Source organism: Cataglyphis hispanica, chromosome 3 (assembly GCF_021464435.1).
Source record: "Cataglyphis hispanica isolate Lineage 1 chromosome 3, ULB_Chis1_1.0, whole genome shotgun sequence".
Lineage (NCBI taxonomy): Eukaryota > Metazoa > Arthropoda > Insecta > Hymenoptera > Formicidae > Cataglyphis > Cataglyphis hispanica.
Window position 1 is genome coordinate 10,274,670 of NC_065956.1, and position 288,358 is coordinate 10,563,027.

General features: G+C 35.8%; 20 protein-coding genes and 2 long non-coding RNA genes across 49 annotated transcripts; 9 read left to right on the forward strand and 13 right to left on the reverse strand.

Annotated features, from left to right (window-relative positions):
* Positions 1 to 18,783: 18,783 nt before the first annotated feature.
* Positions 18,784 to 115,848, reverse strand: LOC126859243 (T-box transcription factor TBX20-like). Of its 4 annotated transcripts, none has more exons than XM_050610323.1 (8): positions 115,679 to 115,848; positions 114,739 to 114,994; positions 63,268 to 63,763; positions 44,558 to 44,813; positions 40,129 to 40,402; positions 36,974 to 37,138; positions 21,750 to 21,826; positions 18,784 to 21,316 (listed from the first exon to the last, which is right to left on the reverse strand). In XM_050610323.1, exons 2-8 carry the CDS (start codon positions 114,757 to 114,759, stop codon positions 20,719 to 20,721), a joined length of 1,887 nt encoding a protein of 628 aa, XP_050466280.1. In that variant the 5' UTR covers positions 114,760 to 114,994; positions 115,679 to 115,848; the 3' UTR covers positions 18,784 to 20,718. The 4 variants fall into 4 exon arrangements, with proteins under 4 accessions (XP_050466280.1, XP_050466281.1, XP_050466279.1 ...); XM_050610324.1 differs by having other exon boundaries at positions 18,784 to 21,304; positions 114,739 to 115,056; XM_050610322.1 differs by having other exon boundaries at positions 114,739 to 115,056.
* Positions 115,849 to 116,703: 855 nt separating this feature from the next.
* On the reverse strand, positions 116,704 to 119,817 carry LOC126859301 (cdc42 homolog). The gene is made up of 5 exons (XM_050610434.1): positions 119,554 to 119,817; positions 118,892 to 119,089; positions 118,700 to 118,809; positions 118,420 to 118,617; positions 116,704 to 118,196 (listed from the first exon to the last, which is right to left on the reverse strand). The coding sequence occupies exons 2-5, from the start codon at positions 119,067 to 119,069 to the stop codon at positions 118,107 to 118,109; spliced, it is 576 nt and encodes a 191-aa protein (XP_050466391.1). The 5' UTR covers positions 119,070 to 119,089; positions 119,554 to 119,817; the 3' UTR covers positions 116,704 to 118,106.
* Positions 119,818 to 120,105: 288 nt separating this feature from the next.
* On the reverse strand, positions 120,106 to 122,242 carry LOC126859284 (protein crossbronx homolog). Of its 2 annotated transcripts, none has more exons than XM_050610406.1 (8): positions 122,167 to 122,242; positions 122,058 to 122,082; positions 121,728 to 121,909; positions 121,571 to 121,635; positions 121,076 to 121,176; positions 120,810 to 120,997; positions 120,530 to 120,698; positions 120,106 to 120,445 (listed from the first exon to the last, which is right to left on the reverse strand). In XM_050610406.1, the coding sequence occupies exons 2-8, from the start codon at positions 122,070 to 122,072 to the stop codon at positions 120,362 to 120,364; spliced, it is 804 nt and encodes a 267-aa protein (XP_050466363.1). In that variant the 5' UTR covers positions 122,073 to 122,082; positions 122,167 to 122,242; the 3' UTR covers positions 120,106 to 120,361. The 2 variants fall into 2 exon arrangements, with proteins under 2 accessions (XP_050466363.1, XP_050466364.1); XM_050610407.1 differs by having other exon boundaries at positions 122,163 to 122,232.
* A 242-nt stretch (positions 122,243 to 122,484) lies between these two features.
* On the forward strand, positions 122,485 to 124,171 carry LOC126859304 (uncharacterized). The gene is made up of 3 exons (XM_050610439.1): positions 122,485 to 122,820; positions 122,977 to 123,290; positions 123,529 to 124,171. Exons 2-3 carry the CDS (start codon positions 123,055 to 123,057, stop codon positions 123,779 to 123,781), a joined length of 489 nt encoding a protein of 162 aa, XP_050466396.1. The 5' UTR covers positions 122,485 to 122,820; positions 122,977 to 123,054; the 3' UTR covers positions 123,782 to 124,171.
* Positions 124,172 to 124,221: 50 nt separating this feature from the next.
* LOC126859309 (uncharacterized) lies at positions 124,222 to 125,607 on the forward strand. Its single transcript, XM_050610446.1, has 4 exons — positions 124,222 to 124,433; positions 124,504 to 124,600; positions 124,683 to 124,767; positions 125,065 to 125,607. Exons 1-4 carry the CDS (start codon positions 124,232 to 124,234, stop codon positions 125,074 to 125,076), a joined length of 396 nt encoding a protein of 131 aa, XP_050466403.1. The 5' UTR covers positions 124,222 to 124,231; the 3' UTR covers positions 125,077 to 125,607.
* A 187-nt stretch (positions 125,608 to 125,794) lies between these two features.
* On the forward strand, positions 125,795 to 131,699 carry LOC126859270 (zinc finger protein 846-like). 6 transcript variants are annotated; one of them, XM_050610386.1, is made up of 5 exons: positions 125,795 to 125,857; positions 129,389 to 129,535; positions 129,616 to 129,753; positions 129,830 to 131,001; positions 131,551 to 131,699. In XM_050610386.1, the coding sequence occupies exons 2-4, from the start codon at positions 129,410 to 129,412 to the stop codon at positions 130,571 to 130,573; spliced, it is 1,008 nt and encodes a 335-aa protein (XP_050466343.1). In that variant the 5' UTR covers positions 125,795 to 125,857; positions 129,389 to 129,409; the 3' UTR covers positions 130,574 to 131,001; positions 131,551 to 131,699. The 6 variants fall into 6 exon arrangements, with proteins under 6 accessions (XP_050466343.1, XP_050466339.1, XP_050466341.1 ...); XM_050610382.1 differs by lacking the exon at positions 125,795 to 125,857 and adding an exon at positions 125,864 to 126,309; XM_050610384.1 differs by lacking the exon at positions 125,795 to 125,857 and adding an exon at positions 126,320 to 126,632.
* On the reverse strand, positions 126,689 to 128,860 carry LOC126859248 (piggyBac transposable element-derived protein 4-like). Of its 2 annotated transcripts, none has more exons than XM_050610333.1 (2): positions 126,893 to 128,860; positions 126,689 to 126,822 (listed from the first exon to the last, which is right to left on the reverse strand). In XM_050610333.1, exon 1 carries the CDS (start codon positions 128,603 to 128,605, stop codon positions 126,911 to 126,913), a length of 1,695 nt encoding a protein of 564 aa, XP_050466290.1. In that variant the 5' UTR covers positions 128,606 to 128,860; the 3' UTR covers positions 126,689 to 126,822; positions 126,893 to 126,910. The 2 variants fall into 2 exon arrangements, with proteins under 2 accessions (XP_050466290.1, XP_050466289.1); XM_050610332.1 differs by having other exon boundaries at positions 126,689 to 126,824; positions 126,911 to 128,857.
* On the reverse strand, positions 131,318 to 136,701 carry LOC126859244 (protein scabrous-like). The gene is made up of 3 exons (XM_050610326.1): positions 135,533 to 136,701; positions 134,538 to 134,877; positions 131,318 to 132,875 (listed from the first exon to the last, which is right to left on the reverse strand). The coding sequence occupies exons 1-3, from the start codon at positions 135,757 to 135,759 to the stop codon at positions 131,556 to 131,558; spliced, it is 1,887 nt and encodes a 628-aa protein (XP_050466283.1). The 5' UTR covers positions 135,760 to 136,701; the 3' UTR covers positions 131,318 to 131,555.
* LOC126859324 (uncharacterized) lies at positions 131,784 to 134,708 on the forward strand. 2 transcript variants are annotated; one of them, XR_007688792.1, is made up of 4 exons: positions 131,784 to 131,931; positions 132,010 to 132,164; positions 133,116 to 133,253; positions 133,685 to 134,253. It is a non-coding gene; the product is annotated as an uncharacterized LOC126859324 (long non-coding RNA). The 2 variants fall into 2 exon arrangements; XR_007688793.1 differs by lacking the exons at positions 131,784 to 131,931; positions 132,010 to 132,164 and adding an exon at positions 134,560 to 134,708 and having other exon boundaries at positions 132,873 to 133,253; positions 133,685 to 134,071.
* Positions 136,702 to 136,805: 104 nt separating the features above from the next.
* Positions 136,806 to 147,882, reverse strand: LOC126859225 (inositol polyphosphate-4-phosphatase type I A). 6 transcript variants are annotated; one of them, XM_050610275.1, is made up of 19 exons: positions 147,441 to 147,882; positions 147,313 to 147,374; positions 146,733 to 146,858; positions 145,543 to 145,635; positions 143,890 to 144,045; positions 143,530 to 143,730; positions 142,934 to 143,088; positions 142,684 to 142,856; positions 142,336 to 142,483; positions 142,103 to 142,218; positions 141,936 to 142,022; positions 141,701 to 141,861; positions 141,343 to 141,526; positions 140,158 to 141,239; positions 139,767 to 140,071; positions 139,465 to 139,682; positions 139,049 to 139,368; positions 138,643 to 138,910; positions 136,806 to 138,288 (listed from the first exon to the last, which is right to left on the reverse strand). In XM_050610275.1, the coding sequence occupies exons 3-19, from the start codon at positions 146,848 to 146,850 to the stop codon at positions 138,156 to 138,158; spliced, it is 3,918 nt and encodes a 1,305-aa protein (XP_050466232.1). In that variant the 5' UTR covers positions 146,851 to 146,858; positions 147,313 to 147,374; positions 147,441 to 147,882; the 3' UTR covers positions 136,806 to 138,155. The 6 variants fall into 6 exon arrangements, with proteins under 6 accessions (XP_050466232.1, XP_050466230.1, XP_050466234.1 ...); XM_050610273.1 differs by having other exon boundaries at positions 146,733 to 146,913; XM_050610276.1 differs by having other exon boundaries at positions 136,807 to 138,288; positions 139,767 to 140,032; positions 146,733 to 146,913.
* A 145-nt stretch (positions 147,883 to 148,027) lies between these two features.
* Positions 148,028 to 149,667, forward strand: LOC126859266 (39S ribosomal protein L38, mitochondrial). Its single transcript, XM_050610373.1, has 2 exons — positions 148,028 to 149,398; positions 149,484 to 149,667. The coding sequence occupies exon 1, from the start codon at positions 148,170 to 148,172 to the stop codon at positions 149,382 to 149,384; it is 1,215 nt and encodes a 404-aa protein (XP_050466330.1). The 5' UTR covers positions 148,028 to 148,169; the 3' UTR covers positions 149,385 to 149,398; positions 149,484 to 149,667.
* LOC126859249 (uncharacterized) lies at positions 149,418 to 152,785 on the reverse strand. Of its 2 annotated transcripts, XM_050610334.1 has the most exons (10): positions 152,560 to 152,785; positions 151,945 to 152,144; positions 151,728 to 151,832; positions 151,384 to 151,548; positions 151,069 to 151,317; positions 150,646 to 150,782; positions 150,412 to 150,558; positions 149,960 to 150,249; positions 149,669 to 149,836; positions 149,418 to 149,572 (listed from the first exon to the last, which is right to left on the reverse strand). In XM_050610334.1, the coding sequence occupies exons 1-10, from the start codon at positions 152,651 to 152,653 to the stop codon at positions 149,469 to 149,471; spliced, it is 1,659 nt and encodes a 552-aa protein (XP_050466291.1). In that variant the 5' UTR covers positions 152,654 to 152,785; the 3' UTR covers positions 149,418 to 149,468. The 2 variants fall into 2 exon arrangements, with proteins under 2 accessions (XP_050466291.1, XP_050466292.1); XM_050610335.1 differs by lacking the exon at positions 150,412 to 150,558.
* Positions 152,786 to 152,970: 185 nt separating this feature from the next.
* On the reverse strand, positions 152,971 to 157,708 carry LOC126859258 (locomotion-related protein Hikaru genki). Of its 2 annotated transcripts, none has more exons than XM_050610347.1 (10): positions 157,160 to 157,708; positions 156,535 to 156,617; positions 155,960 to 156,122; positions 155,341 to 155,514; positions 154,989 to 155,123; positions 154,711 to 154,854; positions 154,426 to 154,638; positions 153,885 to 154,094; positions 153,548 to 153,636; positions 152,971 to 153,441 (listed from the first exon to the last, which is right to left on the reverse strand). In XM_050610347.1, exons 1-10 carry the CDS (start codon positions 157,254 to 157,256, stop codon positions 153,325 to 153,327), a joined length of 1,425 nt encoding a protein of 474 aa, XP_050466304.1. In that variant the 5' UTR covers positions 157,257 to 157,708; the 3' UTR covers positions 152,971 to 153,324. The 2 variants fall into 2 exon arrangements, with proteins under 2 accessions (XP_050466304.1, XP_050466303.1); XM_050610346.1 differs by having other exon boundaries at positions 156,535 to 156,623.
* An 865-nt stretch (positions 157,709 to 158,573) lies between these two features.
* On the forward strand, positions 158,574 to 160,752 carry LOC126859322 (uncharacterized). Of its 2 annotated transcripts, XM_050610459.1 has the most exons (3): positions 158,574 to 158,666; positions 159,216 to 159,607; positions 160,496 to 160,752. In XM_050610459.1, exons 1-3 carry the CDS (start codon positions 158,574 to 158,576, stop codon positions 160,719 to 160,721), a joined length of 711 nt encoding a protein of 236 aa, XP_050466416.1. In that variant the 3' UTR covers positions 160,722 to 160,752. The 2 variants fall into 2 exon arrangements, 1 of the variants encoding a protein (XP_050466416.1); XR_007688790.1 differs by lacking the exons at positions 158,574 to 158,666; positions 159,216 to 159,607 and adding an exon at positions 159,802 to 160,162 and having other exon boundaries at positions 160,496 to 160,644.
* A 1,208-nt stretch (positions 160,753 to 161,960) lies between these two features.
* On the reverse strand, positions 161,961 to 164,721 carry LOC126859297 (ras-related protein Rab-8A). The gene is made up of 4 exons (XM_050610430.1): positions 164,091 to 164,721; positions 163,732 to 163,792; positions 163,269 to 163,614; positions 161,961 to 162,253 (listed from the first exon to the last, which is right to left on the reverse strand). Exons 1-4 carry the CDS (start codon positions 164,212 to 164,214, stop codon positions 162,155 to 162,157), a joined length of 630 nt encoding a protein of 209 aa, XP_050466387.1. The 5' UTR covers positions 164,215 to 164,721; the 3' UTR covers positions 161,961 to 162,154.
* A 909-nt stretch (positions 164,722 to 165,630) lies between these two features.
* LOC126859233 (uncharacterized) lies at positions 165,631 to 169,567 on the reverse strand. 2 transcript variants are annotated; one of them, XM_050610295.1, is made up of 5 exons: positions 169,337 to 169,567; positions 167,016 to 169,052; positions 166,833 to 166,949; positions 166,570 to 166,726; positions 165,631 to 166,317 (listed from the first exon to the last, which is right to left on the reverse strand). In XM_050610295.1, exons 1-5 carry the CDS (start codon positions 169,365 to 169,367, stop codon positions 166,221 to 166,223), a joined length of 2,439 nt encoding a protein of 812 aa, XP_050466252.1. In that variant the 5' UTR covers positions 169,368 to 169,567; the 3' UTR covers positions 165,631 to 166,220. The 2 variants fall into 2 exon arrangements, with proteins under 2 accessions (XP_050466252.1, XP_050466251.1); XM_050610294.1 differs by having other exon boundaries at positions 167,016 to 169,058.
* A 1,106-nt stretch (positions 169,568 to 170,673) lies between these two features.
* LOC126859238 (dnaJ homolog subfamily C member 10-like) lies at positions 170,674 to 175,697 on the forward strand. The gene is made up of 12 exons (XM_050610304.1): positions 170,674 to 170,850; positions 171,073 to 171,226; positions 171,307 to 171,520; positions 171,686 to 171,897; positions 172,059 to 172,283; positions 172,389 to 172,601; positions 172,700 to 172,820; positions 172,901 to 173,119; positions 173,186 to 173,461; positions 173,525 to 173,801; positions 173,947 to 174,142; positions 174,237 to 175,697. Coding segments are annotated over exons 1-12 (2,331 nt in total). The 5' UTR covers positions 170,674 to 170,848; the 3' UTR covers positions 174,459 to 175,697.
* Positions 175,698 to 176,744: 1,047 nt separating this feature from the next.
* LOC126859251 (EH domain-containing protein 3) lies at positions 176,745 to 180,632 on the reverse strand. Of its 2 annotated transcripts, none has more exons than XM_050610337.1 (7): positions 180,081 to 180,632; positions 179,040 to 179,534; positions 178,617 to 178,930; positions 178,436 to 178,544; positions 178,012 to 178,330; positions 177,618 to 177,788; positions 176,745 to 177,511 (listed from the first exon to the last, which is right to left on the reverse strand). In XM_050610337.1, the coding sequence occupies exons 2-7, from the start codon at positions 179,523 to 179,525 to the stop codon at positions 177,306 to 177,308; spliced, it is 1,605 nt and encodes a 534-aa protein (XP_050466294.1). In that variant the 5' UTR covers positions 179,526 to 179,534; positions 180,081 to 180,632; the 3' UTR covers positions 176,745 to 177,305. The 2 variants fall into 2 exon arrangements, with proteins under 2 accessions (XP_050466294.1, XP_050466295.1); XM_050610338.1 differs by having other exon boundaries at positions 179,943 to 180,090.
* LOC126859323 (uncharacterized) lies at positions 180,239 to 186,287 on the forward strand. The gene is made up of 3 exons (XR_007688791.1): positions 180,239 to 180,357; positions 183,828 to 183,917; positions 186,140 to 186,287. It is a non-coding gene; the product is annotated as an uncharacterized LOC126859323 (long non-coding RNA).
* LOC126859268 (lysosomal acid phosphatase-like) lies at positions 183,924 to 188,621 on the reverse strand. Of its 5 annotated transcripts, none has more exons than XM_050610379.1 (7): positions 188,044 to 188,621; positions 187,041 to 187,237; positions 186,569 to 186,664; positions 186,131 to 186,370; positions 185,515 to 185,821; positions 185,161 to 185,375; positions 183,924 to 184,524 (listed from the first exon to the last, which is right to left on the reverse strand). In XM_050610379.1, the coding sequence occupies exons 2-7, from the start codon at positions 187,203 to 187,205 to the stop codon at positions 184,381 to 184,383; spliced, it is 1,167 nt and encodes a 388-aa protein (XP_050466336.1). In that variant the 5' UTR covers positions 187,206 to 187,237; positions 188,044 to 188,621; the 3' UTR covers positions 183,924 to 184,380. The 5 variants fall into 5 exon arrangements, with proteins under 5 accessions (XP_050466336.1, XP_050466337.1, XP_050466333.1 ...); XM_050610380.1 differs by having other exon boundaries at positions 187,041 to 187,246; XM_050610376.1 differs by having other exon boundaries at positions 187,041 to 187,246; positions 188,030 to 188,621.
* Positions 188,622 to 189,059: 438 nt separating this feature from the next.
* LOC126859316 (diuretic hormone class 2) lies at positions 189,060 to 222,681 on the reverse strand. Of its 2 annotated transcripts, none has more exons than XM_050610454.1 (4): positions 222,653 to 222,681; positions 193,318 to 193,409; positions 192,395 to 192,499; positions 189,060 to 192,023 (listed from the first exon to the last, which is right to left on the reverse strand). In XM_050610454.1, the coding sequence occupies exons 2-4, from the start codon at positions 193,407 to 193,409 to the stop codon at positions 191,891 to 191,893; spliced, it is 330 nt and encodes a 109-aa protein (XP_050466411.1). In that variant the 5' UTR covers positions 222,653 to 222,681; the 3' UTR covers positions 189,060 to 191,890. The 2 variants fall into 2 exon arrangements, with proteins under 2 accessions (XP_050466411.1, XP_050466410.1); XM_050610453.1 differs by lacking the exon at positions 222,653 to 222,681 and adding an exon at positions 208,366 to 208,491.
* A 19,723-nt stretch (positions 222,682 to 242,404) lies between these two features.
* LOC126859254 (uncharacterized) lies at positions 242,405 to 266,944 on the forward strand. 2 transcript variants are annotated; one of them, XR_007688779.1, is made up of 3 exons: positions 242,405 to 243,252; positions 257,488 to 258,966; positions 266,845 to 266,944. XR_007688779.1 is itself a non-coding variant. In XM_050610340.1 (2 exons), exons 1-2 carry the CDS (start codon positions 243,145 to 243,147, stop codon positions 258,904 to 258,906), a joined length of 1,527 nt encoding a protein of 508 aa, XP_050466297.1. In that variant the 5' UTR covers positions 242,405 to 243,144; the 3' UTR covers positions 258,907 to 260,002. The 2 variants fall into 2 exon arrangements, 1 of the variants encoding a protein (XP_050466297.1); XM_050610340.1 differs by lacking the exon at positions 266,845 to 266,944 and having other exon boundaries at positions 257,488 to 260,002.
* The last annotated feature ends 21,414 nt before the right edge of the window (positions 266,945 to 288,358 follow it).

Here is a 288,358-nt window from a genome sequence, read left to right on the forward strand (position 1 = left end):
CGCGGCACGTGGCGAGGAACGTGGCGTTGGCGTTAGATGGTTCGACCTTTTCTTCCGAAAATGCCGAAATGATTCCCCGTAGAGGAAAAAACGAACCTGCGTGAGCCACGCGACAGCACATTCGCAACGCCGATAGGAAGCTACTAGTTCTGCTGGTGGTCCTGCCGTCTGTTCCGCTCGTCCTGGGTGGTCACTGGGTGGTTGATTAGCGGATCTTGTGTATACAAATGTTCGAGTATATCGATTATATAATGATCATATCGTCACTCCGATTATACAACTTAACATTTATGATAAATGGTTGATGTTTATGAAGGCAGAAAAGCTCGAATCTTTTTCAAGAGAGAAACATTTGCATCTCTCATAACTTATTTCAATTTAATTATTGAAAACTTTTTCTGGAGAAAAATATATCTAATTTTGAAAGAGAGTACGATTACTTATACATAAATTACCTCTCTTTCTCTTTCTTACTCTTTTAAGACATATTATGTGTAATTTTTATTAAAATTATTATTTTTTTATAATAATAAAAATCTTATAAAAATATAATCAAGTTTATTTTTTCATTCCGATAGAAACGTATCGTGCAAGACAGATCGACAGAGCATTTTCGATTATTCCCAGTACTTCATATTAAATATCAATGTATTAAGATTTTGCACGATAACTCGTCGCTCTGGAAATAACGGCGGCGACGTGGCCCCGTTTTCTCGATTAAAAGGAAAAGCTAACAACAAGAAGGGGATCGCAAATTATCTTTCGGACCACGTCGTTTTATCATCGCGGGGCGCCTTCCCGAGCACCTTTCAAAGGTCGCAGGTCAAAAGTTTCGGGGTCACGTACTTCTCCCCCGCAAACGCGAAGAGCGTACGTGACGTAGATAGCTTTCTTCCATTGGCGCTCTCTATACGGCCATCTATGTCGCGATCAGATAGCGAAATCCGCAATTATTTCATAAGGGATCCCTCCGCTCATCCCCTTCCATCTCTTTATCCCACCGGAGAGCGATCTCTCTCTCTCTCTCTCTCTCTCTCTCTCTCTCTCTCTTTTTCTTGTCGGAGCCGCTTCCTTTCTTCGCGAGTAATGATGGCGAACCCTGTAATTCGCGCGGCTTTTAGATTGCCCGCGGCCGCCGCCGCCCGTCGCTTCTACAGTGGACCGCTTAGGCAGGTGCCGTGATTCGATCACTCTCGGCGTTATTTTTTTTCTCGAGTGCATCCCACGGTGACGCGTTTGGATCCGAAGAATGTATACAAGATGTCGTAAAAGTAGTGCGCTTTTTCTCTGACGAATTCTTTGAATACAAGTACTTTGAATCGAGTTGAAGTCTTTCCGGCATGGAAACTTTCCCCTTCATGCTTCTTCTTTTTAACTCGATCGTTTTTTTTCAATATCTTAATAATTAGATTCAGATTAAAATAGCTTTATTTAATATTAAGCAAAAAGATTTTTTTTAATTGCTCTATTTATTTAAAAATGTTTCAATTTTTCGTCCTGAAAAAAATTAAGCAATAATTATAAAACATTCTAGCATTTTGATTCCTAATCTCTGTTTCATTATTAAATTTGGAGGAGAAAGTACGTCTTCTAGGGAACACTTTGTATAAAATAATGAGCATTAATCAAATCGCCGCGGGGACGCGCGATTGATGTGACACGACTGTTGCTTAAATTGCACCAGAGAAATCCGGCTTCGACGAGTAGATATATCTTCAACGATGCTTAATATCAGCTTAATGTCGTCATAATGACTGAAGATAAGATCGCACATTTTTTATTCACTTATAATTCTCGATCATGTTTGAAATCAATTTTATAATTGCTACCTCACAACCAGCTTCCTGCTACTCTGAAAATATAATAGAGATATGATTTTTCTGAGATTTCTTTCGTTTAACTTTGGTAGAAATCTTCTGTCAGAAATATATTTTCATATATTAATTTAATAGGATAACTCATTTATCAAAATAAAATTTAGTATTAACGTATGAAATTAATCTGTCCTAAACGACACTAGAATTTAATTTATCATTTAGTCAAATTATGAAGCTGAGAAAATCTCAGACATACACACGTGGTGAATAAAAGTTGATATGATTCGCGCAATAAGGAGCAAATTTAAAAGACATTGTTATCGTGTTGCTTGAAAGATACGTCACGATTCAGCGAAATTATACGATCGGATTCTATTCTCGCGCATGTGGCCGACTAAAAAGAAAATTTAAAGAAAAGCGCTATCATCGTCACACAAAGCGGAGAATTTAATTCGGATATTTATGATGCGATCCAAGAAATCGGTGAGATCATGAAAGCTCATTGTCGGATTAAGAAGTCGACCGAGTTGACTGCGTGAGCAGGTGCAATCTGCCTGTCTCGTCTGTCTGCCCGGCGTCGCACAAATTCTGCCATTACAGTGGATGTGCCTCCTGGTCTTAACGAGCCCAATTATACTTCGCTTAGGGTGATCCGCAGAGTCGATGATCGCGACGAGGACGAAGTACGAATTAGGGTTTCTCGAGAGTCAGTCGAAAGTTCAAATCGCTCTCATCTGCTTTCTCTCTCTCTCTCTCTCTCTTTTTGACACGGAGGAAACGCCCGGCCTGATCGTTGTCGTTAACATGTTGTTGTAGTCGGGACGCAATTTAACGATCATTTTCACGTTCGCAATTTCATGCACCTTTCCGTCCCCCTAATGTCTTCATAACGCACGGTCCGCGTGAAATCCATCAACGTCGCTCCTACGTTTTATAACGTGACGGTCGCGTGCGCTGCCCGCGAGCGAATTGTGTTCGCCGACCTGATGTGCCATAGTTTTTAAACGAGCCGCAAAGAGAGTCACCTGGGTGAACGCGACGAGCTTTCAGGACGTCTCGCGACGTTGAGTCCACGTTGAATGAAGTCGAGTTTGCGAGGCGATTTTGTCACGCTTTCATGGCTCAATTACGACGCTTGCAAAAAACGCGCTTTGATCTCGAATCTCCGTGATTGGCTCGTACAATTATTCAGATAGAATCTACGGCGGTGTCGGTGGTGGTTTATAAACGGCAAATACGCGAATTCCTATCATAGCGTGTGATGAACGTATTATGTATCTCGAAACAATGATTGATCCCGTTACGGAAATACAATTGACATTTACGATCGTATCTTCTGAACGCGCTCATCATGTAACTCAATTTCGATTTAGTTGATCGGGAAGTAAAATCAATTTTCTATTATCTGATTTCGTATTTTATTTAAAAAAGCTCGCGCATCTTTAATAGATTTTTTTTTTAATTTTGCCAAAATCTAATTATACTAAATTATAAAAATCATGCAATGCATAGAAATGCATAATAATAATTATCCCGATATAATAATAAATAATAATTAAATATTTTCTATGGTCATTAATTAAATAAAAATGGTTATATAATAGAAAATTTAAAACTTGCATTTCTTATAAAAATGTTTCAACGTTAAAAGATTTAAACGCGTTGCAAGATAAAGCGTAGAAGTTAATACTCATACTAAAAATCTCTACTCGAAATAATTATCCTCGGGACACTAATTTCAGTGGGATCTCAGGACTCGAGCATCTTTGCCCTCTGACCTCGAGATTCCGGAGATGTTCTTGTTACTCTAACTTCGTCGCTCTCGGATACATTGATTCCTCGGTTCTGTTGTGGGCGGGTCCGTGTGATGTCGAGAGATCAGTTCGGATCTGCTCTCCTCTTCTTTGTCGATCTTGTCTTCGAGTTCATCGGAGCTCGGCTCGCGTGCAATGGCAGACTCGCCGTTACCATTATCCATAATTATCATCCCGTCTCTTTTTCGCTTTTATCGAGAGACTCGACATTGTAGCTCGATCGCATAGATGTAATTTTGAGCGATAAAAATAATTTAAAATCAACTGAGACGGAAATCTCCGCTCATTCCGAGAAACTATCATTCCTCAATATGCAAAATCACAAGTTAACTCCACGATTCTTAAATTGTTTTTCCATCTCAATTTCGCCACATTTACAAGATTTGCACTTCTGATAGCAGGCATATAACGTCACATCGTTCAACAACAATATTTTTAAATTACATTTATTTACAAATTAATTTAAGTTATCGGTTAATAAAGTGACAAAAGAATCAAGAGTGTTCTTACGTTGATTATCGCTGCTGGACTTGATCGCATTTTTCGACAACAATTAACATTTTTGAGAGCCGCTAACGATTGCAGTCTCAAGATTGTAAATTCGCACTGTTCCTATACCAATAACTCGGATTATTTAAGGCGACGATCGTCTCCGAATCCGCGTACAGATTCCTCGAGATCGTTATCCGCGGGAGAGAAGGGGAGGGGAAGAGAGGGACGAGTGATAAAGGACACGCGAACGCGATTTCATTAGTCAACGCGCGCGAGGGTCGAATCTTTACGATGATACAAACCGGTACGAACCGTTCGGATTCCGAACACTTGTAGATCGGCCTGGGATAGTGTCAGGTCGGACGATAACCCGACTAATTATCGAGACGTCGTGGTAATCGCCCGATACCGTGTCGAGATGGACGCGCGCTGGAATTTCGGTGGAGATACTTTTACACGAAGGCGCACAATTTATTAGCCGCGAGAATGCTACCTGCCCTCTCCCTCCGCCCTTCTCTTTCCTCTTTTCCATTTACCGGACCTCTTCTCTATCGCCTCTTTCCGAGAGAGAAAGAGAGAGATTAACTACGGACCTCTCGGAACGTGTTTGTAAATCTTTCCGCGATAGGGATCGATGGCACCGATCTAAGCACATTTGGCCCTTTAAAATTTCCTTCGACGCCGGCGCCTCTCACTTCCTTTTTTCTCCTTTCCATTTCCAATCCTGAAATGTTCGATTAGATTAGAAACATGTTTTTTTTTTTTTTTTTTAAATAATTTGCGATATATTATTGCATATTTCAAGCTTGTCTAATCTTTCACTTTTAATATTTTCTAAACAATAGACTTTTGCTCGATATTGCAAGATGATTGAAATTGAAAATTTTTTTCCAAAGAAGCTGCAGAAAATAGAAATTATAGATTAAATATATAATTTATAATTTTCTTGACATATTACTTTTTTTATTTTACTTTTTGAAAGGAAAACGTGCGCGTTTCGTCGAGTGGGCTGTCCGATTTCCCGAATCGGGAGACTACCGGAAGTCGAGGAAACAGCTGACATGGTCTGGACGTATCTACCAATTCCCTTAAGCACCGAAACGGCTAACTGAGACGTTCGAATCTTCCGAGTTTTATCGCGACAGGATCTACAGTCAAGTTTTGACCGGTTGCCATTTAATTTCCTTAGGCGAGCGAAGACGAGCCATTCGCATCTGGATGCCCGATACATACATTTTGCGAATCGATTCAACATTTACTGATTGAAGATTTGTAGACGCTTGTCGGCATTTCCCTTGTAATTGCGCATATCTGTTATTTCGATATTTTATACAGGCTATTTCGAAGCTATCGTCTCTCATTTTATCTGCCCATTTTATTGGCAATCCCTGAAGCAAGTTTATTATAATTATACGCACTTTGCTTGTGTATTTCTTTCACAATTATCTTAGAACTTCAAAAAAAAGATTATTAACTCTATAAATATCTAAAATGGTATCGCTCTCGCTCTCTATCCAATAACGAATTCAAATCTCATGTTTAACGAGGAAAGAAACCAAATAAGAGAAGAAACAAAACTATCCTACCACTAAACCGGACCATAAGTAAACGTAGTCGTTTAAATTGATCGCGAGAGTTAGTTTATCATACATATACCGGGTGAACTGTATCGAAGAGAAGAGTCCAGTATCGACGCCCGTGTCGGTACAAAGTCATGGGCCGCGAATGGACATCGATGGGGGGGCAAGGTTCGCCGAAGGGAGGATGAGGGCGCGGGATGAGGCAGAGAGGGAGAGAACGAGCGGGCGGATGTGTCTGAGGTAATTGAGGCTAGGGGTCATCCGGGTCGCAAGAGTCACGAGTCACGAGCGAGCGGCCGCGAACAATGCCGAGCGGTCCTTCTTGTTCGTCTTCTTCCACCTCCTCTTCCTCTCCCGCTCTCACTCCATCTCTTTCCTCTCTCTCTCTCTCTCTCTCTCTCTCTCTCTCCTTTCTGTACCTTCTTCCCTTTTCTCTATATCCCCAAGGGCTCCTCTTCTCTCCTCGTTCTCCTCGTTCGCCTCTGCATTCCGATACCGCCAAGCCAATCGCTATCGGCATTGCTTCGCGTCGCCTCTGTACTTATTAGATTTGATCCGAGCTGCAGATTAACATTGAAACAAACGTTATTTATGACGCGCGGTATCATTGCGAAACGGGCCCCGGTATGATGACCCACGATATTCCACGCCGACATCGTGCCGCTCGCATCGAGGCTCCGCCGGCTTCGCGCTTTCTCCTCGCGAGTGGGAGCAGGGAGCGGCAAGGAATGAGAAACCTCGAAGAGGATCGGAAGATGAGGAAACGCCGGTCCTCCGCGGAAGATATCGGGAGCAAGCGAGAGGAACTTCGAGTGAACTCCGGTGCATCTGGTATCTCTAACGTGTGAATCGTATCGAAAAAAACTGCTGCAAAATAAAAAAAGAGTCTAAAATCAATTGTGGAGAACGCCTGTAATTCTTATTATCTTTTTTGTAACTTCTGACTTACAAATTGCTCGATTTTCAAACGAGACAATGACGCGATGCAGGGATTGGAACATTTACGAGATAATTCGTGAAAAAGAAAAAAAAAAACGCTCGCTGAAGATGACAACGAGATTCGTGATGGGAGCAAGGAACAAATGAAATCTCCCACGCTACGAAGGTTCGAGTAATCGAAGACAAATTAGCGTTGCGTGATGCGCGTTGATTCTCTTCGATAGCGGAACAACGCTTACGTATACACGTATTCGATCGACGATACACAGCCACAGGATACCTGTCCGTGAATGCATGTTCGCGGACTCGAGAACGTATTCTCAGGACACGATGTGCTCGAGAGCATGCTAGTTTTTAATTCAAGTAAGCTTTAACATAATTTATTTATTTTTAGAAGCTCTAATTATATACAAAAATATTTAAATATCACAATAACTGATAAAAAATCCTTAATGAAATTTCTCTGGAAGACTGGATCTTAAATTGTCACAGTCGAAAAAAAAAAAAACAACTTATTGTGAGATATCGTGTATGTTAAATATTTGCGTTAATGATTTTATTAATTTTTTTTGTCGAATGATTTTTTCGCCTCCTAATATTTCTGAAAATAGTATCACACGTCTTGTTAATATCAAATGTTTTCAAAGGTTAATATTAAATGTTTTATTAAAAGTACAAATATTGATATTTTATTAAATTACTGAAAATCATTCCTAAAAAAGGATGGACGCAAAATTATAATTGATACACCTCGAAAATGACTAAATATATTTGTATTTAAGCACGTTTCGATTGAATGATATTAGCAACCCTGGTTCTGTGGAATCACACTTGCACGCTTCCTTTTTTTTGCGTTCTCGCACACCTGTTCGATAGATAATTTCTCCTCCGGTGATCCCAGCTTGTCACTTCGCAGGCAATGCGTTTAACAGAAGCGTATTTGTGTCGTCGAGAGACAGCTGACAAAGCCAGTTGGCATAACGCTTTGATGAAGGTAGTCAACTTTCGTACAGAAAAGATCCTAACTTAAGCACGTTGCATATTTATTTCTATTCGTTATTATATATTTACGTAATTTTATATGCATTATTTCAGTGCTGAAATAGTGAGAATTAAAGATTAAATGAATGTCGTATATATGCAGATAATGATTTTGAAAAATTTCTTTCTAGTATTTGGTGCATTTTTCTAAAATATCGAAATTTTTCAGTTTTGAAGAGTTGAAAACTTTGAGCGTGAAAAATTTGCGAGATGAAAGAAGTGTAATTGCAATGCGAGGCAACGATCGATATGGTGAAACATGGGCGGGTGTAGGTGGCGGTTAAACAATTCCGAGCAAACGGACGCGTTTGGCGGAAGGAAGTATAGCGTCCCTCCGAGTTAATTACTAGCAGCGTGCCGGCGTGAACTCGAACCACTCTCGAGGGCGTCTTGCGTCTTTACCTGTAATTTACGTGCCGGGCTTTAGATATCCGCCGTTGTTGTTGTTACATCGTGCATTTCACTTCAGGTGCAACGCTTAATTAAACTCCGCGTGTAGCTGCTGAGACACCGAGGATGTGCTGGTCGCGCCGCCTGAAAATCAGCCGGCCGGATAACAGGATTTCGCATCGCGTGTGTATCGCCCGCGACAAACAATCAACTGGAGCATCCACGCTCCAGTTGTTAAGAATTAAGGCGGTTTCTTTATAAGTATTTTTAAGCACGACAGATGCAAGTCATTCAACTTTGCGAAAGAATTGAACGTATACGAGAATATTTTAAATATGAAAAGATTTTTTCACACGAATTTTCACCTAAAAAGCTAAAGATACGATGATAAAATAATGTAAATTAAATCTCTTAATAATTTATCAAATTTAAACAGCTACTTGACGTTAAAAGTTAATACAAATATAAATTTCAAGTCTTCGAGAAAGTTAAAATTTTAAAAGTGTACAGATCTTCATCTTGAAATATATGAGATCTCTCCCATAATACATTTCAATTTTAATAATCACAAAATTGTGAACATAATATTATTTTTTAAGTTAAAAATTATTTTGACCATCTTTTTGGAAATTATATATACGCAATATTCCTTTCTACGTAACAATCGGTGCGGTTGATCGTTTTCATCCAATGGGCTGAATTCGCAGGAGAGAGTTTCGCGCGAAAGTGATTCCAGGCGATTTCGCGAGCCGATCGTGGCGGATCGCACGAATTATCGGGTTCCTGTTAGTTGCGTGTCGAGTGTTGCGCGCCTTGGCCGAACAGCTCTTCTCCTCACGACAGGACAATTGCCGCGTTTCCTGATATAGTTTGCGCCCTTCCAAGTGTAACGGACGGAAAGTCCGCCGCGCGGTCGGACATCGCTCTTCCGCGAAGAGTGTCTGCGTTGCAAGATTTTCTCTTGCGATCCTTGTGCAATCCCGATAATTTCGCAGTTCCATAATTCGCCTAATCGAGATATCGACGTTGCTATACTATTACAAGAATAAAGAAACCGTTTGTCTTGGAACGTAAGGATCAATTTAGCAAAAGAACACACGAAATATTTACTTTGTTAACATAATTAAAATTTTGTTTTATTCAAGGAATTTTAATTTAAATTTGTTTAAGCTCGAGAGAATATAAATATTAATAATTAACACAAAAATTAATAATTAATATACATATCAATATTAATAGTTAAAATGACGAAAATTTCAAGCTATATACAAATACTCAAATCTGCATCTAAATACGTTATTGTGTAACCAAATGTATGTACTACATAAGATAGAGAGACGGTGAATAAAAAAGTAAATAAGCATGAGAGATGACAAAAATTGGAGAGCGGCATATAGGCGCGCAGGGCGAGACGTGAAAAATGAGCGGATGCTTTAAATATATGCTTCCCCAAATACACGCGGTGGCCGCAGTAATACGAAGGATATCATGGGGAAATAACATCTCGATACATTGCAGGGAATAACTAGAACCTAATCCACGAATCCCCTTTATTTCTATTCTACGCTCCCCTCGACGATATGTGACAGCTTATTCTCTAAAAGGCGCCCCGGCAATCTCTAATAAGATCATTACGCTTCACAAATATAATCGAACAGTTACGGTTTATCTCATCCCTCTCGCGTTATTCTTTCAAATCAATCTGCATATGGGAATGACTTTACGTGAATGTTTTTCACGAATATAAATCCGCTTGTTTCGCATTCGATTGAATCAAACTCAGAAACTATATTCTCTCTCTCTCTCTCTCTCTCTCTCTGCAATTACAGAAATTAAAATGTAAATTATTCACAAATTTGTGCATTAATAAGTGTATTAATAAATGTAAATTAATAATAATTAAATAATAAAAAATATAAGGAGAGGAAGAGATAAATTAAGATATATATTTACTCGTATAAACATTATATATATATATAACCACATTAAACTTACAAAAAAATTAGAATTAATAATGTTCAATCAAACGCGCTAAAATTTATTGAAACACAACTCTTGTTTCACTAAATTATTTCTTTTTGCATTTTTTTTTTTTTTTTTTAGTCTGACATACGATAACCAGAAATGCAGACAGAATCATCTGTGTGTGACTTCGGATTCGCATCGACGATTGCGGTTGCGATTCTTTTACTTGCGAGGGGAGCCTGCGCGTTCAGGCCAATCATCGTTGCTCGAAGGAGCGTGAAGTAGGAGGAGCTGAAGGACATCCCCGTTAGCCTGTGTGTCCTGACGTGGCGTGCGCGGTGCAAATTGGCAGCTTCCTTCCTGCCGACGCTTGATTCGCCACCATCGAAATCGCTCGAGCGTCCAAGAGATCGAAATCGCGAGCTATTACCTCGCGATCACGGATCTCCTCGGCTCCGATTTACGGGGCGAATCAAGCTCACGCGATTCATGCCGCTCGGGAATCTCTCGACTGCAGCCTATTGCATTGTTAAACAACGAACACGGTATTTCAAATAGCAATCTCGCAATCTCCATGGATTGCTTGTGTAAATAAATTGGCGAAGATCCTTGGAGATTGTCGATTGTCGTGCAATATATGAACAATCGCTTTGGCGAATTCTTCGAGATCCTTGATCCAATCTGTCGCGTAGAAATTGATGGATAATGATAAAAGCCGATGGGGCAAACAAATTATTTTAGCGAATAATATTGGAGCGTCAGAAATGAAGGATGTAATCGAATATATATACATAAATAAAGCATCGTGTTTTTCTACGGAATAAATAAAGTATCGTGTTGCCTGCGTAATGTAGGGGCGATGTAGATTTAACATCTCGCTCATAACTTTGTGTTACATGACTTTCCAATCTCGCGACATTCCATTTGTTATATTTTTAATATAATGAAAAATATACCCAAGTTTCGTGGCATAAAAATTAACGTGGGAGAAAAAAACATGCAAACTATAAAATATATATAGTCGAATATAAATACAAATGGTTATTTTCTTTAGAAAAGATAAAGGCTACCGTTACATTCATAAATTACACATCGATCCATCGTAGAGATGAGAGTGAACACGCTTCACTCATCTTCGGACTCATCTCGAAGGAAACCGAGAGCAACGAGAGCAATTCGACGAGTGTCGCCCGCTTCATGTAGCTGAGGCACAATGGGATCAATATCCCGCTGGGGAATAAACCCCAGCATCTGTGGACCACCTGCAGTCGAGCGTGTTAGCCATAGTTCGTCACGGGTTTGCCGTGCATTTTCCACGGTGTCAACCGACCGCGTTAGGTGATTCCAAATATTTGGACAAGATGTCGGCGAGCTCCATTGTCGATCGATTCAGGGAATTTTTTTCGTCTAATCCGTCTGTTCTCGACGCTTAGCGATCGATAATCCTTGACTTCGCGACTTTGTAATCCCATAAGTCGTTAGATCCTCAAATTTTTCAATATTTTCGACAACTCTCTCTCCAATCTCTCTAATCCGTCAAATAAATATGGAAAAACATGAAGATTACGACTAAAGTTAATATTTTTTTTAATTTCTTTCATATTTTCCTATATATTTCGATGAATATCTTATTGTCCGTTTGCCGTATCACGATCATTGTGCCAATAAGTAAAGGTTGATTAATTTTGACAGGCGAATTTAACTCGAGCGCGATCGTCCATGATGGACGAGATATTATTTCCAAAAATCAAGAGGAATCCCTGAGCTCGATCGATCATGAGGCCGACCGGTGACAGACTCGAACACAGGATTACGCGGCGAGTCAAGGGCCACAAGAACTTCGTTTATTCTTTGTCGTTGCTTTCCTTCCCGTCGTCTCGTAATCTTTCTGAAAAGGACGAAGAGAACGTCACATCGCTTGAATCACAATCCGGGAATCTGTCGCAGGACTCGAAATATTTTCACATCCACGCCAACCTATTGTCAATCCGGGGATTATCTTGAAGAGCGTGACGTGGCATCTTCGATTTCGCACTATAAAAGACTTATTTTTAGACTTTTTTTTGTACTTTCTTTATAAACAATGTAATATTTTATAAAATTTTGTGAATCAGCATCGTATACATAAACTAAAATTCTATAAAATTCATGATTGTAATTTCTAAAATAAGAAATTTTGATAGCGCTTCTCGAAGTTGCTCTTATTAATTCAAACTGTCTAGACAATTTTATTTTATTTTTCGTCACTGAAAAAATTAAAATTTTTTTAAATATGACAAAACAAATCGTGTACAGAAGTGTACAGTGTTTACAGAAATGTGTGAGGCCACTTGGGTGGTTGCATTGGAACGTACAACGATAGACTCTATCGTTATAACTAACTTCCTTTTCAAGTCAAGAGTATGATCGATCGATACGATATTCGGATTACGTTCTATTCAAAAGAATGATCATGAGATACTCTCAGCAGGTAGCGAGCCCGCAGGACACGAATCGAATAGTTGAAACGTAGATTTAACGAGGATATACCAGTTTGCGTTTTCCGCGCCGTAAGTCGCCGCGGCTAAAAGCGATCCGTTTAATCGCAAGCGGTCGGAATTTATTATTTATCCGCAGATCCGTTGTTTCCCTTAATTTATCGTTCGTTCCGCTTATCGACGTTTACGACCCTAATGGCGCTCGCTGTCTAAAGCAAAATCCGCCGTCAGGGCTGTTTGAATTTTTCAAGAGACCGCGTGTGTGAGAGAGAGAGAGAGAGAGAGAGACTCGAAGCGTCGAATCCGTCGCGGATTTCCGAGCGCTTATTTAGTCTCCACCGCCGTCACAAACTTTCCGCGTGTCAAACAGATGTAAATCATTCACCAAGCCGACCGAATTTTAACGACTGCGCCGTTTGTGCCGTTAAATAGCACACTGAAGAAAAAAAAACGTTACGTATACTTTTAGATCGTAGAATGAACCATACAGAATTTTCTTCTGGCAAAAAATGTACAGAAAGACATACATTTTTCACGCAAATTCAAAGTCTTAGAGACGATTTCTTTTTTATATAAAAAGAATTAAAATTATTGAATATATATTATCAAATACTTTCTAAACTTATTAGAACGCTGTTTTTAACATATACAATACTCTACTGCTCCATTTCTACATCTTAATAAATTTAAAAATTATATAAGATTAAATAAAGAAAAGAATAAAATCATAGAATATACTACTTTAAAATAATATTTTAAAAATATACTATTTTAATATAATATTTTAAAAAGTTCCATTACATCCATTTCTTCGAAAAATGCAATATATCAAGAAGAGCAAGGAGAATTGTTTCCGCCGATTTTTACTCAAGAGCGAAACGAACAAGTTGCTTCCTCAAAGAAAAAAAAAAGCGACCGGCGGATATTCGCGATATCCGGGATATTCGGGATATCAGAACCCAATTCCGATACCCGATTAAATGTCGATTATGGTCGATTTTTCTTTCAGTTGTAAATCGAGATTAGCGGTGACGCGCGGTAGGTCGTGCACGCGAGCGCGCGCGCTCCAGAACGAGCGAATGAATGAATAGTAGTGCCTCTATCCGGCCGAGATGGAAAAAAAGAGGGAGTCAGCTCGGGTTTCACCCTTCGAGGACCTCTCTCTTTCTCTCTCTCGTTGTCTTTCTTTCTCCCTCCTTTACCCCTCACCTCTCGATAGTCTCTCGAACTCGGTGCACCCAGACTACCCGGTTCTCGCTTCTTAACTTACCTAGCTCGGATGTCGCCTAAGCCCGATCTAACGAGGACCAGATTCTCAATCGGCGAAGCGGACATTATTAAAAAGGGCCGATCGCGCGAATCATCGTTTTTCGGAGCGAAAGTCTTAATTAATGAACTCTTTCGTCGCGAAATTTGCCGATACGTATCTCGACTTTCGACGTTTTTAAAATGTAATTCGGTGTCACAAGTAGTTTAAGTTTTAAATTAGCCGGATATTTGCACGATCTGCGGATTTTTTAATGTCATTTAAAATGATTAACGCGCGCGTGGATACTACTTTATAAAATAATATAAAAAAGTAATAAAACATCAAAATTAGAATTAATTGCGGTAATATTGTGATGTACCAATTATAACATGACGTCACCTATCGCTTTAACATTATTTATTATAACATTATTTGTGTTTAAGTTATTATTATTATAATTGTGTGTAAAAAAGATACGCAAAATTTAGAATCGTCCTACATATTCGTAACGTATCGTCCATTAATTTAAATTAATCGATTATGAAGTAATAAACTCTCACACACATATTTTTGCATGAATGGCACTTTAGTGATAATGTTATCATGCTCATTGTATCCTCACTAACGCTAAAGTCGTAGATTAAAACCACCGTTACTTTTAACTCCATTTATTCTATACAAGATGCGTTTATTCAACACGCGTGATTGCATATAATTTTTTGCGAGAATACCGCGCGACATTTGCGAGATATTCCTCTGGTCAGCGATAACCGTCTTGCGACTTGTCAAATTTGAGGCGGGGGGAGGGGAGGAGGGGGAGGGAGAAGGGCTCGCCGTAGAGCCTCCCGGCGCGTAGCGAGTCGGCGAATTAATTCGATCAATTAATACGTGCTTAAGGGAACGCGCAAATGCGGGGCGCGACACACGTTGGTTAATAACCGGCCGATCGGGTGCCATCTCGCCTGCCATCCCCTCTCCCCCCTCCCCCCTCCTCGCTCCGCGCGCGCACGCGAAACGGCGCCCTCGGCTCGTGCCCTGCGGTTCTCACCTACGCGATTGCGGGGGTGAATGGCGACTGTGCACATATACACATACCCATACACATACGCACGCACACACACACACACACACACACACACACACACACACACACACACACACACACACACACGCACACGCACACGTGTACATGTACGACAGTGGGTGCTGTCGGGACCAAATCGATACTGGTGGCATCGCCGGACCGCCATTTTATTTCACAGCGATTGCTGTTTTCTATACCCTCTCCCCGCCCGCATACCCCGCGGCGTGCATTGTCGCGTTATTCTTTCGGGAAAAATACTTATTTATGCGTCTTTTATTTTGTTTTTTAACCATACTTTCTAAAAGATAGAATTTAGTTATGTGTGTTTTTTTTCTCTCAATCGCACTTTCTAAAAGAAAGTTTTTCTACGCTTTTCTATTTTTCGCTTTCTATTTTTTTCAGTGTCTGAAAATTTTGAATTCTAAAAGTAAACAAATTTTGACAAAAACAAAACGTAATATCGAAAAAACAGAGAGAGAATAATTTTATATTAGTTTTACGCACACATAGAGTGTATTATATAATTAATAGGTAAAGCAATAATAAACTCATTGATAAATATAAAGTTGATTTTTCTTTAACTCTCGTTACAGAGATACTTAGAACAATAATTAAATTAATTAAATTAATTAAAATATTAAATAATGATTAATAATAATAATTAATTATCAAAGTATCCCCTGTAAATAAACATAATTAAATATACCTATTAGTCAGTTTAATAATGTAAGTTTGAGAGGATCGAAGAAAATAACAAGCTTTGATAAGACTAGGATATCGATAGCCAAAAGAAAATTGATGCCTTGCATTTGAGACACCGATGTAATCATACGGATGATTGGGATTCGATCGAAATCTGATAATCAGGTTGTTGATACCTGTAACAACCAACATAATTAATCCACTCCTAGGTGCTAGCAACCCCCTTCTCTCCGCCCCTTTCCCCTTATTCTTCTCGCATCACTCTCTTTTTCTCTCTTTTTCCGGCTCGTTAATTCTCGGTGAGACATTACCGGAGAGATTAGGCAAAACGACTATTTATTCCTTTTCTCTTTTTCTACTTCCTTTCTCCTTTTCTTCGCCATACCTTTTTGTATCCCTTTCGCTCTCAAACGCGGAATAAAGTGGCCGTGCATCAGCCAGGAAGTGGGCGTTTCACCATGGTGCAGCTTCCAGAAGGTACGGATGGTAAGGGGAAAGGAGAATGGGGGACAGAGGGGGAAAAAAGAGCACGACGAAACGACTCGATCGTCGCTGTTTTTCGTTCTGGACCCTCGACATTGCTTTCCTTCGTTCGCCAACTGGCTCTTTCTTTCTCTGCATTTCTTCGTTTAGGTCTGCCTTTTCTTACTCTCTCGTCCGTCTATTCGTTGTTTCTCCGATCTCACCTTCTTGGGGGTAATTAACAATTTAACAGACACGCTGAATGAGCGGTGCCGTGAGTCGGTTAAGCAAGTTGTTATTAAGGCTGACGCAGTATCCCTTGAAGAAAGAGGGCGTAAGGAGACAAAGACAGAGAAGAAGAGAGGAAAAGAGAAACGAACAGAGTCGATATAGAAAAGCAGGATAAAGAGAGAGAGAGAGAGAGAGAGAGAGAGAGAGAGAGAGAGGAAAAACAAGAATATTTTACAAATCATCCTCGAGGGAAATATTATTTACAAGGAATTAGATTGTAAAGCACAAATTAACATAATAAGGCATGAAGAGTAAGATGATACCTTGATCGAGGTATCAAGGAACTGCAGCAAATACAAAAAAATAGAAAATAAAAACAAGATTACACGTTGTAACTAAAGGGACGTGTTACTTTAATAAATACAGTACGATATACAATTTTGTAACACATGAGTTATGTGAATAAAGTAAAAAATAAAGTATTTTCAAAGAATTAAACTTTTTTAAACAGTCTATGAAAATATCTGTTATATCGGAGCATGTACGTCAAAGAAAAATCAACGTACTTACAAAATAAATAAATTGAGCTTCATCATCTTATCAGTGATTAGATTAACGGACAAAGAGATTGAGAAAGGCACTAACCGTCGTCTGAGGAAAAAAGAATTGCCGACAGAAGGATGCGAACAACATCGGCGCCAAGGGTACGGTTTAGGACGAACGAAGCCGCGCGGCGACGAGCAAAGCCGTTAATGTTTTGTGTATTTAAATAAAGAGCGGCGGTGCAGCGCGCGCGCACATTCGCACGCAAAAGCGAATGGGCTCGGCCCACTGGCTAATGGGTTTATAATGCCTTCATTCCGCATTAAAACGCCACCGCTCTCCGATGCCTCTCGCGACGGCAGTTTCTCGCAGTGTGTCCTGCGGGACCGGCCAGGCCTGATGAAACTGTCCGCCTCCTGTCCAGGATATCGCGCCGTTCTCTCGCACGGAATTACAGTTCTTCAGGAAACGCGTTAAAGAAACGAAGTCTGTCTGAATTTTCCACGATTTAAAGTCGCGAGAATGAATTTCTGAGAGAAATATAAAAAAAAAATATGCAAAGTGATTGAAATCCCGTATAACACATGTTTTAAGTAATTAAAAAACATAATGATTCAAAAGTTAATAAAATGTATGTCTTATTAAGTATTTAAAAATATGACATATCAAACAACACGAGATTCTTAACAACGGAGAGAGAAAATCTTGTGAAGGATATCTGATAATGAGAGATTGAGACGTTTTTTTGAAAATTATACTCTCAATCGCAAAGTTATTTGCAGGTAATGCAGGTAATTTCATTTTAATGAGCGGAGAAAACTTATGCACCGTCAATCTCCCGAAGATGCGATCGCAATCGCGCGCTTTACGATGCGAGAGGCTATAATCAAAATGAATGTTAATCAAAACAACATTTTCAATGTTGCCATTGCGCCGCTTTTTCTCCTTTTCCCTCTCATTTTGCTAATATCGGATTTATTCATAGCGAACGCGATGCGTGATTTATGGCCAAAGAATGATCGGCAACCGATTACACGTCTATTCATTCTAGTGCCCGTCTCATACGAATGGCCATAACGATAGAAATGCATTTATTCTGTCTTGTATTTACGACACAATCATTGCTTGACAAATTAATAAAGCGAATATTTCAATAAATTTCATGCAATGGAAGTTTAGTAAATGAATTTCTTTAATTGACACGCTGTAATAAAGTTTGCGATGTTTATGAACTTTTAAAAGAGCAAATGCAATAAATGAAACGTCAACCAAGTAATATCGTGATTGTTATATTAAAACCATTGAGCTTTTTAAAAATTGTTTAGAAAAGCTGCTTGACATAAAAATTTATATTTTATAATAAATTTAAACATTTAATATTTCGTTCTTTTTTCTCTTTTTCTCACACATGCATTCTTATGGACATGTATATGTGTGTGATTTTGTAACACGATAAATATAACAGAACGTGTGCTAATAAAAATGTCCATGGCCGGAAACGAGGAGCGTTTGCGAGAGCGCGATCTCGTGACGCGTCGGCGGTCAAGCCTGTCTCGCTTTCCCAGCATAGACGGTGACTCCTTCATCCCCTAATCGCACGGTCGGCTTGAGGATCGCGTGATGATGCCTTTAAACGGGGCATCCTGGGTAGCTGGTTAACCGTACAGAACCAACAACATTTGCCTAAGCGTGTACACGCCAGGCACTCGGGCAGAATCTCTGCGTTATAAAGATTCCTTACCTCGGAAATACAGATTGACCCACGCCAGCAAGGTATGAGAAAGTAGATGCTGAAGCGATCTGTTCGAAGAATATATTCCTGTTATTTGATAATCAATTATATGGTAATATATAGATTTTTGCGTGGACTATTGTTAAGAATGCATTTATATAATTTCGGATTTTGTCAAGATTTGCATAAAACTCTCAAAGTCATCTAATCATCTTAAATAAAATAAGTGAATAACGAGAAATAAACGCACGATAGCCAGAGGAAATATTCGGAACGGTACGCTCGGTACAAGAGTTTATTAGGGTTTATTTACAAGGGAGCAGCTTGCACAGCAATGGGTGTATGCGTTCTTCACAACACAAGCATTAACAATATAACGCTCTACACTAACTAACTAATCGCCGCGGCGATAATAACCCTTTAAGGTGCTCGCGGAGAAGGCGCGAAGTGTCGGATGCTCGAGTTCTTGAAAACTCCGATTTCACCTTGAAATCGCAGATTATTCACTCTTCCGTTCACTTCGCGCTTCTTCGCGCCGAAATACGGAATCGAAACATAAATAACGATAACAATAGGTTCGTGATACGAAATATACAGCTTATGTTACAAGAGATAGAGGCGTAGTTATACCTTACGTCGCAAGTATACATATATGTATACCTATATACAGTAGACTTTAATCGCCGTACAACTTAGTTACCCTTAAAGATTGTATATACGTGTATCATGTACGGAAATTATGCCGTCTTGACAACCAAGATGGTTACATATTTACAATATTCGCGTATTCTTCATTCGCGTGCAGCATTTCGCTAAATGCCGCCGTTCGCACAATTTCGAAAGAACGCACGATGTTATTTGCGTATAAAAAAATACAAAACTAAAAAGAAACGATTTTGGAAAATATATATGTATATCAAACATGTTTGTATAACAAAAATTATTCTAAAAATATCTATGAAAATATCTACGTCGAATTATATAATTGAATATCTCCTTTCATGGTTTGCTTTTTCCTTTAAGAATTGCCATAAGAATCGATGTGAAAAATGTAGAATAAGAATTGAACTTAAATGTACAATACGGTATCTTTCGGCGCGTCCTCTGCAAGTGCAACAGATTTTTTGTAATGATATCGTTTCCTTTTGAAAGTGTATCCATAGGTGTATCTTGATTACCAGGATCGCGGCGACCCTATCGCTTCCTATCGCTGATCGAGGCAAGGATATACACAGGTCGGGGCCCCTCTCGGTCCCAAGCTCCGATCGAAAGACAACGGAATCGTCGAGTCACGTGAGACGACTCGAGTCCTCCGCGCTTGCCACTATGCTCACCAAAGGTCGAGAGTTCAGAACCGAGAGAGGCGGTGGTGTATTCAGACTCTCGGAGAGCGTGAGCTTTATGTTTCTTTTCCCGCGTTTCTTTCGCGGCGCGGCAGAAAGACGGAGAGCAATTCAACTGCGCGGTCGAGAACAATTTCTGACACCACAATCATCGTCGCTATTCACGCCGCGGGTTCCGCGAGTATCGTCAATACTACGGCTACGAGATATCCTTCCGACGCTGTGCGCGATGCGTGACACGCGCGACGAAAATCGATTTCCCTTGCGCAAATATTTTATAACAATTTATCTCCCTTTGCATGTACAATATCAAAATTTTTTCAATACAACTATTATGTATTCATCTCTAGCGGAATGGAGACCGGCTCCTTAAAAAAATTATAAAGATAAGAAAGAGTATAATAATTAATAAATTATTAATATTAATTTGATATTAAGTATTGCACTTTTACATTCTTCTGAAAAAGAATGCTGTAACTAATTTTATAGAATTGAACATACTTATATTTTAGAAATCTAAAAACAAAGAAAAGGAAAGAAATAATTTCGGTTGAACATGTGACACGATGGAAATCGATTCTCACCGCGCGTAAAGTTTCTCCGTGAGAGAAGAATATTGCAAAGCGATACGAATCAATCACGCTTCAGTCTCAATCGAGAAGAGCTCACTTTCATCGTGAGAAGGAATTGCACGTTTCTCCATAAAAAAAAAAAAAAAAAATTCATTCAATTTATCGAAACCCTTCATATTCGAAAATTCGGTTTCTTTCATCGCGGAGCCTTAGTAAAAAGTCTCAAACCTTTTTCCATTAAATCACGTTACCAGTACTTGTCTAAGGTTACGAGAAAGCCGGCGACTACGAGGGCGACAGGTCCTGAGCCTCCCTGCTGAGACTATCCGTGGGCGACGGGGTGGCCCTTCTGGACGGCGACGGCGACGGCACGGCCGGCGTCGAGGACTTGGGGGCGATCGTATGATAGGGTGAGAATCGATGATGAGCCAAGGCGAGCGGCGACGGATAGAGGGGCCGTGGAGCCGCGGGACACGTGGGATTCTGCTGGGAGCTGGTGGCGGCTAACTGCTGCTGATGGTGCGCCGCTGCGAACAGAGTCGGACCAATTGACGAGGCCCACCACAGATGACCGAGCTGCTGCTGTTGTTGTTGCTGTTGATGCTGCTGTTGTTGTTGCTGCTGTTGATGGCTGGTACCAGCCGTCGGTGCGCCAGGATAGACCAAAGCCGGACTCACCAACTGAGCGTAGGGACTGACGGCCACGGCCGCCGCCGCCCTTAACAACATCTGGGAACGCGCAGCCCATAATGCCTTCTCCTCCAGACTAAGGTTGCTCACTGCGCCCGCCTGGAGCTGCTCCATTTCGAAAGGCAACCGATGCGGAAACCTCAACGACTGTTGCTCCGCTAACATGGATTCCATCGTCTCCCTAAAAGGGAAACTGCTCCATTATGTATTCCGTTTTCTAGCCATAATTCTTCGAGAAATTCATGTTCAATCTTTATGCCCATCTTTACGACATTACATTGATAAACGGTTTGTTTCACGCTTTCATTTTTAATTTTTCTCCTTTGTCGACATAGGCTTTTGTGCAGCTTTCTAAAATTAATGATCTTTCTTTAAAGCGGTAGCCGCTTAAACTTTGACAGGCCGACAAATACAAACACAATTTTAACTTTATATTTAAAGTATAATACTTTAAAATAAAAAAAAAAAAAAATAAAAAAGATATATGAATCTAATTTCTAGAACAAAATCTGTTATAAAATGATGTTAGATCGATATTAATTTTGTATACGCAAAATTTTAAATATAACATAATTACAGAGTTAGTTATTAAACATAAGTCAATAAACGTAAGTCAAGCAACTCACCTCTCAAAGTCAGTAAGACGAGAAGAATCTCGAAAGCCCTTGGCGAACGGATTACTATCGATCTTGAGCTTCGTGATCTGTAACAGGCGGAGAAGAGACGGTCGGTTAGTAACGTGGCGAACGGCAGATCAGCAATCGAAGATCCGGTCGCCCTCGAATTCGCATTAAACATCGGGACGATCTCTCGCACATTAACCGATCTTATTACCCGGCGCTCAGCTTCGCTCGGGCAAAATTACGTCACCGTACGGTCAACGGCGCGTGGCGGAAAACGGCCGGCTGTTTCGAAACGGTTCGTTCCATCGATCGGGAGTCAACGGCTCGTAAAATTAGAAGAAGGCGGCAAAACGATGTACCTACCATCGCAACCGAGGAAAAGAGAGGTGGGGAATCGGGAGGATTGGAGAGAAGAGATAGAGGGTACGCGTCGCTGATGCACGGGATGAATCCTCAATTGTTACGAGAACGAATCGGGGAACCCAAATTTTTGTGAAAAATAATAGTTGAGGGTCGAGACATGGTGGTTGATTCACCGAACTGAATCAGATATTACTTTGAATCGGAATGAGATACAAACATCGTACGACAGTTAATCCTTCGATAAAGTGTCTCTATTGCAACGATTTTCAATTTATCGGCGATCAAAAGAGCCGACTGTATTATATTTAGTAAAGTAATATAAGAAAAATTATGATACGCGATTGATCCGATAAAATTACAGATATGTAACTACATTAAAAATACATTTAAATAAGACTGGGCAAGAAAAATGTTCCTCTAAATCTTATACGCAGCAAAATATTAAAAACAAAGCTATAACACACTCTCCTGTAATGGTTTTGCAGCTATAATTGCTTTCATTGTCGCGTTCTTGATGTAGCGGTTTCTTTTACAAGTTTATTCAAAAAATACGTGATAATTTTCTTTCTTTCTACAGTCCTCCCTATCTTTTCATATAACAGTGCCACTGGAACATCCTTTACCATGTTACTAGATCCTCTCGCTGCGAGGGTAAAGAGTGCTTTGTTCACGCTCGCTACTCGAAAAGTCGACTAGCACGGTGGTCAATGGCAGGAAATTCGAAAAAGTTTGTCTATGTGTGTTGGGCTACATATCGTCACGTTTGTAGTAGGCCCTTAAGTGGTCGGACTGTTTTCCTTTCTCGTTCCGCTCTCGTCTGCGCCAACCCCACGGAAATCTACCCTAAGTCGGCTCTACGCCCTAAGTTGGATGTTCGCGTTACCTACGAGGCCCACCCACGATGCCGACGGATGCACAGGTGGCCTCGTTTTCTCGGCGTTAAAACCGGCAATGCCCTTCGCCTCGCGTACCCTCCTCCTCCATCTTTCGCAAAATCGTTCGAGGACAGATTTCGTTGTCCAAAGGATACCTGTTCGAAAAAAACTGTCGCAAAGTTTTCAAACACAAAGAGACGTGTTGAACCGACGAGATTTTCCGCGCGTTTAAGCGCGAAACGAGTCAACATTCGCAAGATACAAAATGCTCACGACGAAGAACTCAACAAAAGTGATGACATTCCGAATATAGAGACCGTTACAATTTCTCATATTTATTTTATCTATCTTCTTTTTATACACGTGCGCGATGTGTTACGTGCTAACAGCAACTAATAATAATAATAAAAAACTCAAAACACACAAGTTATGAGAAAAAAGAAGTGCGTGTGTCTGGTTTTGGAATATAAACGGTCGAGAAAAATAAATTGATATAATGTATTAATCTTAACAATATTATCCTCTAACAATAATTAAATTTCTAAAAAATTTTATATAAATAATGTGTATATTTTGCAATTATAGGAAAATTCTTATAAAAATATATTAAAAATAAATAAGATTATCACAAGAATGATACTTTTATTATCGAAAACTGAAATTAATCTACGATGCTTACACACTTTAAAGAATTAATTATATCTGCGGTGAGTTTTATACAAGAAAACGAACGCACGATCTTTTTTGATGAACTTTCCAAATGTCAAAGGTGTTAGTTGGCCGAAAGCATATTTAGATTTAGTAATTAGGTGATTAGACGGCGCGTTAATTAGCCTTCCCAGGCGCTCGAATACAGACGGAGAACATCGGCGGTACCACATAAAAATATCAAACAAACGCAATGATATCCCTCGACGCGGACCCATCCAATTTCCGTCTGGCGAACCAGCAGGCATAAATCAGCCTTGTCTTCCGGGTCGAGTGTCACAGACAAGATGTGATGTGGTTCATCCGAACGACACGCTCCTACCGCTTCGACTTGAGGTACTGATGTCTTTCGGAAAGGTTCTCGCTACCCAAGACGAGGCACAACACGCGCGTGTATTTATTTGGAAAAGGGAGCCGCTTGTCGCAACTCCAGTTACCCGTAGGTGGTCCAATGAATCCGCACTGTTCCAAAACTCGGAAGCAAACGAGGCGTCGCATTTCCACGATAATAATCCAATTAAAAAGAAAGTTATCGCACTTTGATATTATAATTTAATATCATAAATTAGAATATTATTTAATACTATTAATGTAAAATAAAAAATATTATACAAAATAAAAAGTTCTTTAATAATGCACCTATAAAGAGGCAGAGATAATAGTTTTAAAATTAATCTAATAAATTTCTTTCTTCAGATATAACAAGGCATGTCGTATCTTTTTATTTTCAACGCGAAAGATTCCAGAGAAAAGCGACGACTCTTTTAACAACATCTATAATCTGCAATCGGCGAGGATATACAAAACAATCGTCATACTCATTTCCATACGTTCACATACGTTTTACCTGGATTTATTGGTAGTTTTTGATGACTTTACGAAAGTCGCGGTAAACCAGTATTCTCGATAAGCTCAAAGATACGCGCCAGCATCCCCTTCCGCGTCCTATTCGACGCGAGAGCAAAACTGCATCGGCGAAAGTCGTCGCGCGACTTTCAGTTTATCTGCTCGTCGAAAGCTCGTCGTCGTTTTCGCGTCCTCAGAGGGCCGAGAGGAAGAAGAAGAGGAGGAAAAAAAAAGAAGAGGAAGGAGAAGACGGCAAGAGGAGAGTGGCACTCTTGGTGTGTCGAGTGGGTGGTCCAATTACCCTACGGTTTCGCGCTCACGAGCAGCACGTGCAGACCCCGGGTAATAAGACTCTTTCCTTCAAAGCTGAGGCTAAGCCGATGCTAAGCCCGGGGCCGCCTCGGTTTTAGTTACGATTCCGCTGACATCATTAGCCAAACATCTGGCCCGCCACCATCGCCACCATCACCATCGCCCTCAGCATCCCCGCTCCCTCGACAACATCTCGCCACCTCCGTCTCCGTCCTGCATCTCCTCCCCTGTCTGCATTCGCTTCTCGTCATCGGTCTGCCTGACGATTCGCGGCGGCGTCGTCGTCGTCATTTTACGAGCGGATCGCCGAGCGATATTCCGTCTTTGAAATCCGCGAGACGGACCATACCGGACGTGAGTTTAGAACGACTTCTGGTCTTTGATATCGGCGCTTTACCGACGCGTTGTACCCACCGACATTCTCGAGCTCTCTCTCTGCTTTACGATGGATTTGTTGCTTTGCAATGGCGTGGAGTTTGCACACTGTACAAATTTGATTAAACGCCATCCTTGTCCTTCTTAAAAATATTAATCTTTAATTTTTTTTTGAATATCTTTTCAAAATCTTTCCAAAATTGATCATAAATGCAGAATAAGATTTTGGATTTTATATTTAATCTTAATAATTCAATTAAGTGAAAAGCTAGATATTATCAATAATTCAAAAATTATTAAAGTCTTTAAAATTCTTTTCTTAAAACAGTATAAAGTGTGAAATATAGATCTTGTTATTATACATATATAGATATAAAAATTAAAATATTATAAAAAAAATTTTATATTAGAACTGTGAATCAAATTGTCACATTTAATTGAATGATTCTCGCTAATCTCCCGATCTATTCACCGATTGATGAAATTTCCGGCAATTGTGTTGAAGTCCCGACGCCACTGGAACCGAGCTTTCCGACAAACGCGGTCGGCCCGTCGAAGTTATACGATTTCGCTGACACGGCTCGGTCCAAACGCTTGGACCACTTCCCAAACCGATTTACGATGTCGGCTGTGTAGCGCGCAGCGAGTGGTACACCGCGTGATAAATTCGCCTCGCATGCTCGCCGTTCTGCTTCGGCTCGGTAGTCCCCGAACCCCGACGCTCCGAGCAGAGCGTATCGCCCGCCGCGTGCGAATAAATCCTCGACGAGAGACGCGTCCCAAGAGATGACGCTTCCCGCTACGCATGGGAACGCATGCCGTGTCGTGCGCGATACGCGAAGTGCGAACGAGACATCCGGCGCGCTCGCGAGTCATTAGAGAGGACGAGACGATTAAGATTATCACGCACGGCCAAAGTGCGCAATGGAGTTTTACGCGAGAATACACGTGTGAAAAGAAGAGGGAAAATAGAAAAGACAAAATTATATGAAATGATATCAAATAAAAAAATATGAATACAAAGTATAGAGACTTAGTCTTACAAATTTATTAAAGAGGAGAGAGGGCATAATTGAATAAAAAGTTTCATATATTTTTGAACTTTGAGAAAAACCGAAATATTTCTTTGTAAATTCCATATTATATTTCGAATGGAAAAAAAACTGGAAAATTTCTATCAAGGTGCATGTGTGGAATGCGCATCTTAAGATTTTAGAAGAAAGGATCGTGTATAATAAGAATAAAAGATCGTGTGTTCATCTCGTTATACCCACGACAATGCGTCGCACGTTCATGCCGTCATCACGCAAGTAGCTCTTCATATGAGCCTTTTTGCGACGCATCACGTCTCGGGAGAAGGCCCCGATCCCGTCTTTAAACGCCGGTTGTTGCCGACGTATGTATGTACCTACGACGCGCATACCGCTCTCGCAAAGTAATTTTCGAGAATCCTCTCCGCGCCGATCTTACGGAAAGATGCCGCCGCGTCATTATTGGCGGTTAATAGGTGAACAAGAAGCCCGCGTCTACACGGTGTTTCATCGTTCCATCGTTACTTTGACGAGAATTGTAATCTTTTTCTTTTTTTTTTTTAAATAAAAGTTTAATATGAATTATGTCAGTTAAACGTTGTTAATAAATTACGCGTTTTTTAATAAATTAATTTTAGTTTGCTATACATATACATTATATTAATACATACTATTTTCATTGATTAATAATTTTCCCCCTATATGACTGATCTAAATATAATCTAAAAAAAAAATGAATATTTTATTTTCTGCCTTCTGCTGTTATATTATTCTTGTTATTTTACGAGTCATGCATTTTATGGACCTGCATTGATAGTGGGACACCCGATATACTTCCAAGCGCCGTCACGCGACGAAAACTTCAATGCGAAATTTGCGCGTTTCCGAGGCTGCGATGTCCACGGCACCGGTGATGGAAAGTAATTTTCTGTTGAGAATGCACACGCACGCGGATCAGACCCCGTCATCGACCGGCCGGCACGGCGGCCCGAGGACAGATCGGTGGATCGAAGGACAGGTAGCCAATTACGTCCAGCTGCGGAGCGCCGGACCGATGAAAATTGAGAGAGAATTTGCGAACACAGTGGGCGGACCCAAGTCGAGACTCAAGTCAGATGCGGATGTTCTGATACCGATACGTACTTGCGGCTCGCGTGCAGGTCCATTTGAGTCCAACACCAGGAAGTTGGTTCTTTTGCAATGAAATTAAGGGAAGATGAGAACGTGAAAACATCAAAACTTGATCCTAAATTTATGCTTTTTTTTATATAAAATCCAATGAAAACGATATAAATCTAAACAGTCGATATATCAAAATGAACTTTTGTATTAGATTCTCACATCTGTTTTCTTTTTTTTTCAAGTTTTTTAGGTAATTAAGCAAATGGATGGGATCTTGTAATTTTATGATAGTTGGAGACATGTTGCGAATTAACGTTGTTATTAACATGTATAAGATATGACAAGCTTGCAAATTAATGTAGATTATTTATATGAACTTGGATTAATAAAAAATAGAAAGATATCTTGACCTAAAATATATTTTAAACATGTAATTTATTTTCCAATGTCATTTTAACTTATTCCACGAGTTAGCATCACGACGATTAAGATCACCGTAATTGATTAATAAGCGAATGATTTCTCCCAGCATTAATAATTCACGGCGCAGATTTTCGATAGCTAATTGCGCGCAAGATAGCCATTATGAAAATTCCGAGGATGCGTGTTCGAGGGCAATTTAAAATTAAAATGCCGGCAGGGCGTTCGCGAGCGATGATTAAAAGGCTCGTCTAATAATCGTCCGATAACACTTTGCGTATTGTTTCTGCGCGCGCTCGTAATCAAATTTGCAAGACTAATTGCGCGAGAGAGAAAGGGAGAGGCGACGCGGCGGATAAGCATCGTAAACTTCAGCTTAGCGCGGAATAAAGTCGACATTATTTCACGCAACGATAATATTCCGTTTATCGGGGAACACGCGCTTGTTTTCTCATTACGGAAACACCGATGCGGGTCAAAATGTGTATATACGAGCGCGATATTACGCGCTTAATTGCGGTAATGGCCTTACGCGACAGTAAATCATGCTTCGTAATGGACAGCCTGATGCCTTTATAATCGATGTGATCGGAAATGTCATGGAGATCTACTCGTCGAAACAAAATCTAAACATCATTTTTCCAATAATGTAATATTTTATAATGATCTACTTAACTCAAATTTTTAAGGAAAATCGTCTTAAATTTATAATTAATTTATAATTTATTGCGCAATTTTCTGATTTTTAGATGTTTATATTTTTTTGAATTATCTCATATTTGGATCCTCAAATAGACTGTCAAATTCTAAACCTTCTCTTGGCTTCTCCTAATATTATGTAAATAATGTAAATTTTACGTTACGTATTTTCGAAAATTCGGATATACATAGATCTTCGCATTCTTGAATTCATGAGTCTTTGAAAATTGGAATAGAATCGAATAATCCTTAAAGATTTCCAGCACATTTTTCTCTTATTGAGATCCTTAAATTCTTGAGTTTTCGAATCCTCCAATATTTACATCCTCAAATTTTAAACTCCCTTTACTCTTTCCGGAGATCCCCCTGATACTCTAATCCTCGCGTCCTTAAACCCACGGATCATGCGATACTCCGAGATCTAGACTATTTAGATCCCCAGATAATATCCTCAGGCTTTCGCGATCCTCGAAACTCCTTCGAGGAGCTTACGGAGCGTTATCGTTCTCCCTTATACGGCTCCCCGAGTCGCACACACCCGGTAGAGAGCGCGCGAAATGAAGCCGTAGGTAATTGAAAGGGATGCTTTCGCACCCGAGAGAGACCCGGGTCTCTAATAATAGATTTAATAGAGACACGCTCATTGAAGAAAGGGGGTTCCCCGCGCTCTCTTTCTCTCTCTCTCTCTCTCTCTCTCTCGCGCGTCTCGTCTCAGCGCGCTATTTAGTGCCGCTTGTGTGCTCGCGCCGCCACGCTCGCTCGCCCATCACGCCGCCTTTTTTCGCCCTTTGCCGCTAAAACGCCGCTCTGCCGCTATGGTGACGACTAGCGATAAAATTAAATTATCATACGCCGACTGATTTATAAATACGTCGAGACGTGAACGCGACGCCGCGAGCGACGTTTTAATTCGAGCGCGATGCCTTTGTCGAGCGGGTGGTCCGAGGAGCAATTACTCCAATTTTTGGAAAATTATGCACCTGTACATTATTTCAATCGATTTTCTTTCATGCAATTATATGATATTTCTTTATTATGATAATATAAAATCTTCAAGTTCTCATCACACGACGTTGAATATTATATTTGATAATTTTAAACATCGAATTTAAAATCTAGAAGAATAAAATATATATGTGTGTATAAATATATATTTGTATGTGTGCGCGCGGGCTCATTTAGATTATAAAATTTTGATAAATTTTGATAAGTTGACCTTTTATCACATTTTATTGTGACTCTCAGAATAATTCGTACATCAATATTTTAGATAGAAAGAACATTAAGAAGAAACATTACAATCAAAAGATTCAAAGTAACCCATAATAGTAGTAAGGGAAAAATGCTTTACATCTCTAATACCAGCGGCGATGTTTTTGGTACACATGGATAGTATCGTGTACGTACCCAATTTATGAAAATTCACGCGATCACTTGAGCGTTAATTCCCGACGGCTGGTTGCATGCTGGCCAGTGTCGAAGGGCCCCGAGAAAAGTGTGATATCAACACGATCATTAACGTCACTTCGATGTCGACGAGCGGAAGCGAATTTTAATCTCTGCTCACGCAACGAGTGTGCTGCCCTGTCTGGGACAGCGAATTAATTAACCCTCTCGTGGAGAACTCGCCTTTAATGTAGTCCATCTGAAGCTTTGAAGGGCATCAGATCGCGAGGAACATCTCGTCCGAGGTGTCTTGGACGAGCGATATTTGGTAAGGAGATAACTTGTTCAAGACATTGAACGGACAACGTTGAATCACGAGATAAATCGTCTATGAGCGGGAAAGATTACGGCGTCAGGTCGACGTCAGCCCGCGTCAGCTTCCTCTTCAGCGTCTTTAGAGCAGCGAGAGCGTCGAGAGGGGGCGGAGTACAGGCATCAAGTTCGACGAGATCGAGACACACAACCGCCGCGCCGCCGTGTGTGGCTCGAAAAGAGAGGGCCCTAGCCTTTCTTCCTCTTTATCTTCCTCTTCCTTCTTCTCCCTGTCTCATTTGAACGCGATTATTTATGTTTTCTTTCATTCGCGCCCGCGCCGACGCCGACGCTTGCAGCCACTAAAAACCATCGGCCTCTTGCCTCTTCAGTCTCTCTTCTGTCCCTTTTGCTTCTTTCCTCCTCGCTTAAACGTCGATCTTGACGAGAGAGAGAGAGAGTAGAGAGTTTTAGAAATCTGTTTATTGACAAACTTGACTACTGAAAAACTGGACAATCCAAGAATGAAAAATGTTGTTCTACATGTTGAAAATGCAAGAAATAAGAAGCTTAAATCCATACTAAAAAATTCGAATTTTTTTAGAATTCAGAAATCTAATCATTTAACGACGCAAAAGTTTAAAAATTATAGCAAAAAAAATTTCACAATTTTTCAATCTAAAAAATACTCGTAGAAAAAATGTTTTTCTTTCGAAAAATGCCGAAGAGTCAAGCTTCCTTATTATGACAATTTCTCGTCGCTTCTTGTTTCTTCTTCCCTTTCTTCCTTCAGCGTTTTCCTTCTATACTTTCTTTTTCTTGTTTTTGTTTTCCTTATACCTGTTCTTCCTCGCGTTCTGTTCTTTTCGCTTTGCGTGTCCCGCTCGGTTCATTTGGTAATTCTTGCTCGAGCGCGGTGGCAAGTGTCTGAATTATTGCCCGACACATATGGCGATTGTTAAGGGGCATAGTCGCCCATATTTTTGGACATTGCCCTACATAGGACTAGCGACGGGTTTATGGCGCTGCCAGGCGATTATTTCTGTCGTGTCGTTACTTCGGGACTTTATAAATTCATCCAACATGTCTATCTTTCCAACGCGATTTTATTCCAGTGGGCGCGAACGATGGCAAGAATGATTTAACTTTCAAACAATTTGAGATAATTTATAGTCATGTTTTCTTATAACATTAATAAATTCTTTTATAACGAGACTGCGTATCCCTTCCGATTTTAATTTCGAGCCTTATATTAACGAGGATTAGCTTGATCGTGAGAATGGAAAAAGAACGACGCAGAATATGCCATTTTGATGAAGCTCGATGATGCCTCGCAACCTTGGATGTGTAACTTCCGCATCACGCTGATTGCAAAGTAAACCGCGCTCATTTTCTGTTAATACGTACTTACACACTTAATTTACCGCAATTTTGCAGATGGGAGAATCGTCGCATCCTGCGACGAGAACACGATGATGTGCGACCGCGAGTGCGCAAACATATCGTTAAACGTGCGTTGCAATTACGTCATCGTATGTATGTATATCGCGGATGAAGCGCGCATTACGCTTGGCGCGCATCCGCAGGATAATTATTCGTAATCGCATAATTATCACGGATTTGTCTTTATGCCTCGCGTATTTCCGTACTGCTTTGCGCAATTAGGTACTCGGAACTGAAACGCGTGCGGTCATCATGCGTGCGTTTCTTTTTAACTCTGCCACAGTGAACGCAGTTGAGAAAAAAAAGTAAAGGAAAGAAAAGGCGTTACTTATTATGTACTTTGGGGCAAAGTGTCTTAAGATAATGTCATGTGGTTACTTCAATTAGTTTGATATAATTTAGATATATGCAAGGTGATCGACCTAACGTTATGTCGACCTAATCGAAATTTGTTTTATTTCTAATGTAACTACAGAGTTTTATGTAATTCCTTCAAGCAAGTTATATTTCATCGTAGACTTTTCTTCCCAAATCCTTAAAACACTAAGAACTTTAAAATAAAAAAGAATATTGTTGGTAAAAATGATGGCAAATATATGTTTCACTATTGCACGAAATTATAAAGAAGTAAAGCTGGAGATTCAATCATGCACTAATGTAAGTATTCTACTTACTTAGTATTCTTATTAATTATTTAACGGGAAATTGAATGTAGTTATAATATCCTCTCAGCGCAAACCTAATAAAATTTTCAACACGTCTGATTTTCCTTCATATTTCATTCTTGATTTTCATTAAGAATGAATTAATTAATAGAATTATTAAGAATCATTAAGAATTATATTTAATTATAATATATATAATTAATTAATATATATAATTATAATATATTTAATTATAATATATATAATTAATTATAATATATATATATATATATATATATATATTTATATATAATTCAAGACACTGCTAAGACCTAAAGCCAGCAGAGTTTCAAATAGACATTTCTTCGTCAAAAAGATACAATGCGTAATTTGCGAGCAATCAAAGAGATTTCATTCTTAATAAAGACAACAATGAAAACTACAATAGGTGAAAAGAGAGAAACTTCGAGCTGTCCAAAGTGACAAAGTTCAACACGACGACCAGAAATATACTACAAAGCCGAGTACCACATCTTGTTGACAAATAAATTTCTAGAAGTGGGAAGAGTTAAGTATGCAGGAGCAATGAAAGAGCGAGTACAAAGTGTGAGGACCGCGAATAATGGACGATGACGAAAACATCAACTGTGTTGTCGTCGATGAATAAATGCAAAGCAGGAAAAGGAATAATAAAATTTCGAACTACGGAAGTAACACACAAATAACGGCTGCAAATAACGAATGACGAACAAACTACGATGACAATCAGAGGAAATGGAAATCACGCGCGTCCTGATAAATATAGATTAAACACACGAATAATTCTCTTTTCGGGTGATGCAAAAAAAAAGTATAAATGCATTTGACTTGAATTTTAAACTCAAATCTCATTTTTTAAATGAAAGTTTGACGAGGCATCCTTCTTCACATTCCGCTTCTTAATATTAAGTATTATGATATTTAATTTTCATATGTTACATTAAATCTAATCTCGATATTAAAAGATAAGATTTTTTTTTTATTCGCGTCCTAAAAAAGCTTGACTCCGAATTCTCTCATTTCTATTCATTTCGTATTTTCATGAAAAAAAAAAATCAGACACGAGATACGCTAAAGTCCGGTCGTGGAAGCGTATAATGGATGTCTACAACGATGGAAAGGAGAATGAGGAGGGGAGGGGAAGCAACGAAGAGCACGACTACCACGAAAGAGAGGAGGCGACATCAGGAGGCGATAAGGAGCCCGACAGAACGCGGATGAAGGAACTTTCCGTGGAGCGCGCGGCCGGAGGGAAGGAAGAGAGGCGGCAGTTAAGTTATGAATTATGACGTGGTACGAGCGAGAAAGACGAATCGAGTCGGTCGCGTAGGTCGTTACGAGGCCTGAGAAGGGAAGCCGCGAGGAGCCTGACGGGGAAGAAGGAGAAAGCAAAAAGCGTGCGCAACGATACGCGGCACTGCCTTTGGCAGAAAGAAGGTAGCCCTTGCTAAACGAGCGCACCCCCGACAGTGACTGCGACGATGACGACGATGACGACGAGTGAAACGGGAAACGCGGCAACCGCGACGAATGGCTTTCGAGCCGGTATATCCTGAGCGAGGCCACGCGGAATATCCATGCCAAAAATCTCTGCATTGTATACATGAATACGTACTGGCGCCGATGGAAAGCCGAAGCGTTCTAAGATCGCTTACCATCGCGATGAACTTGCCGACACCTTTTGCTCTTTTCACTAAACCTAGCATATATGTCTGGAAGCAGTTGTCTTTAATAATCGAATATCCGAACGCTAAACTATATATTTTTCGAATGCAAAATATGATGATAAAAATTAATTGCTTACATTATTAAAATGAATTAATCATTATTTATTCCGTTATTGTCGACACTTTAGTTTATCTTTCTCTATCTATACTCTGTTAATATTACCGTTTTATCTGTTTGCCCGCAACTATTTCAAACTCGTGTATCTCTCTCTAAATATCAACAATCTTTCCGTCTTTTTAATATATCGTCCATCTCTCGATCTTGTCGACAACACTGTAGCCTTCTCTTTCACCGAATCTCGGGTGGCTTGTCTTGTCTCACATTCTAAACAAGTCGTATCTACCTATCCATCTACCTCGCAGCATCCGCTGTCCGTTGCACACTCAGCTGCATTTCTACATCACTAACGTGCATTCCACGGTGCACCTCTGTCCGTCTCTTTGCTTTTATTTTCGAGTGTGATGCGCGTTCGCCATGATCACTTACTATTTCTTTGCTCTTGATCCCGCTGCTTTTGCATTCTATCCTATTTTCAATCTTGCTATGAGAAGCTACAGTTCGCCATCTTCGCAAACGTACATTCTAATCAATGTTGCCGCAAAATTCAGAGATTACTTTTTAATTTATTACATTTTCTTATTCCAATCTACAATTTCTCTAATGCTGATTTTTATTTTATAAATAATAAAAAATCAAAATGCCGATCACAACATAAAAAATATAAAGAAAGTTAATATTACAACATTTTATAGAATGTTTAAAAAAAAGTTTCTGTTGTTCATGACAGGCTTTGCATAAAGCGCGATCGTGACTTCCGTTCAGCACGAAAGAACATTCAACATGCCATTCCGTAAAGGCCTCATCTATCGAAATAACGATCGGTCGACGGATATTTGACGCGTCGCTTCAGGAAGATGCGAGGAAAAGGAGGAGAAAAAACGGCGACAAGCGAACGGAAGAAACTCGGAGGCGACGAGGAAACCGCAAAGAACGATAATGACGAGTCGAGAGGACGCAGAAAGCGAGAGACACAAAAGAGAGGATGCCGTGGAAGAGAAACTGGCCCGAGGTAATTGCCGGGGTGTCTCTTCGCACCTCATCATCATCATCAACAGCCGCGTCGCTCTCGTCGTCGTCATCGTCGTCGTCGTCGTCGTCGTCGTCGTCGTCGTCGTCGTCGCCGTAACCGTCGGTCGCCGGGACCACCCGTTAGAGTCGACTCCGTCGGTTCTCGTCTGCGTTGGATGGCAGACGAAACGCGTCGCATCTTCGTCAAAAGCTGTGTCGAAATGACGACAAGCCTAAGTGAAACGTTTCGCGATCGATGAAGCAAAAAAAGATAATATAATCGCGAAAGACGAGAGATATAACGAGATCATGTTAGAAATTTGAATTAAGCGAATCATCGTTAACTATTTCCGGTTATGCGATTACAATTGAAGTCGCAATTGTACATCTTACATGTAGAATTATTTATTTTGAAATTATTTAAATCGTAAGTGATTTAAATATTCTTGATTAATCTCCTTTTAATGATTAAAATATCAAAAGATTTGCAATGTTACAAACAAGCTGAAAAAGACATGAATGCCATCTTTAAAAATAAAGATTTATTAAAATAAAGTAAAAAGAGTTAGTAGTACATACGCATAAAAGCGCGGACAATTTTTCTGTTTCAATAATCTGTAATATTAAAAAAAAAAATCTTTTATATAAAAATAATTTATAATACATTCATAATTCTTCAAAGAGATCGGAACAAAAGTCCGTCATCCCTCAAGGAAACGGCTCGTCATGCTGCCTCTCGCGGTAAAAAGAAGAGAGATCGATTAAACGGGACTAGGATAAACATGGAAAACGGAGCCAGATAGTTGTCCGTTGTCGCCTCCGAGGATCATAGATTTAACCTACGTGAAGGTCCAAAATTCCAGTCGCCGCGGTTGCGAAGGGAGAGGACGGAATTGAGTCCCTCCTCGACGGCGGTGGCGAGACGCGACGCGCCGCGACGCTCGTGGAATGCGAACGACGCTGACCTGGACCACACATGACGGCGCGGCGGTCGGTTCTTAAACGACTATCATGAAATACGATAATGCCCGTCTTTCTCGCGCGCCGAACACAAAATCTGAACTTGGACACGGAAGACGGTTCGTCGAGAGAAAGAGAGGCCGGGATCGCGCGACTCCCGCGTTCCTTTCACGATCACCTCTCGACAGTTGCACGTGTTGCGCCTTTTGATAGTCGCACATTGCGCTTTAACATAGTGGCGAGCCTATTTAGGGATTCTCGCATTCTCTCAGTGTACTGTATATATCCGTTCTTACTTATCTCATACGTCATCTATTTAATGACTCGAAAGTAAAATTATCGATTCTAATGCGAATTTTCTAATGCCTTGCATATCATATTTTGTTTTGTCGTCAATTATATGAGAAATGAAAATATTTTAAAAAATTGATTCGGGGAGAAAAACACTGCCTTTTAAAAAGATTATGTTTAAATTATCAAAAATCATTATTAATGAATTCAATCAAAATAACAATATTAATAAATTTTAAAGATGAAACAAAATTATAAAATACATATTATACAAAGTTGCAAGAAAGGATAGACTGATTTTCTTGATACGTAGCGTTTGCAATACTTGTGAAGAACTCGCGAGATGTTACGCCAGTGTCTTCGCGCACGGTCGCTCGCTCTCGACAGAAACGATTATCGGGGGGGATGAAAGGAAGCCGCGACGAACGAAATGGAGGAACCAGTCCCGTGTGGCCGAGATGCGGAGGGGACCGGAGGCGACCGGGACTGACGTACAAGACTCGGCCGTGCGAAGGAAAGACGAAGAGAGAAAAGGAGAATGAGCGAGAGCGCAAAAAGGAAAGACGGGGGAGTGTAACGGTAGCGAGAAACAAAGTGAAACTTACGAGCTGATTCTGATAGGCGGTGACAGCGGTGAATATGGCCTCCGGGAATATGAAGGTCTTGTGCGGCTCCTTTTCCAGGTCCACGATCGGCTTCGCCGTGCTCGAGTCCGGCCGCTTCACCAGGTGGATCCTCGGCTGGTACTTGTGCATCGAGTTCAGCACCAGCTGTAAATAATCCGAAATTGTACCGCCGCCCGTACGGATGCCATTAATGACGGAATATATTCGTAAATAAATTATCGCTCGATTTTCGACAAACACGCGTCCCCCTCCCTGCTTTATCCTATCAAGGTTAGTTATCGAGATGTAAACAAGAGAGCGTCATCTTTTACAATAATTTATTTTGCAATAGTTTTTTACAATTGTTTATACGATACGACAAAGACTTTTGTACCTAGTCTTATCAAGTGTACTTATAATATATAGTCCGTCACAATTTTTATTAATAATATTTAATATTTAAAATATATATATACTGTTTTGTTTACACTTTTTTATTTTTATTTGAAATTACTTTTTTCGATCGCACGCGAAATTCAGACACGATCATCACTTTTCAATTAATGTTATTAATTCAAAGACAGGAATGAGAAAGTTGTTCGCAATCGGAAGATCTCTTGCAATAATTACAAGTGTCCGATTTCGTCCAATTAAAGTTGAAACGAGCGGCATTTGGAAAAGAGCCGCAAAGCGAATTAACAGCGAACGATCCAGACGGATGGATGACGATGATATCAATATTATCGCGTACGCGGATACGATTTTTCCTTTCTTTTTGTGCTATACATCCATCCCTTATTTCCAAGGGTCCCCCATTAGGGTATCAGAATCGCTGACGGCTTATCGTATCCCGAGAGCGAAGACGCGCGGAGATTACATCGCGAGTTTCACGTCGCGTCGACTTTCGTCGTTCGAGGATTCGAATCGGCGACGAAGCCGAGAGCGTGCGATAGCATTAACAACACAACAAGACGGGCGGAGATCGGCCGCGGCCGAAGTAAAAGCGTATGAATTAGAGGAGCACTTTGGGCAGGGCGAGCTCCCCGTTACCATTCAAAAGAATCACTTTGCCCGCGTCTGGCAGCGTGTAATACCCTGAATACAAAATGAGTACCGTGAAGAAGCGCTGCCCCGATCGGAGTTCCTATTTACGTCAGTCATCCGATGAATTAAGGGCCCCGATGTGCGCCGGCGAGAAAGAGCAGCTCGGGCTGACAATGAGACGGTGAGGAGGAGGAGTGACAGAAGATTGGGCGAGGAGGGGGCGAAGACGCGGCTGAGATTCCCGTGTCTTATGACAAACGAGACAACGGACTGTCAAATTATCCCGTGGAGCGACTAAATCGCGCCACGATGAAATTCGTTTTATCGGCGTCATTTTTCTCCTTTTCATAACCGAGGCCTGCGGTAGGTCGCAATCAATCAAGTATGCGACCACGATGACGTTCTTGATGACTTTTTGATTTCGAGAGCAATGTGAGAAATTGACTCAATTAATCCTTTGTAAGCACAATAATATTTCGTTTAAACATTACTTTCAGATATTGAAAGATCACTTTAAAATTACTTTAGAAATCTCATCGCACACATCTAACGCTTTATTTTCTTATTTATAATTTCACATGGTTATTTCTTTTTTTTTTTTTAATTCTCATAAGCACTCCGTCAACGTCATCGCCGTTAAACTCTGCGAGTCGCAAGCTTAGCAAAATCAACCGTGTCGCGTAATTACGGAAAAAGAAAATTACGCAGAGAGAAAAATATACCTCGAAATGACGTAAGAGAGTAAGATAAGTACGATGTAAAAGCTTTCCGCGGGACAAAATGCCATCGTATTGCGTTCCACTTTGCTGAACTTTGTTGAACTTAAGAATCGATGCCGGTTGATTTATTAATGCAACAACCGGCGGACGCGGTAGGCGTGCACACGCTGTCTTCGATGCCGACAATGTCGTACTTTTAGCCGCAGCTGTGTCGAGTAACGTGTAAAAGTTTAATGCGCAAATTGTCTCGGAACGGCCACGACTACAATCGCGAGAAAATGCGAAAAATTTGATGTAAAAATGTGAAAAATTCGCAGTCCGTACAAAAATGTCGACGGCTTGACCGAGATAGAGAGACTATTCACATGCACATGATAAATAAAATTAATCTAACGGAATGCGCCGAAAAGGCGTTACTTTTTTTCGAAAATATTTCTTTCTGAAAAATTAAGACAATTCAGAGTTTGAAAATTTTAATGATATTGAATTTTTATTTAAAAAAATCACTAGTACATTCTCTCCAGCGTATAATTTAAAAATATAATTCTAATAATATAAAAAAATTTCACAATAGAATAATATTTTTTTCAATAATGCATTACTTTTTGTAACTAAGAAAAAGAGATACGTACTTAAAAAAAAGACTTATAAAAATTATCAACGATAATATTCTTACATATCTTTAATCATTTTAAAATCATAATCATTTCCTTTCCTTCCTTCTAATACACGGATTAAAGCGGATATGGATTGAAGAAGCGTTGGCTGAATTTTATTCCATTTCTTTTCACCGATTCGCGGATAATTGAAAACGCGACGGCACTTTACATTTGCAAGAAATCGATGCACGTTACTACATAAGCGCGAGCGCGCGATTAACTTACTCATTCTGTTATTATAACGGCTTAATAATAGAGACCGATCTTCGCGGCGGTCTGACAAGTGTCACGAAGAATTAACCGGATGCCTTCGCGCGAGAAATAGAAAGACGAGGTCGAATGAGGTTTATTAATTAATTAATTCAATAAGAAACTTAACACATCCGTTATAACGCAAATCGGAGTCTGCATTTCGTCGGAATTGGCTTTTTATAACAAACTGATATAGAATGCCGGAAGTACGAAGATAATTCGTACAAAATGAACAATGCTAAATTCTTATTCACAGATTCGTGTATATTGAGTTTGAAAATCTAATTCGATACACAGAAAATTAATATACTCCTCAGTTTTTTCTCTCTTATTTTATCGTACATCTGACATTTTTCAAAAATTGAAACATCATAGCAATTAAATTATTATACGAATTCATATTCTGCATAGCTCAACAATTGATCTTAAGAGTCTTAAAAAGAGTGGAAATTTTTTTGTCAAAAAACTAATATACACTCACGTGCCCATGTCTGTCCATATCATTGTTGGTGAGCTTGACTTTCTCGAAGGAGACGACCTGCTTTCGGAGCTGCTCGCCTGTGAAAGGTGAATCCGGATGGACGTAGAGCCGGGCTGGCGCCGGCGGATCCGCCTTTCCGGCCACCAACCAGCAGCTCCTATGATATGCGTATCGATACCTCTTGTTGTCAACCGGCACGATGTCCATCAGGACCGCGTATCGACTGTCCGCCTTCAGTCCGTTAAATGAGACGCGACATGTCGGAAACATTCGCCTGCGCAAACATAAAACATTTTATTAGTTAAAGGAATTCGAAACAAATTTGAATACTTTGTTTTTAAACATTTTCAAATGTTTGCAACCATCAAATTCGATGCTTGCTAATTTTTATTAAGGATTATGCAAATATATATAGATAAAATTTTATTATATATATGAAATTTTTAATTTAAAACTATTCTTAACTTGTAAAAAATACAAAAAAATTCCAAATGATTTCATTCATTTTCATTTTGTCATTTATAAAAAATAGTATAATTTTTCTTAAAGAATATTCATAAATATAAGTCGAAATTAGTTGAAACTTAATTACTTTTTCATCTTTTTCTAGACTAGAGACTTTCAAGATTTTTAATAAAATAGAAGCACTGCGTTTTGATAATCAATGATCCGGGATGATTCGCGATAATTTTAGAATCGATCCGCTCACGGTCATCGATACATGGTTAACAAGAAAAGAATGAAAAGAAGGGGACGAGAGGGCGATGGGCCCGGATTCGCAGTTAGAGGCAGGGGAGTCCGCGGGGACGCGGGACATGGCGTGAATGTTTTGCCTCGGAGGCCAAACATTAATACCGTGTCGGGCCCCCCGCTGCTCGGCCACTAAAACGCGGGGACACCCGCCGATCTTATCTACGTCTTCTCCTCGGTCCTTGTCGACTCGGTATGCATTCATCCTGCCAGCGCCACGAGTGTGAGTAATGCTTTTATTTATCAAGCCGTCTTTTGTTAATGAATTGAACGAGGGGGGGAAAAAGGTGGGACCTCACCCTCGCACCATTCCCGTCTCTGCCTCTCCTCGTCCTCCTTCCTACCTGATTTTTAACCCTTCTCCCTCTTTCGCGCGACCATTTCTCTCGTGACGCGAGCACAAGCACCGAAGATGCTTGTAATTTTTTCTCACAGGCGGATTATCCGCCAAATTCCCACCTCGCCGTGAGATAAGTGGCTTTATACAGGATATGAAAGTTCAGTCTGAGCTTTAGAAAAAAATATAAATATTAAAAAAGTAAAGATAAAACAATCCTTGTACTATCCAGAATATTTAAAAAATTTAAATTGCATATTTCTTATTCTCTTTCTCTTTCTTTTTAATGGAAAAGAAAAAAATAAATAAAAATTTTTCGAGAAATTAAAAGTACTCGTTCACATTATTCGCACAACAAATCTCTTACTAATTCACACTTTGCGATAAAAAAAGTTGAATTCTATCGTGAAATTTTCTATAAATAGCGAGAAGAAACGTAATGGAAGACAGAGAGAAGGAGGGTTGAAGTACAAAGGAGGGAGAATGCTCGGGCTGCCTAGTGGTGGAAAGTCTAAGGGATGATAAGGGGTGGTAAGTTGTGCGACGGCTGAAGGGAGCGACGACCAGCGTCGCTGAGACGCAGATCTAATTACCGACGCACGAGTAGGCGCGCATCCGGCTGAAGGAACCCTCCTTTATGCGGGGGGGAAATAAAGAGCAGGGATGTTGCCCATCGTGGCGGGCAATTAGGCGCGCGCCGGCCGCGTCGTCCCTCCCCTCATCTTTTCCGCCTCCTTTCGCTTCCGTAGTTTCCCAAGTTTTCTCAAGAATCCATTCAATATTATCCTCGCACTCCATCTCAGACTTCCGGCCAGGACCGGCGCGACTCCCCCCTATATAAAAATCTGATATCTCGTTTTATTCACACAAAAAATATTTATATATATATATATATATATATATATAAATTTGACTTTATAGCAATGAATTCGAGGGTAATTTTTTTGCAAGGATAGTGCTTATCATTAAATACATTTTAATATTAAATATCGAATTTGAAAATTACATTACAATAAAATCTATAGCGTATGATGTGATAAGAAAATATATTTATTAATTTCATATCAGTATCTTGAACACAAATTTTTCTCTAATATATTAAACAATATATTACAATTATCTTAGAAATATCACTCTACTCCCTTCCTTCTCCATTGACTCGTTCTAATTCACCGCATTGATATAAAGGATTATTTGCTATGGCTCTCTCGATAGTTAACTTCGCGTCCAATGTTAGCATTTCCGTCGTTAAGTCGGAGATATATGTTTGAGAAGGTGTGGTATATCGCGAGTCGAGACGAACGCGAACATAAAACTTTTCGGGCTGCCTTCCGCGAAGAAGTAGAGGCAGCCCTGAGAGATCCCCCCCAGAGGACTTCTCTCCCCTCATAGTGTGATCCCACTCGAATCCTCACGCCTTCGGTCGCCACCGCTCGTCCCAAGGACCCTTATAAACTGGCATAAGCTCTCGCCCGGTTTCTACACCGACCCGACTAATTGACTGACGGTCAATATAGCAATTTAACCCGCCGCTTGCCACCAGCCAGCTCGTTCCCCGCCTTTTATTCTCCTTCTTCCATCTCTCTCTCTCTCTCTCCCCTTTCCATCCCTGAGGTAATTCCGACTCTTTCAGTTTTGTTTATTACTTTGAACAGTATATTTGTGTATATTCTCATCTCTCCCTTTTATTTGTACAATGCGCCTTTATTTGTATCATGTAGCTATTTTCCTGTTATTCGCAATTGAATTTGTCTACTTCTAAAGAAGATTCTTTTTATGAGCGAAAACGCGTGTTGCGTATGTGTATAGTTAAGATTACTTTTCACAATCAATTACTTCTCACTGAAATTTTATAGTTCTCAATCAATTCAAGTTTTGTATCCAAATATCTTTATTCTTTCTCTCTCGCCGTTTCTGTCTGCGATCTGTTGCACATCTATAATGATTTTTATTACAATTTTATTTATTAACATTTGTTAAATAATGTCAATTTAGAATAAATAATTGCATCGATCTCATATAATAGTCGTATTTCAACGATATTTTCTCCTATTTCTAAAATTAAGTTATTTCTCATAAATAAAAATTATAAAAAAAATTATAAAAAATAAATAATTTTTGAAAAAGTCACATAATAAATCATTTCATATTAAATTTTTAAAGTTTGATTATTCTCAAAACAGTAGCAAAAATCCCCAAAATTTTGTTGTTTTATATTTTGATTCATTTTTCGTGTTTGTTTTTATTATACTTATTTTTATCATACTTTCTATCATGCAAATAGATCAATAGGGCTATGTATAAAAAAAAAATTTTCATTTTTTAATTGTTCCACGACTGTTGAATATATTGAATATAATATTATCCTCTCTCCGGTTTCCCTGCTCAATTCCCTGCTCAATTCCCGCAATTAAAGGATCGTAATTTCAATGCGATTAGAGCGCTTGCTTATGTTTCGGTATAACGTGTCAGGCGAGTGACAGCTTGCTCAGGGTAACGACACCTCTCGCCCTAAGCCTAGCCCGTTTCTATCGTCGGCTTCCCCTTAGGGGATTTTCGTGGGTGTCGTGTCGTGTCGTGACCCGGTCGTGGTGGGACGTGATTGAGTTTGCAGCGATGTCGCCGCACGGGAGAGACGCGGCGGTTTTGGAACGAGAACTGAAAGGGTGAGCGGCCGCGAGTAATGAGAAAGAGTCAATCGCTTCGACGTTGTCCAGGAGGAATTGAACCTGCGATGCATTAGCGGGATACATCGTCCCGAGGGAGTTTCCCCGGGGCATCTGGTTGCCTCGGGGATCTTGCTTATCCCCTCGAGAGAAACGAGGCTGAAATTGTTTCCGCCTGCGATCCTTCGATTAATCGCGTCGTGAAACATGTTTCGCGATACTTGCCTCTTTCCATCTTAGCATCGTCTCAGAATGAAATAATTATTTCAAACTTGAAAATATTACTACGTGCTGTAGTGAATTTATTTACATTATCGTTATGACAACTTCGATATTCGCCAAAGTAATCGCAAATTGCGATTCAAGTTTATATAAATAACCAAATCATACTATGCGATGTAGAATTACGTAATACAAAGAGGTGTCTTAAAAAGTGAAGTCATATGATATTGAAAGTTGACGTACAACGTCTATAATAATTAATAAATACAAAACTCGAATTTGAAACCAACCATCACTCGCCGATCATTGTTCTCGCGCGATTAAAATTTTATCGACGTCTACAAAGTATCTCCGGTGTTATCTTCGGTATCGATAAATAAATCAGCATGACAATCCAGACTTCAATCAAACGCTCTCAAACGGAAGTTGATAATTTGGTGTACTTTGACCTCACCTGCCAGTCTTTGTGATGATCATCTCCGTGCCAAGCTCGTTGAATTTGTCCCAGAGATCCTTGGTCTCCAGGTGACAGGCCACATGTTTCAGTTCCTCGCAATTTGAGCGCTCCTGAAGTAGCGGATTCACGATCGGCGAAGCGCCCTTCCCACTTGTGCTTCCGGTATCGTCCGTTTCCGGCTCGTCCTCCGCATTGATCGTCTCCGGAACCGGCGGAGCGCCGCGGACGACTCCAGAACCGCTCGCTTCCCTTTCTGCAATTCATATTTTTCACATAAAAGATCTATCATATTAATATCAAATTATCCTTCAGAATATTACTCGTCTGTCTCTCAGTATTTATGAATCTCTCTCTATTTAATTCACTTTCGCGGTTAATTCACAATCGCGGTTTTTATTCACTGCGCTGTCTTGGACAAGCGGAAACGAGAAGAAAAGCGCTTCCGGTACGATAAAAAAATCGAGAATCACTGAGGCGTAAAGTAAAAACTCCATTTCCAGAGGAGGCAATCGAGCTCTTAAAGACAAACATTTATCACTGCCGTGTCATTGGCGCTCGTTTTCAGCATCCGTTCACACCGCACACAGCCGTAGGAGTCACTAAAATAGCGTACGACGTAGTCGGGAGTTATCGTGAATGAACCGTGCCTGATGAATATTTAAGAGCCACGTTCAATTACAGTTATATCGTGTCGGCCGTTGCCGACAGTTTCGCGAGCGACGATATTCGCCTTGTGAGCCGCGCACTTTCGCCGCTCGCGCGGCGAGCGAAATTAAAAACGAGGCTCGTTCGTCGATTCGTAATTTACGATGGGAGGCCTCCCATTACCGCAAATTATTATTAATATTTTGTCTGATGGAGCGGCGATAACTCGATTCTAAATTACGTATGACAGGCCTCGGCGTCAATTAATATCTTTCCCCGTACGCTTTTATTGCGTCGCGCATCCTATTTGTATCGGCTCTGTGTACAAAGTTTCGCGATTTTTTGCAGAATTTCTCGCGAAAAAAGTTCGCGTTTACGTATGCATAGACGTTTAATGAAAAATCGTTTTTCTGACGCGCCATTATTTACCGCTCGTTCGATGACTCTATTAGTGGAATAATGAAGAAGGGGAGTGTCTCTCCGATTAAGATTTTAATCAGAAATTAAATGAATGGTGAGAAGCTGAAAATATAGCGGGCAGGAATGAACGATACATCAATATAATGTTTTCCAATTGCCTGAATTATGTATCGTGATAAAGCCTCAAGTAGATAAAAATAGAATTAAAATAATGATATATATACACGATAAATGTTTCATCTACCTTAATTATAATCTAGAATTTGAATAATTTCTTTTCCCCTTGAAATTATTAAAGATGATATCAAACATGTTTTTATTGTGTAGTGCGGAAATGAGATTGTTTGATACGAATGTGTCAAAAGCACTTGAGAGATATCGCAACGGAGATGGAAGGTTCTGAGAAACTCACGTTGATTAAAATGACACGTTGATTAATATCTCAAATTAACTCGGAGGCGCCGCGTTATTGAGGCATTTTATTTCGCGTAGATCGCGTTAATCTCTCGCGTTTATTGGCGCAAATGTCTCCCGCTTACACGCACATCGATGTAACACGGCGTTGTATTGTTCTGCGCCGTTCAATCACATCGACGTAAATCTAAGCGTAATCCATTTGGCGGTGCTCATAGGTATCCAGTTATCGATGATAATATATCGTCGGTCGCCGCGATAAGCGAGTTCCTTCAGCATCGCAATCGATTATAAATAACGTCCCGAAGAATAAATAATTCCGCGCGAGAGCCGGCCTTACAATTATATTACGCAGATTGTATTTCCGATTTTAATGACGCAAGGGAAAAGTAATCGGCTGATAAAACGACGTTATTGCCATTGATGGTGATTAATTGTTGCGCCACGACGCTCGGGCACACGGGAAGTCGAGCTCTCTTTTCAAGATGCACGCAAATTTCTACAGCATGTTCTCAACGATATAACTTTTCAAGCGGAAAAAACACGAATCGTTAAATTTCTTTTCATTATTGTCGTGATAAAAATACTGATAAAAAGATCAATCAAATCAAAATAATTAAAATTAAACAAAATTAAATTAAGTAAAAAATAAATTTAATTTTTTATACTATCATGCAAACCCGTGATTTACACAAGCTACATTGATAAGAATATTCTGAGATGAGTTCTTTGATCAATTCGGACGCAATTTTTCGAGATAAGAAGAGACTCGGGCGGCTGAGATTTATTTATATACTTTAACTGTAACACGAGAAAGAGAGGAAGAGAGAGAGAGATCAGCATCTGCCATTTTAACAGGTCCCTTCTCGGCGTAATTCGCGGACACGTATTTACCACGTGCGCCACCGCGCGAGCGCGTTTCCATAGTAAGAGCCACCGTTGTGCCCCGGGAAACCGTAATAAACTTCGTAATGGGCAGTTACGAAGTACGGACTTGGCCGGTATGTCAGGTGCTGGCTATCAATTTTGCACGTTGATGCCGCGCGCGAGGAATTAATTGTCCATTCGGCACAACACGGGATCCGGTGTCAGTATTATATGGCGCTCGCCATTTTCCCGCTTTTCCCTCCACGAAAATGCGCAGTTAAGCGCAGCATATATAATTCTCCGCACATTTTCCTTTCTCTTATCGGGAAAGAGCATGTAAAAGAGAACAACAACTACAACGTTGCTAAAATAATATAAAACGATCAGAGGATAAACGCGGAGCAAGGATGTGCGAAGTAAACGTAAATTATTTTTATAATTTACGAAGAGCCACCATATGATTGCGCAAAATTTATAACAAGAATTATTTTTAATAAATAAAAACATTCTCAAAGCATCTCATGATTAATACCACCAGCAGTTTTCGTATATAAACATATTAAAGAGAGAAAGAGAGAGGAAATATCATATATCGCGATTTTTTAATCTTTTTCAAGATAAAAGCTTACTCATACACAAACGAGAAAGTAACGCGACGTGATAAATAAAATCTCTTGGTTTACCTTAAGTTACTGACGTGAAGTTATAATTTCACGAATCGCCGCTTGGCCGGCATCACGCTAATAACGCTAAACTAAAGCATGCCCCATCGTAAGTGGATAATTATCCTTTTTCCAGGCGCTACCGCGCGCTTATTACATCGCTCGTCGGCCTGCATGCGACCGTTGTGCCGTAATCGAGGGAATCAGTCATTTTGCATTTAATAATGTCTAAACCAACGGCGAGAGCTGAGAGGAACGATCCTCGAAAACTCTGCTGATATTATTGATCAGCCGCCAAAGTAATTGCCGGTAATACGCGTCACGAATTATCGTTCAACTCGATATGTAAATTAGTCCCACGTCCTTCGATCGTTATTTCACCCCGCATTTATTTTGCGCACATATTTTGCAATAAACGTGACTCTATTTGATTCTCCGTACGGATTATCTTTAATGGGATTTGTATTGAAAAATTAAAATTTAAAAATCGCTACAATGGTTTAATACAACTTTTCTTTTACACAAGACAATCCCCTTCTAATACAAACCGACATCGTAAAAATCATTATTTTGTTTATAAATTATAATGCATATCGATTGTTAAATTTTTCTATTTTTCCATATCCTTTACTTGCTTTATTGATCAATCCATCTGCTTTGTGCAACAAGACAGAAATGTAATATATTTTATAGTGTAGGATATAATTTTTCCTACTGTGCAAGTTCTTGTGCATTACAAAATAATGTCCCATAAATAATATATAAATTATATAAATTATCTAGCGATAAATGTCTAACAATTCGCGTTGCATGATTGCGCGATCGTGCGTTTTTGCCTCTATAGGCAAATCACTTTATCTTTACAACGTTAACACGCATAATAAATTACACAAGATAGATATATTGAGATTATCTTTACGAACGTCAACGTATTTATTAAGTCTCGCGATACGAATAGAAAGCGTTTAACGCCGATCCCTAGTTATTAACCCGTTGATACGCCATCAATTTGCGCCTGAGAGAATGTAACGTGTAATTCTAAATTTTTAAGCACAATCTGCAGAAGGTTATATGAAATTAAACTCTTCTCGATGTACACAGTGTATCTCAGAACCTTTAATTATAGACTCCTTGCCGAACTCGGAGTCAATTTTTTTAGAAATGTTTTTTTTTTTTTTTTTATTAATTCCAGAGATATTTAATTGATTTAAATTTTTTTCACAACAAAATTCTGAAATATTCATTACAATTTTCTCTGCCATACTTTCATACATAAATCGCATATATTATTAAATTTCTATTTTATATTGTATTATAATGTTAATCTTATTTCAATAATTATATTGTTATCCTTGAAAATACTTTGTACTTCTGGAGTTGTTACTTCTGGAAGATGCTCACTAGCCGAGATAAATGGACCGCTTTGGCAAAGGTTAAAGAGAGTTTGATCCGATAGATCGGGCGAATGTTTACGCAATAGTAAACTCGTCGGCGGCCGCGGCGCATCGCGGAATGTTAAGTACGAATTACCACTTGCAATAACAGTAATCTCCATTCGTCGGTCAGCCTTTGGCCGTAAAATGCCGAGGAGAGTCCCTTGCGGTCGCGGGACTCTGTATTTACGTTGCGCTTCGAGCTCTCGCGGCTGCGCGAGCCTTTCAATATAGAGGAGGATATTGGCCGATCGGCGAGGATTATCCGCACGCAACTCGTCCTTTCCACCGCAAGAGAGCCGATAACCACAAAGCAATAATTAATTACCGTCGGCACCGATACGCCGATTTATCGTCGATTATTAGCCGGCGAGAGGGGCCCGCATGTACACACTTACACGAGCTAAAATATACGTGCTGAGCGAGCGCCCGCGCGTTTAACACTCCTCGAAGAAGTTATTTAACAGCCGCGGGATCGAGTATATAAATCCTGTAAGGGTCGATCGATATTGCTTCATTAATACAACTCGGTGGGCGTAGCCGGAATTATAGTTACACCTGCGGTAACGTGAAGACGTTTTCGCGAGATTCTCTCCGTACGGTGATTACTCTTAAAGTAATCGTTTAAGCTTCTTTTCAAGCCACGCAATTCAAGCGGTATGCAAGAGTTTATTCTCTTTTTTTTTTTTCAAAATTCACTATTTATGTATTTTTACATATAACATTAAAAGTTAGTCTAATTAGTTTAATATTAAAATATGCTGCTGACCTGTGTCCGTCTCCCCCCATTCTATAATTTTAATCACTTTTATGTCTTTTTATTAACATCTACACACTAAGATTGAAGAGTATCGAGGATTATTATTTATTATTTTAATTTTGCGTATACCCAAGTTTGATTAGAATGATGACGATTTATATCGCGAAACGTATTATCTTGCAGGAACATCGCGTGGCCTGAAAATCGAGCGTGTTTCTTCGCTTAATTGCAGAGGGGCAACGGAACGACAAGGGAAACCGAGAATCGGCGTCCTCGGATGTATCCGTGATTAAGTTGCCAGCGAGGGTCGCGCGTCTTGACGCGATAAGAGCCAGGCATCAGGCGATACACCTGCTGCGTCACGTCGATTGCGAACGAAATAGAGAGAACCCACCGGTTCTTCGCCAACGCAAATAAGCGGGCCAAGACTGGTGATTTTCCAGAATCTTACATAACATGAATGACGCACGCGACAATCGCGACGGTTCGATAGGTCGTCGATTTACTTTATGCCAATTCAACGACCTTTTCCGTCACATCCTTTCGTCAATCTTTCTTCAAAAATAATATTAAAATTAAAATAAATCTAAACAAAGAATTAAAAAATTACGCCAAAATATTCGGTATTCATCAAAAAAATAATTTATCAAAAAAAAAAACAAGACATCATCTTCTGATCTGCAGATATTTAAATTGCCAGAAAAGTTCTCTCATGTATTTAGCATCGTAAGCATCGCAGCCGGTTCATAATTAGGAGAAGTAAACGCGGGATTCCACGATGTGTGGTCCGTCATACGTATTTTTATTCGACACGATCTACGAGCGTGTTAAACGACTGACGAAACGGATGACGAGCCGCCGCCGGGGTCTGCTTGTCGGGCGAGTCTCTCGCGACTTTACGGCACGCCGTGAGTGAATTACGGTTGCGAGTGCGCGCACGACCGAAGCGGATCAAAGCGCTCGCGGGACATATTGAAACGGGTGCAGCGGCGCTTAACGACGAGATCTAACGAGGCTCGTGCTCCACGAGGAAAATGAACGCGAAACTTTCCCGTCCCGTTTGTGCGGACGATCGCAAATCGACGCGAACGAACTCGTTGGAATCGTCCGACATTGCCGTCAAATTGATGTCTTCACTTTGAGTTTGATGCATGGAACATTCGGCTACGCTGAATTTTCGGTTGCCGATTTAATAGCAATTATGTGTATTTAGAAGTATTGTAAACAATTCTAAAAAAGTTTGCAAAAAGTATCAACAATCTAATTTTTAATTTTTAGAAGACCGGAAAAAACCTTTTAACATATCTAAGACAAAGCCGTATTTTTCACTAAACTTGAAACATTTTCGCGGTATAAAGTTTTTAATGTTTGAAAAAAAAAATATATATATATATACATTTCTCTAAAGATTAACAATGCAGCTAAACTGCAGAAACGAGGGTGACACATCGTAAATTCGTTCCAACAAAAGTTGATGTCTGTTCGAGATGACAAGTTTACGAGCGCGCGCGAATGAATCACGATTGGTCACCGAAAATCGAAAATATTCGCGGTTGACAGAGAAACACTCGCGTTTCACAATATTTTATTAGCCCGTATAATATTAGACTAGTGTGATTTTAATTTATCGTCGACGATAACGATTTCATCCACGCTAATAACATGAGCGAGGAGGCCCGTCTCCCTCTCTCCTCTCCACTCCTCTTCCCCACGTCTAAATATCTAATTAAGATAGCGAAAAGCGTATTAAAAATGCTCTGTTAAGCGTCGCCGAAATTGCGTCGACTCATCGATCCGTCATTAATGAAAAGTAAATTAGCGATATACCGGGCGTGCGTAACGCCCGATCGCACAGCGGGGAAGACAGTCGCGGAAGTTTGCGTTTGCCGTGCGACGAGGTAAATTGAGTATTGACGCGCCGTATCTGATGGCGCGCGATAGGAGAACGTCTTCGGGATCGATCGATCAATCTGTCGGCAGATAATTAAAACCGGCACCTTGTTTGTTCGCGAAACGTAAATTAATCTGAGCGTGACGCGGTGCGTTCCTTCCTCGTTCGCCGAAGATGACGTCCTTTTGCGTCGCGTCCGACATACGCAAAAAATTGATTACGCCATTCGACGTCTCACTTCGTGTCAACGTACGCGAGATATCTTGTTCTACGATACAAGAATGGGGCGTCTATATATAATCAAGACGAAGGATAAAGAGAATGCGCAAGTGTAAAAATAAATATAACAATATCTTACAAAATATGTTTAAGAAATAAATAAACACATTTTTATATAATAATTATTATTTATATCATTAAAGTTAAATTAATAAAGGAATAAATGAGTTAGATTACTTTAGTCTTAGGTCCTATACTTAATAAATATATACATATAATAACAAAAATATGTGTAAAAAGGAATAAGTCTCTGAAGATACATTTATGTTTCTTATACATATATATGAGACATTTAATGGAAACCATTTTTATTAACAATGATCTTTGTGGCAAACTTGAAAAAAATATTTAATTCCAAATCAATAAAAAAAAAGGAAATTTGTATTTTACTGCAAATATGAAGTAACACACAACGTATTAAAAAAAAACTGCAATTTAAAAAATGTAATGAAAATGCAATAGCTTCTTAATATATCGCCTATTATTGAGATAAAGAATAATTATTGGTATAATCATTACATCAGTTATGGGGAGTAGTTTATACTAACATTTTAACATGTCAAAAGCAATTTTCGACAAAACTGTAAAAGCTAGCTTGTAAAGATTTTTAAGCCCGGAAAATTTGGAATAAAAATCTTTTAAAATGGCATATATATATATCGAGATTTCTTCACAGACTAATTTTTATGTTTGCATTTTATCTTATAGTTAAAATAATTGATTATGAATATCTGGTTATAATTCCTCACACATAAAATACGAAAACTGATAATGGCCAAGAGATAACGCGCTGACGCATCAGCAAATCGTCGATACGTGGAAATGCAAAAAGAAACGCGACCGGCATGGATTAGTAAATCGAGGAAATCGGCCGAGTCTCTCTCGCGTTATACGTCGTTATATCTGCTCGATATCACCGCGGAACGAGCGTCAGCGTGGCAGGAAGGCGCTAACAAATGTCGTTCGCGCCTCATATTTCAAGCACTGTCATTTGTACATTGCGCCGCGTTCTCGACAGAGGTAACGAAGTGACGATGACTTCGACGATTCCTTCGTTTTCTCTTCTCTCTCTCGCTATTATGATATTGAATCGGTCCTCTCCGCGATAATTGTCCGCCATAATCATCGAGTCATTTGAGCAACACACTCATGCATGTCAGAATTATATTCGAACGGGAAAAATTAAATAATTTTTTTGCCGGCTCAATATTTAATTTTACGCAGTGGACGATTTTTTATTTTCCAAGTCAACGGGTTCTGTATACTAACTGTCATAGAATAATTGAATATTTCAAGAGTTCGCTATATCATTAAAAAGATGTATGTGTTTACGGTTTGAATTTCCATTATTCTTCAACAACCCTTAATTATGAATTGCAATTTTCCAATTTTCCGGTTATCCAGGAACTGGAGTACGTGATCGATAGCCTAATCATCGGTAAAGTTTCGTAAGACAGATGGAAAAAGGCAAGTCTATGATTTCGGAATGTACGAATCAGTTTTACTCGAGTGAGAATGTAGCGTGTAATTGCAACTGAACGAAGCATATCGTCATCGTTCGATTCTTGCCGATGCTTTCCACGAACGGTTTCCGTAGCCTGGAAAATCGACCGATCTCCTTGTCATTACCGGCAATTTGCAAAACTATCGGAACGGAGGAATGTGAATGTAATCTCGATGCACGCCTCTCTCTAATAAGCATATTCTTGCCTTACGTTTCGCCTTTCGAAAATGACATTGTTGATCGTCCATCTCCATGTAAAAGTCATTGTAACGTAATACCAATCGCGAAATCTTATCTAACAAACTCGATTATATTTGTTTATATATGTATCAATAAATAAAAAAATAATTATATATATTAAATAATTATTTATATAAAATAATTATATACATCAAAAATAATTATATACATAAAAATAATTATATATATTAAATAATTATTTATATAAAATAATTATATATACATAAAAAATAATTATATATATTAAATAATTATTTATATAAAATAATTATATACATAAAAAATAATTATATATATTATTCTGAAAATTTGAACAAAATACAATGATACTATATTCCACATGTGCAAAATCTCGATTTGTAATCCTTGAATAAGCATCGATACAAAAATCCCAAGATCCCTATGATCGAATGAACAAGCGTCATGATACAATCTTACATATCGATCAAAGATCATTTCACGACATTTCAATGACGTTTTCATGACATTTCGAGAAATCGCCGTTCACATTGCACATTGAGTTCGAAATATAATTCGTTCAATATTCGTATCAAGATTGAACATGCCTTGACAATTTATTAATAAGGAAGCATATAATTGAACCTTATACGTACATATATCGTCAACGTCCGCGCTTGTCAACGAAACGTGTTGATTCGATTCCGGCGATATATCTCGTTCGCGAGAAGAAGAAGCGAATCGCCGAGACCACCTCGGAGTGGAATCGTCGATCCGCTTCAGACGAGAGGAGCGTCTCCAAACTCATCCGATGCCCGTCCGTGTCAATAATCGTTTAAGTATCCGGCATGGACCAGGTGGGTGAACCACGAAGTTATAAGTGGGACGACACGAATAAGGTACATAAATTAGATAAGTGCTGTCTGCACTCTTGGTTGCAGTCAACATTTGTCTCAGGTAAAAAGGGCGTTTATTAATCAAATAAAGGAGGAAAAAAAATTTGTAAATATATATATATATATATATATATATATATATATATAAATGCATATTATCTATTACACATATTTTAATGCGTGCAATTTTTTTAACATTCTAAATGATAAGAAAATGCTAATAATAGCTAACTAGATGGATTCAAACGTTCCGACCAGATTTTGAAATTTTATAGGGCATTTAATTCTGAACAAAAAGTTTCTTATAAACATGGATCGAAAAATGCTTCCTTAAAAATTAGCGCCCAAAAATCTCTAAAATCACGATTATTTTATACGTTTTTATAAATATTAGAAAAAGTATGCCTTTTTTAACAAAAATCCCTAAAACAAAAATTGTAGAAAATTAAATTATCTTTCAAATGAGATCAAAATAATTGTTGACGTTCCATAGATTTTGAGATATTTTTCGACATTCTTATATTTTTCAATCGCTATTATTCATTGGTGCATTTATGCAATAACAAAATTTATATACTTATATTCATTATTTTTTGTCAACTTTAAAAAAAACGTATATATCTTCGTTTCTGTCTTCGTCAACACTTCACTTTGCAAAGATTCTTCACTCGTGCCACCACCTGTTTCCTTCTTAGCTCGACCAGTCGTAACTTCGCGCTCGGCCGAGTAGCTCTTCCCGCTTAACTAAGCCATTGGCTATTTATTACGGTTGACACTCCGATGAAACCCTATACGTGTCGCCCGTGGCTCTTTTATTTTCGCCGTGCTTCGGCTCGTGAAAACGAGCTACCGTTTATTCCCGCGTATCCCGGGGACCGTTCGGGAATTAACACGCTCCCGGTATGCGCTTTGTTCGCATCGTCCGCGAACCCGCCGAGTTTCAATCAAAAATTCGCGAGGCCCCGCACCTGCGCGTGGAAAAAAAATGAAGGAGGTTTAAGGGCTTAAGGGGCTGCGATTACTCAAATGCAAACCCTCCGGTCCCGCGTGCATCGTTCACGAAATCGATTCGAAGAAACTTCACAACGATGAACGTCAGGTTTATTAAAATTTTTTACGGCGCGTTTGTTACATTTGTATCATCTGATTGAGGAGTTAAAAAAAAAACTTTGAATTGTTACATACTAAATAAAATATAGAATGTTACGTTGTAATATCAACATAAAATAGGAATTCTTGAAAAATCTCGTATCTTTATACTTAACATATAAAATATTTCTCATTCATGAATATATATCAAAGAGAAATAAATAATTATATTTGCCGCTAATTATACGAAAATGTTTATTTTGATCAATACTGTTTTCAAACGTACATGAAATATTTATAGACGTTTGCTGCTTCTTACTTATCACGGCCTCTGCATTATGAATGTCTCCGAGACATACACAATTATAAATTCACTTTGAATATACCACATGTTGTCTCAATAAGAAGGAGAAAAATTTAACCTAGGCCCGAATTCAGCCATTCTCGTATACGTATCTTATTCTCGTCGATCCGGCTCGGGCAAAAGTCAAACAAACTGCGGCAAGATAACAATGTTAAAAGTTAAGCGCGCAGCAGATAGCGCATCAAGCATAATCCCGGAATTATGCCTGGTGAATACCGATTTTCCTTAGGTACGTAACACATCGGATTTAACGCAAATGTTCGACGACCGATAGTAAAAATAAATCTCGACTAACGGCCGTCGATTCCATCGTTCGACGACGCACGGTACTTTCCTCGTTTTAACATCTCATTTAAATTTCTCGCCTTCGAGCGAGCGAGCAAAGGTGCAAGAAAACAAACGTCGGCAAACAACGGCATCAAGCAGCACGAGGACCATCGCGTACAGATTTACATAAGGACACAGTCGTGATACATAAGCACATCCACACCAATAAAACGTTCGATCAAAGTCATTATATTGTTTTCGAAAACTCAAGCTGAGAAATTTCATGCTAACAATCACATCGCGCTCTTAAATAATGCAGTAATCTGCATCTCTCAATAATACAATTCATGCTTATCTCTTTTTGATATTATTGATATCGATATGTAACGTATATGATACGTCATTATTTTAGAATTAAAATAGAAAAATAAAAAACTTGTCGCAAAAAATCTAAATTAAATTAAAAAAAAAAGAATAGCCGTATCCTTTTTCACGATAATTCATGTAAAGTATTTTATATTGAGGAAAATTTTAATTTACTTTTTTATTCTCTCAAATTATGGGGAGAGCATAAAATTCAAGCATAAAATTCCTTTCTTTCTCTCTGCTCGTTGAAAGCTAATTCTCCATCAGATCTGCGCGATGAAAATCGATCTCAGTAGGTACAAGAACTTCGTCCACGATAAAGTTTTATAGCACGACCAAGTTCGCGGGATCGCGGATTTATTTCGCACACTTAATATCGATATACATGTGTGAACGCGTGTATTTGCGCGTGCATGCGGGAGGACGAGAGCCCGATTCATGCCGCCGTTTGCCGAAGTTTATTTGGGAATGGCGGCCCGTTTCCGTGGGTGAATTGCAGCGAGTCGGACCGTAAATTTTGCGCCGCGTAGGATCTTCGTGGGCGATTATTCGCCGCGGGCGTCCAAGATACACGATGATGAAACCGAACACCATCGAGTCTCGTTCGGACGTCTGGCTGGGCCCGGAGAGTGGCCATGGCCGTTTCCAGAATTCCGATGGGACACCTCACCTGGCCGATCCGACGCGCGGGGAACAACGGATTTTTCGGCCCTCACCTCTCGCGATTAGGCCCTCGACTGTGTATATTTTATTAGGCACCGTCGAAATGTCAATTTCCGGTACCGGATAATCATATAAAATGAAAATAATCAGATCAATCTCGTTCCACTAATTTATTGAAAAAATTATTAATAGAATTAATTTCGTTCCGATTAATTTATTGGGAAAATTATTTTATTGAAAATCAATCAGTGATTGTAATATTTAAGGATCGCAATTAAATTTTGAAGATTAGATTATCCTAAAAAAAAATTTTATTATAATATCAATATGCATAAGAGATAAAAATAGTAATAAGCATGTGTGTATTTAAGAATAAATGTAATGAATTATTGTAAGAATTTCAAATGTAACTTCCGCATCTGCGGATGTTATAAATTCAAGTGTGCTCGTTTCAGGATAATTCCTGAATAATTTTATTTTCATAATTATTTTTTTTTCATTCACCAACATCGTAACGAATATTTTGTTTCAATGTATATTTTGAAAAGTCATGTGTATATATATATATATATATATATGTAGATATTCGATATTATGTAGATATTCGATATATATATATATATATATATATATATATATAGATTTTATAGATGTATTTTTACTTATATATGCAACATAAATATGTATCTTCCTCTTCACGACTTTGCTACGCAGGCTCGCAATGCAGAGTGAAGAGGATCAATCTTCAAAGATTAAATATCAACAAAACTAAATTTGAGCATTCCTATTTACAACTTTCATCGACGCGCGACGGGTGTTAAATAATTCATTAGCGCGGTGGCAACAATTTATGTGCGTGTCTCGAGCATCGAGTAGTTTGAATCTCGCTGCTCCACCCGCCGTGTCGTTTCACTTAATAGGCCCGCTCGAATCTCGACGCTGGTCGATTAAACGAAATTTGTGATTCTAAACAAAATTCATGCTTGACATCTGAGTAACATTTCCAATTAGCCACGACACGTGTTCTTGAATAATGCAGAGTATCTCTTATATCTTATCTCACATGATAGTATAAATCTCGTCTAAATTTTCTTAATCGATACCCGATGAAGTCTATTTCGATAGTGAATCATGGTAAACGAGCAAAATTATCCTTCACCTATCACTAACACGAAACTAACATACACGCACGAATACAAATTAACGGAATAGAAATGTATACTTCGCCCACTCTATCTGAATCGATTATATCGACAAGATAACACGTATTGAAAAACAAGTTTACAAAAAGCGAGAAGCTTGTTTATTTGAAAAGAATATAAATATTTTTACCCGTACAAGAATAATGCAAAATAAACCTCTTAATGCGTACAACAACGATGTTTTGGTGTCGCTTTATGAAAAAAAGATTTATTTCTATCAATTGTGCGAATACGTTATCGCATTACAATTTTTTAATGTTTTATTCATCAATCCATTCGTAATATCTAATCTATTCATTTGTCCTTGTTCCTCATATGCGCCTAACGTAATTCATAGACATTGAAATTAACTATAATCGTGTCTGGTATTCCGGATGCCTTTGTCACGCACGTTTCGCAAACGAATTTCTAAAGTGCGCGACGAAATGCCGCGGCCACGCAGTTCTTCTTTTGCATAAAATATTCCCGGCTGATTATTTCGCGAGAACAGATTTCAACGATTTAGATGGCTGCTTTGTTTACCGTTTACATTCACGCCGTTGCGCGTTAAATAATTCATTAATGCCGAAATAATTTACGGTCGTTATCCGAATTGTGAATACATCGACGCCAACTCACCACAATACAATCCCCATTATCGCTCGCATAATCAAATATTTCGCATACGATTCTCAAAAAAATGTTTCAAAAATATGGCTTTTATATGACGTGTTTACTTCGATTAAAAGTCAATCGTTAAACTTGAGGTGCTAATTTTTAACATGATAATTTACTACAAATACATTTTTGTATCAGATAATTATAAAATATTAAGTTCGCATATCTATCTCATTACCTCTCTTATTCTCTCTCATATACAATGAGATATATCTTAGATATATTTATCATATATATTGTATTTTTTATCATCAAAAATTCGAACCATAAAATTCAATATTATTTTTTGCTCTTCGTTTTCCACGCAAAATTTTTATTTTGCCCGTTTTTTCCATTGTGTTGTATTATTTTTTTATATAATTAATCAATAAAATTATATATTATTGCATAACTCTAAAAATAGTACAATAATAAATTCTAGGAAGTTGACAAAATATAATTAATAATTTTCTAAATTGTAATAATCGATACAAGCAAGTGTGTCGGAGAACATTTCATAATTCAAAAAAGTTTAAATTTCTTATTAAAATTGTACAACTACTCAATTATTTTACTTGTCGTGGAAAAAAAATTATATATATAAAATACATTTGTTTAAAAATTCGATCAAATGATTAATTGTTTTTAACAAATATTTAAAAGGTAAAATGTAGCAAAATTATTATTAATATTATACAATACTTGTGTGACGATAATAATAATTCCTATTAAACTTTTTCTTTTAATGCTAATAATTCTCTTACCATGTACAGTAATTTCTGTGTCGTATCAAATAACTTCTTAGTAATCATTTAGGCCGATATATCTTCCATTTATGAGATATAGCTATCCAACTGTGCGCGACAGATTATGGAGTGACTTCGCCGCGCGAATCCCCGCTCCGGATGCCTTTTTTGGTCGTTAAAAGAAACGAAACTGACGGACCATTATCCCGTTTCCTCACAAAAACGATTCGCTTTCGTCCCCAATGCCAAGCTGCGGCCATTTATCTCGATAATGACAGTTCGGAACAATTTTTATATTAGAGGGCCTCATTACAGCGCCTCGCCAACTTGTAATTTTCCTCGTCGACATTTTTACGTCCGCAAATGCGCGAATTAAAACGCGACGGCGAGCGTGTCTCGTCGCACCTTAGCACTCAACCCTTTATTTATAATGTCTTTTTTTAATAAGCGAATATCTGAACCACATCTTGGCAGATGTCCTAATGAGTAGACATAAAAAACGAAACAATTTCTGTCGTATTTGGCATCTTGAGTGAATTGTCTTCATTAACATTGCAAACCATATGAATTTTTTCTTTATTTCTCGTAGTGATATAATGTTATAATTTTTAAAATATATAGAATGTAATAATTTTCTTATAATTTTATATCCCAATATTATCATAATAAAAGAAGATATAATTTATATTAAAAAAAAAAATATTATATCATACATGATTTTATTCATCCATAATTATTGCGCGGTAACATTTTAGAGAGATATTATTGATGCAATATAATTCATGTTAAAATTTCCTCGATAACATCGAGCGACTTAAAGGTTTTATATACTTAACATTGACAATCGCCAGCTAAGAGTTAATTATAGTCCAAGTTTCGACATGCGTCACCGACGCTTCCTGAATTAATATTTAAATGCGAGAAAATGTCAAGAGGGAAACTTTTCGCGCAATTCATGCTTCGTCGAGGAGATTGTCACCGTATTTTATTTCTTGGCATTGAGAGAGAAGGAAGAAGAGAGAGTAAGACACGTCTCGTTCGTTTTTCGAGATCTTTGCTAGCGAGTCTAAGAACTATAATAGCTATAAGCCTCTAAAAAATTCACTCGCGCTAATATTTCAATAATGTATATAAAATTACTGCATACAACAATTGCGAAACGTAAATGTTTCCTTTATTTAAAATTAAAAAATAATAGTTTAAAAATTAGAAAAAATTTCTTTCATTTTAAAATTGAGTCTTTTTATAATTATACAAAAAGTTTTAATATCGTGCACAATCATAGATAAATTCACGCCAGAATACTCAAATTCAATAAATGGCACTACCTTTTAATTTCACATATTTGTAATTGCTCCCTGAAACAACATCATTGTCATCGTTCATCCACGTCAATAGCATCGAGACGTTTCTTCGAAAAGGATCGAGGTACGAACAGTACACGTGATAAACATTAATGGTTGGAAATTAATTGGCAAGTTTTTAACGGGACTATAAAAATAATGAGCCGTGGCGATGAACAGGTAGGCCAGGGATACGATGCAAAAATCGCGCGATAGACTAGTCGCTCCATTTTCGTCGGGAATGGCCGCATTAAACGTTATGGATGGCCGTACCGAAAGGGGTAAGCGATTTTTCTTCGAGTTAATGCTCCACACGGTAAGAGAGGTGCGCCGCATCAAGAGAGTTATGAGTCGCGCAATATCATACCGAAGCGGCGACGATGCGTTTGCGAGAGGCGCGATAACAATAAACATAACAGTGTAACGAAGCTGCTGGCCATTAATGAACGACGAGCTCGAGGCAAATTTCTCACAAGGATTTAAGCGAGACATTAGTGTATCGATCGAAATGTATAATCGCTTTAATAAATGGTGTTCAAAAGAGAAAGGGAAACAGGAGGACAAAGAGAAAAACAATTCATAATTTAATTTTGAATATTATCAAATATCGTAGATTGTTAATTTTATATGTATGATACTGAGCTAAATAAATGAATAAATATACAAAACGTCAAAAAAAAACTCTTCATACAATTGTATAAAGAATTTTACATGACTTATGAATTTTTATTGTTTACATATTTATGTAAAATATATAAAATTAGATTTTGATTGATTTTGACAAAGCTTACTTTTGCGAGAATATTTAATTTTCATTATTGATGGCTACAATTCTCTTTGAAATATTTTCTAGTAATAAAATTAAAGTTGCGATATGCTTGCAACAACATAGACGAGAATAATCGCGCGTTGATATACCGATGTGAAATGTCAATTATGTCGAGTATGTAACGAGTTCTCGTGAGCCAAGGTCGCGACATGAATTTATGCGAAATCTCTTCAGAGAAATAAATGTGATTCAGTTTAGAATTAATATCACTGAAATGTAATCTGCACACATATGATCATATTTAACACTTTGGGTAGAGCAAGTTGTTCTGTCATTATATAGAAAAGGTTCATAAATATTTTTTATATTAATAAATATTATTAATAAAAATGATAAACGTTGCTTCAAATTAATTTGAAACCACATAAGTATAAGAAAACAAAGTCGCAAAGTACAGATTGTTGTATTTGATTGTAAAAGGTTCCTTAATATTAAAATCTTTTCACGAACTACTTTCATTAGCTTTTTGTCATGCAATTAAAAAATATTACTGAAATAATACAAACATTAATAGAGGAATTTGTTATTCGTACGCGACATCCATTACGTGATTCATTGCTTATTTAAACGGAAGATATTTAATAGTTCACATAATAACAATACAATGTATCGTTGATTGCATCGAGATCTCTGAAGCAAATTAATTTTTATCCCTAGAATATACATAATTAAAACGTTCACAAAAAATTCACGGATGTCACGAATACGACCAATGACAATAGTTCATACTCATAGACTATCACAGTTTGCAATAATTTCAAGATTTGCACAATTAATATGATCTAAACTTCATCTATAAAGTAAAGACAGTACCTGTTGAAAAATTTACATAATTAAGAAAAACGCACCAAATTTTTTTTAATATTAATTGTATTATGAAGAGTCTAATGATATAATTGAGATAACCGATACTTATCTTTTCGAAAAGCAAGATTTTTAAGAAAATTATTTGAGATCCATGTAAAACGATTACTTCTAGTATTTAGGTTTAAAAAAATAGAATAATTCTCTCATTTTAAATAAAATTATTGTTATTACATATTGTAAACTTAGTAATTTTCTTTTATAATATAAATTTTTGATCCATTATTTTCAAGTTTTTTGAATGATCTCATTGCGTGTTTATTTCTATATTTTGTCATCAACAAACTACTTCGAAATCTGTCGCACTCCAAATGACACTTCTTATCGAGCTTAATTAGATATTCTTATCGATATGCCGAAAGGACTTACCGTGTTGATGTAGTTTACCGCCGCCGACGGCCTGCTGCTGCGAATGCCGATGATGATGCGACTGTTGCTGTTGTTGTTGCTGTTGCATCTGCTGCTGACGCGAGTCTCGCGCCATAATCGCGGCGATACTAAAATCGGTTGCGCACTGCCGATTCGAGTTGCAATTGTTGTTGAGATTGTTCAGGAGGCTGCTGTTCGGCGACGGGCTCGAGCTCTCGTCACCATCGTCACCGGCACATCCAGACAGTCCGGTGGGTACCGTGGGGGCGGCGGTGCCCTCGCCCTGCATCTTTCTGCCCAGGTAGAGGTGATGTCGGGATTCCTCGTCGTCCTCTTCACTGCCGGCTCCTCCGCCACCGCCACCGCCGCCGCCGCCGCCGCCGCCGCCTCCGCCACCTCCGCCGCCACCGTCGCCGAACGAGGTCAGTGTCAATCCGTTTCTCTTCCTAGCGGTGAGGCCTCGCGACTCCAGCAACATCACCTCGCGCGCTGCTTCCTGGGCCACGTGGGATCTATCGATGAACTAATCGAAACGAGCCTCGACGCGGATTCGCTTGACGTCGCGACGTCGCTACGGGCGTCGTGCGCCGTGATAACAATGTCGATGATAGCGGCGCTGATTATCGCTGTTCAATAAATGATGCGAGCTATCCTCGATACGCGAGCGCCGATAAAACGGCATCGGCATTATCTCCTCCGCCGGCGACAATCACTTCGATTCCTCGTCGTCGGCATACGCGCGTGCATGCGTGCGAGAAAATTGACAGCGCGCGACGCGCGAGGTTTCGAATGCGCGAATGATCACGCGACCGAAACTTGACAGGTCGGTCCTGATCGGTGACAGATAGATTTCGAAGCACAACACTGCGAAACACGATGCTAATTGTAAGTTGCTAGACGTGACATTTAGCGGTCACCAAACGTGATCCGAGATGCCGACGAGTAACCGCCGGAGAGACACTCTGTCAATAGTGCGAGGATGACTCGAGACGTTACGTCGTCGCGAGTAAGTACACAGTCGCTTCTCTGTATCGCGCGCGCGAAAAGCGAAAGCGCGCTTGATGTGTCGTTTATCACTCGGAACCGCGCGCGAGGCGAAACGTGGCGCGGACAGAGCAGGGAACGACAGACCGACCGGGTTGCCCGAGACTGACCCGCGCCACCGCCGGTCGCCTCTTCGTTTCGGCCCCCACCCGCCACGCGATTATCGCAGCTTGGTCGCGGACGCCGGAGTCAAAGGGACGGTGGAAACGTGAGAGCGGGAGCGAGATGAGATGATACCCAGCGGGTGTCGATGGGCGGTTTCTCCGCAACACGCTCCGCCTCTGGGATCAGCACCCAACTCCGCCTGCAGGGTCTCTCCCGTTTGCGGAACCCACCTCGAGGTTCCCCTAAACGTTATTACTTTGTCCTTCTTTATCTCGCCTCTGTTCGCTTTCTCTCTTTCTGTCGCGCCCATGTCAGACCGAAACTGCCAACCGCGGTGGCCGACGATACATACAAACATGCTCGAATGTAATCTACAGAAGGAATATCTCTCTCTCTCTCTCTTGATCTGTTGGTGGTGGTCGTCGCAGCCGTCGTCCTAGTCGTCGTCGTCGTCATCATCTTCGTCATCATCATCGTGGTCGTCGTGGCTGCTGCTCACCCAGATTGTTTCTCTTCGTCGCACGTCGCTTTTTTCCACGCCGTCTACCTTTACCCTCTCTCATCCCCTTCCTCGCGTCCTTGTCCCTTCTCCTCCGTTCTCTCTCCCCCCTTCTTCCGCCCCACCAATTCCGTAACGAACCGCCCCGCCTGCCGCGCTCGCGCGCTCGTACGTCCACACGTATAGAGCGAGGTAGGGTGGCGCGCGGTATTATGGTCTCGTACGCGCCATCCAGCCACGGCAGCTGCCATTTTTTCTTACAAGAGGGGGGCAATTGCTGACAGGAACCGCTTTCCTCCGCGCTATAGGTAGTATGCCGCGAGACTCTCTCGTCTCCCCTTCTCTCTCTCTCTCTCTCTCTCTCTCTCTCTCTTTCTCCTCTCGCATCCTTTCTCTATCTCTTTTTCTCGATCCTCTCACTCTGCCGTTCTCTCGAGCGCAATTTATTGTTTTACTAGCGGAGCTTTAAATACGGCAAAGCGGCGGCCGCGGCTAACGCAGGTGGGTGGTTAGCTCGCTGCTGGCTGGCCGGGCGGTAGGGGTTGAGTGGGTGATGGTTACTCGCTTCGGCTGGGTTCGTCCGCCGTCGAGTGGAGGCGTGGGAGTATATCGTCGTACATTCCTCTTTTTCTCTGGGAAATCCCGTCAACGTCTACTACCGCGGATATATGCTACACTTCGCCGCGATCACGCTCTTATTATTTTTGATCTCGCTCTCTCACACATTACACATCGTCTTCTCCATCTTCCGAATCTCTCTTTCGTTTGATCCGGGAAATCGGGGTATCTCGCGAAACTCGTGAATATTTCCGCAAAGGCGCGTTCCACCTTGTTGATCTCACAGCGATTAGAGTAGAGTGATTTTTATCAAGCTTTTCATGCGTCAGCTTACTTTGTTTCTTTACAACCCGTTTCTTTCTTTGATGTAGGTCGTGCTACAATCTCATGATTTATAAGACATTTCCGCATATTTTATATTTGTATCTTTGTTTCTCTCTTTATAATTCGCATAGAAATTTCTCAAGATTCTGATACCGCATAGATTCCGATTGGGATGCCTAAATTTATCTGAGAAATATGTATACAATACCAATTATACGAATCCCATTTTTATTCCAAATATGGGTTTTTGATGGAGAATCAAAATAGAAATGGAAAACAGAAATTTGCATTTTTTTCGCAGATTAGGTTACGTAAAATCGATACATTTTTATGGAGAATCGAATAAAAAAGATCCTATTTTTATGGACATTAAATTCTCTCAATAAAATAAAAAAAAAACTATATTATTTCTTTGTTTATCGTTATATATCGCTTTCTGATATTTAATTTCCATCACAGACTAAATATATAAAAAACCTACAAAACATATTATTACTAAATATAAAATAAAGTTACTAATATAAAAAACGTTTAGTATCTGTTCTTATCATCTTAAAATCCGATTTAATCTTTATAAAAGTATAAAAATATTTATAATAATTTTAACTATTTTTTTGGTTCTATTTTAATTCAGAGTTTTGACGAAAAGTCAATATCAATCAATGCTAATTGAATCATTATAAATTTCTATCTGGGTAAAGTATAATATTTTAAATGTTTTGCTTATATATAATATTGTAATATTGAATAAGAATCAAAGAAGAGTTTTGAAAAAACATTATAGAAAGCAAATGATTTCCTTGAGTTTTCCCGCTTAGAATCCTGTTTCTAAAACATTATACTCTTTTGATCTGAATCTTTATAAATTTCCCAAGGAATCCAATCCAAGATAATTTTGTTGAAACTAAATTGAAATTAGAACTCTGACTAGGTAATAATGAGATATTAGAAATTTTTCTATGCGAGAAGATGAAAATCAGCAGGATATCTTTATTGAACACATTTTAAATAAAAAACTCGAAAATTCGATTTAGCATTTATCTTAAATGTATAACAATTTTTCATTACTTTGTAAATCTTATTTTATTATTTTTTTTTTTTATGTTTCTGGCGATAATTTAAGCAAGAAATATAAAATACGCCAAATAATAAGATCCAAGATCTTTCTCCAAGCTGTATCGATCGCAAGCGATGGAGCTGCACATCTTCGTTTACGTCTGTATCCCTTCGAAATCTCCTTTTATCCCGCCTCTTCACGATTCGGCGCGCTATTATCGTCGTTATTGCCATTTGTCGAGGCACCGGAAAGTACGCGTGCGCCAGCAGCTGCAACATCGAACTACTTTTTCCGCTGGGCGATTCTCCGACAGAAGTATTACGGTCGAAATAACGTTATCCTCGGCCGGAACGAGCGTCGAAGATGAATGAGGGTTGAAGCTCGCTCACCCTGCATTCGCCGATACTTTTTCCCTCTCCCCCTTTGTCTCCGTCTGCACCCCGCGAGATATTATTTCGTTGAATATCTCGCAAGTCGTTTCAAATGCCGCATTTTGTTAGAGATAAGTCTTGACTTTAACTGTCTTGATTCGCGAATCCCAATAAAAGAAAAAGGACCTCGAGACATCATTGGATCCTTGGCACGAAGCAACAGAATTATATATTTCTATTATGATTGTCAATTATGGTTAAACCAATAATCTCAAAAAAACAGTTAATAAAATATACGTGTTCCATGATTATTGGAGTTTTTGTTGTAAGCTAATATAATTCAAATAAATAAATCTTCAATAAAAATTGAAAAAGAATGAGAAAAGAGAGAGAGAGAGAGAGAGAGAGAGGAGTACTAATTAGGAACATTCTCTTCAATACTTTGAATTCTCCCTTCATCCCTAGAGATTCACAGAACGCGCGTATATCATATTTTTCTAATACGCGCAAATTTCAAAATTATTGGCCGCAATTAAAAGAATTAATATAATTTTTAATTTCACACCGTCGAATGCGCGGCGACGCGAAGGCGCAAGTCGGCAACTGCGCGAAATAATTAACGTCGCGCTAAGGCGGTACGAGGCGGTTAACGAAGAGAAGCGGCATGCTCGAAAATAAGAAGGTATTGGGGCGCGCAGGCGGAGGCATATTACCCCGGATATTATTATAATAAAGCAGGAAATTACCTCGTATGATAAATGCGCGGCTAGCGATGCGGCCTCGTAAATTATATCATCAGCGGATTATCGTAATTACACAGCGCGGCATATCGCGGTAGAGAGAGAGAGAGAGAGAGAACAACGCGCAATGCCCGTCGTCGTTGTTGCTGCGGCGGCGAGGTGGGAGGAGGGGTGGTGGCTGAAAATCTCGCGATTCGCGCGGTATAACGTTGTGTTATTATCCCGCGGGTGGTAAGCGTAATCGTTCGCGCGCGCGCACAAATTGCGAGCCGTGCGAAACAGTTAATCGAGGCGTGACGCGATTCGGCGGCCCGATATATTTTATGCGCGATCGGATATCGATCTCGCGCTTTCATAGCCCACGACCGGAAACGACCGACGCGCTCCCCACGATACCAGTTATCGTGTTATCGGGCCCGCACTTTCGGCGAGGCCGCGCGCAATTCGCATCTGCGGCTCAATCGAGTTAATTCAATTAATCGATCCGGCAGCGCATGGCTGGCAGACGGGATCGCGCTAATTTCGGAGCACAAAAGCGCCGAGAAAATAAAAATCGTGTAAATTTTTGTTGGGTAAAATCTAACGCGCTGTAATTTTCAAATATTTAGATAATTAAACCGTAAATCAAATCTTCATTCATCTCTGAGTAAAAATTAATCAAGATACAAATTCTCGTTATATTTATTTATTTACATCCTCGAATTAATTCACCAAATACGATCTTAAATATCGGATACATTATAACAAACGCCGTATTTCTTAGATAAATAATTAAAGAATTGATATGAAAAGCGTTTATCAATAATGTAATACAATACAAATCTCATTTAATAAGTACAAAGTCATTCGATTTAATTATTGCCAAGCTGCGGCGAAGAATAGCGATTTTCTATCCGCAATTAGCATACTGTGTAACACGTGCGGGGACAAACCGACGAGACCGAAACCCGCTGCAGCGATTTCGCAAACACCGGTAATTAGAGATGCCTGCGAGAGGCGACGCGCGACCGGTGTCAATTAGCAGTGGTAACGACGTGAGCGGTTAACTAATTACGTATTACATGCGGACTATGCACTTTTATGTTCGCCGAACGATCCGCGCTATACGATCAAGCTGAGGATTTTAATTAATTATCTGCTTTTCCAGTCTTTCTTTACGCGATTATTATTATACTCTCGCGTCGCCAATTAACGCCTATAATCGAGATCACCGTTTTGTTGCAAAATTCACGAACCCGATATGCATATGAAAGAAAGCTAAGAAATAATATAATTATCGATAACGATATATTAATTTTAGCTTCTAAATCTTAAACTCTAGATGTAACGTTAAGAATTCACAGGTGCATTTATGTGTATAAAGATCGTTGCAGAACAGAATAAATTCTATTATTCTATAATGACAAAGAATTAATGCGATAATAATATTGTCAAAAATTTCTCTTCCTCAATATCGTGCAATATATCTCGCGCGATTATTCTCACATATATAAGACAGTCCAAGACTTTTCGAGGATCAAGTTAATATCATTTACGCGTCAACGTTTACGCTGTCGTGCTGAGCGGGCGCGTAAACGTAGCATCTTGCGAGCTTTTAAAAAGGCTACGCCTTGGCGTATCAAAGGGAATACCGCCACACCGCTTCCGGTCGTTCGGCTCTTCCGCCCACCGTCGCGGCTTTTTCGTCCCGAATAATCTGCCGTCGCCGCACGGCGGCGGTTATTGCCTGCATTACGATCAGGTGAACCCGTTTAATACTCGTAGACCAGCGAAAACCACTTCAAAGGACCGCGTCGGAACAGACGCTGCTCGGCTGCACGACCTTTGTAACTTTATGTATCTTCAACATTGCGCGGTAAAAAAGACTCTTTCTCGGCAGCATGCCAGTCGAGTCGAACAACCGGATAAACTTGGTCGACGAATGGATTATAAAAATTGAATTCAATATTTCTTCATAAAGGATGGAAGAGAATTTTTAAGAAACTTATCATAAAAAATTGTAAAATTATCCATTATTCTAATAATTTTTGTTTTAATTTTTAATTATTTATATAATAATTAATATAAATTTATAATATTTTTTATGTTCTTATTTTCTCTTTAAGGCAAAATAATATATTACTTTATACAATCTAGATATAGAATAAATATATAGCTTCAGTAATCACTCTCTGTTAACTGCTGTTTCTTTCACCAATCCAATCAAAAGCAAAATATTAATTCATATTGAAACGCGCATATAGTAATAATGATAAAGACAGAATGCATAGCTCATTATATTTATGGAATATCTGCTATAGATATAGACTAAAACACAGTATATTCCTACCGTACCGTCTTTCGTAGATAATAAAGTCTAGACTGAAGAAAATAAAGTGTAATTTAATTATGTTTAAACATGATGTAGACAATACATAAGCAAAATTACACATATGCATAACTTTATAGTGTACGGCACAAACTCGTTTTATACGCGCGAATATAATGCCGCTGCGCAGATTAATGCTTCGCGATTCTACGCGTCGTATCGTTCTAGACGTAGCGCGATTTATATTCGCACGAACATGCCGTGAAACGAGCAATTATTGTTATAGCCATTTTGTGCTGCACCGATTAATACCGCGTTTCACGATCGTATCGATCCCGCAAAATTGATTCGCGCTCAGCAATCGTCGTTAGGAAATAACTTTTCGCTATTACGATCTGCTGAGTCCTCCCATGATTTATGCGCCACTCATTTATTTTATATGTACGTACAATTTTATACAGTCTTTACGTCATACGTGAGAAAATAAATAAAATTTCTAATCAATTTTCTTTAATTTAGAAAAGAGATATGAGATAAATAATTGAAAGCTTTCATATGTATCGTTATAAAAATATAATATCTTTTAAATAATCGTTTATTACGTATTTATTCTACTCAAAAATATTACGTAATGTTAATCAAAGTATATGATTGCGAGTATATAATTGATGGTACGTTGTTTCTGGATTTGCTACAAAACAATTCGGAAACAATTCGATCGGGAAGACATTAATCGCCTAACAGGAGGTCCCTGTCTCTAAGGGTGTCCCGAATCGGTCAATCACATGGGGATAGGCGTTTCTTTCTCTCGGCTATCCGTCGATAGACCTCCCAATGAACTTTCGGGATTGCCACGGGCAATCGACGGGGTTGCTGCTTCGTTTGGGGGAACCTGTGTAATCTGCTTAGCTCTGACGCTGATCCGGACAAATCGCCGCGCGGTTACGCGGCACTTATTCCCGTCTTTCGATGCTCCTTCATTCTCGTTCTACCCGTGCATTTCGAACCCACACGAATCCGATCGAAACACGCGTCGAGTTTCGATTGAATAGATAACAAAAATGCGACGCGACGATCTTGCGGTAAATGCGCAAAAGATGATAGTCATTCACTGTGTATTTTATACATATATATATTATATGTGTGTATTTTATTATGTATATGTATTATATTATGTGTATTTTATACATATATATATATATATATATATATAAATATCTAAATATATAAATATATAAATAAAGACATGCCGCATATATGTATATATATATATATATATATATATATATATATATATATATGCGGCATGTCTTTATTTTATTATGATTATTTTACGAAATTATTTTATGTAACATATGTATTTTATATTATTTAATTTGTAATAATGTCTATGTATACATATATTATCAATGCAAAATTGTGCTTTTATTTTTACTTTTTTTATTATTATAAATTTTAAGATAATATTATATAACAGTATTAAAATCTTACGTTTAGGCGAGGAAGATGCTTAGATGTCCGACATTATTGTCCATTTTATTCCAGAACGCTAGTATATTATTTTTCTCTTATGAGTTTTTTTTTATCAATATTTGAATATCAATATTTGATTTAAATTTAAAAAATAAAACTTTTCTCTCTCTCTTTTTTGAAAGAATATAGAATACACGATATAACAAAGCGACGTCCGCGCGCGCGGTTAATTTAAGAAAATTAAGATACTTTAAGAGTGTCAGTCAATTAACAGAGAATAGCAAATGCCACAAAATATAGAAAGTCGAATAAAACTAAAAAGAATGTCACTTGTCGAGATATGGCAACTATGAATGTTTGGCGTGCTTATCAGATCTTGCAGAAATATCAGTACGAGAAAAACGTCGCGGAATAATGCTCACTTGGTAATAATAGCAGTATTAAGGACCGTGTCCGTGTCATTAACGAGAGTGCTCTTTCCTTTTCTTACGGTTTTTATTCTCATCGACCATGACGTACGAATTAACTATTATTCAAGTATTTTTGTAATATTATTTCTCAAGATAACACTATCTTCTTTTATAAGAAGCGTTGGCTGCTTTTCCATAAAATAGTTTATTAATCGGGTGCTTCTTATTGACGAAATAATATAAATGATTTTTTTTTAAGTTTCAGATATAAATACAAACTCATGTCACACTGCTCTTTCATACAAAAAAAGAATTTTTACATCTTTAAAACAAATTCTTAAACAAAATTACTTCAAAAAGTTATCAATTTATTAATAAATAAATATATATATAAAATAAATTAATAATTGTTAATATGAAATCTTTTGTTTCGTAAAATCCTCGATAAGGTATTACGTGTTGCATGATATGGTTTGCTGCTGTGAGTCAAAATCAATTGAGTTGAAAACGACGGCAATCGATAAAATGGCGCGTTTAGGGGTTGTAAAGCAATTTTGTAAAGACGTGAGGGAAGGCAGCGTGTCGTGACAAAGGACCATTGTCCATATCCTTCGAGCATGATTGACATCTGTTATACAACGAAACTCGGACGACTCCGAAAGTGGTTCGGTTAGACTTGCGGTTTTGGCGGGCGCAGCCGTGCGCGTTTACGTCGGCTTATAATGCCGACCACGTGGCAGTCGTAGCGCGATATTTAATATCGCAAAACGAGAGAACAACGATCGAGTCGGAACAGAGGGCCAAACAAGATCACATGACGGCTCGTAACGGGCCAAACAACAAAGCCTTTGATAGCCGCCGACCGCGTTTCGACAGACAAATATATGCAAATGATAATGAGCAAAAATTTTGAAAATAATTTTTATGTTTTTTCTCAAATGTCTCTCAATATATTTGATTTTGATATATAATTACTTTAAAACTGTATTATATAAATGTATTGAAAAATATATGTCTGTAAAAGAAAATCTTTTCTCCGTGTATTGAAAGTGTTTTATGTTTGAGTGATTTTAAAAGTAAGCTTCAAATTAGAAATTAACAAATTAAAAAATAGTAAGTATAGTAGTGAAATATTTGGAGATTTACGATAAATTTAAAAGAAATTTAAGTGATTGGGGAAATTTTAATAAGCAAAAATCTAGAAAAAATCTAAGGTTCTAAAATAAATTTGACAAGCCAAATATAAAAGCTTCACAGATCAACTTGAGAATACATAGTTCTAAAGATAGTTTTATTATTGGCGCTGTAGCAGTGTTGCCTTGCAACAGTAAGGAATCTGTTTCTTATTCGCCCGCTATTTCGAGACTCGTTGTACCGAGATTCGAGTATATAATTCGATTTTCTTTGTACCGGCAGACAAGATATACGCCTCGCTGCCCCCTCGGTCGCCATGGCGACCATCTCGAAAAGACAGCGGCTTAATTAAAAGCTGATTCGTTCTCCACCTTGCCAATTTTCTTAGCGGATACCGCTTGAAACCACTTAATCGCCCGACCGCAGAAGTGCCACCAATTTGCCGGGTATACAGCGCGTCTGTTCGAAGATTCTCGAGGGATGGAAGAGGCTAGGGAAGGTTGGGTGGAAAAAAGGAGGAGGTGGAGAAGAAAGAGGAGTCGAAAGGAAGGGAACGATCGCAGTTGGCACCCAGAGTCTTCGAGCTAATCCCGGAATCAATCGGAGAGGCACGAACGTCTATCAAGTCGCGGTTGCCCGAGGTTCGCCTCAGCTGCCAGACTTTCCAAACTTTCTGCAGGGCTTTTTCATTAGCGAGATTTGCCATGTCGTTTCAGCTAGACGGCTATTCGACGGCACCGCCAAAAAAACTCGCGTGCACAAATCTTCATCTGTTTAATCTAATCTTCAATATTCTCTTTAATATTCAATTTTCCCTTGCTAATATTTCTAATTGTGTATATTCACTTATTTAATTTATTCTATTATTTCTTCACTATGTACAAGTAATGAAATATAAAAAAAGAGAAAAGATTAAAATTTTTTAAAGATATTTTAATGCACAAGTGTAATTTTTCTATTAATTTTTTTATCTAATATACGGCAAGATCATCAGAGATAAAATTCTACAAAAGATTTATGCATTTCTTATATTAGAACTAAAATATTTTATCGAAACTTCTCAACAATTATTTTATAACACGGATTTCCTTTCGCATAAATTTCTTCTCTTCCAACGTCATAATATTTATAATTGAACTTAAACTGGCTAACATGCTTCATTCAAAATTCCATTACGATAGATGAAGGAAAGCTGCGTTTTTTTGCCATGCTGTTTTTCCGCGATACGCGACAACAACGAGTGAGTTTTTCGTGTCTCATCGCCTCGGCAATCCCGTGCGGCGTTTCGCGCATTATTTCGCCACGAAATTGGCCGCTTTTTGTCCCGATCTCGGCGCGGTCGAGAGAACAGAGAGAACGCTGGAGAACAGGACGTTGGTGAACAGGAGGAGAGGAGAAGGAGAGAGGAAGGGGAGAGGGTGGGGAAGGGAGAGGAAGGAGAGGACAAAGATCCGGAGAAGCGGCGTTATCCCCCGGGATGAATATGATGTAAATAAATGACGAGCTGCCCTTAAGGGAGTGGATATTAGAGTGGGGGTAAGAAGTGTTATGAAACATAATTAGCGGCCGCCGCCACTGCCTCGCGATGATTACAGGGCGGTGAAGCGAAAGTCGTATGGCGCGCGATGGCGGCGGGAAGGGAGCCGATGTGCCGGGATAGATTTCCTGGGCTATGAGAGAGCTACTACCTTCTCTTGCCTTCTCTCGCCTTCACTCTTCCATACATTCGCGCGAGCAAACACACGCGCGCGACTTCACACCCACGTGAAAGATTGCAGACGCATGTACCCGAGCGAGCGTCCGAATACACATACGCACACGCACATATATATATATATACAATGTGTGACGTGCACGTGATACACACCGGCCGCCTACGTGTCAGTTTAGCCACGGGCGTCGAAATAATTCGCGGCTTCTTGAATGCTCATTTTTTTCAAATTTGAAACCAATAGATTCGGATATTAAAAAATCCTTTGACTCAAAATGACTTTTGCAGAATATGTATGCGAAAATAGTTCAAAATATTTCCTGCTACAATAATAAGATCTAAATTTCGTTAATCAAATGGGTTAAATTAGAATTCTTCGACTTAATTTTGCAAATAATCTATTTTGTAAAACACTATTAATTTTATTCTACTTGTGCAAAAAAATTGTATTTGCAAATGTCAAGTCTCTCCATTATAAAAAGCATTTTTATAGCCTTTAGTTAATTACTTTAAGTATTTCATGTTATGTGATTCTAATAAAAAGAGCAGGGGAATAAATCGGATCAAAAATCGGAAATAGGTGCGAAATTTATCATTCAATCCTAATAATTGATCCTCTTCGTCTGGACATCTAATAAATCCTCTATTGATATATCCTTGTTAGAACATCGCCCCGCCTTTATGAATATATCATATCGATTCAATCCTGATAAAGTTACATTACATGTAGACTATCGACTATTAGAATTTAACAATAACCTCTTTCACGATTATCGGTCCTGTCTAAAATCTATCAAACACGTCTAGACGTTTAATTATACTTTGTCTTAAAATTATTCACATTATTATAGAGAATCGCATGCCGAATCTGAACCGCATCCGCTTTCAATTCTCGAAAATATCCAATAGAAAAGGTGACAGATTACGCCAATGCCGCGTGGTGTGTACGTGCGTACGCGAGCTTAATGGTCGCCAGGTATAGTAATTGGTACCGATGCTCCATGAGCGAGTGTCGGGCCGGTAGATGGGCGGTTCCTTGATCTTTTTACGGATTTAATGATCGACCGTTGAAAACGAACGAATACGCGGCAAGTCCTTCGTCCTCTTCCTGCCAAAGCAGATAGAAACGTGTCATCTCGATTGATGAACTACTCTTGCGATTAGAGTAGTCTTTTATTACAATTCAGTATGAAAAAAAACTATTATGATATCACAAATAAATGGAACTATACTTTCGTTGAACCGGATGAGAAGCAACGTCAATTTTATTTTTATTATTTATCTTTATAAAAATAAAGAAAAATAATCACATATAAAATTATCGAGATATTTAGAAATATAAATATTTGAAAATGAAAAAATGAATAAATTGTAAATTGAAAAAAAAAAAGAGAAAAAGATTATTTTTATTCTTTCTGACATTTAGCCTCGAAAAACCCATCGCCTTACGCGCGTTATTGAAAATCGATCGTATATATATATATATATATAAAAAAATAAATAAAATGAATTTCGTATGCTAAAAATGTTTAAAGATCTCCAATCTAATTGATCTATAAAACGCTAATAAACAGAAGTTTATTACGTTATGATAATGACGCAGATAACGTAGAAGAAAATGTTGCGTATCGTGTAAGATTAAAGAAAACTAAACTTGAAACTGTGGGAAAGATCTGCACCCTCGTCGAGGATTTTATCAGAGTCGCCAGCGCTCATTATCGTGAAAGAGAAAAGAAAGCCCCGTAGACGCGACACGATCGATTAAGCTAAGGAGACTCAAAGGGCGATTGCGCGAGGTATCTAATTTATTAGCAGCCATTCCCCACAATGTTTATAGCGACCGGGAGCGTCCTGCAGGATCGTCCTGTCCTGACGCGCGTACCGCCTTTCCGGAAAAGTATTCCCACAAATTTTTACGGTGCCTCGCGAAATAACTTCGGGACCGCGGCTCTTGCCACCGGGGTAGAGCTGTTTAAGGGCGTTTTATTCGAAGGGGAGCAGAGTAAAAGCGCGTTACGGTTGCCGAGAGAGATGGCGCCGACTTTGATCCGAAATTGCGAGGCTAAGTGACTGCACCTGCAGAATGGTGTATGAAATTTTTATGCAAATTTAGACGCGATGTAGGCCACCGGTATAAATAACGCGGCGCGCTTTTGTAGGCGAAATATACCCGTGGGGGGGATTTCCAGAAGAGGTCCCGAAGCGACGCGCGTTTACGATCGCCCGGAGCGGTGAAGGGGTGAGGGAGAGAAAGGGGGCGATGGGGCAGGCAGAGGTAGATGATGATAATAGTCAAACGAGCTCTCTGATGTACTCGAAATATTTCGATGAGCGAGAAACGATGTCCGCGCAAATAGATTGAAAATTCAAGACTGCTCAAATTATGATTAAAACATCGAAATCATAAGATTTCAATATTTCACAATTTCAAATATATTAAAAATTCAAATTCTTAAAGCATTCTAATCCTAAACGAGAAAAGAGATAACACTTAACATTTAAAAATTCTAAGATATTCCAATTTTGCCAAACTTTATAGAATGCAAAGTTTAAAATAATAACTTTTTGAAAAAAAAATATAGCGTTTTTAAGTAATCTAGTTTTCCTCAAGAAATAGCTACGAATAGTAAAACTGTGAAATCTGCGATTCGTGGAATCGAAAATCCTGACATCGTAGAACCAGCAGATTCGAGGAGCCAAGGATGCATACTCCACGATAGCACGTGAATCTAGCTGGTGGAACTGGAATAATAAATTGAAAGGACTGCACGAGGGAGCTACTCAGCCTGCCCCTTCTTAACCCTCGTATATCCCTTTTCGCCCGCGCCACAGAATATCGTAGGATATTCGGCGACATATGCGTATGTGCACGGAGAGGCAATATGCAGAGAGAAACGAGAACATGAAACATATCGAAAGGTATACATGGAAGAGAATAAAACCCAATCCATACTTGCGGTTGAATTATGAAAAAAAAAATTTTTTAATATTTAATTCTGTTTTATTATAATAAATGTCTACTTAATTTAATTTTAATTTAAGCAAAATATTTTCTGCAAATCATGAATTTTGCGGCAATTGATTAACATTTATCAGACAAATTAAGAAAATGCCTCGCTACTCATTTTACAAATTTATTCTGTTAAACACAGAAGGAAAACATATTTTATTTTAGCATAAATCGTAAGGAAAAAATCATCATGCAATATAATTGTCTTTATGACATTGCAAAAACAAGTGTCATTTAAGAAAATTGCAGTGTCAAAAGTTAGAACGAGTCTGCAAATTCGAAAGCGCAAATCGGCCTTAAGATAGCAATACGGCGGTGTAGTCCGGCCACAGCTTGCGGGGATGCGAATCCGAGGCGCACCCCACGAATGTTAACGCGCCGCATTAGCCTGGTATTGGTTAGAAACGCGGTGGTGAGCAATAATTCTGATAACGCAGCATGTTGTCATGTTGCGCGGCATACGAAATGGTTCGCGCACGCCTTTACGGTGAAGGCGAAGTCACCCTTACCTCCGTACTTGGAACCACCCTTCGTCGCTAAAAGACGGCGACCATGCGTGTCTTGCGACGCCCCTTAAACGAACGCTTTCATAGGACAATGGTTCTTTTAGCATCGCAATTCATTGTGTATTTATACGATAATATTTTATCTCTTTTACTATTTCTCTTTCTTTCTTTATTCACAATTTTTAAATTGCGCTTTGATACAAGAAATTTATGAAAATGTTGTTTTTTGCCATGCAAAAATTTTTATTTTTTTTTTAAATTATCAGATTGATATTATAAATATTATTTTTTGTTTGAAATTTATTACAGAAAATTATATTTTCTTAACAAATTACTAAATCAATATTATTTATATTATTTAAAATTTTTATTTTGTCATCTGTTCAGATTAAGAGATTAAGTTTGGATAACTGATTATTGGATATATGATTTAATATAAGTCAATCACATACATAAAAAGAAAGCACGATTAATGACAAGTATTTAAGATTGTAAATAAAAACTTATGGCAGCATTTGCAAGATTCAACAATGTCAATTTTATTTTTGTTAAAAAATTATTAGATTAATATTATAAATATTATTTTCCGTTTGAAATTTATTACAGAAAATTATATTTTCTTAACAAATTACTAAATTAATATTATTTATATTATTTAGAATTTTTATTTTGTCATCTGTTCAGATTAAGAGATTAAGTTTGGATAACTGATTATTGGATATATGATTTAATATAAGTCAATCACATACATAAAAAGAAAGCACGATTAATGACAAGTATTTAAGATTGTAAATAAAAACTTGTGACAGTATTTGCAAAATTCAACAATGTCAATTTTTATTTTTTGTTAAAAAATTATTAGATTAATATTATAAATATTATTTTCCGTTTGAAATTTATTACAGAAAATTATATTTTCTTAACAAATTACTAAATCAATATTATTTATATTATTTAAAATTTTTATTTTGTCATCTGTTCAGATTAAGTTTGGATAACTATATGATTTAATATTAAGTCAATCACATACATAAAAAGAAAGCACGATTAATGCCAAGTATTTAAGATTGTAAATAAAAACTTATGGCAGCATTTGCAAGATTCAACAATGTCAATTTTTATTTTTTGTTAAAAAATTATTAGATTAATATTATAAATATTATTTTCCATTTGAAATTTATTACAGAAAATTATATTTTCTTAACAAATTACTAAATTAATATTATTTATATTATTTAGAATTTTTATTTTGTCATCTGTTCAGATTAAGAGATTAAGTTTGGATAACTATATGATTTAATATAAGTCAATCACATACATAAAAAGAAAGCACGATTAATGATAAGTATTTAAGATTGTAAATAAAAACTTATGGCAGTATTTGCAAGATTCAACAATGTCAATTTTTATTTTTTGTTAAAAAATTATTAGATTAATATTATAAATATTATTTTCCGTTTGAAATTTATTACAGAAAATTATATTTTCTTAACAAATTACTAAATCAATATTATTTATATTATTTAAAATTTTAATTTTGTCATCTGTTCAGATTAAGAAATTAAGTTTGGATAACTATATGATTTAATATAAGTCAATCACATACATAAAAAGAAAGCACGATTAATGCCAAGTATTTAAGATTGTAAATAAAAACTTATGATAGTATTTGCAAAATTCAACAATGTCATCGCAACTTGCGGTGTTCTCAAACTCTCATACGGTAAAGATGTTTTTCCGCGATGGCAATATCGAATCCAATATCGTGGCAATAAATGGCCGGAGTATTATGTATCGGCCTAATAACGATCGTAATAAACTTACGAGTTACTTTATGAGACAACCCGACCGCTTGTAGATGGCTTCGACTGCCGCGCCAGGTGACGCGTGCCGTAAAAATTTCGTCAATTTTATTCCGTGCCGTTAGTGTTCTTAGACGAGGCTACGAAATGCTTTTTTACTCACAAGCAAATCGCGTTGACATATCGAAATTGAAGTGCCGTCGTTTTTTCGATATCTTCGCGACTGAATGACACGCTGGAAAACGCTCTATCAAATGCTAAACATGTGATTCAATTTTGTGAAATTTATTACAATAAGAATGGAAAGCATAGAAGATAATAATACATCCATGTAATAAGTTAAAAAAGAAAATAAAAACTCAGAAATTTCGAAATACTTATTAATAGCATTTGTTTGTTTTTATCTAGATTTCATAGACTTTTATATAATCGATAATATATATTTACGTTTTATTCTTTTATGATAGGTATATTTTATTGTTTAAAATTGTGTGTATCTATATTCGATAAAGAACCATAAGTGAAAAGATACAAAAATCGAGTAAAATCATGAAATAAATATAATTTTATCACATTCTAAACTATTAAATGCAATATTATTAATAACTATTTGAATATCAGCTATATATTGGAAATTTTTTAATGAAAATTCTTAAAGTGTGAAAAAACACTTCTCCATACCGAGACTTCTGTTCAGAGAAGAGCGTGAAGGATCTCTTGTTTTGACGTAGCCGATTTAGACTCGCGGCTGAGATTAAACTGTTTACGGTTAAAATTGCTGCGAATTACACACGCGTCCGCTTTAATCCGTGATTTACGGCCGCAGAGATCGCAAGAGGGGTGAATTTGTCCGTGATCCCAATCTCCGTGGAGAATTTAACTGTGAACGCGTGGAGGGCAACTCACGTGCACCCCTTGACTCATATCGTTGGCGCATCCTAGATCGTTTAATTATACTTTAAGATCGTATTACATCTCGTTAAAAAGAATCTAATGTTTAGCAATATTTTTATATATCACAAAAATTTAAAATAAAATTTATAAGGTTAAATAAATTTAAGCTTTTAAAATTTTAAAACTTCAAAAATAAATTCAATTAAAAATCGAATATCAGAATATTTTTTAATATTTACAATACTATCTAAAAATTAAATATTTTCCAAATTCGAAAATTTGATAATATGAGAAAATAAAGATATGGAAATTAAATATTAAGATATGAGTCTTTGAAACTTTTCCATTTTGAAAAATAAGAAATGCCAGCAATATTGGTATTAAAAAAAAAATCTAAAGTCCTTCATATTTGCCGAGACCCGATAGCTTACACGAGAAAGAACAATGCCTATAAACGATTTTTGTGATTGCGACCGTGTATGGTCGCGTGCACATTGAAAGGTATATACCGGGTGAGCGCGCGATAAGTCGACCGACGCAATAGAAAACCCGATTTAACGGCAGTAAATCTTTCGATCGTGGGATTTACGATTCAGTAAGAGCGCGACGAGGGGGCAGTCGTAACGAATTTAATGAAATCGCTCTCGCGATTTTTTTTTTCTCGAGCGCACGACGGAGCTCTAATCTACGGATTAGAGATCAGATCGACGTGCGTGCAAAATCGGAACTTTATGATGCTCCGTCACTCCATTCGTTCCTAAAGCATTGCTTCTATCGCGCGCTATCTCACGGTCGTTTTGATTCTAACATCCCTTAAATGAAATTTGCAGCAATCCTAAGTTTTTATGTTCTAGAATAAATTGTTCGAGTAAAAAATTGAATTGTGCTAAAGTTACAAAAGATAACAGAAAAGAGTTGTAAGAAAAATTAAGAATTTGCGAAAAATAAATTAATTATGATGAAAATTTTTATCAGAATTTCATTGTGTAAAATAGATTCCTAATTTTTATTACCATCAACATCTTAGAGATAGTTATTTTATAGATCTTAGATTTCTGGCAACGGAAAAAAATGTTTAATATTTTCATATAATAATTAAAGAATATATTGTACATTTAATATATTTAATACATTAACTTTAAGTACTTTTTTTACTTAAGAAAAGAGTTTTAGATCGACAAAATAATTTTATAAAATTCATTTAATTCACATTGCGATATTCATTAAGACTTCCTATTTTCTCGAGCATCCGGATACCGCCGACTTTCTCGTGTCACGATTTACAGGTCGATTTGCAGTCCGGCCTTTGAAGCGAATCGCGGCACCGCCAGCACGTCCGCGCTAAACGCGAGGCCCGAGTTAAGAAAACGCGCTGAGAGGCCACCTAAAGTAAATTGATTCAAATTAGTTCCCAATAGCATGTAATAACGTAGGTTGCCGCGGCGTCTCTGTACCCTCCCATTTCGCCTTAGATACGTCATTATATCGGCCGCCGCCTAATACTTAGGCCGATAGGTGATATAACTCCAGAATTATTGCCTGCATACCGGGTGAACCATCACGTACGCGCCGCCACGTATCAGAAATTGCGCCGTATCGCGATCGGGGATTGGAGGACAAACGCTGGATTAAACGCGGCCCGGATCACCGCTCGCTCTCAATTCAATTTGCGAGTCGAAAGAGTGGCACGGAACACAGAGGAAAGCTATAAACAATACTTTAGAAGGCGTAATCTAAGAAAAGTATAAATTTCTATTTAAATCTACCGAAATCTAGATATTCTAAAGAAGAACTTAAAATTTTATATTTCAAATATATATATATATATATATATATATATATATATATATATATTGTATATGTTTAAAAAAAAATTATAATGATTAAAAAATCTATCTAGCAAAGTGAAACTATAAAATTAAAAAAGCGTGAATAGTGAAATGATTGAAATAAAAATCTTCGGATATGTGTACACATATTATATTCGCGGCTCTTTTTCTAAATGTGAAGAAGCAAAGATGTTGGTGGGCATATCGGAACATCGGAACATTTAGATTATAGACCTAAGTGGTTATAATAGCTGTCGTCGAGAGGCAAGAAAAAGAAATGAATATTCATGTCGTGTCGCGGCGCGTCAATTCGTTCGGGTCCGAAAATTAGTAAACGACACGCTCCGATCTCAGCTCTCAACCGACATCAAATCCGATGCTCCGCTGTCAGCCTTCCTCAAAAGTTCTGTTTTGTATTTATACCCGAAACGAAACTTTCGATAACTTCTCCGAAGAGATTTGTCGGGCATCACGAGCGTTTTTGTTACGATCCTACACGGCACACACCTACGTTACCACATTGGCAACCCTTTTAAAACGACCTCGCTCTCCTCCCATCCCGAGGAACTTGTTTTGCTCATCTCAAGACATCCTCGAGACACAAATCATGCTCGAACGGATCCCTTCTGCTCTTAAGAACGACGAATTCGATCGATTTCTTTCATAAGATTTCAAAGGTCACGCTTACATACCATTATTGAAAGAATAGAATTAGCGTTTTCATTCGAACAAGCATATCGCGTTTATTTATTATCACAATTTAAATGCCTCATTAAAAATTTGCTTCATTCAAAATTGCTTCATTCAAAATTATTTATAATATATATAAGTATATTTGATTTTTTCTACCATAAAATGAAAATTGTCACATCACCGATCGATGCATAATAGCAAAGTTGATTACGTATAGACTAGATTGATCTGTAATATATAAATATAAAATCTAAATTATAACAAAATTTAAAATAATTAATACCTCAAATAATTATTATTGTACACAAAGAATTTCAATACAATAATAAACAAATATTTAATGGAATTTTTCTACTTTCCTCGTTTAAATTATTCAAATAAATGAATCAAATAAACGGGAATAGATATGCGTATACGATTAAGAGGGAATGATATATATATATATATATATATATATATATATATATATATATATATACAAATAATATAAATTACCGTAAGGTTGCTGAGCTGTCCGATATTTCCTAGACCTCCTCCTCCTCTCAGACTATCAGATTGTTCTCCTTTTCTAGGATTCTTTGTACTCGCGCACTACATCTACTAAAAAAACAGTTAATGACGATCGCGCACAAATCATCCTTGGTATGATAAAAACGGACGCGCGACACTTTGCACGGCACTCTCGAATTTAAGACGCGACGAACTATCTGCGGAATGATGAAAATAAATGCGCGACACTTTTAAGGGCACTTCCTTCTGCGATCACGAATTAATAGCCGACAATCAATAAAAAAATGAAAGGGAATATCGACGAAACGGGCCTTAGAAGCCATAAGAAACTGTTGCAAACCGCTGGGATACTTATCTTCCCCTTTAGAATAAACCTTCCGGGTACTGAGCCCTCCCACCAACGTCAAGGTGTACCCAATGGGAGGGTTCCATGAGGGTTCCGGCAAAAAAAAATGCTCCAAAAATCAAATATCGAGCATCACCCAATCTTCCTCGCCGCGAATATTTATTAAAATTTATTAATATTTCTTTTAAATTTCTCTCTAAATAATTTATATAAAAAAATTTCTTCCGGTCAGTTGGTTTTTCATTAACTTGGCATCATAATGCTACCGCATCATTTAAATGATAAATTTAAATTATTTTAATAATTTCCTCCACGCGCGATGTACATTCATCGCTTTCTAAGACTTTTTTTATCCAGCCCTTTTCTGATCCATCGAGATGCTACAAAAGAGATGATACATAAATACACGTCATGTTGAATGTATCAAGCGAGCTTTTCCGGAACAGCTCGTATCATTTTTCGTGCGGTGGATTAACTTCTCCATTGCCTACCGCTTACGACGAGACTCGTGTGGAGAGCCGGATCGCCTAATCTTATTCAGAATGATTCTAAGGAGGCCGTCGTGCGGACAAAATTAGTGTTTTCATTGCGGCAGCCACTCGAGAAGCCGCTCTCGTGGTTCTACATAGCAAACGCGAGTGTTTCGAATCCACTCGACTTACCGACGGCCGCCACCTCCTCTTCAAATATCGAGAACACCCTCGATCCTCGAGCCGGTCGGACCCCGGAAAACACATTTTGTGAACACGACAATAGCCGGCGACGATTATACGGTAGCACCGAAAACAACATTAACATCCGCGACCACTCAAAGAGAGGATGCAACGGTTGCATCCTCGCAAGATCGCTGACAAACGATGACGCCACACATCCTCCTCGTCCGATTCAAAGAGGAGGCAGGCACCTCTCTCCTTGAAAGGATGTAATTTCTTCTCAAGCGTCTGGGGAAGATTATACAATAGAACTAAACGATCGGGCTACTCGTCAGCATCTATTAACGAGCGATTGCGAATGATTGACAGCGCGTGCCTTCGAAAGCTTATATTTTATTTCTCTTTATCTTTTACATATATTAAAAATGGAAATTGTTATCATAATATTATTATTATATACTCTCTATATTGAATCCAGAAATCAAAATAAAAAATACAATTTTTGAATTAAATAAATCTCTAATCAATTTCTTGATCTTCATCCATGTCTTAATGAAAAAAATAAAAAATATCAATACTTTATATATATATATATATATATATATATATATATATATATATATACAACACTTATAGATATTAAAAAAAATATCCTCGATATTTTAATAACCGGCTTAAAGAAATCATTACTTTTGATCTTCCCAAGTGAATACTGACATAGCAATTCTGCAACGAAGCGAAACGTTAAGAACAGGAACGCGACTTTTCCATGGTTCCTGCTGCGCGGCCTGGAGAGAACGTCAAAATGTTGCATTTAATGTATGCGGAGTTCCAGTCCGCGTCTCGCTCGTCAGCGTCCAGCGAGTTGAAATCCGGCCGGCAGACCTCCAAAGCGTATCCGATCCCTCGCCACTATGGTGATCCGTGAAACATCTTGTTAGCTCTGTATAAACGGATGAATGGCGCATATACAGGCCTCATATAGGGTAAATCACAAATAACTGCCTGCTATCTATTTTATTGTCACGGGATCCATTACGCAGTCAATGACTTCGGTGCGATTTTGTCGCTGCTGATTCACTTTCTCTCTCTCTCTCTCTCTCTCCTCTCTCTCTCTCTCTCTCTCTCTCTCTCTCTCTCTCCTCTCTCTCTCTCTCTCTCCCTTTAATCGGGAAAAAAATCGCCTCACCTCGCAACATATTTTAAGCGCGCCGTCGAGATTTATGTCCCCGATCTCTCCGAGGATGAGAGACAGCGAGTCGGAGAGTTCGCTACTGTGCGACTGCGGTGCTCATCTTTTTGAATAGCGGATAATACTAACGCACCGGCCGCTATCTATCCCGCCGCGCCCCGTATCCGACACACCGTATATTTAAAATTTAAATCCTCGCATGTAACTCTTTAATTTCTCTCTCTCTCTCTCCCTCTCTTTCTTTTTGTCTTGTTTTTTTTTTTTTTTTTTCTTCTAACAATTTATGGAAGCTAAATAGAAATTTACGGTGATAATGTGATGATAATAGGATGATTGGATGCAGTAGAGATAATTTTTTTCGCACACCAAGAGAGATTTTAATATTTACTATTCAAATCATTTTAAAAATAGCTTCACATAATTTACAATAGTACAACGTAGTATCGCACAGTTATATTATTATATTATGATATAATACTTACTACTACTGTTTTAACTATAGCCCATAAGAGAGAAAGAGAAATTTTTTATAATACAAAAGAATTTTTTGATACTGTATGCGAAAACTAAGAAAATACGTTTCAATTCGGAACGTCCATCATAAATATCGATCGGTATTTCGTCAACGCTTCGGCAGTCACTATTCTGAGTTGCATGAACCCATCTCATTTCTTCATACAGCTGAGAGGAAGGAACGTCCTCTCCAAGGAACGCTGATCGTCCTATCTCATTAGCGATCGCATGTTCGTTCCCATGATCGCTGCTGACGCCGAGACATGGCATCTTCGTGCCATTAGATAGAAAATTCCACGTACCTAAGGATCATCAACATCATTATCAGCGTAGTCATCGCCGTGTGGCGCTAGCGTCTATAATCTCGGTACGTCGGCTTATCAGAGCGCGGCTTATCAGTGACTTCTCTGAAAGGTGGGCCTTTTTCTGGCGCATTATCTGCGCGCTGTATCGCGCTTCTCGCCATTGCAGCACAGAGAGGCAATCTGGCTGGTTCATTATTCGTCTAGGAGACTCGCCAATAAACAACACATCGAAATTACTAACAAAGCTACGCGAATACGTCGTCGCCAGAATAATTTAACCGCGAGAAATCGCGCGAAAGCCGGACAAATTGCATCGATCGTGATCTATCGAATATATTGACGCAAGATATATATTGTATTTTTTATTAGCAACTAAATATCGCTCCAACAACTGCGATGTAACTTACTTTATAGTCCAAGATTAGAATGATACAAATACGAGTATTTGAAAGAAAGATATATCTCGTCTGCCCGGTTTCACGCGCGATCCCAAGAGAGAGAGAGAGACGCCGAGATACTCGGCATCGTAACGGATACCGAGGTCCTCGATGAAAAGCAGTCTCCTTCCTCGCCTCTCCACCTATCAAGGAGGGAAAAAAAGAAAGAGAAGAAGAAATCGGTGATACCGACTCGCCGGTATCCCCGGGTGTGCCGGCGCGAAAGCTCCGGCCTATTAGAATACGTCAGGCTCTCTTCAAGGTAACGTCCTGTCATTTTTTTCTCCCGTAACCGCTATCGGATCCGTGGATCGGTGCATTCGATTCAGCGCGATCTACCTCCTTCTCTGCCTGCCCTCCTCCCCCCCTTCCCCTCCCCGCCTTACCCCTCCCTCCTCCCTCCTCTCTCTTCGTCGCGCTCGCGAGCCGCTGGTAGCTCCGGCTGTACACATATACACGCACACGCGCGTACGAGGGTGGGCTGACGAGTGGCAGGTTGTACCCGGAATACCCACCGCGGTGCCTCGCTCAGTGGGGTCTCTCCTCTCTTATTCTAAGTGCTGGCGAGAAGTCGCGGGAGAAGAAAGGAGAGGAAAAGAGAAGAGGAGAGAAGAAAAGGAGACCGTGAGGCAAACCGATGTTATCTTCTCTCCCCGGTTAGAGAGGGATAAAAGCTTAAAGGCTGCAGCCAACTACGATGATACCACCAGTGTACGAGAGTGTCAGGACGCTTGAAGTCTCGAAGAAGGCCCGCAGCGTATACGTGGTACGAGGGGGAAGAGAGTCCAGGACACACGGTAAAGGTGGGAGGGAGGAGAGACTTTAAAGAAAGAATCAGGGAGATGTCCGAGGAGGGGGGAGAGGGGGAGAGGGGCAGCAGATCGGAATGCGGTGACCAGCAGGCAGTGAAGAAGGCTTCGTATAGAAAAAGAGGGAGGTAGAACTGATGAACCAAGAGAGAGACAAAGAGAGAAAGAAAGAGAGAAGAGATTCGATAAGATGGAGAAGTGGACTAACCTTGCGTGGCCAACACTGGGGGACAGTGACGTACCCCCCGCGGAGGAACGCGCCAACCGCATATACATGTATACATGCATACTTGTTCGCGCGGAAGCGAAGCCTTCTTTCGCAGGAACGGCGATCGTGGGGACAATTCTTCTGGTACCTTTTCTGTCTCTATTTCTCTCTCTCTCTCTGCGCCCACCCGCCTACCTGGCGTTCAACAACGCGTAGACGACGCGATCATGCTGACCGGACATCGTGAATCGGCCGGACGTGACGCGATCGTGCGAAACGATGAAGAGAGAGGCTCTTCCCTGACGGCGAAATCGCCGTTGTTTCTCATTTAACTTTCTAACCATGTTCGTTTCGAATGTATGTTATTATGTGATTGGATAAAAACAATCCGACAAGAGTAATTTATTATTACATGTAAGTATTCTTCTCTTATCATATTTCTCGTTCTTCCTCTCTTTCTCTCGTGTATATATGCTTTAATATACAAATATATTTATATTATTATAAAAACACAGGAAAAATTGTGAACAAAATGCTTGATTAAAAAAAGATTTGAACATGATTTTGAAAGATTAATTATTTATTATCAAAATTATTGAGTTTCATTACGTATGTTGTCAATAAAAATATTAAAAATTTTAATTTAAATAAGATGAAAATGATATTACGATGAAAACAATATATTATTATAATAATATTGTTATAATATTAATATTAATATTAATAATATTATACATTAGTATTATATTATAATATTAATTTAATTAGATTAAAATAATATTTTTAATGGAAAATATAGTATTAATAAATCAATTTTATATTTTATATTTTAGTTATTCATTATAAAATCATTTCTATGCATATCTTTTATATGACTGTATATCTTAAAAATATATTTTAGAGCTTTTTGGTACATAATAATAATATATATATAAGTAAGTCGCCTCAATTTTCTTTTTAAAGTTGAATGCATTTTAATGCTCACTCAAAACACAATGATTCCTTCTTACACGTCGACAAATTTTATGTTTGATCGGACATTAAAATAAATTTATAGTCTACGAGAGAAGAGTCGTTTGGATACCGTTAATGTCATTAAAAGCGTCTCGTTGAGTAATTTAACTATCTCATTAACATAAATTAAAGCCGCATATATCATTATGTAGTAACCGGAACTTACCGTACATGTTGTCTTTTAATGTCATCGTATTCGTTCATTTGTCATTCTAATTAATATCACAGCCTCGCGTTGATCACAGCACGCGCTTTTTACAAATTTGTAAACTTATAACTTGCTTTATAAAAATGCAAAAAATATATTAATAGTATATCTACATGATTTTAGTTTTTTATACGAATCGTACAAGCAACGTACACTTTCGTTTATGTATGTTACACATTACAAAATTAAAAGGATCTTCTTTTTCGATCAGATAAACGTTTAGAAACGAATGTCTAAAGGATTTTGAGATATATACACGCATAGAGAAAACAGACAGTAGCGAAACTTTAATCAACCGAAAAGCTAGAAATTACTAAGAGATATTCATCGAGCCAATTAATATCGTTAGCCGATCGATCTCCATTCCGAGAGATTTATCAGGACTTGAGTGGCCGCCCCGTCTTGACTTATTAAGTCCATCTGACCCCGCGTGTGCACGCTCGATCGATCGATCAATCGATCGTTCGTTCCGCAGGCCGATCAGCGAGCCGTGAAACGATGACGATAATACAAATAGCTGGTGGTAAGAATCGTCGGCGGGGGCGGTAGATAACGAGGATGATGACAGCAACAATGATTTAGTGCTGTGCGCGAGTTAATAGCCCGAGAGGCCCGAGGGGCCCAGGACGTTATTCTTCGGGGCCATTCACAACACTCGCCGGGGCCCTACGCTCATCATGCAGGCCCCCCCGCGGATTCCGCACGAAGCTTAACCCCAACGTGCCAATTCATTTCACCTCGTGCCGGCGTTAGGCCTGGTTTATGGTAGCATTTACAATTATAATCGGCCCGTTCGGTCACGCTGAATGAGAAATAAAAGACCCAGACGGGGAAAGGGAGACGCACAAAATATGAAAACGGAGGTGGACCAGGCTTTCTCTGGCCAGACCTTTTTCGGGCCTCATCGCACTTTCGTTTCATCGCCAACGCTGAAAATGAACGTTTTCGTTGCGGCAATAACTATTGCTTATTCCGCGCGAAGAGAACCGATAGCGCGGCCGCGCTTAAGTATGAGCAATTTCGGCGAAATAAATAATACGATAAATAAAAAACACACCGGCGCGAGCGGAATTCCGCAGCGGATCCGGAGGGAGGAGGGGGAGGGGGGAGGGATAATTGCGTCATCAGATCTGATATAAAGATGAAAATTATCGCCTGACCGCCGTGTCCGAGCAATAATGGTCATTCATAAAAAAGAATCGATGATCATGCTTATATGGAATGGCATTGTCAGTCCTTTACATTCGTCTCTATCAAGCCGAGTGATGTGAAAGATTATTCTCTTGTGAATGGAGAACGTAATATACAAAAGAATGTTTTCAGAATATTCTTGGAATATTTTCTAAAAAAATGAGAATATTCCGAAAGCATTCTCTGAAGCCGAAGATATTCTGTTTGTAAAAATAAAAAAAAGGAAATATTATCTAAATTAATGAAATTATTTTAGAGATATTTTGGGAAATCGTTAAAACGCGCGCGAATCACAAGAATATTTTCTGAAATAATTCTTTCACCCCGCATCTTTTTTTTAACTGAGTCTGTTTTATTCTCGCAATCAATTTCCTTAATATTATTCGACATAATTTGATGTTTACCTAATTTTTTTAATTTACGTTCACATAATATATTTAATAAAAAATTAAAATTTTTTTTTCACACAGAAAAACTTCACGAGTTTTTTTTCTTGAAAGATGAAGAATATTAATTCAGAATGAGAAGTGAAGATAAAACATGATGAGACCAGATATACATTTCGCGATTAAAGATATAATATGATTTCAGATTAAATGTGTCACCATCTATACATGAAAGAGAACATCCTTTCTGGGGAAAAGATGATTGTCTCGGCGACGGAATTTATGATAGAAAATATATTGCCCGTCGCCAGCCATCCATTTCACCAATCAATTCTTCGATTGCATTTCGACTGCGCTCGATTACGATCTACCTTCGTGGACATGGCGTGACACCTCCAATGGATCCCGAGAAAAAAAAAGAAACACTGCGGATCAAAAAGGGGGGAATGGCAGAGGATAGAAGAAGAGAGGAGATTCTCTTCGGGAATCATTGGACTCCGGGGTCAGGGCCAGTGTGTGAAAAGGTTTCAGGCAGCAGGTGTCTTCGGGCGCGGAGAGATGAAAATCTCGCGTCGGTATTTATCACCCAAAAAACCTCGGCCACGCCCATACTTCGCTGGCCACAAATCAATCAATAAAGAGAAGACGCGGGCTCTACCGAAGAAGATGTGGGTTGAATAGTTTTATTGGATAGTCTATCGATTTTTTTATACGTAACCTAAGTAGACGCAATATAAAAAAAATGTTGACGCGCGTAATATACGCGTAATATACGCACAATTCTTTCAATCTTAATAATCAATAATTTTAACTAAAAAATATTTAATCTTTTTTACGTTCTCTTTTTTTAAAGAATTTATATATATATATATATATATTTTTTTTTTAACTTTGTAAAAATAATTACAAATAAACAGACTTTGAATTAATGAACCCATTTTTATAAGAAAGCGTGTTTAAAATTAAGTAACATAAAAAATTAATGGAAACAACAAATCTTCTGAACGTGATATTTATATGTATAAGAGCTCCAGCTTACCTATAGTCGTCTTCTTTGAAACATAAATACATAACAAATTAGAAATTATGGCTGACGGGAAAATTAATTATGCTTATGAGAAAGCCACTACATCTGGAGAATACTTTTATAATATCGTTTTAGTATGTAGTAATAAAAAAGAAATAGAGACACTTACACGAGAACGATTGAGAGTTAATGGCTTGCGCGAGAGGCAAAGAGGAAAATATTATTCGAGTTCTGACTTGCTCGAGGTAACCGGGGCAGGTTGAATTCGACGATCGAGAAACGAGCGAATCAAATCGTCGTGCCCAATCGGCCTTTGTATACGACCCACGACTGGCTCATTTGTCGTGTTAATAATTATAAGAAGGTGTGACCCCTCACTCGCTACACCTACGGACAGCCATATTTATGAATCTCAAACCGTGAGCAGAGTCCTTAGGATCAGGTATTCCCAACCTGCATTATGTTACCAATATTTTTATTGCAGAGATATCATTAATTTTAATTTGCCTGATTAATGTTTATAATTGTAATATCATTACAAGATTTTTTATATTCCAATTCTTTATGTATACTCATTAATATTTTTAATATTTTATAAATAAATGTAATTTTTCAATTTTTTTTCTCTTTTTATTTTGAAATATTTTGAAAATATATTAATTATCTTATATTAATACTAATAAATATAATATAACATATAATTATATAACTTAATTAAACATATAATTTATTATTATACTTAACATATAATTTAATTAAATATTTAATTGAATTATTTCAGAGAGACTTATGATTTTATATAGGTTCTTACATGTGCATATCTTTCATTATTTTTTTTTTTTCCAATTATAAAGAAAACTATATTTAAAACTTATATTTTGCTGGAACAAAAAAAAAAATTTGAGTATATAAATTTTGAATTAAAAAATATAAAATACACGCTGTTAAAACAAAATTATATCAGCGAGTTCAATGAAATTTTCATCCGGGGGAAAAATGCTAAATACGCAGGTTGGGAATCTCTGCTTTTGAGATATACATACCGGGCCTCCGGGAACCGCGGGGGGCAACGTAAACTAACCGCCGGTTAATTATTGTCCCCTCGCTCGGCGGGCCCGAACACCCCCTCTATACGCGAGATCCGCACCCCCTTCTTCATCGGGGCCTCACACGGACATAGTGGCACGCCGGACGGTGGCTGCGACGGTGGAGGCGGGATATGACCGAAACGACAGCGGGAGGGGGAGGGCAGATGCCGAAGTATACGAGGACTCCCGAGAGTCCGCGCTAAGGGCCAGAACTACCGTGGTAGCATTCAATTAGTCTCGCGGCATGTGAAATATTATTGTCCGCCTCACTTCATATACTCGATTTTTAAAAGGAAAGAAAGAAAGGCATTAGCGCGACCTCCTAACATATTTCACTACTGAATCATTCTCCTTCCTCTTCCCCTCTGACTTGGGCCCTTCCTCTGCTCGGCCATATCGTTACTCGACCACCGAGGAACTCGTCGCGGGCAATCGTCCCGTGATCTTTGCCACCCGGTTTTGCGCGTTTTTCTTTTTTTTTTTTTTGTTTTTTTTTCTCGAATTCGCGCGCGGAAATGTGAGAGAAGCGAGAATCCGACTGCAATGCAATATTTTTTTATACAGTGCATGTTTCTTGTAATCCTGGTTAACTGGCTAACTGACTGACCGCGCATCATAAAATGAAATGTAAATGAGAAAAACAAAAGATACAGAGGCAATATACTTACGAGGGAAAAAAACGCTTTATATTGTAATTAATCTTCTCGACTTTCTAAAAGTCGGGGCGTTGAGTAATAAATGTTTTATATTTGTATGAATTAACAAAATAAGAGAGTTTTATAGATTCTACAAATTATTGTTACGGAATAAATTTTGAAGTATTTTTGCATACAAAAAGTAATAAAACGATAAAATTAAAGAAAATATGTAAATAGATTACGATAAATTTACGATATTATTCGCATTAATCTCTTTATCTTATAATACAAAAATATAAAGTGATGCTGCTTAAGCAATTTTTCAAATTTAAAACCTTATTCTTGTAAGAAATAAATATAAATTAACAAGTATATTTGTATATATGTATAAAAAATATTATGTAAAAAAAGAATAATTCCTTGGAGAAATAAATATAAAAGTGAAAAATAAATAAAACGCAAATAATTGATATTTTCGATCTAAATCTTTTCTGTGAATTTTTTTTTACATATGTAATTTTGAATAAACATTATCAGGAGTAATAGCAGTCTGCTCGAAATATATGTAACTAATCCACCCTAACGGAAAGAGAATTCCATGGATTTCCAGCGTTCGCCGTTAATCGTGGGAAACGACAATTTCCTCAATCTCATTGTTCCTACTTACAATGAGAGAGAGAGAACGCGCAGTGGATAATGCTGCAATAGGATTCGTAATGCGACGCGCGTGTCGCAATCATTCTGCCGTGAAAGTCTGCCGAGCAGAAAAGGCCGAATTTGATTGGCCTCTATCTGTCTTATACTATCGAAGGATCGATATAATGTCCAAGTAATTGCAAATTTTATGCATCCAAGTATGGAATCCTTATACATTCGAAGCATTCTGATATTTTAACGCTCCAATTTCAAGATTTACAGATCATTTTGTGAAACTAACATCCTACCCCGTGAAATCTCAACAATTTATGATATCACGCGATTATGTAAGCTTGAGGTAAACCACGAATCTAGTGAATGCATTAGAATAGAACATCTTCGGAGTACATATTCAGATACATATTCTTAGGAATTGAATATTTATAAAAAATACTATAACACTTTTTTTCGCTTTCTTTTTATGACACTTCAAAATTTATTACAATAACGATTATTATAAGGCATCTAATTCGAGAACAATTCGGTGCACGAATACGTGGCGATATGTAAAGTGATATTCGTCGATGAAATTCTGCATTGCACGAGTCGTAACAATTACGCTAATGCACCCACTGTAATTGAAACGATCAATTCCCAGCAGTCCTTTCCAAATGCGAGCTAAGCGCGCCAGTCACGAACGAGATAATAGCAAACCGCAAATTTTCTTAATGACAGACTTCTTATTCGATAGGTAGCCAGCAATTAACTGTGCATGATAAATAGACACGGATAAACCGCTCATAAAATCATCCAATAAAAGAAACACAGTAAGGTAATTTAGAAATGATCTCGACAACTACTGCAGAATCAATTGCAATAATAGTGGCAATGGAATAAATATGATATAGTAACAATCTTGCAACATCAAGTTATGTGTATCAGTTATTATCTTTTAACATTTTTACGATAACTATTGTACTCCTAATTGTTCATATTATACTGGTGCTTATTTACAACACTATTATAATAATCCTCAGGTAGATGGAACATATTTTATTATGTCAAAGAGTATTGATAAATTTAAATATAAAGATTATATATGCATAGATAATCGACAAATAAACATCAGTCACACAATTTATGCCAATAGATTTAATATTTCATTTAACGTAATTCGATCCTACTCTTAAGTGATTAAATTAATTTTAATAAATAACATTTTTTAATACAATATTTCAAAAAAGTTTGTTCTAAAGTATAATTCTAAAATAAAAAATATAAATTTAATTTTCTTGACGATGCCATGCGATTTGTTGAAGAACTGTGTATGAACTGTAATAGTACGATATCTTTCAATTAAAAATCGATTTCTTTTCTCAATTTGGAGATATGCGCTTTCACAAATTTATAAGTAATGCCGCATATTATCGCATTAAGTATCAGGTTTGCCAAGCCATCTACGAATTCCGTTGACTTCCGGTGGAACATCAGAAATGCGAGATGGTGGATGATGGACTAACTGACTAACTGAGAGTAATTAATAAGCTCTCGGGTAGGCATCCATAATCCATATGGCGGTTCCCTAACTTCGTATGAGTTAAAGACGAACTCGGTTGAATTAATTAACAGCACACATTGTGAATGTCGAAGCGGAGAAAATTAATTTTTAAGCTTAATGTCGTTAATTGATCGGATTTATGATGCTTTCGATTATTCTCTAATATGCATGCGAGAGGAATAAGAAACATCACAATAAATGAATAAAAATAATGATTAAACAAAGCATATTTGATTATTAAGATTAAGAAACAAAAGTAATAAAAAAGACTGCAAAGAAAGTAAAATAAATTATATTCATTTATAAAAAAAAGATTAGTAAATCTAAAAATTAATAAGACACAATAATGTGCACATACTTCGTTAAATATTAATTAATACAAAAAATGAAAAAAAAGATGAAATACAAAAAGCTTGGAAAGATCAATAGATTCTATTATAAAATTCATAAATCTAATGTATTAATTTAAGAAAAAAAAAATTAGATCTCGGCAAAACCAAATAATCTTCGATAATTTTTCTCTAAAACTTTTCTACAATATATTTATCAACCTGCAAGATATTTGATACACTTTCTAAAAAAGAAATAAAATAATATAGAGGTTTGACAGACTCAAATTATTTATTCCGCGGTTAAATTGCTGAACGTGAGAACAATTTTCACCCAATGCGCGTCGACAGAGTTAGAGTTTTATCTATTTTTCTATCGAAAGATACGTACGCCCAGTATGATACATTCCATCGTTGTAAAGAGTGCGAGAAAGGATAACGATAAGGGTGCTGCCATCTGACAGATCTCACCCTTGAGGGAAGGAAGCACGAGCAGGCGCAGAGCGCGCAGCTGCACGAGGAGCATTCAAGGACCGCGGCGACGAGAGTCGACCGAGATGGCAGAAAGCTGTTACGACGACGATGGCAGAGAAAGCAGAGGAACCAGAAAGTGAGAGAAGGAAAAGGAGATGGAGGAGGCGATAGCGAAGAGCACGAGGAGGGGTAGGATGAGGCGTGTAATACGGTGCTTCTCCTTGCCGTCGACTTGTCCGCCAGATCGATTCGTTGGCGGAAACGTCGGTCTCGAGAATTTCATTGGGATTACCACTCGAACGATTCTGCGATTCGCTCTCGTCGCGCAGTAACGTTTCCTCGAGGCGAGAAATTCGCGTTGTCCTCGAAGAGACGTTTGAGCGCGAAGAAAAGTTGAATGGATGACGCGATTATGCTGACAAGTTCGATAAAGAAGCATTTTTCGCTTCCATCCATAACTTAATCGTTTCTAACAAATTATTCTATCTCGAATTTTTTTTATAATTGCGCTCGAATTTCTTTCCATAATGTAAAAAATTTAATCAATAATAAAGTGTCAATTTTTTTCTTCTTCTTATCTTGTGAATGTAACATTACATGCTTTCGATAAGCAAAACGGAAAAAGATGGAAAATACAAGATGCACTCGCGAAGATATTCATAGTTAATGTTTTTCTTTTTCCTTCTTTGAAAATCTCGTCGTCATTTCCTTTTCAAGTTATATAAATGTTGCAAGTCAGAAATGTGACTATCTCCTGCGGATTTCTTCAAATGTCAACGTCGGTGATCACGCCGAGATAGTAACATTCTCCGCCGTCACATTCGCTCACTCATGCTGAAGGGATTAAATCCTTAAGAACCGGAGGCAGATGGTTTCTACATTACGCATTACCCGTGTTACGTATCTCATCTCCACTTTATTCCGCAACGTAATGCGCAACGTCATGAAAACATTCAGGTAGCATAACGAGTGTAAGCCGCGTTAACTCGATATCGCTGTCATCTTTTCCACGTCAATACTTAGGCGCGATCGCCAATGATCGATTCTCGAGAAAAAGAGATGTTCCGAGAAGAGGAAAAGAGAGAGAGAGAGAAAGGGGAAAAAAAGGGTGGATGCGCAAAAAGCGCGCGATGCGGGTTTTTATTCCAACTCGTGTGTATCAGTGGACTCATCTAAATCGTCGGGAAACGTAGTCCGGTTAAGCCGCGTTGGATTGGTGGCGGTGCGGATTGTGAACGAATAGAGAGAAGGAAGGAAGGAAGAGAAAGAAGAAGAGGAAAAGGATGCGCGGCAGGAAAGCGAGTAGGGGACGGTGGAGGGTGAGTTCGAATCGCGCGACAGGAGGGACGGCGGGGTAGGTTGCCTCGGAGATTGGTGGAAGTACCTAGCACGAGGACAGGAGCAGCGTTGCCATCGGGTTGTCTGGCTGATTTCCCGCTTCGAGTCGAGTAGAGTCGTCCTTTTAGTGATCCCCAGAGAAGCCCGAAACCCTCCCGGTGACCGAGGCGAAGGAAAGAGAGGGACTGCGAGCGGATTGAGAGAAAAGCGGGAAAAGCGGTGGGGCGCGCACTCGAAGGGGGTGCGCGATGCTCGAAGGTGGGGGCGGGAGTGCCGATGGCGGTCGGTCGGATGGCGAGGGAATCGCGCGGGGGCGACGGGGATCGGTGAGAGGGAGCGTGAGCGGAAGCGCCGGAGCGTGTAATTGAGTCCCGTGCGCGATCGCTACTTTATCGACCCCCTTATACCGCCCCTATCCGCGCGCGTCGTCCCCCTCACCCCGAAACCTACCCTGCCAATCCCCTCGCGACCGACGCCGAAGCCCGAAGCCGGCGTTACCCCTGAATTCCGTCGCGTGCTCGCCCACTCCGCGTCGTTCTCGCCACCCTGTTGTCTCTTTCTCCGGCTCTCTCCTCCTGTCATCCTCGCTCGCTCGCTCGCTCCCCCCCCCCTCCTCCCGTGTGTTTAAGGGCGTACAACGTCGTTCTGTGTATGTATCCTATCGTCGACTGCTCGAAGGACGACGGCGACAGCGACGACGACGACGACGACGACGAAGTCGAGACGGGCGCCGTCGAGTACGCGCCACTCAAGTGCGTGTCAGCGTATCCGAAATTGATGGGAACGAGCTGCTGGCCCTCCGCACATATTCTTACGGGATATCAGTATCATGACGGATATACGCCAGATCGACTTGAACGCGTGCATTCTTAATCTCGCAGAGCTATTAAATAAATTTCCATTTTCATTGAGCCATTAATGTTTACAAATAAATATAAACTTAATAAATATCTAGATACTCTTTTTACTCTTAACGTAACTATGAATTTTTTTTTTTCTTTTAATGAAAAATTTGATATTGCTAAAATCATTTGGAGAATCAAATACGCTCAATTGTTGTAATAAAAAGAAGATCGTACGAAGCTCTTTTATAGCGAACTACACATGCTCCATTACTTATATTGAGCTACATGATCCATTTCGAGATTGATCTGACATTACGGCCAGAATGCGCTGAATGTTTGATTCTGTTGTTGCAAGAGATAGTCCTTTCAATGGTGATATCACGGCAACTTTATATCACCCTAGCCACTATTCGCACCAAAGATGAATCTGCTTCCGCAGGCACCATATCGAACATTCGTATAGCCTGATTGTGCACCGTAAAATCTATATATCTCTATACCGTTGTGATACGCGCATGTGTGTGTGTGTATATATATATATGTGTGTTGGACGGGCATACATCAATCTCCGCGTACATACATCAGTGCGTTCGGCAAGAGACTTCAAGTGCGTAGATACGTCAGGTCGCTCGTTTGTCAAATTTTCAGATCTCTTTATAATTCCCCTCTCCATAATGTCCTACTCAATTTGTCGTGTTCATCTCGATTGTTGATGAATTGTAGATACTAGAATATCAGAGGCAACGATATCAGAAGTTTTCAGATTCTATACTTGTAAGTATACATTAAATATTAATTTTATTATCATGTGATAAAAACATCCTAATCATCGATATAATTATTAGATTGTATCTTTTTTATGATATTTAACGAAAGTTGCAACTCTCTCTTAATTTTATTATTCAGCTTCGTAATAAATAAGAAATTGACATAAATTTTCAATAAATAGTAATATTTCAAGATTGAAATATATATTTCTGTGTGTGTTCTTTCTAACATAAAATTTTTCATGTTTTTACCTCAGCGAGTTGTGAACGTCGCACGCGATTGACGCGATTGGAATAATTTATATAATATCGAGGTACATTATAAGGATCAATATGCTAAGACATTTATTCGCGGAAATGCTTTCCAATTCCAACGCAAATATATGTATAACGCTGACTATGATGCAAACGTACCGATCGAGAATCAATGATACATCGGGCGCTCTCGAGAATAATTAGCATACTTTTACGTAATAATGCTTATTCGCCTTCTGAGGCATTTCTCATTTCCTGTCCCGCAATTACAGTGAAACTATGATGGCGCATTTCGGCGCTTTCTCTTGGGAAACGATCGATTCTCCGAACAGTCATTAACTGATTGGAAAACGTACGTGCTCGTTACGTTGCGGACCAGGCAGCGAAAGGGTTGCTGCAATTTGCAACAAAATTAAATTGATTCAGTGCATAAGGGAGATGATATGGAAGCCTGACACGAAACGTGTCACGACCACGTTACTCTCATCCTTTTCCCGGCGGAGTCGGGGAGCCATGATTTATTCTGTGTCGTGTGCTTAACGTTACCATGTTTAACCCTTCCGTACTCAATTCGCTTTCAAATATTTTATGTGCTCTTATAAGTTTTTTTTTAAATATCTCCTCATCTTCATATAAAAAAATTTATACTTCTGTAAAGATTTTATATGGCAGTCTTACACACACAATCTTTAAATAAATATACTTGCTTGAAATAAAATAATAAAACTATGCATTTCTGTAAGATATATAATTTCTCTCTTCTCATATCATTTTACGTAGATCCCGAAAAATTCTTAAATGAAAAATGAAAAACATTGGTTACTGTTTACAATTATTTGATTACTATGATCCAAAAAATCCAAGAATTGTTTCGATAACTAGAATGATAACAAATGATATTAACAAACGTCTTTTTTATATATCAAGCCTCATAAAATACCACAAATGTCAAAAAAAATAAATTGCACCAATCTTACTAAATTGAATATAACCTTTCTGAACATTTCGATCTCATCAAAAAAAAAAAAAGAAAGAGAAGGAACGAAGTGGCAATCCAGCCACGAAATGTCACGGCTCATTTCTCTCCCGCGTGACAATGGAGGCACAGAAAAGAGCATTAAAGGTTGATTGTGGGACGTTAAAACAGAGAGAACGAAAAAAAAAAGAATAAAACATAGCCAGTTACAACGAGAAAGCAAGGGGAGGGAGAGATTAACCCTTTAGTCCCGCGAGATCCTTTAAGGCGAGATGCGCATAATAGAGAAATGATTTGATTAAAATGTAAAGGAGGCATGGACCTTCTGTTTGCGCATTTCACGGTTCGCTTGTAAAAGCACGACGCCACCCGTTAGACAGATGGCAGTCGCCGCACTCAATGGCCTGAGAAATTGGATCGCGTTTTAACTCCCTTACGTTTTCAGGTTTCGAGAGGTGCAGATACCGACGTTGCCTTGCAGCGAGCGGCAACGTGCAGACGAGAGAAATCTCAATTCCGAAGGAACGACATTTTGTCCCTTTGCGTATTCGTCCTCTCGCCCCCTTGCACTTTTCTCCAAATCACAACTCGTCGTCCTTATCGAACAACTCGCTACACATATATCTTTCCAAGATACGTCCCAGAGATTCGTAAAGTTTAGAAGATTAGAAGCTTTGGAAAATATTTGACAAATACAAATTTTGCATTAAATCTTGGGTCAATTTATGATTTAAAACTGATTGTAACAATTTATCTTATTAATCATGATATTTCGTAAATTAAATATCAATCATTATTCAAACGAGACATTGGTTGTCCACAAAGGTAATGATACAATAAGATGTAATAACTTGTAAATCAGTCAATATTTTATCTAAGAACGAGATATGAGATATGCAGGATAAGTAAAATTTAATTACATCATAATTCGCGCTGTCAATGGTGATCCTCTGGAGGCCATATATATACATTGTGTATATAGCATTATGAATAAAATCGAGAACGCAATTTACAAATGAACGTCATCTGGATAATACCGCGCGGATAGTAAAAAGCTGGAAGAACTCTCTTGTGGCAAATTGTGGCGGACACGCATGCTTTAAGCTAATCACAGAGGCCGAGTGACTAGAAGCAATTTTCGTTATGACGGGCAATTAACGGGTGGAGTGGGTGGTAATTTCCTATAAATTGTGTCCTACGATCCGCGCTCACGTAACAGACGCCAACAGAATAAACGCGATCGCATAACCGTGACCGACGATCGACTGCATCAGATCGACGCGAAGGATCCTCGTGGGAACGGCGACTAAAGCATCAGCATGACAGTCACGGAGATAGTTATAGGGACGGCGATGGCGCTGTAGCGATAATATTAACGAGGCTAAATGTGGAATAGACAATGATGTTGACGATATTCTAATGAATTGACCTATAGACAAGATCACTAGCAAGACTGATAGCGAATTGTGTCGCCAGTGATAATAGAATAATCGCGGCATATTCGATGATGATGGTACGATATCAGAGATAATGATGATAATGAATAATAAAATGGTGATAGAAACTAGAGGCAAATATACAAATGCGATTAATACACAGTACTTGCATTCTTCAACATCTTGCAACGAAAAGATTATATATCAATATCAACGGAAAATTTAACCGATTATTAAAGGCTATTTTTTAGAAATAAAATTAGAGATCTTATCATCATGTTTTTTTCAATTGTTGACGATTATTTAATTTATTAATTATGATGGTAAGCGATATATATTGCCAGCACATAGAAATCAATTTGTTGATCTAGAGCAAGTTCCGGGTCTACGATAGTAATCGCGATAATAACAATAGCAGCAATGTCGTCGGTAGTGCTATCGTGACAATGATATCGCCGGCAGCTGATATAAGCATCGCGAGTCATTCCGCAGTATCATTTTTAATGGCTTAGATGACGGTTGCCCGCGCGGATGCCGGAAAATAAAGGCTTCTCGTATTGTAATCTAATCGAAAGGGATGACATTCGAGAATACGAATGTTTTTCGCTCGCGCTTCTTCTCCGCCGAAGAAGGAAAAAGAAAGGAAACTCGGGCGAGGACGAAGAAGCAGAGCGGGAAGCAAGCATTAAGGGAAAACGGGGAGAGAACCTCGAACTATCACCGTGTGGGTGGATGATCCTGGGTTCTCGAGAGCAGAAGGTGATACGAAGGCACGGTCCAGCAGTTACCAGCAGCTTCAGTAGTAGGAGGCAGGACTGTGTGGCCCGATGGAGGGAAAGGTGAACTCGAGGAAGGGGGCACGGTGAAGCACGACGGTGGGGATACCGATGAACCATCGGCGGAATGGACGAGCGGGATGGGAGGATGAGGGGGACAAGCCTGGTGGCAGCAATCACCGTGAGTGGGCGACACGCGTTTCTCGTGGGTTATCAGCCTGATGAGGCACTCCGACCTTCCCTCACTTCCTCCCTCTCTCTTTCGCTTCCTCTGCCACCCGTTCACCCCCTTCTCTTTCTTCTTTCTCTGTCTCCCTCCCTCTCTCTCTCTCTCTCTCTCTCTCTTTCTTTCTCTCATCCTCTTTCGAAATCTCCTTCTCGTTCCATGTCGTTGCAAGTCGAGCCGGAGGGGAACAGGAGTTTATCGACGGAACTTTATATCTTATACGCGCGCGCCTCTCTGTGCTCGCCTGAACTGATGGCTCCTGGAAAAATCTAGGACGAACACTTTTGACATCCATGAACTGTTCTCTCTATCTCACGGTACTGACCTGCAACTTCCTATATGCTTGACGTTGTCCGCACAGATTAAAATATAGCTCCATCTTTTGTAAGAGAAATAACCGTCATTCGAATGATGAATGATAAGATCAAAGAAATTAGACTAAATCGCAATTACCTAAACATAAAAAATATTTTTTTTCTACAGTTCTTTGAGATATGCATATATACGCTACGAGATATTTTACGATTCTATGTGTGAAAAATTATGTAATAAAAAATATCAGAGATCTTATTAACGAGGTTCCAAAATATAATAGCTGAATGCCAATAAGAATCTAAGTATTATCTAATAACGAAACATTTTTCTTTTAACTCGAAGTAAAACCTTGTTTCGCGCACCTCATATAGTTTAAATTCGGATCGTCGTGGTGGACAGAGTAATCGATCGGAGGCTCAACTTTGCGTGGCTGCTGGACCGCAACCCCTGTCGCGAAGCAAAGCACGCTATCCGCGCCAAACGTCCGCTCCGGAGTTTCGCCATATGACGCTACCGATCGAGTGAGCTCACTCGCGGAGGGGCTGGTAATGACGACAAGGGTCGCGGCGACGTTGTCCCTGCGACATGTGGCAGCGTCGTATATAGCTCGAGCCAAAACAATTTGTATTAAAATGAGCGTTGCCTCGCGGCCACCGGCGATTTCGTTAGAAATTGCGAGACACGCTCGCGGTATATACACAAATCGTGTACATTCGCGTGGTTCCCAAACACGAGCGCGGCACGTTCCAATAAAGACTTATGTAAATTTCAGTAAAGCTGTTTGTGACAAGGTACTAATCAAATTAAGAATATTCATGATTGGAAATTGAAATTGTGTGAACAGTGAATAAATAACTTCCGTGCTTAAGCCCTTGAAAGTTTATCGTCATTTTCTTGTAATATACTTTTTAATTTTTTTCATTAAGTAATTAAATTTTAATAATTTTTCGATCATTAAGTAATTATTTATTCAAAAATAAACATCAATTTATCTCTTAATCTTTTATCACATCCTCTTTTAAAGAAATTTCCATAAGAGAAACTCCTAAATATACTCCATGAATAATTAATTACTTATTTCGCGCTTACATAAACACTTTCGACTTCGTACATATAATAATGTTCATGGCAGTAGAAAAGATGCGTCGATTTAGCGCATGCGTGCTTAAATTTGTACGCAGCTTTATGCGAAAATCGCGCAAAGTCGTCAAGCTTTTCTTCACGCATGCCTGAACTGATCGATGCAACCGCCGCGTTCGACTGCTGTCATCTTACTCACAATCAGTATGTTTCTCGTAACAGCTTTAGAATAAAAATTGGCATATTATGCAATGCAGAAAGTGACATCGCAGGCTAAAAAATTCCTTTGATATTTTTATAATAAAACATGAGTTATTTTTTGATAACTGAAACTAATTGGAACTCCGATAAAATAATCGAATTTAATCATTAGTCAAAAAAGGGTCAGCTGTTTAATATAAAGCTAAAAAAAGATTCCAAGGATATTATTTAGAACTAAAATGCAAAGATTCTTTTTCCATAATCAGAAACGATTAATTTACAATTATGATTAAGAGAAAGAGGGATAAAAGAAAAGCTCATTTTTTTTTTTAATGAAAGTTCGTATTTTAAGAAGATGGCGTTTAGAGGCAATCTGACTAACGTCGGTTGACACCATAAAAGTTTCGGCAAAATCTGGCTTCTCGAGTACAAACTTGCAGGCGAGACGGCAGACGCGAGCGATAACATCTGTTCTCGCGCGACGGCGGGAAAATCACCGTCTAATCTCTTTAAAGGCCTGTCGGCTGTTTAAAGAAGACCGTAAAGAGAGTCGATATATGTAGAGCTCGGGTCGTGATTACGAGCGCGCGATCGCTGCCGAAAACTGTCTCGACACGGTCGAGTGGCTCTGGCTGGCTTGTCTGACTTCTGTTACCAGAACGGTTACCACGTTCCGGCTGATAACGCTGCAGACAAGTGGCACGTGTCGCCGATGCTTCGACCAAAATGGCAGACAATGATACACTTAGCAAGATCAACGTTCAAGATACAGACTAAACCAGAGACCAGGTTTCTGATAATACATTTTTAGACTGCACGCGCCGCTGTTTTCCCATTACCGTGACACCATATCTTTTATGAGTAAACATGTGAGCGTTTGATGTTAATGGATGTTGCTATATATTAAACATGCCCAAATGCTTATCTACATTTTCGATTATATCGATTTCTGAAGATGTATATCTTTTTAATACTAAATATAGATTTTTATTAAGTGAGTTTTTTTTAGAACAGAGTAATCGCTTTATTCAAATATGCCGAACATAGTATGTCACAATGTTGAAGAAATATATAAAAAGGAATGATTTTTTGAACAGTTAAAAATAAAAATAAAATATCTCATGAAAGATATAGGGAAATTAGAGGCATTCGTAGATGAAAGGGAGGAATCTTTAATTTTAATATAAGAGCAATTAAAAAATTAAGGTTTAAAAAATCATTATTAAAAAAAAAAATTATTTATTGATAATGAGAAAATTAACATTAAAGATGCAATTTCTTGAATAATATAATATAAAAAAATAATTTTTTTATTAATTAATTTTACACATAAATAACAGCCTCAACAACTATTCGAGACAATCGTCATAGTATAACCGGGTCATGCATAACATAAGAAGGACATTCTAACCGGCAGCGCGTGCAAAGCAATATCGCTGTTCTTCGCAAAAATCATAGCTGATTCAGGAATATTTAAAGGCACATTCGTTCCCGGTTTTTATGATGTCTATTCTTTTAGTACTCGCGCGAGTGGCCATAGACCTTAAAATTCGTCTCCCGATCCTCCCGATGGCCGAGGGTCCTCCTTTCTGATATCCGGTAAGGGTCTCCCGTGGGAACGTTTTCCACATTTGGATTGGCCACGGCGATTTATGATTATCGTGTACCTCGTACGCGCCGCGATTTCCCAATCTCCGCTCTTTTCAAGGTTTTTCTCTTTTAAACCTTGCCCTTTCTTGCATGGTTCGTACGTTATGTATGCTAACTTTTTTCATTCGTACTTTGTACATATATTAAATACCCTGTTTTTATTTTCATAAAAATATAATATAAAAGTAATCTCATACAATTCTTGGTGTATGTTGCAGTATAATACTACTTGTACAGATTTTATGACCGAATTTAAAATTATGTAATTAAAAGACCCATAAATATTATTAAAACTTAGATCCAATTGATAAATTATAATTAACTATACTACTACTTTTTCAAAAAATTAAAAAATTTAGAGATTTTTTAATCAGAGTTTATGACTTCATTATTGCACAATTAAAGAATATATCTTTTTCTACAATGATTATAAAAATAGAAAACAAGACTCAAAAAAGAAAAATATTACATTATCTGGCTTTTATCATAAGTGTAACTGAGATCTCTATATTTCTGTATCTTAATAAAAATTTAATATATATATATGTGTGTGTGTGTGTGTGTGTGTGTGTGTGTGTGTGTGTGTGTGTGTGTGTGTGTGTGTGTGTGTGTGTGTGTGTGTGTAATATATATAATTTTTTTTTACATATTAAAAAATATTTTAATAAGTTATATATAACACATAATTTAACAATACTTTTCTTATTTCAATTTTAAAAGAGTTATGTGTCACGACCACACACACGCAAATCGGTAATCGCAGAATTCGCTTGGAACGCATCGTTAGATGTTACGCGCACAAAGATATCTCAGAGATCGCATCATCTATCGAAACTGCAATCCTGAATTACCCTGAAGACTTCACCTTCGGTTTTCGAAGCGTCGGTCAACATAGGCCTCGAGAGACAACGTGGGTGGTAACAATAGCTCTTTCTCGGGCGACCAGATTCTGGTGGCGCGACACGCATTGTACGACCGTGGTTTGAAGGTGATTGATCACTGTTGCCGATCGCACGCACACGCGTGCGTCCCAGTCAAGCGCTTCCACGCACACGGGCGCGCGTATAAGAGCGAACGTGGTTGACAACGAATCGCTCGTCGTCGTCGTTCTCGTCGTTCAGATCTGGATTTTCGATGGGAGAAAACCGCGGGGGGTCCATACCACTCGAAGGCCCCGATCCTGACTGATCGAGAAATAAAAGCGTAGCGACCAAGTGGGCCCTCGAATGGCGGACGCAAGATTCATCAGCACTAATGGAGATTAAATTTTGTTGCAATTTGTACAATTTAATTCAAAGCAGTTCGCATATCGACCTTTATCGCAACAATTTTTTTTTTTAAATGAGGTTTATGTTGCACTAAATAAAAAATAATTTGAAAAATAAAAGTGAGATAATGTGTCTTGATGAAAGAAATTATATATATATATATATATATATATATATACACATAATATATATGTATTTATAGTTTTTTTAGCATTAAAATTTGATTTCTACTTTGATTTTCTTATTCTTTCTATATTACTTTCGTTATTACTTTTGTTAATTAGACTAAAAAACTAATGTCTGAGATTATTTAATATTTATTTGTAATAATCTTAAGAAACTTTTTAAAAAACACTATAAGGAGAGAGAGGAACTATTTTCTCCGTTACAATCTCATCTGTGCGAAATGAGACGAAATGTACCTTTCAAGATATTTCAATCTGAGAAAAAAATATGTTTAGAACGCGTGCCAGCAAAACATTGTTTGATGAAAAGCAGAGAACTTTAAGGCACAAGTTTCAGAGTCTTACAATCTTCGTGATACATCATGCGGCATGCGACTCGATATAATATCATGTGTCCATCCTGAGGCCAGGTGTCTTTCATATCGCTCGATTTGTCTCGAAACGAGCAAACATTGTAAAAAGGTAGCAGACATAATGCGGCACTTCCGGAAAATGCGCACGTGCGCGATAACGGTTGTTATATTAAATTTTCATTCTTACGAAACGCGGGTTTACATTGTGACGTATAATATCCTGTCTATGATCATTACTTCCTCATTTACGACACATTTTACATTTATCATTATTATATATTTACTTTTTTATTTATTATTCATTATTATCTCTCTGCATACGCTAGGAATTTTTATTTATAATTTAGAAATTTTCTATTATATTTCTCTGTAATTAGTATGAACTTTTTCTATCTGTAAAATAATATGGCGTTTGTTTTTGTTATTAATCAGAGACAGAGAGAAAGAGAGAAGGAAAATATAAGTATCGTGAACTATATTCAACAAGATAAACATATAAAATGTTAAATTAAAGAACAAAAAATTTTATTACAAAAATATATTAATTTCTATTAATATAAATTCAATTTTATCATCTCTAATTCTCTCTGCCGAAATAGAAGCAAAAATTTCTATTTTGCGATCGATATCTAACGTCTTAGACAGTTCGAGCGATAGTTTACCGGATAAGACCATTCGGACGTTAATTACAGTTTTTATGCGGTGCAGGATGAATTATGAAAAGCGTATGAATAATTTTCTCGTTCGTGTGCGAAGCGTGAAATTTACGAGCAGTTTCAGTCGTTCATTACAACGCGATTGTAAGTGTAAAAGTAAGGCAATTCGGTTCGTTATCAGTCGGCAAAGAGATCTAAAGAGATCTTTTCTGCGGTAACGTGTGCTCTCGCGAACGCGGAGCTCTGTTCACACAACAAATTTGCACGCAATTCTTCGCTCGCGTGCGTAAGAATAATTACAGTCGGATGTGGACCGTCGCACACGCACGCATTTTTGCACGCATTTATTCACGCATTCAGAAACGTTCTGTAACAAGTGAATCTTGAGAAAAATATACACCGCGCTATTTTACATCTTAACGATGTAATTTCTGAGTTTTGTAATAAACCGGTCAAAGAAATCGCATTTTATATACATATAACATATTTATCAAATATTTAAATTTTTGCAATTGTAATGGAAGATCATGTCTATATATAATTCCTGCTTCACTCCAGTAAATTAATCAAAATAAATTTTAGTGTTAGATAAGAATGCGAAGCGTAAATAAGAAAAAATACTTGAACATTTTATTTCACATTTAGAAATATACTTGGAGTAATGAAAGAAAATTCTTCAGTCTGTTCGATGATTTGCGAAAATGTCTGGGACACTTGTCAAGTTATTAAACAATTAAATATGTAATATTGCAACATTTCTTAAAGATTTCTAAAATGACTTCTTAGATCAAACTTTATATCTTAACAATATATGTATAATTTCCTTTATATCTGAATACACTATATACTAATGAAAATTCGTTAGCTAATTTTTTCTAAAGTAATAACAATGGTCTGACAATGGCATTAAATCAATTACTACTATCACAGCATATCGATGCTATCGCGCACCGTGTGAAACGTTCTATTTGCCGGCTTACAAAAAAAAGAGTGAAATTTTTCCTGCGTACGAATCGATAAAGTCATAAAATCACTTGCAAGAAATTTATGGTCAACTTTATCACGATAATGGCATCTCGCTCTCGAATACATCCTCATCGGCTTACCTCCGGATTCCGTATTAATTAGGTAGCGCGACAGAATGGAATTACAGAGAGACCAGTGAATTCATTAAACCTTTATTAGTCGTTATAGAACCGGTACTCGTGCGCGCGCGGCCGTCGCCACTTTGGGAGAGAAAAGGGGAAAACAGAAAGCAAAAGAGGCGGGAGAATATTATAGTAACAATATCGATAACTTCATTTGCAAAGATTAGCAAAACATTAATTTTAACTGTACATCACGTTTCTCGAAAATTACTACGACTGTATTTTTATGAAAAATACTTTTGTCGTTAACTTTATAAATCTTTTATGTAAAATATAATTCTTTTTAAATGTTTTAGCATCGCAAATATTTTTCAAAATAATACTAAAAATTCAAAGTATGATACCTATAACCTTTCCCATAATTTACAATATGATTGCTTCACAGTATAATATTAGTAATTTACTACAATCCAGTTACTTCGTTTTCATCTCCATGCGAAATTGATCATTATCGCTAATGTTGCAGATATCAACAATAATGATTTCATGCGAAAGTTACGTTGGAATAACTCCATTACAAAATACGAATATTCAGCGACAATCTTATAAATTTACGCGAAAACTAAGACTCGCTAAAAGTTTATTGCTACTCTGTTGCTCTATTTTTGCATGATTTACGGGCGGCGGACCGAAACTTTCAAATGCGGGAACGGCAGAGACGAAACGTCTTCAGAGAAAAATAAAAGTACAAGGTAGAAGATAAATAACGATTTGCTGGCAGCAGAAAATGCAATTGCGCAAATTGTATAAACATTTCTTCCTGTACTTTCATATATATTTTATAGATAAAAAGAGATCTTAATAATTATTTATGGATATAAAAAATATGAAAATTTATCAGCGATAAAATAAGAGAGATTCATTAATATACAAGCCAATTAAAAAAGTTGAAGACGACAATTTCTTTATAATTATTCATCAAATTAATTTTCAAAAATTAAATTTCAAATCAATGATTATTATATAAATATTATAATTTATCAAGTTATTAAATTATAATTATATAATCAGTATAATAACCACAAATTTACAACAGTCGATGAGAGTTAGCAATTAATTTAATAGATTATAATAATATTAAATGCAAAAAGATATTTATATTTAATTTATATTGAATCAATAAATTATTATATTAAATATCATAGTAACTAATGAAGGAATTATATAAATTATTATAATATAGAATTATATAAAAAATTATATAAATTATTATAAATTCAATGAAAATTATATATTTCTGTGAAAACTGATTTCAAATCAAAGTTAAACGTTAAAAATCAATATTGTAGAGAAATCAATACAAAGACATTTTTTATATGAATAATCTTTAAATAGCATGCAAATTTATAGGTGTATCACAGTGTGTGCAGCCTACGTGTTTCGTTTCTCACACACGCACAGTCAGGGTACCAGCAGGATATGCGGTTCTGAGGAAGGGAGCACCACGATTTCGTCGGGATGGCACGGGACGTCGCGACGGGCGACTAGAAATCTACGCGAGAGTTCCGATGGTATCTGTTGCGCTCGGGCCGAGTTGAGAGGCAACCCCCTCGGCGACTACGGCACAGATCTCGCGCCATTACTCAGCCCAGCGAGCGGTGGTACGGCCAGCATTGGCATAAAGCAACATAAACAGCGGGTCCTCGCCGCGGTGCGAGAACGCGGGACGAGCGCGGCCGCCCATCGCGCGCGAGACATCGCGTAAAAATGAGTTGTGTCAACGTGCCCGGGGGGCCCCTCGACGCGGCCCGTTCCACCAGGTGGCCTCGGCGGCTCATTTTATTAGGTCGTTACGAGAGCTCGTCTGTTTTCGTGTAATAACTCTCGGATCTTAGGACGCGCGTGAGGATCGAGAGGTATTCGGAGATCACGAGATCCTGTATTCGAACGATGTTAATCTGAAAATCTCTGACGTGAGAAAGAAAAAGAGACAAGTCCAGTATCTCAAAATTTCTATGCAGAAATTTTGGTATGTAAAAAAACCTCCATTTTTTCGAAATTACGATATTAAATAAAACAAAAGTCATGATTTTATTTAAAAGTTTTACACGCTTTCCATTTTAAAATGTAATGTTCAATATTAAATGTTTGGTCAAGTTATTTAAGGAAAAAAATTTATTTTTAATTAGAAATGTGCTGCGTTGCGAAATTCCTTTGAGGAATGCCGGGACTAATTACCGCGTGGCTCGTTAATTAACGCGGAAACTTTTATTAGCGCGACGCGCGATTTTTTGAGCGCAGAGACGCGCTTGCTCGTCCCGATAGATCAATTACTGAAATTACACCGCATCTGGCCGCATTACAGCGCACGTCCGGCGTCCATACCAGTACCAATACCACCGTCGCTCGCGTAGACGCAACTATCGATTCGAGATGATTAGCGATAATGTCAAGGGAGTCCGGAGGCACGTCCGCGACGGGCTCCGTGACCGAGGCGCGCCTTCTGTATCGGCCGTTAACGTTGACTGTGGCCGCCAACATGTAGCCGCCGATCTACGTAACTATGATTCCACCTAATTGAATTAACCACAGGGCGCAACGCGTCACGTTACATTGGCGAATCGCGATCGACCGCGAAAGAAGAGGGAAGAAGAGAGCGTGGGGCTCCTCCTCACGTGAGTGAACGTCGAAGAGAAACGCGACGCCGAAAGGAGACAGTGGCGGATTTCACAATATGATGACGAGACCATCTCCGCGCGTGTCAAAAAATTTATAATTATATGTGTGTCATAAAAATATATATTTAATTGTAAAGAAAAAAACTGTAGAAAATTAAATTTCCTCGTAAAAATATTATTATTATTTTTTATTGTTCACGTGCATTCGATGATTTTTTTTTTATATATTTGTATGAAAGTAAATTGTGTGTAAAAGTAATAACGAATATACATATATTTTGTGATATTAAAGAAATATATCTTTTATACAAATAATAATACCGTCATCTACACGGTCGTTTCTTTATTTCTCCAGTCTTATCTCTTTTCTCATTCAATAGTGGCTTAATAATTTATATATACATATATGTGTATATATATATATATATATATACATATATATATATATATATATATATATATATATATATATATACATACATATAAAAATATATATAATATAAATTATTATAAATTGCAAAATTATATATATATATATATATATATATATATATATATATATAATTTTTCACATTTATAATAATTGTAAATGTCAATATTGAACTGTTAGTTATTGAGTAATTAAAATTTCGAATAATTTTCATTATTAAATTCTTATCGTAAGACTTCGCATTTATTGAAGCCGCCACTGAATGAGAAAGAAGAGATGAGAAGGATGGAGAGATGAACGTGGAGGGCACGGAGAAACGATCGTGTGGATGATGGTGGGCGATCCACGTCGGCGATATCCCATCAGACCGTCAAATGACCGCCTCCCGTGTTTCTGCGTCTCTACGGCCCCTGCATTTCCGCTCGCACGTGCCGGTTCGACGAGGGGATTCTCACAGCTCCGGTTCTTAGTCCGAGAGTACTCTCGAGTACTCCCTGTATCTCGCGCGGTTTGTCATTACCCTTGGCTAGGCGCCAATCAAGATGAAAAAATGCGCGCGCGACAAGAAAGACCCGCGCGGTTAAATGCCAATGATAAGAAAGATAAATTCAAGTTTTATTTTGCTCAAAATACATAGATTATATATTATTATTCTTAATTAAATATCTTATTATTCTTATCATATTATTCTTAAATAAAAAAATAGTGAGTCTTTAAAATATTTATGATTCTCTTAATGCGAGTGCTTATCGAAAATATATAATGCACAATTTAAATTTGAATCTTCCATTTCTTAACTGCTTGAATTTCCATTACCTTCCTGAGCTATTCGAAAATCGATTTTTCTTAAACAATAATTTGCTATTATTATATTGGCATTTCTGATACGCTGGTTGTATATTCCGCGTAAATATTCGTGAATTATATTCGATGATAAATAAAATTAATTTTTACTCACCAGCCGATAAAACGCCGCCATATTCTCGTCCGTTGCTCCATCGTTTCGGAAACTCGTTCACACGGATGTAAGTCCATTGATAATGTACTATCGATTACGATTTTGCGCATTAAATAATACGATAGAACCATCGCCCGTCACTTTATAAGGCATTCCCGACACTTATGACACGTACTATGTACTTAATCGAATAAATAACAACGGATTCACGTCCATCATTCTCGATGTCCGCGATACATATGAAGTGTGCTATGATCTGTGACGCAATTCAACAAATTGAAGTTGTGCGACACGAACTTCGACGCGACTATACTTCATCTTGAAAATCAGGAAACAATAAATTATTAAATATCTATCCGAAAATAGCTTCTCAAAGCTTTAGTGCGATGCGATTTGAACAAATAAATAAAATGATATGCGTCTTAATAAATAAAATGTTTAATGAATCAATAAATTCTCTCTCTCTCCCTCCCTCTCTCTCTCTCTCTCTCTCTCTCTCTCTCGCGCGCGCGCGCCAAGCGTAGGTACAGATTTGCAAACCGTCAAGGGTTGATTAATCGCGATCACACGAGTTAATTATCACTCCATAATAATTGTCCATTGCTCGATTCGACATTTGTTCGTTGGAATTCATTCTTCGATGAGAAAAACGGGTGAAAAATGCGAACCGATTGCGCGCAGTTTCGAGATGTAGCGCGAAGGACGAACTTCGCGACGTAACTGCGTGAGTCAAAACATGGCTGATTAAAGATCACGTAATATAATTATAATTAAATAAAATTAATTATAATATTGTCTGTGTATTTGAATAATTCGATCGTAATAATTGTAATAAAACGTTAACTCGATTACAATTTCAAGTATATTATCTATACACGACATAATATTCTAACCCAATCCAAAATATTTTCAAATTCGAATTATGAAAAGATCTTTTTACGTTCTTAATATTTCAAGGCATCGTTTATCACTCGATTCGAGACTCCGGACATCCGTTCGCACGTAGAACTCACTCACGACTGACAAATGAATTGATCGAAGGTCGCGACGTGACTGCGTATATTAAATTAAACATAGCCGATACGTACTGAAAACAATAACATTGACAGGGCAAAAACTTATACTCGATGTGACGGTCGTGTATATGTATACGCAACCGTCACATCGGGTATAAGTTTTTGCCTTATCAATGTTATTGTTTTTACATATATGTATACATAATAAAATATGAATTATTGCATATTTTAATGATAAATATTTTTTTATCGTGATTGTATAACTTTAAGTATTATTTCTATATGTTGTAATGCAACGTATCTTATTTTAATTTGAATATTTTCGTAAATGCGATTATATTTTTTTTAAAGATACAAATTTAAGATGAAAAATCGGATATGTTCAGTTTAGCTTCAAAGTAAAGCGTCTAATATTTTTTAAATAGAATATTATATAATTGTAAATTATTCATAAAGAAATATGCATAGAAGAATATAATTATCATATAAAAATGCAGAATTCTGTCACATAATTTCCACATTCATAATCTATTCAAATCTTACCTTTTCTATATCATTCTGGGCATATTCCTGTTATTCGATTTCATTACCATTTTCAAATACATGTATAATAAAAATCTATTAAAACTTAAATTATGATTGTTAACACAAAAACCTATTTATAAGTAAATCACATATTTTGTGAATCATAAACATCAATGTTCAAAATATATCCTCAAATAATTATTATTTATCTGTGGAAATTATATTAAAATATTTTCGAAAAACTAAAAACATATATGTATATGATTTTTATTATACATATATTTGGCAATAAAATGGTAATGAAATCAAATAACAGGATATACGTATATATCAAGGATATATTATATATATATATATATATATTAATATATGAAAGGATAAAGAGATAATTTAAAAAATAAAGATATAAACGTGCAAGCAATCATATATGGTATAAATATATTTATGCGAATATTTCATTATATATGATTGTGTCTATTATGACACATACAGTGCTAATAAATGCTTTTAACTGGATTCGTAATGTAAGAGTTGATTAAATCTTTTTGATGAAATGCTTTTTCTCTCGCAACATCTCTATCGCAATACGAATATTCATATGTGTTATTAGTACTAACGATATGCGACAATTGAGCTCCATAAAAAATTAGCCAATCGCATGCCGGTCGACATTATGAATCGATAATTCATTGCATGCAGCATCGTGATAGTTAATAAAATTTCATGTATATAAAATAAATATTGTGAAAATAATAAATGTTAGAGAAAAAGATTTAGAAATTCTTCGATCCTCTTTGTTAAGTGATAAATTCGTTAAAAATACTTTGCTATGTAATGAACGGCACTCAAAAACTCATGAAGAAATTGGTCGATTTTCTTAAAAGCTTTCCATTAAGATAGCTGCCGTGTATTTTTAGAGACTTAAAGGTTCATTATCGATATTAAAAAGCTTTTGCCCGCACGCTATCATGGACAAAGAATAAATGATAAAAATTAATTATATACTTACTGTATGATAAATTCTATCCTAAAATTATGTGAATATCCAAACAAGTAAATTTATCAAAAGTGCTATTGCAAAAGCTTTTAATATTTAACAATGATATTTTATATAGATTGATTATTAGAAATAATAATAATGTTTTATTACATGCAATCGGTAATATACCTACATAATGATACTGCCATGATTTATCATTTTATACATTCATCAGAGTTTCTAATACTGACAAAAACAAAAATTTTATTTTTGTACGTATCGAAAAAATGATTATCATTTTAGCGAAAGATGCTTGAATCTTATTGATCCAAATGACTAATCTATCAGATACTGACGACTCAGATATCTATATATCTCGGTAAATATTTCGACTTAAAAAAATATTATTGAACAATAGCACCAATCTCTCTGTTTTTCTGCCTCTGTCCTATTGAATAATAAACGTCAACAATTTTAGAATGGTTTCAAAACTTTTATCTCAGAAAATTTTCAGACGCGCTTCAAAATTTTGCGCTGCCTAGAAAATCGTGTCAGAAAAATGAAAGCTTTGTGCAATAAGTTATCTCAAAAAGATAGCTATTATTGTATGATAGAAAATTTTTTTTGACCTTACAAATTCAGAGTTGTTGCACGCCTCATGGAATGTGTTTGCAGTCGCTGTCGTAGCTGGCGCTTACGCGATTGCTTGTTTTTCCCTCGGGTAACGAAGTAGAGGCAAATTTAGTTCTATTTAATACAATATACTACATACAAGACTGTTGTCTGGTACTACGTAGCATTATTTTGATGTCTGGCATGCGTTCCTTCAATGATAACTCTTTGTCGGCTTACAGAAGCGTACATTTTCTTTTCTTCACTGGCTCAGGTGGTTCCAATGCAGCCAAAATAGCTTCGTCAAATACATTCTTCAAACCTTTCTAGAATGTCAATAGAAACATGTTACATAAAGTGTTAAATATTATTAACATAATTAAAATCTAATAAATATTCTTTTATTTTAATTAAAGAGACATACAATGTCTATAAAAAATTATTTTTTTGTTTTTTAAGTTTAAATAAAAAAGAACCTTGATAAATCTCTTAAATAATATTTTAACAATAAAATGTTTTTGACAAAACTATAAAATATTAAATTTTTACCTGTGTTAGAGCACTGCACTCTACATATTTTACAGCCTTAAGCTCCTTGGCAAGTTTCTCGCCCTGCTCCCCAGATATTGGCTTCTGCTTATTTTTTGCAAGCTTTTCTGTTGTTGCGACATCATCTCTCAAATCAATTTGTGTTCCAACAAGTAGAAATGGAGTTCTCTGACAGTGATGCGTTATTTCAGGCACCCACTGCAAGAAAATATATTATATAAGAATTTGAATTGAAGTTCATATATGTAGAAATAATAAACAATAATAGACAATATATCACCTTTTCTTTTACATTTTCGAATGATGATGGTGATACAACTGAGAAACACACGAGAAATACATCAGTCTGAGGATAACTTAAAGGACGCAATCTATCATAATCTTCTTGACCTAAGAAACAAAAAAATTTAAATTAAATTGCAAGCAAGCTAAATTCTTTAAAAAAATAATAGAAAAAGAAAAAACTTCTTACCTGCTGTATCAAATAATCCTAATGTATATGGATCACCTCCTATCATCACAGTTACTGCATAATTGTCAAAAACAGTAGGCACATATTCAGAAGGAAACTTATTTGTTGTGTAGGAAATTAAGAGACATGTTTTACCAACCGCCCCGTCACCCACCACAACACACTTTATCGTCTGCATTTTAATGCTTTTTATGCAACCTGAAACATTATATTCATACATAATTAAGAATTTCAACTATTCTAAACTTTTATACATAAATAAAACAAATCTCTCATATTCGATTTAAATCAAATTAGCGTATAATGTGTTTCATATTGTTTAATTAGTCTCTACTTGCTTCATAATATTGCACAATAATTTTATCACCTATAATATTACGTCCGTAATCACAATATCATAAATACAAGAGAAATATCGGTAAAATATTATTAAATGCGATAAGGTCATCATAATATTGACCGGCATGGAGATTGTTTTTCTATAGTATTTCGTTTTTATATAGGTGTGTATCTGTAGCGCAAAAGGACAGGATGCTGCTTAAGATTCTCTAGCTGTAGGACATCGAGATATTTTCGCAACGTTATCTTGAACGTGATCTCGAAACAAGAAGCGACTTTCGCATGAGATTCTTTGCTTATCACGCGTCAAATGGAATAGTTACCTGAATCTATGGGACTGTCATTAAAGGTTAAGATCCCTGCAGCTCATAATCCCGACGTGGCGCGACGGAAGCGGTTTCGGGCGTATTCCGGTAATAAAATACGATTTGCACGAGTCTTATTCGACAGTCAGGATTGCGAAATTGTTGCGCAATAACGCAAATTCCACGGATTTTTATCGCGAGCTGCACATACGTTATTTTTCTTCTGGGTGACGGTCGCGATTTCGAGCAAGATTTGTTAGATATGTAAAGCCGGATTCCTATGACGATGTAAAGAAAGAGGGGGAAGGATAAAAACTTGCTGAACGTATCCTCGCAAGCAGAACGCTCCAACGTAAAATAGCGCTCAATTTGAAAAGTTGGTAAGCTCTTCATACTCTATATTTCGCTTTCGTTCTCTTCTTTGCCCAAGTGCTTATATTAATGATCTTTAAGAAAATGTGTATTATACATGTATATAATATATTTGTCACATTGAATATTAAATACTTTTAGATATTTTCAATATTAAATAATTTAGATACTCTTAATATATATTCATACTTTAAATAGACAAATAAATGTATATAATCTCTTTTTATTAAAAACTACAAGAGCATATATTCTAATTTGTTCTACACAGCAATCACTTAACACATAGATTCATATAAAATTTTAAGGCATATATATAATCTCTGAATAGAAAAATAGTAATATTAATAAGTTTGTATCTATATTGATTGCCAAGAGAGCAATAATTTTCTTATACATCTCTTAAGGATGTATGTTATTTCACTATTTGTCAGTATTTGAATTTTAAATTCTTTTATTATCTAGCTTCTGGTTTTGAAAATGGTTGAAGAGAGCCAGGTTGTACCCATGACAAACCCAATGGTTTATTTTCATCTTCGCTCTATAAAATACAATAGACTGATGAGAAAATTCTTAAATTTAATGTGATTTATGATTTAACAGTGATTCTTAAGTATTTATTTACCTTTGGTTCATAAATTTCTTGTTTAATGGGATCATGCACTTCATTCACATATCGAGTGAATGTAATATAATGCGAATCGTCCATGGTTGGTAAATCAAATACTTGATTCACACTTGCTTTGACACAAGTTTTCACACGTTCTCGAAAAGCCTCAAGATTACTTTCTTGTCTGTAATGTCACCAATTCATATGTGAAAAAAAATATTGGGGACCACACATTCTTTTCACGGTTTCTTTGGATATATCTCTTGTATGCAAAGCAAATAACAATTATACTTACAAGCTAGATGCTTCCTGATTAATTGGAGTCATTTTTGGATCCAGTTTAATAAATACTTTTGTAATATATTGTATCAATTGCCAAATTCTGTTATTTCTTCTCCATTCAGGAAATCCCCATGATGTGCACAATTCTCCGTTTTCTGGATTTATCAATGGATGGAAAACTTGAGTTTCAAATACAACTTTCTAAAATATATTTCAGATATAAAAATTATAGATTTTATATATATATAAGATTGATTATTTGCATTTCAGTATTCTTACAGGACAATCTCCGAGCGGAAAGTTTGGTGGTAATGTAATGGTGAACCTGAAAACTCCGCCTTTGTAGATCCCTTGTCGAATGAATTGTACACCAAACCATACTGCGGCAAAATGTTTAGAAATAACATATATATTAGAATTTTTTAAACTAGTCTTCTTAACTACATTCAAGTGAAAGAGCCAAGACATATGGATATATTTACATCAGAACCAATATACAAGTTGTAATCAGGATGAGCAAGACCTATAAAATAGGTTTACACCTATCAAAAACATACTAACGTTTCAATAAAAAAAAATTTCAAATATGGACAAAGAAATAAAGAATGAAAAATATTTATTCTTCTTCTCAATCTCTCTGCGAGTCATAAAATAGCATTAGCTATTCTAATTCCAAAGTAATAATATTACAAACTAGGTTTATCACAGAAAACACATGCTAAATTTTAAATGTGTTAAATGTAACTTGTCATGTATAAATCTAGCAGTACTTACAAAAAGAATTTAAAGCAGACGGTATTACATAAATTCCCTTTAAATCTTGAGAACACAACATCTTGCTGAAAAAAAATATATATATTAATTATTTTTATGATATATATATTATAATACTACTGTGTATGTGTGTGTGCGTGTGTGTGTGTGTACTCACTATTCTGAAATAATATTATATTCCTGTAAGAAAACAGCATGTTGCTTGTTAGTTTGCGGGACGATCGGTCTGTCTATCATTTTTACAGACATGCCTAATGAAGACTCTCCATTACTACTTCCTGGCACAAGCTTCCTGAAGGATCCTTGCCTATTTAAATTATCATTTTTACTGTCTTCACTCTAAAATAACAGCAAAATATACATATTATTTTTTTTAAATACTTATTAAATACAAAAAATATGTGTAAAAAAAATAATAAAGCATATATGTGATTCTTTTATTTGATCACTGTTATTGAATATAGTTTTCTCAAAAATATTCCCCTACCTTGGTCCCCGACATGATGAGTCGTCTTTAAAAAAATGTATGAAGATGTATATATTAATATCTCGCTACATCGCATTTAACATAAAGATAAGCGATAAGCTATACCTACTGATAATCTTCAGAGATTGTACTAGATCATACTAGAACCCCCCATTTGGGCTAATTCACAGATTACAGATTGACATTCGATGCAGCGTCAACCATAGATCATGTGATTTAAAGTGATGGCATGTTTGATTCATCCAGATTGCTTTACAGATTAATTTTTATGACTTGAAATTTAATTATTTAAATATATCTGCAGAATGTATATGTAAAGAATAATTTTACTGAGCAATCCCGCGTTTTACATTTTAGATTGTAATTTAACGTCCAAATCAAATGAGATTTGATTCAAATATGATTTCATGAAAACTCATCATAAACATCACATAAAAACATAACAGAAAATATGAGACGGTCTTGTAATTTATAGAATTGATTCATTTTCGCTTTCTCTCGTTTTTTTCCTTTCTTTCTACAGCGCGAATATATATACTTGTTTCTTGTTTCATTTTAAGCATTTAAGAAAGGTGCAAACAGGCCTACTGTCAATCAATCAGCTGATGAGAGATAATGCCAAACGAATCATGCGACGATCACGTCACGCATGGCATTGAAAATTGACAGCTGATAAGCCGGAAACACATGCTTTTGGATCATATCGATGTTCATTAAATGGCTCGCTATATGCGAATTGAATATGAAAATAATAATTATATATGTAAGCTATAAAATTATATGATATGAATGTTATATATATATATATATATATAATATTATATACTAAGGTTTTTTTGTGCTGTCTTTTATTCTTATTTACTCGATCAAAATCAAACATAAAAATCGTAATCGACTACAAACAATTATTTACTTGCAGAATGTTTTAATCTCAAGTTAAAAAAATAATAATTCAAGACAAAATTAATCTACAATTCTCTGCGTAGCGTAATGAAACATGCAGGCTTCATTATCGACTCAAACAATTGGCTGTATTGGAAAATGTACAACTGGTTTGACAGTTGAGGAGTTAGATCAAATTACAGATAATATAAATAAAACTTTATCTCATCCAAAAGGCAGACAAATTTTTGAAAGATACCTTCAAAGGCGCAATCTTCAAAGTAGTCTGGAATGTTTGGAATTATATAAAACTTGTTCAGAGTTTCTTGCTAAGGAATTGACTCAATCAAAGTAAGTCAGATCTTGTACTACTAATAAATAAGACTTTCGAACATTAATACATTTGCATACAAAATCAATATATTAAAATATTAATAAAATTTAAGACTTGAGAAATTTTCACAAAATATATATATAGCAATTTTTGTATTTTTATTATTATTATATGAAAATATTTAATTAAAAAATATAAATATGAAGCAAATTTGTTTTAAAATTTCATATCAATATTGATAAAAATAATTTACAGATCAAAGGATTCTGATTTAGAATCTTTAACTATAGATGTGACAATAGTGAGGGAAATTGCCGAAGATCTAGATGGTGTTCCACAAATAGACATGGCACTTATGGAACGATTTAACGAGGCCTTAACAAACAAGACCAGAGAAGCATTACTTACTGTATTGGAAGATACGCGAGACCGATCGCGAGATTATTTAAGAAACGTACACCAAAGTTTTAAACAATACATTTCAGAACCATGCCCAATAACGAAATAGTATATTAAACATGTCCACATAAGAGTTTTAATATTTATATTGCTTTGTTATAATATTTGCACTGTAAAGATTTATGATGTACATTTTTATTTTTCATACATGATGAGTGTACCTCCATTCATATACCATTTATACAGTACTTGCTGTCCAAAGATATATTTAATAGCAAAGGATACTGTGTGTATGTGTGTGTGTATGTAGAATAGAAATGTTCAAAACATCAAAAAAAATAAATTAAGGCGGCAGAGTTATGTTATAAAGAATATTATACAGAGCACAATACGATTAACGATAATAAAAGCTTTGAATTACTTAAGATACTATATTTTACAATCACATAAAATACAGAAGGTTAATAAAACAATATCGTTAACAAGAACGAATCTTTAATGTGTCTTATGCCTTCAGCTGTCAATTAAATTAGATTACAATTGACAAATATTGAACATCATGTATGTAGAAAGCCTCGAAGGAAAATATATCGCGACAATTAATAAAATACGTGATACCGCTCGAAAATTAGAAATAAGTTTAAAATATTCGCGAGATTTAGAAGCTGTCCGCTTTCTGCGGTATTCTACCTTAAAATCTCGCGATAAAATTTTAACGGATGATTTAAGGAAAGCTAAAATACGAAACGAGCAGATGTTAAGTAAGCAAAACTTTTGCTTGAGTTTACTTGCTTTGCTGTGTTCTGTGCGAGAGAAAATTTTGATTTTTAGATTTATTTCGACAAAGCGTTACGGACGTTCAACTTGGTTCCTTTGATATATTGCCGGAAGCTTTAAAGAGACAAGTGCAAAGGACATGGCACCAAAAGTAATTTCTTCTAATAATATTTTTTTGCCTTTGTATCATTGCTGAATTTTCATATTATGTTTATAAGCATGTTACATTTTAGGTACGATACTTTGTTATCGCAAAACGAGCGTTTGAAGAAACAAATCAACGCTATGAATTACAAAATGAAAGAAAAACAGAAGGAGGTTTGTATGTTTAAGTTTTCTTATATGTCATTGCAAGTACAATATAATACATATAAGATTATATCAGAAAAACGAAATATCTTTCCTTTTCTCAGAATATGTCATATTTTTATAATATGTTGAATATTATAATTTATGCCAAATGAAATGTTTTTATCGTGTGTCACGTCATGAATCTTTTAATTTGTAAGTCGTTCATGTGTGACATTGTAAAATATATTTCGGCAAAAGCCTTAAAGAAACTTATGTATGTACTGTAGATCGATACTTTGCAACAGAAATTGCTCAACCTTGCAGGAAACATTATAAATGCTGACGAAAATATTGAAAAAATCTGCAGAAAATGCTGGATTCTAACAAATAAAGCCTAAATTAAAATATACATTATGTGTGTATGACTTCAAATTCAAGATTATCGCAAATCTGGAAAAATTACTAAAGTAAAATTATTAAAAAAATAAAATTTTTTGTAAAATAAACTGATGAATGAAAAAAATGTTAAATGAACGCGCATCGTCAACATCAAAAAAATATGTTATTAATATGTTTGTATAATAATATGTTTGACTTAGATAAGATTACATCATATTTATATCAATAAAATTATAAGATAATTATGGGATTTAATTACAATCTGATTGGATTGAACTGGTCAAAGATTTATATGGCTTCTTTATATGAATAACATGTTTGCCAGTTTTGGTGGCATAAATTGCTAATAGTAAAAGTAACAAAAAGTTCTTATTCTTATTCTTCTTATAAATATCTTCTTAATCAAGTTAATAGAATGTGGACTAAAAATTACATTATTTTTAAATATATTTTTATTAATACTTTTTTTCAGATAACGGTAAAATTTTAAGAAATCAAATTGGAAATATTTTAAATTTTCATATCTCATTTTAATCTGTGAAACCAATTAAAAATTAATTAAACAATTAAAATTTAAATAGATTTAAAATATTAGTCAATAATTTAAAATTGTAAACAGAATTGTTTGGAAATGCGCTCGTTCAAAGGTGCGCCGATACAACAAGCGTATGCATCTCTTGCTGTTATATAATTGCGACAAGCTCCGTGAGATCAAAATGTGAGTCTCTGCAAAAAAATAATTGTAATGAGCAGTAAGCTCGATGATCGTTTGCCGGGTGGTAGTCGTTCTCTTCTTTTTCTAGTCAACTTAAAGTCGACTTTAAGCCAACTATTTCCAGAATGGGTTTTGTTGACATTAACTGTTGACTATAAGTCGACTTAGAGGCAACCACATTTCCAAGAATTAATAGCCGTCTTTCTTATTATATGTCCAATCGGAAATAATATATATTTTACGTGAATAATCAAATTCATTAATCTATACTTAAGAAAATATCCATACAGCATTAAAGCTTGCAGCAACATTGCTCTATATAACATTGCATCACTGTATATTGCAGTGTAATGTTGCAGAAATATGCTTTTTCCAAAAAGCAGAACTCTTATTGGATATCGTCTATCGCTATCGCTATTGCCTCGCATTGTACAAGGGTCTTTATTCTTTTGAAGGTATTGGTTTTCTTATCATACACATGATCGAGCAATGACTATCTCTTTCCCGTAACTCGACAAGATATTCATTTCACTTTGGGCGCGTTCCATTTAACGAACACACGATATCACATCCTTGTTATTCACTGAAAGTTAAACAAAAACAGATGATGCTCGCGAGCATTGCGATCGTTAAATGGAACGCGCCCTTTATATATATATATGTACATTCACTTAAGCGGAGAGCACACACTTTTGCATAAGCGCATAACAATAAGCATAAGGAAATTGATTGGTTCATTTTCTTATGCATACATTTGTGGATCACGGAGGATATGAAGGTATATCATTCTATCTTTGTTTAACACTTTGCCGGCCGCACTGTTTTTAAACATTTCTTCGCTTGGCGCTCTGTTATTAAACTCTGTTATTTCGCTTGTCGCCGGCTGTTTTTGAGGTTATTGGGAGATGATAAATTTCAAGTTTTTCTAATCTCATCGGTAGTTCTCACGAGTTTTCAATCCGCCTCACCTCTTTTTATGAAAATGTACATATGTAAATAAATGTAAAATTTTTTTGAATTATATATCTTTTTAATTACATTTTCTTTGGTACTTACTTAGTATTTCTCTTTTAAATGATACGAAGCAAAACAATCTCCAAGATGTAATGCAACACCGCACGTCTTGCACATCAAATTTGTTGGCTTTCTTTTCTTTTTTTTGGTACATACATGGCACATTCTTCGTTTTCGTTTATTGGTTTCGGAAATGAGTACTAGCTGGTGTTGCCTCAAGTCACAGGAAAGTCTGTCGATCGCTTTATGGGACGCTCGCGATATAGAAGCGACCTCCAAGTTTTGCTCAGGTGCAGTTACTTGATCTTTTATCCAGGATTCAGACACTTTCAATAGAAAATCATGAAATCGGAGACTTTTGTGTTCTGTATGGAAATGTTGAAATGTTCTGAATGCATTAAACAATGCGCAATTAAACAGGTACATGCAAACCTTTTTTGACCATTTTATCGTTTTTCTGTATATGGGATAGTAACTGAGATATTGGTCTGCTCGATCCACTCCCTTCCTGTATTTATTGTAGTCTAATATGCTTTCAGGTTTTTTTATTGGGCAATTGGTTTTCCTGCATTTTTTTTTAGTATCAATCAAAGTGGCATTATGTATTGTAGAGACCATCCGTATCATTTTGATTTTCGAAGCTCTCCATAACTGTACCAGTACATCACCTTCTCGTCGATGGCAGGCTTCAAACACATCGAGTTTTTCTGGAAATCCTCTATTTTTCCGTATCGTTCCACAAACTCGAACTTTCTTTTGAAGTAAAATTTTTGCAAGTTCTACGCTGTTGTAGTAGTTGTCCATGTACAGGTGATGCCACTTTCCATAAGAAGATTTCAATAGTTCCATCACCGTTTTCGCTAAAGGCTGTCCAGCGCCGGAATATATTTGAAATGAGGAAATATATCTCGTATTGGAATCACATAACATCCGAATAAGTATGCCATATTTTGTAATTTTTGATGGGTTGTAAACTTTAAAATTCAGTCGTCCACGCCATGGTATCATTCCTTCGTCAATCGAGATGTTTTGACCAAGGCCAAAATTTTCTTCAAACTTTTTCGAAAAATAATCAATTATCGGTTGCACTTTAAAAAGTCTGCCGGCATTATCCGGTTTATCATTATTATTGGAAAAATGCAGATATGATAATATTTGCCTAAATCTATTGCGGGTCATCGTTTTGCGAAATATGGGAGTTTCTATTAACGGATTCGTTGACCAATAATCATCTATTTTTGCTTTTTTTACAATTCCCATAAGGATAGCAAGCCCAAACCATTTTCTAAGTTCGGTTGCCGTAACGCTGACAAATTTGGCACTTTTTTTACCTATTTTCCTTCTGTGGCAATTTTGATCATAATACTTGTTTGTTTCGCTGCTGATATGTTTGAATAAATCCTTCCCAATAAATAATTCGACGATGTTCTCGACGCTCTGTGCTTCTTCGGGAAAAACGTTTGGGCCCGGAAACCCTTCAAATTCCTCATTGGTCCTCGGTAAATCGGTATCTGACAACGGTACACTATCGTCTTCTTCTGATTCATCAGAATCACTTGGCAACCCTACCGTTCGCCGAATTCTTCTTGTAAGAACTTCACTGTCTGAAGATTCTGCTTCACTTTCATTTGTAGGATCTGCAATGTCTTCTTCCCAATCCGCAATGTCGATTGGAACGTCGGACAAGTCGTCCGCGCATTCCTCGTAAATAACAGTGTCTTCTCCTTCGTCTGCCATGATAAATGGGTACAAGTACTCATAAAAAAAACACTCGCTGACGTATGTAACTTATTCCACGTAAAGCTGTACAGCTTTATGCTAAAAATACTGTACCTAGACGGTACGGAACAAAAGCAACAACAGAACCCCACAGATTATCAAGAGAATGATAAGGATACTAAAATGTTGTCGTCGGCCACTGGACGATATCGTGCGCACGACATCATTACAGTGCCACCGGCCGCCGAGCGATACTTTGCGCGCGACACCATTGTGGTGCCGCCGGCCGTCGAGCGATTCTTTACGCGCGACACCACTGTGGTGTCGCCGGCCGCCGAGCGATACTTTGTGAAGGTCACGCCGGACGTCAGTGTTAATATTTAGTAAATAACAAAGATAGAACGACACTCTTGTGCACATGACACGAGTGATGTTTCCAAAAGCAGCCTCAGTATAGTTCATTTTCTACCTTCTAATTGACAATTTGTCATATAGAATTCAATTTTCTTTTTGATAACATTATATCTTCTTTAACGAAACATTAATAACTTTAAATGTTTTATTCTTTTATTTCATATAAACTACTCTTATTTCATACTCTTATTTCATTATTTATTTCATATAAACTATTCTTTCCATTTGTAGAATAACAATTTTTTCGTTAGAATTTTTCAGTTAATTTAACCTAACCTAAACGTAAAAGATTGACAATTGATGCAGGATTAGAAATGGTCATATCGAGAGATAGTTACATCAATATTCGAGAAAACAGGAAAATATTTCTCCTATATATATTTGCAGAGACCTTATGAAAAAAACGGTATGCAAAAAGTATGCAGATTATGTCTTCAACCGGCGCAACGCGATGTGACACCCTTATTTGATGATGTTAACGACGACGAATGTCAACGATTGAGATTACAGATTGCGGATTTGTGTTCCATTATCGTGAGTAATTGTCCACTTTGCATAATCTCAAAATGAAGTCCTAGAAAAGATTTTTACATTAATGCCATTTTTTAAATCAGATTTTACAAAATGATAACTTGCCTAAGTTCATATGTTGTAAATGCAATATCAGATTACGGGACGCTCACGAGTTTGTAAATCTTTGTAAAAATTCCAACGATAAACTGCATGAATATTATGAAAAGAATCATTGCCAAGTAAGTGAAAATACTATCCACTGAAAGACAAAGTCTTTGACTTTTAAATTAAATTTAGAACTCTTTATGTATTCAGATTATAAAAGTAATAAAAGAAAAAGGGCAAAAGTCAAAAGGAAGAGAACATAAATATGCTGGCAAATCTTTAAGATTTACAAGAAAATCTTTAAAGGCATATTCAGAAATTGCTGTAAGCTCAAAAATGTACAACACTGCGTTATCTCAGAGCACACTTAATGTAGAGATAAACTCAGAGCCTGATAATAACGATGAGAGCGATCTTGATTTTAAGATCCGAGAAACGTCTTCAAACGAACCTGTTATATTAAATAAAAATGTTCGCTGTAATGAATTGTCAGGTAACAATAAAAAACAGTATCTTTGCGATGTCTGCAGTAAAACCTTCGTCTCGAAGTCCGGATTACGGTTGCATCTTAAGTCGCATTATGGCATCAAACCATACACTTGTCAATACTGTGACAAGAGCTTCGCTATTCCGAGTTACAAGAAGAGACACGAGAAAATACATACGGGCGATAAGCATTTTGTTTGTCACATCTGTAGCACTACTTTCGCGTCCTCGAACGGGTTAAAGTATCATTTAAAAGCTCACACAGGGGAAGCAAATTATCATTGCGACACTTGCGGCAAGTCCTTTGTTCGATACAAGTACTTAAAAGACCATATCTTTACGCACACCGGAGAAAAGCCATACATCTGTAAAATATGTGATTCCGCTTACGGCAATTCCGGCAGCCTGTTTGTGCACGAGAAGAAATGCAAATTGCAGCGCGTTCTCGATTCCGAGCGGACGCCTTGAAAATGGTTTCAGTGACAATAATGGTTTGATGTAACTCGTGCATTAAAATTTCGTATACATATATCTTGTAATTAATAATCTAATGTCCTGTTGATATGGTTCTTTATAGTTTTATAAGCAATATAAGAAAAAACTGAGAGAGATATTATCTCTAAGAGTATCATAAAATTCATTCCAAATTATACATTTTCTAATCTAATACAAATGTTTTTTTATGTGTAATTGCAAAAAAATTTCCTCTTAATTGCGCAATGAGTTTTTTTTTCAAATATGAATTCAACATATATAATAATATGTCTGTGCGCAAATAGAAAGCCCGAATTCTGCGTATGAAAATGCAAAAGGGATATATCAGACTTTTTATGGACTTGAAAAGGTTCCGCCTCTAACAGCTGACGTCTCTCTTCAATAGTGGCAACGCTAGACAGGTAACATTTGGAAAATAATAGCATTGAAATTAATACATGTACTAATATTATGGTAACATATCCCTTTTTTTATATAATAGCTATAAAAATTTCATTTTAAATATTGATAAATAATGTGACAATTGATTAACTTTGTGAATTTTACTTTTTGTATGTTGTAATATGTTGTAATATGTTGTAATATGTTGTAATATTTGTCTTTTTATATATTGTAATTTTTATCTTTTAATACTTTATTTTATACTTTTAATATTTTATTTAGAGGAAAAATTAATGGCTTTTATTGGCTTGTTATATATATAATAAGTAATATATGTTTTTCACACATCTACAGCATTTACTCTATCGTGCATAACTGTACATTGTATTTACATTAAAGTCTTTAAATTATATTTAATTCTTTGGTATTACAATCAATGTTCTCTCGTCAACTGACTGCAAGATGCGTGACTCAAATCGCACAAAATAATTTTTAATTTGTTTAAAGTTTTTCCATATCATATTTAATTCTGTTTCAATAGAAATAATTTCACTCGTTTAACGTTTCAGGGTCATCAACAATTTTGCTTTCGTTGCACTGACATCTCGGAAGACGCGACCGCCATCCATTCATTAGTGGTCGATTGGAACCACGTCAGGCCCAAAGAATATCTCCCATTGAGATTGGCGTGTTGACAATGACTAAACCACCATCCACCCCGATAATTGGCTGCACAGTCAGTGGTACTGATATCCATATCGCGATCCTTGGCGCTAAACGCCATGCCATCCTGGTAAGACAACGCATCGGTCGCATTGCCCGAGTAACCGGACACGTGAAGTCGATAACCAGTCTCTTCGGAATCTACCGTGAAATGCTCGTACTCGGCGTGCCAGTGCACGCCATAGGTGTCGATCAAATCGACTCGTAATCTGCTACAATTGTCGCGGGTAAGTCGATGCAATGCTTCGTTACCTAACCAGAATTCGCTGACCGGCGAACCGAAACCGACCGAATATTCGTTCCAGGTGCGATCAAAATCAATCGCACCGTCGATTCTACGAGCCACAACAATCCAACCGGCGCGGCAGGAAGCTAATAAAGGTGTTCCGGGACCAGGCGCTAACAAAGTCAAACCATCGCGCTCTTCACAATTGCCCGGAAGCGAATCTACCATGAGACGGTACTGATCCTCCACTTGTTCCAATTCGTGCGTGACGTTTGCCGCCTTGGCCAAATTGCGAGAGAGATCCAGTCGGCTAAGGGTCTCATTCAAGGCATCCAGATTCTTCCGTTGCACATCGCTCTTCTCTTGCAGCTGCGATGCGCTTACGCTCAACGCCTGAACCGCGCGTCGAAGATTGGCAAGTTCCTCCCTGGTCAGCGATAATTCGGCCGCCTTTCGCGCCGCGTTTATCCCCAATTTCGCCAATTCTCGTTTCACTTCGGAGCGATTAGTATAGACAGCTTCTTCAAGGAGTCGCACCGAGTCATATAGTCGCACCACTGATTCATCAAGCTCATTCATCGACACCAGATCTTGGGTGGCATTGAACACTTTCTTCAAAAGCTCCGCCTGTTTCAACTCAAGATTCTTTACTCGTTCCTCAAGATGTTCGCGGTCTTCATACACAACCCGTTTCTCGATCATCGTTCGCTTTCGCGCTACCACGGAAATCTTCCGTTCGACGTTTCGCAAACGTTCCTCGAAGCGAGCGCGATGAGTCAGGGCACGGAAATAGTTGCGTCTTCGGGCCGACGTGATTTTATGCAGTCTACTCACTTCGTTGTGAAAGAGATCGGCTTTGTCATGATGTTCCAATTTCTGCGGATTCTGACTAGGAAGTGTGGACTCGCATTTCAGGGATTTTAACTCTATCTGCACCGTGCTTAACTGAAAAAGATAAGTTCATATTTTGCATAGAGTTGATTTGTAATATCATTCTTAATATTCTTAATATTTTTTTTCTGATTTTCAGAAAATATGTAATTAAAAAATTAGCGACAGAATTTTTTTATGTAAATAAACCCGAACAATTAGTAAAATCATTATTAATCTCCGATTTCGTAAACTCTTTTCCGTTCCACAAAATAAAGTCCTACTGATTCTTTTTAATCCACCGACTTTTTACAGGCAGTCCTTAATAACATGGTGTGTGTACCTATACATATATAATACACATGCGTTTATGGAATGCGTGAGAGTAGGGCCACAGCTGTCGACTCGTATGGCTATGGTCGCCAGCGTGTGTCAAATACCACAGACACTAAGGTTCGCCGCTCAAGATACATATATAGGATCAAGATAGAATTTATAAATTATTATTATAGAATGATTCTCTCGCACATGCATAAAAAAATTCAAAAAATCAAAGAAAGTCATTAATTTTACAAAAACTATTTTTTTGTTTCTCACTTATTACTTAATTATATATTTCGTATTATTTTTCTACATTATTTTGTAATAACTGAATTAGCAAATGTGTTCCATTAATATCATGCTCCTTTAAGAGCAAAATAATCTAAAAATCTAACAATACAATATTCAAATAAATCTTCATCATTGCAAAGTAATTCCATATGGAAAACGCACGAGTTAAATTTTAATTTGTTGATATAACACAATTATTCTGCTCGATACCCCACTAATTCTCATTCTTTGAATTTTATTCTTATATTACGTTTAATTTCTTGTGACGGTAGAAAGTCGAAGCGCAAGGAGCGGAAAGTATTTAAGAAGGAATTGGGGGAGCCCGGGCCTGAGGGGCACATATATGCAACCCAGAGGCCCGTTGTGCGGGCGGGGCAAGAGGAAGGGAAGAGGAGGTGGAGAAGCAGCTGCCAAACGGCAAAACGAGAAACAGGAATCAAGCAGCTGGCCGCCTCGTGCAAAGCGCAGGTGCACCGATCACGCCCCCCCCTTTCTTCTTCCTGCCGTAAATACTAAATGGTAGCAGCAGCCATTATCTACACGGACGCCCGTTGTTGGCGCGCGAGCGAGCACATGCCGAGCCCTTCGGCCCTTCGATGTGTGTGCATACGTATACGTGGTGGATACGCTCGCCGTCACCACGAAATCGATCTCGAGACGTAAGCGAAAAAAATCGGCTGTAGCCATTGAGCGGCACGCGCGCATCTAGGAATCCCGTCGGAATCGCCGATGGCGCTATCAAAGATATATATATATATCATATACGCATATCCTTATGTAAGATATTATCTTGTAGTTTATATGCGTATAAAAGAGAAAATAAAATTTGATTTATAGATAATGAGTATAATTATATGAAATATTTAATGATTATATTTATTGGATTATATATATATATATATATATATTAATTAGAGTAAAATTCCAAAAGTTATACTCTCGTGAGGAATAATTGCGAACTGAATAATCCATTGCTCCAAAATAAGGAAAATATTTAAGTAATTTTTTTTTTTTCATTTCACTTCGATTTAGTAGTGTGGCAAAATGGTATCACCTGTCCCTGCTGCCATTGTTGTTTCCTTTTTTTTTAATTTTTTCTAACATTTGCGAAAGGAAATGACTTACCTGACTACTAATATCTGCGCAGGAGCGAGATAAGAGACTGGCACGTTCCTTGGTCGCAACAATATCGAGTCTGATGGTACCGAGGATAGCCTCAATCTTGGTGATTCTGCCACCGAGATCGCGCACACTCCTGCCGACTTCGGCTACGTCACCCTTTAACAGAGCCAATTCGCTCCTCATCCTCGAACGCTCAGCCAACTCTTCGCTGGCGTTCCGCGTCCTGAGCACTTCGGCGACCTCATTCTGTAGCTCCGTCACGGCACTGCCGAGCCATCTCACCCTCAATCGTTCGTTCTTCGCCTCGTTGCCGCTTCCGCCGCGAAGAGCAGTCACTTCCTTCCTGTATGTATGAGGGGATATTTATTATAATACGCACCTTTTTTTCTGGGGTATATTATTATTATATCTTTTCTTTGCATGCCAATAAAAGATGATTATCGCTATTTTTAAGAATAAAAATAAAAAATTGTATGTATGTATATATATATATATATATATATATATATATATATATATAATATTCGTATTTTTATTATAAAATTATTATATAAAATTTATTATAAAAATTGTTTTAGATATTACTTAACATTTTATTATCAATTATCTCACAATGTTTATGGTTTTCACTAAATTTAGATAAATTTTAATGTTTTATTATTTTTATTACAATTAAATTAATTATAAAAATTATAAATAATATTCATAAATATAAAAAAGAATTCAAAGTATAAAAAATTGAATAATATAGATTAATTTGAATATTTTTTATACAAAAAATACAAAAAAAAATCATCTTTATAAAGTAAAAAAAAAAACAAAAAAAAAAACTGATCTGACAGAATATCTAAACTTCAATGAAATTTTAAAGCGTCTTGCTGTCAATAAATACCATAATTATATACTTGGCAACTTCCAATACACTCATGTGTTATGTATCGTATTACGATACGTATATCGATACTACATGTGAGGAAATGTAACAAATAGAATTTTACCTGAGTTGCTTTACTTCGTTCCTAAGGACAATGAGTTCCGTGTTTTTTTCCATCGATTGTTTCAGACTCTCCTCCAAAGCGTTATAATCCTGCTGTCGATAATCCAGCAATGCGCTTACTTGTTCCTGCAATAGCTTGACTGTATTGTTGAGATCCTCGTCCGCGCACGTGCCAACAATCAACATGTTTGCGATAATCACTGATAACAGCCACAGTACGTTCGCCATTTCTCGGATTCTTAATTCTTCAATTCTTTTAAGGATGCTTCAATTGTGAGATTTTTGAATTTTTATATTTCGCAATTCATATATTCCCCTCGAGGGAAGAAACTCTTGTATATTTTTGTTTTATAAATCCCCGAGAGAATATTTCGTGTATTTTATAATTCACAAATCTTCCGATTCAGATATTTAATGTGCATTTGGCAAATCTTTCTTATTTTCAAGTTTTTAAATCTTCGCACATTTTCAAATTTTCATCCAAAATCTTGAATTTCTTCAGCAAAAAAATTTTATCACATCTTATCACCGTTAATTAACATGATACGAACAGATTTATTGTGATTTAATGTGATTTATCCAAAAAATCCGATCTATTTTTGAAGAGACTTGTCGAGTTTGATCGAGTCGCGTGCGATGCGATTGTCGCAGTGCGCTTGATCGCCTGTCGAAAGTCTACTGGCGCAGCCAGTACAGCGTACGAGTTTTATATCGGCCTTTAGACAAAGGTTCGTCCGGACCCGGTGTGGAGCAGGTGTTCGGCAACACCAGGCCCTCGTCAGGTATATATTGTCTCGCGCGCCGGCCGGCCGTTTGTACCCCCACATGCCTGCTATGGCTACGGCCCCTACCATGTTTCGTTGCGCTCATATCCTGGCATAAGATCGTAATAGATACGTCGTATGGGATAGTGATATGATAAATGCATCGCGCGAGTACAGAGTGCTGGATAATAAGCCCATCTGGCGCACGGGACGAATTTCTCACACAACTAGAATAATTTTTTGCTTTCCTAAAATTTGAATTGTTTTAAGTGGTATATCTCGTAATCTTTGAATCTTTTGTTTACATAGATTTCCACTTTAGTGGAACCAGTATTAACTCAATTTCTGTTCAATTAAGGTCAATCTAAAAAATTAATTAATTACATTATTCGTAGTTTGCGAGAAATCGAGCAAATATATATATGAAAGATATAAATTTTTTTATTGTGCTGTAATTAAAAACGGAATTGATGAAAAATAAACTGTTCATTCGAAATCGGGTAAAATTAATAATTTATTGAAAACAATATATATATATATATATATATATATATATATATATATATATCCAACCAATTGGAATCTACCGTTTATATTTACGGTAACTCGTTAAGATTAATCAATTGGAGTGATGGAAATACGACTATATGTCTATTCGAGTCTGGGATCTTTTGTACGATAAAGTGTTGGATTTAACACGATAGTTTTTTCCACGCACACGCAAATTCGTGCGAGAAAGAATAGCGTTCTCTCGTTAAATACAACGTCGTTTGTTCTCGAATAACATTTACGCGATCTCATGACATTTCTTCAAATGACGCTTATACTATCGGATATTCCGTAAGCAATTATATGGCAAAAGATGGCACCGAACTACTTATTTCCGTAAAAGTGAATAATCGACAATTCAACAAACACGATAAATTCAATTAGATATAATAAAGACCTTTTGCAATACCGTGTTTTGCGAATATGACAAGCGCTAAACATTAGCGTGATGCAAATCTGAAATAGAAACTGCTATGATAATTTATGACATCAACATACTTCACAAAATGTATTTGCGTCAAATTGATGATGTTTAACGTTTACGATATCCGAAGCAATGTATTGCAAAAACTCGTCAACAATTGCGGATTGGAATAAAGGATGTGAATCGGATCAAAATTAAAACTTGCACCATAAAAGAAATAGAAACGTAACTGCTATTTAATGACACTGGAAGAATCACTTAAAAGTCGAGAAATGAATAAAAAGAAATCGCGGAGTTTTTATTTTAATTCGATTCATTTCCTGCAATTCCAGCCAATCTCATTTTACAATACGTATTACATAAAACATAAATAATTTACCGCTTACTTGTTACATACTCGCAGCTTGCATTCGTGTCTGCTCTGCGTTGCAAATTTAGGTAATAATGCACTTACACTGTGCTTTCGAGAAAGGGGGGGGGGGCATAGATACTGTTATTAGGCTCGACAACAAAACTAATTTCTATACAGCTATAATTATATAGCTAATAATTATTTGAATCTTAAAATGCATACAAAGAAAAAATTTAATAAAAAAGAAACATAATTTTCTCTTTGCTATACTATTGCTACGCCCCTGATTGCATTTCGTATGCCTAACACGTGCCAGTCGTGTGCCAATCGTCTGCCAGTCGCGTGTCCCCAATAAACTCTCTAAAGAATCATTTTTTTACCTGAACGGCACTCTCGACGTTCAACATTTGTTACTTTGTAATAAGTACTACATAGTTATAGCACATACTACGGAAATTAATCCGTGATTACACAGCCAGAAAGAGTCAAATTTAATTTCACATAATATATTCGTACTTGACGCTAATTGGACTCCTTAAGATTGAGCAGATCCGTACGTACCAGTCGGCGGTCGATAGAGTCTGGGCAACGTCAGAATCTGCAAGCTATTAAACGCGTACTTACGTACACCTATATTCTTCCACGTATTTTCCCGACGGCAGCCCTCGCTGAAACAGCAGGGAGCAACGCACGAATCAAATAATCCAAAATTTACATTTTTCTAAACAATATCAAGAAGGAAATTCAAATGTATTTAACTTTCTAGACACTATATAATTTTTTGAAAAATTATTCACGCCGCAAACAATTATTTGGATATCGCGAATGGAATTTTCTCACAAAAATACAATTGTTGTAATCGATCATTTGGCGAAAAGTTAAAATTATATAATCTTTTTCGAATCATTCGCGTAACTACGAGAACATAATGTAAGATTAAGAGCTTTAAAGGATGCTTGCAGAAGCTTTCACTTCTAAGATGTTTTTTAAATTTATTTTCCCAAATCTTTTTTTTTACTTACCTTCGCATACAATCAAGGGCTCTCATATACTCGTCCTCAGCCAGATGATACTCTGACGACAATATATTGACCTGTTCCAGGGTAATTGACATACCAGTTCGATCTTTTGCGCTCTTGCAGCTAGTGAATCTTAAACCGCGCATTTTTCGGCATATTTGCGAGGATAATTGCAAGATCTCTACATTCTTATTGACTTTCTCTTGCACGCACATCTTTAAATTGATCATCATATCCGATAATGTATGACCTAGGATCGATCTAGCAGCAACTACAAGAGATATACACACACACACACACACACACACACATATATATATATATATATATATTAATTTTAAAATCCTTTTATCGGTAAGAAGATTATTTAAACAGTATAATTAGTGAGTATAATTAATTTTATACTCACAACGCGTGGATATAGGTTCCGTCGGTAGATTCAGTTTCTTAAATCTCAAATAATACTCGTTTAGCCTGTCAAAGTTATCCATATTACTTTTCTCTTGCGGCTTCGTAGTGCCAAGGCTCTCGGCCAAAGAAGCCATTTCGTTAATGCCAACGTTAAAAAATACCGGAGTCACGTTGAACGATAATGTTTGTCGAGAGGATGGTACCAATGGCAGGAGAGAATAAATCGCATCAGGAACCGGAAGTATCACTGTCAGTGCACTCCGCGATCCTACTACGCGCGGTAGAGGAAGTTGAAACGCGTTAGCATTTCCTTCGATTCTGCAAAAATAATGTTTACGTTTAGATAAAGTTTTTTTTTAAATGTAATTTGATCTAGAATCGCAATGAAGTTTTTAAATAAAGTTTTTATTTTACCTGTGTTGGATGCCACATCTGGACAGAGTGAATGTGACAGTGTGCGTGTCTTCGACTGCTACGGCCATGTCACCCCACATATCTATTTCGTCTCCATAATAGCTAAGAAGGCCTTCGAAGGAAACTAATGGTCCCAGAGTTGTAAGTATTAGTAAAAACATCGGATCGGGGCGTTGGCACCATAGTTTTGCCATTATGCCTGTTACCAAGGCAGTTAGCTAAAATTTTTCAACAATATTCTCAATTTTTCCATATATCTTTGTACGACGCAGAATAACGCAAAAAGATGACGAGAGACATACTGCTTGACTGAAACAAACATCTCGCCTATAGCGAACGTTGCATGCGCGCTGCGCCGCTTTCGGATCTTCCTGTACACGAAACACAGAATGCGTTAGTCTAGCAGTTTTTAACAGTCCATCCATAGCTTGCCGCAGTTTTTTCATGCTCGGTCTCAGCTCGCTTGTCCAATCGACGATCGATGCGAAGTCCAGACCCTCGGTAAACTTATTCCTCTGTCCTGAATTACTTTTGATCACACGCGTCATCGAATCAACCGCTTGGCACACTTCATTGGAAGACGAGTTACAATAAGTATCGGTTATCCCTAATAATACATATTACGTTGCACATTTTTACTATGGTTTTTCTACGTGAGAAATCTATTTACTAAATACTATACGATTTTCTTACCTTCTTTCGCTTTGGAGAACGCCGGTTTCTCCAATCCCGGACTGGACTGCTGCCGTTGTTCGTTCGACTCATCTAGTAATTTATTTGATTCTTCGCTCTTGAGTCCGTTCTTCGGCTGAATGGTAACGACTTCAGCGTTGTGCCGATTACTCGGCATGCAACCCTTGAGACTCTGCGACCTGCTTAAGCTACCTTTATTGCGTAAACGTACAGCCGGACTACTGCATCTGCCGCAGAGAAACTTCACCTTCGACACAAGGCACATGACGCTTGCTTCGATATTCAACTGAGTGAGATCCCACGGCTCCGGCTCATCTGTAGGTTTGTAATAATTCGCAGACGGTGAATTGCACATCTTTTGTGTATCTAGAAAACGTTTGCACGGATCGGTGTCATTCTTCAAGTCTTCTTTCTCGTCATCATAACTCTCTTTTCTTTCGTTATCATAATTTCGCTGAAGCTCCTCGACGGTCTGCTCTGTTTCCATTTGTTTGGGATAATCCTCCACATCCGGAAATATTACGAAATTCTCTTCTGCAATGTCACCGGCATTATTGTTAGGTATTGCGTCGTTTCTTGAATACGATATGGGAGCATATTCGCCATTTTTAATGTTACTTTTTGACCAAATGTCCTGCATACATTCGGGAGTATCAGGCGTGACAAAATCGTCAAAATCGGGACTTCTCAGATCAAAGTTCAGCTGTTGGGTAATTCGTTTGAATGGTGATAAAGATTGGTTAGCCTTGAAGTCTAGTGTCAAATTGTCATCCGATGTAGTTGAATCTTCTTGAACCTTCGCGACTTTGTATTCTTCCAGAAACGTTAACGCCTCTTCCACTAAGCCCGGATCCCAAAGACTAAGTAAGATCCTAGTCTTCGTAATCATATCCTCGCATATCGGTAGCATGCCGCTCGTTTGTTTTTCCTTGGCGAGTTTCATCAAGGATCTCATTGCCTCTACAACGTCCCGGCGTAATTGTTTAATCGCTTGGATCGCGTCATGTGCCATTATAATCTTGGATGTTCCCTGATAGAGTTGATTACTTCGCATGGGCGACTCCTTTAGTGCCTGCACCAATCTGCATACAATACAGAAATATATTAACAATTATATAATTATATTATATTTTATTTTTGCAATTACTTAGATAAAAGTGTACGTATTAATCTTATATTATATACCTTATGAGACCGCCATTTTTACTTTTATGGGAATGAGCGGTGAATGCTCCTACACTAATGAAATCGTAAAATCCGCATTTGTTCAATGTATCATTGTGAACCCACATTCTTTGAAGATGCAAATTTAAAGGCGCGAATTCGAGAGTACGATCATTTTTCCGCGATGATTGTTTAAAATAATTTCCTGGAAAATTCGAATCATCAGATTTTTAAAAACATTAAATTTTAATTTTTTTTTTGCATATTTTAAATAGTTTATTATAAAATTGTTGCTTTATTACAGAATGAACTTCATAAAAATAAATATAAATGCATTAAATATAGATACAAATAAATATAGATGCATTAGTATATTTGCCTTTATAAGCAGCTAAGTTTTCTTTGGCTTGAGAATACAGATGTAACAAATGAAGATGACGATCGAGCAATTCGATTTGCTTCATATGCCAAGGTTCTCTCAATTCTCCCATTCCAGCTACCTCTTGTAGCAATTCCTTTTCCTCCTGTATCCAAATACCCCTACAATTTGTCACTGTGTTACTTCACTTCACAGTTTTATAATCATAATATATAAGACAATGAAATATACTTACAATAAATACTGGGGAAACTGAAAACAGAGTTTGCTCTCCGCCATAATCTCGTGTACGCATATATCACCGCCTAATCCAGAATGGAATCTACAATATTTACATTATGGATTATAGCTATAAATGCGTCAATTAAGATGGCCATAATCGTTAAAAATACAGAAACTTACCTGTAAGTCTGGACAAATGGATTTGCAAACAAAAGTTTTAATTGGCCCTGATGTGGAAACTTGATTTTCGTCCCTAATCTTGGAGGTAATGACTGGGAACGTCTGTGTGAAGGAAGCTAAAATATATAAAAATATAAGATAAGAATATATATGTAATGTTTGTATTTCTATATAATAGTAATATAATGATGAATTTATTAAAAATGCTTCTTAATTTTAAATTAATTAATTACCTGTTGCTGATTGTTACTACCATATATTGCATTCCGTGATGGTGTACTTTCTGTGCTATTCCCTTTATCTTCAGCTTCTAAGTTCCACACATTAATCGTTAAGAATCCGACTGTCGTTGTTTTCGCTGATTTTAATGGTATCCTTAATCTAAAATCAATAAAGAATAAAAAGTTAAAAATATATAACTATGTAATAGAAAGTTTAATAAACAAAAGAGAAAATTATAATATATTGTTTTGAATATAAAATTTCAATTTAGAAGTAAAATTAAAATTTCAATTTAAAAGTTCTGTTTCTTAATAGAATTTTCATTTTATTCAATAGCAATATAGTCCAATTAAAATTACCTCGGAGTGTCTTGTACTGTGTTGAACATTACTATTGCACTTCCTATTGGAGTTGCAGTTTGACTGACTCTTTCTCTGACGTCATATGCAGTTATTCTAATTTTTGTTTCGGTAGTTAAACCATCGCTAGCTCGAAAACTTATCGTAGTTAAAAAATTTGGATTACTACTTCGCTGAAATGAGCCATAAAGAAAAGTATGCAATTGTACGATTTAAGAAAAATTTCACTTTCAATATTTTTCGTCATTACCTCAATGACTTCCGTTCGTGCATATTTAATCCAAGTCTTGGAAGATCTCGACTGTACATCTATCTCTAAAACGGGAGTAGGTGGTCGACCGTGTCCATCGCACAACAGATTATCGCAGGCTAATGATATCTCGCACATTGGTACTTCCGCCGGATCTGAGAAAATAAATTCAACATAAAACTAATAATATATATATTAAATTAATTTGATATCATTATGCTCTATCATTAATTATAACAAATGCAAACTGAATAGTAAAACTGTGTTTTGTCACAAGTATTATGTCGATATCTTTTTTTTCTTAATAAAAATTCAATAAAAAAATATTTTTATAAAAAAAATCTATTTTAAATAATTTAAAAAATTTAATCTTGAGATAAATATTTTTGGCAAAATCTGTTAAATAATAATTCAATATTACAGAAGAAAATTATACATTCAAATTTTATAAAACTGCAATTAATAAATAATCAATGTGTTAGAGTATGTTGACAAAACTATGTTATTTTATTCAGCTATTTATTTTATATATGCATATGCATATGTGTATATTCAGGCAAAAGAAAAAAAAATTTTATTCTCAGTATTCGTACAACCTGTGAAAGTCCCACGTTGCAACCGCAACATTTGAATGTCGGTATCGTGCTTGTGTTCGCTGAAAGCCTCGATGCGCTGTCGCAATGATAGCAATTGGCTTCGCATACATTCATAACTGGCTAGCTGCAATGCTTGTAACCAGCTATCTCGTTCTTCGGCGGTGTTGGCGCCTAACTGTTGAAACAAGCCTCCGTCGAAAACTGCAACATGTTTCCCTCTGTGCTTTTGACATCGCCTCGCGCGCTACGTTGAAACCGCGTGCACGCATGCAGACGACGATGACGACGGATGCGTCGTCGATGCACCGATTGCAACGATGCGTTAGAAAGAAAAAAAAGAGAGGATGTGCAAGTACTTGCCTATGCTGAATCCATAAGGAACCTGATTGCTGGGCGGATCTATGCGGACTGTACACTGCTCCAGTATGATCACCCCCAGCGGCTCCGACCACTGCTCTCGCGATTTGAAATAGAACAAAAGATTGCCTCGCAATCTGCACCATCGTTCGAGACTTACTGTACAACAGAAGCAGAAGAGAAGCGGCTTAGGCACAACCGTTCATATGCTAGAATATTTTGTTAGGAGGTTTCCGCATATGGTAGCAAACGGCAAAGGAAAAGACGAGAAAGAAAAGAACAGCGTTATTGAATCCTTCGCAGATTGATGATTAGTAGCAATAATCAAATTTTCAAAGACATGTAATAGTTTATAATAATAATAAATCTAAATGAAAATATTTCTTTCTTCAGAAAACAAGATAAAATTTACTTTATATATCCTAATAATAATGAAAACGAGAGATGGAGCCTTAAATTGAAGATCTGTTACAAAACATTCAAATTTAGGCTCATGTATCTATTGTGAATATTGATTAGCGCTAAAATAAAACCTTTATAAATCAATATTTTTCAATAAATTTTATGTAGAGATAGTACATATATAGTGCATTCGACCTTAAAGGCATACCCTTTTGAGAGCAAACAACTTTTCTCACGGGATTTACTGTCCTTATTAATGTTTCATTATTACATCGCTATATATGTCCTTAAACTCTTCTTCTTATTCTTTTCGTTAAAATTAATACGATCGATGCGATCTTGAGCTTGATGAGTATTCACGACACGAGAATTGTATTCAAATTAAAATTCCTTATATGTTCTTTTTTCTCAATATGTACATGTTATACTGCATAAATATATGTATTAAAAAATAAATGTCTACATATTATATATTTTTTAGATTAAATTTTAATATATATATACAATTTAATATATATATATATATATTATATATATATATATATATATCGTGACGCGAATATTCATGAATTAAACCGCTACAATTTTTCCCTTTCATATATGAAACTTCTACCGAAAAAAAAACATGCAAAACATTCCATTCTACATGCAATTACTCCTCGATTTACCGAAAGCGATTCTTTATGTTCTTATCAAAAAGTCTTATTAAAAAGAACAATTATACAAGTTATATTATATATTCAAGTATTATTATCTAAAAATAACTTAAGTACATTTAAGTGTAATATAAGCTAATAAAAAAAATATATACTTATATCCTGGTAAATCGAGAATCAAGAGCTTAATATAAATATACATGCAAATATCAAAGTATCTATATCATTATTAAATAGCGGAAAAGCCCATGAAAATAAGTAATCTCGATAGAAAAAAAACATTTAGATTTAACACGTATTAATGTGAGAAATTACAATAAAAAATTAAATTCGAGCTAAAAATTCAATATTCAGTTTATTCATTCCATTTTCCTTCAATCAATTTTCAATATGCGAACGTCAAAAGGCGATCAATTTCGTTCAAGCGTGCATCGAATCATTCTTGCAAATGTTTTTTGTAAGTGTCAAGAAAAACGAGTATACACGTTAATTAAGATCAATCGGGTCGGTTAAAGAATGTATGTTAATTGCGTAAAAATTGTGACGGGAGCGTGAGAGGGATTTCAAATAAGTACGTAAATGTACTCGGATAATATACCTTTGCTCGCGCCGGCTGTAACGCAATTGAGGTTTCGTAGACTCTTATGTGATCTTCCTCTCTGATTTTTGTTCTCGGGTTTTTTACCTGTACCTGGAAATTGCACGAGGTACTAATAGCTGCCACACTCAATGATATCCCAATAAAATAAAAAAATATGACTTATTATTTTTTTTTTTTCTATGCGCTGTCAGGGCGAATCAATTTATGACTAATCGTGTAAAAATGAAATGAGAATCTACCAATTTTTTTCTTTCATTAATAGATCGTTAATATAAATAATTATCCTTTATCATAGATTGATAATTATGTTGAGTAAAACGATGAAACATTGTATTTTAGTGGCCATAATTTCCCGGAGTATATACTCTGTACATTATAATGATACCAGAAATATTTCCTAATTAGAATTGAAATTTTATTCTCAACAAATTTTTAAATATTTTATATTATTAAAAATATTTTAATCTTATAATATATTTAAATTATTACTTTGTTTTAGTATTTAAAATAACTAGATAAATCCTGAATAATTTATAATTTATAAAAAAAAAAAAAATAACTAAATACACTTTTCTACTCTTAATACTTTCATAAAATTCCTAATGCTGACATTATTCAATATGCAAAACACATGTTTTATATTTCGTGCAAAGCCATACTATAATATAAAAGAACAACGAGATAATACGAATTATCGGTATCTCCGCTATTATCGCATGACGATTCATATGGGGCGATTTATGAAAGTTGATGAAATCTATTTCGTGCAACACATTCTGTCATACCTATTTACATACACTTAATACATTCCATTACTGTCGATATATATGTTTACATGTTAAACAACAAGCTCTAGTAAATATAAAAATATTTTAATTGACATTAACAAATAATATTATCTTTTCTTTCTTATTAAAATAAAGTTTCAATCAAATGCAGTCTTTTTTACTCATGATACTTTTAGTCATAACATATTTTAACAATCTGAACATGAGATGACAGGCTCTGCATTAAATATCAAATGAAAAGTTTGTACATCATATAAATTTATTTTCTCAAGACATATACACAATATAAATAAGAAATAAAATCATGCATTAATTTTATATGCTGAGATAATGCTGAGATATTGTTCTAATTCAAATAAATATTTATTGTTTGTATATAGATATATTCTGAGAACTCACTTTCCGTTCTACGAAAGAAGCCTTCTTGTCTTTCTCTCAAATACAGGACACCTTCTTTCTCAAATTTCTGTGAAGGCTGCGTGGCCAGTGTTAATAGTTCCTGCTTATTGAATCTCATCTTGCATTCTGACAATCAAACCGACATATTTACAGTTTCCATAGCTTATTTATTTTTTATATACTGAAAGTTGAAATACAAAATTCTTTAGAAAACCATAGTATGTTACATCTTGTTTGCAATATGATTATTTTATATTAATGCATATAGAATTGTATTGTGAATTTATTTAGTTTATAAATCTATAATGAAAGTATATGTTGTTATATATAGAATTCCTTGAAATACATTTATTTATAATGTACCTTTATGAATAGTATATTTGTAACAGCAAGAAAAAAAAATGTATAACTGTCAAATATATAAGTATTTCCCAATTTAATTTCGATGCAATTGTCATAAAACATTTAAAAGTATATTAATTTTAATTAAATTAATCAATATATTTTTTAAATAATTCAGATATCATCTCGTTAGAATTTTTTTCGTATATATAATGAAAGTCTATAAAAATATACATACCATTTTTACAGGTGAGTTACACAGTTGAGATTTCCTCTCGCTGCCATTAGCGTTGCAACACACTAAAAGATTAAGACACGATTAAGAGATAAAAGTGGTGATGACATAAAAAGTGTATTTACACTCACGCTATGCTTGTCAACGCTATATTTAACGCCAACGAAAATCCATAACGCGCTCGCTATCGCAAGGATTTGTTTATGAAAGCGAATAAAAAACTTCTGTCAAAAATCAGATGAGATTTTTCTTACTGCCGTTCTCCAAAAATTAGTCATTCTCATTACATTATCAGATTCGATCAATTTTAAACCGTTGAGACACACGTGCGACATGGAAGATTGGTCAACCTAATTGAGAATGTGCGCTTCGTCGTTTCGCGGCAATATTAACGCGTTATAAACGAAACGCTAAGACGCGTTGTAATATGAAAGGAAAACATAGTGATCGGCGGTCGGTGATATGTCAAAAAAATATTGGCATTCTAACAATTCCGAAAAGTGATAAATGACTGTGCATTAGATACGATTGGGTAGCTTCGTTCCATTACTTTCACGTCACTGACAGTCACTGACATCATCTGCCGGCTGTGCATGTATTATATAGAAATTAAGCTACGTTTCCACAAAGCTGCTCTGATGAGCATAAGTCTTATCTATTTTAAATTTTAGTAAATAACCAATCTTACATATTCATAGTCAATGCTTGACAGAGTATTGTATTTTTACAAGATCCTTAACCTAATAATATAACCTAATTCTAATCTGTTGTAGGTGATTTTTCGTAGCTACAAGAGTAAATAATAAAATATGTCATTGAATTTCTCATTCGCGTGAAACGATTTGATAAAGCATCGCGATATGTCTATCAAGCTTTTTCGCTGTCTCGTTAATGATCTTTTAATTCCGAAAAATCAACATGTTCGTCATGGTCATCGACTACGTGGGAAACCACCGACGATGGCTCGTACTTTACAGCAACGTCTCGAGAAAATCCGACTCAGTCGAGAAGATCCGACATTGGATTTTAAGGTGAACATTGGCTTTTCCGTATCTAGAGTCACCAGACGAATGATAACGAACGCCTGGTCGAGCGAGATCATCGCGCTTAGAAAAAATCCTGAGCTGGAAAGAGCTTCGCGTACTAGGCAACTATTGATAGATCTACAAAAAGTGCGACAGGACTGGCTACAAATGGATGGCCCTTTTCATATTCATAGAATAGCGGAGCACTATGATGTTTACAAACATCTGTACGGAGATGCTTACTTCATGCCAATTGTTCCGTTAGACATAAGCTATGAGCTGAAAGATGATAAATTGGCAAGAGCTTACAATGGTAATGTGATCAAGCCAAGCGAAGCTTCCAATGCACCTAATGTGGAGTATAATGCAGAAGACGGATCATTGTGGACTCTGATAATGACTACACCAGATGGCAATTTGACGAGCGCAGACAATGAATATTGTCATTGGTTTATTGGCAACATTCCTGGGAATCGTGTGAAAGAAGGAGAAGAATTGGTAGATTATATGAGACCAATAGCACCATATGGAATTGGATACTGTAGATATATCTTTGTATTGTACAAACAAGACTGTCACATAGATTTCTCAGAATATAAAAGAACAAAGCCCTGTTTAAATTTGGAGGAACGTAACTGGAAAACGCTGGAATTTTACAGAAAATATCAGGATCAAATGACGCCTGCTGGTTTAGTATTTTTTCAATCAGATTGGGACTCTTCCCTCAAGGAATTCTATTACAACACATTAAAAGCAAAATTGCCAATATTTCAATATGATTTTCCTAAACCATTCATTAAAAAACAGGTATGGTTTCCCTTAAAAGAACCTTTTAATCTCTATTTGGACAAGTATCGCGATCCCAAGGAGATAAAGAAGGAGTTTTTATTGAGAAAATTGAAGAAAGTTCATCCTTTTAATGGTCCGGAGCCACCATTGAAATTCCCATTGGCTCATCGCTCCAATAAATATAGGCCTTCCTGGTTGAGGTTTGAAATAACAAAGAAGGGGAGGAAACAAGGTCGTGTTAATGATATCAACGAATATTAGATTTTTTTAAAAAGGTGAATACAACACTGTTAATAAATAAAAATTCTAAATTATGTTTTATTTTGTTAGATCTGACATGATAAATTATTCTGGTTTCAGATGGGTCTCTATAATTTGCTTGCTTTGAAGTTTGATATCTGCCCGCGTCGGAATAGTAACATCGACCATCTCATGTTCAACCAATAATCCTGTAAAATCATATGATTTGTACAAAGTTCATCAATAAGAGATTATTGGTATGTTAGACAAAAATGTATAAAATATACAATAATAGTAATATTTACCAATTGGTTCCTCTTTACCGGGTCCAAATATCAAATTGGAATTATAATTGGATACGTAAGTCTGATAGAGATCTCGCGCTCTATCCGCCTTTTCCTGCTCGAGATCGAAATTGCTCATGCTGAAGAGAATGTTTATTTTGCGGCTGATTTTTGCTAATAAAACTAAAACTGCAAAATCAGTGAATTAATTGGTTTTCTTTACTGCTAACTTCATATTTTAATGAACAAAAAAATTAAATGAAGGAAGAATTTATATTAAATTTTTTTTTTATAATTATATATTTTTTTTACCATCGGTGTCTATTTCTTCGAGTTCCGGTTGCATATCATGTTCTTCCATATCTTCCTTCTCGATCATTATACTTTCTTTTAATCCCGCTTTATTGCCCTCTCTGGGTAGTTTCTTTGCAATTTTGGTACTATATCTGATGCAGAACAACATAGCGTTTATATTCTGAAAAGCTGCTCTGACATTTATGAACAATTCGCCGCGAGTTTTTATTTGTTCTTTGAGATCCTTCTGGCGTTTCTTTTCAATCTCGATTTGTTCCAACATATCATATATATCATTAATTTTATACCTGAGGTTTATGATTGAAGAATACCATTTTTAATAAAATAAAACAGTAAAGATAATATGTAAAGATAAAGATAAAAATTATATGTTAGAATATTAATAACTTTAGATAAGTTTTTTTCTTATAGTTCTGCTCAATACTTTATTCTATATAGCAATTAATTACTGTTCTGTTGCAGTTATTGTAGAATGCTTGAGATTCTCGAGAACGTGTAGAGCATGATTCTTTTTGTTCAACAAAAGATCGCGATTTTTTACATTGGCTTCTAATCGCGCTAGCAAAACTTTCTTTTGTTCGTATTGGGTTTGAAGCCTAATTACAGAAAGAAAATATATTTTATAACAAATCAGAGGAAATATATGTAAACTATTTTTTGTATTTACAAGATATTTGAAATACCTTGATAATAAGTCATAATAAGAACGCACGAGTAGAGTTTCTTTTACTTTAGTGCAGATATTTTCCAAAAGTGTTAATTGATTTTCTAATATTGCGGCAGATACGTCGATATCTTTTTTCGCAAAAATGTGATCGCTCTGTAAATTTTCATGAATAAGAAAACACTCTATTAAGAATATTCATCGCAAGCCATTATTGAAATAAGTATATATTTCGAAAATTCGATAGTTAGAAAGACTGTATACAGAGCATGCATTGTGCGAAATTTAATGAATAAGGATAAATTCGTTAATTAATTTAGAGAAAGTTTTTTCTTTAAAATTTTATATATATTGCGGAGGCGTCATCTCTCTTTTCATAATTTTTACAAAAGAAATCAATCAACAGATCTCTGCGATCTCAATTTTATTTGCAATCACTCACTTGAACGCGAACCAATGATTGCGCGTAAGCCCACAAATCTTCCACTTGGTAGCGTACAGTACTCAACATTTGCTCTCTAATTTTCATATTACGCAAAACGGCACGGGTCATTTTTTTATATTTCTGTCTAATATCGTCTAGATTCTCAGCTGCCAGCTGACCTATCACTGTCACCCTCAACATCGCTTTACATTGGGAAGATTGATCTTCTTTTAAAGTATTTAATAGCGTATCAAAGAATGTTGTGTCCTACAAAGATTCCGAAGAAAGAGAAGAACGAATACTTAATGACGTAATACAAAATTGAAGATTTACCTTTTTCAAAATATCTAACATCGAGCAGTACGTAGAAGATATCGCTTTCGCCGCGTCATATTTTGTGATGGATTGCTGTAATCTCGCTATCAATTTTTGCTCCTCGCAATGCGGTAATTCCTCCCTCTGTTCTTCGAGCTCAGTTGAAAGAACACAGCGTTTCGACTTATTCGCGAGCGAATGAATAAATCTTTAATTTATAGCTCAAAGTTTGCGCGAAATGTATACAAAATATTAATTTATTTGAGTACGTATAGATACAGCTTTACTAGCTATTACTAAATGTACTGTATAATAGATATGGTATGCATAACGGATTATTCTGTATAAGGATCAAGTTTTACCTGTAGTTCGAGACCTCGTTGCAATCTTTTATTTCTTTCATAATAAAGTTTGTCCAAGAGACGACGTTTCACATTGCAATCTTGATACACTGCCTCGTAAATTTGCTATGAGACGATATATTCGGATGTTATAGTGCGCGTTTCAGAGTTCTTTAGCGAATTCCTCAAAATTTAGGATTATTTTTAAGATTTAAAGACAATATTGATCTATCCTTACGGATGGTTTCAGATGTTTAAGCGCCAAATAAAATAATCTGTTGTCAGCCAACGATTCCAGTATACGTTGTTTACCGTCATCGCTCAAGTCAGTGATGATTTCGTGATGCCTTTTAACATCTACTTCCAGAGACGCGATCTTCTTCGACACTATCGATTTCAATTTCGTAGCTTGCAACAGCTGCAGGTCCTTGTCGCGTGCTGGATCATGGAATTTACATATATTTAGATACAATCAGAAAATAATTAAATCAACACTCATCATGATTTCATCATGAAAAAAAATTCATCTTCTATAAAATATTGAAAATAATCTGTATAAAAAAGATCTGTGTCTTTCTTATACATGTTTTTTATTTTATTTGCATTTAAAAAAATGTATTTTTAGCTATTTGTATGAAAATAATATAACACAATTTTATTTCTCAGGATCTTTCTGTGTTTTATAAAATTATATATAATCTATTTTTTTAAGAATTAAAATTTCATTACTAAGAAAGCGTAGAATAAAGCCTCTTCTGTAATAGTTCACTTATCTGATTCAGTTTGAAGTAGAAAATATATTTTTATTTCGATTTATATATAAGAAAGTCAATAAACTTTAATTATTCCTAACCATGTAACTTCAGAATTGCACGATATCGACTTATTTTGTTCCTGGTAAGCCACGTTTCCACTTGTATCTCTTTGAGAGCTTTCGTTCGACCCATTTTGCCGATGCTCCTTGATCTTTGATGGATTGCAACATCGAATATTAACTGTCACATCACGTGCAATAATTATCCGTCATTATCCGATTATATTAAATTAACTGCGTGTTGCAGTTATTATGGTAACCACAGTGATAGCTATATCAGTCCTTAACATTTTAATACTTAACTATTCTGTATAGAGAGAGAAAGAGGGGGGGGGAAGGGGGGAGACAGAGAGAGAGAGAGAGAGAGAGAGAGAGAGAAAGAGAAAAATGTAAAACAGTACTTCAAAATATTAAACAGAAATAATTGTGAAAAAATATTTATTAAGAGTGTATTATTAAAAAGGGATTTATTTTTATTAAAATCGTTATATATCTGGAAGAGAATTATAAATAAAATACTGGTCGTTTTGTGGCCTACGTTTAACGCAAGATGCTTCCTTCCAGTGATCTATTCGTGATTATTTGTTGATTCGTATGACTGCAGCTATATTCATCATCTGATAAGATCATTAATTTTACATAGCATGTCTATCATTCGAAACAAAGCGAATGTTTTATGCGAGTCTCCACATTTCTCTTATTCATGCTACTTGTAATGAATATCAAATATGCTTCCTCGTTCAAAGATTAAAGAGCACAATAAACCGTAAAACTCATAAAAGGATCGGCGATCTTTTTTCACGTTCACACTTCTTTGTAAGATCGACAGGGAGGCGGTGGTGCGCTCCAAATGCCATTTTCCCGACACGATGGTTTCTTCACTGGCTCCAGGGGAGTCACGTAACCAGGCGAACATGTTACCTATCCATGTAAATTGTAGAATTATGCTCCAACAATTTATTTTCGAGAGTTTAGTTAACTACTATTTATATCTTGATCTAGAATTACTGCTAAATGTGGAATTTACCTGTATATTGTCTCCTGGTTTATACCAAAACTTGAGAGGCGCAATTCGACCATGAGGAGGATCACCAGGATAAGGACACCTTACTTTACCTAGAATATTGCACACGAACGATTAATATTTATCTTAAAAATCTTAATAATAACTTTCAACAAAGTATTATATATAAAAAATAATATTATATTAATTTTTATAATGCTATTATTTTTAAGAAAATAATATTGATATAATTTTTTGAAAATTATATAATAGACAAATTTTTTAATTAATGCTAAATTTATAGATTATTAGTGATATTTAAAGTGTTAAAAAGCTTATTGTTAGTCACAAGAGCACTCACATACGGGTGGACGGTGAGACCAAGTGCCGTTTTCGGTACATATGATGGACGCTTCTCCTATCAGTTGATGACTCGGTTGACAAGCGAATCTCACTAGGGCGCCAACTTTATATATTTGGCGATTATCGCGATACCGCTTCTTATTAGAGTATCGCGTTTGCTCGATGATGCGTCCGCTTCGTGGCGTTTCCGGTATAGGACAAGTGATTTCTGCAAACGTTGTTCTTTTTATCTGTATTATCTTTGACAAGACTCAATGAGATGGATTAGAATATAATAATAAGAACGATTGAAATCCACTGAAACTGAAAAAAATTATTTTTTAGAATTATATTTTTAGTTAAGAAATATTCTTTCTCAAACGGAATGTTTGAATTAAACATATTTAGAAGTCAGATGCTTACAAAATTAGAATCTTGCAGTATTTTAAGAAGATACATTTAAGAGTATATATTTCTAAATAAAACATATTTAGAAGAACAATATAAAAAATAGCTTTTTAAAAATAAAATTGATTGTAATGACTGTCTACAATTTTTACCAAGACAAATTGGTATAGATCCATTCCATCTGCCATTTCCTTCGCATCTTATACTCTGCGAACCAGAGAGCTTATATCCCCACATACAAGTGAAAACGACTTTTCCGCCATAAGTATTATTATGCTCGATCAAAGTCAACAATGGATTATCCGTGATATTTATCGCTGGACATTCGATTTCTTCGCAATGTGGCACATTCGTTGACCATTTGCCTGTAAAGACAATAATTTTCCTAATTTCATATCTAATTATATTTATGGAAAGAAAGCATGCGCGCTTCGTACCATTGTATTGGCACGTAATGCCGGAAGCACCCTCTAATCTGTAACCCATTGGACACTCGAAAATTGCATTGTCTCCTATTCGATTACCCCCGATGTGACTGATCAACGGTGGTTCAGGGACGGCCAATACTGAACACTGAACATCTGCAAATCGATAAAATTGAAATTATAAGATGGAAAACTTTATTAATGCCACAAGTTCTAAGAAGCATATATATAGACGAAAAATTTTTGCCCACATATTTTTTTCTTCAAACGATGTAACTTTGTGATCGTACCTATAACACGAACTTGTATAGAATTGGATAATCCTTTGGGCGTGGAGCACGTGTAAACCCCAGAATCATGATGTTTGGCATAGTATATCGAGAGACGATACTTCCAGTTTCTTTCCCGTGCAGCGATTGCCCATCCTAGGAGAAATGTGTAAATAAAATACAAATAATACGTGATCATTAAGCGAAATTGCTCGAGATACTTATATTTCCTTATATTTCTTTTAATAGTAAAATTTAAAAAATAGTTTAAAAAGATTTGCACATAAATAAACTTTACAATCAATAATATAAAAATTTAAGGCCTCGTTTTTTGTTTTAATTTTCACAACAATTTTTAGCTCTCACAATTTACCTGTTAAGTATCGGCGAAAAGTTGAGGTCCACGTCCATTCAGGATTGCCTAATTTTCTCGAAAAGAGGCATTCCAGGTGCAAAATACTTCCTGGGAAGATAGCAAGTGCACCAGTTGGATCTACGGCGGCCGAACCGGCTGGTAGGCCGAAAACGATGGTCGGTGGTACATTTTCTGTTAAGATTGAAATAAAAAAGAAAGATTTGTCAAAGGTTTTTGTCCTCTTTAAAGATACCACATAAAAATCCATGAAATGGACATTTAAAGGATCATAATATTTTTTTCTATGAACACGATTAACAATCTTAATATAATATTTCTAAATATATAAACAAGTGTTTATACGACCAAACTGGCAATTTATTATTTGATTATTATATCACAAGGCAACTATGCTGACCATTGCGATGGTCGTGTAATGGTCAGCATAGTTGCCTTGTGATATAATAATCAAACAATAAATTGCCAGTTTGGTCGTATAAACACTTGTTTATTAATTTATTTACTGGCGACATTTTTAAAATTAAACATAATATTTCTAAATATAGTTTCTAAAAAAGAATTTTATTAAATATATTTATGAATCTTAAATACGATCGCGATAATAATTATAACATACCACTGTAATTGGAAATGGCCGTGGTAGGCACGCAATAAGGTGTCTTTCCGGTCCACGTACCATTGCGACAGTGTAATAAATGATCACCGATGAGTTTGTATTTACCTAGCTCTCGACATCTCACCGTGATTCGTTCGTTGTGAGATACAGTAATCTTGTCTGCCTATAACATTTGTTTTCTATTGTATTATTTTTTGTTGGAAAATTCCTTATAATTCTGAGAGAACTATAAGAGCTATATTAAAATTCTTCTTGTCTTTAAAATAATAAATTTAAAATATTTAGAATAAAGAAAAATCATATTTTTTTTTTATAAGTATAAATAATTTATAAGTATTCTTTTCGACAAGTGTAAACCGTAATTGATTAATGATAATAGTTAAAAATATCCAATATGCAATATTTATGACAAGAAAAATATACTCTTTTCAAAATAATCTTAAATTTGTCTTTTTAACTTTGCGTTCTATTTTTAAATTTATTTCTTTATTATCATCAAATACTTATTAAAAATTATTAACAATTTTGTGATCTCAATAAAGAAAAAGTGAAAAATACAAAAGTATATTACTTACAGATATAGTGAACTCTTTATGAGTAACGATAAGGAGGGGGTGAAGGCCTTCTAATGTGCATTGGTGCAAGCTCTCGGCGGTATCTGCAACTATACACAATAAGTAATCGAAGAATTTGAAACTATGCCTTTTAGTGCGCGCACGCTCGCGCATACCCTCGCAACAGCATCCGAAAATCGATCACGTTTTACTTGCGCGATGAACGCCGAATTAATAAAGATCGATCTGACTTGAGATCGCGTGGCACGCACCGCGAAACACACAATTGGTTACACGTTGTCAATGGTCCACGCGCGGTTGAACCATAAAGCAAAGGGTAACACGTGCTATCCCTTCAATGCCCTATAAGATAACTAAATGAGTAGAAAATTGAGTAGAATATATATTAACTTTCCACATGTATATATGTGTATATAAGATAATATGAAGCTAATTATAAATTAAAATTTTTTACATCATGCTAAATACACACATCCGAGAATATTCTATATATATTTTTTAAAATTCTTTTAATTAATCGTTTTTAGCTTGATTCTTTTCTTTGACATCTCTATAATTTCCTTGGAGCAAATTGATTTTGTAGGCTCCAAATCAGAATATCGCGTGTAAGACACTTGATATTCACCTATGCATTTGATATTCAGCGTGAGCAGAAGCAATGTCGTAATCGCTATCACCGCGACACGTGCACGCGTCTTTCGCGAATAGTTGTCGCTCGGCATATTGCTCGTGTCCTGGTAGATCGCGATCACACAGGACCATGATTAATGATGGCAAAGGGTGCTAATGTAGCGTGGTAGCGAGACGGACGCATAATTGTGTATCCGCGATATACTCCGACATGCGTCTCGCGATTTCGCTCATTATTTCTCGTACAAAATGGCACGAATACTTTCGTCGCACTGTAAACACAATTAGAAATTTGGAATCTGCAATCTGCAGAAGAGCGAGAGAGCGAGCAACGAGACACTAGCAACAACGTCGATACTAAACATCCATAATCGGCGGGGGTGGCCGACACTCTCTATTCCGAGGGATGCGCATGCGATCCACCCCTGTACACCTTTTCTCTGTTTCTCTTTCCCTCTCTCTCTCTCTGTCGCTGCCGCTTTTACATCCGAACTCCATTTGGTCCATGCGCCACATCTATAATTCTGTGAATATACCGGGTGATAATGCGTTTAGTGGATTTATAATAAAATATTTATGATAAAACAAGAATTTTCTTTGAGTGTTATAGTAACCATTACATACATATATAGTCTCTTAAGCAATCTTTACATTTAATAATATTGTTTATTATATATATATGATTAATTATTCAATATATTATTATTATTATACACAATCTAAATGATTCAGTAAACATTAAATAGTCCTTGGTTAAATTAAAATTTATGACGAATCTTCAGATTATAAAGTTAAATGACTCAAAATATATCGAGATTTATTACATTAATTACATTAAAAACTGTTGATTATGAATGTAAAAAACATAAAAGAAATGAGGCACCCTATATAGGAACCCTATGTAGAAGTGTTATTACGAGAGATCGGAATCATTTTGTTCCTATTTTAAATATCTATGTGACCTACCTTTCTATTTCTTTTTAAAAGTCTACAATGGTAGAGAGAATATATGAGAAAGAGAGAGAAAGAGAGAGAGAGGGAGAGAATAGAAAATTGAGATATTCATATACACTACTCAAGTTCAAAAAAATTTTAGATATAAAAATAAAAATAAAGTGATAATAAAATACAAATGTGATCAAAATTTATAAAATTTGAAAACATCACATACTATTTAAAAAAGTCGCAAATTTCCCGTATGGATCTCTGTTCATATTTCATATTTGGCATTATGTAATTACAATTTATTATTATTCAAATCCTTTAAAGTTATCTAACCTGTGTCCTTTAAGTTGAAGTTGGTTACTAACGTGAAAATTAAAGTAGTAGAAAATTTTTCAAATGTATTTTACGTTAATTAACAATTATAATTACGTTTTCAGACAATAATAACAATAATAATTGTGATCATGGATAATGATACTAAGACATCGAACATACAAGAAATCTCTCAATTAGAACGACAATTTGGAGAAAAGCTATACGAGCTGCAAAATAATACGGTGAATATATGACTGTTATATTGATTAACACTCGAAGTGTATTTTTAGTCTTTTACGCGAGCTTGTATCTTGTATCTTGTAGAATTTCATTCTTTTTAAATAACGTAAAAGACAACAGCAATATATGTATATGTAGAAATCTAGATATTGCAAAATATCTGCATATATTCAAAGGACATCTAAATTATAAACAAAACGCGCGAATTAAATCATTTTCTCAAAAAGCATATTTGAATAATTTTTTTCACAAACGAATGTTAAAAAAAGAGTAATGAATTTTTTGTTTTAAAGAAAATTATTCTCTAATTTGAAATTTTTATATAATTCGAACATGCTGAACGTATTTAATTTTTTGATAACTTTTTCGAAATGGAATTGTATTGTTAATAATTAATAGCAGTCATACGCGCGTGGATATTATTATATATCTCAATTATTATGAAGTAAACTCTTTTTGCGATTGCTTATTCAATTACGAATCCGACAATTTACCCCAGGCTATCTTATATAAATTATATTGCATTACACATGTATGTTTCGAGAGTACAGGATACCCTGCGGGTGATGCAGAAGGAACTTCTGGAAACTCGTCACGCTTTATATAGTACAGAATTAGAACTCGAGAAAGAGCGAAGAGTTTCTCACGAATTAAGAATGCAATTGAAAGCGGCTATGAATGCAGTGAACGAATTACAGCAACAGCAAATGAAAAATCAGGTCGAGAGCGTTCAATCACAAGTCAAATACGATGCGATGGCGAAACAATATGACTCTTTAATGAATCAAGTCGCGACCGCAAAAGTGCACGAGACCGAATGTAAAATACAAATTCAAAACTTAGAGGAGAGCTTGCGTCAAAAGGAGATGAGCAACAAGAGATTGGAGCAAACGTTAAATGAAATGGAACATGATAATTTGCGCACTATTACCATTATCGATCAGTAAGTTCGACCTCGTCAAGAATAAATTTGTTGACCCATTGTATTGCGAATATTTCAATGATGAGCATTAGACGCGTTTAGCTGAAAAGAATCTTTCTATTCTCACGTAATAAATATAAAAACAATAAAAATAAGAAAAGACTCTAATATATAATATGCAATACAAAGAGAAAAATGGATTAATAAGAGCTTAATGTAGAAAACAAAGCGCGAATAAAAAGAATTAAAATTTTCATAAAAATCCTTTAATTAAATGTTTCAGTTCGGACCTCCTCACACAATAATTGTAAACAGAAATTATTCATGTCATAAAAACGATATAAAAAAAATGTATACACAAACGATACAAGTAGTGTATACACATACATAATAATATAAAAATCATGTACTTTGTGACATTGTTATTTTCTTTACGAGCATATTCTTTCTTTAATATTATACACGATGGCATTTTTGCAATATCGTATGGTTACATCTGTGTTCCTTAACGACTGGAATCGTTTAGGAGATTCATTATTTTCTATCTGACAATGAGATGTTATAAATTGCGTAGAGGTATGCACTATATTTTTTTTTTTTTTTTTTGTATCGTAGGCTCTCATTAGCCCATTTTCCTCTTTGTGTTAAATATATAAAAAATGTTACATTTTATGTAATATTATTTTATATTATCTTACTTTTAATATATGTACGCGTCCATTTTAATAAAGTTAAATACATATGATTTTATTTTCAGTCTCGATTTACCTTGACTTTAATGATAGATTCTTCGATTAATTTGTATTCCAATTTTTCTGTAACGATAATGGCAATGATAATACAAAATTTATTTTTATACTGCTTTAACGATAATTAATATATGCATGAAATTTTCATGATTGTTTTCAGCAAAATCACGAAACTTTCACAAGAGCATCAAAATCTGAAAAAATCTTGCGAAGCGATTATTTGCCTTAACCAACGCTTACAAATTGTGGATATGTGTACACATGCAATACATAAAAAGAATGAAACAAAAATTAAAGATTTAGAATATATGCTAGCTTCAATGTCAGACAAAAACGTAGAATTCACAGGCAAACTTGTAAAATACGATGTTTGTCCGGAAAAATAAATATTTACTTTCACAATCTACATGAAGAATAACAGGATAGGATTTTTACTAATAAATACACTGAAACATGTGTATATATATATGATTAATAAAAAATGTATTATAATAATCGTTCGTATATTTAAATATAAGTTGAACAAATTCTGATGGTAGAAATGCAAACTTAAGTCTTGCAAGTAAAAATATAAACTTGCATATCGTGACAACCAGTAATTAAAAGAGATTTTTTGCTGCAGATTCTCGTAAACGCGCGCGAATCTACCTCTATAAAATAATAATTCTACCGGAAAACAAACTTCGCATTCCTTTTTTTTAAGAGTCTTTACACACAGCATACATTAATGTGTTACACGTGCTAAAAGCAACGTACTAATCAATCAATTTTTCGCTTTTACGGACAAGTAGTAAATCGATTAGCTATCACGTCGTTTTTATCACGCATAACGCATTGACGTTCTGTATGCAAGAACTCTAAGATCTAATAAAATTCTATGACTATATGTAATATAACAAAATTGTCTATAAAGTTCTTGTTCAATTCATCACAAGGCATTTTAATTACATCATAGTTAATGCTCTAGTACACTTTACGTTTTCCCGTTAATTTTGTGAAAAAGCTATATCTGCTTAATAACAGTATAAAAACGATCGTGATATCTATACTGCTTAATCTTATTTATTTATTTTTTTTATATTTTAGTCGTTCTATGTGATGTTGCATGATGTGTGATGTATGTTTCTATATATATTCTTATAGACACATGGTCCTCCAAAAAACACACATGATGTAAATCATCTTGAAAGAATATAGAATTTTGCATGCATGAAAAAAATGTACTTTATCCCATTGTCATAAAATTAATATTTACTTTTATATTCAAATTTTTCTGATAAAAAAATTGTAATCATACTCATTGAATATGTGTAAAAACGCTAGAGGAGAAATTTATTGTGTGTTTAATATGTCATATAGCAATTTTTAACTGCTTTAATAATTACATCATAAATTTTCGAAATGGCATGATAAGACCATTAAATCTTTATCGATATATTTATCACAAAAACTAATACTTATATAAAAATTTGCTTAATTATAGTAATTAACGAATTGAAGAATGCATAGCAAATTGTCGTAATTTCACTAAAATGTGTATAAATACACTCTTTTCTTATATATAATAAAATAGAAAATTTTAACACATATTTTCTCCTCTGAGGGTCTTTTCGGCAAAAAGTGCATTCATGTAAATAATTTCTGAGTTTTTAATACAATTATAAATATTTCATTGTCAAGGAGTAAGCCCACTAAACCCAATACTGGGGACGTAAAAAGTTCCACAAAACATCAGTTTTGTTCGACGAAATGAACATAAGTATTTAATGATAGTAAATAAATGTATCTTCTCGCTGAACAATTGAAAATATTTGGAGGGTCAGAGTATAGTACAACGAGCGAGCCAACTGGGTGGCTTCCTTTGTGGTTCTGAAGCTTTCAACTGATGACCGCCGCCTTTTGGTGGATTTGATGCTTCCTGCAGAAAATAAAAAAACATGACATTGACAAAATAACATATTATAAAATCTTTTTGTTGTTTTATACATTAATATTGTACATTTAATTATTTGTTGTAATCTTTTTTTAATATAACAACATATTTTTTAATATAATTTGCTCATGAAGCAGAGAAAGAATTGCTTGTTACTAGCAAAACTTACAGAGTTTAATAATGTAGTAAATGTTATTAAATGCAAGAACATAGTATAAGTATTACTATTAAAAATCAATAGTATTATTAAAAATATAAAGTATGTTAATATAAGTATTGCAACATAATATAAAACTAAATTAAAATATAACATAGTGTGAAAAAAATGCATTTTTTATTCTTCATAAACACATACACACACATACAAAAGCATGAACTGAAATTAATATCAGAGATGTAAAATCCGTTTGCTTAATATATGAAGCATTTTTTTAATTAATGTGCATATTTAATCAACAAAAAACGTTCAAAAATCTAGCTTTCTAGCAAGACATGTGTATCAGAACGGAAATGCATACAATAGTGTTAAAATAATTTAATAAATAAAGACCACAATAGATTACTAATATAATATGCAGTGATTAGAATATAACTACAATGCTTTATGAATTGTTATACATATAGAATTTTAGAGACTAACTAAAAACAGTGTACAAAAAGTTACCTTCTGCCAAGATAGACCAGCACCAAATACAGAGAAACAGAGACAGGAAACAGAGAAACAGTGGTTATTTTGTAATAAATATGAGAAAAACGTTCGTGTCCATAAAAATTAATGCTCAATTTAGTATTGCAAGGATATATTTAAGCATTTTTTAAAAATTTATATATTATTCTTGTTGATATTTATGTAGTAAATTTTTAAATGTGAAAGTATATTTATATACACATTGTGAAATATGAATACGAATGATTAATGAATATTCATATTTAGATATGATAAGTATAATATTCTTAACTTTATTGAAGTATATGTAATACAAATCACATATATCCTTACCAATTTTTTTTCCATTTTTGCTTTGATGTCACGTGCCAAAGTATAAAAAGCTTCTTCAACGTTAATGCTAGATTTTGCCGAGGTTTCCATAAATTTAATGCCATATTCGACAGCTAATTGCTCGCCCCTTTCCTTAGTTACTTGCCTCTTGTCTGTAAGCTCACACTTATTACCTAATAACATTTTTTCCACATCCGCAGACGCGTTTTCCTCTATATTCCGAATCCAATTTTTAATGTTTTCAAAACTTTTGTCATTTGTGACATCATACACCAACATAATTCCCATCGCTCCACGATAGTATGCTGTAGTTATGGTACGAAACCTTTCTTGTCCAGCAGTATCCCTACAAATATATACATATAGTCAAGTTCAATCTTATGCTACAAATGTAAATCACATTTGATACAAGTTAATTGACAGGAATGAGAAGAGAGAAAGAATATCACAAAAACATATTTACCATATTTGTAGTTTAATTTTCTTGCCGTCCAATTCGATGGTACGAATTTTAAAGTCAATGCCTATAACATACAACAAAATCATAAAACAAGGAGCTTCTTATAAAGATATAAAGAGATAAATACAAACGTAACACCGGTATCTGGTACACGATGAATCACGTTACTGTGAAGAGCTCGATATAATGTACTCTTTGTCTAATGTATCCGTATGACATTCCGTTCGCGCGCACAAAATACATGTGTCTCAAGACACACCCTGGAGCGCGCGATTCTGAGCGCGACGACGAAGACGATTAATGATAGAGCAATGAGGAGTGGGAGGGGGGAGAGGAGAAAACACGACGTGTCTCATACATACCGATAGTTGAGATGAAGGTCGTGTTGAACGCGTCCTCGGAAAATCGGAACAGCACACATGTCTTGCCCACTCCGGAGTCACCGATCAGCAGCAATTTGAATAAATAATCGTACGTCTTTGCCATTGTTGTCGCGTTCGCGATTGATAGCTCGGTGTGTGATGTCCGTCGCTGGATTCTCCGAGCGATATTATCACTTCACGACACTTCGGCACTTCGCAGACGATGCTTTCTTAGCGTACACGACGGGCCCACGATGGGCTACTCGCAAAACCAGCTGGCTCCAAGTCTCTCTCTTTCTCTCTCTCTCTGCTCTTCAAAGATATCTAACCGCTTCGTCGGCGAGACATTTGACGAAGCGCGTTCTTCTTCCTTTGATGCTCGTTCGCTCTCTGTCTGCTCCAAGTCTGACGAAATTTTTTATACAATTTTGATGATGACAACACAGGCGATGACGCGTGCGACTTCACCGCGCGAGATTCAAGAGAGGAGAGAGCTCGCCTGATACATTCGTGCACGCGAGATCGTGAATTAACAAAGCGGATTAATCACGCAAAACATCTGTCATAAAAAGCGATGACAGCCATTTGACCACTGCGATTTTTCCCTCATGTTGTGGCCACCTTGACTTGTGTGCTGCCCTGCTGCCAGCGTATTTCAATTTCACAGACGCGTGCGTGTGTTATGTTATTATGCATACATGAGCAACATGTGCATCACGCTTTCTCAGACCACGTTTACATCGTTCCCAATGAAATCATAAAAGGCGTTGTTCATGGATGAAGAAAGATATCAATGATATTTATCCTTAATTACATATATCAAGTTATCTTCCATTCTATTGTTACTTTTATAGCTATTTGTCTATTGGGATTGGGATACTATGTTCAAGACGAAGCCTAATTAGATTGGAAGTCATTCTTTTTTTCCTTTATCTATTTTTTCCAGAAAATACTACGTTCAAAGTCGGACCATAAAATGTCTTATGGTGTTACTAGGTTGTTGACATATATGTTAAATATATAAAACATATATATATATATATATATATATATATATATATATATATATAATATATAATATATAAATTTAAATCTCTATTATGTATATAATAATATTCTTAAAAATCCTCTTGCTATTATATAAATAAAAATTATCTCAAAAAAGAAATTTGACTTATAAAATAAAACTATGATTTTTAACTCTTTTGCGTCGCGTATCTTCGCGCGAGATTTATTAATTTTTTTGTATTACAAAGTAAAGATTGATTTCTTTATAATGATTATTCCATTCCTCGTTATCAGAGAGTAAACAAAATGATTATCCCTTAGTTCATGTTGAAATAATTTTTCTTTTTAGATATATTTACCTTTAGTCAAAAATATTTAAGATTAATAAAGAAACTTATCGACACTATTGACAAACATTGAGTATATCTTGTGCATACATGATAAACAAAATTTTCCATGGAGTTATATATATTTAAAAAAATTACGAGTTTTATTGTTAGCAAATTTATACAAAAACTGAAGAATTAATAAATTAGTATAATCATGATCCAAGTTTATTTGGCAATACTATTAGTAACTTAATTATAAAGAAAGTTGAATTGATTCTTAATAGATTTCTTAATAGATTACGAAAATTCACTAAATCAGTTTTGAACTGACTTACTGAAATCTCAATCAATAGTTTTCTGAAAAATATTGTTGTAGAACATTTTATCTTATAAATTATATTAGAGATTTTGTTATTTTAAAGTATTTATAAACTATCAAATCATTTGTTGTCCCTATATCAATAATATTTATAATTCAAATAATTTAAAACTTTATTTTATTTTTATTTGCAAATTGACATGGCAATTCATCAATTCTATATGTAACAAAAACAAGATTGTAGTTCTCCCATTAGAATAAAAAATTAAAGGACAGCATATGATATACATATTTCTTGATATTTACATCCAAATGAATGTGAAATAGAACACGCAAAATATACCTTATAAAACTCTCAAAGTTTTCAAGGTTAATACATATTAGCAAAAATATTTTCATACCTCAATAAGTAAAACTTATGCAACAAAATACATTATCAAAAGCTCAAGTTACAAGATATCACAAAATAGATCTTCATGGATTTAGATTGCGAGCTATCATTTGTAATTCAAAACGTCGATTTGTTCGTACACCCTTCAGCGTCATCCGCGTTTTTTGTTGTTGCTTCTCTCTGAGAATATTTATATTATATAAATTTTTAAATTAAATTATTTTGTTTTATTTGAAGTGTTTTGCACAGAAATCTAGATATACAATATTTAATTTTTGTAAAATAAGATTTAAGCCCTTTTACACAATTTCAGCATTTAATGAAATAAATTATTTTAATGAAAAACGAAATGATTAATTTATGCATTATGCTCTGTGAATAAGTTATTCATGCATAATCATGCAATTTTTTCTTGAAATAAATTTGAAGTACCTTGAAAAAGTAGTTTGCTTTGTCAATATGACATGCGTAGCTTCATTCTTTCTTAGTTTAAAACCAAATCTATTGTGAGTACCATCTTTTGTGTCAGTTGGCAAAGGTTTTTTCTTTTCCTTCTCCGCATCTATTTTTGGAAGAACTTTCTTCCCCACTACAAGTAATTTATTTTTTTTATAAAGTAAAAAAAATATGTTAATAATTTTATTAATATATATAATAAATCAATACATAAAAAATAATAAATTTTATTAAATTACAGAATGCCAAGTGCCTGTCTTCCAAACGTTTCTTTGCATCCACGAGCGATTCTGACTTAGCAAACATTTGTTCGTGTATTTTTCCGAAATTTGGTACTTTTTTCGCCGACTTCTTCTCTATAAATAAATATATGTTATGTTAAAACTAAAATAAATATATAAGCAATTTTTTATTTTCTTTACCTGATTTCTTTTCTATTAATGTAAAAGTTTTTGGTGTTTGAATCTCACTTAGTTCAGCTCTCGGTGTAACTATATTTATTTTTGGACTTGATCTCGTCTTAAAAGAAGAAACTAATAAATTTCGGTTAAACTTTGGAGTTTCAACCTTTCTCGATTTCTGGGCTGAATTTATATTATTCTTTTGCAAATTAACATTGTGTGATATGTTGGATTGCGATCCAATCGATTTATTAACTGAATTGCATGCATTGCTTGTGTCAAATTTTGCTTCTGTAAAATGTACTTTAGCTCTCTTAAAATTTTTTCTAGAGCTTAAATTTGCATCTATTGAAGTACGTTTTTTGATCATCTGTCGCAAACTTACAGTTTGCGGTTGTTCTAATTCATAAGTATTACGCTTTTTGTTTTCTTGCTCCTTTTGTGGTGTCATCAAACTATTCTTCTCATAAATAGCATCTCGTTTCGTGACATTTGAAATGTGAAATTGATTATCATTGATATCATTATCAAATAAAGATTTAGATATATTTTCAATGGCTGTGCTTTTATATATTACATTGGATATATTGGATTGATTTTTATGTCTTGATCTAACACTATTATCTGCATGTATGATAGACGTATTAGATGTTAAATTCATATCTATTAATGGTATATTCTTCTCTTGTGAGATGAATGATTTTAAAGGTATAGATAATCTATCTTGTTCTTGTATCAGTGATTTAATTCTTGGTGATACTCTATTAGTAAGTTTCTCTACATTTCCAATCTTTAATTTATTTATTTTATTATTGGAATTTCGATTAACAGACATATCTGATCCAGCAGAAGTTGTAAATACTTCGAAATTGTTTTCTAAATTTATGAAGGGAGATCTTATTGCAATTGAAGTATCTGATTGAATTTTATTAGCAGATGTTAGCATATTCTGTATTTTTTTGGGCGATAGTCTCTCCAATAACACTATTGGTTCTGCTAGCACATCTTTTTTCTGTGAAACTGTCAGTGCCTTTATTAATCGATGTTTAATTCCTGATAAACTTTTTTCTTTAGGTAAAGGAGATTTTTTTGTACTACTTTTTGATTTTGGAGTATTAAGATCCGGTGTTGTATCAAAAGTAATGTTAGTAGGAGATGTTTTTAATGAATTTTTCTTAACTTTTTGAGATGGAGATAATAACTTCAATTTACGCGACTTTGATTTCTTTGATTTTGGAGATTTCAGTACTATTTTTGGAGATTTTGAGAATTTACGTACAATTGCCTTTAAATTATCAGATTTTTTACGTTTCCTTTTTGTAATTGATGATGTTAATGAGCTCTTTTGGGATATAGAATTATTTAACTTATCTTTTATAATTTTTTCCGATTTTTCATTGTCAGACTTATTATCTGCTTTATTTAAATTCTCTTCAGATGTGGTAAGAAGAGACAATTTTCTTGGACTTTTAAATAGCCTTGGGACAGTTATTGAATGTGTCTTTGGAGAGCCTAAAGAAATTGGTGACTTTTTGGGAGTTTTCTTAGATCTGTGAGGAGTAAGACTAAGCTTAGGTGATGTGCTTTGAGGTGTGACAAAAATAGATAACTTTTTTACACCTGTGGCAGCAATTTTTCGTTGCAATTTTTTGTTAAGCATTTTATTTGAATCTAAATTTTTTAAAATGTTTGACCGAGAAAGATCATGTTCAATGTGTTCTGTCATAGATATTTTATGTCTATCTCTTAATATTTTGAATGATTCATTGGTATCCATGCTTGAATTTTGCATTGTAAATTTATCCTCAGCCTCTGCTTCTTGTGCTAAATTTAATTTCCGACAAGATTTCTTTTTTACAGACTTTCTCAACATTACTGTTGCATTAGGCGATTTTTTTTTGGCACTTTGCTTAGCAGTGGCTTCCAAATTTTTTTTAATATCCAAAGACTTTTCTCTCCTTTGCGATTGTCTAGTTTGCTGTATAAATTCTGCCGCATCTTTGTTTATATTATTTATTTTCTGCGTCTTAGATCTGGTGAAAATAGTAGATTGTTCCACTATTGCTGCAAAATAATAAATCTTAAAATCTTTTTTACGATGGAAAACTTGCGAAAAAACACGAAGCTTTAAAATTGATGTAATTACTAGTCATTTCAATAACATATCAGTACAAAAAATGTCAAAATCATGAATTTTTAAAACACATGCGATGACAAAATATACGCAAACATGAAAAGGATTACAAATATAAGAAAAGTTATAACAAATATAAGAAAAGTTATAACCTTATATCTTCAAGATCCTGTCGAAGATCATCAAAATATACATATTTTTGTCTCACCTGCATCTGCACGAGCTCGCCTCGATGACATTTAATCTCTTAATCTTCTCTTTTCTTGTGACAGAATCTATTTATGCACAAATGCACTTCAAATATTTGAATGTAATTGAGTTTGTGCTTTCAGCTGATATTATTTAGCACTAATTTAACTTAAAAGGATTCTATACTCGATAGGCTTGACACGAAGCACGAAGCAGCTTCGCCATGGTTGCGCGCCTATTTCATCTTTGACCAATGGCAAAGTTTCCTCGTGTGCGTCTCTAATGCGTTTGTTTCATTGGCTGTTGGTCATATACCCAAAATTTCAAATAACAACGTATTCGGTGTAAAATGTTAATTATGCTTGCAGTATAAAAATTGAACGACTAATTCAGCGACAAAAAAACTGTGGAAATGTAGACTAATTTCAATACTAGTTTGAAATAGTTATATTTAATCGCATTGATTGCTCAATGATAGTAATACTTTGTTTTAATGTACACTTGGACTCTTCTCTTCAAAGATTGAATTATATATTAATTATTAAAAAAATCTTGTCTTCGCTGTTATTATATCTTTCCATAAATAAACTTTTAATGTTACGTTAAAGTGTATCTATTGAGACTTTAAAACTTTCTATACAAATTATAAATAAAAATAAATTAATTGCTTTTGAAGAAAATATGTATATTTTGCTTTTTTGTTTTCTAGATGCTGTTGGCCGCGAAAAAAACTGCTCAGTAGCAAACAAATGTTGACTTTTATTTTTAGAACCAACAAATCAATGGATCTGTTCGTTTTAGTTGAACTGGCTGCATTAGTTCAGAGTTTATCTTTTTCTTTCCAATATAGAGAGAAATGTCAAGTGTTGACAATGTCAAATGTTGACAACGACCCAATGACAAGATGATAATTGAGCTTCTCTGTTGAACGCGACCATTGGAAACGGATCCAAAGAGCCAACAAGTCCGAATGATGTGACATGCATATCCCGCGAAAAGTAGCATTTTCAAATACTTTTCTTTAAATATCTTAATATATTATAAACAAATCCAATTGCATGTCTGTATATATAAAAAGAGAATATATTACACTATTTGTAATGCAATATAATTATATATAAAACGAATTATCAGAAAAAAAACTCTTAAATTAAAGAGACAAAAAAATATGTAGAATATAATTTTTAAATAATTTTGAAGAACATTGAATAACAAATATAATTGCAAAAAAGTTTATGTTTGAGTTAATTTTATTATACTTATAAAATGTTTAAAGTATTTGATTATATTTATGGAAGATCTATAAAAATTTCTTTTCTTCCATCAATAAAAATTGAACAGGTTAGGATTATTTGTTTGATCCAAATACGGTAAAATGTGTGAGTAATATCGTCAGGAAGCTAAAGCGAGTGGGTGGTTATAAGAATACGTGGTGAACTATAGTTGACTATTTTAACTTGATAGCAAAGTATTAAATCACGTTGTCGAAAGCAACAGTTTAATTTTAATTGCAACATAAAACTTTGGAGAAATGTAGGTATACATTATATATATTATATATTATATACTCATATAGTTTTTATACAAAATTTCATTGATTTATGAGTTAAATATTGTTAATTTAATTATAAAATACAATTTTTTGGAATAGAATTTAATTTTATATTATGAAATATATTTAATTATATATATAATCATATGTACATAATATATTTATATCTAATTGTATATTTTAAAATCTGTCCTTTATTACAGGTATCAAGTTATTTTTATTTTCTTTATTATTATTACTTTAATACGAGGAGAAGATTATTATGAAATTCTTGGTATAAATAAGACAGCTGGCCAGGATGAAATTCGAAGGGCTTTTAAGAAGTTGGCTATCATTCATCATCCTGATAAAAATAGTGTATGTTAATAATTATTATATAAATAATTTAATAAATTATTATTGTCTAAAATACTGCTAACAATATTCTAACATTTCAGGATGACCCAAATGCTCATGACAAGTTTATTCGATTAACAACAGCATATGAGGTATTGAAGGATAATGATTTAAGAAAAAAATATGATCTTTATGGAGAAGATGGTCTTAATAACTCTAATAAAAAACAAAGCTATCATTCATGGAGTTACTATCAAAACAGTTTTATATATGAAGATGATCAATATGTTATTAATTTGGAAGAAAATGATTATTGTGAGTATATAATTTTTTCTTCTTTTTATTAAGATTCAAGTTATAATGGTCATTACATTTATAGTTATTAAGATTTATATATAAACAAATGTATAAATATATATATATATATATATATATATATATATATATATATATATTTATGTATATAAATTTTCTTTTTAGTTGAAAATGTTATAAATTCTGAGTCAAGTTGGTTTGTGAATTTCTACTCTCCAATGTGCAGTCATTGTCATCATTTAGCACCAACATGGAAGAAAATAGCTAAGTTACTCGATGGTATTATGAAAATTGCAGTAGTGAACTGTGAATATGATAGGCCATTATGCCATCGAGTGGGAATCCGTGCTTATCCTACACTGATTTATTTTAAAAAGGTACATGTATATAAAGATAGAAAAAGAGAAGATGTCTAATTTATCTATATATTATTTCTTCTTAGGAAATAGATTCTACATAATTTTAGATATTTTTTCCTCCACATATATGGACCATATCTGTCAGTAAGACGAAATACTAACTCATCTTTGTCTCAAAGAATTCACAGCATGGAGTACATTATACAGAAGAGAAATCACAGGAAGCCATTATGCGATTTGCATTAGATGGACTAAACATCCGTATACCTGAAATAAGTGAAACACAATGGGAATTGTTTTTACGCGGCAACATTGTTATGCAAAGACCCATGCTAATTTTTATATGCGGTGATCAGCAGAACTGTTTTACTTCTGATGAAAAGCTCATAATAGCAGCTACATTTGTAAATATCACATTATTTATATCATTTATTTTCACTGAAATACATTTTTATCAGAATATATTTATTCTATATTAATATTCTGAACAAAATGTGTGGTTTTTCTAGGATAAGATAATTGATGTAAAAGTATTTACATGCAAGAATAACAGATATCATGAAAAGATATCTTCCAATACACACGCGGTTTATCTGCCAATGCATGATGCATCTTCCTGGGAACCTGTATTCTTTAATAGTATGTCTGATATAAATACATTAATAGAAAAACTTTTGGAACAATTGCCAAGTCCACAAGAATTGACTGACAAAGATTTTGATGTGAGTAAAGTATTACTTTGTTAGCTTTTTGTAATAGATACATAATATCTGTATTTTCAAATTTTATGTTAATCGAATATATCTAATATAATTTGCAGATTATTAAGAGAACAGAATTTAATGCTGCTTGGCTCATATGTTTTTATATTGGTGATTCAGCAAATCTGAAAGATTTAAATCTGCAAATGAAAAAATTTTCAATCAATGGTGTTAATTTAGGTAAAGGTTTGCATATATGGATTTCTAAAGATGGATTTACTGTAGAATATTTTTATATAATATGCAATATATTTTTACAGGTAAAATGAATTGTGGTAGAAATGAACAAATTTGTAATAAATTAGGCATCAATCGTTATCCAGTTTGGGGCATGCTTAAGCCAGGTGGAGCATTTGAATTGAATCATGGAAAAGCTACTAACAATGATATCATGAAGTTTGTACAGATTAGTGTGAAAACTACAAACGTTTGGGCGCTCTCCGCAGAGAAAGCATTATCGATATTACAAGGAGACAATGGTATTTAAAAATGCGTGCCACATTTTGGCGAGATTTTGCAATACTAATTATAGGAAAATGTTACAGAAAATGAAGTATGGTTCTTAGATTGGTATTCACCATGGTGTCCACCTTGTATACGGTTTCTGTCGGAACTTCGCAGGGCATCTTTAGAATTTGATGCATCAGTTGTCCATTTTGGTACTATTGATTGCACCATTCATACTATACTATGCCATCATCATAATATACAGCATTATCCTACTGCAATGCTCATAAATGGCAGCAGTACATATCAATTTACACTACAAAAAACAGCTAAGAATATTATCCAATTCATTAATGAAAAAAGAAATCCATCAGGTAAGAGATAATATAAGCAGTGTCTCTCATTTCTTCATTTTATGTTTTTATTATTTAATGTAGTTATAGAATTAACGTCGGAAAATTTTCACCGTAAACTGGCGAAAAAAAAAAGTAAAGTTATGTGGATTGTTGATTATTTTGCACCATGGTGTGCACCATGTCAAAGATTAGCATCTGAATGGATAGCTGTTGCAAAATCACTAAGCAGTTTGTCGTTTGTAATTGTGGCCAGTGTAGATTGTGAGGCTGAATCTTCCTTGTGCGCGTTACAAGGAATACGTTCTTATCCCAACATTAGAATGTATCCATTAGGAAGTGAAGGTTTAAGTACAATTGCGTAAGTAATTATAATTCACAATTCAATCATATGTATTCATATATGTTACATATGTATTCATATGTATTCATATATGTTACAAAACAATAAGTCTTTTTATACATAAAATTAAAGATGATATAACATTTTATTTTACATATTATAGGTTGTACAATGGGCAACGAGATTCATTATCCATATTAACATGGATAACAAACTTCTTTCCAAAGAAAATTCACGATTTAAATCCTTCTGATTATCAAAAAGTGTTGGATAGTAAGTATATATGGATCGTCGATTTTTATTTGCCGCAATGTTGGCACTGTCAAAAGATGGAACCCGAATTTGCAATTGCTGCTCAGGTAAATGTCATTCTATTCTAAACACAATCACAGTTTAGCTTTCCATAATTCATTCGATAAAGGGAAATTATATAATCTGCTGTTTTAATTTTAGTTGTTAGAGAAAGTGAAATTTGGAAGAATTAATTGTAATTTCTACATGCACGAATGTGCGCATATAAAAGTTTTCCCGACGCTAATATTATATAAACCAAAACAGAAGAAAAAGAATAGATATAATACAGATAATATCAAAATTACTGCGACGACGGCCGAGGCTATTAGAGATGAAATTTTAGAGATTATTAATGTCCGCATAAAACGTGATGAATTATAATAAAAAATGCCTAAACTAAAATTAAATTTTGAAACAAATTTTGTATGTCTATAATATACGTGCTCCACTGTCGCAACTGGTATTTGTCGTGAAAAACTCATTCCATTTTTCTAAAAAGAATAGAATAGGAATTAGATCAAATGTAAATTGTGATACTTTTATATATTTTCAGATACACATATTTTGCAAATTTTCTTTAAAAACATACAATAATGTATATAATTAATAAATAAAATATACATTGTTTCTAATATATACTGAATCTTGTAAAAATAATTTTTAATAAACAAATTACTACAATAAGATTTATAAATCCTTAAGAATCTTGTTTAAAAATATATTAAAGGTTCAATACCAACAAAATTTTTTAAATTTTCATTTGTTAAAAGTTTTGTCTTAATTTGTATAATAAAAAACAGATATGATACATTTCATTTATAAACATGGAGTAAACCAAATTTCTCTTTTTTTAAATATTTCTAGTATTCTTACCTCTCCTAGTAAAAAATAAGTTTCTGCAGTTCTTTGTAAACGCATTAACGTTCAATTCAATGAAGTCTTTGATGCATTCCTTCTAAAAATAATGTCTCCGAGTGTATAACTATTCACGAGTATATAACTATTATATATATAGATAAGTAAATATATAGAGAGATAAATACATTCTATAAAAGACATTATGTGTACTGTGACGAATCCGTGCGTGTTTATTGCTGTATATTTAGAAATGAAATATATATCCGAATATTTTATATAATATATAATATTTTATATAAAATATTTTACACATTTTAACATATATAGATATTTAAAAACTATTTGTAATTTTATAATTTATGTAAATATGTATAAAGAACTGAAATATATCGTATATTAAAGATATCTAAATATATGTGCTGTGCATTTTCTTAAGTTTTCCTCTCTTTCTAGATAATTATGTTAAAACAGTACTTGTTAAACAGAAAATAATTTTTATTTTGTTGCCAACAGTGATAAAAATACATAATAAAAAATACAGAAAAACTAAATGTAGATTAAATAAATGTATTTATATAAATGCAAAAATGGACTAATTAATAATTCTGCAGCAACATTCTATGTATAACATATAATGGATATGCATTCTTCTAAATTATTAGCAAGTAAGTTGTTAGCAACTTTAGTTAATTTCATATATATATATATATATATATTCCGAATAAATATTCTGAAAATAGCCCTGCTTATTGATTATTTTTATTTTACATTTTTTAATATGAATTTGAGGTAAATATTTGTTCGAATAGTATAAAGAATATTTTATAATATGAATGAAATACTTCCTGATATCACAAAAATTCGCGGCAGTGCTAATAGAAAAATGCAATCGAGAATTCAATAAAGTAATATTAGAGCCGTTTTTACAGTGCGCATATAATTAAAAAATAACAAATATACACAATATCAAAATTCTCCTAGTTCTTTTGTTCATAATAAAATAGAAAAATTTATGTATTTAAATATCAAAATTTTTATAAATAGTATGATTTGTGCCAATGTTAATATATAAGTTATATTTAGAAATTTCTTGATATTATCCACATGGATGATATACTTTTATTTCTAACGTCGTTCTTTGGTCAATGTTGCAGAGAAGAGACAAATCTAATAATATAAATAAGTCTGGTAAAATAGCATAATATAATAGAGCAGCAGATATTAGCTGCAATGTAAATTAGATTAAATAAATTCAAAAATTACAACTTAAAATAATTTGTCTTGTATGTATTACTTCTTATTGATAAATAACATAGACTGAACAAAATTGTGTATTTTTTCGCCAAAACTTTAAAACTTTTAAATATGTTTTTTGGTCAGTTTAGAATTTAGTTAAGAATTTTATTTCTTTTTCTCTATTTAGAATTTAAAGAATTCAGACATTCTTATAATTTTTTGATTGATAGATAGAATACGATAAATTTCTTTCATTATTGCAAATAATTTTTGTCAGAATTCAAAAATTTATTCTTTTTCTTAGAATATGCAAAGTCTACATTTTTAATCCAGTCTTTTATCTTCTTATAAATGTCCATTGTCTACTTTCTTTTTATTTTTGTATACAAGATATTCTAAAATATTTGACCCAATTTTGGAAACATTTTCTATTAATTCTAAATAGAAAATCAATATTTGTTTGTATACATTTTATCTAAATAAAGTACTTTCAGACATTAAGTCAAAGTTTATGTTATTTGCAAACTGATGTTTCTAAACTTAGATCAGATCTGTCAGAAATATCCTGCATAAAAAAAAAGAAAAAAGTTATTTGTTGTAGTATAACCAAATGCTCTCTAAGATTCATTGATCGAATGACGTTCTCCAATTTAGGACATGTAATTACGAAATTATAAAGTACAAATACAATTCCAAGGCCAAAGTTTCAATTGTAACAACTTAATATCTTAAATAAAAGCAAATATTCTAAGTTGTTTATATACTAATATGCCAGTAAGCATGGCATACTATGTGTATAGTTTTTATCTCCATTTATATATATTTCGGAAATATATTATTTGAAACATACCGTATATATATTTCACACTAGTCAATCTTGCACAGATTTCTCTTAAAATTGCAAGCTGTATATGTTCCCCGGCCTTGATATTATTAGAATAATATAGTATACACATAATATGATACAGCTGGTAATAAAAGTATAATTTTATAGTTCTCAAACCTGTGAACCAATGGCATCAATCAGCGCACGCTTGACAAATCATTTTAATATCTGTGGTTTCTAGAGTCTTCAAGAAACCGCATGCGCGCATGCCATTTTTAAAATGTAATAAATTACGGTACAAGAATATATTATGTATCGCGTTTCGATGGTGGTATTAGATGGTCTGGCAGCTCAGCCGGGAGATCATAACCTTCGAGTTTTACATTAATTAGATGCATAGCTAAGGCAAATTCGTCAGAATCTAAGAACCCATCTTTATTAATGTCTGAGAGTTTCCAGATCTTTCCAAGCACGCTGTTCGGCAATTTGGACTTGACCATTTCCGATTTAGCCGCTATAGTAATACAAAGAATTGTGCAAAAATTAAGATATATTATTTAAAAAAAATAAATATGTTAAAAATTTGTATAAAATATATATAAAAATTTAATTAGCTTTACCCGCTCCTGTAATCTTTCCATCTTGTGGTCCAAGTGATTCGAAGATACTATCATATTTATATCTTTCCTTATTGACAATCCATTCTGGTTCACCTGCTCCTGCATCAATTCCTTCTCCTCTTTTGTATCCAAATGGACTAACTTGATCTTCTACACCCTCAAATGCACCTCCTAAGATTAATTAATAAAATATGAATATTTTTCAATAAGTCAAAGTATGCAATCACTACATCTTCTTTATATTAACTGTTTAATGAATTATATTTATTTATTTTTTAGCAAAACTTTGAGATTATTACATAGATCTCCCCAGTTTTCTTTAACATTAAAGAAATTTTTAAAAAGAGATTTTATTTAAGATAAAAAAAACCCAATATGCATTGAAAATTGATACCTTTAATAAGTGGTTCCGAAACTGTGGTGACTTCTTCGTGCGGTATCATAGCCATAAGCTTTGCAATGTCTTCAGCGAGCATTTTATCTACTACTTCTAATAATTTAGGTTTAATGGGATTAAATTTGCTAAAATCATGATGTGCTAAACATTCTTGCATTTTCTTTAGATCTGGAAAATCACCAGGTGAAATCTGTTGTTCTCTTTGTATTTGATCATAAATTTGACCCAAATTTTTTATCAGTTCTTTCTTTTTGGTATCTTTGCCAAACATGCTCGGCATATCTTTTCGTAAGGCGCTTATTATATATGCATGCACCTGTAAATGAATAAGAATTACCGATTTATTTAAAATTTGCTAGATTCAATTTAAAATACACTATTGATCAATTCTTTAATCTAATAAATTCTTTGCTTTACATACCTTTGCCAAGCGTGCTCGTTTGATTAAATCATTAAGTTTTCGTAATGCAGCATTTTTTGGAAGTGATTGCATGTCTCTGAACAAATCTTGTTCTTCATCTTCAAATAACCTAAAAGATTTATGCATATGATTTACCAATACAATATAATATAATAAATTAATACAGAAAAAAAAGATTTACCTTCTATTAACATCATATCTTAATGGTTGATCCCAAAATGAGCCTATATAAACTCTAGCTACTTCTGGAGTTTGTAAAACTTTTCCCAAAGACCACATTAATGCACCATATACCCTCATGAGTTGTTGATGATCTATCATATCAGCTTTGTTAAGAACAATTCTAATCTTATCATCATGCCCACGTAAGGCCTCAATAGATCTACGAAACTCATCTGATATATCAAGTTTGTGAGCATCAAATAACAATATAATTCTATCTACACGTTCAGCAAACCATTCTAAAACACCAGTAAAGTCATATCCTCTGTCAACCTTAAAGAAGAATATTTTGTATTTAGAAATTTTAGCATATTTGTCAAATATTATATATCTTTTATTAAGTAAGTTATCAAAGACTAAGCTATATAAAAAAAACACCTACTCGTTGTTTTTCACCAGACAATATACCAGGTGTGTCCACTATAGATATGCCTTTTAAAACAGGTGAAGCTACAGTCGAACATTGAAATCTATTCAAGAATGCATTGCCGAATTTTGAAAGTGGTCTAAATTGTTTGTTTGGATCTACAACTAAGGCATTGCCAGGAATAACACCCTCCTTTTCATCGTACATGACTGCTATAAATCGATCAGTAGTAGGCTCTGGTCCAATCCTAATACCAGGAAACTCTCTCTCCAATAAATATTTAATGAATGTAGTTTTGCCAGTTGAATATTGCCCGACTAAGAGAATCATGGGTTTTGCATCAAAATCTGGATCATCCAATTGTGGTGAATGAAAGTCATGGAATTGGTAATACTGTTCCAGTGGTAATAACTTAGATTTATATATCCTCTTAAGACCTTCAGTAACATTTTCGAAGAGATCTTGCTTGTTATTCTCTTCGCGATTTAGCCAGCTAAACATGTTGGCGATCTGCAACAAGCAAAATATTCTTTTATTATTTAATAGTAACATTGTATATATTAACAGTTTCACATTATATAAACTTATTGCTCTATATTATTAATTAACATCTCGTAAACACCATTAAAGTCTTGTAAAATATATTTTCTTTATTTAAAATACTGTGGACAAGACTAGTACTACAGATAATTCAAAGTCTGTTATTCCAAAATTGGAATAGTTTGATCTAGAAAGGTTAAAGAAATCACGTCAATTATAAATCAAAGTATTCCACTTTAGATTTTATTGTGCTTCTATAAAGGCAAAAAATATCGTTGAAAAACATCATTTCTGGAAAAAATATTTAACTCTCGACCACTTGCAAGCTCTCGGTACCACCTTCTTTTCCGACATAGCACCTCCTTCCATTTACTATACCTTTCAAGACTCGGTTCTCCGAGACTCGAAATAAAATATTTAACGCGTGCAATGAAGAGCGAAGTGCGAAAACGCAAAAACTGTGAAGATGAGCACACGGACAGGACTGTGGAAGGCCGAGGTCGAGAGAACACCAACCTTTGTTCAGATCCGCCAGTCAAGGTTGAATGGGCGCGCTTGCTAGAGCGCGAGAAGACCGATGCGGACTAATGGGAAAGTGCAGCGCTTAGTCAAGACGACGACGAGACGATCCGCTGCCGACGTGACGTATGCACATCGACTGCGGAAGATCGTGTACAACGCGGACTTCCGGAGGACGTGGTGGTGATGGTAGTAGTGATGGCAGAGGAGCGCTCGACACAATCGTTAATGATGACGCAAACCGATGGTAGACGGTAGACACGTTGCGTGAAGCGTGAGTAGTTCGAGAGAACGAACTGAAAAAGCGAGCGAACGATCGCGAGGCGGAGTCGCACTGATAAATCGAACTGGATCTCTGGCAGGCACTCCTTCCTCCTTCCTCCTTCCTCCTTCCTCGCGTATCTCGTGCACAGTCGCGGAGCGATGCGATCTCTCTTTCTCTCTCTCTCTGTCTCTCTCTCCGTGATCGACTGACAGCATGACTGACAACTGACAATTGTCAAGGCGCAAATGAATAAACAAGACGATATAGTGGAATCGAATTTACATTATTTATATATATATGGATTGCATTCTTATAATTATTAATTAATCATAGTTAAATTTATCCATTGATGAATTAATCCTATTATAATTTATCAAGTACAGATTAATTTGTTGAGTAGAAAGAAATAGGTCATAGTAAAGATCATTGGATGAACAAAAGTAAATGAAAGCAAAATTATGAGAGAAATGTAGAAAAGAGTTGGAAAATATTCTAGTTAATGATTTTTGCAATTTAAAAATTTATTAGTCAATCTTAATAATACGAAGTTCGAGATACCTCGCATAATCGCATAATCGCTTTTCCGCGATGTTGATTAGCCGACGAACGCGAGAGTTGCATGCGCGAATTCAGGTCGATTAAGAGATTGCGCGCGATAACTTTAATATTTCACATTGATCTCGTATACTTTATCGCGGAATGCTTCGTCGTTTCATCCGGAGTAAATAAAAGATAAGAAATAGAAAATATTGCACGAGGAAAGGAAACATAAATTAAAAACGAGATAAAACTATGTATTTAATATCATTATATTATCTTATATATCTATTTTTTTCTTATTTCACGTATACTGTCGGACATGATTTGCACTCATAGAATCGCGATAAGACAACGCGATTATATAAATGCCAATAGACTTTTTTCATTCTAAATATTTACTATTGCCTTTTTTACGCGAAATATATTCATTAAAAATTTTCGCGCAACATTTCGGGCACTCGACATCTGTATGCCCTGATGCCTGAAATTGAGCACGAGTCCGTTAAGTGCGAAATTGTCGCTTTATACCTAAATTATTTTTCAAACCTGTGGGACTCGCGAACGCAAGTGGTGGCGAATCGCGCGATATATGTTGACGGTAAATCGAATCTAAAAAAAATTACACGCGTATCTGATTCGTTCGCGAAAATTTTCTATTGTTATATTGCCGTGCATATTCAAAATGAAGGTTAGCGAAGTATGCAGAGAGATATATCAAGGTACGATGAATTTTTCTCTGAATGAAGGCACAAGGTTAGAAGGGATACAGTGCTGTTAGAAAATTGTATTGAAATCTGTTTTAAATCTTCAAGGAAGAAGAATTAAATGAAGAATTTCACTCTCTTTTACACTCGATTATGCGGACAGTTTCTTTTAACATATCTTTATGTATATATCGAATCACTCTTTTGCATCAATTTTCTGCAAATATTGCGTATTATTATCATATGCATATCATATGCATATAATCTCTTACCCAAAAATATATTTTGAGAGCACCGAATAAATAATGCTCTCTCCCTTCTTTTTTTTCCTCAATTTTTATCTCCACCTATTGTATTAATAAGCAGAGGATTTATTTTCTTAATTATAGCAGTTGTTAGAGTACATTTCACATTATAACTAAAAATTGTTAATATAAATTGTAAAAATAATAAATTGTATATAATATAATTGTATATAATATAAATTGTTAATAAAAATTGTAAAAATAAAAAAAATACAAATTAATAGCAAATTAATAGATCGATACGAAGAAAAAAATTGATTAACTTTTTCTTTTGATAAAAATATGTAGAAAGCATAGAGAGAAAGAGAGAGAGAGAGAGAGAGAGAGAGAGAGTGTGAGTGTGTGTGTGTGTGTGTGTGTGTGTTTAAATCACTCCAGATTTCCTTCTACGTACTAACAGTAAGTTATGTAATAGTACTATTATGTTCTATAATAGTAAAGTTGTGAATGACAGTGACATAACGACACAGAGGCGTAATGTTAACAATGTGTGGCCATGTCAAAAGACAATCGATAACTATGACCTTCCCTTATATAGTGCACTCAATTGAATCGTGAGCATAGCGATAAAACTGCGGCATTTAAATCATCAAGTAATGAATCATGGAAGAAGATAAGAACAAGCTAAGCTTTCTGTCTTATCTTTCTTATTAAATAAATGATATTACATATATAGCAGTTCCCTTGACTTGCTTTGACTTAAAAAGTAAAATATATCGCGGAAATAGCAGAGAGTAAAATAAATGAAGCAATATTGTGCGTGGGAAAAGTTTTAATTATAATTAATAGATTCTTTTATAACCCACCTGAAAAGAGACAGAAAGTTTCGTGTTTCAAATTGAAACATCATTGAATTGAATGTAATTAAAAAAATGAAACTATTATAATAAATATTTGTATTCTCTCTTCAAATCATTTTTATTTGTTTGCCAAAAAATTACTATTGTTATCGTTTAAATCATTTCTCATAATAAGTCATATTTCAAAAGCATTTTGATTAAATATGACGATAAAATATTTCTTTAAAATTATCAGAAAATAAAACACACTGATCAGAGAGATATATTTTCTATTATATTGTACTAAACGCAATGCACTGTTTAATTAGTAATTGCGCATGCACTATTAGATATAACAGAAAATAGTTCACTAATCGCATACGATATTACACAATGATATGTAAAATAGCCAGTGCCAACCGTTGCATAAGCAAACCAGGCACATCCCGATTAAACGATTTCGTGTCCATTTAACAAGCTTCGCTTGAATTACAACTGGCTTACTAAGATACCAAGTTATACAGCAACATATTATACATTTGATCATGTTTATACTCTCTCTAAGAAACAGAATAGTATTCATGAATATTTTTGATAAATAAGTTTTTTCTTAAAATTATTGAAATTTAAAGAGTAAATTAAAATTTATTTGAAAATAACATTTTATAAGAATGAACAAAATAAAGAGTATAGTTAATAGTTTGAACAAATACTGTATATACATTAAAAGAAAGAATTTAAAATTATTTTAAAAATATATTATATTTTATTGGAAAACAGCAAATAATATAATAAAAATTTATTTTTTCGGAGAAATACTAATTTTCTTAGATTTCAAAATTTTTTTTACAGAATATGATTTCTCATGTATAAAAATTTCTATCTTATATTAATGTCAATATAGACATCGCCAAAGATATTTTCTTATCATTTATCGGATCTTGTATAAAATACTGACACATTCCATTTTGATAAGTGTCTTAACGATAACGCTACCTTGCAATAATGTGTCAGAGGCGCCTTCTGTGTAAAATTCTTTGTACCATTCATACTGAATACATATGCACATTTTATAAATGAATACGCATATTTTCAAATTATATGAATTTATGCATGTTTAATACATATAATATAATATTTTACTTTTACAGATTCGTAGATTCGTAGATCCTTCATCAGCATGCATCTCTATATACAGGTAAAAAACGAAGTACACATTCATTAGCAGATCATCCATGTTGGTAAGTACAATGAAATTTTCTATATTACTGTTATGCACACAAGATGCTTTGCAATTTCTCTCATATTTTTTTTTTATTCAAGTATCTTTTATATCCATTATATAAATCGTTATTAGTCGATGATGATATTATATAAATGCATAAATTATTATAATTTTTATATTAAGTATCAATATTTATTGACAATTATAAGATGCAATATTTAGAGAAATATTCAATATATAATTGCTCTTATTTTATATTAACTTAAATATTTAAATTAATTATACATGAAATGTATAATTATACGCGAAATTAAAAATACATGATATATTATTTTCATATATTCATAAATATATTAACATTTTAAGTCTTGTATTCCTTTTATATGTAACAGCAATTTCCACGTCAAAAGGTGACCAGAAAAATTGATATGCATAAAGTATATAAAACAATTAATATGAAAAATTTAGCGAAAAACATTTTATATTTCACATTCTGCGTCCCAATTATTTGGGATTACTTCGCGCCACACTTGCTTCAGATTCTGCAATAAACACGGACTCGTGCAATTAGGAATTTCCAAAGGATGCGGAATTTTCGTCTCCGAATTATTCAAATATAGTGCCTGATAATAAAGAAAATGATAATAAAGAATGATGATAATAAAGAAAAAATATATAGAATTAAAATATATTGCATACACATAACATATCTATTATCTCTCTAAATGTTAACCTTATATGATTAATAAAATTATTATTTTATTAATAAATTTTTTATTTGTAAAAGAGAGATTTCATTTCTTTTTATTTATAAAATAATAAATATAATTATTATTCTGTAAATAAAAAATATAGAAATAAAATTTCTTTTTTTAAATAAAAAATTTATAAAATAATAATTTTATAAATGATGTAATATTAACATTTAGAGAGATAATATATGATAAATATGTACAATATATTTTTATCATGCACGATAATGTTATGTAGGCTATTTTAAAAATCCCGCGTAAATTTTAGCTCAGTGATTATAATCGCAAATCATTGATTAATTATACTAAGTAGATGTGATTTCTAGCAATTATACACATAGTTATTATTTAATTTGTTATATAATGAAATTCAAATATAATAAAATTTTTATTGAGAATTTGAAACATTCTCAAATGTAATATTTTCGAAACAATTTCTGTTCTTACAAAAAATATTCATGGTTATATCATAAATTTTTACGATAATAACGATACGAATAACCATACCTTCACTTCCTGATCAGCACTATTATTGATGAAATGTAGCTCGAGTATGAGCGTTGCTCCGTAATTGGGTTTAAAAAGTTCGTTCGTGAATCCCATCGTCCTCAACACGTTGACGATAGTTGTATCGTGGGCGGAATAAAAATAAGATCGTTTTGGTTTAGAATCGGTTCTCTTGATTTCTTCCATATGCAATAAAATCTCCTTTAGCAGCGGACCTGGAAATATTAAAATGTATGCGGCAATATTAGAATTTGTACGGTCTTTTGTAACGGTATACAATATTTTAACGATTTTGCGATGCAGTTTAAAAAGCGCATCTGGTGCGGTACTAATCATGCAAAGATACCGTCGTACCTCCCAGAAGTCGTTTTTGAATAGTGCTGTCGGTAAAGATTGCCAAACTACGAGCGGCTATTTCGCGCATCTCGTTATTGTAAAACTTTCGCGTCCATTTTGGCAGTTGCAAACCATGTTGCTTCTCAATCTCGAGAGTATTATAAAGAAACTCGACATCGGTGATGGTGCTCATATTCTGACCAGTATGCTCTGTCAGTTCTTTGTAATATTCGGCCATTTTCGCGCCTGATCTTCTTGCCTCATCTAAATAAGCCTGTTTTAAAGCTTCGTCTAGTCTGGGACATGGTGCTTTCACCGTTATTAGCTGTAATATCATTGCCTTGAGAAATAAACTTTTTTTAAATTTGCATATTATAACGAGTAATTCTTGTAATTTATTTAAATTTTTATGTGAAAAAAATATTTGTTTTTCGAATTGAAAAAATATACTTTTAATAATATTTTTTGGTAATATATAAACTATTTTATTTAATTTCAGTTTTAAGTTACTATAAAGAAAACTCTTTTACGATAATGTTGCAAAAAAGTTGTTTCTCGGTCTAAAATCTTAAGATTTCTGGCTTTAACGCATTTAAAAAATTCTATCCTTATACTAAAATTCTATCGTTTATACTTTGTCTAGATTTCGTGGTATCGAGTGTACAGGTACAGGAGTCCAAGCCAATCCGGGCAAAAACATATCTTCGGGACTTGGTGCGAACAAACTGGCGAGTAATGCCTGTGCTGACATAATGCATCGATCCGCATAGCTGCTACGCACCAGCGTGGTTGCGCTTTCGAATTTATTACCGATTATAGCGCCGTATTCTTCGCGGATCCATTGACCTACGTCATACAGTTGAAGCATTCCTCTCTAAAAGCGAATTTCAAAATTGATAATGTACCATATCTTATTATTTGCGCTCGATTGCACGTCTTATATTCGATACGTGTTATGTGTGCAGAGATGCGATTTAATTTATGGCGAGTATATATTATCTATTATTATTATTTACGAAGCGTCTCGATTTAACGATATTTATGTATATTTATTTATGTATCTAGCTCGAACCTTGGTCAGGGCGCCCCAGCCATTAGGCCAAGAGTAATTTATATAAGGATCCTTAGGGTAGGTCTCTGTAGGAGTTCTGTCGCCGTGGCGAAACAACTGTCAAAAAATAAAAAATTTCTATATATTAGAAAAAAATTATTTGGCTAAAAATTACAAACTAATTGTATTATTTATCGCTTATCGAATATTTGACTACATTTGAAATTTTTAAACAAATTCGTTTAAATGCTATTTTTCATAGTTAAAATGATATTTTATATATATATAATAGATTTAATTTTATATATATTAATAAATATTACATTTTTATCATATACATTTATGGTACTTAAATAATATTCGTTAATTAAATATCTCTATATCTACCAACTTTAATTTTATCCAATTTAATATTACAAAATTAAATTAACATTACGCGCGAGAGCGGGATAATGAGATAACAGATGACAATTGTTACAAACAAGTCACTTACAAACACCACTTGCTGTAACGTGTCATGTTTAGTAGTCGGAGAGGCAACCGCCGTGTACGCTAATAGCATCCAACCAATAAAGGTCCCAAGTACAACCACGGTCACGCAAATGCCAAGCTTTCTGGAGTGACAATTACTCGAGGTTCGTCCTTTTACCCGATCCATTTGAACCAATTACACGTTTTCCCGTGACTATCCTGTAACTTCTTCGATCAGAAAACTAGATCGTAAATGAGCGCTCATTAGCAGCAAATATAATGAGTCGAGCAATACGATCATCATTGCTACGATCGGATTCAAGAGAACTGTCCTTTGTATAAAATAAGTTTAATGATAAATATAAATTATATATATATATATATATATATATATATATATATATATATATATATCTATATGTGTGTGTGTGTGTGTGTGCATGTGTGGAGAGTTGATATTTTGCATGATAGAGATTTGATTGCATCAACTTTGTTAATTTATTATCTGATTAACATATATATTTTTATTTCAGTGAAAAAAGATTCTAGATTTGAACAATAACATCAATTTAAAAAACGATAAGAAGAAATATATATTTTTTAACTGAATTTTGATATGTTTTAATGAATATAAATCTAAATTAAATGAAAAATAATTTAAATTAAAAATTAAATTAAAGTCTTTATTGCAAACTTTGTTAAAAAATTTCTTTTCACTATATCACGTTAGAGACGCTGAAAAAACATCAGCTCCAATATTTAATTCAAAGATAGAAATATCAAGTTACTTTATATTTGATCAAAAAATTGCGGCGGTTAATTCACTTAAATAATTAACATTTGATTAACATCGGCCTATATCTATGCAGCGTATTATCTATGAAAGATTAAAGACTTATTTCTCAATCGAAGATAACAGATATATACGTGTTTCGTGATTATCGTTAATAATATATAAAAAATACAAAAATACTTCTTTTGAAGAGTGATAATGGTGTGATAATGGTTTACCTTTGTTCACTTACGATGTAGAACCTTCGACTGCATTTACTAAATCCACCATGTATGATACGGCACTGTGACTGTTTGGAGTACGTCGCTTCGAGCGGTATCGCGTCGCATGAAAAGTATAGAATAGAAAGAGATGCGAGATGCGTGATGTGTGTATGTACACGTCATGCAGAATCGCATGGATCCGCGGCACGCTTCGTGATTCGCAATCCAAAATGTATGGCAGTCGGTCAAGATCGAGTTTCTAATATTATATTTTATAATCACGATTTGATCAAAAAACCTCGAGCGGATAAGAACTGCGTTCCTCTTCGCAGCATGCGTGCTGCACACGACTGAAAGATCGACTGTGAATGTGAACGGCTATCAGATGTCTTTGTGTTTGCTGTTGCGTGTGTCACACTTACGTAAACACGATATAAATGTACATTTATCTTTCTAATGTGAGTATCTCTTATTCGATGACCGTGTAACATCTTTGGTGTGGCGATGAGTTTGATCAAGTGCTTTAATGACTTTAATTTTTCGCGACGACTGATGATATTGATTGACAGTTTCACAAATACTATGCAAATAATTTTTCAAATGACTAAAACGTGTAAAAATATTATTTTTTATAAATATAATGCATATTATTATAAATATAAATATATAAATTTCTTATATATATATATATATATATATATATATATATATATATATATATATATATATTATTTTTAATAAAGTATGTGCCATTCTTTCAATGTCTCAAATACATTCTGCTGAAACTGCTTCAAAAGTTTTCAATTAATAGTTTTAAATGAGTTTTCAATGATACATTTGATTGTCGATTATTGATACTGATTATGTTAAAAGCTTGCTGTGTCATTTATTAGAGAATAATTTATTAGAGAGAAGTACTCATGTTCTCTATCCTAAATAAATTCAGTGATAAGTCGCGTCGTATTTAATTATTAAATATTCGTAGAGAATATGAGAATATGAGAATATGAGTCATTGGAATAAATAATGTGTGCGTATAGCTGGGTTAAAGTAGGTAACTTTTATTTACGATCAGTTGTTACTAGAGGCTTAATAAATCTCTTTATAATATACAGAAAAGACGCAGGTGGATTTCACGCGCTTTGTTCTGGTGATAACCAAATTAGATTTTACGATTAAGGGAACGAATCGTTTCGTCCACAGACACACAATTATTTGTAGAGTACTAGATAATTTATCTATGAATCGAAATTCGCGTACATTGATAGAGCATGCGATTGTTAAGGATTTGGAGCAACAGGCTCTTAAGTCACATGATGCCAAATGACAGAAATATCATTTATTATAATAACATTACGGTTTGCTTCTAACTATTAAATTATTTATTAGTTAATATTATTTTACAGATTATATAACAACATATATTAATATTTCGTGAATAAAAAAATAATTGAGCTAAGCTTTGGTGTGATTATTATACGTAATATCTATATCGAACATCGCATTTAGTGTTCTATTTTTAAACATGATAAACACAAATTTCTGTACATTCTGCAAAAAAGTATGACTTAAGAGAATCTTGCATGATGCATAAGTAATTTAACAAATCGTTGCTCCAAGTCAATTATATCGCGTGTTATTATCGAGCGTGATTAATAGAATCGTTATCGACACTTACTGTGCGCTTTGGTTACCACCTGTTGACAGGAGTGCACAATCCAAATGTCAAAGGAAGAATCATGTTTATATAGTTCAAATCAAAATTAATCGAATCGCGCATTAAATTTTGCTCTATCACGAATATTTTTTTAGATTTAAATAAACTGTTTCTAATATTTGTGATTGCAAAATCTGCTATCTATTAATGAATAATTAAAAAATATTTACGTCGCACAATTAAGGTAGAATTATTGTTTTTTTTTTTTTAGAAAGATGATTAAATTGCAAAAGTCATAAATAACATTTCACTTTTATTTTTTATTGACATATATTTCTGTAATATAATATTTTTTGTAACATAATTCAGCGCGAAAATAATACGCGCTAGAATATTGAAGACGAACATTTCATTGTCAAACATTTTTGCCTTATCATATATTTTTTTTAAATTTTTGAATAAATTATTTGCACACTCCTGATCTGCGGACTAAATCTAAGATAGTTTATAACACGGAAAAGGACACGAGATTTTACTATTTCTACATCGTATTTTTATAAGATTTCTATGTGAGCGCGGTGCATCCAGTGCACATTACATGTTACATAGGCGTATTATAAATAGACGTTTGAGCTAATAAAAATAAAATAATCTAAGTATAATAGTAGGATTCTTAAATTGTTCCACTCGACATGCCACGAGAGTTGTCATATAAAATCATATGAAATAAAAAATGCGATTGTTCAAACTTTACTATGATGTTCTTTACATCACTCTGATCATAAACTCTGTAATCGACATTTTATCGATGAGGAATTCGCGCATTATGCGAAATATTTACTTGACGTTTCGTTGGCGCAAACGAAATTTGAGAATGCGATCTAACAAACGCAACATCCATTACAATTATTATATGTAGTTTAAGTACAACAATTTTTTTTACAAGAGTTATTAAGATATTGAGGAAGAAAAAAGAACGAAAGGACGAAAAAGTTTAAGCGATCATATAATACGATATGAAAGTATAACGAAGCGAGCGTTCGAAGCGCGGGAGAAAAATTATTCCAGGCGCGTTAAGGATTAAGGGAAAAAGTCTCTTTAGCATAGTTCGTTCCAAGAAACGTAGGATGAACTCGTCGCAGTATACGATTTCAATTGCAGATAGTAATGACTAGAATAAATTCAGCCCGGAAGTGGAGCGTCATCGATTCGCGGACCCGCGACTTGGAGGAGCCTTACTGTTGGATCAGCAAAATACTATGTCTATCCATTTCATTTATCTTACGCCACGATTGCTAATCCGCACAAAGTTCATGCGTAATAAATAAATGTAGCAGAAAAAAGAGGAAAACGCAATAATGATAAGAAGCGATGAGGATGCTTTTAAGATGTTTTTGAATTTTTGCTCGTCAGTTAAAAAGGAAAATAAATTTTAATTTTAAAAATTATTCAATCTTTATATTAATTCATAAAATTATCGTAAAACCGATATTAATGCACAAATACGTGCGTGAATCAATTATTTTGAATTATTTAAATTAGAGACTGTAAAATTATTTAAAAGATATATTTATTAATTAATATTTAATCTAAGATAAGATTATATTTTGGATTTATATAATAAACGATTATTGATATGCATTAGTTTGTTCATAATTTGAAAAATATGTAAATATTCTTTTTAATTCACATTAATTTTAAATAAAAGCATCCCTATCAAGGAACATTATCGCGCATATCCTCTCTACAAAAAGAATATAAAATAGAATAATTCTCAATTTAACAATGCAGCAGACACGAATGGCCAGTGGTGCAACTAAATAGAGGAGTAAAAAAAAACGGAGTTTTAGATGCAACAGTTAAAGAGAGATGAAAAATTAATCAAATTTGTCAATTTTAATTGTTAATTTACTATTATTGTAATTTTTGACTCATAATGAACTTATACTATTTATGCTCTAAAAAGATGGACACGCTTATATATTTATGCGCATTCTATTAAGGTTTATTTAGGGAAAGAGCAGGAATATTTAATATAGAGGGGAGATTTAAATGCATGCTTATACACACAGTCACGCCACTGGCAATGGCGATTTCGAGATCGATGGCGGTTCAAGCTCGAGACAGAGACAAAGTAGAAGGATCGAGTCAAAAGTGACATTGTTAAGGATAGTTGTTATGGATAGTAATTTCTCGGCATCAGCGATCGTATTTGCGATCTACGCCTGTTCCGAGCGACGCCTCCGTCCGGGACCGCCGGCATAGTTCGCCGCCGCAAGTCCCATCAAGTGTTTCGCCGCTTGAGAACCGCTGAAACCACGACTGAGACCCAGATCCAATCCTCGTTTGCTGCTGCGAACGTACGATTCGATACTTACTACATTACTATTTGAATTCGATCATTTTAAAAAGGACTTTGCCCCGAAACATGCTTACTCTTTTAAGAAATATAAAAGGCACGCGGTAAAATTGACATAAATGTCACTTGTAATTCCCCTGTTATTTCTCTTATATTAATGAAAAATTTTTTCTATGTACAAATACGTTTTGAATTTAAAAAAAATACGTTATTGATATTTTTAAAATAAAGCCCTTTCTAAAATAAATTATTTCTTTATAATTAATGGAATTAATATCTTATAAAAAGCATGTAAAAATTGTCTGAATATGGCAAAATAGATTATGCATTCTAACATAAAGATCGTTGCAATACGTTATCTTACTTTTCCATTTCGGGGCGGTTCATGACGGTGCGACTTAGACGAGAGAGTATTTCTAAAAACTCGTCTCGGTCCATGTCATCCTGCTGATCCCAGTAACTTTCATGGCTGCGTGCGTAAAATTGGATCAATCGATTAACTTTGATTGCGAAAATCACGTACAGCGACAGATAGACTTGATATTACATGACGTAAGAAAAACATATGAAAAATGTAATTTAATTTGCTTTGATATTTAAAGCTAAAAGCGATTTAAAGCGATGTTGTAAAATGCGCAAAAGAACGTTTCAGAAATTATAAATAAACAATAAAAAGACAACTTACTAATACAATATAGAATGAAAACAAAATGGACGTTAATAGGTATGCCTACGAGGAATTTAAAATCATTCGTGATTATATAAAATGTCATTCGGCAAGTCACTTTCAGTTACCGGGATATCTTTCTATGGTCTAGTTTGTCGTCAAACAGAACTGGGTTAAACTATTCGAAGCAGACTTCTATTCTTGTCCAATATATTCGTTTAATTGTAAGTACGCGCTCGGAGCAATCGCGTGATTTGCATTTTTTGATATTCTATGAATATATTTAAAAATTATTTTTACGTATCGCGATCTTTTGCGTAACCTATTAAATTTGTTGCGTAGCTAAAAGTTTTACTGTGTCTACTTAATTTTTTTTTTTATTGATAATTAAATTGAATTTATTTTCTTGTTTAATAGAAAATTTCTTTTTATAGAAAATTTGAAAGAGAAAAAGAGAAAAATCTGCCGCAGGCAGATACATAGATTCTGATATATATATCTATATAATTTGTATGATTTCATTTACTTGTTATCTTTACTGTGATAGTATTTAATAGTATGTCCCTCTCGAGCTTCTTCTTATCTTTTAATTTTTTATAAGAAAATGGGATTTATTTTACCTGTGCGGTATTGCATCGACTGTGAGACTCAAAACTGCGACGACCATTACAAATGCCAGCAGTGTGCACAAGACGGTCATCTTTGGTTGCATCTAAAAGAAATTAACATACTTATGTTTTAAAAATTAATTTTATATTTATAAAAATTGAATATTATAATCTCCCTCTCTTATAATTAGAAGCTTGAATGATGAATTAATATGGAATGATAGCAACGCCAGTACTATACAATTTTCTGTAAAGTAATCTAGATAAGGATTATATTTATATAGGATTATAGTTTATATACATACATGAACACAATTCGAATCTCTCATTTAAATATTTGCTTTCCATAAACTAGTGGAATTCAATATTAAACTAGAGGAATTCAAGCGTATTTAGCGTTAAATACGAATAAACAAGAATAAATAAAGATGCGAATATAAATCAATATATTTATATGTATTTTCTATATCATTCGGAATTATATTCAATGTTCTACTATTAGACCACTCTTATATCATTTAATAGAGAATTATGTACCACGATTTCAACATATATATGCTTCATACATACGCTCGTGGATTAAAGTAAACCTCAGGAGAGAAACGTTCTTGATTATACGATAGTAACTTGTTATCACCTCACATATTCTAGCAACAGATTGAGTGCCAAATAGCTGTCTCAAAGTTCTCGCTCAGGGCAAGCATTTCATCTTCACTGTGAGATTCTAATTTGACGGAGCGAAATTCTCAGTCTCCAGTAAATTTTCAACACTTCAGTTTACGAGCACGCAACGGTAATTGCGAATATTACGTTGTTTGTGATAACTTGCGAAAGAGCATAGTAAGTGAAAACAGTGTTTTGAAAAATATGCATTTAAAGCTTTTATTTGAGACAACTGCTGTTCCATCGAAGTTGTAGTTGTTTTCAAATATTCCGTGCTATTTTTATGATGGCATTGAAAGTTTACATCCATTCTATTGTGCCTGAAACAGTGTTTTTACTAAGCCCTTTTTCCAGCCATTTCATTTTATAAACATAAACATGTAACATATGCTTCATATTGATCCAGGCCTTCCATAAAAACTGTCATAAGAAAGTTTTTATAAGCTTGAAGTTAATTCAATCATATATTTTCAAAAATCAAAATTTCTAGATTTAAATTGCCGAGGTTTTATCGCGCCGTTATAAGACAACACAGTTTTAATTCATCGTTTACTTAGCTACATTTTAATCGAACAAGGAGGGTACTGTTCCTGAAACTATCGCTTATATCTTACCAAGCATCCATCAAGACGCAGCAAGTTGGCCGTTAGATGAAACAGTAAATAAGATGAAGGGGGTGAGATTGTGGGGCTGGTTGAAGACGTGAAAGATGAAACAATGGCCTCTGCGATATATATATATATGGAGAAAAGTTGGCGCATTCTCAGCTAACAAACTATTCAACTTGCAACCCACGAAGAACATTCTGCCATCGTTTGACGACAGTAATATACAAGCAGAATCATTTTACACTCAAACAGAGCGTTCAAGTATTAGCGGCATTAGCGATGGATTTGAAATTGTTGCGTACGTCCTAAATAGAACAACTAGTAGTTCTGTCTAATATTTATAAGAATTTTTCGTATTATTCTATTAAAACAATATGAAACTGCAAAGAAAGAGAATAGATCATTAATTGATTTTGCAAAGTTTTAAATAATTTTCACAAATAGCGCTTAATTTCGTATAATTTGTGATCTCTAAATATGATTTCTAAATGAAACGGCGTTTAAATATTATATGATATATAGTTAAATTTTTTATTTTGTCATTTTGTTATTTTTACTTATATTTCGCTTATTTTATCTTTTTTCTATTTGTTGATGTTTCTTCAATTAGTATTTTATTGCGGTATAATCATAACGCGCTTTGAACAGTATCCGTAGTATGGATGGATAATTGGATCCGCCTTTTGAAATAATTGATGGCCACGGACCGTTATTTCATATACGCGTATTTGTTTTCATCCGCGAATGAGACGACACGTTTATGGCTCAGTATTATGGAATTTCTGTTCTTTTTTGATATCATATCAATCAAAATTATTATACATATTTTATATGTATAATTAATGCAAGAATAACAAATTTCGCACTGTTTTATTACTTTGTGCAAAATGTTTGTTAAAAATGTTAAAATATTTGTTTGATAAAGAAGGAATTCTTTTGTTATATTGAATATTTTTGTTAAATCTTGCAAATTATGTGTTTTTACATTTGAGAAATTTTTGAAAGCATTTCTTTTGTTGAGATCTCTCTTGCTTTTTATCCTTGCGCTATTGTAGATAAAATTAATGTATTTATTCCAAATTAAATGGTATATTTCTTTATTTATATAGTATTTCTTTATTACCTTTACTCTATACGGATCATTTTTATGTATTTTAATTTTTTTAAAATAATATTGAGAGTAAAAAGAAAACAAGAATTTACTCTATATAGATTTGACGTTCACAGAGAACGTTTAAAATTCACATTTAATTTACTTTAGTAGCCATTAATGTGAATTAGACTACTCTGGCGCCGCCGTCTTCACTTTACTGTGTTCGAGAGAAGTCGCGAGCTATAAATCTGCGTAATTTCGTCGCATTTATCGTCCCCGGCTTACTTAGTCGTAACCACGCGCTGAACGAGATGGGTGGGATAAATCAAATCATATCTAAAAAAAAAAAGCTACGTGACAACGTAAGGGCATGCTAAGTATAGCGCGCGCGCGGTTAATATCGTTAACGTCCGATAAAAATTTATTTCCCTAGAAAACACGTTCCCGATAATTGTGCCCCCGGTAGTGCCACGGCAAATCTAATAACGCGATAATCGAGTTTCGATTCGGAAAACTGTAGTCGTGTTGTGTCGATCTTTCAACCTTGAGATCTCGGCCGTTTTCTTGTTTCCGTTCGCGCCAAAGACCTTTTATCTTCTATGAAATATAGTACTATCTGCAGTCTGCCAAAAAATATTTCCTTATCATTAACACGCGCATCAATATTACGATGTTATAAAATTTGCAGATGTGTATTTCCTTTAACTAACTTAAAATTAAATTTTTTTTTTAAAGAACGTTCAAAATCTGACGTTATTCTTTTTGCATTTCTCTATTTTCTTATTAATTTTTTTCTATTTATATAATAATACTATTCGGTATCATTACATCTGCGTAAAAATTGAGGAATGAATTTTTGGTAGTCTTACTATGACATAAAAGATAAAAAATATTACTGTGGAATAAAAAGAAATGGTAATAAAAGAAAAGAAAGAATCGCGTAAATGTGTTAACCTGTTAAAATTATATTAAAAATTATTCATTTAATCTTTCAGTTTGTTGTTTCATATTAATTTTATTATTAAACATTTGTATTTTTTAAGCGAAATGTACCATGATAACGCAATTGCATTTTATACAAATTATTTTTCTCACTCTGTATTAATATTATCTTACTACTTTGTAGATCGATTGAATACTGTCGCGATTATTGGTTTTCGAACAATGTTGGTGATAGTCAATCGCGATAATAGTCTCTCTTTTTTATCATCTATACATTGTGCGTGATACTGCGCGAATGCTAGGCCTATAAAATTTGTGTACCCAGGCTGATAAGAGTCACGCATGGGTAAATTCGAACGATCGCTGATCGCATATCGGAAACGCTACTACGTGCGATATTTATGGAATTCCGAACGATAAGCGAACAATTTTGCCAAACATGTGAATGTTAAAGCGTTGCGCTAGTTATTTTGAGATTCTTCATTGCGTGGGATCAATTCTATTATAAAATCAAATCAAATCATATACATTTCTAAATATATTTTATATTTGCATAAGAATTTTGCAATTATGTTTATATATGTTTATTTGCAAGATCTACCAAATTTTTTTTTATATTATTTACTTTATTTTATTGCGATAATTCAGTCTAGTTTAAAATTTAATTGTGTAAAAGTCACATTACACCAATGATTTCGACACGAAAACTTTCCCGCCGATATGTATGCGTCAGTCGCGTCTTTTTCATATGAAATGTTTCCATACGCGCGATAAAGCGACAACTAATATAACCGAGCCGATTCCACAATACATTGTTTACCGTTGCAACTTCACCGTCAATGTAGATACATTTATATCCATTCCATAGTTATCATAGTGGTATATGACGTATATAACGGATATATTGTACTCATTATAAGAATATGTAAATAAAATGCAGATACGATTTGCTAAACAATAGTGTGACGCACAATATCCGCCTTTACCAGTGGATATGTATCTTGCAAAAATTGAATTGTAAGAGCATTTACGTGAGACAATATGATGAGATTGCACTGTTTAATAAACCCAAGTATCAATTGGAATTCATCCCTCAACGTAAACATAGTCTTATATAGAGCAGAATAATTGCTCTTTTTTGATTACATAAAGCGATGTTATTTTATTATGTAAAACAATGTTGTTCTCTCTCTATAAAAAAATTTCATGTTTTACTTTATCTCTGCTAACAAGTTATAAACATTTTTTATTCGATATTTATTCCAACGTAAGACCGGTTATGAAAAAAAAATAGATTAATATTGTCGAAGAAAATTTTCTATAATTACAAGTGCAATAATTCATAGGCTAATCTGTAAATATGCTTTTTTTATTGGAAAGAGAATGAGAAATATGATTGTATAACGAACTTGATTTTTGTAAATTGATCCAGGCTGCTTACGTGTTTTCCGATAGGAAGACATAATCTACGGTAACGTTAGCATATTACATTTTTATCGATATATTAATATTTTTTACTACAAAAATAATTATGAGCAATATAAATGCAAATTAATTTAACAAACCAATTATTTGGTTTAACAACTATTAATAAATACATAAATAATATCATTTTTTAAATATATAACGCATGTTACATACACTAATAAATCCAACAGCAATATAATAAATCTCATTCATTGGTATAGTATACTTGTTTTTGATGAATAACACTGGATAAACGCATGGTACGCTTTTAAGCAATGAATGCTTTAATCATTTTAAAGTCAATATTTTTTAAAACATATTTTTTAAATATATTATATATAAAATATCAGTTTTTAAAATTTATCAAACAGTCTATCATTTAAAATGCAAGCCGGAATTTTTGGACACTCGGTTTGTGTTAAATACACACATAACATAAATGATACATTCTGTGATGCTCAGCATTCATATATCCCGTATTGGCAAAATTGAATTCTCAGTGCAAATATTGTGGATTATAAGAATGGATGGGAGATCAAACTGGATGGATCCTCTGGATTTCTCCAATAACGGTTTTAGCGCGTTTTTACGAGCAACTCAACAAAAGATGATCAATACAACTACGCGAACGAGCAACGAGTGACGCTTTTATAGGATTATTTGCCTGACTGGAGACGTCATCTCGTGCAGCTAAAAAAAAAAACTAGAGAAACGTTTTGTAATGTTTCGATATCATTCCGGTCGGTTTATGGCTTATTACAATTTTATGGGATCATTGTGATTGATAAAGTTTTGACTTTAGCATATCCTTAACAATTCCAGCCTTTTTTATCTCGAAACATGATTTAGAAAATAGAAATAGCGAGATTCGGATTTTTTCGACAAATATGTGCGCTTTAAAAATTTGTATTGCGGAATATTTTTAACTTTGAGAGTTTTGACTAAAAATTACTGTTTGTTTGTTTTTTAAACATTACTAGATTGCAGTTAAAATCTCGTGGGTTTGTTCCAAGGTGCATGCGGATTGGCATGTTTTGAATAATTACATTGCAAGCGATAAATACATATAATGCGATAACGATAATTTATTGCCGGATTGCAATAGTATCGCTTCAATAATATTCATATTATTTTGCTCACGTTATACGTGCATTATGTAAATTTCGTAAATTTATTGCACTATCTATACGGAACTAGTATGCAGCTAGCAACCATTATTGTAAGTTATAAATCAGCTTTTCTAGAAAGCATTATTTATCTTAATAAAACATCTATACACAGAATAAAAGCACAAACTTGTATGTACAAAGTGAGAGTATCATCTTTATCGCTCTCGCCATTTTTGTACGAAATAAAAATTTTCTGAGTCATGCTAAAAAAGAGGTTCATGATTTTGCAAAAAATGTTTGCTCAAAAATATGCGTAGTACATTTAGATGTAAATGTCCATTTCCATTACTATATTACATTATATTCCATTACATTACTATATCTTCTATTAGTATTAACAGCAGCATTTTTACATTAGTATTTTTAACTCTTATTATTAGAATATACGATAAAAATAATAATTCCTTTTTTTTATAATTGATCAATTATTATAACGAGATTCATGTTACAATTGACAATTACTTACAATTAATTTAAATTTCATTAGCATTATCAAAAGTAGAATACGTTTATTCCGCGACGAAAAGAAATGAAAAGAACATCATTTTCGTTTATGCAAAATCAAAATGAAGTGCTGTTCGTTTTCTAGCCTTCGCTTAGAAGATTAATTATTTCATCTTACTTTGAAAGTTTGTTAGACTTTAATGGAAAAGTCAATGAGATAATCAAGTAAAATTACAGATGTAATTAAAAGCTGTATTATATTTATCTCTTCCGTCTTTCCGATGACACTTAGGATGAATTCAATCTACAAGATCAAACTTTTATAAGATATAATCTATTGGTGACATCTGCTAATGATAACACACGCTATACTGAACTTAATTTTGATATAGTTTTGTCGCGATAGGATATTTCTAAACTTTATAATTCAAGATATTGAATTATACTATGCAACTTATTGATAGCATGCAATTAACTTTCCCCATCGAAATTGTGTTTCGATCAATTTCGTAACATTACATGAATCCTAAGAATGCTTGATTTCATACTTTACTTAGACAAGTAAACTAAGGAACAATTGAAGATTCACTGCACGTCCGACGACCAAGCAATGTTTTTCCTCTCGAGCAAGTCGCAAATATTATTTTAAAAATTTTACGGAGTTTGGAGAGATCTTCTTTTAAGCTTCTTGGTGTGCTCGTGTTATTTTCGATCTTTTATGCGATATTTACATTTCTCCATTGGAAAGAACATTATTCTGATAAAGAGTTAAAATGCGCGCGATACAAAAAATATTTATAAGAGATATATATAAATCTTTATTGCTTGTAAAATTGAATTATAAAAGTGTATAATCTTTTTTGCATATAAAATATATCACAATATAATATATAAAATATTGAAAAGCATATGAGAGGAGATAAAATTCCTTAAGAGATTAAAGGGTTAAAAAAATGTCAGAGATGCTTGTTAACACCGAGACCGTAATGCATTTCATGCATGCAAGCAGCAGCGGAATTCTTTAACCTGGTGGAATTTCGTCAATCCTTCGTTTTGCTACTATCGCGGATGAAGCGCCTTTGTTTCGGAAAAGTCCTTTTTTCCGCCGCTCGTCATTGCTGCCATTGTTATCGTGATTGTCTATCCGCGGTTTCAGTCGCTTTGGGAATTTTGCGCGGCGCGAACGAACGTGTGTGCCTCTTACGCAATATAGATATGCGACTATAAAATTTCATCACGAGCAAATTCAATAAAAAATCATATCAAAGCGAAACAGGCTTTTTCAGACATTTTTTAACATTTTCGAAGCGATATTCGTGAAATTTATGTAAAAAAAAAAAAAGTAAAAAACTATATTTTTCTCTGTTTCTCTGAATAAAAATTAAACGTGTTCATTTTAAATTAGTATTATATTATATTATAAAATTCTTTATAATAAATTCAATTTCTAATTAAACGTGTAAAATAATATCATATAAAATATTATCAATAAACGAATAGAACGGTACGAACGAAATGAACTCATGTACGTGACTTGATAGAATCCTCATTGCTATGTTCTTCTCATATATCGGAATGATGTATCGTTTCCCTGACATTTATATATTAGCCGTTGCTTATATGTACAGCACTTGATCGAAATTTGCTATGAGAAGATATGTACGTCGTGCGCAAATTAAATTAATTCATCATAAGCTTTATCCAAGAAAACTTTGACACCTGATTAAACAGTCGATTACATTTTATAACGATATCGACTTTAAGATCGAAGTAAGAATTATACTATTTTAATTAAAATTATCGATTCGATTGCAAAATAGAAATAATAGATAAAATGTAGCTACATAATTATTGCAATTAGTGGTTTATGATTATTGATTAATTAGTGCAATTATATTTAATAGATATTTTTAATTTGTAGGGTTAAAATAATTATCGGTGACGATTAAATGATCAATCGTTAATCAAAAAAAGATTACAATTTCGATTATATGTGTATGTAATTATTTTTATAAATTAACAGAATTTTAATAAAATACTGAAAAGATCTATGTTATAAAATCCATATTTAATAATTAAATAGAACGAACTTTTTGTATAGAATTAATTTTGCTATGACCAAAAAATGATAACACTATTACGTCACGATAAGGCTTGTGAAGAAAATTACCATTCTCGCTGTAATCTTACGGTAATCTAACTTTAAGTACTCGAGGGATTTGACAGACTATACCACATATGGTGCGTCCGGCTATTATGTAAAGCCGAGGCACATATACCGCGACATAAATACGCAACATTTTACAACGAAATTGTGAATTTAGATCAGATTGATATCATCGAATTTGTATATGTTGGCTGAACTAATGATTTTTTAAGTATTAGTAATTTTTTTAATTCGTATATTAACTAGATCGACAAAACTTGAAAATAAATATATAAGTGTTGCGAATTTATAAAACTAATAAGAAATATTTTTTTTTAAATATATTATTTTCGAAATCCGATTTTCAATGTTCTAATTTATCATAACCGCATTTTATTGTACATTTTACTTCGCGAGTAATGAAATAAAATTAAACGAGCAGTTTCTCTCAAAAATTAAGCACTAATTATACATATATATATATATATATATATATATATATATATATATATATATACTTTGTAGCTAAAGTATATTGTATAATTGCATTATATACGCAAATTATAAATAGTTATAACCGTAAAAATTTATCTAACAATAAAATATAATATTACCGCATTATGCTTGTAACTTATTTAGAGATATTTTACACTTATCGTGTTTTTACAATATTACACTCTATCTCTTACAATTCAATAAATTAGAATTAACTATCATAGAATATACCTTTCTAATATCATGCATATAATTTCGAACATTTCCGTGATCAGTACTATCAGTTGAGAGAATCAAGATTACTATTAACATTGATAAATACAAGCAAAATTATATTTGAAGATATTTTTTAAATTTGGAAACTACTCTTTATATTTAAACACCACGATCTCATTCAAGATAATCAGATACATTTGTATTTCACATTTGGGGATATAATATGTTCAATATTAAAATTAAATCTCACCTTTACATTTTAATAAATCATTCACATTCTGCCAATTTAATTTATTAATGAGTATTGAGTTTCTATTGTTTTGCCTTACAAAAGAGAAATGTTAACAATTAAAGCGATTGATTTGTTTCTCTATTGGAATGCAATCTGTATATATCGAGATCTCTATTCATCTTTAAAAAAAATAAATAGTAAAAAGAGTAATATAAAAACATTAAAAAATCTTGTATATATTTATCCTCATAGAAATATATTCCGGTTGCGAGCTTATTTTTCCCCGGTTGCACCATTTTTCACGGTATTACGCGTAAGCCTTGGCTTTCACTGCTTCGACCTTTATTATTAAGAGGCTGCCCGTATCTTTTCGATCAAGAAGACAAACCAGCCTCCGTGTTTACTTTATGGTAACAATATTTGGTGGTGTTTTTCTTAGGAGGAAGACATTTCGGCAGTTTCGATTCTCATGTCCGTCTCGAGAAAATTCCTGCCGCGTTCCTATGCTCGTGTTACGTCAATGTTATACAGGATATCCATTTTATGAACGACAACCTTCTTTTACTTTCTAAGCAGATAATCTGCGCAAGAATACGAATTTTTCCATTAACTTCAAATTTAAAATTTTAAAATTAATCGAAAAGATTGCGAAGATGGATCAGCATTTAATCAAACTTGTCTTAGCCAAAGAAAAATCATCTTTAAAATAAAGAAATCATAGATGGAAAGTATTGAACTTCAAACTCTCCTATAAACGATAGACACAACGATCGCCGCCGTTAAATCGGTTTTGTACACTTTTACATGGATGCTTATGATGCCACTCGCGCTTATATTAAAAGCTACTGCTTTTCAGTCCGCTGAAATTTCTATGACCATCGCAATAAGAGAAGGCTGCCGAGTTTACCTATAAATCAATGATACTTCGTGCCATGTGATTCGTGTTCAAAAGTTTAGCTTCCGCGAGAATTATTGTTATGATAGAACAAACTTACATCTATGCTTTTGATTAAAGCATAATTAAAAAGGTTGATCTAAAAATGTTGTAAATTCAAAGAATAAAGTTGCTCAGAATACATTAAAAAACTTAAGTTTCTTTTTCATAATTTTAATTATTATTGAGCGATTTTGTGAATATGTTTGTGTTAATAATATATATATATATACATATTTTTTTTTTCATAAATTATTTGTATTGTTATACTGTCTTATAGTTTAATGTGAGTTTTTCTTTTGACAACCATTTCGTTTTACCGTGATTGATTTATTTTATTGCAACTATTTTCTTTTATTGTTAAAATACAATTCTATGGTTTTTTTGTCATTGAGAATCAGATAAAATTGCTATCAATTTTCCTCAACTTCAAAAAAGCACATAAACTTTTAATCAAAATCAATCAACTTTTAATCGAAATATATTGCCGCAAGCACTTTGGTCGATATCATTGACAATATACATTTTCTCAAAGTTTGGCGTATATCTATGTCCCGTAATGTCGAAAAGCATGATGGAAATTAAATTAACGCATTTTGTAAATCAATGATATTCCATGCTAATTATTCTACATGCATGGATGTCTTTAAAACTGCGTAAATTTTGAAATAAATATGAAATATACATCTTTCGTATATGCACGAACACTGATTGGAGTGAAGTAAATGCTTTAAATGATTTACCACGGCGGGAGATATATCACGTTTGCAGACAAAGTATATCCTCTCACGGATTTCATTTCGTTAAACGTGAAAGTTAAACCGCGTTCCGGTTACACAGGCAGGATTCGCTATCAAGAGTCCATTCATACAAAATACACAGACGTATCGTTGCAAAATGACATTATTAGCCGCTTCGCGCGGACATTTGGTGAGCAGAGTGCAATTTGCTTCCCACCGATTTATACAAATTATTTCAAAAAACACCGTCTTGTTTAAACATAGGAATAGTATAATTGTATACTATATGTGTGTGTGGTCCATTGATTATAATCAGATTTAACGATGATCTTAAGTTATAGAGTTTTCTTCATTTTATTTATCTCAACTTTGATTTTTTACTCTCCCTTTCTTTCTTTTTTCTATATTATTCTTTCTTTTTTTCTATCACTATATATATTTATTATTATTATCTTTTAACTTTTTGCACAAAAGAATTCTAAGATATTTTACATTTTATAAGTTTTTTCTCATAATAATAATTTTTAAATAACGCGCAAGAAAAAGAAAGCGAGAGAAATTTTATTTGTAAAATTTTATTCTATTTCTCCTTCTGAGCTTTCACTATTTCTAAATATATTGAAATAAATATGATGTTATTATTATTAAGATTGTATGTTATCAGAGAATTACTGGAAGAATACTTGCTAAAAAATATTATATTGTAGGAAGTAATTAATTGCAATCGACTTTTTCACTCCCTACTTAGTTAAATGTCAGCAAAAGCGCGCTCAGACAACATTGCTTTTACTCTGCTAATTCTGAAGCCATTTCTTTAGCTCAATATCTTTCTGCCGGCGCGGCGCCGCTGACAACTGTTGTTAATCGTTTCGTAAATACAACGAAATGCGTAACTTCCATCTAAAGTCAATCGTAAAATATTTACTCACATTTCCGCGCGCGAACTATGGTAAATGTTTGATTATGAATTGTAACAGTTATCACAAAGTAAAATTCGACCGTTTTCATTCCATCTTTCTTATGTCATAAAAGCCCACGCTCTTTTTTCAATTTTATAATCTATCTTGCTTTTATAAAATTTAATCAATACTTCATGACGCAGAGACTTAAGCATGGAATTTTAAAATCGCAACAGGAAACAAAGGTATTTAAATTCGTTAAAAATCATGTATCAAAAATTTACCTGACTTCTTATTGAGAATTAATTAATGTAATTAAATTGTATGATATTACAAGTAATATAAATAATAATTGATATATAATCTGAAAATAATATAATAACAGTTAAAAAAGATAAATTCTTTTAATCATGATTATTTAATTGCTCATAATTATATATTTCATATTTAAAAATGTTATAAGAATTTTTCGAATATTTATAGAGAGAAATTATTACATATTTCTAGTAAAACTCGCGCGCGTACAAAATTTAGCTTTTTCTCATATTAAATAAATATACAAATGCGGGGGTGTAAAATACATTATCGGTTTACTATGGAGTTGCACCGGATACCAAGCTTTCAAAAAGTAAAATGGCACAATTTTTCTTTTCTGTTCTTTCATGTTGCCAATGAAGCGATTTTTCGATTGGTAGGAAGAACGTTGATGCTTTTCTTGGTATCACAATTCTAAAAAGTTTCAGATGAAAACACGTAAAGCTGCGTGCCAAAAAGTTTTTTATTATTTATATGGAAGCACACACCGCTTTTGATGTCGACGAGTTCGTCTAAATCCTACAAAATTAATTTATAGTTTTGCAAATAACGTAGTTTTCTGAATAGAATAGTTTTTTTTTTTTTCAAATAATATATGATTTGTAAATAATTATTTATTAAAAAGCTCATTAGTTATGCTAGTTTTCAAGCAAGCAATTTAAAGAAATAATTAGCAAGCAATTGATTGGTTGATTAATCTTATTAATCGATCATGGTAATTGAAGGGGAAATTACGAGGATACGCGCATCGCGGAATAATCCTACTGCGCGTTTGCTCACGTCCGGCTGTAATTAGATATTAATCGACTGCAAATTATCATAATGCGACCGCAATGCAGTTCCGACGCTTTCATGTTTTGTTTCCAAATAGGCGCTAGTTGTTCTTTTCGTGCACCAGCAATAGCATTGCAGAATCACGATTGGTTATTGCGGTGTATGCGCTTCATTAGGTGCTTTATCTGTCAACAATTAATCCTTTTGTCGCTACAAGCTATTACATACCCTTTCAACCGCGATCGCGTTGTGCTACGAGCGTGGAATGAATGTTGGTGACGATAGGTATTTTGCGGCGGAAACGCGCAACGATGTCCGTGCAAGTGAAATTTTATGCAAGGTTTTATTAATACAAGATGACCCGATATAATCAATCTTAATTTTAATAAGACTTTTTTGATGCGAACTTAGAAACAAGAGTTTTTTTTATATAAATTTAGAATTAATTTTTTGCTTTTGAAAAAGATCATAATCTTATCTAAATTATCACAAGTTTTTTACATTAAATGGCAAAAATTTTTCTCTCTTTTATAATAATAAAAATTGATATTATATATCTGTGATAGAGAGTAAAGTTTACTTGATTTTTAAATAAAGAATGGATTTTTCTTGTTTAATTATATTGTACTAGTGATATATATATATAATTTGGGAAAAATTCTTATACAGGTTGGTCATTATTTAATTAAAATAATCTTTTCTTCCCACACCATCTCATTTCGCTTTTCCGACGAGTGCTCGAGGGTACGTAGGCTTTTAAGCAAGCAAAACTTTTCGCGTTTCGATGAATTTACTAGGTCATTTTTGTTGAACTTTGTACAAATCCCATAATATGCTCACGATTTAACAACTTAAATAATTTCTTCGCGTCATTTTCACACAATGTACACCTTTGTATCTTCTTTTGTTTTATTGTTACGCCAAAATAATTTTGCTTTTACATATCGCATGCAAAACACAGATTAGAAAATAGATTATTTTCTCTATTTTTGAAAAGTATATTTTCATCTATCGTTGTTTGAAGAGTTCTTATCATTATTAAAAGAAACATAATATTTTCCTATAAATAAGTAAAAAAATTGTGTAAAAACTTGTTTAATATACAACTGATATCTAATAATTTTATAATTGAAAATAAAATAATCTCTATAATAATTTTTTATATTATATTATATAAAATTCCGTAAAATATTTTAGAAAACTTTATTTTAACCATGTATTAAAAAAAAAAAAATTGAATTAATTTTCCTCACCAATATATCGAATAAAGTTAGTATCAGCTTTAAAATAATAATAATAATATTCAACTTGTCTTACGGGTAAGGTTTTCAATTATTCGTCATAACTTCTACCGTGTTAAACTGCTACTACTGACTGAAATATCGTAAGGTTTTACTACTGCGGAACGAAGTGCCAAAAGTTTCTATTGGATAATCGCAAACGCAAACTTACTTATCTAGTTGACAGAGTGTATCGGATTGCGGGAATATGTGCAACTTATTATCCGGTTTATGTAAACAATTACTATTGTCAATGATATATTGCTGCAGCAAAATTAGCTTCAAATATTTTTGCCATTATTCTACGAACTAAATCTTTGTTAAAACAATATTGCGCTTGAAATTAAACGAGGAATAAAGCCTTATATTATCCTTTTATCAAAATATAATATATGTAAAATCTATATATTAAATTTATATATATATATTTTCTTACTTTTTTAAAAAGATAAAATCATCTACATTTTTAATCATAACACTGCATTCTCGGTCTCAATATTTTTTTTTGTTAAAAAATACTATTTTAATTTTTGGTGAAATCTATAGACAAGAAAAAGTGCAGATGATCTTACGGGACATTTCTCTTGAAAGATTTTGTTGCGCAAAGACGGGAGATAAATGCATTTAGAAAATGAATGTGTACCTTGACGCTGCTAAAAGCCGGAGAGCTGACAGAAGAGGGTCTACCGAAGAGTTTCTGCGGGGATGATAGTCTGTCGTCCAGCGACGGTGGATACGGCTCTGCGAAGGCAAACTGTTCGTCGCGCGTTTATATAAGCCCCGCGCGACTTTGCGACTCTCGCACCCTCCATGCACGTCCCCACCCCCGGGACCGGTTCCCACCCCTGTCGCCGCCAATCCGCCACCGAAGCATTCTCGTCCAATCACACGTACCCGCATACTTCGGTCATGGTGTTCTTCCTACTCTGCCCTCGCAATCGTTCGCGAATTTTCAGCTTGCATTCGTATACGAATTCAAATCTCGCACCTCCATTATCGACGAGTCGCCGCCGCCGCCGCCGCTTGAGATTTCTAAGCATAGATGTATTCCACAGGTGCTTGCCCCTGAAAACTTTCAAAGACCCCTTGATAAATTGATTATTGGTGCAGACTAACGGCGGCTTTCTGTCGAGGAAACTCCGACAGATTGCTAAATGGACCGTGCGACGAAAAAGCGATCGATATCTTTTTTTTTCGCACACGACATTATGTAAGTTTTACTGAGAAGTGTACACGATATTTTTGATTGAGAGAGAAAAAGCACGTTATATAATAATTATATAATAATAAAGGAAAATATGATTTATTATTACGCTCCAAAATGGATTCTTATTTCTTCAATTTAGGAGATAAATATTTGTTCAATGCAAATTAATATTTCTGCGTTTTTACGATTTCCTTTAAGTAATCATGAGTATCAGTGTTTATAATGACATATCCTATCGCAAAATACAATCAAAAATAAGCTACGATGGTGCACCATGAATAAAATCTCGTACTTTCACTCGTGAGAGAAAAAGAGAAAGATAAAACTTTTGAATTTTAATTGTTACTTTTGAATATCTTTGAGTAATATTATTTGTTGAGTTGCTTTAGAAATAGGATACCAGGAACATCAGCCGAAATGCAAACTGCATGTTATTCCTCTCCTCTAATCCGTATACGCGTCTGTTTTCGCATCGATAGGCCTCGCTTGGTCTACGTAACAGATGGCAATCTAGTTTGTGCATTTAATTTACTGCAATGTTGCTTGTTACACTGTGCATTGAGGTATTTGATATATCGGAGATAATAGAACATAAGCGCATCACGCATCAAAGCTCAACGAAATAATTCCAAACCGTTTAGAGAAATATTACTCGGGTGAATAATAAAATTAGGCGAGTCACATTAGACAAACATTTTGCGAGAAGACAAAAAATCAGAAAAAAAAGAGATGAAAACAAACGAAGAAAAAATTTCGAGTTACTAATCGTTAGTCACGTTCAGATCATCAATTTTCTATATAACGCGTTCTATTCTCATGTTTGATTGATATTGTGAAGATTTAAATGAAAAACTTATCTATATCTGCTTTATATATTTGAAATAAACACGTCCTGTTAAAGTATCGAATAAATATTTTATTTACGAGATAGATAATTTGTAATAATTTGTCTAATATAGTATTTTGATAACGAATCTCTCATTTGTATAATAATATATCTGTTGAATTTTTTTGCCTTCTCCGTAATCTAAATTCATATAAAAAGTTTTTTAAAAAAATAAATATATTAAACATCAATAAACGTCAATACAATAAACAATTCGCAATTGTCAATTGTCATCGCTGTTTGCGGAGCAGACCCACGAAGGACTAGCGTACACAGATACAATCGATTTCTTGTCACTATGAATCTACCAAAAAATATTCAATTTTCTACGAGTAGAATGAAAGTACTGTTTGTCCTCTTTTGAAATACGACTAGATCATGTTACTATTCTTGTGTATATTGTGTCTAGGCAACCTCTTTCATCTAAATTTTTTATTAAAAAAAAAGTTACGATTTTCACACACACACAAGTATTTATTCTCAAATTATTTTTAGAAATTATTTTTAGGTGAAACACTAACATATTTCTGCGTGTGTGAGAATATTTATATTTTATTCAAAATTACCATAGAGAGAATATAGTAGACTCATATATATGATTTGTATATATGTTTGATATATGTGTTTATAATTTTAACTTTTACGATATTATTTATAGTCATTTTTCACTATTCCAGATAATGTTTGTGTGAATTTTAAGTTATGCATTTTTTTGATAATGCAATTGAATTTTTTTGAGAATTGAACATGATGCTGAGAAAATGATATTCTTTTTACATACAAGAATTAGTTTTCCATTCAAAATCGAAAATGTCACGTACATTGATCGCTTACGCTATATATATACGGCGATAAAAAGAGCACGGTAAAATAATTATATCTTTTATCGCTTTCTTTTTTATCTCCCATATGCCTATACTCCATCTGTCTTTTCGTGGTTCTCGCTATCTACCTCGTTCGAATATCCTCAGACTCGAGAAAAGAGGATTACTCGACTTTCCCTTTTTCTTCATCATATCAAGAACCGCGTTATTACCGTTTATCGCGCAGCCCCCTTTTCAGGGTGCGGCGCCTTATGCCATTGTCGCCATGCAAATTGCGTAATAGCCCTATTTTAATAATGCCTGCGAAACAGCATTGGCGAGTACTCGAAACAAATAGCCATCGTGGACATAACGTCGTGGATATAAGCGAATAGATGAAATACCAGTCTTTTTCTGATGCATTTGATATATCACGGTATGTGGTCGTACTGAATTATAGTTTGGCGTTTATGTCAATGCGGCACGTGTCCGAAGTTGGAAAGATGAATGAATGAAGAAGTTAATCGGATAAACTGATTTGGTCTGATTAAGATAATTATTTGATCATTACGCAATTAAGAAGCACGTATTTATATAGAGTTATATAAATCATTAGTCTCATGTGATGTTCGTGCTCTCTGACAATGAGATGTTTTTACATAATAATGTTACATCATGATTATCATAATATTGTTTAAACGAAAGAGACACAATTATGGTCAGTAATAAGCTCGGCCACGAAACTGCTTACTATAAAATATGGCACTATTTTTATAAATATAATACTATAATACCAGTAATATTTCTAATACTATTTTCAGCTTCACTATCTATGTGTAAAAAATGTGATATTTTTTACATAATAAATTATTCTCTATATTAATATATATATATTATATAAATGTATATTTATAAAGAAAAAAAAATTATAATTTATTTGTTTATCTATTTATTATTTATGTTTATCTATTTATATATTTATTAATTTATTTATATATTTATAAAATTTTGAAATATAAATAAAATTTGCTATAATAATATTTAAAAAAAGAGCGCAAAAGAGAGAAATAATATTTACATAACGTCAACTACTTAACATTTCTACTAATTAATTGTATAAGAAGTATTACGCGCTAATATTTATCGAACAATGTTTTGTAGCAGGCAGTTACAGCCGAGCTTCTTATTGACCATAATTATATCTTTCATTTAAACAATAATGTTGCGCTACTCATGATGTAATATTATTACGAAGAGCGCGCAAAAAAAAACGCACTAATGATTTATATATACATATAATTCATTAACACAAGAAACATGCAGGTATCATCTGTTTTATTTTTCGATTATAATTGTGAACATTACGTTTCTTTCAACAATTTTGAATAATTCTAAAACTGTTAAACATAACTTATAACTATAACTTTGTTTCTATATATCATTGTAATAAAGGACAAATGGAGTAGTAAATAAAGCAATATTATCAATTTTTCTTATTAATGTTTGATACACTTGTTATTATTCCAATTTAATTCTTACCGCACAATGAAAATTTTTGAATATTTAACAGAAAATATGAAAAAAATTCGCGTAGAAATGAGATGAAATTGACCACCTGTAACATTCTGTAATTTTTCGCTCGAGGGCTGAAATCGAAATTCAAAATGTATGATATGTCGAATCGAATAGGAAGATTGGTTTGCGGCGATCGGAGTGTTAACGGGGATCCGCTCGTGCAAATTCATTTAATCGGTAGAATGAACGCCTCGCTTCTCTATCCGACCAATCGATCGATTTGCGGGTTATTAGTTTATCTCTTGTCAATATGACCGTAAAATGATAAATTTCCGTGATTCCGTTGCGGTGTTCGATTCATTGATGAAAATGGCATAAGACCGCCAGTCACTGAGATTCTTAATTAACGGCATTATAATTATATTCTGTCATTCTCAATTAGCTGCGTTAACCAAAGCAACGACAAAATTGATGTCCTCATGCAACGTCGAAGAGACGAACGAGTTATTTTAACCGGAAAATGTCTCTCCTAAGATAAATAGTTCCATCATTGTGCGATCAGCTTGAGACCACGAGAACAAACACGAGCGAGAAATGCATGCGCGGGTGGTACTCGTAATGGAACATATTACTCTGCTACTCCAAATGTGAACATAAGTAATATGCGCTGCTTAGGACAGTTCATAATCGCACACGGGTAAGTGCGGTTGGCCTTAAGAGAAAATATGGACCGCAAATACGACGCCGCAAATCACATACTGTTCTCGATAGTGATACGTATAAACATCGATAAATTACACAGAATTAATTGCTTATTTATTTTATCAGATTATTGGATCTCGCGGGTGGCTAAAGTAATACATTGCAGCAGAAATTAATATTTCTTCAAAATTTTGTTATGCTATATGTTCATTATTTACGATGTAAAACTCCAATATATATGCTTGAGAAATTCTTGCCATTTTCATTTAACGTCTCACACATTTTCTAAATCTTTTCTTTTTTTTTTTTGCAAAATTCTTATTACAAGAGTTTTATAGATTTTCTAATATTGTGCGACATATATCTGCTTATTAATGTTTAAAAAAATTAACATAAATGTGAATTATATGCAAAATACAACTCCAAAAAATCTTAAAATAGAATAGATTATAATAGAAAATAAATTTTGAGTACTATTTTTTTAAATAAAGCTTGTGTATACATATTGTGTATACAATGTGTAATACGAAACTTGATTTTTCTAAGTTCTTAAATGAAAGGTCATTCCTGCAAGGAGACATCATAGAGGGTAAATATGACGTAAATATGTAAAAATGGCAAAAATTGTAACACAAAAGCGAAAATTTCAATTTCTTCAATCTTATGCGCCGCATCATCGCATTGGTGGTTACATTGGTAAAATAAAACTGCAATTTGCCTTTCAACATGCTGTGCACAACGATGCAATTGCAGTTTGCGTGCGAATCATACGGCTTGATGAGCATTTCATATAGATTTATTGGCGAAAGGTAAATCGCATTATATAGCATGCAATATATATATTAGAATCTGGTTATTTTTATATCTTTTAATTAATTCGAAACTTCTTATTTATGCAAAGATTTTTATTTTGTTTACGTCAGAATATTAAGAAATATTAAATTTTGTTATTCTCTCTCTTTTTCTTGCCTGAAAACTGTTAATATTTGTTAATTTAATATAAAAAAGAAGAAAATGAGCAATTATATATATTATTATAATTTAATAAAATAATATCTTCGTATATATCAATTTTAAGTCGTTTACTGACCTGATTGGTTGCGAATGTCTCGTGAGATTTCTAGCCGATTTAACGAGACAACTTCATATGTTAACAAAGTTGCTGACGGTTGCAGATATGCATCGACTGCAATTCCCGGATGACGCATCAAGATGACGTAATAAAGTCGTTAATATCTAATTCTACCGGAAATGCGCAAAGAATTGCACTGCTGATCTTCGCTTATTTTCGTCTGTTAATGTCTAGAATCTATATCGTACAAATTTAATAGATTATTCCAGAATTTAAAATTATAATTATTGTACATAAAATTATTTCAGAATTTAATGTACATCAAATTTCTATTTGTTCAGAAAATAAATGGAATATTTAATATTTCTCTCGCACGCGTTTTCTTTAAAGTTTCGTTCTTAGCACATAAAAGGAAGTTAAAACAAAACGATTTCTCCTTCGAGCGCAAAATTGTGTGTGAACTGAAATCTATCGGTCGAGTTTGAAGTGGACCGAATCCTCCCGAAGTGGCAAGAAGTGGATAAGTGCATCCGCTCTCGGACGTGGTTACTATATACATAGGATCTGTGTATGGACTATTTATCGCATTTCTATTTTTAACTCAATTTTCATATATATCCGTAATTAAATGTCGAGAATAATTTCTTGCGAGGAAAAGCGCGCTGCGAGTTAATAAAGGAACAAGCATTCGCAATCTATTTACATTTTATAGAAATTTAATTTTATAGAACCGTTTTTTTTTTATCTTTCCCACGTTTTAAGTGGTTCATTTTCAAAAAGAGCAATAAAACGGATCGTGTAATCGACAGCAATTTCGTTTTGACCCAATCTCACGGATTTTTCATAAATTGCATCCAATTCGCGATTTGCATTCTGAGAAAAGCTGCTTTTCCCCTTTTCGTTCTTCTCGATTTCGTTCGGCACTTTATTTGATAGCGGGGTTTACGATAATGTGCGGTATATACGATTGTTTGCGCTCTACGGATAGTTCTGAATGATCGTATTTCAAGACAAGATTGCCAGTTTAAAAACTAAATAATGTTACTCGAAGCATTAAATTTTGCAACATTACTTTCATAAAAAAAGGAATTTAATTAATTTTTTAAGGAATAAATTTTCCACATTTTTATCGTCGAAAAAGTTACATTCATTAAGAAAGTTTATTCTATTAAAATAGAAAAAATCAAAAATATTTGAGATATGTACGTGAAAAAGGTGAAGCAAGCGTGCTTAATCTGCACAATCAGCCTACATAATTTCACTCTCTTATATGAAACTGCCTGTGAGTTGGCAACCAATTATTCATATATGCAAAGCTCTCTTTAGCTTGCTTTGTTCAAACAGATGAAAGAATAAAAAAAATTAAATAATCTATCAAATTAAATTACTAGCATATAATGAATGATATCTAATTTACGTATATTCTTTAATTAGCATACAGCAAACTTTCTAATAAAAATCAAACTCGAAATTCAATTACAAAAATATTTTAAAATAATAACGTTGAGATATTAATGCAATAATATTATAATATAATAGCATTTTTTTATATTTCCCTAGTCGACATATGATAAAACAATTCAGTTTGTCGTATTATCATACAAAGATTGCTTTTAATTTTTGATTCCACTGTACTTTTTAACATTAATTTATGAAATTGAAAGATTTTTTGCAATAAAACTTTAATTAAAAACAATTTTTATTAGAATAATTTAAAAAAAAAAATATATATATATAATTTTTATAAAATTCAAAGATAAAAAAGAAAATAATTTGTAATTCTGATTTTATTTCTCAGAGGTAAAAAGTGAATCATGAATTATCTTCTGATGATTACGAAAAGATAAGTTTATTTCATTTAAGTTTGTTCTTGTAAATAATTTAAAAATACATAAAAGTTATACGAGATATATCAAATAATATCTGCTCATCTTTTATCAATTTTCTATAATATTTATATTAAACGATTTATATATCATCCGTACACTATTATCACACAGGATTCAGTCGATGCTCAACAGATGGCAAAGCATGTCCGATTTTCATTTTTACACTGCAATCTTCATCATATCATTAAATATATCATCGCAAAATACGTGAAGAATTTTTTAATTGATTATTTGATGAAAGAAAAATTATAAAATTCAATTTTCAAAAACTAAATTAAAATATCAAATATGTTTTTTTGGAACATCTCATATAGTGTTATAATATTTCAACATAATATTGACGAGATGTTTTCTTTGTTATCACACTTTTGCTGAATAAATTTCTATTGATATCAGCGGAGCATAAAACCGTAAGGGCCGTACGCGCGAAATAATCGATGGTGAATTCGTGCCGCGACTTCCGCAGATAATTTAAGGGTCCGAGCGGTGCGACGGTATGCCGTTTCGCACAATGCGCCGGATGTGAAAATTCACGAAATGCGGTGCACGATGCCGCGTCACGGTGGGTAGCGACACGCTACGTCTGTTATTTTGTGGCAGGCGCGTCTCTGCTTTCTCCCGTCGTATATTTCTCTTTCCCGCTACTTCCTCTTTCGGCTTCTCTCTTCTCGCGCATCGCGCCTTACTACTCGAAATGATATACATCCCGTGCAGATAAACTCGAATATGTTGACCTTACGTTTCCTCCGCAAATGAGCAAGGCTAGACAGGATGTCCCGTCGACTTTATGTCATCATTTCGGGACTGTTTCTCTCTTTTTTTTTTTTGGAGTAATTTTCAAAATATCTCTTGGTCACGCATACAATTTCGAAGAATTACGAGAATTATTATGCGATGTTAGTAGACGCGCAGAAAACACGCTACTGATAATTCAGACTTTACAAGTCAACGTTTTATCGTTTATCACTTTTACATCTATTCTTTTTTTTTTTTTTTTCCTAAGACAACGAGAACTTGTAACTTCGTAATAATTGAAAATTGCATTCGCCGTATATTCGTACGAGAAATTTTAACTCGAGATCTTGATCACTGTTATTATTATGCTTGAATGCTAAGTAGGAGAAAGGTAAGATGAGTACAATGAGCGGTTAAGCAGTTAAGAGGTTGCACCACGCGACCAAAGACGACGACCCACGCGCGTTTTACGCCTCGCGCATTCGGAATCGACACGCGCGCGCGCGCGCGGGGACCCCTTAATAAATATTAGCGCTGCGTATGGGCTAAGGGCCTCGGCGAAATTGCCATTAGTATGCTACGTACGGGCATAATGTACGAACACGGAACCTCGCGAGTTCCACGCGACTGCCGTTTATCGTTCTTCCTTTAAACCGCTCACGTCCCTCTCGCTTTTATCTCGTACTTCGCTCCCTCCAACCGGCCATCATGGTGCGATCCAGCTTGTCCTTATCTACTCGTGCACTGCTGATCGAGAAATACCTCGATAAACCGCCAGTCAACTCGCTCTGATGGAATCGAGCCAGTTATTTTAATTAGTTTTTAAAAGTCTTATATACAGTCTGTTCTACAGATTTATTCAAAGTCAGTAACTTTTATAATAAAAATATTTCAAGAGACTCAGATTATAATATTCTTCATTAAAGAAAAATCTGTTTAAAATTAAATTTTCGAAAAATACAGTAGCATTATTTGTTTCTTAAAACTTTATTTTGCAATATATTTTTTAAATCGCTTAGTACTTTATTGATTTTGCGCTGTTTGCAAAGGTGAGGTCCTTTAAAGCACCACGAAGTTTTCGATTTCCAGCTATAGGATCCAAGGATCCACAATCTATATGCGCATATATACGTTCTCCTGGTTTCTCCTGGTTTTCTTCGAAGGTCTTCGAGTACCCGTAGCTCTCGGATCGCGTTTCTCTATGCGGTCAAGAGACGCGATCCCGATAATGTAGTCCTCGGTCCTCGCTGCGGGTACCCGGATCACTCGTCATCTCGCTTTGTTTTCACGTGCAACTCCGAAGGATTTTCTCGAGCGGCCAGCTCTTCTTCGGATTAGACACTGAACATCACACCGTATGTATTACGGCTGTATAAAAAAGAATTCAGGATCGTTTCAAAAAACTCGGCCAAGCAGATCAAATTGTATAATATTATCCCATTGCTATTATTCTTTTTAACGTTTTAGCTACTTATTAAGATATACAAAAGTTAGTTCAGAGAATGTATAATTAATATTATAATTGAATATGGAAATTTCTCGATATATAGAGATCTTGCTAACATTTGAACATTGAGAATATTTTTTGGAATTAAAAAAAAAAAAGTGAAGTAAAATGTGTATTATTTTAGATAAATATTCAACTTTTCTAGAAAAGCTTCGCGCTATATCATTAATCTATTGTAGTTCTGATCTATGATAACATTATTTAATGTGTGCTGATTAGGAAGAAAATAATAGATCTGTAATTGTTTGATATATAATCATGAACTGTCTTATCTTGTCACGGTGCCGTAAAGAAAAGATTAGATAACATAAATTATTGCGCTTAATTTTGTGAAAGATTCTCTTTCAATAGAATTCTTATAATATCGTTCTTATTTTATTTTATTTTTTTTTTTTATTTTTAGATTATAACATTATTCACGTGGCTAATTATCAGACTTGCATATGTATTTGTGCAAATATATACATATTTTCATAAAAAAAAAAAATATAATTAAAATATAATTATGTGTTAATAAAATGTATTTTGATTTTAATTCTATTTTTCCATGTTGTTGAGTGAAAAAATATCCTCATTCGTCAACCTTGAACTATTCCGCACATTGTGCTTCTCATGTGATGGCAGCCGTGCGACGTAACATTAGCAGGGCGATATCGTGAAATTAGTCAGCCTGTGTACTCTCGCGAGGATATCCTTATCCACGCTTCTTGTCATGTTGACGGTGCATGCGTAGCGCGAATGGATATGAACGTGTGTGTTCGCGCGAATCGTCGTTGACTCGCGCGATACCGTACCTCGGTGTGTATATGAGTCACTCGAGTGAGTCAGTGAAGGCTCGAAACAAATCAAAATGCATATCTATACGAGCCCTCGGACATCCTAGACACTCACTTCGCGGTATTTTAATTGATTTATAACTCGATATCCCTTGATCGATCAATTCCGCAAACATCATATCGCTAAGTGGAATTCACTTCGAATTGTTTGTAATTTAATTAAAAATTCTTTAATATCTTGGCATTTAATTAAACGCGTTATATATAAGAAAGAACCTGCTCTAAATTGACTAATTAATTAAATATGCTCATAACAAATTAATATACGTAATATCGTGTAATGAGAAAGACATTCTATTTTCTATCAATTCGTATCGTTAAAGAGCCTTAGAAGCGACTCACACGTGTATGACTTCCCATTTTCGAGAAGCATCTTTAATGCCCATCACGTATAGAGTCTTCAGAAGTCGGCGCGAGCTCGTATACGATCGACGCTAAAAACAAGCCGCGTGTATCGCACGCATCTTCGGAGACGACACGCATGCTGACGTCATATCCTGGGCGCCACACACCGCCGTCCTAAAGGCATATCCTAGATAACTATTTAAAGCTCACTAAAATCTATACGAACAATTGTGCTAATGTGTCTTTTCAAAAACATATAATTTAACTGTCATTCTTTCAATTTTAAGACGGATATATACATGTCAAAGAGAAGAGACTATATGATAGATTATTATTATATTAAAATGTTTTTTTTTAGATAAAAAAAAGCAAAAATAAAACACTTATCCATTGGCTCTAATATATCGTAAACCAAAGTAATTTTCTGATTTTTTTATACGATAGTGATATCTGATAAAAGTCAATGATTTTTTGATAGAATCAATCTTTGATCAGAGGAAGATCAAAAAACAAATCAAAACAAATTAAAAATAAATATCAACAGAGAGAGAGCGCATTTTGTTAAAATACGCATGTACTTTTTATTCAAAAAAGAGTGTCATTAAAAAATGCTGCGAATAGAGATAGTATATGTATTCGCGATGATGTCGCAAGCTGGTTGCTAGCTTCTTGTCGTTAGATAATGCCCGTCCACGCAACCGGCTTGAGCGAGCAGTAATCTAATCGCGAATATAATCGCTAGAGTAACCGGCGACAACGACGACGACGACAAGAGCGAACGGCGAGACAGCGTTGCGCCGCCGCAGCCGCAGCGTGTACATACTCGCGTAATTCGCATTGACTGGCGGCGGCATGACATTACGCGTGTTGTATCGCGCGGTACGCTGCGTGGCCGTGGCGTGACGGCGAGGCGCGCGGCTCGCCTTATCGCGCGCGTCTCGTACTCGCATTGGAATGTAGCTGCGAGCCAGATATCGGTCCAGCTGTCCAGCAGCTGTGAGCTTCACCTGCTGTTGTACCGCTCGCCTGGCGCGTGTGCCTTACACGACGTATACCATACACTTCACTTCGCGCGCGCATGAGATAGAGAGGGATGCACGTATAGCGTTTCCTTCTGCTTTCCTCTCTCGCCCTATGATCAAAGAATCGTCCTCTCTTCTCATGATCCCTTTTCAAAAGCGACCCTGGTAAGCTTTGGGCTCTTGAAAATAAAAAGAGATCGAACGTCGAAATTTCGACAACAGTTTGACGGAATGTCTAACATAAGCTCGATCTCTCCGACTTTGAAAATTATTTTGCAAAATATATCTATATCTTTTTGTCTATTTTTAAATAAATTAGAAGCCTTATGTAACAGTGATCCAATTTGATCTTTTATACAGAACTCGGCAAAATTAATTTTAAAATTTAGAGAATTATTATATTAATTTTCTCGAATTTTTATTTATACGCAAACTAGAATTTTTCGAGAATAATACGATTAAAATGGCGAAGTACTTTTGTGTGGAACACAACGCTATGACTGTTAACCGAATAATTCATCGCCATTTGCTCATTGTCGATGCATGCGCAGAAAAAGCCGATGGCCAATGAATCGACGCGAGGTAGCATGAGTGCAATTGTATAAATAGTTCGTGTACATATGCAAATGCATGCACGGACATATTTATTAATGCATATATGTATATATCTTTCTTGCCGGTACTATTTACCTCATATCTATGTTTATAGGATGTGCAACTGCATGATAAGCGCTCGTATCTCTGTTTATGTTATAAGATTGATAATGCTAGCTCTCCCTATCGTTAGAAAGTCACAGTTAGAACGCAATTGTTACGAAAGGCTTTAACGAGTCAAAATTGAGTGATTGAGAATGAAAAAACTTAAGGGTTATAGGAATCTAGAGAATCAAAAAATTGGATATTTTTTAATATCATGTAAAATTTTTATTTAAATAAGTAGATAAATAGTATTTCTTTTATATATATTAATACACAGAAGAACAATAATAGCGTTCTAAACTTATTATTTCGGTTTATAATAGCTTTTTCTAGAATTTTTTTTCTTTCTTAGGTTATGAAAAAACATAATTTTTTTAATGAATTTAAAATTTAAATAAAAATAAAGTGTGTCTAGTTTTGCAAAAAGTACATTTTTCAGAATTATCAGAGCGAAGACAAACCGAAAATGACAAGTGTAAAGATTAAAAAAATGTTTACGTTAAATAATTTATCGAAGCTGAAACTTACTGTTAGCCATCGTGTAGGCACGATGATTACATATAGAACGCCTCATTATTTCTCTTCTATTTCAATATTTTTTTTTCTTTTAATTTTATTATTACAAATATTATTAAAAATATTTTTTAACAAAAAAAGTAATAAGTCTCTATCTATTTAAATAAAAGTTTTACGTGTTGTTAAAAATCTTATTTTGATTCGCTAAGATTCTTATAACTTTGGCCAAGAAAGAACATATACATAAATTAATGTGTGAAATATATCAATCATTATTTATATTTAAGAGAAAGATCGTATATATCATAATATCTGAATTTCATATAATTACGAAACTTTGCAAGCTTATATTATAGCCGAGATTGAAGCTATGAATTTAATTATTTAATTAGAATTAGAATTTAGATATTTTGTGAAAGCTACACTATAAAATTGATTATATTTAATTTTAATTATTTGTACATTCTTTGTATTTATATAATAGCTATCTCTATTTATCTATTTATGAAACATCGAAACTTATTGTGTATAATTAGAAATACAAAATATCTAGGGCCTTTCTCACGATTTTCGGTTTTTATTATTGGCAGAAATTCCAACGTTAGCGATTTCACTTCAGCAATAGCTCGGATCGTATGTCGATTGTGTTGTCATATGAATGCGTCTAAAAAGGAGCAAAGAAAAGGGAATATTGAAAGAGGAGGAAAAAGGTAAATGCTAGTGAGCTTACGGCAACGAGAGCCTACGGCGGAAGAATCTGATAGAAAATGTTAGAGAACATGCGCAGGAGATGCGAGAATTCGACCTGCTAGATCATTTCTCGGGGTACCGCGATTTGGTATTATTACCGAGAGCATAGCAGACAGTCGCGGTCTTTTTTTTTTCTCTACCACATAGAAAGTTCACGGTCTCGCTCGGCTCTCAATCTCTCTCTCTCTCTCTCTCTCTCTCTCTCTCTCTCTCTCTCTCTCTCTCTCTCTCTCTCTCTTTCTGTCTCTGTTTCCGTCTTCCTCTCTCTGTTGACCCGATGCGAGAGCTCGTATTAATTCCAACTCGTCGTACCTGCGGACCCTTTCCGATCCTTAACGGAGAGACGGTCCCTTTTGTCGTCGTTAGCATTCAAAACGTTCCTAGGAACGTCCGTGATTCGTAGACGTACCGCTATTCCTCCTGCACATGCCCTACGGCATACCTACCTACATTTATTGACGAAACCACGTGTTCGATTTTCCCTCGGGCCCATACCCATTTCTCCGTCTGGATTTCGCAATCTGCCGAAGTAAGGAACACGCCCAGGATCGATCCGTATCGTTGAAATTCTTCAGTCTAATTGAACGGCCATAGGAATTTCATCGTGCAATGAACCCTCTTGTCTATGGATTTGTACGAGCCTTTAAAGAATTAAAAAATAGGAAAGTGTACACAATGGTGTTCTATAATTTATTGTATATTTGACGTAATTATAAATTAATCATTCACTAAGATTGAAATATTTGATTTCCATAGTAAGCAGAGAAAGAAACATATTTTATCTCAATTTAAAATAAATTAATTGTTAATGTCACGCTAATGAAAATGCGTTGCGTGTTTCGCCTATATATATAGCCACCCGATTAATTCTCTTTGCATATAAATTATATCAGGAATATTCATGATATACATGCAAAAAATCCTGAACGCCAGCTAATAATTATAATTTATAATAAATTAATTATTACCATTATATTGCAAAAAATTGTCACGAAAATTGCATGTAAATTTCTTATGTATCTCAGGATTTAATCGTTCTTTTTTTCTTTTCAAGAACTGAACACGACCGAGCGAACGGACATGAGTTACTTCTCCCTCTCTCTCTCCCAAGAAGCACGAATACGATGTCCGGTAACGAATTAACAACTCTTCCCCTCATTCTACATTATAGCTGACTACGAGGCTAAAAAATCCCGAGATTTACCACGGTAGTCGAGACGACCGGGTCGACTCTCTCGGATCCCTCGTAAGGGCCGCACATATCGATCGGCAGTTTGTCGATTGATCCGAGTGGCCCTATGTGAAACTTCAGGTCCGGTTTCCTCAACGACGATTCGAGAGAAACAAAACCGCACCGACGACCCTGCCTACCTGAGGCAAACCGACGGCATATAAACGGCATACAAAAACGAACACCGATATCGAGCCTGAGCGAGACGCCAAGTTGTAAACGTGTCGCATGCATGCTGTCGTCATAAGTATTTTCGACCGATCGATATACTCGTTACTACTGTTCGCGGGACACACTTGTGTCAGTTGCCAATCGAACGAGATTAAGCGTCGATTTGTGGACTCCCTCAACTTCCGCATCTGCGTATTCTCAAATTTGCACAAAGATATTTTCGTAAATTGTTTTCGGGAAGAGGATTGTTGGTTGGTGATGCGTTATCATGTAATGCAACTTTTAATAATTAATATCTTGTTAATAAAAGCTTTATATTTAGATTTCTGTATATAAATTTAAATTCTTTTGGCATTTATATTTATCCTTGTATTATTAGAAAAAATTATTTTTTTTTATATTCACAATTATAAATATAATAATATTTATATTTATAATTATATGCATTATAATTATATTTATAATTACATTTAGATATTAAACATAATTCATACAATTCAAGCTTGACGCTTCAGAGCTCTTTAATTTTTAATATTAACACATTTATATTTTATATAAAAAGTTTTTATAATATGTATTTGATTCTAAAATTGAAATAATTAATCGTCACAAAGAAATTATGACCTACCGAAATACATATTACAAGCAATTATTATCTACTGAAACATAATAATTGCTTGTAAAACAACAAAAAATTATATGCCAAAAAATATCTATACGCTTTCGATTATATCGATTATAGATATGCATGTAAAAATATAATATTATCGATTTAATTTTTAGAAGAAAAGATTATGACGTGTACTATAATTTAAAGTAGTACACTGTAGATTACAGTGTTGCTATAAGATAAGAACCGAGTATCGCGCATATGTCAGCCTATGTAATTCTAAAACTGCAAGTATAAATCAAGTATTACACAGAACAAATTATAAATGAAATTGAAAATATCTTTCTCTTCGTATATACTGGGTTACTAATATTAATAATTTCAAAATAGAACAATTAAAAAAATAGAATTCTTTTTTGTTCAAATTTCGTATAAATATCTATGTAATTCGTAGATACGTTATTTGAATATTAAGATTTTATTATATAATTTATCTTTTCAATTATTTCAACTAAATTGCGAATATATTATGAAGGACGCATTTCAAACTTAAAAATTTGTAAAAATTTCTTTATAATTTATGAGATTTATTGGCGATAGATCAAAATATATTTAAAATAATTCGCACAGAGTTCCTTAGTCTATTATTAACTGAAACTCTTCTGTAGCGATCCAGCTTGCTCTCGTTCGTGCTCACGCCTACTCACGACAGATACCGATCGCGAATGCGAGTGTACAAAGTGTGATTCTTTCTTAAATTGCGATCGCTCGTGCCGTTTCACACGCACCCAGGATTAGATTCTCCATGTTACACCGACTCGTGCATCGCGTCTCGATTTTTGATGGGCGTACCGGCTAATCTATCCGCTTTATTCAACTGGTAAGACACACTTTAACCAGTTTTAAGTAACGCTCCATTTATTTCTCAAGTCGATCTAGTGAGACGTGCTTCGAGAAGACTGAAGAAGCTTTTAAGGGTCGCGACACGGGGTAAATAGCCTGGATACCACACAAATCATTTATAATAATTTTCAACATTAAATAACTCTAGCAACACATTAAAGTTATTTTATTTTATATTTAGAAAGTTTACTAATATGATCGATTACATTTTATAAGAGATTTTATCATAATATTGTTACAATTAGTCATACTTTACAAACATATCTTATGTTAGCATCAGATGTTTATAAAAGCGAGGGCTAAGGAGAGCTAGAGATTTATAGAGTGGAAAAAGCAGGTAAAACCGCGAACCGGTTATCGGACAGGTGCATTGACGAGCGACTGAATGGATATCCTTTTATTAACACTCTTGTCGGAGAATCTACCCCGTCATTCTAAAGTTTCGAGAAATCAGCTTATTTGCGCTTTATAAGAATAGACTTACAATTTTATGACGGTGGCAGCTGTTTGTTAATCAAGAATATTCGCATTTAGAAAATTTATATTGTGTGTCAAATAACAAACTTTATTATGCACAATTTCATTGGCAGTTCTTTTAGAATTAATATTATATTTCTTTTTTATTCTTTCTCAATTACAGAAAAAATTCCAAGTTGATCAAAATATCTTTAATATTTTTTGTACTTTTAATCATTTTTACAGTTACTACTTAGTATAGAGATACTATATTTTTAATTTAAATTAGCTAGTATGAAAAAATAGTTTTCATTATTAAATAAATTAAATAGGTTCTTATTATAATATAGAGAATCGAAAAAAATAGAGCAAACGAAATTTTATCAAGACTTTTTTTTACTATTGGCATGATATTTGTTTCCAATATTAGTAACAAATAAAATACCAAAAATACAATATATAAAATGGTTTTTTTTGCTATTCTTATCTCCTTGCATGTAATGGGATGATTCGTATCGCATCACTCGAGTTTATTTCGAGCGTCGCAAATTGGCGAACGAATTTGCTCGATTACTTAAGCCGTGAGCAAGTATCATTAAACAAATTAACGTCTCATTATAAGTCTCATTATGCATGTGAATGACACGCGCACGTGTCGCCGAAGCGCGCAAAGCCGGCTTTCTACGGAAAAAAACAACAAGATGCATAGTATGGAAGCGAGGCCATCTCTTTTTTTTTTCTTTTTTGTTCTTTCCTTTCAAGAGAAGACAGGTGTTAGCCAGCCGATGGTGCACCTGCGTGGAGACGTACCATCCGTTTTACCGACACCTATACTCCTGACCAATTTTCCGCCGGGCAGGCGCGAAGGACGATGAATATATCATTAGGTATTTCATTGTGGCGATTAGGATAGCGGAAAAGCTCATCTCCCATATCGATTTTGCTTATGATATTATTAGAGTCACATCGTGTTATCGTGTTATTTGTCTCTGTCTCTCTCTCTCTCTCTCTCTCTCTCTCTCTCTCTTAATTAAAAGATTTTTAATGTTACAAAAAATTTTAATTAACAAGATTAAACAACAGTTTGCCAGTTATGTCCAAAAATGTTGTGAATTTAAAAGAAAGATTTTCAGGCATTTAGAGTTCTTAAAAAATGAATACTCTGAAAGAGTCTCAAGGATTCTATTTAATGAATCTCCAAAAATTGAGTGCTTCTCAGGTAAAATTTTAACATGTCAAACATTAAGAGAATCTTAAATAGAAATCTGTATACTTGAATGACAATGATTATCTCCAACAATATTATAAATGTTATAAATCTTTCAGGGACACTTTACAGTTATTTTGCATATTTGTATTACTCTTGTCTACCATAATAAATCTCAAGCCGATTATAATCTCCAAGAATCACTTGATTTGAAACACATAATCGTTCTGCAATAACTCACTTTTTGCATTACATTTCCCACGGATGACTACCGAAATTGCAACGACCGGCGCCAATCGAAAGGTCCGTGGCGGAAACGGTTAATGCTAATTTCCCATCGTATACCTTGTGTAATATCGACGAACGGGCGAGCGGCGTCACCTGCTCTCTCGCCCGTCGTCTTCTTGACCACATCCTTCCTTTTTCCAAGCGCTTTCGTGCGCCACGCACGTAGGCGGCGTGGTGTGTGTGCCGCAAATGTGTGTATATGTGTGTGTGTACACGTTGCGTAAACTTCTGCGTGCAACATACGTGCATCTCTGTGTGCGCGCACATATAACGCTCGTTTCACCTCTTCCGAGGACCTCCCTCCGATATTGGATCATCTTTCATACCGTTCTCACAGGAGTTGCAAAGAGAAGCTCAGGTGCGACGACCTTGCCGGCCCTTTAAAGGACTGCCCCGTCGGCGACCCCGACGTGGCAGCAGTTTTTATAAAAAGTTCACCCCCATGTCTATGTATACAGATTGTGTGTGTGTGTGTGCCCTCGGGCGCTTTAAACTTTAAATCGAACGTACGCCGGTCACGCTCGTCTCGTCGCGAAATGTATAGCGGCCCTTTCGTTAACCTTTATGATACGAGGGAGTCTTTGCGCGACCTCACGCTATTAATTACCGAATTCACGTTCGACTTTCTCTCTCTCTCTCTGTAATATTCTCATTCACTGAACTTTATCCGTTCGATATTAGCAAAGATATCTCTCGAGCTTCCTTCGTTTTTCTTTCAAGTGAAAGCAAGATTGTACTTGAAACAATGTTGCGTCGCTATAAATATTATAAATCGCGATCGCAATCGTATCGCTCGTGACCGTAACGTTAGGGAATAAAATCGTATCGCGATGAGATTTTGGTAGCGTATAATTATTTCATACTCTGTTAAACAGAGCGAGCGGGAAAGCAACGCTCCGACTGCTCCAGCGTACGACATGCAATCGTGCCTGTGACTTCCGCTTTCGATTAACCGTCGCTCGAAAGCGTTGACTCATAAAATCGCGCACACGCACGCTTATGAAATTAGTCGGACATCGTAACGGGATTCTTTGCCCCATGAACTCTCCGCAAGTCGCATTAAAAGTATATTTCATCGTATATCTCGCAATAATTTTATTGCGGATATCGCGTTTCGAGTAAATATATTATAGTAATGAATGCGGTGGGAAATATAGTAATGAATAGGAAGACTTTGTTTAAAAAATATATAAATAGAGATTTAAAATTATTACGTATATACCGTTTCTCCATTACTGGCTTAATGTCTTTTTCCCGTGTAATTTTAAAGTAATAATCGTCCGGATTTGTACGGTGCAGTCGTTTATCGAACCGTTAAAACCCGTGGAAATCCGAGATATCGAACGGCGAGTTCAGGCTCGACTCGACGGCTCGAAGAAACGAGGAAGACGTATGGAACCAATCCGTCTCGTGTGTCGCTGTTCGGAGGAAGTGGGTTCTTTTAAAGTACGACCCCACATCCTGCCGATGAACGACTCGGAACACCGCCACGCCGGGCGAGAGAAGCATCGTCTAGAATCTCGTCGCGCGAACAAATGAGCTTCATCGTGACAATTACCAGAGATATTTTTTCACGATGCCGTACATAATTAGAGAAAGAAAGAGAGAGCGATACGTCGAAAGTCGTCATCGTCAAGTATTTATTTCTTACCGGGATGTCGTTTAGTAACTATTGTCATCGCTGCATCAGCGATAAATCAATATATTTTTTTTGTTTTCGAATAAAGAGAAGCGAGTGTGACTTGTCGGCACTCTCTGTCAGATGCGATCATCGTATCTAATCGTGCGATACACTATTATTATTGCACATATTTTCTTTTGCCGAGAAATCATGTTCGCTCCTCGTTATTCGGCAAAAAAATATATGTAATAATAATAGTATGGGTGATACTATTTAGCGCAACGCACGATTAGATACAACGATTGCATCTCATAACGAGTGCCGAGAAGTTACGCTCTCGTTATTTGACAAGAGAAAATATGTTTATTTATCGCTGGTGCAAAAAAAAATGACGATAGTTATGACGTCCTGGTAATAAATATTCGATGATGAACGATTTCCACGTATCGCTCGTCTCTTTCTTTCTCTCATTACGCACAGCGCCGTGAGAAAATACCTCTTGTAATCGTTCCAATCGAGTTCGCTCCACGCGACGAGATAACGATTCTAGACGATGCTTCTCTCGCGATAGACGCAACGGGACGAGGGGACTCGGGAGAGACTCGACGAGATTAAATGACCATGTGCACCGTATGATAGAGAATCAATCTGCTATCAAAACTAGAACGCTCGCTCGTCGGAGATAGCGGAATTGTATCGATGACTCAGTTCGAGAAAACAACAATTTCCCCCTATCGAAATTCTTGGTTCTGATAAGAGCATGTTTGAGCGCTTCGAAGCTGTTGAGAGTGATTCAATTAGTGCTTATTATGCGTTCGCAATCTTATATATGGGAGACTAATAATAACGGAGCGTAATTACTTTTTGATTATTCTCGGATAATTATTTGACGAAGAGAATGTATTCATAGTATGCAATTGAATCGTGTAGAATCTTCGTGGCGAACATTCTAACTTGTTCTAATGATAACAAGAATTCACTTGGCATCGCAAGAATTTCTAATTCAAAAGAAATTTAGAATCGAATTCTGTTGCGCACCGTCCTAGTTATTATTACATACATAAAATAATTTATTCATCTTAAATTTAACCGACCTTCGATATTTAAACGATATTGTATATTTCTATTTTATATAGTTTATTTATAATTTTTTTTTTAATATACACAAGTTATGGCCCAAATCAACATCTAAAGCCTAAATTTTCTCTATCAATACGAAACGTGAATTTGTAGTTTTTCGTGCGCAGTCATTGTCTAATATTACGAAGTTTCGTTCTACGAAACCGGGTTCATAGGAGTCGCGTTAAGTAAGTCGGGCGCCAACTAAAGTGCCTGTGTATGCGAAGCACAACCGGTCGGCCCTTTTCTGTCCGTGAGGGTCAATCTTGCCTTCCGCAGGGCGCCAATCTGCCCGGTCGGCCAGCCAGACACTCACGTCCTACCGCTCGAACAGCTGATGTTTTCGCATATTTTTCGGCAGATGCTCATGCCGAGATGCCTGCTCACTTCCATCGTTCTCTCGGGATACCTGCGCGTTTTTCTATGCGAAGGAACAATATTCAATTTAACATCCTATATCCAAAATTCTTACGTTATCACTTTTTAGATATTCATGCGCAATTGTTAATGCATTTTATATATAAAAAAAACTATTTTTTTATAATGTGATTATTAAAGCAGCCTAAAATTTACGTAAAATAAAGATCGAAATGTCTTCCGAATTAGAGTAACATTTTGTATACATATTTAGATTGATTAGCGTATCATTTTTCGCGTATCATTTATACTTCTTCATTTTTTTCAACTTGATCATTGAATCTCTAAGTTTTAAATTCTTGGGAAAAATTGTTTGAATGAATAAATCTGATACTTCGTCAATAATATGTTCGAGAAAATAGATAAATTTTTTCGAATTCAGCTGATTCAGTAAATTATATGCAAGTGTATTGGAGAAATTTATCGCTACATCAATATGTATTTATTTTATATATTTGGTATTAATCGGAGCAAGGGTTATCACGAACTTTATCCGAGCAGTTTTTTTTTTTTTTCTTAAAGTAAGAAGTAGCTATTTTATATATGATATATAAATAGTTCATGATGCTTTTAGCGTGTCCGGTAATAAGATCTAACGAAGACTGTAACATCACTGATACACTATAAAAAGGCTTTTAATGTAAAGAAAAACCGGTACTTTGGCGCTTTCCGACAAAAGCAGCAAAATGCGCGTAGAGCGGCACTTTGAAAAAGAAAAAGATTAGACACAGACGAGGAGCAGAGCATGTAATAAAAAGCAACGTTGCATCGGTAGACGAATCGAAGCAGAGTGTGTGTGTGTGTGTGTGTCATATGAGTGATAGGAAGGCGAGGACGGGGTAAGGGGGGAGGAGGAGGAGGGGGGGGGAGGAGAAGCGAGAGCGGAAGAAAAGATTGGCGAACGTCATGGACGACCGGCGCGGTACGGCCCGCATTTTCTACGTACTCGCAGTTGTCGGATAGGCCGCTACTTCGTTACCGTCGTAGTCATCGTCGTCGTGGTCGCATGAGGGCCGATATGCTCAAGGCCAAGGACACTCGTGCCCACCCACGACACACGCGAGGATACACGACGGCGGCGGCGGCGGCTCGTGTATATACTTATGCGCGGCAACGAAGTATGTAAGAGACCAACGGATACGGTTTGCATTATGCAATTATCTGCCGATAGTCTGCTCGGTATCGCGCAAAGAAAACTGTCATTATCTCGAGCGCGCCGTCTAATGATAATCGTCCGATCGCGCGCGCATATTCATCTATTAATTTAATATTGAATTTAATTTGATATTCAATTTAATATTAAATTTATTAAGTTAACCCTCTATGGGCCGAATTTTTGTTTTAAATCCTGTCCTGATGTTAATTAAATTTAAATAAATTTTGTTTTAAATTAAAAAAAAATTTGTTTTAAATATTTAAATTGTTTTAAATATTCACTATGTGACTTTCAAGTCACGCGGCCTATAATGTTCGCATAATTATTTGGTAAGATATCGATAAATTGAAATGTGACCTGAAAGTTACACGGGCCCATAGAGGGTTAAACGAGAGATTATTTTTCTCGAGAGACATCGCGAGGAATATGCGCGGTGACGTGAGAATATTATGCAGTTCATGTGACTATATCGGTGGGCAAATATATTATATCGAATGTTTTTTTTTTCTTTGCTTTTTTATAGATCTGGAAAATAAGAATTTTTTCGAGAGAAGTAATGTCCTTCATAAAATATAATTGATTTCTCAAAATTGTTATGTAATGGTATCCCTGGAAATCGCGTTTTAATACGCATAATTAAAAAAAGCGTTTTAATATTTTATAATCTTCAATGGTTTTGCTCTTTTACGCGCGTTTCAATATAAAGACCTTCCTATTTTTTTTAATTTCAAAATTACTATAGAACGGCAGAGAAAATACTTAGAAGACACACCATATGGGCACTTAAACTAATTTGAGACGCTCCATGGGTATCCATGGATTTAAAAGTACAATCTCTCTCTCTCTCTTTTATACCATTTCCTATAAATATCCCGATGCCCGTAAATGCATCGAGTTAGCGGTCGAAATTTTATGAGGGTCTTTATAAAACTGCCCCGGCTAACCGATCCGGAGAGAGGCCCGAAGAGAGATAAAGAGAGAGAGAGAGAGAGAGATCTCTAATCCCGCATCGTCACGCTACCGATAATATACACGCCGGATAAGATCCAGATCGCGACGCGCGAAAGCCGCTTATCGCGATTACTCTCGCGTACATTCGCGGACGTGTATAGTGGCAGCGATCACTCGTGCGCGACCGGCGTCGTCTAGTCTGCTGGACTCGCGATGTGATGCAATTCGCTTATAGACATCGGCAAAGTTACGCTCGCGATCGCCTCCAGCGAAACACGTATAGAGCCGGCTCTCATCGGCGAACTGGGAGAACCGCCGCGCTTTACCATTAGCGCACTTGTAACTTCCGCTACGACAGCTGCGGATAATTGCCTCTAAAACGATTTCACCCGTATGCTTCGCTATCATTTTAATTATAATCAATTTTAACTCATTACACTCCCGTCAATTATTTGTTTCTCCTCAAGACTTTTTATTTATTTTTATCTCTTGCTTGCTGTATTAAAATATATATCTCGTTAATTAACTTTTTCATATACATATTTTATATATTCTTTTTTTTTTGTAATATGCATATATAATAAACTTAATTTCACTATTTTCGCGGCATCATAAAGTATTCCGTAAATCTCTAATCGTCTTATATAAGGCGAGCAGCAAGGAGGAGTTGGAGTCATTCGAGGATCTTCCTGCAGCTTCAACTACTCGTCTCGTTTGGCATATCGTATCGCGCGATCCGTTAACGACGCGACGAGAGTAAAACGGCACACGGCATTACGTTCGTTAGGTAGACAGCTATACTCGAGTTACGCAAGAGTTTCCGCGACCGGCAATAGCCTGACTCAGAGCGCTGAAATGCGGCGCGGGTGTTCCGCCGATTCCAACGTACGTACAGCCGAGCAACGGACGGCGATCGTTTCGCAATGTGACCGATGGACTTCGTCATTCGTATACAAGTCTCTACCATTTCGGGACGTGAGAGATATCGAGCGCGAGATAATCGCGATATTCTTTTTTCCGCTAGCGCGGTAAAGTGACTCGAGAAAAACGCAATCGTTTGTTCCCGCGACATTTTTATACGGACCGAATAGGTACACTTGTGTGAATGACTAGCCGCCCGAGAATGCTCAGGGAGAAATGATACAATTGTATTATACCTTTATATTCTACACATATACTCGCACCACCACATGACAATTGGACTTCCGATCTTTCAATTCAAGAGATATTCTCGTGAATCAGAGCTAATGGCAACCAACTTGTAGGTATCTGTCGCATTGCTTTGTTTCGTTCTTTCTATCTCGAAAGGCTACATTTTAGAGTCGTCACTTTTAAACAAAGAAAAAATATTCGACTAATATAAACATCTTATTAATCATACTTATCGTATCAGTGACATTTACAAATAAAAAAAAATATATATATATAATCTTAGAGTCTGTATTGTCTTTTTTTCAATCATAAAAAAATCTCGGGATTTAGAATCGTAATCGATTAATAAATAGATACTTAGCGTTGTTTTGATTCATATCACAAGAACGTAATCTAAATGTTTTAAATGCACCAACATTCATGTCGATTATTGATGCAAGAAAAAAATTTCTTGATACTCTTATCACATATTACTGATATCTAAAAATATTACTCATTGTCAGTCTTATTGGTATATACAAATAAAAAAAATATCATCTTCAAGAATTCATTGCTCCTTAGATTATGAAATCTGAAAATTTATAAATTAATTTTAACATTTGTCCTCTCCACTCCCCCTCTTTCTCCCTTTTAATCTGACGAATCTAATCAAATACATAAACATATTTCATATAAATAAAGAAAGATACATATCTTTTTTCTATTCTCTCTTTCCTTTTTTATCGCGAATTTTTATTGTTGAATTAAAAATATTTACCGAAAGCTTCGAGAATCAGCTGGACACAAAGTGTCAGATAATGATTGTTAGTGCGAAGGTAAGTCCAAACCAATGCCAGTCGCGTTGTAAAAATCGCTTGTACTCGCGTTTAATTAATCCTTTCGCGCACGTTAAGGGACAGATACATATTCGCCAAAGTTGTCCTTTCTCTACTCTATTTGTTCATATCGTGATAACGTTATCTTAATTAACGTTGTATCTCAAGCGTCTCTTCAGCTGAGTATTAATTCTAAGAATCATCATGCGCTCTCGCCGCACGTCACTTCCCGCCTTGTATGGTAGCGATCGAGACGTTAGCTATAACTGCGTCAAGCACAGTAACGATTAAACGCGATTTAATAATTTGTTAGGAGAGCATAATGAAGGAAATTCTCTTGCGTCAGATGGCGGAGATAAATGGCACCTGCGACATGAGTATGATATTGGTAAAGATCATCGTCGATACTTTAAGACGCGAAAAAAAATCATCGATCAATAAAAAGAAAATAATATTCCATATCTACATATTTTTGTTCCTATGTAAAATAAAGTCAATAAATATATACACAAAATAAGATTTTGCGATTTTCGTACATTGATATTTTAGAAAAAAAAAAAAATGTAATTTATCTCTTATATTGTAAAAGGGCTTTTAAATGTTTAATTGATTTACGTCACAGAACTCTTCTACCTACTATTTACAACTCTGCGATGTAACAGGTTCGTCATATTCCTTCTCCTTTTTTTTGTGAAAGACGTACCTGCATTATTCCTGCCGGCGGGTATCATTACTTATACCTACTTTGTAGGATATTCGTGAATAGGCATTAGCGTGGGCAAACCCGCAATTAGTTTTATCAAAAGCAACTGGAGATGCGAGTAGGTGGATTCGTGGAAAGCAATTACATGTTAATGGCTCGTTTCGCATGGCGACCCAGCTTCGTCTCGCAATCAGCCCGCGCCGAATTAGCATTCGGCCCCTTACGTTTTCGTTGGTGACCTATGTCGGTGCCGGCTCTCGACCGCCTCTCTGTCTCTTTCTTTCTCTTTCTCTCTTTCTCTCTCTTCTAGCCGGGTTGTCGAGCGTGTCTTCTTAAGAATTAACTCGGAGCCGACATGATTGCTACGGAAGCGATGGACCATTTAATCCGATTGACACAGTTCCATGCTGATCCTATTGCACGCGTGGCAAAGATTTTTTTTTTTTTTTGAATCTTTAGACGATGTTGCATAAAAAATGGACGAAAGTTGATCTTGATTTAATTCTGTCTCTCCTTTTCAAAATAATTGTGTAATATTGAAGTGAGGATTCACGCAATTTAGACAATACGTTGCTCAAGATATTTATCAAATGTCGACTTTTTGATGTAAAATAAGATTCATCAAATATGGCGGAGAATGTTGGCCGTCCTTTCTGGCATATCCAACTAGTTGCTTTGCACCATTTTGAATGGAAAATTTTGGCACAATCGCGTCGACGTACCTTAGACCTCCATTGAAAGTTTTGGGCCCGAAATATCTGCTGCGTATTTGGACGTATTGTCGTCCTTTCATGTCGCATACCTGACGATTCGCATTGTTATGGATCCGTTAAGTCTGCTGGTTGAATCCTGGAGGTTGCATTCTCCGAAAGAACGGTGCATTTAAAGATTCGTAGAGAACACCCGGTCCGCAGGTACTTCGAACCAGGTAGGTGTACGCAGGCTGCACAATAAACTTTCGTCGTATTTTGTTTGGAGCTTAACGTGTCTTCCGGAAAAGATTGTCCATCTCCAAATGTGATGTAGAGATTTCATCGTCTTTGATAAAAGACGGGGAGAGGGCGGCAGGTAACGGGAAAGGAGACTTGTTAAAACCTGAAGCCTAGTAGCTGCTCTAGACAACACGATATTGCGTCCCAAAGAAAAAAATCTAATAAAATATGTATAAAAAAAGAACACAGTTAGTTTGAAATTATTTATTTACTGAATTGCACCGAATAGAACTAACTGCGCACTTAGCAAAAAGATACATATATATATATATGTGTAGCAAGTTTGTGATTGTATAGAGAACAAAAGATTTTTTTATCATTGTTACAATATCAATCATTGTAATTATCTGTGATTGTAAATATTTCTAATATATTTGTCACAAATCTATTTCTCTCAATACAAAACATTGTTTTATAATGTATTATCAGATTCGTATCTATTCGTTTTTAAAGCCTATTTCAGTTGTGTTTACTGACTAAATATTTTATATCGATAATGTATTTCTTGTTTAATCATTGATAAGAGGAAAAGATGTATGTGTATATGTATATATATATATACATATACACATACATCTTTTCCTCTTATCAATGATTAAACAAGAAATACATTATCGATATAAAATATCTAGTCATTTTATATACTTGCGGCCATTTTTTGCGGCCATCTTTTCACATGTGAATGTGTATATTAAATTTAAAACGTGAAAAACTTTTCAATACCATACACGTCAAATAAATAAAACTCTTTCCGTATTTGTATGTGATGTATGATATGATAATGTACATAAAGATATGATGCAAGTGAGCTCGATCGTATACTATCATCAACGAACGTTATCGCGACATCAGGTTCTATCGTGGATTCTAACGAATTGATCAGAATCAGACATATTCATCGATGTCGAAATGACGATAACCCGTCATCCTACGCCAAATCTTTTTCGTGGAAAATCGAGGTGCATGTACTTTCGCATGCGAGCGCGAAATCAGCTGCGTCATTCGCATTGTCGAAATCACAGCGCATCGCCTTCTCTATCCGTCTCATGGACACCGCCGAGGTTTTTAACCTCCGTACTCATCATGTTCTGCGGTTTCGATACATTTCGTTGATATTGCATCATACGTAGAACGTCTCATTTACTGATATTAATTACATTAATAACGAAATATAATAATGAAAATACGGAAATAATATTTCCATTAAAAGATAATGCAAAGTGTGAAAGATAAATTCTTTTATTTTATTTTATTATAATTTTGTACGATTTAATGTTAACTTTCTTTTGGAAGTTTAACGCCGATTTAAACTCCTGTTAAGTATATGGTAAATAGCAAGCGTCGAGATTTTGTTTTTTATATCATGCTCGAATTGTAAGAGAGAGCAAATAATACATGATCATTAAATGTCACTGACGCGGTACGAACAATACTACGATTGTATAAAATAAAGCAATAGAAACTAACTATCGATTCCGTTGCAGCGCATATAATCATAATGTAAGTAAAGTAACGATTGAATTAAATCACGATTAAATATAATTTATGACAATGCGTGGATATATATCCAACAACATGCGTAAGCTCGCTCTTAAATTGTGTAATGTTGCGCTCAAGTATATGACGCGGGAAATTGCATTTCGGGCGCGAACGATGCAACGCGCGCGGGCTATCAGGATTAAATGTATTTACCGCGAGCAGATAATTCCCGATCTTGAGTCTTATCGCGCACGCTGCACCGCATGACTATTGACCCTGCTTAACATTGATTGATTTCAACACACATGTCCATGCGGTCGAAAAGAATTACGCGTTATCACCACGACCCGGCCATTTATGATGTTTTTAATGAGCGCGCGCAGAGCGAAGAATCTATTACGCGTTTATAAGTGATTAGAATTGCGTTAAACAGGGTCAGCGAAAAATCGCGACCATGCGTCTCTATTTGAAATAATTTATGTTTCCTGATATCGCGCAAAAACAGATTTTGCTGGAAACAGATTTTCTAGTCGGATTTAAAATCAAGATATAAACTTGAAATGATATAAATTTCAGCATACTCTCTTGAAATTTCCATTTGTTTGTATATAAGAAATTAAAAAAAAAAAATCTTTTATATTTCACTGCATCAAGTATAGTTACTCTTCCTCAGATCTAATGATTTACATAGGAAACCTAATGATTTATATGCTTTTAGATTTCTCGAAACTCTTTTAAACAGATAAAAATGGAATTATTTTCCAATTAATTTTAATAGGCTTTTTAACAAAAGTTCTATTTAAAAATTTCAAGTTACAAATTTAATATACTTTTCTATCCATAAATATTTTTATTACAGTAATGTTTATCGCTTTTTTTAATTTTTTTTAAATTAAAGATTTTGGTAATAAAAATATTTTAACTACTCGATAGAAATGTCAGAAAACGAAAATATATTTTTCATGAATTATAAAAGGTACAACATAGAAGAAGGTAGATTTTGACAATATATATGATGGTGAGTAAAAAAAAAAGATTTTTTTCTAACAAACACGTTTATCTCTTGTGTTGAGTCGACGAAGAAACGACTGAGAAACTAACTACGATGTACAGTATATATCGTTAGAAATGTATTTCTTGTAAATACATCGGGGAGGCGTTTAGTATTCTCAAGTTGCAGTTAGCATCCGGTTAAAGCGACGACGCGACCGCACCCATCAGGAGCCGGACGATGTACTTTTTTCCGTTAGGGAAAGAGAGAAAGAGAGAGAGAGAGAGATGGTGAAACCGTTTCCTTTTTGCTTCGCTTCGATTCGGTGAGACCTTGGGAGGATCGAAACCGCCGCCGACACCGACCTATATCGCTTTTATGTTTGCGCTTGAAATACGAACGCATCGTTGCCACCGCCATCACCGTATCCTAAAACGACGTCCCACCGTTTTCCTTGATCGCTTCGAACCTCGGAGAAATCCAGCGCTCATTACCTGCCTGCCATAAATTGTACGATTACAGAAAGCTGCAAAGAATATTCGATCGATGTTTTCGAATCGATATTTTGTTGGTGTATAAGTACATATATAGATATTATTTTTATATTATTTTTATATTTTGATGCGTAAACTTACACTTTGCATCAAAATAAAAAAAAAATCATTTAAAAAATAAACGTAATTGATAAACAAATAATTTATTTGTTAATTAAGCATATTATAAAGAATTTATTTGTAAATTCGGGTAAATTGATAGGCTAAGCAGTTTTTAAAAAAGACATTCTTTGAAACCCGACGATTTAGTCTCGAAAATAATAACGCTCGTTTCTCAGAAATAGTCTATTTCGCGGAACTGACCTATATTCAAGGGTTAACCTTGGCAGTGAGGAAAAAACAGCAAAGAGCAGGGATCTAGTCAGGTGAGAACGACGTATTTATAAGCGTAAACAGCTTGTTGTTTTGCCAAAAATTAAGATCGGTCGCTATATCCCGACCGTCGAAAAAGAAACGCGTCGAAATGAAGAGAGATGAGGGAATCGTCATTTTGTAAACATCGCGATAGACAATATGATTTTATTTGATAGTATGGGAATTTCGATTTCTGAACTGATTGCATTACATAAGGTTTTTTTCTCATCGAAAGCGAACCTGACTCGCAAGCACACGAAAGAAGAGCACAGCGGACGTAGCGTTCGCCGAAAGAGTTTCGTTAGACCTCGCATATATATGGTTTATATTTGTATGACTTTCAACGTGTGCCTCTTTTGACGTGTGTTTGCGCAAAATAAAGAATTTAGATGGGCTCATCGCTCGACGGTTCTTGTATGTACGGGGGTCGTCGTTGTCGTCCTGGTATGGCGTGGTTACTAAAAATATATCGTAGGCGAAAGAACTGCAAGCAAAATGCGCTTTCCATTTCGTGCCGCATTTATATATTAAGGCATTTATCGGAAAACAACTGGGCTCTTGAATAAACGATGCGATTGAAAAGCAGAAGCTCGTGTAGAACATGCATAGACTTTTAATAATTTTAATTATCGCGAAATATGAGATATATGTATATATATTGATGATGCCAAATTCGAATAAAATATTTTATATAAGATTGTTTCAATTTAAAGACATAAAAAAGTAATGTTTGCAAACATTATTTGCGATTTTGATTAGACGTAGATACGGTAGATTTAAGACATAGCAGAAATTAAATTGATATTCAATTTAATTGAATTTTTAACAATTTTTCTAAATTTAATAGAAATATATCACAACAAACAAATGCAAAAAAAAAAATAAACGAAATTCAGCAACAATTAGGTTAGATATATAAAATTATATATATATATATATATATATATATATATATATAAAACACTTATTTGAGTAAATATTTAATCTGCTATTGCTGAATTTTTTGATTTATTCTCTTTTGAAATATCCTGCGAATATGTACCATGCAAATATATGAAGATTAAATGCTTTCTATGTTCTATTTATGTGAAATGATTAAAGAGCAAAAGTATCGATTTGACTGAACATGATTATATTATTTCTATAAGAATGAAAAATGTGAGCAAATCAAATAATTCAACGTATCATCATTGAATTATGATTTGTACGCACAAATGAGCTGAATAAAGCCCGATCTGTTATTTCCGCGTAAAACAATTATTGAAAAAATGTCCAGCCGGCTGCACACCACGCCTGGCGAGATTAACGCGGCTCTAGACAATTTCTATGAGAATGGAAAACGTGTGTGGTGATTCGAGTACTATTATGCAACTCCCCTAACATAAGCACAGTCGTGCGCCGAACATTGCGTTCGAAGAAACAAGAGTACCGGGATTGACTAGCACTAACAATAAAGCTGTTTACGTGTAAAGTCTACCATGCACGCAATTTTTTACGATGTCGTATTCGTACACTTTAATACGTAATACGAAAAGAGAAAAGAGAGAGAGAGAGTGAGAAGTAGGAAGGCCTGCGGAGAGGAAGCAAGAAATCATTTTTACGATTCCACGATCAAGAATGAACACTTCGTAAGGACACTTCGTAAGGAAACAATGTATATAAATAGTGAGATAAAAGATTTTCTCTCTCTCTCTCTCTCTCTCTCTCTCTCTCTCTCTCTCTCTCTCTCTGTTTCTCTTCCATATTATGATTGATGTATAGATATATATCTATATATATATATATATCTATGTATACATATATATCTATGTATTTATTCAATAAACATTTCAACGCACATTATTCCCTTTTGGGAAGAAAATGTTAAATTTTTCTCTTCGTTAAAATTTAATTATATCAATTAGTCTGTATACACATTTTATTACGCAATCCGTAGTGCTTGTGACGCTTATCTAATCGTGAGATTTATAAACTGAAATAATTAGATTGAAGTTTGACTTTGTCTTAATATATTTATTTTTATAAATATATGGATTGATTCTCAAGTCGACAAGAATACAGATCAACGAAGAAAATGATTGAAAGAAACGTTATTTACATGTTATTTGGAAGTCATTTTAAGCTGTACTGGAATTAAATTAACGGTTTACGATTCAAATTTCTTCTCCGCAACACACGCCATCTCAAGATATATTATCTGGCATACGTAAGGACGCATTCAAAAGCTCATCATATGAGAAAGTGTACGCCACGCTGATCGTAATCTCTTAATTTCGCATGTTTTTACGCCCCCGCAGGCATGGCATCCAAGTACCCAAACCGGTATAACGCGACTTCGCGGTCGCACCAAGTTGCACAGGATTAAACTAATCGCGAGAAGATACAAGGACATCAGGCAGTAACCCTCGTGTACTGACTGTTCTTTTTTTTTCCTTTAAGAGAAGTTTTTATTTTAACCGGCTTGAATTTTATAAATTAAATTAGAGAATTTTGTTCCGGGGTTGTATTTATGTATAATAAATGTCCTTTTAGTTTAAAAATATAAATATTAATAACAATTTAATACTTATATTTATATTTAATATAATATAATTTTATATATCCATATATATATCCAAATGTTAAGGATTATATTTTTTTTTTCTTATTATTGAATATCGCCTTTCATAAAAATAGGATTCACTGGGAAAAGGAAGGAAAGATAAAAAGATAGAAAATGTAGATAGCAATGTGATGTCGAAGATGGAAAGCTACGATACGACATTATTTGACACTGACAGTGGTCGATTAGCAATTGAGTTTAAGAATACGCACAAGCAAATAAACAACGTATTCTTGTAAATACGTGCGTACGGCGCGGCGCACCGCGGCAGAGTGAGCGTAACGTAAGCGGCGAACGAGCCGTGGCAGATGAAGTGGAGCGGGTGGGGATGACAGGCAGACGCAGATTGGTCTGCGCGTTGCGTTCGCAGTAAAAGTGGGGATACTACTCACAGCTGAGCGCTCTATCTCTATAGAGTCAGGGAGCTGCACGTTTTAGTCAGTAGCACATGAGCGCTCGTGGAGTATCCGAGATATTTCGTTACCCAAACGGGCGAGGATGTCAATTCGTGATCGACGAGCGACTGTGAGAGGATCGTCTAACGTCTAAGTCTAAACGCGCGTGCACGTCATCGATATCCGGTATCGAGGAACGAGCCGGGAAAAAGAGTATACGCTTGATGTGAGCGATAGAAGAATACGATTGACACGCACCGCAATCACGTCATTGCTCTGCGAGCACGTGGATGCGGAATACGTGCCGTCGCGTCTCCCGTTTTCGGACAAGATCCGCAAGCGAAGAGGCGTTCTACGCAGTGATCGGAGCAATAGCTACGCGCTGAATCGCGCACTGTTCATCATCCACAGTCGAGTCGCGTTCACGAGAGAAGCATCGTGTACTGCCCTTCCTTGTAATTTTCGCCTGACAGTCGATATATAAGCAAAGTAACTGTTTAGATACGGATCTAAAGTTTTATCTGGAAAAACGAGCACCCGTTTTCGAGTTGTGTTAAAATATTTCTCGCCGCAGCGAGATATCGGATTTATTCCGACGTACGAAAGTACGTCGATAAAGGAAATCCGCCTGCGACGCAGTGTGATCGACAAGCGATCGAGGATAAACAAGAGTAGTCTTCACGTTCGCTGGCGAAGCGTGCGGATTGTGATGCGAGTCGTCGATTTCATCAGATTTGTAATTTAATTGAAGTGAAGTGCACGTGCCCGAAAATGGTGCCAACACAGCAGGATAGTCCCTCAAATTCGGGGATACCCATCGTATTTGGATCTTTACTGGTTGATCAAAACTCGCCGACGCCTTATTCAGATGCGACTCAGGTAAGTACTTAGAAGTAATTAGAATTTTATTTCATATATACTTGAAAAAAATCACGAGAAAGAATCTCCTGAAATTTTTTAGGAATTTTTATCGAAATTTTGTCACCTTGAAAATATTGCTTTTGCTCTATTTTTTTAAGCCAACGATTCAGTTTTGCTGTTAAATTTTTCTCTCGCCATTGTGTAATAGGGAAACATTAAGAAATTTATAAAGTAAATAAATTTACATTAAATTTGTATATTTTTTAAACTATAATTTTATCTGAAAATTTGAACGAAAATGCTTGAAAAATCAAAGAATACTCGGGATTTCTTCCAAAATTTGAACAGACACTTTGTGTTACATTTTATTTATCATAGCTAGTATCCATTTGAGAGGAATAATATCAAGACACATTTTTTATCATCTTTATTATTTTTATGGCTCTACATTTAGCCCTCGGAAGTTCTTCGACACGATATTTTCTTTCAAACGGACACCAGCCACATCTTAGATTGAAAAAAGCGAGCAAATTTTGGCCTAAAATATTTTTTAAGTATTTTTTTTTTACCAACTAAGGTCGCGTTGTCAATATTAGGATAAAAATTTGATATATTTTATACACCGTAAAATTAACATTGCGATAGTTACATCTCTTATTATCCGCGGACGTGTCGAGGTAGCTATGAGAAAGAGAATTACGATTATAGGAATCGAGATAAAAATCATTTGACATTAGACAGAAATTGCTTCGATACGGCCTGTTCGAGTCGGCTATTAAATTAATCCTTAGACGGCGGATCGCCTGACAACCGACCAGCGTATAGCGGATCCATATTATAGAGTTTCATTTCGTGGAATAAGTTTGTCGGTTGAAACGTTCGATCCGATAAATTCTTTTTATACCTATCGATTTCTATTTTTCTAAAGAAAATTTTCAGTAAATATTAATTGAAGAGAAAAGTGTATACATTATTATGGTCGTGCGAGTTTGAATGACGTCAATATTCGCATGACGAGGGTTAAGCTGTTTATTTTGAAAGCGGCGCAGGTAAAAATTTCGAAACTTCCAGCACAGATTCGAATACTACTGCACAAATACATCGACGTCTTCCTTAAGTCAGATTAACATTCTGAAAGAGCACTTTCCCCAGTTTCAATAAACGAGAAATATGATTTTACCATAACGAGAGTATTATTATAGTGCAAAAAGAAGCATTACTGATACTATTGATAATATGGAAAAAAAACGTATACTTATAAAAACGGATCATAAACTATATTCTTATCTGCGCGCGTGGCGCGAAGTGTATAAATCTCTAGCGTTAACGAAATTTATTGCTTCACGCGTATTCTCTTTCGTATTCATCGATGCGACTTTTATGAATTTATGATAGACGATCGCGTTGGTTACACAGCTGGAAATGACAGGCGCGATTTCTCGAAACATCACACGTTTATTCACAGGGCAATTTCGTGTCTTTTCTTCGCGATAATTGAAAACATCCTTCGTGGTTTCTACTAGATCGTGCATTAAGCCATTCCTAACGAAAGCTCGCCATTAATTTATCAATTTTTGTAATGATCATTATTATTTATATAAAACAGATGAATGAAGAAATTATTTAATTTTTGTATATTTTAATATGCTAGTTTTTTTATCTTATAATCTATTTTGAAAAAATTAAAAAGACATTTAAGTATGACGTGGAAAAATATAGACGTAAAACGTAATCTTAAAGTGGAACAACCATGAGGAAAGTTCCGCTCCTCAGTTCAATTCATCTGGCAATGATTCAATGCATTATTGGACTTGTCGAAAAGACTTCTATATCTTGATGAGGCATACGATAGTATGTTGAGATAACTCGTTGGACACGAAACGCAAAATACTGTCAATGCGTTGTTTGTTTGCGGGACTCTTCTACGTCATAGTGTTTTTTTTTTCCATTTCATTTCATGCTTATATATCGATCGGCGAAGTTTGCGGCAACGTCTTTGACCAAAAGAAATCAGTCGTTCCAAATATAGGAGTGTATTTATTATCGTTCTGTTGCGGTTGCCGCCGAGAATGAGAGTTTCTACACTTATATTCAATAAAATTCATTATTCATTATTTTTAAAATTCTTAGAGCCGTTATATAAATCAAATATATATTGCTAGGCACTAGAAATATAAACGGCAAGAAATTGGTGTTGTATAAAATCGGAAAGTATAGGCTCTTAATCCTTTCAATCTTTTTACGCTAGAAATGTGTTATTCGGATTTAACGTAATCTCTCATAGAGAATTTTTCCTGGAAGGTCCCGGGAGAAAGGGCGGTTTCGAAAACATCAAAGAAAAGGGTCGTCGGATATAATTTGAGTATGCCTTCTGCTCTTCAGACCCATGTAGCGTTATATCCCTACTTTAGACCCGTGCATTCGACGAGCGTGTGTGCGAAATATGTGTGCGCTGTGCGTGTGCTGCGTGTTTCGTTGTGAGCAGCGGCTAAAGAGAGTGCCATATGGCTCGCGTGAAAATTCGTAGATATTTCCAGACCTCGGCTCCCCGCATCAAGAGACCGATATATGGGCCGGATATTCCTCCCCCGTAACATAATTGCTTGGTGGCACACACAGATCTGGCCAACATTTTTCTAAGTCCTGGCCTCGAATCTTTCGAACGGTCAGTTATCCTTCGGGATTTTAATGACTCGGGTCTCTCTAATTCTAGAGTTTGGGCCGACCAGGTAGTCCTATACACGGTTGTGTATTTTGTATCGCTCCGGGGAAATAACATTTCCCGGTACTCTCGAGTATCGGTTCGCGGTGCGGAATAATCGATCGATCGCGTCATCGTCGTGATTTTTGATTTCGCACGCACGATTCTTGCCGCCGCATTGGAATCGTTCGAGACGCTGTAATTCGACGATGCAATACGGTCGTTTATTTAGACGATCAATATCCAATTAGGAATATGGTTCTTCTATTTATCATCCACGAATCATCGAGAAGATTTCTTTAAATAATTCATGAATACTAAGAGATACGGATATAAATATACATTTTTAAATTTACAAAATATGAAAAGATACAAAATTAAGAAATATTTTTAAAAAATATATATCAAATTACAAAATATTGAAAAAATAAATTAATCCGGTATTATCAACATTTTAATATTTGCTCAATACAGATAAATAAATATTAGACAATATGAGAAAAATAAAAATAAAGGTGAGTTGGAAAAAGATAGTTTTTATTAAATGGTTGTTAAATAAATTTTATAAATTATATAATGCAAAATTTTATATATATATATATATATATATATATATATATATATATATAATGCATTGAATCACACTTTTTCGAAGAAATATAAAATTTTTATATATCTGTGTTCTTACTTGATTCGATGACTATTTCGATTTGATCGTGTTGCAATTACGTTAGCCATTTTAATTTCTTTTGATATTCCGTAACTTCGCATTACGTGTTATCAAATCTCTGCTACATCCGTCTCTCGAGAAACCGCAACATGTGAGTCATAAATACTCGTCCGGAATACGCGATTGAAAAGCGCAAAGGGGAGTGGGAGAGAGAGTGTAGGATTTCATATAATATCTTGACATCACAAATTCATCGATACAAGTTAAGATTTTTGGAATACTTAATATTTATACATGTGTGCTGTCTACTTATTGTTAGTAAAAGTATTATAATAATTTCTGCTTAATCATTTCTACGTGAAACTAAAAGTATTTCACAATACGGGATTTTTAGTCGAGAATATACAATTATATACACATTTTTATTTCTCTAATATGGAATTTATTTTCCGATCTTTGATTTACGTCGCTTCGGAAATAAACTATTTGCGTATATGTGTGTGTGTGTGTATGTGTGTATTAGGGCGCGGCGCGGAAAGGACGAAAAAAGGACTGGACGGGGAACGTGAGATCCGTAATTTTCGTCTCGATTCCAATTTCTTTTTCTCGCGGGCTTAATCTCGTCCGGTAAATTGGCCCTCTGAACTTCTCTTTGACTGTTTTCGGCCTCTATGGCCTCCCTCGCCTCCCTTCTTCTCTCCAGCCATCGTTCCGCCTCCTCCTCCTCCTCTTCCTCCTCTTCTGATAGGTACAATCCCATCAAATTATCCCGATTACCTGTAGCCTTGGCGGTATACGCGAGCCTTTCTACTAGAAAGAAGCGTGCACCGATGTTAACGACGATTTCGAAGTCGAACGCGTGCTGCCAACTATTCGCATGACGTTGTGTTTCGTTAGAATTTACCGCTGGCCGTCTGTTTCTCATCTTCTATGTTGACATTGAGTTAATTCCTGCACTAGACAAGACAAGTCACTATCCTCCATCCATTCGAAGAGAAAAATCTGTACTTGTATATCGGACAAGTGTCAATCTTTTGCATTACGTGAATTACATTAACAAACTCCACGATACTTAGGTGGTTATTGTCGTCATATCTTTATATCTACTCACACGTTTAAAAAGACATTGCAACTCGCAAGCGATTAAGTAATGTTGGCAAACACGGTAGATAACGTCTCTTAATGCACTCCGCTGTAATTACGTAAACAAGCGTAGCGTAATTTTAATCGAGAGACGCGTTCCCTCGACGTGTTGCGTTCATGCTATCGAGAGTAAAAACCTTCGAGCGGATACGCGGCCTCGGCTTCTTTCACTCCCGGCTCGCTTTCATAGAAAGCTCGCGTGATAACGCGCGGCGCGGGATAAGTCGCACGACGTTCTGGGAAGCGCATCCGGTGCATACGGCGGCGGCGGCGGCTGCGAGAGAAAGATCCGTGTTTTATCGTGAACAATTATCGTGGCAATTACCAATATCCCGTACTCAGCTGATTGTCGGCTCGATGAAGCCGCGCTGCGTCATTGCATCGCGGAGAAGGCAAGTCGACGGGTTACTTTGCCCCGTACGCGTGAACGTGACATTTTACATTCTTTCGCACGATTATTCTATTTACGAAAATGATTATTGTGATCTGTGCGCACTACGTGCACGTTCTCGCGTCATGTTCAAGCAAATTTTCCAATTCTCATCGATATTAAACGCGATCTTGTTATCGTGCAATTAAGAAAACTGAGCATCTGTGTGTCGGCTCTGGCGTGGCTTATAATATGGATATTTAAATATATCGATATGCTTAATTTTAGCAATTTAAATATTGCGATTAAAAGATAAACTGTGGAAAATTATTTTTTTACATTATTTCTTTTAAATTTTATTCTACAAAATTATTTTTAAACGCATTGAGACCGCAAAACTTCATAATTCATGAAAAATGAGTATTTTAGTTTCGGCAATATATTTTTATTAATTTGGTTTTGTTTTCTTAGGATTAATACAAATCAAAATAAATTTATACTTTTTAAGACAAAGAGAAAAACTTGAACTGAAAATTGTTTCGTGAAAAATTCTCTCCACCAACATACGGGGAGGTTTCTTAGACTCGCAAGTGCATGTAAATACGAAGGGAAAAGAAATTATCACGCATACTAGCCTTTAATCGCTGATCATTAGATTATCTACCGAATTATTAACCGCGACGGTGAAACCATCGACGATGCCGTAACACCGTGCTAACCGGTGTAACGGTATTACAAAAGCGACAGTGAAATGGCGGGATGAGAAGCCCGTCGCCGATTTCGCTCCTCGAAAGTTACGCGTGCGAGTCCGCGCGAGTCACGTTACGTTATAATTACAATACTTGGTATTTTGCTTAAGCGGGCGGCGATACAGAACACGATAAGCACGACGATAGCGTTGAGCGCAAGTTGGTTCATTGTCAGAGTCTGTACAGTATTATATGACGTAGGACGGATAGAGAAAAGCGGAAAAGCGGTCGCGCGTCGGCGAACGAGAAACAGTTACGTCTTTTGTCGAGTATGCATAAAATGGGCCGTAAAGATTGGAGTTACGGTGGCGCCGTAGGAAGATCCTGATAAGAAGACTGAGATTTCTACTTGGGTGGTGCGAGTTATTGTTACGGTTATGTGAATATAAAGCGGGATTATCTCGCGACGATCGCCGCGTTTCAAAGATCAAATGTAAATATAATCGTGCGTTTTGCAAACGTGCAGGGCGTTATACATTATATTGTAGTAAACGGAATCCGTATATGCAACATCTTTAAGTACAATATCGTGACGCTAAATGCGTCAGACATATATAGATCTGTTCAAATTTACGTGTGTACCTAAATTTATTTTCAATAATGTCATCATCGTTTGCGAGAAGTAACGATACATTTGTAAGATAAAAGAAATGTTTGCTTTAATATCTTTTTTTTTCCGTAATGTACGTATTCGTGTTTACAAAATTTGTACAATAATAATAACAGCGCGGCGTACGAGTCTGCAATGCGTGATAAAATGAGGTCTTTGACGTTATCGGTTATTTGCCTATCGTTCTGCTCTTTATCTATCGATCTAATCACAATGACATTGCCGTATCGGGTGCACAATGTCGTCTCTATCTAGGTACCTCGTAAAAAGCGACGAGGCAAAACAACAGTGCGATTGATTCCCCACCCGGAAATAACGTTCGCGAGTTCTTAAGCGAGATGTTACGAGAGATTTCTATGGCGCGAAAAAAGCGATTCGTGTGTCGCCGCGAGAGAGAGAGAGAGACACGATAAAAAAAATGCTTTTAGCGTTCTCTCCGGGCCTCTACGGTCGATCGGGCGAGATTAATGTCTATTGCAAGGTCGCGTTGACAGATTCATAGCGGTAAATTGTGCCGGCGAAGGTCAAACGAAAGTACGTTCGCCGCGACGAACGGTTGCTGGACCAAATGTACGGTGCTGTTTGCAGAGAATTGATTTTAACTCTTTGTTGGAGGCCAATAGTTTTTTTTCTTCCTTACATCGAAACACCGTATCTCGTTTTGGGAGATGTAAAAACCGCTCTATTGAGTTTTGCATTGACGAGATCGTAACATTAATGAAGGAATGAGGGAGCCCGGAATCTCGCGTCTCGAAAAATTGTCTTTATATGCGTGAAAAAAAAAAAAAATTTATCTTAACATCGCATTAGTAAAATCAAATTTATGCAGAAGAAACTGCTATGTCGATACTTTATCTAATGGACTAATGTTGTTTTCTATTTCGCATTTTTAAAGTCAACTGGCATGATTTAATCAAATTATAATATTTATCATTGAAATTAGCATAAAAATTAATGTAGAAATTAGTTTGATAATTTCATTCAAATATAAGGACTTGAAGAAGATTTACACATGATTTTAAACCAAAATATAACGCTACGCTTAAGACTCGATGCTTAAGACTCGTGCTTAAAAAACACTTAAGAGTGCCAGGCACAGATATATCGTTGTGTATTTTATAAGTGCCATGATCGCATTCGCGCGAGCTGGATGAATCACTATGACGGGCGTCCGACACGACGCGACGATAGATAAAAAAAAAAAGAAAGGGAGGAGAGACCGATAACGAAAGGAGGCTCCGGAGGATCCGTTATCAGACGATTTTACCAAATCGCCCGTCGCTATGATCGTTTCGCGGTGTTACCAGGCGGTAACATCCGATGTTTCGTAAACGACGACACGGATGTGACGCATCTCACACGAATGGAACATCAGGTCGATGGACAGTTACGAGCGGCTTTAACGAAGAAGCACTGAAATGAACTCCGCTCTAAAGTTCACATTAATTTCAACTATAATTTAAAATTTATTAAATTTTTATATTTATCATTTAGGAATTATTTTTTGTGGCTTTAATTAATTTTTGAAGTTGTAAAGTATCAATGAAAAATATTATAAATGCATTATAATTAATATTATAATTAGAAGTATCACTTTTCGGAGAATAACTCCGTACAATTATTTTTGTTCTAGGAAGATTTTTATCTTTCACACGACCGAAACAATACATTAAATATATACTTGTGTGCAGGGAAATGATTACAACTGGAAACGCGTTTAATGATTCAAATTTAAAAAAAATTTAGATGATTAAAAAGTAATCCATATATAAGTTCGATTTTGGCGTGATATATATTTGTGGCAGCATCCACAAGTTTTTCGCTTAAAACTTGACCGAGCTGACATGACGGTTTAGGATAAAGTTAATGTTACATTTGTCATACGACAAACTTTTTTTAAACATACTGATTGGCTGCAAGATAGAAAATTTCTTGAATCTCTAGAAATTCGCTAATTAATGTAATATTATCCTGACGCTGTTTACGTAATTATAATTGTCAAACGAGAGCGCATGAGCACGCAGGTGCGGAGATACTCTGCAAGGGCAGCGAAGGGGGAGGACGGACGACGATTTATCTAGGCTCTAAATACAGACGGCAGGCAAAGAATCGATATGCGAGGAGGATAACGATAGAGGTGCAATCGGTAGCGAGTAGGGCGCGGGTTGTCCAAGGACAGCTGCGTCGAGAAAACGCGGCCATCGCGCATTGAGCGCCGATCGAATAGTGGAGGCGGCAGGCCAGCAACAGCGGCAGCAACATGAGAAGACAAGAGTGAAAGAGATAGAGAGAGTGAGATAGAGAGATACTCGTAAATAATGACCGGGCGTCACGAAATTACTTTTGGGGCACACGCCGTCGCCTCTTCTTCTTTTTTTTTCTCGTACTACCGTTCTTGATCTTCGTATGTACGTACCGGTTTCCGTTTTATGTACGCGAGCAATCGACGAGCCTTCTTCGCTGCTGAAATCTTATTTCGTCGGCAACTCCCCGCATATGTCCCGATTTTCGTTAATTGGCTGTTCCATGTATTAATTTAAAATGTTATGTAAATACAGAATCAGCAGTTGTGGGGCTATTATTGGATAATTTAATTTGTCTTCGTCAATAAAAATTTCCTGGCATATGTTTACTTGTTTCATGCGTTTAAATTTTCGAATGCAATTAAAAATCTACACGGAAAATCTGTATTATTAAAAATTATTAAAACAAGAAAATTGTAACAACCGCTGAAATTTTATGAAATAATTAGTGATGAAAGAAAGTACTATATATTTTTATTTAAAAATTACATAATTTTTCTCTTTTTTTCTTCCTTCTTTTTTCACTATCGTACATATCATATATTTTTATGTTTTCCTTCACTTTAATTGTTTGCCCAAAAACCCTGAATTTGAAATTTTTGCTTGCCTGTTTTTTTTTATTACATTTACCATTGATTACCTATACTTTTACCATAGTTACTCTTCTACGAGTGGAGAGGGGAGGGGAGGGGAGGGGGGGGGCGAGCCCTCTCTCTTCTATTTGCCTACATCTGTCTATATATGACGCTGCACCTACAATTTATCTTTCACTAGGCATAAAAGGTATTATCTTTTATATTAACGCAATAGAGGGTACTAGATTTATTAATCTTATTAGCACTCTTGTAAATCAAGTTGTCAGATTCTCTCGAATCCCTCCGCTCTCCCTATACTACGCGCACTAACAATGCGTTAACATCAAGATCCCGCGACTCTCGCAATTTGAATTTGCGTCTAACGGGAGATCGCGCTGAATATAAATTCGCGGGATGCGAATCTCGGAGAGGAGGTTGAGGAGACGGCTCTCCTTTTCGTAACCTACATTCAGCCTCTCTCAGCGATCTCCTCTGCCGCAATCTCCCGCGGTACGTCGACCGTCCGACGATCTGAAAGTATAATGCACGCCGCCGCGTACACACGGCGTTAGTCGCATTAACATACACCGCTGTCTAATAAGCAACGCAAATCGCGAGCAGATCAGAATGCGATGCCCTTGCGTTCGCGCGCGATTTCTTCTTCGTCGACGACGAGGAGGGAGGAGGAGGGGGGCCTCGTCTCTTTTTTTGTTGCGTTTCGATAATTACGCGTTGCGTAACGCGCACCGGTCCGGCGCATCAACAACGGACGACGCATCAAGGTCTGGCTCTTTCGTGGAAAGTCCGCGGACCGAGACGGCCTGGGAAATTAGCCGACACCCGAGAGGGAGGGAGGGGGGGGGAGGAGGGCGAGCCCTCTCTCTTTCGCAAGAACCGGTATATCTTTATCCTCGATATCGTTATGATATCGTTATATCGTTATGTCGTACACGATATACTCGCGTTGAAATTTCGCAAGATGCTCGAATTTTTCGCTAAATATTACATATATATATATATATATATACTATAATTTAATGATTCTAGATCTTTCTTGTTCGAAGAAGGACGTAACTGCTCGCGCGTTGTATTTCACAATTTGACAAAAAAAACCAAGATCCTTGGAAATTATTTTTTCAATACCATAAACGAGTGTATGTGAGCATGAGATTATAGATAGAAGGTTCTGGCCCTTAAAAATTCAAAGTCCAGGTAATGTAAATGCAGGCGATGGATTCGGGTTTCTCTAATAAAAGCCGTCCATAAACCATTTTCCACCGCTTTTATGTGATGGGAGCGAAACATATGGCGAAGCTGCGTAAACTACAACCAAATATACAGGTGGGCCCCACTCACCTCATCGCATCCCCCTTGGAAACCATACTTTCGACACAATCCTCTCGCGAGCAACAGTCACGCTCGATTTGGCGGTTTCGTGTCCGTGCGATTTTCACGGGTCGCAGGTAAAAGCCGGTCGGCAAAGATAATGATTTATCGGGGCTCCGCCAGTGGTGGCCGGAGACCCCGGGGGGCTTCGCAACCACTTCGCCTCCACCTTGGCGGCTCGGGCTTTTTTTTAAGGCCCCCAGATTCGGGGCCGGTTTCTCGAAAGGAGAGAGAGAGAATCCATTAGGTCGATCGCGCGCCGCCTGCTCGACGATATCTCATTTTTGCGGCGTGTAGCTCGTCAAAAACGATCGGGGCCGCCTCGATATATATATATATATATATATGTACACAATGTGTTGCGCCAGATATTGCGCGAGACGTGCCGCAGGTTCATCTTTCTCTATCGGGTGTTATATAAATCGGATCGCGAGCGCGAAAGAGCCGCGGCCGAGACGGCGTGTAATCCGTCTGGTCAAAATAATCATCCTCGATGATCGGACAGTTGATCGTTCAGCCATATAGTTATCGGTCATTTAATCATTTAACCAATTAGAGATTATCATCTAGATATTTATACGGTCAATTAGGGTAATTGTGACAGAGTGAGGTAAATAAAGCACTGCGATATTTCTCGATAGCAACGTATATATATTTATCATAAAGATTGATGTCTATTCATTGATGATATATATGTATATATATATATTTATATATATATGTATGTATATCATCGAAAGATATAATTACGCCAATCGCTAAATCAGAGATAACAACATAAAAAAATAGATATTTAAAATACATTATATATAACAACATTATGCCTATATAAGTTTTATAGAGTTTTTATTTCTAATGTTTTAAGTTGTAAATAAAATTTATAATTTTTATATTATAAGATTTAAAGATTATTTTCCCCATTCTCGACATTTTTGAAAGTTATTTCAATTTATCTTATCCTCATCTCAGTCTCAGCTAGAGAAATATCATTGTGCGCACCGAATGCGCCTATTAGTGAACAGAGAAGTGTCTGAATCGGCTGTGAAACCGACAGAGGAGAGCGGCCCGAACCATTTGAAACCTTTCTCACGTTTCGCGGCACAAATGACAATTCCGTGTTTCACGGCCGCGCGACTAGGAAGCGGCGAGGTGATTTACAAGAGCGACTCGTCGTTTGTGCGTCACCGACGAACGATCCTTGAGTCCGCGGGCCCCGTCACTGACTAGTGCGTGTGTGCGTATACTATTGCACACACGTGCCCCGTGACTTTGCTCTCTCTTTCTCTCTCTTTCTCTCTCTCTCTCTCTCTCTCCCTTTCTCGCGCGATTCGCGACTACGGACGGCGTCGCGTGCGACCAAAAAGGACAATACGCGGCGGCTTTTCCTCTTCCTCTTCCTTTCTCAGCGATAACGCACGTCGCGCGCCGGCGAGTCGTGTTTGATCTATGATTCTCTATCGTCTACCTCCTCTTTCCCCTCTTCCTCGGCGATCACGATCGCGGAAGAGCGCCGTATCGACGAATCCACCGAGGGACGCGATTGTCATTCCGTATGTTGATCGCGCGATCAGCTATCAGTGTTTTTCAATCAACGTTTCGAGGAACGAGATGTAGTTACGCGAATGTTTCTTACGACGTTCTGTAAAAAATGTCGAACCAAAAGGAGACGTTTCTTGTTTTCTCTCTCTCTCTCTCTCTATTTTTTAAATTATTATCTTGAATAATTCAATGATGGTAAAGAGAAGAGATGTCAAAAATTATCTAAGAATAAAATTAAACATTGAAAGACAAATGCTTTTCATCTCCTCTTTGTCTTTTGATTCTAATTTAAAAAAAAAAAATTATGTTTGACGTAATAGAGATAATACTTTCTCAGATCTTCCTTTCCGTTTGAGATATTTAAAATTAGCTATCCTATTACGATATACTCTGATGAACAGTGTCGAGAATAAAATTATATTGTGATAAACAAGTGTTTATACGACCAAACTGGCAATTTATCGTTTGATTATTATATCACGACGTTTCGACCATATGGTTTTGGTCCTTATCAAGTGAAACTAAAATTACAATACAATAAATAATGATAGTCATGTTACAAAGAAAAAAATAGGATTAAGCAACTTACGTTATAATTAAAAAGTAGAAAGAGAAAAATCGAAATGTCAAACTGACATTGTGTCAACCACTATGTTTGGAATACTGAGATCAACTAAACGACCTTTATTAATTTATCGTATATGTTGTTTAAATTCTCTGTATCTTTTTGGGAATTAATAGTGTTGTCAAATTTTTTAATAAAAAACATTTCAGCTATTTCTCTCTTTCTTACATGTTTTTCGTTATGTAGAATATCAGGCGCTGACCAATCGAAGTCATGATCAAATTTTAAATTGCCAGTTTGGTCGTATAAACACTCGTTTATTAATTTATTTACTGGCGACATTTTTAAAATTAAACATTATATTGTGATGTTTCTCTCATAGTATGGTCTTTCGAAGAACGAAAGAATCCCTTCGGCATGTTCTTCTCAAGATCGTATTACATACGTACGTTGAGAGTTAAAAATTGCAGAATGAAGTCATTGTATGCGTGAATGCATAGAAGCGAGCAAAGATCGAGAAAAAAAATCGAGGTGAAAATTCCGGCGAATCGAGATTTGAAGCTCCTCGTTCGATCCGTTCTCTCTCCCAATCTGCGTGCGCAACGCAATCATGATCCGGATAGGAGTCCTCGGTACGATAGATTAACGTGATACGGTCTTTACGCGGTTTTTCACGCATAGAAACTCATGTGTGTTTCTTCATGTATGCGCTCACGTGTACGTATATGCGTATCTACGGCGAAACGAGACGCGCATATAGCCCCCGGAGCGGTGCGCATACGCACGCATACATCGCTCGCCTCTCCGTCAAGTTCGCGAAGGCCACCACCGTATAGCGAGTTGAGATGCGGAGTCTGTCTCGAGAGCTCGGCCTTGGTCACCCGCTTCCGTCAGCTGCGGGCTAATTGTGAATAACGTGTCGATACGCAGGCACACACACATGCGTATATGCACGCATGCACAGCCGAACCGGGGCCCCCGATTCCGTGACGGACGACGAGGAGTCTTTTCCGTGTCGCGCTCACTTTGTAGCGTAATGTCAGAAATTACTGCCGAAACGGGAGCAGCCGCTCGCTTTATTACAGGTGTCTCGTGTCTCTCCATTCGTTTTACCTTCGTTTTGTACGTTCGTTCTTTTTTTCTTTTTTCTCTTTTTCATACACATAGGCGCTCTCTCCCCATCGAGTCTATCACGATGCGTCAGCCACAAAAAAGTAAAAAAACTCGGACCTGTATTCGTCGTATCCTATATTTAATGTCGAATGTGATCGTTCGATTCCGGGTGGTTGTCTAGTGATCGCGGTCAATTCGATGGAATGAGAATAATCTGTGATTAGATGTCGATTTAAATAGATGGATATCGATATGACTCTCGGGATTCTCTTTCGATGGCAATATTTTAAATTCCAGGGAAATCCTTTGGTCTTTATTTAAAATAGCTCTTAACTATTTATTACGGCATATCGTTGTAAGACTTAACAAATATTGACTTATAGTAATCATAGAAAATTATTGATTATTGACGTAATTTTAAAATATGTTAAATGTAAGAACTTCTTTCTAACTAAAAATGTTATATAATTGAAATATTAGAATTTAAAAAAAATTAATAAACGCCCTTTTCTTGTTTCTCTTGTTGCAGACTAAGAAAAACAATCCGAACCGGATCAAAAGGCCTATGAACGCATTCATGGTCTGGTCACAAATGGAACGCAGAAAAATCTGCGAGGTACAGCCGGATATGCATAATGCCGAGATCAGCAAGAAATTAGGGAAGAAATGGAAGCTGTTATCGGAGGAGGCTAGGCAGCCATTCAGAGACGAGGCCGAGCGGTTGAGGCAGCTTCATCAAAAACAATATCCAAACTACAAGTACCGACCTAGGAAGAAGACCTCGAAACCCGCGGAAGTCTCCAAGACAAAGGAGAGAAAGAGACCGCGGAAATCAACGTCATTATCAACGTCATTATCAACGTCATTGCCGCTATCGTCGCCATCGCCATCGGCATCGTCCTCGCCATCACCATCTCCGTCACCATCATCATCGTCGTCATTATCAACGCCATCGAACAGCCCGATGGTGCATACTTCATACGTGGCCACCTCTCCAATGTCGCCGCCATCAGCGGCACCTGCCGCTAGTCACGCTACCAGAACGAGGAACGATAACAATAACAATAATACCCAGCAGCAGACCTTGAAGAAGCCGATGAAGAGGCTGCAGACTTTGCCGAGCGGCAAACCAGTATCCAGGTTGAACTCTAAGCAAGTCCGATTGACCTTGGAGACTCTGGAGACACCGCGTAATACATTGCACTCTGATGTGGATTACACTTCGGCGCCACCCATAGTGACCGCTAAAGTGCCCACCAGCCCGACCTGCGATACCCCGGATTCACCCGAATCCGCCACTTTCTACGACGATAACTACTCCTCAGAGTCTGCTCCCACGGTCCAAGCACTCTACAATGTCATTCCTGTCAAGATCAAGCAGGAACCTAAAGTGGAAATTGATAACACAAACGATTTCGCCAGCAAGAATGTTTTGCCGGACATAACATCGGTGATGCGAACGAACAATCGCGGATATTGCCGCGCGAACTCGACTTGTAGCATTCGGCAGTCGGCGACGAATTTCCACATCAAGGAAGAGAAGCTGAAGGAGACGATTTTCGGTATGAAGCGGGAAACGAGTCCGTTCAGGACGTGGTCGCAATCTATGCTAATGGACGCGGCCGTTCCGTCCAACGCGGCGTTACTTACGTCGCAATCGCCCGTCATGTCGTCCATCCCTACGACTACGACGACTGGCACTACGGGAGCCCTTCTTGCCGATGACTCTTTGCTCACCGACGATTTTAGCAACATTGGTTGCCCGGTCAAACTCGAAGAATTGATAAACAACGCCGAACTGTCCGACGACCTGTCCGAACTGGCTGATTTGACGACGAGCATGGAGGAGATGGAGGACATGAAGGACGTAGATTTCACGTCTAGCACATCTGACATCATGGCCATACTTCTCAATCATAGTGACGATTGGACCTCGCCAAGCTTTTGAAAAATCAAAAGAAAGAGAAAAGAGTAACAGATAAGGAATGGACGTCGTTATTCATCTTCGGTTTGTATGCAATGCTTTTTTCACGGAGGATAATTGTTAATGTATTTGTCAACCGCGCGGGTTCCTGTCCTCAAGATGGACGCGAGTCTTCTCCGTGAAGAGGAAGAGAAGTTTTCGCGATGCTCCGCGAGCATCTCGCGTACCAATCGATTCGAAGTTCTCGGCTGAACGTGTTGGCGAGGACACGATAACGCGCGTTATCGCGATTATTGCATTCGTCGAGCTTTTTTTCTTCTACGCAAATCACACATGCTCGATTTTCGATCGAATGTAACGTCATTCGCCATCGCGTGTCTTCGTCTTTTGTACTTTGCGCTCGAGAAGATATTGCTCTTCGAAAATGTACGCCTCCACAATTTTTTTCTCGAATTGACGCGCCTCGTGGTTTTCGTGTCGCTTTTGTATTTAATGCAGGTGAGTGTTTGCGAGACCGATCATTATATTGAGTCGGGATGTCTCTTCGAGGAGAAAGAGATATGATCGTTTGGGTTACGGTTAACTTCGACCGTATAATCTTTTCGGATAGCGAGATATTCGTAGAATGATAATTAGCATGTATAAGCCATTAAGATAAATTCAAAAGATAGGCCATTACATGGCCTCGTTTCATCATTCTTTACTTTCTTGGAAAAATTTCTGGAAAATATTTAGGATTCTCTTCATTATCTCGCTATGTATAGGACCGGAAGAGAGATAGTCAACGCGCATATTTCAATTTAATAGATATCTTTGTTTTGCGAACACTCTTTCAACGCCATGATTGCAACATCTCAGAGATTTGATGCTTGTCAGTGCTGAACTTTTTTTACGAACTAGTCCGCCAATATTAAATTTTTAGATATTTAAAGCTGGTATTAGATGTTTGCATTGGCTCTTTTCGTATTTTCAATATCAGTACAGCGCAAGATTGGCAAAGTTTTTACTTGGCAAAGAATCGATTATTGGTCGTTGAAAAAAAAGGAAAAAAAAAAAAAACAAAAACGAACGACAGCCACGATGAGTGATATTTTCGAGATCCAGATGTTTTTTTTTTGTACATGTATTGTAGTATACTTTTGTATGAAGATATATATATATATATATATATATATATATATATATATATATATAAATATCGGTAAGACCGTGGGTGGGCGATTGGGGGGTCGCGCGGATCGAACATGAATCGAAAAGAAAGTTGGGGGGAAAGTAAGTTTTCGTTTTCACGGTTCCTCGTTTCCGCGCGACCCGCAACTGCCCATTTTTTGTTGTATATACCGAGAAAAATGCGTATTTAGTAGAATATAATATATATTCGAAATATGTATGTAAGAGAGAGAGAGTATAAACACACACAATTTCCAGCAATGGTGCGTAACGCGCGCGCATTATGCGTGACGTCGGCGTTCTTTCTAAATTCGTTAGAATTTACAAAATTGTAAAATTGTATAGCATATAGAAACATTAAAAAGCAGAATTAACAATTAAAATTACGATTAAATTAAATATAATAAAAAACAGTAACTAGTATATTTAATTTAAATTAAAGAGATTGGAAATGGATCAGGATTAGCGTTAAGATGCAAAGGTTGGGTACATTTTTCGGATTGTTTTCGAATAAGTGGAAAGATTTATATTTGCGTTTTTGCGCTTCTTTATGCTTTTATTATTATATTGAGTACGAACTTTTTGCATTTTACTAAGTTGGGACGATGTGAAAATAGAGTTTTAATTTATATTTAAAGAAAGTTTCAATTTTATTTTATTTTTTTAATTTGTATTTATTTCTGCTGATATATATATAAAGCAAAGTGTGGCATTACTCTCGTCACGCGGCATGATAGATCAGGAGTGGAAACGAAAAAAAAACTACTTGATTATTGTAAACGATCCTGGATACCCTCGAAAAAACCATAAAATCGTATTTTGACGCAAAATGGAATGAATGTGGAAAGAATGTTGATCGGTATAACACTTGTGCGTTGCTACTATTATTACTACTACTTATGTGTATATATATATACATAAAATATGTATATTGAAATAATGATATAGATGTTGAAAAGTGAATAATGCGCGAGATATCGCTACGTCGATGATAATCGCTTTGTCCTCCCGCGAGGAGCGGCGAAGCGATCGGCAAAAACGATCATGAAGAAACTCCCTCGTGAAAGGAACAACTTGTCGTCGGTTAGGAGCAAACTAATAGAACGAGATAAAACGAGATGGAACGCCTAGTGTGACGATCGATCGTACGTAAATCTTGTCGAATTGACGTGCGTGACGCGAAGTGACAAAATATTCTCGAGATATTTTCAGAATTTGCTCAGAATATTCACAGTAGATGTATCTTCGAGATATATCCCTGGCATCAAAGAATATTTCCTTCGGATCGTCATGCTTTGGAGAAGACTTTTTGCGAAGCTATCTTTTTGTCGCGGGCAGCTTCACTACTTTTTCGTATCCTTCTTCAATTGTGCGCATCCCTGAGATTTGAGATAAAAAAAGAAAAGAAAATGAGTGCTCGCGACGAAGGTAAGTTTGAGGGAGGAAAGCGCGATCGCTTCGGTCGAGGACGGGAACGAGCACGTACACTTCGTACACACATACACACACGCACGCACGCACATATACATGTACATGGAAGATAACACGCGAGCGTTTCTCCGATCGATCGCTTGTACGATCGACGTTGAATCCAGCGGTTAAGATTCAGCGACGGCATCGGGCGGCGATCGAGCGAGCGAGCGAGCCACGCTTGGGCGCGCGAGAGAGCGCGCGGTTATCGATATATCAAACATTTGATCTCATAGTCTCCTTTACATTTACGTTCGTGTAGCGGTTAATTTCCGACGATTGTTCGTGAACGGTGATTAGCGATAGTCGCACCGATACCAGCGAGTTCACTACCACAACCGTTTCTTTTTTTATTTTTCTCTAAGTTTTATTATGCTATGTTTCCGACATATAGTACATCTATATGCCTTTATTATTATTACTATTCGTATATATTAACATTGTTTTGTTTAATTATTAATATTATTAATATTATTACTTTTATTGTAATTATACGCGATTTTATCGTCACATTATTATTATTATTATTATTACCAATGCTATTACTATTATTATTGATACTATTATTACTCGTACTTGTGCTACCGCCAACTGCGATTGAGCAAAAGAGGACTCGGCGAACGCCTCCTTGATCGGAGCGAAAGGACGAACGAGCGGCTTATTGTTAGACGCGACGTATGATCCTTATAGAGTACGATCGATCCTTGAAATTTACGGGAAAAAAAGAATAAAACGGCAAATAGTTTTTAATTGTGATGAGATGAGTTGCTCGAATTTTTGCGCTCGCAAATTTTCTGTTTATCTTCTTTCTTTTCTCTTTTTTTTCCTTCTTTTTTTTTGTCACGCTAGGCCAATTAATGCGTGTCGCAATAAACGTTTTCGTTTTTTTTTTCTTTTTTTTTTTTGTGATCGGGAAACAGTCGAGGGCGAAGGCTCATTATTTTCGGCGAAGGACGAATAGTGCGTCTGGGAAAAGGGAAGGGAAAGGGACTAAAAAAGGAAGAATCGGATAAAAAGAAAAATAAGATACAAAGGAAACACAGTGCCTATCACTCCGGTCTGGAAACTCTCGTACAAAAATCACAGGGCCAAGAGGAACAAAATATAATGTTAGTGTTGATAGCTATTTACATGAAAGCGCAATAAGTATTACTACGATGCGAATTGCTCCGAAATTCTCGTCTCCTTACTAGAGCACGTCTCACACAAGAAACTTAGAGTGATTGGATTTACATAGATTATGCGAGACGAGCAGAGATCGAAATCGGTAGATTTGAAGGTGGAGAAAGGCGAGGGGGAAAAAAAAAAAGAAATGGAGAGAGAGCCGTTATTGTAGAGAGGAGAGAATAGGAGCGAATATAATCTTTCACGTAGTAGAAAAGCAGGCTGTGTCGATTCTAAAATTTGTACGAAAACGCTTCTTCGCGAAACAGCGCTACATATCAAGCCGCGTAATGCCACGTTCGTTCAATATTCGTAATCGCACAAATAATCGCGACACATGGCGCTAATGCAAGAGAAAACTATCAACGATACTCGCACGATATACTCTCGCGTTTTGAAAAATATATTTCCATAATTAATAAATAAATTGTTTCATCGTGTCAAACATCGAATTCGAGCATTTTTGATAAGGATAGCAACGAATATAATATTGACGTATTGCATCGCAACGTCATGATTATCGACTTAGATATCTTTTGAGAGTGTCATAAATATACGCGTGATCGCGTTTCAAATTTATTCAAGTTTAAGATAGTAACGAATATCTTTAATCTTCCGAGTATAAGAGGTCTGCTGAAGCTTGGAGCATTAGGTTTGGCATCCGAAGGCGGTAGAAAACTATCGTGGCGAGGGGATATGAATTCAGAGATACCATAAATTACTCGAGTAATTTGCAGTTGAGCGCACACGACGACGACGACGACGACGACGATGACGAAGGGCACTTGTACAAACAGAGCGAGAAAGAGCGCGCGAGACTTCGAAACCGGCCCAACAGAACGCGAGCCACCTTTTAACGTTTAATCCGCCTTCGCAATTCGCTTCGTAGCTTCGTGAAAGCTATTGTTCGCGCGGATAGAGATCGACGATAAGTACGTAAACGCGCATCTCCATATATACGTTAGCTGGGTCATAGTTCGCACGCGTGTGCGCGAGATGCTCGACCTCTCTCTCTTTCTCGTAGGCCGCGATTATGACGAGTGCGTATTTGGACCTAGAGCCATTCTTACGAGTTTCTATCGAATTCACTTGGACACAGAATGGAAATATTTGCAGTGACATTAATAAAAACTTGATAATAATTTGAATAAAATAAATTGCTATCGTTAATATAATAGGGTACACGAGGAATAAAAGAAGACACAACATTCCGATTTTTAGGTAGTTATACAAATTAAAGAGATGGAAAGAAAAAGAGAGATCTACACGGTACATTGTGTAGCTTTTTTTCTGGTACGAATTAATATTCGTATTCATGTTGTTGATGAAAAAAATTGTTTGGCATATGAAGAGAACCGGCTTACATGTTTCATCGTTTTTTCTTGTCGATTCGAAATTTTATCAAGTTTTTATAAGCGTTCGCAAATTAATGGCCGGCGCTATATAGATTTTTATTCACCAGTTCAAGCTCTTTTTCCTCCATATACGCATCTGTTGTGATCGTAATTTTGCAAGCGCTTAGCGATAGAGACAAGGAAGTGTGTCCGCTCGACGGACAGGAGCGGGAATTTCGTATGCGAGTACAACAGTGAGATATACATATATCTAAATCGATGGATATATAATATGCAAAAGCGACCAAAAAAAAGAAAAAGAAAAAAGAGAAAGGAAATTAATGAACGAGTTACAAAATATATGGAATGAGATACGTAGTTGTATGTTAAAAGAGACGGGAAAAAAGATTTGCGGCGAAGAATGCAAGACGATGCCGGCGTGTGTGTTTTGCTCTCCCGTAGATTTATTGGAATGTTGTCAAGAGTTTCTCGCATTTCTCCCGTCTCGCGCCGAAAGCGCACGCATTAGCGGCGAGAACGTGGGAAATTCAGATTTAGAGTGCTTCCATCACAAATTCTCATCGCTCAAGTTTTTCTTCATTTCCCTCTTCAAGCGCAATTTGCGTTATACGATCACTTCGTACGGGATAGTGCTTTGCAAAAAAAAAAACATTCACAAAACTCATCGATCCATATTTGAATTCAATTATTTTCATAGAGTGATTTATAAAAATTAAGATTGAAAAACCAGTAAAACTTGAGTATACTCTTATGGGACACACTGTCATAAAAATATATGAAACTGTATTAAGAAATCGCGCTTCTTAATTGCGATTGGATTTTCTTGCCTTCTTCGCACCGCAATCGCCTTCTATTCTTAATGTCGTCGATACGACTTGGAGGATCGCCAATTTTTTTTTTTTGTTTTGTTTTTTACCGTCCGATCTCTAATAATCGTTGCGTAACACACAAATGTCGCGTTCCACGTGTAAATGTTAGAGGGACGCCCCTAGAAAGAGGGGGATGCACACGTGCACGTTCTCCCGTTACAAATTACTGCTCAAATAAATCGTAAGCCGTGATACATGCATCTCGGCGGACTCGAAGTCGCACCGACAACACGCACCTCCATGTGTTACGATTAGGATTTTTCAATTTTTACAAAAATCTTCATCGAGTAACAAATAAACTTAAGCGCGCGCGCGCGCATTCGCGGGCATTCGAATCGTCCGCGAATTTTCAAAGTTCCAGTAATAAACAATTATTAGTAATTATTATCCGTAAATCTTATCTCTAAAAAAAAATATTTGATTTAGAGTTTATAATTTGTCTAAGAGTTAATTTAGACAAATTTTAACTTTACTCTTAATTTCAAATAATCACACACAAATTAAGATTATAAAGATTAATATTTCAATATAAAATATAAAATAATCTTTTATTGAAATTACGATGATTTGAACGCCAACCAATGCGCACGCATGTATTAGTGTATATATATATATATATATATATATATATATATATATATATATATATATATATATGTATGAACGACTCGACAAATAGGTGTGTAGTAGTTTCTAACAAATTCTTAGCGTGTATATATGTCTAATTGAGATCGTCGCGGGAGGAGGAGAGGTTTTTTGATATTTCGAGATTGCGCTTCGATTGGGCTAAAGTTACATTTGGTGTACGTAATAAGGTTTATTCAGAGCCATTATTTACGGTTAACGTGTAATATCTTTAATATTGGTGGGATAATGCATTCGTGTACCTTAGGCGTTTGTCGCGTGTAATCGCTTGTGTCGATATGTATCAAGAATGAGGGAGCTTTTGTAAATTTTCTTTCGCCCGTAAAAAGAAAAAGAAAAAAACAGGTGCAAATTATTTTCCTCGATGCTACGCTGTCGTTGTTTCCGAGTAGAAAAGAAAAAAAAAAAAAAGAATGAGCTATCAAATAAAAGTGCAGCTTCTCGCGAGAGAGAGAGAGAAAAGGAGGGGGTACATCAAAGTGCAATATTCCGCGAAGGCGAGCGATTAGCTACGAAAGCAAGATAGAAATCATTTTTATCGAGATACTTAACGCGTTGAAAGCCCTGATCTCAAATCGAGATGTCTATTTTTCATGTCGAGGAGTCAATATATCGAAAGAAGGGAAAAAAAGAGGTAACGCTTTCGAAGAAAAAGATGCCGTAAATTTTTCACGATATTTTTACATGGACTTGTATCTCTCGCAATAACCGGTCGGTTCATTTAACTTTTTCGCGATTATGGGAAGGAAAGAGTCTTCAGAATTTTCTTTTAATTTTTTTTTGTTTTTCCTCCCCTCTTTTTTAATTATCGCGATTCCAATCATTGCGTCGTTTTGTTGCGTCGCTTAATCGTTTTCGTTTCTTTTTCTCCTTAGCATCGATTACACGTACGTTACGCATGACGGAAAAACTTGTTTCCGTCGAAGATTGTCAATTTTTGCTTACTTTCTGTTTATATACATCTCTGATATACTGCACGTTCTTTAGCCGGAGCATCGTGAAGCTCCGCCGTTTTTATGGTAAAAGGAATATATTCGTGTAAGAGATGCGCATCTAAGTTATATATTCTAGCTTTTAAGTTTTCTTTTCAGCATATATACATAATTGAAGGAAAGCAGAAAGAAAACGACTAACTTTAAATACCAACTGTACATTTGTATTTAGTAATCTTGTTTATAATATCTTATAACATTATTACATTGTTATTAAGTATTCGATTTGTATCATTTTTTATCGAAATTATTAAAAAATAACTTGAAAAAATAACCAATGGCCTTTTTCAATTACAGAACGATCACAATCTCACTCGACCGCTCCTTTCACATCACCTTCCATCACCATCACCGTTTTCAGCATTAATTAACCTTCGAGCGACCGCACTAAGTATACATTAATTATTCAATATCATGATAAGAGGAGGGAAATGTGCAATCCTAAATAAGTTATTACAAGTTTTCATTATTCTATCTTATAACTTTATATCAATTCTGCAATAACTAATAAGAAAAGTTTGCAAGACGTCTCTCTCGCGTAAAAAAAAAAGGAGTATAGCATTGAAAAAAATGGATATACTTTGAATAATAACGTAAGTTGGATGGGTGGGAGGGGGAGAGGAGGGGAGAGGGCGTAGGTGTGCGTCAACCGTGCGCATAGCTTTCCAAGGCAAATTTGCTCAAGACTGTTATAAAGCGGTTCAATTGTAAATTACGTTCACTTCTTCAGCCGCCCAATAATACCTAGCTTGCTGAATCGCGGAACAATCGAGAATTTAATTTGCCGAGGGCATGTCTGTTCGTGGTCTTACACGACACAATCTTCCGAGGTAAGTAATCGATAATGCGCGAGTGGAGTTCTCTCTCTCTCTCTCTCTCTCTCTCTCTCTCTCTTTCTCCCCGGAGATGAAGATACTCGAGGCGTAAAGACGACGAAGATTCGCGCGATTGTCTCTCTCTCTCTCTCTCTCTTTCTCTCTCTCTCTCTGCCTCTTTCTATCCGAGTTGTCGCGGCGACGTTCATCGACGTGATAATAACGTCGCAGTATGCTATTAATAGCGGGCCTCGCGATCGCGCGTGGAAACGTGCCGCGCTTTCGATTTCATCCTATCACGCCCGTATACAGTCATCCGCCCTTTCCTCGCCAAGGCCTGCATCGAGGCACGCTGTGCCGAGGTAGCCGCTCCGATTGCCGAAGCGCGACTCGAGCACGAAGCGTGATAGCAACGTACGCAAGATCCCGCCGGTATGTATTTAATAGTATCAATGTCTCGAGTCTCTTTTAAGATTGGATTATTTCTTAATTCTTTACACGAGAATCTGTGCACACACATCCGACGTCACAATTTCTCGTGCCGTTTGATACATATTTTTATTATTGTTATTTATTAAGTGTATCCCATGCTTTTTGTTTTTTAAATCTCATTATACATTAATGACATTTATATATATATTATACTATATTAATAATGCTCCTTTTGCTCTTTCTAATTTTTGCTTATTATCTTTTTGGAATCTCTATTATATTTTTTATTATTCTCTTTCACATATATATATATATGTGTATTATTGCATGCAGCGAGATAGGAATTGACGTTAATTAAGGATGCCGATTGACCGATAATCGTACGGACGTCTTGTCGCGGATCAAAAGATTACGGATGTTGGATACAAGGCGTCTCGCGCGTGGCGCGCGTTTCCACGATTGGACTCGTCGTTTACTCGCGCTACAGAAGATAAATATTTTCCGAGCGCGATTTCTTTCTCGTGGCGCGATGATTGAAATAACACTCTCGCGGCTGTGTTTTCCTTCGTTTAGCCGATACGTCACCGCCGCACCGTCGCGGCGGCAGATGCGTATTTTTGGAGTAGCGGCAGCGGAGTCGCAGGTCGGGACACGCGGCTTGGACTCGTATCCGCATTAACTATCGCAACGATATTCGAGATTATTAATAGAGGATCGTGATTTGTGCTAATAAAAACGTCCGGAACGCGCGGAAACATTATGTATCGCGCTTAAACGATGCGCGCGAGCGCTTTTCAAAGATCGTAAACAGCGCGCTTGAACGGCGCACTAATGTAAAAATATGCCAAGCAATGAATAAGCATCGTAGATGCCGCGTGGAATCGGCCAAGATTAATACTAAGATATCAATATTAATTAATTAATGTTGATACAGTTAATACTGATAATATTGTACAGTCAATACACATCAATGCAATTAATATTGATCCAGATAATATTGATTAATATTTATACATCAACCGTCTTCCGTTTAAATAAATAAATAAATATTGCTAATCGTATCTCAAATTTGTGTTCGTCCGAATGAATTCATTTTCCGCTCGTACGTTTTCCGTTAAGCACGTTATAAAAATACTGATGCTACGCAATCGGGCAGTCCAATAAGTTAGCCCAATCTTGTCTTTTTTTTTTTTTTTTCATTCTCAAGATATATCGGCGCATCGTATCGTTGTTTCGCGTCACTCTCGTTCGACAAGTTTGATCTGCGCGTCGCCGTACTTCTCTCCTCTCGAAGAGCGCACACAGTATAGGCGCGCGCGCGCGCGTAAAAAAAAAACCGCGCGCTCATAAATGCGACGCACGTTTATAAAACGGATCTGCACGCGCGAGAGAAGCGAGTTCACAGTAAAATAATCGCTCAAGGTCCGCGGTGGCGTTGCACCCGACCGGTCAGGGCTGCCAGCAACCGCACTGTTTACATCGCATATACACGCGCCGGCTGCATCGTTTGAGAGAGTCACTTCGTCTCTCTCTCTCTCTCTCTCTCTCTCTCTCTCTCTCTCTCTCTTCCCCCCCCCTCCCCCCTTCTCGTCCCTCTTTCCTCTCGCTTTCTATTTCTCTCGGACGAATCGTATACGCGACTGCATTTATATGCATATGCAACTCCGTTGCATCGCGGTCGCCGCCGCTTCGATGACGCGTGAGCTTTTATGACACGTACACGCGCGCGCCTTGGTCTACAATTCGACATTCTGCTACGCGGTTGACGATGGACACGTGTTGCGATGATGCAAAATGATCGAAAGAGCGAGCAGCTGAGAAGGAGATGTGTGTATATCGAGAGATATGGTATGCTTAGGCGCGAGATCTTTCTCTCTCTCTCTCTCTCTCTCTCTCTCGCGTACACACGTGGATAAGTTACTGTCAGCCAAAGAGTTGTAACTCAAAGTAGTAAATCTTTCAGTATGTCTCATTAAAAGAGCCTTAACTTGGGATCGTAAATCGAGCGCTCCCGTGACAGTTTCGAACGTGTTCGTGAAAAGAATCTTCCGGGTGTAGAATAGACAATATAGACGCACACACGCGTGTCTAGTCTAATTCAACGTTCTACTATGTTGGCGCAGATGAGAGACACGTGTTACGAGGATGCCAACAATTTGAGGGCCGAACGGCCGAGGGATAGATGTAATAGTACTCTTGATATACCTCATCTATTTTAGTAATCATAACTCAAAAGTAAACTTCCTCTCGCGACTATTTTTCATCCCGTTTCCGCTTGACCGTGTTGTGAAAGAAAATTCAGATCGATTTATATATTTTAAATTTACTTTAATGAGAGCGATACCGAAATATTAAAACACTCTATCCTTCTTAATAAAACAAAGTCAATTTTATTGCGCAAAAGTTTTTAAATTAAATTTATCCATATAAACAAGAATCTGCATCTGCTTGTTCTATCATTATCGGTGTCGCTAATACTATTGTTTCTATCATTGTTCATCTCATCTGTTTTATTTCAAAGCGAAAATAAAATAATATCACTTTAAGCGCTTCAAGGAAAGATTGAGAGCCAACACAGATAACAGAAAGAAAAAAACAACGTTCTTTAAATTCTCAAAACAGTCAACTTTCTCTCTAGAATGAAAAATAGAGAAAATAAAAAGCTTTTTTCTCATCAATTATTGCATATTAGTGACACTATCAAATCTGTCAATAAAAGATTTTTCTATTTATTATCTTTCTTTGACCGTTGAGTCTTATAATGACTTTTGTTAATTTAAATTTTATTGCAATTGGAACACATTTGTTGAATCTTTTGTAATGAAACACGAGCAAAATATTTTATCGAATATAAAAATCGAGATCTCTTTAACATTTAATTGTGAAAATGCCTTTTCTTCAAATTTCTCGTTGATTCTTCTATTATCCTTTTTCTTTCAATATGTATCAATTTTACGTTTTATTTTAATTAAATATTTTTATTTTTAATTTTTTCAAATTAAATAATACTTTTGTTGTCCATCTTATAGACACTATAAGACACTTTTATCAATTCGCGCGTTGTTTGTCATTCTCTGTTAAGATAGACTAACATATTTTAATATTAGACTTAACATTCATTCATATTGCACTGATATTTATTTAAAATGATTTATCGTTTCTGCTTTGCATGGAATTGATTATCTGAAAAAAAAATAGAATGCTTTCAGTATAAACAACACTCTTTTCCTTTTCATTTCTTATCTTTTCTCATGATCCTTATTATATAAACTTATATTAATTGCTATGTAGCAAGATCTTATCTACATCCAGGAAATTTAAATGGATCTACTGTATCGTTTTAACAAGTGGCAGAATACTTTAGCTTCTGCTGAGTCCAACTATATGTGTCGATAAAGTGTACGAATGTTTGGTTTATGTATGTCGTGGAGATGTGCACGCTCGCGTATCAAGGACTTTTCACGGTTGAGATGCCTACAGGGCCTAGGTTATTCACGGGCCGATGTGCAACATTAGAAGAGGCACGCGCGAAAGAGAGAAACGCGCATACGTACGTACGCGGCGTGGTGACCTTCCACTCATCTATATCGCGATCGCGTATAATCGCCTTTTTATTGCGAACATGACGTAAGCACGGTTTTGAAAATCTCGCTAAAGCAGACGCGTTGCGGCAATTTGCGTTCACGTGTTGCTTAACTGCAGAGCGCTAACCCCGGCGCGCGTGTATTTTACGATTGCAGTTTCATGATTTATGCTCAGTGCTAATGGTCATTATCGCATGTGGCGTCATCCTGTTCTCCCATCATTGTCAATGTAATTCTCCTAACATTACACGACTTTATGTCTTCGCTAACCATCTTCCTAATCTTCCACGAATCTAATACGTTTCAGATTTTGACCTAGGTTATTTTTAATATCTACAATCTTGATTTACGAAACCTCGCTTTCATGAATCTCTTTCGTAATCAAATTACGCTGTAGCCGCGCGCACGTACATATAGTTACACAAATGTGAAATAAACAACGAGTAAAAATCTTTCAATTTCATCGTGTTAGAGGAGATTAATGTGTCGGTCTATGAGATCATAAATCATTATTGCAGCTGTGAACTCTGAGATGTATACGGATATACATGGCTGTATCTTATCCTTCTCTTGCTCGAAAGTTGATCTTCGCGTATATTAATATCGGGAGGCTTTCGTAAGATCTCGAGCGAGCTTATATTGATTTTGCGCTATCGTTTAATTGTCTTGCGTCTCGATTTGTCGAGACGCTTGTTTTTACGAGCACGAAACGAGAAACGCCAGCCAGCCACGTACGATCGATGAACGAAATCGATTCTCCACAGGCTTCGGAGGAGCCGAGATGCGTATCTGTGTTATCCTCACCGCGTCGTCGGTTAGTAGAGAGGTTCGTGAGTAGATAGATAATAGATACAAATCGAGTGTATTAATGGCTGTTTGGTGTGTTCATACTCGCAAAGATTATCGATTCCTATTATCGTTTATTGCGAACGCCGACAACAGTCAAACCCGAAATTTTGCTTATATTTTTAATCAAAATTTAATGAAAATTTTTTATTTTGTATCTTGAATATCTCTAATATTATATATAAAAAAAGCTTTCGGCAAAAATTAAAATTAAATAATTTCAAAAAAGAATGATCTGACTGCTTAAAGTATCAAGTAGATATTAGATTGGAAATTATAATATTAAAAATAGGAGAAAAAATTTGATTCGGCATTTTTCCGCGGTCTTTCAGAAGTATAATTTTGTGTGTACACAATTTTTTGTACAGTCCCGAGTATACGAAAAATGTTTGTTTGCTTATTAAGTTTAAAGTAGGAGTTCAATTCCTATAACATATTTAATTCCCTATTAATTCCTTAAACCTGTCGAAATGTAGAATTTACATATGTGAAAAAATTAAGAAAATTGAGTGAGAAAATTGAAAACAGGTTCTTTAGCCATGAAGTTTAGCATCGGACACCGTTAATGCGCTCGACTATGCGCGTAGGTAGGCAGGCGAAAAGACAAGTAGATAGGTAGGCAAGCAGGCAGACAAGAGAAGAAGGCAGGCAGGTAGGTAGTTCGGCAAACGTGCGGCCAAACAGGTACCAGATCACGAGGGAGCGGAGCGGACAGATGGCCGAATGCACATATTTGACGGCCATCCGGTGATTTGATAGGGACGATCATCGCCGTTGCATTCACAGACGCGGCCGTGATGAGAAATTTCGTTCGTACGGATTGAGGGATAAAACCTGCTTTAGATGATCTATAATTGGCGACAAAATTCAAGACAGGAATATTATTATATTTTATTATGTAAATTTAATGTGCTGCATATTTCTTAATATATGTGATATGTATTTTGTACATACGTGCATTTTTTTATGTGCATTCTTCACTTGTGTGTTTTCTGTATTACACATGATATGTGAAATTACAAATAAAAATTTTTTTGTCCTAAATCTTATCGCTAATTAGTAGATTGTTTAAAATGTACGAGTAAATGGAAATAAAATATCTCTTTGTATAATATATATATTGTATATATATATATATGTATACTTGTATATATATATATATATATATATATATATATATATATATACGCGAAAATATTTATCGTTATTAATTATGTGATTTCTAAAGAGAAACATAATATATAATTATAGATCTCTGTGTGGAAATATTTCTTTTTATACAGATATCAAAAGTTATTCATTAACGGAAAGATTTCAACATCCGTAATTAACCGCAAGAGTATAAACATCATCTGGTATTGCTTGGATACGTAAAGATAGAGGAATGTAAACAAATATAATTAGATACCAAACACATATACAATTACGCACACATTGCCCACACAGCAACGGATAGGAACGGTATCATTGTGTATTTAGAAATAGTAGCTAAAGCACGTAAGTAGAATTTTGATAACGTTTTAAGAGGATTTTTAAAGATAAACCAATTATTTAATAAAGTCTCTATAACAAATAAATATTACAAAATATTCGGCCTGTTTTTATCGTTATATCTTATGTAAGAGCGATTATACGTTTTAATGATTCTGTTTGGATTGTTCGGGTTTATAGACTACTTGGATAGATATTGAACATTTCGCGCTTTAGACGCGCTCAAATTTTGCTCGCTAATGCTCGCGTGGGGCGAAACTACGCGAGATAGTCGCATTGGTATCACTAAATATAACCGGCGCGATATTTATGCACTTCGTTCTCGACGCAACAACATCCATGCAACGCGCATGGCGCTTAAAGGTTGACAGCGTGTGCGTTCCGCAAATCATGAAACGCGCTTTGCGCCAAAATTCCGGAAATCCTTAAAATTCATAAAAATACCCAACATAAATTTCTAATCGCTTACAATATCCAGCATCCATTCTTGCGTCATTTTACCTTTTGTCCTTCTCCCCCTCTCCTGTTAAGCAATCATTAAATTTTCAAGATAATCCGAATAGAAGAAAGGAAATATATAGAGGATGTGCGATTACCCTTATCTTTCCCAAAGCATAAAATAGGGCAGCGATATTTATTGACTAGATGTGGCCTAGCTTCCGCCGTTGCTCTCGCCGTTTAACTGCGTGTCGACGAAGAAACGACGAGAGGAGGGAGGGGGGAGGGGGGGGGGCGGTACGCATTCCTCCTCGAAAGATTTTGCATGCCGAATCGCCATTAAATCCGTTGCACCGTGTTGAGGTGATTTTTGCGCGGATATTTTTAGTATTTTGTCCTTCGTCCCGCATCTCGGGGGTTCAAGGCTCTCTCGCTCTCCTTCTCTCTTTTCCGCTCTCGTCGTGCTCGCGCTCTTCCTCTCCCTTGCGCCACATCGCCGCGAACCCTCGCTCCCTCTTCGTTCATCTGTCAATTTATCTTCGCTTCTCTCTTTCCATCGTAGTGCATTCTTCGCCACGGCCAGTTTCGCGGCCACGAAGTCGCGCTGTATTTGAGCGAGAAGCGAGTGAGAGAATCGCTGCATCCGCGTGCATCTCGACCACTCACGCACGCGAAATTTGCGAGACTATGTTCGGTGAATTGCCTTTTAGTCTCTTCGACGAAGTTTTTAATCCTTATTATTAACTCATAAACAAGTAGACACGCACATACATCCCTTTATCTCGATTTGCTTCCCCCTATAATTACTTTCTGATTTTGAAAAAAAAAAATGCAATTGAAAGACAATCTTTTCAGCTAATTTTAATAGCCACATAAAGATAATTTATTCGTTGCTTCAATTGTAATTTGCTTTCAGAAGAACAACATGATTGTTCTCGATTCTTTCAGGCATATTCTCTTTAAGCCAAACGATTACGCGCGAGCCGACTTTGCGCATAGAGCGAGTTTATACTCAAGCAGCGAAAAGTCTCGTTGCGGGAGGTCAGGCACGATAGCTTTTTATAGGGCTCTCACCGATTCTCTTTTTCTATCTTTCTTTCTTTCTCTTTCTGCCATACTCCCACGCTTCGCGTCTTTCTGCCCCCCCAATCGGTCGGTAGTGATTCGAAATGAGCTTGCGACGCGCATCGTAAAGATCCGCGAGAGCTAAACATTCGCCGACGGCTACTACAATCGTGTCTTTTATTTTCTCTTCCGTATTTACTTACATTTGTCTCTATCTATGGAGTATTCCGGAGATTTTGCTCCGCATATTCTCTCATCAAATATCTTGTTTTATTGAACATTATTTCTCTCATAAAACCGAAAATTTGGAGTCCGTATTCTTGATAATTTACTTTACCGAATATTCTCTTAACGTGAAACGAGGAAAACATATAATATATATATACATATATTTACTTGAGAGACGCGAGACGAGAGCTTCGTCTCGTAGAGAGTTGTAAGTGCCCGTAGCTCCACTCCATTAATGCGAACTCGTTACCGTAGTGTCTGCGCTTTCCTCCTGGAAGAGCGATTTTCAGTTTGTTCGCGGACGCCAAGAGGATATCTCGCGAGAGCTCAAGATGAAGCAACGGCCGGGCAAAAACCATTCCATCCGACGATAATTTTATTTTTATCGACATTTCCACTTTTCTCACCGCGGACGCGTTATTGCCGAGCCGCCTCTATCTCCTTCTCTCCCGCCTCGGCGCCCACGCCGCAACGAAGAAGCGAGGTCTCTTCCCCAATGGTTCACAACCGCGTTTTCTTCGCGTCTTAGGCTTCGTTTTTACGAATCGCCCGTAGTCGCCCGTGGGCGAACGTACATGCGAATCGTGGAGTGCGAAATAGTATAACCGCTGATTCAGGAGAAATGGATGGAAAGACTCCTGGAAATCTCGTTATTCCACTTCGCGCTTAATCCTTTCGAAGCGCAGTGATTACGATTCACAACGATCTTTCTAATCTGTTTCTCTCTCTCTCAATTTTCTCTCTGTAATTTAACGCGATAGAAAAATCTATTAATAAACTACGAGCTTTTCCACTATAAAAAACAAGGTTCTCTCTGGCAACGTGACAAATTCAGCAGGCGTACATTTATGGTTATAAATCATCAGCTTGTTAATGTAATATAACATGACGCAGGCGTATAAATGTCCGGTGCTCCTACAAGCTGAGACATGTATAAATCTGTCGGTCCAAATTAAATTTCACTCCCCCCCCCCTCTCCACCTCTTTGTGCGCGCATTCCTCGATGTCGCGACAACAAATCGTCCTTTCACATTACTATGACGATCTCACCGAAGGTGTATACTCGAGATTTCACGATCCGCAATTATATACGCGTAAGATTATTAAATTTTTTAGAGCGCGAAACATTATCTCTGAAAAAAAATTCTTCCAGATGTGAAATTTCTCGATCGCCTGGTTGTTCCCCAAAAATTGCATACTCGAAGAAGGATCGCGAACGGTCCCTTCACGAAGCCGCACGTACCGCGGACACATGTTCGGCGGGCGGCATGCCCGAATAAATATTTAGTGTTTGCTTATCGCGGTGAGGGGGAGTGGGGAGAGGGGGAGGGGGGGGAGGGGCGAATGCGCGGCGGCGACATGACGGTAATGGATGCGGCGCCCGTCCCGTCGCGTCTGCACCGCGCCGTTTAAGCCGCCGCGGCAACGATGCAGGTGCAAAGCATTTGAGCAAACTCCGTCGCTGGCGGGCTCGTCGATGGTGACCGACAATGGAATCGGGACATAACAGCGCCGCCGACACAGCGTCTCGAACATTTCGTTTGTCCTCCTTCATACAATCAACCATCCATAAAGGTATGATATAATAATTATAATATTTTATGCGCCAAAGTTTAATTTATAAAGCTTGCGAGAATGTATTTGAGAAAGACAATTTATGAATAGTTTTCAAAACGATACAAGATTATTTAACCTTTTTGCATCTATGATTAGATGTTGAATTAGTTAGAAGTTTACGTGGCTTTAATCTACGCAATCCTTTTTTCCAAAGTGACACACTTTAATCCCCACTTTTTCCGCATTCTTACTTTGTTTCAATGTTGAGAATGCACTTATCTCAAAGAGAAAAAGAGAAAGAGAGAGAATGAGATAGAATGAAAAAGGTAAGCGAGTATGTCGTAGAGTACATCCTTAGTGCGAGCCTACCTACCGCAAAGTACATCGTGCTGAACGTATGGTAATGGCATTTTCCTTTAGCGAGAACATCATGGGTCGAAACGATCGGTACGGATTTCGAGGTCGGCGATGATTCGTCGTTACCGGAATTGTACACCGATGAAGGTCGCTCGATCTCTCTCTCTCTCTCTCTCTTTTTCATCAAACCGTCGTCCCTGAATGGTAAACAATAACGTCAGAGAGCGCACATAGCGTGCATAGAAGGAAAGAGACGAAGAGAACGCGCACGAGAGAGATCCGAAACGTGAGATAAATGTCGGAGACCTCCGTGATGGCAGAGGAGCCGACTGACGTCGAATGACGTGACTTCATTAGCACCTATAGGTGCATAGCCGAATAATAGTGATCACAGCAAACGCGAGCCTTCTCATTATGAAACGGTAGATACATACAGTGTGAGATACTTGAGTGGTTCCATCATTAGCAGGTATAGTGTGTCACACATGTATAGCGTGTATTAACTTGCAATATTTTCTGTATTTTAAACAATATTATTCTGATAATTTTATATATTTAAATATAAAATTATCAGAATAATATTGAAGAATAATGTTAGAAATAATATAAAAATTTTTATAAATATATATAATAATTTTATTAATTTTTATAATTTATATAATTTTATTAATATTAAAAAAAATATATATATATAATTCTCTTTGCGAAAGAATACATGTATAGATTTTTTTTCCTCTCGAATAAAAAATTCATGAGTTATAATCGAAGCATTTAGAGAGCAGGAAAACTCTTATTATGGTGATTATTGAAATATTCTGCAAATGATTTTAACGTGAATAACACTGCCTAACATGGTAGAGCGATTTTCATTACGAATTCAGAATTCTAATGATTCAATTTTGCGAGATTACGATTTATTTCGCGACTCACAAGTCAGAGCCGATTTTACTCGTAATTCGCTCGAACCGTTCGTTTGGTTCCTAGAGCGCTCATTTGACTCGACCCTGAGCGAATTTACCGTTTTGCACTAGGAAACGGTGTAGAGAACTTTTACGGTAGTAGATTTTTTTGCAAAGTCAGCGAGTCCGTCTTTCTGATACGGACAATGCATCGCAGTAGAGAGAACTCGTATCAAATGTTTCCTTCTCATGCTCGGGCTCTCCCGGGCTTTTTATTATGTCACGGATTTTGCGCTACGTATTCTGCAGGCTGAAGCATATATTTTAAAATTCTAATCCAAGCAAAAAAAAAAATGGTTTTCTTAGAACTAAAAAACAAATTCTACGTGCAAAATATAATTAAATAAATAAGATTAATTAATAACATATTATTAAAATATAATAAAATATATTATAATTTAAATAAAATATTATTATTAAAATATATTATGTATTTTACAGTAATAATTGACAAATGATAATTAATAATCAATACTTGTTAAATTTCTAAATGTCATCAAATGTGACCCTATATATATATATATATCTGTCTATGTGAAAAGTTTAACTTGAAACAAAAATCATCTCTCATTTCTCGGCGTTAAACTTGAGTTTTTCAGATTTTTCAAAAATTTAAATTAAATTAAATATATACATATATATGTGTCTTCCAAAATATAATACGCGTCGAGTTATCAATGTATTGAAAATTGGGAAAAAAAGGAGGATGTGGAAACGCGAAGAAGACTGTAGGATTCGCGAGTGATCCGCGCGATTTCTCTCTTACAGAGGCATACATATATACTTACATATAGCGCGATCGGGGGCAACGGTTGTTCCAAGGTCTCGGGTTCAGGCGCGAGAAGCGTTGCCGCACGCTTCCTCCCGCAACGAGCAGCCTCCGTTCTCAGAATAGTTGGCAGCTCTCCCGAGCGCGCTTGACATCTCCGCTCGGCCTTCGCCTCGGTCGCGAAATCGACACGGGCCGGAGGTGTAAAGTGACCGAGCCTCGCGATCGCACTCGTTACAGTATTATGGTGTACGCGAGCGGATTAGAGTATCATTACACTAAATCCCGATAAAAGCGCGTAAGAATAAAAAAGTCTTTCTATTTAAAAAAAAAAAATGAAAAAATATACACGATAATGCGCAAAATGAACCGTCATTGATTTTGGCAGGAATTGCGCGATGGAATGTCTGATACATGGGTATATTAAACAGATATGAGAATGGACGTTTATTATCCCGCTTTTATGTCTTACAAAGTTGTCGCAATTATCGCGATCGCTATGCTACGAGTGCGCGACAACGTTGTGGCAATTAAAGGAAAAAAAGATGCAAAGAGAAAAAATGTCCCAGGAGAGGAGGCGGTGGATCGAATAGAACGACGGCCGCGTGTGGTTGCACTCGGTGGAACGTGGAGGTGGATGTGGCGATCGAGGTCAATGGTTGGCCCAAGGTCTCCTCCGGTTCAAACTCAAGTTCGACGCAGCGCCGCGTCGCCGTTTCCTGCCGACGTAGACAGCCTCCGTTCCTAGAATAGTCGACGGGCTCGCGAGGTCGTTCTCGAGGATCCGGTACTTTGGCGTGAAAATCCGCGGAAAACGTTTCCGCGATTATCGACGCGTTCTTCGCGAGGTGTGATACCGCGAATATGCGTTCGAATCTATATTAATCGAATCTTTCTTTAATAGATGCAGTTGCGCCTTACGATCAGGGATGACAGCCTATGAATTTAAAATAAATTCTACAGAGAAGAAAATAAATGTGCTTTCTTCACGTTCAAGAAATGCAATGGGAGTACACAAAGAATAATTTACAGCTTAAAAATGTCATTTTAAATTGTAATTTACATATTTTTTTCAGCTTTAAGATAAATGATGTAAGTGGCATTAAAAAACCTATTTTCTTGCTTATCCTCGTTGGTGCCGTTTCGATTCGTCTCGCAATATTTCGCAACCCGTCTATAGAACAGCAAAAAGCGCGCGACTATGCGAGCGCATAAATCCGCACGTGTCGCAAAAACTGACGAGATTCGTGCGGAATAAAAAAACGGCGGGGGCTGGAAACACAGGAATTACGAGCATCGCGGTGCACGCGTGTCCGATGAAACCGACTCGGTGCGTGCAAACATCATAATCCCACAATAAGATCGCGTCTGATTTATCTACCAATAAAAGCTTATTGGAAACACGTGTTTTAGGATGCCGCTGCCAAAACCGGTCCGACCGATCTGATGCGATGCGATGCGAGGGAAAAGAGAGGGTGAAAGGTAGAGAAAAAGAGAGAGAGAGAGAGAGAGAGAGAGAGAGCTGTGAATCATGCGAGCGGTTTTAAATCAGACACGGTAAAGTCGTTCCGTTCTGACCCGTGAATAAGGCACTGTAAGCAGAGACCAACCAACCGTGTATTGCATTCATTAGATTTTGCTATCATTCATTAAAAAAGAAACTGATAAATTACCTAGTTTAAATAGTTGCAACTTTCCATTTCGATTAGCATTTAATCAGAATGATGATATATTCTAAATAACATATTATATAAAATCTTTAAATAGAATATTTTTCATAAAATAATATTTTTATAGAAAAGTTTACACAATATATATACATATATATATATATATATATATATATATATATATTCTATCAACAATGATAGTGAGAGATTTTATTGAGACCAATATGTTATATAAATTATATATATATAAATAATTACTTAAATAAATTATAAATTAAAACAAATATTTACATTATAAATCACATTATTTATATTATAATTTACAATAAATATTTGATATGTAATATTACGATAAATATTCGTAAATATATTAAAAATAAACAAACGCGAGATGTGTAATTATTGAATCGCGTATATTATTGCGTGATCGACGTGCGAGTTGATACTCTACAGTGGTTCTTTTACGAGCGGATTCATCACGGCTCTTTAAAAGTCCTTCCGAGTCCGCGTTTCAAAGATGTCGAAACGACGATACATCGATAATGTTATTTATCTTATTATACGATACACCGATAAGAGTACAAACGTGTCCGAACTTAAAGCATCGGCAGTGCACCTCGACATTGTAGGTTGCGACAACGATAGCGGCGAGTTGCAACAATTCGACGATATCGCCGCGAGATTACGATAACGAAATTGCCTCATTACTTGCCATATTTAATCTATATGAAAACGATCTCTCATGTATATTTGGGCATTTTCACTAAAAAGAATGTGATTTTCCATCACTGCATTAAAATTTAATATTTCTTAACAAATTATGAAATTTTATTTAAGGGCAATATAATATCCATTCTTGATTCTCTTTTGAAAAGTGACATTAATTTTTTATTATTATATACCTAATAATAATATATCTAATAATGAATAAATTAATTTTATTTTTAGAGACTTAATATTCTTCGTTTATCATGTTTATCTCTCAATTACATTGCGACGTAACAAAGAAATGATACGTTTTTAAAAATTACAAATAATCCTTTCCTCGGTGACAGAATAATTTCGACACGCGCGCTCGTTGAACCGCGCGCACGATTAATCGCGGAGAAATGCATTGCCCGAAATTACAACCATCCGGCTGAGGCATCGAGGATACGCGCAGAAGCGAGGAGGAAGGAAGAGAGCGCGATTGTCCTTGGCGGAAGGCAGCGATCTCTTGTGCTTTGCTGCAGGCTGGCGTCCGCCCACCAGACGGTCGGCGAGCCCTATGCTCCTCTTGTGGTCTCGCGGATCCTCTTCTCTCTCCCTCACAATCCTGGCAAAAGTAAGAGATGCGGTAAGAGATAGATGGAATCGACGAGCGAAGGAGGACACGAAGAAAAGGCGCAGGAAGACAGACGGGGCTGCTCCCGAAGCAGACTTGGAGTCTGCCCGCGCGCACGGGCCCGATGGGAAAGAGAAAGATAAAATATATAATAATAAGTTTTCCCTCTCTCTCTCTCCTTTTCTCCCTCCTATACAGGCCGTGCCGAATTCGTGATGCAAGTCAATCGCGTGACTGAAAAATAGAAACTCGGCAAGTCTATCGCACTTTACGAGGCACAATTTGCCTAATAGTGCCGGGCTTGTGTGTGTTTAACGATCGCTACGTTTCTCGGTCTCGGTAGGTGAGCACTTATATTGGCACCTATATGTTGCTGCTGCTGCTGCTGCTGTTGGAAGAAACATAGTATATGCGCGCATTCGATAAACGATAACACGCGTGTCAGCAAATCGCGCTTAATGTATCAACACGCGAATCTGTTAATACTTTACATTCCCTCTTTATATCGATTTAAGGCCGCAAAAGTTTATTCTTCATATTAGCTAAAAACTGTCGCCTTGGCTCATCTTCGGTCCACTTATTTGGATGAACAATTTTTCCTTTTTAAAAAGTCGAGATCCGATTTCTCGAAGAATACAGGTTTCATAAAATTTTTAAATATATTTTTTTACATGTTGTTTATAATATATGCTTTTTAAAGTTTTATAAAATAGGTGAGAGTAGAAATATATGCAAGGTCGCTTCTGTTTACTTCGGGTACGAATTCGTTTAGTTACATTACTGCATGCGGGACAGATCGTGGCCTGCCTTTTAGTTAATCAAGTTTGGCTCGCTCTGTACGTTTCTTCCTCACTACCTGAGAATCCTCGAGCCGTATCGTCCCACTTGACGTCTCGGTCTTAATTATTATTCCGTTTATTCTCTCTTTAATGCCAGCGATGAGGTGCATCGTGGAGATCACCGAACCAAGAGATGCAGACTTCATTCGGTCGGACGATTATCTAGTCATTTGGCGAATCATCTCTTTTTATGGAGTCGCCGTTTGTTCGCATCATCTCTCCCGGCAAAGATTATTTTCTTCTAACTCTTTATATACACGGCGAAGGCACGTTTTATCAGACAGCTTTATCTCTCTTCTTTTACACGATCCTCTAGAGTATAGTTGACAGTGCATGTTATTAGCGCTTATTATCCAGGGTATAATTATATCAATTTGAGCCTATGAGAGAGAAGGGAGAAGACGCGGAAGTTACAATATAATTTACATTAAGTGCTCGCGCGCGCGATAATCGCACGTACCGGTGTTGCTCTCGCCGGTAGCGAGTTAATCTACAATCGCGCGTGATTTCGCGGCGATGGAAATTTCCAATCTTTTCAGAGAACGTGTCAAATGCACGACGTTAAATCGCCGCCGGAGAATTAACGTCGATGCGCGCGTGGTTACGCGCGAATCGCGAATCATCGACGTGTTCGCTTGATCATCGATGGACGAGTCTGCTGTATGCTGACGTCATGAAAGATTGACGCGGATGCGAGAGCGGTCGAATATTCATTTTTGAACGCACAAAATATGTCAAACTTGCAGGAATCGTTGATATCCACACAGCCAGGAGCTGCATCATCAATAATCCATGATCTTGACGTCATACTCCGTATCAACGTCAAGACGACGGAAATTTAAGATAGCTGCAGGTATTGCTGATTCTTAAATGCGCCGCAACTGTCAACTTTTGTCATTTGAGAGCTAGTGGTTTTATCATTTATAATCTGTAATCTCGATATTATCGCGGGACAGAAAGAGAGAAGCAGCTTGAGACTCGGGTGCCTGTTTAACCACAGATATTAAAAGCCCGATGAAGAAGAAAGATAGTTTATTTTGAGATTGCAATAATTACAAAGTTATTTAACATTTAAAATTAAAAGGTCTTGAAACCAGCACGCCCCGCGGATGTAAATAAATATCCGAGACTTACTTTTCAATTAATTTTAACTCTGGCTTCTACCTGAACTGAACTTTTATTTATCCCTCATTTGTCACAAGATACTTAATGCTGAGAGGAGATAACACACAGTCGAGATGACGAGGGACGGTCTCGCGCGGGGAATTCTTGCTAAAGAAAAATCGGGTCCGAATTTATCAGAGGGTACACGACCGGAGGAGCGCATTAGCTGTATGGTTACGCTCTGTAAATGTTTGACAGGGTCGGTTTTTTCGAGTAATTACACCGTGCCGGGGCATCCGCGATCACCGCCGTCCTGGCTCGGTTGAGGCGCGGCCAATTTATTTTCGCCGTCGTTGGAAATTAGCGACGACGTACACACGGGTCGCCCCCTCCTCCCTCACCCCTTTCCTCGGGCGGAGTTGTTCCGGCCGCGAGTCAAGGGAGATTTATCAAAAAGCGCGCACCTCTCGCGGTATATTTTTAAGATAGAGACTATAAACCCTGTCCCCGTCCGTGTGTACAAGACGCATGGAATCGCATGTCGCGTCGAAAATTTGTCGTTGCGCCAAAAACCGAAAGTGAACGTCCCGAGGCCCCCTAAAAATACGCGGGGAGCATCCTCCTCGGTCGCCGGTCCGTCGCACCATTTCCGTCGACTTTCTCGCGTTTTCGAGGAGAGCTTCACCTCCGGTGAATGATCCCTTTATGCGCGAGAGGACGATGGACGTTAGATATTTTATTGATGCAGGAAAATGGATCGAACGAAGGTTCCTCTGCATTTTCACTATACGAATAAAACAATATGATAAAATAATCTGTTTTCCTTCTAGCCAGAAAATAAAGTTTGCATCACGTATTAATATTGATTTTATAAATCACTAAGCATATCGATTTTTCATATTAAATGTCACGTAAAATTTTGTCAAAATTTTCGAAACGTAATTCGCGAAATGTTTATTCATGAAAAATTATAAATGTAAATTCTTGAAAAATTTTGAAATTTATAACTACTGTATGAATAAATAGATAAATCTAGGATCTTCTTCGAAAGGATGGTTATTGTTTATTAAAAGTTTATTTTTATCTAAGACAATCTGATCTTTGATCGCACAATTACTTTCGCTAGCAACTCGCAGAGACGACGAAGCGTGATGAAGAACAGCTGATTGTTGGTCTCCAGCAACGTGTTTCGCGGCTACATATCACGCGCGATGTCGTAAGAGAAGAGCGGAGCTTTGAGACCACCGGATCGAGTCTGGGTCGTGAATCGTGAATTAATATTAAATTGACGCGAGAGCACGGTTCGACTTTGCTCGCGGAGGAACGGCTTCGGTTAAAAAGTGGCGAAGGACATCGAAGGAACGGACGCACAAGGTAAACGCGAACGGAACGCTGGCTTATTAATTAGTTGGCGCAATAGGTCGAATCGTGTCATGCTCATTGTCGTCCGATGGGGCACGGCGATACTTCACATTAAGGCTGAAATAACGTTCGCTTGGCAGAAGGTTTTCGCTGATCCTCTCTCGATCGACCGGGATCTCTCGATGGAAATGTCGGCATCGCTGGCTGCCAAAGTCATTAGGCCGTTTTATCCTTGAACAGTTCACTTTGAGTCAGTCGCTTATAATATCATGGTCTAGATTATCAGTTGTAGCTGAGATATCGCGGTAAATTGATTAAAACTGTTGTTGGATTCAGCTTTAATAAATATTTTTTTTTTATTCTAAGTTTATATTTTTTAACACTTATAGCTTTTCATGTCAAAAATATTTTGTAAACAAACATATTTTGTATAAATTAAAAAAAACCAGCAAATTTTGTTGCTTTATATTTGATGTGACAGAATTCGCAAAATTCTTTACTAAATGATTCATTGCGAGTATAATTCTGGCGAGAGGAAAAAGCGCGAAGGAGCAAGAAAAAAGATGGAAGAAAGCCGATAAAAGCTAAAGGAACGAAGAATCGACGACGTTTGGACGGGTGCGTCGCTTATACGCTGGAACTCGCGTCTATATCCAATGGGGAGTGTGGGTGTTCGGGGTGTTGCAACGTTATTGCCTCCATAGTTATGTCTATGCTGGCCCAACTAGTTTCGCGCGGAAAAATTGCGTCTCTTAGTCACAGCTTGCGACATCGACTCGTGCGGCGTCCTGCATGAGCGAGCCCAAGTCCGGGGCTTTGCGTGTGCGACCCACTTATTCGTAGACTTAAGTAAGACTCCGTATAGGCATATGCAATCTACGTATGTATCTACGCACAATATATACTACATATCTCCGTGCGTATGCACGCGTGTACACGTCGTCATCGTATTTATGCTTCGTGGCTCTCGGCGCCGTCGATTGCTATGCGTTCCTTGAGAAACGAAATTTTTCTCGAGATTCTTCGAGAAATAAGAGTGCATTTAAAGAAATCGTCAAATTATGAAATATTCTCTATATCTTTTTTCTCGAGAAAAATTATTTATCTTGGAACAGTTTCATCTGCTAAAACTGTTTTTGGATACCAACCAAAATCCATTATTCATTATGAAGGAATTTCTACTAAAAGTTTTTTATTTGTTTTTCTTTTCTAATTTTTCATTTGTTTGCATATACGATTTGTATAGTATAAAAAATATTATTTCAGTGTTTAATTCAATATAATTTTTTTTTTTTTTTTTCTTTGTAGAAAAACTAAATATAGAAGTTAACTTTGATATGGAAACGCTCATTAGCTTCGAGTCTACTTTAAAATTATCATTCTTTTTCCTACGAAAATCGTCTGCAGATAGGTTCCCAGAAATGAAGGAAAATGCCTAATATAATCATTCGACGAAAACTGCGCAATTTGGACACTTGAGCCAAATCCATTATTTTCCTCACACAATCTATTCCATTTTCTCTCTATCGTTATTACTTTAACGTAAACTTACACTTTCATAATTTATTAGTTATTTCACTCTGCATGAATTTTCTTTAATTATATATACCTATCGTTACGTCTCACCATTTGAAATATTTTACGCTAATTAAAAAGAATCCAACTTTATATAAAAACAAAAACAGATGTAAAAAGATTATATACAATCTCGCTATATCTGGTGCGCTTTTTCAAGGCGGATCAGCGGTTCTTGGCGCAGTAGTGATTATTATAAAAAGCAAGTTCATTGTTCCGACCTCTTTCTCCGTCAACTCGCTACATTTCTATCGTACTTTCCTCGGGGCAATAAATACGCATTTGCTGTCGGTATCGGGCCGCCCCGCCTAGCAGCTGATTTGTTCGTCGTGCTCTTATTGCGCGATTACTAATCGTGCAACAAGAAAGTAATGTAAACACCCCGATAACGTTAATTTATAGTAACCGCGGCCGTTCGCTGCCGATCGGGGATAATTTATGCAACGGCGCATTTATACTCACCGTATATATATATATGTCACCATGTATGTACGTATGCGCGCGAGACCCACAAAAAGAATCGACTATCGTTTCGATAAGGAGAGGATCGTGGCTAATAAAATCAACAAAGACCGTTCGTTCTATCGACACGGAGCGTAATAGTTTTCGCGTACATCCGCGCGATAAATTCTGAAATTGTACGGAGAAGGAGATAAAGATAGAGAGAGAAAGAGGAAAACACGTAGATGCCCAGGGAAAATTGAATCTTTGAATGGGGTTTTTAATGCAAGTTTCTTTCGAATAGTTTCCTGTATGATTTATGACGCTTCTGAAATATGTTATCTCGCTGTAAATACGCATTTTCAAGTATGCTTATATAAGTTTATGACAGCAATATTTTTGGATGCCAAATATTGCTGATAAGATTGTTGTGCTAATGCATTTCCTTAATTCTTCTTTCTCTTTCTCCTTTTCTTTTTTACCATCCTAAAAAATAACATTCTAGCTCAAATTATACAATTAAATAAAACTGCATTACTTATAAATGCATCGAATTACGACCGATATTAATTAATTTACCGCCATACAAGAGAAAGTTAAATTAATACGAGGTAATTAATATCAACGATTTTATTGCCTAGTTTTTAAATTATATTACGCATGTAATATCTAAGAGAGAGAATATGTGTGTGTGTGTGTGTGTGTGTGAGAGAGAAAAGTGTTAGCTATAATAATTGATTAATATTGAGGAATTATTAAGGAAAAGACAAGAAAGAGGAGAGTCTCGGGAATTTAGATGGCCTCTCTGGAACGTTTAAATCACTTAATCTACAAACTATCAGCAATTAACGAGTCTCGGGACAACGCGGAGGCGCAATTTAGAGTTAAGATGGCGATACACGAGAAATGCGTGGAGGGAAAACGGCGCATCGATAGTTTTACGACATGCGCGTAG

Coding starts and splice junctions, on each gene's coding strand:
- LOC126859243 (XM_050610323.1), bottom strand. CDS start 114,759: ATGGCGGCGTTTTATCGGCTG. Junction 21,827..36,973: donor CCGCCTATCAGAATCAGCTC/GTAAGTTTCACT, acceptor CGCCTGTTACAG/ATCACGAAGCTCAAGATCGA. Junction 21,317..21,749: donor CGTCTTACTGACTTTGAGAG/GTGAGTTGCTTG, acceptor ATAATGGAGCAG/TTTCCCTTTTAGGGAGACGA.
- LOC126859301 (XM_050610434.1), bottom strand. CDS start 119,069: ATGCAGACGATAAAGTGTGTTGTGGTGGGTGACGGGGCGGTTGGTAAA. Junction 118,618..118,699: donor TCGAAAATGTAAAAGAAAAG/GTGATATATTGT, acceptor ATTTTCTTGCAG/TGGGTGCCTGAAATAACGCA. Junction 118,197..118,419: donor AGTGCAGTGCTCTAACACAG/GTAAAAATTTAA, acceptor TTGACATTCTAG/AAAGGTTTGAAGAATGTATT.
- LOC126859284 (XM_050610406.1), bottom strand. Junction 121,636..121,727: donor TATAATATTATTTCAGAATA/GTGAGTACACAC, acceptor ATTTTTTTTCAG/CAAGATGTTGTGTTCTCAAG. Junction 120,446..120,529: donor AAGAAATTTATGAACCAAAG/GTAAATAAATAC, acceptor TGTATTTTATAG/AGCGAAGATGAAAATAAACC.
- LOC126859304 (XM_050610439.1), top strand. CDS start 123,055: ATGCAGGCTTCATTATCGACTCAAACAATTGGCTGTATTGGAAAATGT. Junction 123,291..123,528: donor AAGGAATTGACTCAATCAAA/GTAAGTCAGATC, acceptor AATAATTTACAG/ATCAAAGGATTCTGATTTAG.
- LOC126859309 (XM_050610446.1), top strand. CDS start 124,232: ATGTATGTAGAAAGCCTCGAAGGAAAATATATCGCGACAATTAATAAA. Junction 124,434..124,503: donor ACGAAACGAGCAGATGTTAA/GTAAGCAAAACT, acceptor TTTGATTTTTAG/ATTTATTTCGACAAAGCGTT. Junction 124,601..124,682: donor CAAAGGACATGGCACCAAAA/GTAATTTCTTCT, acceptor GTTACATTTTAG/GTACGATACTTTGTTATCGC.
- LOC126859270 (XM_050610382.1), top strand. CDS start 126,205: ATGTTGCAGAAATATGCTTTTTCCAAAAAGCAGAACTCTTATTGGATA. Junction 126,310..129,388: donor GGGTCTTTATTCTTTTGAAG/GTATTGGTTTTC, acceptor ATATATTTGCAG/AGACCTTATGAAAAAAACGG. Junction 129,536..129,615: donor CGGATTTGTGTTCCATTATC/GTGAGTAATTGT, acceptor TTTTTAAATCAG/ATTTTACAAAATGATAACTT.
- LOC126859248 (XM_050610333.1), bottom strand. CDS start 128,605: ATGGCAGACGAAGGAGAAGACACTGTTATTTACGAGGAATGCGCGGAC.
- LOC126859244 (XM_050610326.1), bottom strand. CDS start 135,759: ATGGCGAACGTACTGTGGCTGTTATCAGTGATTATCGCAAACATGTTG. Junction 134,878..135,532: donor AACGAAGTAAAGCAACTCAG/GTAAAATTCTAT, acceptor TCATACATACAG/GAAGGAAGTGACTGCTCTTC. Junction 132,876..134,537: donor GCGCAGATATTAGTAGTCAG/GTAAGTCATTTC, acceptor TATCTTTTTCAG/TTAAGCACGGTGCAGATAGA.
- LOC126859225 (XM_050610275.1), bottom strand. CDS start 146,850: ATGAGATTCAATAAGCAGGAACTATTAACACTGGCCACGCAGCCTTCA. Junction 144,046..145,542: donor TACAGCCGGCGCGAGCAAAG/GTATATTATCCG, acceptor TCTGTTGTACAG/TAAGTCTCGAACGATGGTGC. Junction 139,683..139,766: donor ATGTTTGTTTCAGTCAAGCA/GTATGTCTCTCG, acceptor GAAAAATTTTAG/CTAACTGCCTTGGTAACAGG.
- LOC126859266 (XM_050610373.1), top strand. CDS start 148,170: ATGTCTATCAAGCTTTTTCGCTGTCTCGTTAATGATCTTTTAATTCCG.
- LOC126859249 (XM_050610334.1), bottom strand. CDS start 152,653: ATGGGTCGAACGAAAGCTCTCAAAGAGATACAAGTGGAAACGTGGCTT. Junction 151,549..151,727: donor AACGAGGTCTCGAACTACAG/GTAAAACTTGAT, acceptor CTCGCGAATAAG/TCGAAACGCTGTGTTCTTTC. Junction 151,318..151,383: donor TGTTAGATATTTTGAAAAAG/GTAAATCTTCAA, acceptor GAATCTTTGTAG/GACACAACATTCTTTGATAC.
- LOC126859258 (XM_050610346.1), bottom strand. CDS start 157,256: ATGCCGAGCGACAACTATTCGCGAAAGACGCGTGCACGTGTCGCGGTG. Junction 156,624..157,159: donor GCTGAATATCAAATGCATAG/GTGAATATCAAG, acceptor TATTGTGTATAG/TTGCAGATACCGCCGAGAGC. Junction 153,442..153,547: donor AACCAGGAGACAATATACAG/GTAAATTCCACA, acceptor TTACATGGATAG/GTAACATGTTCGCCTGGTTA.
- LOC126859322 (XM_050610459.1), top strand. CDS start 158,574: ATGGATAATGATACTAAGACATCGAACATACAAGAAATCTCTCAATTA. Junction 158,667..159,215: donor ACGAGCTGCAAAATAATACG/GTGAATATATGA, acceptor TCGAGAGTACAG/GATACCCTGCGGGTGATGCA. Junction 159,608..160,495: donor ACTATTACCATTATCGATCA/GTAAGTTCGACC, acceptor GATTGTTTTCAG/CAAAATCACGAAACTTTCAC.
- LOC126859297 (XM_050610430.1), bottom strand. CDS start 164,214: ATGGCAAAGACGTACGATTATTTATTCAAATTGCTGCTGATCGGTGAC. Junction 163,793..164,090: donor GACCTTCATCTCAACTATCG/GTATGTATGAGA, acceptor TGTATGTTATAG/GCATTGACTTTAAAATTCGT. Junction 163,615..163,731: donor AAAATTAAACTACAAATATG/GTAAATATGTTT, acceptor ATATATTTGTAG/GGATACTGCTGGACAAGAAA.
- LOC126859233 (XM_050610294.1), bottom strand. CDS start 169,367: ATGTCATCGAGGCGAGCTCGTGCAGATGCAG. Junction 166,727..166,832: donor AGACAGGCACTTGGCATTCT/GTAATTTAATAA, acceptor AATTACTTGTAG/TGGGGAAGAAAGTTCTTCCA. Junction 166,318..166,569: donor AAGCAAACTACTTTTTCAAG/GTACTTCAAATT, acceptor AAATATTCTCAG/AGAGAAGCAACAACAAAAAA.
- LOC126859238 (XM_050610304.1), top strand. Junction 171,898..172,058: donor CACTGATTTATTTTAAAAAG/GTACATGTATAT, acceptor TTTGTCTCAAAG/AATTCACAGCATGGAGTACA. Junction 172,602..172,699: donor TGACTGACAAAGATTTTGAT/GTGAGTAAAGTA, acceptor TATAATTTGCAG/ATTATTAAGAGAACAGAATT.
- LOC126859251 (XM_050610337.1), bottom strand. CDS start 179,525: ATGTTTAGCTGGCTAAATCGCGAAGAGAATAACAAGCAAGATCTCTTC. Junction 178,331..178,435: donor AACGAGCACGCTTGGCAAAG/GTATGTAAAGCA, acceptor ATTCATTTACAG/GTGCATGCATATATAATAAG. Junction 177,512..177,617: donor TGGAAAGATTACAGGAGCGG/GTAAAGCTAATT, acceptor GTATTACTATAG/CGGCTAAATCGGAAATGGTC.
- LOC126859268 (XM_050610379.1), bottom strand. CDS start 187,205: ATGGATCGGGTAAAAGGACGAACCTCGAGTAATTGTCACTCCAGAAAG. Junction 185,376..185,514: donor TCAAAAACGACTTCTGGGAG/GTACGACGGTAT, acceptor TAATATTTCCAG/GTCCGCTGCTAAAGGAGATT. Junction 184,525..185,160: donor GTGCTGATCAGGAAGTGAAG/GTATGGTTATTC, acceptor CTTTATTATCAG/GCACTATATTTGAATAATTC.
- LOC126859316 (XM_050610454.1), bottom strand. CDS start 193,409: ATGCAACCAAAGATGACCGTCTTGTGCACACTGCTGGCATTTGTAATG. Junction 192,500..193,317: donor GTCGATGCAATACCGCACAG/GTAAAATAAATC, acceptor TTACGCACGCAG/CCATGAAAGTTACTGGGATC. Junction 192,024..192,394: donor AACCGCCCCGAAATGGAAAA/GTAAGATAACGT, acceptor GTACGTTCGCAG/CAGCAAACGAGGATTGGATC.
- LOC126859254 (XM_050610340.1), top strand. CDS start 243,145: ATGGTGCCAACACAGCAGGATAGTCCCTCAAATTCGGGGATACCCATC. Junction 243,253..257,487: donor CTTATTCAGATGCGACTCAG/GTAAGTACTTAG, acceptor CTCTTGTTGCAG/ACTAAGAAAAACAATCCGAA.